Below are 246,380 nucleotides of genomic sequence, written 5' to 3' on the forward strand. Positions count from 1 at the left end.
TGTAAGTTGTCAGTTTTTTCTAACACAGCATTAAAGCAGCTTGTAAATGAATAGTTCTAGTATTTCAAAACATGTCAGGAATTACCATTTTTTTTTTTTAATTTAGTAGTGTGATGCAAACAAAGATTTAAAGAGGAGGAAAACAAATCAGAACACTTTACACTGTGATGTGCAAATGACAAATTTTGCAGAAACTCTATTTCCACACATTGTACACTATAGAGTTTTATCAGTAAAACCACGTCAGTGGGTAGATCTTGTGGCCATTTTAATGTAAAATCTGCTGATTGGAAAAAAGTGTGCTACCACTTAATGCTTTAGGTATGTATTTATTAAAAGTGATAGCTTTTTAACATAATTTAAGAGACATTCTTGCCGCCGCCCATTAGACAGAGTGGTTAATAAACTAAGAGACAAGCCAGTGATCACGTGTATCCTATATGTGGCTATATTTTAGTGTATATGGAGCAAAGGTATAGTCTCTTAGTTCAAACACAGGTGTTTTTGTACAGCAGTCATGATAAACTTGTGCATTTGATAAAGAAGAAAATGGCAGCTCAGTGAATTAAAATATTTGACACAATCACATAATTTGAAACCAGTTTATGGGTCGAGAGCATTACAATTAGGTTGGGTACATTATTTAAGTCAGGTGATGTCCACTAAATTCCCAATTACGTACTGGTGGCCTCCATCAAGCGGAGCCCTAGTCTACCTCCTTACAGGCCTTCATTGATGAGGACGATGCCAGTGGTAAGCGAGAGAACTTTATAGAGTAGCTTTCATGGACTGCACCCAGCATCCATTTGTGTGAAATGTTTTCGGCCCAGGCCTTTGAGAAACCGTTGTGGGGGTTTGCTAACCTATAGGATTAGAGCGAGAAGTGCATAGGACATCTGCACAGTAGCTAGCAAATTTGTTTGGGTGAAGGACGATCCATACAGCCCTTCTTCTAAGTTGATGTTCCACAAGCCCTGTCTCTGTCACTTGACTGGATCCTGGATCTAGGGTGGGTAGTTCCAAAAAGGTTATGGGCCATTGGCCGTTTGACAGAATATCATGGTCAATTTACATACAAAATTTGTAATCCATCCCAATATCCCAGTAGAGATATGTGATCAATGTGCGAAAATGGTGAATGGCATTACAACCAGTTAAGAATAAGCAGCAAAAACAGGCCTCATACTGAGCCCCAGTTTTCCATATTTCTTTATAAATCCAAATTGCTCATAATTTATCCCTATCCAAACAACAGAAATAAAAAAGAGATTTTTTTAATGTGGTTTTAACTGTGCTAGTCTGGTCGCAGTAGGGTTTGTGCAAAAATGTAATTTGTTTTTGTTTTATCAAACAGCACTAAAAAGTTCGTGATTGTTGCACAGGATCGGAACGCATTGGCTATCATGTCTTGTGTGGTGAAGAATAAAGGGATACCCTACATAACAACTGGGACTATGGCTTGTTCCTGCACCAGGTTTCAGTGGTATTTGTGGCAACTTAATGACAGGAGAAGGAGCACCTGAGAACTGAAATTACATAATGGCGTAATGGGAGTGTGCTGGGTTTTCACTGGGACTATTTGTCAATCTAACATAGTCTACAGTGTGCCGTTCTCAAACTGGATATATGGTGTCATTTTTATTGACTCGGTCTTGCAACCACAAAAACCCTTCAACATAAAGAAATGCCAGAAGCAGTCTTATTGAGTGATAAATATTCAATATACTTTAATTTGAAATAGTTCCGATTCACAGCTTTTATAGCTATTTAGATGACCAGAATACCCTTCTTTTAAATACGAGAAAGTGCCTATTCTTTTCAAGGGTAAATTATTAGAGCCCTTGTCAAATAAGTGGTCTAGGTCGGCATGAGTAATCTCTTGACCCAACCACTAATGATTCTCTTACATTGCTTGGTGTCACTGTGAGTAGTCTGCAACCTCTAAATTGATCTAAAAGGAAAGAATTCATTTTTAAGTCTGTTTTTATTCAGAACTACCTGTGTTTGCAAGAATCATGAAGGCTGAAAAGCACTACAGATCAACACGTGTTGAATAGTGTTGCGCTTTCTCGTTTTCTAAAACAAATGAGAAATATTCACTTCATAGCATGTCTCGATTATATTTGTGCAACAGTTTTGTAATTTTGAAGATACAGACTGCTGAACATGCCATTCTCCCATTCACATTACTCGCATTTCCTAAAGAAATATGTAAAGTGCCCTTTTCGAGGCTGAGAACTTTACTACTTACAGATTTATTGTGATTCTGGAGGGGCTTCCGTGTGATTGTCCATGGCAAGGCCCGATGATGCCTTATTTAAAAACGTCATACACAAATAAAGTACATACTAGGACAATTGTATCCATGTCTGCCATAGAGCTTACAAGGCAAGAAAATAAGTGTTAAAAAAATACATTTTTGTTTTGTTGTGGTTTACAAGCAAAATGTGTTTATAAGATGGTAACTTGCAACCCTACTACAGTACTACAGTCATTGTAATACGATCATAAAGAGAAATACTGTTTTCAGCAGAGGGGTTTTCTTTTTCTAAAAGCAACCTCGGGAGTTGAGAATTTTCTCAGCTCCCGAGGCTGTTTTAGTTTTCACTGAAATGACCATAATAGTACAGGCCGTGCTGACATCATTTCACTGAAAACGAAAGTGAAATTAGTCTATCATTTCACTTTCACTGCTGCAGTGCTCAGGGGCTATATCATCCCCGGTATCATTGGAAAGGGGAGAATCTCCCATTTTCAATGGTACCCCTCCCTAGTGGATCCCACCTTGATCGCCGCAGGAGGCTGATCCCCAAGCAGGGACCAACCCACTAGACACGGGGGAGGGGAGAGCAGCCTCTTTGGCAAGGGCTCTTGCTCTCCCTATTGATTTTGGGCATATTCATTCTTTCTGCTCCCCCTGGGGGGCAGATGGGGTTGTAGCCCCTGACCTGCCCCCTCGGGGGAGCAGAATGACCACTAGAAACCAGGGATGTATTGTTAATATACATCTAGGGGTGGGGATTACTCTAAATGGGTATTGTAGGGTGGGGGTTGCTCGAAATGGGCATTGTAATGCCCCCACCCCTTCCAAAAGGTGGCACAGTCTTTCTGCACCCTGGGGGGCTGATGGGCCTGAAGGGGGCAATAGCCCCTGAGCTGACCTCCCGGTGGGGGCTATGGGGGCAAAAAGCCTACTAGGCACCAAGGATTGTTTTTTTTCATTCATCTAGGGGTGAGGGTTGCCCAAAATGGGTCCCCTGCACCCTCTCCTTTTGTTCTTGCACACACATGCCCCCGGGACCTGGCCCACCTGGGGGTTACATTGAAAATTGGTGCGGGAGACTGCCCTTTTTTTTCAGTTTAAAAAAATGCTTTTTTGCCCTTCCCAGCACCAAGGCTAGAGTGTCAGGGTATTCCTACCCTGCCCCCCTTTTTTAAAAACTTTTTTTTTGGAACTTGGCTGAAGCTGAGTTCCAAAGTACCTGCCAACACTTCTTAGTTGAAGTGTTGGCAGACAATCAGATCTCAGCATGAGATCTCTGGGATCCGCAGAGCTTCCTCGTTCTTATATATCTATATTTCTTTTTCCTTCAATATCTCTAGAAACTACTCAGTGGATTTACACCAAATCACAAAAAGCACACTTGCAGGACCAAAAGCTTGCTTTCTGCCAAATTTCGTGTAATTCCGACCAGCGGTTCCGGCTGTAGATATGTTCAACATCCCTATGAGAAAATGCATGGGAAAAATGCATTTTTGGACCCCTCTCTTTTTTTTGGCCCCCACTTGACAGATCAGCCTGCACCTTTCAAGACAGCAGCTGAACTGACTGTAGCAGTAGTTTTGGGAATTTCATGAAGATTTATCAAAAGGCATTTTTTCTTTTGCCAATAACTTTGGCACAGTTTGATGAATCTTCAAGAAAGTTTCAAAACTATAACTACCTACTGGTGACTGATGGTAGGTAATAAATATATATATATATATATATATATATATATATATATATATATATATATACTTCACTGAAAAAGCCAAAGGTTACAGGGACGTTATAGTTAGACTTGCATTTCAAACAAACAAAACCATAGGAATTCACCTGTTATAGTTAGAGTTATCTCAAGTAACTATAACTCGTGCCCTAAGGTAACTGTAACTCGCACCCCGCCATGCACTGTTATTTGATCAATAATTTTACTGCAGATGTTACAGTGACATTATCAATGATGTTATCAAAGATGTCATGAGTGTTGTAATTTGTGTGGTAAGTAGCAGTAAATAGCGAGGGCATGAGTTGTAGTTACCTTAGGGCAGCCAGACCCTGCGGCCAACCCCCCTAACCATCCAACCCTACTCTACACACAGCCCTTTGGCCGTGCACAGTGGGAGTTGGATACAGCCTGTCTCTGGGTGTGAGAATAAGTGTAAGAGGGTGTAACTAGGGATAAGTGTAGCTGTGAGAGTCTCTGTCTTGATATGAGAGTGCGTGCATCAGTGTCTTAGTGGGTGCGTCAGTGTCTGTGCAGGTCTGTGAGTGGGTGCATGAGGGTGTCAGTGGGACTGTGAGTGGGTGTGTGAGAGTCTGATTAGGTCTGTGAGTGGTGCGAGAGTGTCTGAGTGGGTCTGTGAGTGGGTGCGTGAGGGTCTCAGTGGGGCTGTGAGTGGGTGCACAAGGGTCTGAGTGGGTCTGTAAGTGGGTGTGGGAGTGTCTTAGTGGGTCTGAGAGTGCGTGCGAAAGGGTCTGAGTGTGTCTGTGAGTGGGTGTGTGAGTGTCTGAGTGGGTCTGGGAGTGGGAGTGTAAGGGTCTGAGTGGGTGTGTGAGTGGGAGAAAGAGATTGAAAGAGAGAGAGAGGGAGAGAGCGAGAGAGGGTGGGAGTGAGGGCGATAGAGATTTTTAGGGTTTGAAGGATGATATACTTAGAATGAGATATTTCTGAACAAATAGAAAAAAAATGTATTTGTAAATTAAAAAGAGTACCATCACCTTTCAGTATGAACCGCAAACTTTTGAAGTTTAAAAGAAATTAAAGGAGGAAAATGATCACGGACACGCCTGGAATAGAACCCTGAATTTCATTGTGAAGGTTTGAGGCCTTAACCATTAGGCCACAGGTGTTTTGTTTCAATTTTCTGCCCATTACAGGCTATCTGGGACCGCAGGGAGCCTCATGGCCTCCCCCGCAGTCCCAGCTGGCTCCTGCCTCCTGTGCGAGTCGGCATTACTCCAGCAAGCAGGGAGCTGCTTTTAATAGGAGCTACCTGCTTGCTGGAGCAATGTTTTCATGTGTGTTCCCTGCATGCATATTTGCGTGCAGGGAAGACAGATGAAAACTCTGCTTTCTGGCAGTGGAACCTGTTTGACCGATCCCACTGTCAGAAATTAGACTTTGTTTGCTTTTGCAAAAGCAAACATCTATGTCCCGGAGTTGGGCACCCCAGGACATAACAGGAGCTGGCCCTGGGGGGTGGCAGTCCCCAGGGCCATTAATGGCTCCCTGAGAGGGCCCTGTGGCCCCCATCCAACGAAAAGAGCCCCATGGAGTGGTGGGCTTGGGGGTCTGAATAAGACCCCCATCTCTTTTTGAACATGTGCCCCAGGGAGGTGGTGGTCTCCGAGACTGCAGGAGGGGCCTTGGTGGCCCTCCTCATTAACTTTAATTAAAGCCCCGGGGAGGTGCAGTCCGCGGGGCTGTGGGGAGGCCGACGGGCCTCCCCCACACAAGTAAACCCTTTTTCTCCAGGGAGGTGGTTGTCACCGGGGTGCGAGGGTCCATGTGGCCCCCGCACATATTTTATGCATCACCCCGGGGACGTGGTGGTCCCCAGGGCTACAGAGTGGTCAGGTGGCCCCCCACACTTCAATCAACAGTGCCACCGGGATTTGTCCGACCTGGAGGATTCAGAATATCGAACGTGGGATCCCGCTCTACGTTTGAAAAAAAAAGAAATTGCCGGATCCGCTGCAAATCGCAGCACACATTTTTTACAAATTGCTTTTTAGCCCTGGGGAGGTCCCTCTAGCACCCTACCACCAGAGCTAAGGGGTCAGGATGTCACTACCCTGGCCCCTTTTCTTTTTTTTTTTAACCTTTATTCTGGGACTCGGCTGCAGCCACGCCCCCGCATGGCTGCCAACACCTCCTGGTTTGAAATGTTGGCAGCCAATCAGAGCTGTGCGTTTGTCGTGCACAAGTTCTTAATCTTAGCAAAGTCGTCACAACCTCAGATATACAAATACGTTTTCCCTTTAATATCTCCTAAATTACTGGACAGATTTACACCAACTAAGCAAAAGCACAATCTGCATACTGAGAGCTAGCTTTCTGCCAAATTTGCTGTAGTTCCATCCATTGGTTCGGGCTTTAGCTTTGTGCAAAGGTCCAATGGAAATTAACATGGGAAGAGCTTTATTGACCCTGCCCTTTTTCTTGGCTCCAGCTTGACGGATCATCCCGAAACTTTCTGTGTGCAACAAAAATCACTGGGTCACTTTTTGGGGGGGAATATTTAGTGAATATTCTTCAACTGGTGCCAAAGATGTAGGCAAGTAAAAAAACGCTATGTCTATGGAACCATGAACTAGGTCTTATTATATATATATATATATATATATATATATATATATATATATATATATATATATATATATATATATATATATATATATATACATATATATACATATATACATATATATGTATATATATATATATATATATATATATATATATATATATATACATATATATATATACATATATATATAGGAAAATGCCACTGTTGGCATGGTTACCCCCTAACGTTTTGCCTTTTGTTGATGCCAGCTTTGATAGAAAGTGTGCTGGGACCCTCCTAACCAGGCCACAGCACCAGTGTTCTTTCCCTAAAACTGTGCCTTTGTCTCCACAATTGGCACAGCCCTGGCACACAGATAAGTCCCTTGTAAAAGGTACCCCTGGTACCAAGGGCCTGTGGCCAGAGAAGGTCTCTAAGGGCTGCAGCATGTATTATGCCACCCTGGGGACCCTCACTCACCACATGCACATTGCCTCACAGCTTGTGTGTGCTGGTGGGGAGAAAAATACTAAGTCGACATGGCTCTCCCCTCAGGGTGCCATGCCCACAACCCACTGCCTGTGGCATAGGTAAGTCACCCCTCTAGCAGGCCTTTACAGCCCTAAGGCAGGGTGCACTATGCCACAGGTGAGGGCATAGCTGCACGAGCACTATGCACCTACAGTGTCTAAGTCAATTCTTAGACATTGTAAGTGCAAGGTAGCCATAAAGAGTATATGGTATGGGAGTTTGTCAAACTCAAACTCCACAGTTCCATAATGGCTACACTGAATACTGGGACGTTTGGTATCAAACTTCTCAGCACAGTAAATCCACATTGATGCCAGTGTGGGGTTTATTGAGAAATGCACACAGAGGGCATCTTAGAGATGCCCCCTGCATGCCAGCCCAACTGCTAGCGCTAGGCTGACTGGTCTCTGCCAGCCTGCCACTTCCAGACTAGTTTCTGGCCACATGAGGTGAGTGCCTTTGTGCACTCTGTGACCAGGAAAAAAGCCTGTCCTAGGTGGAGGTGCTTCACACCTCCCCCTGCAGGAACTGTAACACCTGGCGGTGAGCCTCAAAGGCTCAAGTCTGGTGTTACAACGCCCCAGGGCACTCCAGCTAATGGAGATGCCCACCCCGAGGACACGGCCCCTACTTGTGGCGGCAAGTCCGCAGGAGATGATGAGAAAAACAACGAGGAGTCACCCTCCAGCCAGGACAGCCCCTAAGGTGTCCAGAGCTGAAGTGACCCCTTCCTTAGGAAATCCTCCATCTTGACATGGAAGATTTAGCCCAGTAGGATTAGGGATGTGTCCCCCTCCCCAAAGGGAGGAGGCACAAGGAGGGTGTAGCCACCCTCAGGGACAGTAGCCATTGGCTACTGCCCTCCAGCCCGAAACACACCCCTAAATCTAGTATTTTGGGGCGACCCTGAACCCAGGAAATCAGATTCCTGACGACCTAACAAAAAGAAGGACTGCTGACCTGAAAACCCCGCAGAGAAGAAGGAGACGACAACTGCTTGGGCCCCAGCCCTACCGGCCTGTGTCCAGATTCAAAGAATCTGCAACAGCGATGCAACCAGCGGGCCCAGCGACCTCTGCCGACTCCGAGGACTGCCCTGCAAACCCAAAGGACTAAGAAACTCCTGTGGACAGCGGCTCTGTCCAAAGCAACAAAGAAGAAACCATCTTTAAAGGGACTCCCACCTAATTCCTGAAGCGTGAGTCCCTAACTCTCTGCACCCGACGCCCCTTGCCGATGTCCAGAGAAACCAACAGCACAGAGAGGACCCCCAGGCGACTCCAACGACGTGTCCACCTTGGGATGACCTCCCTGCACCCCCACGACGACGCCTGCAGAGACAATCCAGAGGATCCCCCTGACCGCGACTGCCTGGTAACAAAGAACCCGATGCCTGGAAGAAGCACTGCACCGCAGCCCCGAGGCCCGAGAGGAACCAACTACCAGTGCAGGAGTGACCAGCAGGCAGCCCTCATCTTTGCCCAATCGGTGGCTGGCCGAGAAGCCCCCCTGTGCCCTGCCTGCATCTCCAGTGTGACCCCCGGTTCCCTCCATTGATTTCAATCACAAACCCGACACCTTGTTTGCATACTGCACCCGGCTGCCCCTGTGCCGCTGAGGGTGTATTTTGTGTGCCTGTTTGGGATCCCCCCCAGTGCTCTACAAACCCCCCCAGGTCTGCTCCCAGAGGGCGCAGGTACTTACCTGCTAGCAGACTGGAACCGGAGCACCCCTAGTCTCCATAGGCTCCTATGTTATTTGGGCCCCTCTATGACCTCTGCACCTGACCGGCCCTGTGTTGCTGGTGCTGGGTGTTTAGGGTTAACTTGAACCCCCAACGGTGGGCTGCCTATCCACAGAGACTGAACTTGTAAGTGCTTTACTTACCTGACAAACTAACCTTTACTTACCTCCCCCAGGAACAGTTGAATTTTGAAGTGTCCACTTTTAAAATAGCTTATTGCCATTTTATGCTAAACTCTGTACATTACTGTTTTGATTCAAAGTTCTACATTTACCTATGCCAAGTACCTTACAATGTATGTACTTACTTGATATCTGAATCTTGTGGTTCTAAAATACATTAAGAAAATAATATTTTTCTATATAAAAACCTATTGGCCTGGAGTTAAGTCTTTGAGTGTGTGTTCCCATTTATTGCCTGTGTGTGTACCACAAATGCTTAACACTACCCTCTTATAAGCCTACTGCTCGACCACACTACCACAAATCGAGCATCAGTATTATCTATTATTACCAGTATCAACCTTTAAGGGGAACCCCTGGACTCTGTGCACACTATCTCTCACTTTGAGATAGTACATACAGAGCCAACTTCCTACAATATATATATATATATATATATATATATACATATATATATATACATATAAAACCTAGTTCATATATATATATTCACTCAAAAAAACAAAGGTTACAGGGACGTTATAGATAGGCTCACATTTTAAATGTATGAAACCATATAAATTCACCAGTTATGTTTAGAGTTACCTCAAGTGCCATGCCATGCACAGTTTAATTATCAGTGCATGGCAAGGTTGAAGCCGAGTCCCAAAATGACTGCTAACACTTCCTTGTTGAAGTGTTGGGAACCAGTCAGATATCACCACGGGGACAATTGGATTCACGGAGAATCTGTGTCCTTATATATTTATATTTCCTTTTTCTTTAACATCGCTAAAAATACTGAAAGGATTTACATAAAATCACAAAAGGCACACTTTATGGACCAAGAGCTAGCTTTCTGCCAAATTTGGTGTAATTCGCTCCAGCGGTTTGGGCTGTAGTCGTGTTCAAAATCTCTATGGGAAAACGCATGGGGAAACACGTTTTGAAACACCAGTTTTTCTCGGCCCTGCTTGACAGATCACCCCGAAACCTTCAACACAGCAGCTGAACCGATTGAAGTATACGTTTTGAAAATTTCATGAAGATTTCTTAGCAGCTATATATATATATGTATATATATATATATGTATATATATATATATATATATATGTAAATGTATTTATATTTAGTATTAAATATTAGTGGAATTTATGTTATTTACATTAGATTAATGTTACATATATAATATCTAAGATTTACTACTTTAAACTGTATCTATATTAAAACAAATGTTTTGTATGCTTTTGGACAATATTAGAGTTAATCAATATTTTATATCTGGTATTTTTAGGTCACAGCCTACTGGGCAGCGCAGCTGTCTGGTTTGCTAAAAACATCATGAGGACTTTCAGAAAGTTGACCTAGAATGCTTGTTGTCCATTGATTACCATTTGGCTTTGTGGTTTCTAACTCACATTTTCCAGCTATTTGCTGGCTTTATTTTCTTTAGGCTCTAGGAATGATGGGGCCATAGTAACCCACGGACCTCCCTAGTACTTTGCTGCACTAGCGCCATAATTTATGGCGCTAATCCAGCAAAGCACCACAACAGCATCACAAATGTTGACTCTATTGTGGAAACAACCTCCATGGTGTGCCAGATTGTAAATGTTAGGTGGTGTAGGGGCGGCACAAGAAAAGTGGCACATTGGGACCAATGCGCCACTTTCTTATAGATCTGACCCAATGTATAGCTATTGTTTACTAACACCTTAACTAATCACCCTGCTTCAGAACACACCCACCATCAACAAATCTCTCTGTCAGTCAATCTGAGCTACACGTACCAGACCGAACATTACATTTGTGCAGCAGGTACAGTGGCACCATGCCCAACTCAAACACAATGAACACAAACCACAACTTAATTTCACACATCTACATATTCCTATTCTGTCCCTAGACTCACCTCACCCCTCCCCACTCCCCAGTGCTTTTACAAAGGCCTCACTTCCATTCAGGCAGCAGGTCTACTGGTTCCAGGATTGTAATTTCACTGCTTTGTGATGTTATGCACAGATGCGCAAGTTGTAACATTAACCTTCCTGCTACTTGTAAACAGACGCCACAGTCTTAAAGCCACTCTGAGAATCCCCTTTCCACCCACTCACAGGTCTAAGAACCCCAAGCACCTCTCCCTCTGCCTTTCCAACTTCAAAGCTTAACAATCTGCCTTTAGGTTCTTTTAACACTTTGCCCGACACTGCTCTGTATATTTACAGCTCGCCACATGCTCAAACAACAGTTAGGCTGCGTCCTTCATGCCCTTTCACCACGGACAACAATTAAAAATATATGCTCTTTCAGGTCATGTATTTCACTGATTAAACCAGATAAGCATCTCAAACAGGCCTCTTGCTTTTTATTACATTTCCAGCCCTAGCCTATACAACATTAATTATTTTCCTAAATTACATTACTTGTACTAAGTGCAGTAACAACTTCTGGCAAAAATACGATCAATATACAATAATGTTTGTTGTTCCACAATAAAATACATCTGCATATTTAATTAATTTCACTACAACTCAAGACACACTACCCCTGTCACGGAGCACTTTTTCATTAAAATAGTTTCGACCAACTTGCGTTATCACCTCTAACCTACGCCATTGTGTTCTTTCAAAACAACAAATCATCATCAGTAATATTTTGTAACACTTTCACAGATGTCTCTTTCTCCCGCCCCTACCTTTTGCATGCATACTTATGTCACTCTTTCCATTTGTCCAACAGGTGCATTTGCGCAGTGACAATCTGGCATCAAGGGCGTATTGAAAACACATTACTGCTTCTGTTTTTTTTACAGGACACAAGGATATCATCTCCTCTCTCTTTATGCCACTAAACTCTAGGCTACTGGTCTCTACACCACTATGCCACTGCACTCAACAACAATCTACTCTGCAACACTGCACTCGCCACCAGTGAACTCTCTGCCATTCTACTCTGCTCCACTGCACTCTATGCCACTGGACCACTCTACTCTGTCTCACTCTATGCCACTGCACTCTACACTACTCTAATCTACTGTGCACCACTGCACTCTCCACCACTTTACTCTTAGCCAATGCACTCTACTTTACTATGCACAACTGCACTCTTCGCCCCTGCAGTCTAGGCCACTCCACTCTACTCTACACCACTCCACCCTATGCCAGTGCACTCTACACCACTACTATATGCCACTATACCTTACCCTGCAGCATTTCACTCTCTGCCACTTCACTCTGCTCTGAAATGATCTACTCTACACCACTGCACTCTATGACACTCTGTTCTATGCTGTGCCACTCTACACCAGTCTACGCCACTTCGCTCCATGCCAGTCTACTCTAAACCACTACACTCAACCCAATGTACTGCACAACACTTTACCCAAATCTAATACACCCATTGCTACTGCACTCTGTGCTAAATTCGCTGCACTACCCGCTCTATGCCACAAACTATGTTCTGCAACACGTTATACCATTGTACGCTACAACACTATACACCATTGTGCTCTTTGTCACTGCACTCTTAACAACTCATTTCTACTCTGCACCACTGTACTGCATGCCACTGCTCTCTACAGCACTCTACTCTGGAACACTCTAAGCCACTGCAGGCTGTGCCAATGCACTCTACACCACTGCACTCTAAGGCACTCTACTTTGCAAAACTGCACTCTCCACTACTGAACTCTACACTACTCTGCACCATTGCACTCTATGCCATTCCACTCTACACCACTCATTTCTACGCCAATGCACTCTACGCCACTACACTCTACACAACTATAATTTACCCTGCACCACTGCATACCATGCAACTGTAGTCTACGTGACTCTAAGCTACACCTCTGCACTCTATCATGCACTACTCCATTTTACCCTGCACAGCTTCACTCTACTCTGAAACAAACTACTCAACACCACTGCACTCTATGCCACTGCAATCTATGCCACTCTACACTACCTTGTGCCCCTCCACTCTGTGCCATTCCACTCTACAACACTCCACTCTATCACACTCTGCACCACTTCTCTATGCCACTCTACTTACTCTATGCCACAGCTTTACACCATTTTACACAAAACCAATGCACTCTAAACCACTGCACTCTGCCAATCTACTCTTCACTGCTGTGCTTATTGCCACTTCACCCAAGGCCACTCTACTTCAATCTATAACACTCCACCCCATGACTCTCTACTCCATTAAGCTCTACTTCACTCTATGACACTTTACCCCACTCTGCTCTTCTCTATGCCACTCTATGACACTAGTCCACTCTGACGCTCTGGCAACTCCATCTACGCCATTCCATGCCACTTTACTCTAAATTATACTATGACACACTACTCAACTATACTTCACTCCACTCCTCCACTCTACACCACTCCAGTACTCAACTCTACACCACTCCGCTCCATGCCAGTCTATGCCACTCCACTCTGCCACTCTGTGCCATTCCACTGTATTACAGTACTCCACTCTGTGCCACTCCATTCTCTCACAATCTATCTGCTCTAGACCACTCTACGCAACACCCTCTATGCCACTCCACTCTGCTCTATACCACTCAACAACACCCTTTGCCACACCGTTCTGACACTGTACTCCACTCTGACACTCTACTCCTCTCTACACCACTCAGCGCTACAGCATTCTATGCCCTTCCACTCTACTCCCTCCGCGACACGCCACAACACTATGCTATGCCACTCCATGCCCCTCAACTCTGCTCTACACCACTCCATGCCTCTCTCTGCCATTCCATAAACACCCCACTCTACTACATGACACTCTACCTTAAGACACTCCACACCACTCTCCTTTACTCCACTTTTAGGCATGCTGAAATGCTGCCAAGCTGGTGTGGAGCAAGGCTAAGTCATATTGGCAAAGCCAATAGCTCTTCCACAAGTGAAACTTATTGGCTTTGCCAATGTTTGTTGTACTTACCATTATGTGTTTAGGGACACAATATTTTGGTAAACAATATTTTTGAAACAGTATTTGTGTCAAACAATATTGTTTACCTCGATATTGTGTCATTGATATCTTCTTTTCATATTTGGGGTGAGCAGGAGTAGACGCTCCGACACACACTCATTCTTATGTAGATCTTCGAGGGAAGATTATCCATTCATCCTTCAAATAAAACACAACAGAGCATCACGTTTTAGACCATGCGTGTTTATTTCTTTCATGCCTTGAAAGTACAAAACTAAACATAAAAATCCCCCATGTACAGATGTATCACTTAACCGTGCCGAAAATGGACACATTTGTGGCATATAAGAAGTGGAAGGATTTAGAATTTCTTGACATGTTCATGCTATTGAAGTTGCGAGATCTTTTATTAAAAATAATCCACTCGATGCATTAGGGTTAGGCTACAGACCCCGATGGCACAGTGACATGCAGTAGAGTTGGGGAAGGACCTGTACAGGGACAAATTTGTCTCTTTGGAAAAGACTCTTCATTATTATACCATGTTCTGTTGACCATCTAGTGCAGAGGTGTTCCGTCTTGTTCAAGCTCCTAGGCAACACTGTGTTGCGGTAGGGCTGCCTCTCATTGGCAACACATAGGCTACAAGCACTGTAGCCGGACATACAAGGAAACACAGGGATCTCTTTAGTGAGTACATAGCTGGAGCAAATTAATCAGTGTCAGTTTCACAATCCTTTGCGTACTCTTGCTTAGTGGCAGTATGTTAGATGGCAACAACAGTGGCGGGAAGAGGGGGAACAATGTTGAAGCTGTTTGTCTCGCATGATTTGAGAAACTGCAGTATTGAATGCCAAAGCCCCCTTGATAGGAAAATCTTGGTCAAATTGAAATTTTCCTTTCTGGAAAAGTGATGAGCAAATATCTATAACATACGCTTTTTAATATCAGTCCCTGTTATTGCATCGGTGTAGTGCTTATTGGCATTACAAAGAGATCATGACTCAATGAGACTTTGATGGTCTCTTTGGCTTCATAAGCTTCTGTGACCACCAGAGTTGGGTTCGATTACATCTTGAAGATGCTCTATGACTTCACATTATAACACAAACTATAGCTTCACAGTGTAGCTACATTTTTTAATGGGCTACAGTAACTACATATTATGTTCTGTGGCCTCTCAATATGGTTCAATTGCATTGCGACAGGTCTATTTTACATCACAGTAGAACTGTATGACTTCATAATTTAGTTTGCTTGCATACTCATGGATTCCTGTTTTTGACTCTTGCAATCAATATTTATAGTTTTTAATCCGTGTTTGCCCACTTGTGCAAGGTCGACATATGTGAATAAATTTACTTTGGGATGCTGATGACTACACATTGAGTTAGTTGCATGGTCACTGCTCCATGGAATATGTAGCAAACTCTTCCATATGGGAATACATGACTTAAAGGAGCTGCCTTCAGATTTGTAACCCATTATTGCTTGTGTACAGTATAAACATGTTCGTAGGGGGATTGACTATTAACAATTGCTGCAATCAACAGTACAAATGTCCTATCTGCAGACCAATCTAAGAGTATAATTCACTTGAGAGACCCTACCCGCAGTTTTGTGAATCATCAGAAACAGAAAAGGGACACACATCTTTTATGGCAATAAGTAAATTGCAGACGTTTCAATTAATCATTGAGGGAACATACATTTTCTGGGTTCCAAGTTGTGTCGTTGAGAGCAGTGCAGCTGATGCACAATGTCAGGTCTAGCGCTTCTGCTAGAATTCGAAGGTCTGACAAAACTTCACAACTGATGGATACAATGGTGCTTTGCATGCCGTATACAGTAAATATCAATTCATGGCCAGAAGGCAGTGTGCAATTATTGAATTCTGATGACATAGAAAACATATGTGCTTAGTGGGCAATGTCGAGTACACATGACGTAACACTAACATTAATACCAGACAGTGGCAGCTCACCACATTTTTGTGAATCATTTTTATTAGGTGTGGCGGTAGCCAAGACTTTTTTATTTTACTAAAATTCTGTATATATATATATATATATATATATATATATATATATATATATATATACATAAAACACTTATGGGGCCTTTCAGCCTAGTCTCTTCATCTATTGGCCTATTGGGGCCTATTGTTCTGTCATTCACATTTTTTTCTGTCCACTACAGCATGGGTCAGTGAGTCAGTCCGCTTCAGCCATTGGCTAACTTTACTGTGCAAACCTCACAAGGAGTACGTTTGTGCCAGAGACTTCTATAGTTGTGTGGTTTGTGAGCCCAATAAGGCCAAATGCAGACCCTACTGGCTTTGCCAATGCCTGATTTTTGTTTGTTAGCCAGTAAGTGAATTATTTAGCAGTATGAGCTGATTAGTTAGTCCTTGCCACTCACAGCATCTCTGAGCTGTCCAGGCATAAACAGCGACTCCCACAGCACAGTTGCCAGGCTGTCTCTTGTGCCTGGAAGTCATTTAAAAAAAGGTACTGAACAAGAATCTGAGAGCAAGGGGTTGCATCGGTGCAGTTGTGTCAGATTTAATAAAATGGTTGGGCGACTTTGGGCCTGATTTAAATCTTGGCAGACTGGTTTACTCTGTACAAAACGTGAGGGATATTGCGCCTGTGCATCAGATTCCATTACATCCTATGGAAATTGCAATATGGCGGATGGAATAACTGTCACAGAGTAACCCACCTACCAAGATCCGAACCAGGCGCTGTGTCTAGTTGTTTTCCTCTCTAAAGTGTTTGTTTTCCTCTCTAAGTGACTGCAGCATGGAATCTGCAATTCAGTAAGGAGCGATTTCTAAAGTTAGTTTTACAGTTTTATGGTAATATAACCTGGAATTTAAACGCTGCTCCTTGGTGATAAATGTGTCCGTATTTGTCTGTTAGTACCCTTGCTCCATCAACATGTATTATTAGGTCGGAAATATTTTCATGAACATGTACGTGTGTGCGTTCAACACCTTGTCTTACTACTCTTTCTAAAATTAGTGAATTAAAGGGACCTGTGACTTTTTGTGCCCCCTAGAATGGTACTGTCGTCTTGTGATATGCTTTAAATTGCATTATTATGAGTTATTATTGTTACAAAATGCCTCAAGTTGCACCAAAAATATGACACCATATTTTACTGTGCACCCACATAAGAACTCAACACACATCATACACACAACAAACCCTGCGATGTCTCCCGCCTATGCTGTTTCTTTCTCACCTGCTTCCTATTTATCATTTCTCTTGTCTTTTCACCCACCTTTCTCTTTTATCGCGTTGCGTTACCCCATCATTCCCTTAATCCCATGCCCGACTCTGTTTCTCTCTTTTTCTGTCCATCTTTCTCCCTGCTGTCACACACACACACACATCTGTTTCTTCATCCCTCAGTATGTAGAATCTCTCATCTCAGTTATGCTCTGGCCTTCAATAATTTGAACTTCACTATGGGTCGCTTGTCTTGAGAGATTCAACTTGTGCCAAAGTTACTTTTTGCAGAACGCATCCCTTATGAGTAATATTGGCCTTGTTTGTTTTCATGAAATGAGCATCTGATGGTTGGCTGAGAGCATCGAAGGTTTTGTTTCAAACAGAGAGAGAGAGCATCAGCACTTTTAAGAATGTATTCAATAATACATTACAGGTTCATTTTAGAAGTACTGCAAAATCTTTAACATCCCATGATGTCACCAGACCTCCTTAACAGGATTGCAGTATGTTTAAGGGGTGCATTGCCAATACTTGTCAGATGCAACGAGGCACATTCAGCCAGGCACTTCAGTCACTTCTCAGGGACACTGAAGTATATTTAGTGATGCAGCAACAGCGCCTCCTAGGGATAGTGCAATATATGTAGTGGAGCAATACAGTACGTCTCAGTGATTCTGCAATATTTTCAGTAGGGCCAATACATTTTTTTATCATCAACACTAAGCAATAGTTAAATGCTTTGCAGTATATTTAATGGGACTGTACTAACCCCTCTCAGGAAGAGTGCACCATTTTCAGCAGGGCTGTACTGGCACTACTCAGTAGGATTGCAAATGACTGTAACAGGTCTATACCAGCCCTTTGATATTTTATGTTAGGTCATGGTACGTAATGCTATGTGATATGTTATACATGTGTATGGTGCCTATTTTGCCAATGCTACATCTTTGCAGTGCCAGTCGGGCTTGATAACTTAATGCCACAGTTTGAGGATTACATTACATATTGGGGTTTGGTGTTGTTGGTGAACTGTCATAAAGAAGAGGAAGTGTGAGGATATTTGGCGTTTTGTTGTTAATAGATGTATTGAAAGTTTGTGGGTGTTTCTGGAGGTCATTATTCTTATAAGAAAACTGGGTTATTTTGCTTGCCCATTGCCTAAAGGATTAGTATGTTTTTGAATTAACTGGAAATATTGGGTGATGATGTCGAGTCCTTCCTGATATGCGTCTACTGGCGTATCAGGATTGTGTGTGGTGGATGTTTGTATTCTGCCTAGACATGTACTAATGTATGATAGTGAGTGCTGATTACATGTTGGAATTCTGTTGTGGTAGCACTGATTTCCATCCAAATGGCATAGCCGAGCGTTGTTGGGTGTGTCTCCTCCTGAAGCATCAAGAAGGGAGCTACCATTTAAACACCAGTATTGAGCAGGGCCTATGCAGAGAGACCCCATCTTTGCCCTCGAGGTTGTGAAGGATGCTTCTGTCTACAGACTACATCACATGTCTACTCAAGTAATTTTAGGGTTGGGGAACCCACAATTGTAAGAGCAGGAGGTATTGTGCTCCTGCATTGAAATACTGGCAGTCTCTAGACGGTTTGCGGGTGGGATGAATGCCAAATAACAAAATCTGCATTGCGGAGGTATCTATTGGATCTTCCAATGTGTGGTCTTCACAGTTTTGTCAAATGCTATCTGTGTGGTTCCTCACAATTTCCATATTGCCCTTTGTGGTTGCTTTATGTTTCTGTTGCTTTGTGTCCTCTTGTAAGTACTCACAAGCTTCTTTCTTTTGTTGGTGCCATACATCCGTGATAAATAATCCACTTTACGTGCTGACCTAGTTTCACCTAGCAGCAATACAAAAAGGTGGGGTCCTATTGAGCAGATACTACTTGGGTGATCTCAACATGGGGAGATTGGAGTGCATGTCCCAGAATGTAGTGGGTGCAGTTGAAAGCACCCCACCATTAGGTAGGATGATGGCACATGCCCCTTTTGTCCCTGCAAATACATTGCCACCAAAGAGAAACTGATGCATCAGAAACCACCACAGCTACAGCATGGCTCATTCATTCTGCCTTTTCTTTTAATCTAGATTGAGTCATGTCCCCGTTCCCTGGCTCCAGGCTCCCGTGACACGATTCCCTTCCCCTGCTAGACTTACGACTACCCGGCTACTCTCAGCTCCTGTTCCACTTTCTCCTCATTCCCTGTACCGTCTTTCGTCTATGATCCTCCTTGGCTTGGCTTGCTACCCACCTACTTCATCTCCATCGTTCACCTATCAAAACACGAACAGAGAATTCATCAAAACAGATATTAAGAACCTCATTCAGAGCAGCATGCAGATGGTCAGTTTTTCCATAAAAATACAAAAAACAGTCCACTTTTTAAATATGTAGCTGAAGAAAGCGGCATTGTAAGGAGCAAGGGAACCAAAGCCATTGTTTATTTTTGCAGCTTTTTTTTTGCATTTGTTGGGTTCTTCTTTCCTTCCTCTCTTCCGACCAGAAAACAGCCATAAGCTACACAAACTGAAATAAAACTCACCACTATTTTTGGTTTAAAAATATAAAAAATGCTTTGAATTTTTCTCTTTCAGAATCACCATCTGGTCTTTATTTGTTATTCTTTTTCCTCCGTTTTCGTGGTAGTCTTGATTTTTTCCATCTTCATCTTACATTTGTACCAACAGCATTTGTCCCATTTTTTTAGGTTTCTATGTTGTCCATCTCAAAAAATGCCCTCCTGTTCCCCAATCACAGACCTAGTGAGCTGCATCCCATTTTTACTGGGTGAGAAAACCAATCTCCAACAGATTGCGAAATACTGCATGCGATCCGACGTATCTCATGTGGAGTAGATCTCAGCCCAGGGGGGCGTCCCCGGTCCTTTGGTGGCTGTTTAAAAAGGCAGGGGTCTCTTGCAGTAAATTTTAAAAATCGTGAAGGAAGGTAGATATCATCTTGGGATACCCTTCTGTCCCAGGGGACCGTCTGTTAGTGTAAAACTGAAATGGAAAAAGGCAATAGTTAGTTTTGGTTTGTGACTTGCATTGGTTTGACACATTTAGATGATGTTGTGAGGCTATCATTCATATGGTTTCTATGCATCCATTGTTTGTTATCGGGTGTGGCTTCACTTCTGGAGAGTTGTTCAAGGACATTTGATCACTAGCCCACAGATTGGATGTTGGAAGCACAAGTGTTTAAGAGACAGGCACTGAAAATGACCTCATCCTTCGATTTCCATTCTTCTTTGCATTTTCTACAGGTGGGTTGTTGTCTATGGTCTGTATTGGGTTTTGGGCTGTAGCTGGTTACTTAAGGGTTGGATAGCAGCTGGAAAATGGTAGGTTAGTTAGACTGAAACATAGTTGAAAGGTAGGACAGTAATCATTAAGTCATGGGCCTGCAGTTATGTCCAGCTTTGTTGCATTGGCTCGACCTGACTCCTGCCCCACTCACAACCCCCAAAGGGTTGCCAACTGGATAAGGAAAGACCTATATAAATTGCACTATTTTATCCCCATTGTTTCTTTTGCAACAACCATGGTAGGTTTCCTCTAGATGCATAAACCAGTGGCCGCTGCTCCAAAACTGAAGCGTCACTGACCAGCCAAGCTGCCACCCATCTTTCCAAGTGGTTGTCAGTGCTGCCTCCTATGTACACTCTGTCCAAGCTGGCCTGATAACTGAAAGACTTGGATTTGTATTTGTCACTTGGGAGGACACAGAACTGGAGGGAGCCCCAGTCGTGTACTCATGAACCTCCCTTGTCTTAATTCCCAGTGTCACCTCTTTAAAGTAAGGGCTGGAATGTTTCTCTACTTACGATTGGGGAGAGCCAACCCTGTTCTGTAATACCTGAATCTTTTTATATTAATTATTTGAAACTTGTAACTCGAATGCGGTGGAAGTTCACTGGAGCCAACCCTATTTGTCCTACACTGAGCTTACGCACCCCGAGCTCCCATCACAGGGGCAGCTTACCTGTGAAGTTAAGCACGCAGTACAGCACAATGATGACCAGTCCCAGCACAATGGAGACAACGCTGAGTAGCCTGGCCATCCTTCCCAGCCTGCGGGCACCATCTGCATCTCCCTGTTGGAGGCTGTTCCTTGACTGTCGAAAAGAAAAAGAAGGGAAGTGAGTTTGACCTGATAAAGCACCACATACAGCACACACCTGTCATACATCGAAGCAAATGATAGTGTTTCAAGCTGTTAATAAATCACTTCACCTTGAAGAACTTCATTTTCACCAGTGCCCAAAAACGTCCCACCTGATTCTCTTTCTCTTTCTCTTTTTATTTCTTCCCCACTTCATTGAAGATTTCACCTTGATGGTAAAACCGTGGGAGTTTAGGAACACCATGTCTAAGCCACCTTGTTTGCTTTGTAGATTAATTTAGTGAGCCCTTTGCACTGATCCTTTTGCAACATTTATGTCAGACATCTTCTCTCTGTCCTAAGTTTAGGTTTGGTTTTCACTTGCAAGCAACTGACATACAGGTTCGTATTGCCATTTTCTGAAAATCCATAAATATATCATATATATATTCATACTATTCCCTCTCATATTTTCAAGACTGTATTTTGACATAAAAATGCTGCTATAGAAATTCCCTTTTTAATGCCCTATCAAAGGTGTATTGAATTTCATTTGCATGACCCATTGGCTATGTAGGTGTATGGGTAAGGACTTTGATTCAAGATTAAGGGCATCATTTTAAGGTTAGTGGGCCAGCATGATGAGGGAGGTGAGAAGGGAGTCAATGCCTCAGCCATCCTAGCTGCGACCTTGTGTGGATATTTCCCCTGACGGCTCGGTGGCTAAAGCAGGTTTGCTCTGCTTCAGCGGCATGGGGGACCTGCCATCACTTGCTTCCTTTCCCAAGACATTCACCCCAAATCGCGGGTATTTATTTAGAAATTACATAACTGATGTAACCAACACACTGAAGGTTTTGTCTCGGAACATGTGGGTCATTTCTGGACCATTTATTTTCAAGACTGCTGTGGTTGACACAGACATGGTGTACCCAGACGAAATAGATGCTGACAGGAAATGCATTGGACAGGCAGCCTTAAAAAGTGTGGTTCCTGTGGTACCATTCCCACTGGCAAAAACTTGTTCCTACAACCTCTAAATGAAGGACAGAACTGAGAGCAGGTTGCACAGGACATCCACCAAATGTTTCACTATTACACTCCTCAATATGAGGGCTTAAGTATCGGACCACACATTCCCTCATTCACCCTTCTGCAGCATTGTAATTTAACTTGTATTGTAAGTGCACTGTAATCGCATTTATATATCTCTTGCTACCCCTGTAGAGGCATTAACATGCTTTATGCCAGGCTGCATGTTGCTGTGGAACTCAATGGTAGTGGCTAGTCCAGTGTTATTAGCTTTTGGGATTAGTCTTGTTCAGTCAAGCAAACCACTCCATACATGAATTCCAGTTCCTTTGTGGTAGATTACGTTATTAGGAGTTTAGTGTGTAAGTTAGGGGGAGGGGGCATATGAGTTCATGCAGATCTTTGGTGAGATTAATTGGTGAGCTAGAGCAGCTTAGATTTTGTTCGATTGCAGGGTTATTGATTTCTAAAAAGGAAAGGTTGTGATCTTTGTGGGCAGTTTGGAGAAACATGTTAATAAACCTAGACTTAATAGAATGAACAAGGTTGTTCTCAGAGAGAGGAGGTATGCCAGAAGCTGAAGGGAAGGAGAAGGGAAGGAGAGGGTCATTTTAAAGAAAAAAGGAGGGGCACCGATCAGAAGTTTTAATTAAAGGTCAGTATTTCATGCAGGATTTAGAAATATGGAAGATGCATTTTGAGATAGCATGTAATTGGAGGATGGAAGCCTGTAGCAAAAAGCAACATAATTTGAATAGGCAGGTAATAGAATCAAGAGTTTTCTGAAGCACTGTCATTTGGTAAATGGTTGGGGAAAGGGTGGGGCCTCCAGAGACTGTTAGTGTAATGTGAATGGGGACCATTTTTGACTTTCTGGATCACAACCAAATGCACAACCATCACACCACTTTGTGTCTGGAGAGCAGCCAAGAAATAACTTTTACATTCTGGTACAGGCAGGGTCGGTTTGTCAGTTATAAATTAAGGCTTCAGATTGTAGGAAAAAGGGAAAAACAAGTACAGAATACAATAAAGAGTTACCATCAAGATATTTGAGATGTGATAACCTGTCAAATAAAACCCTGCAGTGCTACACCCTGCCTGGTGCATAGATGTATATGCTGTCCATAAACACATTTACCAAAATCGGTTCCAATAGCAACAATTTATAACCAGTCAACTTATATTTTCACTGTAGTAGCAATACCTCTTTAAATAAAGCTTCAAACTAGTAGATATCTATACATTAGTATCACTAAGGCTGACAGTGCTCTGATTTATACACAGGTATTTGCAAATTGCAATCAATATAGAAATGTAAATAAAATAATATTGACTTGTTAAAAATGTTACTAGTACATTTTGCAGTGCTGCAAACAACCGGGATTTCAGTTATCCAACTCAATTGCACCAATTTCATCTACCGTGGTAGGATGAAAGTTTGAGTTATTTAAACCTATTACAGCTGTAGGATGCACACAGATTAGTGTAGAGTGCGCAATTCCTGTAGATATAAGACTAAAGTAACTTTGCTGTAGGATACGGTGGCGGACTTATTAACGGTAGACCCTTCTCACCTGATGGATGCTCCAGAATAGCCAAACAGTTCCCTGTGCCAGTGATGAACACGTTGGTATTTGCAGAAGTTTCTTTTTCAAGCAGTGTATCCTGGGAAACGCCCTGAAGGCCGACTTCGGAACAACGAAGTCGTGGGCAACGAAAGCGAAACTACGCTTTCCTTAACCACGACTTTGTTGTTTTGTGCCTTAACAATGCATGTGCTGCACAACGCACATGCGTGGTTAAGGCACAAACAAGGGAGTCGGCTGAGGAGGACGACGCGACGAGGTGATGACTCAGGTAAGTGGGGTGGGGATGGGAGGGTTGCGGTCTTAGGTTTTTTTTCGGTGTATTTTCAGTTTTAGGGGCGGGGGTGGGGGGTTGGGGTTTTAGTTTTAGGGGTGGGGTTGGGGGGTCGGGGTATTTTCAGTTTTAGGGGTGGGGGGCCAGGGTTTTAGTTTTAGGGTCGGGGTATTTTCAGTTTTAGGGGTGGGGGTCGGGGTTTTAGTTTTAGGGGCAGGGGTGGGGGGGTCGGGGTATTTCCAGTTTTAGGGGTGGGGTGGGGTGAACGGGGTTTTAGTTTTAGGGGCGGGGTGGGGGTCAGGTATTTTCAGTTTTAGGGGGGTGGGGGGGATGGGTTTTTAGTTTTTAGGGGCGGGGGTCGGGGTATTTTCAATTTTAGGGGCGGGGTGGGGGGTTGGGGTTTTAGTTTTAGTTTTAGGGTCGGGGTATTTTCAGTTTTAGGGGTGGGAGTGGGGGGTTGGGGTTTTAGTTTTAGGGGCAGGGGTGAGGGGGTCGGGGTATTTTTAGTTTTAGGGGCGGGGTGGGGGTTGGGGTGGTTTTAAGGGTGAGGGTTGGGGTAGTTTAGGTTTTAGGGATGGGGTGGGGGTTGGGGTTGTTTTAGGGGTGGGTGTTGGGGTGGTTTTAGGTTTTAGGGGTGGGTTGGGTAATTTTAGGGGCGGGGTGGGGGGGTTAGGAGGGTTTAGGTTTACGGGCAGGGTGGGGGGCTCGGAGTAGTTTTAGGGTTGTGGGTTGGGGTACTTTAGGTTTCAGGGATGGGGTGGGGGTTGGAGTTGTTTTAGGTTTTGGGGGTAGGGTGGGGGTCGCGGTAATTTTAGGCAGGAGGCGGGGTTGGGGTAGTTTTAGGGGCAAGGGTGGGGGGTTGGTGTGGTTTTAGTGGGGGGTCGCGGTAATTTTTAGGGGTGGGGTTGGGGGGGTAGGGGGGACGCATGCAGGAACAATGCATGCCTATCACTAATGCCTTTACCAGGAATGCCTTTACAACGAAAAATCATTGTTAAGGCATTCGTGGTAAAGGCATTAGTGGTAACAAGGAGGTCATTGTTCCGACCTTGTTGTTCAGGCATTCGTTGTTCAGGCATGCGTCGTTCCGACATACATTCGTGTATCCCTGTTTAGTTTTGCAACACCAGCTTTCTTTACTGCAGCAGAGGAGGGTAGGGGACTTTTTTGCACTGCATTTGCCTCATTTTTTACGCAAAAGCGGTGGAAATTTACCAAATATAATTGTATTTGGTAAGTTTGCGCCACTTGTGCGTCAAAAAATTACGCAAATGCGGCGCAAAAAAAGTATAAAAATGGGCCTTAGTCTCTGCAGGGCATAGAAGCACTTGGACATTAGAAGAAATGTGTGTTCACGGGTTAAGGTGAATGACATAGATAATAGGCCTCTGATGGAGTGGCCCGTCTCTGTTTCGAGGGAAGAGAGCCTAGTAGTGTGCATTGAGTGTTCTTGTGCCTGGTGAAAGGTTTCACACTCGCAGAGGCTTCAAAAAGCGACATCGCCAAAACAGAAATGACACTTTGTGGGACTCAATGAATTCCACTAGTGTTGTAAATGGCAGCAGCCATCTTGGATTTTTAGGTACCGCTTCCCTGGTGTTTCACTTGTTAGGCAATCGAGTTACTATGTTGTTGCTGTTGTTGTTGGAGGAACATTATCTTCCTAAATAGTTTGCTGAGATATCAATAATACGAAGACATGTTCTGGGAGCCACGTTTGGAAACAAATAAACTTTGAACTCTTTCTTGAATTCTATGTTTGTAGCTAAATACTTTCAGTCTTTGGAACTTGATTTATTTTGCGAAGGAACAAAAAGCTTTCTATTGTCAAAGCATCATTAATTACAATATGTGTAAGTAATGCGTATAAAGGTACAAGTGATATTTTAACAAATGATACATATGCCATTCAGAGTAGGAATTACAGAGTACTATCAATCTAAACTATCTTTCATTTATGCCTAAAACAAAATCAGAACATAAACTACTCAGTATCAGAAGTTCATAAAATGAAGTGAGCAGTAATCTTACAAACTCTGAGGTAATTTAATGAGCGTTTCAGTGGTTATTGATATATTTCTGTATTTCAGTTTCAGGAAAGTCAGCTTCATACTAAGGGCACTGAGAAGTGGTTAAGCAAAGGTTGCCTTCACCTTGGATAGAGGATGAAGGGTGATTATATGCAATTACTTAATACTTCTCATGTGCCTTAAGATATCCCTAGCAATCTGCAGATGTTCCTGCCCAGCAGAGTGATTAGACAGAGTGATACCTGGTGTCTGTTTTCTCTCTCATTCCATCCACCTTTCCCTGCTTCTACTATTTGACTTAGAGATCATGCATTGCTTTGTTAGCAGCAGTAGTGGTGAGAAGTGGAAGAGTGCATCAGGCCTGTTGGATCCAGAGTACAAGGTTAGTGTATTCTGACAGCACATTCAAATGGTGTAAGTCACAAGTCCTTTCTGCCACATTTACATATCATCTGCTCATCAGGTTAAAGGGAATGCTTTTTTACTCCTGACTCTCACCAGCATCAATATAAGTCATAAACAACAGAATGCAATTATTTTCCGGGAGAATATTAATGAAATAGATTCCTTTTATCAAAAGAATGTTATAAGGGACAAGATAAAAATACAGAAGTTAGACAAATGAGAAAAATAGATATATCGATCATCTATTTATGAACAACTTCCGACTCTGGTGTTGGTTGGCAAAAATGGAAGCTCACAGTTCTCTAATAAATGTGAATAAATAATATAGCATTTTCAGAAGACGAAAACTGTATGACTTGACAACAATTCAGCACCAGCGCGTGATCCGAGGCTCAATCTATAAAATTATAAAATGGGATACTAGGCCAAAAATGTGTATAGCTGATGCAAATGGCTTCTAGTCAGTGTTTGATCCTCCAAGATAAGTCAACATGTCTTCATCAGGACTTAAGCAAGCACTCACTTGTAGCTAAAAAGTAAGCCTAAGAAATAAAATCTTCTTGAATAACTACGTTTGCTAAACAGACACACCACCCTATACTCAAGTAGATGTTCAGCATTTACAGTCACAACAGGTCTGGTTCTTGGATAAACATAGTAAAGAAGGAGGAAGCAGGGGAAATGAGGAAGGAGCAACGACTCCGTGGGCAACAAATCTAAAGTATCAGGTCAAAAGGAACCAGTTGAAACACTCAACAAGAAGTAATCATTGATTGTGAAATATTAATGTTACTAGAAAGTCAATGACAATATAAAATAGGGAATAATAGAAGGGAACAGTCTGTACATTGACAATGAAAAGAGATGCAATTCCAGTTTAACAACTAAAAAATAATCTACTGGATCAAAAAGTTGTAGTACACGCCATTAATTATAGCTATAGAGCTTAACACATGGACAGAATATCAGATATTTCGCAAGGCAACCAACATGTGTTAAAGAAAATAGTAAATAGAAAAAAATTCTCCCCATGAAAGACTAGAAGGTTATCTAAACTAGGAGATACCTCTTACCCTAGGAGCTGTAAGTACAGCATATTGTTTGTGTGCTCTTGTATCTATCTGACTAAAAGTGAGCAGAACATTAGGGTCTAAGTAAGCCACCAAAAATGCACTAACTAATGGCATCTCTGAAAATCAGAATGCCATTAGTTAGTGCATTTTTGGTGGAGTCACTTGATCCCGGTGAATCGTCAGAATAAAAAAATGAAAATAGATAAATATTCAAGAGAAAACTCAAAATGAATCAATCAAAACTTTCTAAAAACTTGACAGAACTCCAATCAAAATCGTGCAACCATGGAAACGTTTTTTTTATCTTTAACATAAAACACACAAAGCCTGCAATAGAGTGGAATTGAATGTAAATAACAGCAGTACATCGCAGTAAAGTTCAAGCATCAATATTGAAGGTAGTAAGTAAACTTAAAGGACTTACACCATCAAGTGTGTAGTTTGTAATTGAACAAAAGCTAAAATACTCATATATGAAATACATTAAAACATTATTAAGAACAAAAGAATACAATCCCTTTTCAGCAATACTCAACCAATATGTACTGCACATAGCTGTCTGATAGCATAGTCTCTTAAAAGGCATTAAAAACAAAAATATCACATATGTATGCTTCTTAGCGTTTGCCATTCAATAAATTCATTCAGTATTCTTCTTACAGAGTCGAGCATCTCAATTCACATACTTTTCTTGATGCTGTTGGCTGTAGACACATCTTCCCCACATTGTGAGAGGAATGGGGTTTTCTGGTTTTATCTCCTACAACAGTGTTTTTCAACCTGTGATCCAGGGACCTGTGGTGGTCTGCGGAGCCTACTTAGGGCATCCGCAACTGCTTAGAAAATGAAATAATAATAACAGAATAATGAAGTATAAATAAATAAAGAAGAAAAATGTAAAACTGACATTTTAAAATGTTCTGTAAATATGACGGACTTTGAATTTTGGGGCTAAAAATTAATGTAGTATCTTTCGAGTGATTTCTGGGAGCAGTACAAGTGCATCAAATAGAATCTAATATGGATGATGAGTGGCCTCAGTTGAATTTAGTAAGACTCCAGCCTTCTCCTTAAAGTTAACATGTTGATTTTTTTTTATGTGTTTGTGAAGTAAATGAATGAATATTTTGTGTATTTGTGTGATGGATGTTTGTATCTGTGTTTTGCATTTCAAATAATCGAAAATGCATAGGCCGTGGTCCCCTGCTTCCAGTAATGACTCAGTATGGGGGTCCCAGATTCCAATAACGATTCATTGGGGGTCCCCAGGATCCAGTAACAATTAAGTGGGGGTCCACAGAAGTGAAAAGGTTAGGAACCACTGCCCTACAAGATAACATAATTTTCTTTATGTTTTTTTGTCAAGTAAATGATATATTAAAAGAGCACCAGAGGTCCTACAATGGATCATAACGCAGTATTGGCCACTTCACTTTTTAATCAAATGTGTAGTCTGTCACATGTAAATTAAATGATGGAGACCCCCGTCTGTAGTTGATATCATTAGCAGTGTACATTTTGTGTGCATCCCATGACAGTGCTTGACTGTGTCACAATTTAACTTATTGGTGCCAATGGTGAAATTACACACACAATTTTTTTTTGCTTTTTATAACTTTTCTAGTTCCTCCTTTCTGCTTATATGACTAATTATCAGTTCGTTTTTACTGCCTTTTACTTATGTTGCTACATGCAAGCACAAGGGTTTCCTCAACTCCACATAGCACATGACTAGTCTTTAACGACCAAGGCCCAAATGTCTGAACTGCTATTGATGATATCAGGTAGCTATATCAGCAAATGCTAATGTAGGTCACTTCGGAATGGTCAAGGCAGCTCAGACATATGTTGCTTTGTTCGGACTGGTGAGATTCCTAAGCTACATTTTGGAAACTCCTATAAAGTAATGACCTGAAAACATAATCAACAAATAAATTTGGATTCACGTATTACAATGCAAATTGCATATATCTTGTCAGTTGTACGAGAATCACTGCCACCCTCAATAACTTATACATTTAGTAATGCATTTATTTCAAAGAATTTGCAGAAATAATGGCTTTAGGGGAAAATGGGGTTCTCTCCAGTGCACCTTTTCAAGGAGCACTTTGTGGTACAGGAGCAGGCAGCTCTCGCGCAATAGGCATGTTAAAATTGTGCGCTTCATACAAACTAAAAGTCCTCAATGTCATTATCCGTGTTTAGTGGAGAAAAGCCAAGAGCTTACAAAAAAAAACGTTTAAAGGGGCAAATGAGAACTTATAAAGGCCACAAACTTTAAATGGAGTCTAAGGGGGTGATTCTGACCCCGGCGGTACTAGACCGCCGGGGCCAGGGTCGGCGGGAGCACTGCCAACAGGCTGGCGGTGCCCCGCAGGGCATTCTGTCCGCAGCGGTTCAGCCGCGGTCAGAAGAGGAAAACCGGCGGTCTCCCGCCGGTTTTCCCCTGCCCTTCTGAATCCTCCATGGCGGCGCAGCTCGCTGCGCCGCCATGGGGATTCAGACACCCCATACCGCCATCCTGTTCCTGGCGGTTCGCCCGCCAGGAACAGGATGGCGGTATGGGGTGTCGTGGGGGCCCCTGGGGGCCCCTGCAGTGCCCATGCCAATGGCATGGGCACTGCAGGGGCCCCCGTAAGCGGGCCCCACTTTTAATTTCACTGTCTGCATTGCAGACAGTGAAATTCGCGATGGGTGCAACTGCACCCGTCGCACCTTCCCACTCCGCCGGCTCAATTCTGAGCCGGCGTCCTCGTGGGAAGGGTTTTTGCACTGGGCTGGCGGGCGGCCTTTTGGCGGTCGCCCGCCAGCCCAGTGCAAAAGCCAAAATACCCTCTGCGGTCTTGCGACCGCGGAGCGGTATTTTGGAGGGGGGAAGTCTGGCGGGCGGCCTCCGCCGCCTGCCAGACTTAGAATGACCCCCTAAATATCGCCATATACAAAATGCAAACAGTTTAGAGGATTACAGGAGAGCAAAGGGGCCAGTTTCTCAAATTATTCAGATTTTTAATTTCAGCATGGTATTTCTCCTCACCCATAAGGAATGTAATGAGCACAAGGCGCTCGGTGATACTGTCCCTTTCGTGTCATCAGTACCTGTCTCGCGAACTCCCTAGCTCATGGAAACTTAGCCTTTAGATCTTACACGTGGCTCCATGGCAGTGTCCAGTTTGAATACCAGAAGTCAATAAAGCACCCGGGATTGCTAAAATGTGCACAGTTTTTGTGGATATACAAGGAATATATCTGTTGAAATATTTATGTTTCACTCCTTTTGCTTGGTACACAGCCAACAATATATCCATGCGAGAGGCACACATTGCTTCTGACCTGCAGGAACTAATGAGGTGGTTTATCTGGTGGGAGACATGAGGAAATGAGCCCGGGCCTTTTCCCATCTGCTCAGCAGATTTTCAAGTGCTCTAATGATTTGGTTTCCTTATACAGACTGCAACAAAGAAACAAGGAAGACATTCTCCCTCCTTGCCTTTCCATCTTCCCTCCACTCTGATCCTCCTTCCTTCCTTCCATACACATTTGTATTTGGAAATGGGCAGAACCAATTGTTTATGGGGGCAACGATGAAGCGGACACCCGCACTGAACTTTCTGTGGAAATTTGCCTCTATTACCTTCCCTATCTCACTATGAGTTCCTGAAAGGTACAGGATGTGGCCCTGTGCTTCTATTACTCGTGCTTTTAACTGCATATGTTGAGTTATACAAGTGCTTACATTTCAGGGGTGTTTTTCCTTAATGTTGGTTTATAGTCAAAATTACTTTAATTACTGTAACGCTTGTCACATAATGATCAGCCAAGCATCAGTGGCACTGGTCCTGATATTTCACATCTTTCTTGATCTGCTGAAAACAGATTTCCTGGGGACTGCAATGATAATAAGCACTGGCAAAGCCAACAGGTCTGTGCTTAAAATGATAACACATGCAGTATGTTATGGGGTATTATGCAGATTTGTAGAGCGCACTATCACCCGAGAGGGTATCCTGGTGCTGAGCAGCTGTGAGTCTAGTCAACCTAGGGCCTAGTGCTACTACCAGGGAAGCCAGGTCTTCAGCTGCTTATGGTACTCAAGAAGTGAGGAGGAGGCTCTTATGTGTAGCTGCAAGTCGTTCCACACTTTAAGAGAAATGTTGGAGAAGGCTTGACTGCCGGATCTGCTTATCCATATGTGTATGTGGATGTTTGCAAGTAGGGGTCTGGATGAGTGGAGGTATCTGGTAGGTTTGGGAAAGCAGATGCAAATTTTGAGGTATGCTGAGCCAGTATTATCTAATGGCTTGAAAGTATGGTTGAAGAGTTTGAATTGTGCTCATTTGTGTATAGGGAGCTAGTGAAGATCCTTCAGGTGAGGTGTGATGTGAGTGTGGTGTGGGAGGTTGAGAATGAATTTGGCGACCGAGTTCTGAATGGTCTGCAGCTTCCTGGTGTTTTTTTGTTGATTCCTGCATAGAGGTTGTTTCCAAGGTCCAGTTTTCTTGTGACAAGGGCGTGCGTGACTGTTTTCCTGGTGCTGATTGGGAGCCATTTGAAAATCTTCCTCAGCATCTCCAGGGTATGGAAGCATGAGCCGGTGATGGCATTGACATGAGTAGTCATGTGGAGTTTGTTGTCAATGATGATCCCTGAGGTTTTTGGTTTGGGTGGTGGGGATGGTAGTCAGTCTTAGCTCTGTTGGCCATCAGTTAGAGTCCCACATTGAAGTGCTCTTCTCAAAGATCATGATTTTGGTCTTCTTGTTGTTCAGCTTCAGACAGTTGGTCTTCATCCAGTGGGAGATTTCAGTCACTGATTTTGATCCAGTTACTGGGCGTCTTGTCCATAAGGGAGAGAATCAGTTCTGTGTCGTCGACTTTGGAGGGGATGTTAATGTTTTGATAGTAGATGATGCTGGCTATAGGGATCATATATGCATTGAAGAGGGTCAGGCTCTGTCACAATCGTTACGGAACTCGGGTCCTGGTTGCGGGTTGAAGTTCCTGTAAACGGTGGTGATTTTGTTGTTGAAGACATGACATATTGTTGCAGAGGTCCTGTTGGAGTTGTCCGCTACTGAGGTGAAATTCTTCAAGGTGGTGAAGATTTCTTTCCCTTCATTGGTGCTGGCATCGATGCAGTCTCCCAGAACTACACGTCTTGTGGTCCGGATCATTTGATGGTAGAGTCTCAGGGCGGATTTGAACAGGCTGCTGTCTGCATTGTCCTGACTCATTCTCCATTTGAGCTCCTGCTGTTTGCAGTGACATTTCATCAGCCTGAGGTGCTCTTTGTACCAACTGGCCTGGGGTCTAGCTCTTGTTTGATTACTGTATTTGAACGGGACTAGGGAGTCGGTGCAGGAGGTGATCTAGTTATTGAAATCCTTGATGGCTTTGGGGAGGCTGTTGCTGTGTTCAGGCCAGTGGGTGTTGAGATCAGTGTTTCAGTCCTTGGCAGTGATGCTGTTCCAGTTTCGCCAGGGTTAGCACAGATAAGACAGATGGGAAGGAGAAGGCAATTGTAGTAAAGCAGATCCTCATGTTGATTAGTGGAAGCACTCAAGTAGAGGCGAAGGATAAAGTCAAATAATCAGTAGCATTAGGTAAAACCTGAGTACTCCACTAGGCTGAGCCAAAAATATTACTGACATACTCTCCAGCTAATGGCTGCAAGAGGCTAATTGAGAAAAAGTAAATGGTTGAAAAGACAGACCTATCTTCCACTCTAAGTAAATTATATGATACCCAGACCTAATTAAAAAAATGTGAACTCTTCACAGTGCAGAGTTGTTTGAAACCTCATGCAGGATAGTTCTCTATTTAATGTTTTCGTCCTCTCAACATTTCATCACACCCAAACATACATACAGCACCTCTCCGCTACCTCTCCAGTATTGCTTGTTCTTCCAGTCTTAGTCAAACTGGTTTCTGCTTATGATTTTTTTAAAATATTGAACTCCTTCTGTGACAGCTGACTCAAGGACAGTGATGTATGCCATCCCTTCCCTGTAAAGCATGCTTCATATTGGAGTACAAGACTAATTTATTAAGAAATTAAGAAACTTTAAGGGCATTCTGTAAAGACGGTTATTAGGACATTTGCAAGTAGATGTCAGAAGGCAATGTTCCCTGATGAAGAGCTGCTCCTTGCTCAGCCACGAGGAATAAGCCTTAGACGGTGTTGACAGGAAAGGAAATAGCATTGGACAGACAGCACAATTTAACGTGGCTTGTTCTTTGCCAGTCCTACCAGTGTCACTTCTGTGCATGACCACCATTGAAACCATAGTGGTCACATTATGAAAACGTGAAAATGGTCCCAACCTGCTGGGAGAAAATATCCAGCATCTATAGAACTATGTTAGTGGGTACTGACCGACAATTGTGACTGCAGCTCCTCTATGCTACTAGGACATGGCTGATCTACCATGATGCATCTGGGAACTGCTTCATGGGAAAAGTATCCACGTCACAGATGGGACTCTCCAGATTTGACTGGCCACCAGGGGCGTAGCTTGGTCAGTAGGGGGGGTGAGCTTCAAATTTCCCGACAATCACGCTGGCATATCATGTTAATCATTGTATGCGAAGCAGTGTTTGTGGGGGGGGGGGGGCTTAAGGTCCAGTGTAACGAGAAATAAGTGTGGATTGTGAGGGGTAATTAAAACAGTATTTAAAAAACACGTTTTAATACTTTTAAAACAGAGACAAGAGTATGTGTCTGTGTTTTTGTCTGAGTATTTAAAAATATCAGGTGAAATCTGACAGATACCTTGGCTTAACATACCCGACGGAAAGCCCCTGAACCTAACTATTTATTGAATAATACATGTATTGGGAGTGTAACACCCCAAACAACACCCCACTCCCCACGAAGTTACGCCCCTGGTGACTGCTGGCGTCAGCCTGAGGTGCTCCCTGTACCAACAGCACCTCAGGCGTAAAAAAAGAACTGGGCAGCCATGTCATCAAACTTCAGATGATTCTCATGATTATTTGCTAGAACCATCCAAAATAGCAATCATGAAATACTTCGACTTACCTTGTGAAAAGGCTCCTCATTCCTCAGTTCAAAGATGTTTTTGTGAATTTAGGGGCTGGGTTAAATGTTGGTGAAAAGGGTAAACCCGTGTATAGATGGCGGACTACTACTTCTCCCCCTCCTACACACATTAGACGGCCTGATGGGATAAGCGGCATTGGAGGTTTGGGCATGTGTCAATCCGCACTAGAGTGAGCGGACACAATGCTAGCTTTCACTGCCTCTCAGCGCCATGAAATACATGGTAGCAAGGGTCAGTGAAAACTTTTAAATGATTCCCATGGCAAGGGAGTCATTGTTCTTTTTACTTTCTTAAAGAAAATCCCTCTTTGTTATTTTCTTTTTATAAATAAAAAATAAAGTTGTGCCATCCGTCGAACTTACAATGCATTTTAAGGAACTGCTGACACAGCGGTTCCTAGAAATGCACGGGATGTCTGCAGGAGCAGCCAACATCTCTAAATGCCACAGGTGGAGTACTCGCACCATGGCTGGAGTAAAGGCTCCACCATGGAGACAGTAATTACTCCACTCACCAGGAAATACATCAGCCCCTTAGTGACATAGGATGGGTGCCTCTGACCAATCAAAGCAGAACAGACATGATTCTAGTGCACTTTTCCCGTACAATTTCACTTTTAATGATGATCTGCTGTAATAAATTTGTCATCTTCAACAACCTTTTTAGTGGTTTATGGGGACTGCTTTGCCCTTTGCCACTTTACAAGTTCAATCGTCTCGGAATGTTTTCCTGAAAAGTGAATTTACTCATTGCTTTTGTCACTTCTGTACAACCCTTTAGTGTTTAAGGTGTAATTTGCTCTGCTGTAAAACTGTTTTAAAATATCTTACTTCACCGTCGTGTTTGAGCACGCAAATCTGTATTTTAGTAATATTACAGCTTTATTGTTTCATTTTTCTATTCTTGACTCTTCTTTCTTTCCTAAAGGTCCCAATTGCTTTTCCTATTTATTGTCTGTAATGATTTTAATTAACTGCAAACAAAAATGTAGGTTTGCTAGCATGGTCTCAATCCACTGTGTCAACATTCCTTTTCAGATACAACAATATATCAAGGCGAAACATCGATCTAGTCTTTGGTCCTGGTACCAATGACACCAAAGTTGATGATGATGCTAACATGCACCAATCCCCTGAGTGCAGTTCTTATCAAGGCAGTCATGATACAAATGTCGGTAGGAAGAGAGCTACCTAGCATGAAACTTTCATATCCACTGTGCTACTCTGCTTCCACCCTTTTCAGAGAATTCAAGCTGCTAGATATTGTCTCAACAGAGAAGGGAGAGCTATCAAATAACAATGGGGCAGCTAGATAACTACCCCCAGGTGTCCCATTGTAATGCTATATCTCTTCCTTCTCTGTTGAGATTATTCTGTGAGAGGGTGGGGTCAAAGAGCAGTATGACTTGTTGATGGTGTAGCAATGTGATTTCAAGATATATATATATACTAAGATTGGAGCTGTAAGGGCAAGCCTTTATACTGCTCTGCATATTGGCTTTTCCTGCTAGATACTGTATTTACCCTACCAGATCAATAGCAGGCTGTAATGGCTGACCACATGCTGGAACTTTCGTCCATTCTAGATAGGAAGCAGTCAAATATAACAAACTTTCCATGATCCAGGATTCCCCAAGCCAAACTTTCTTCACTTCTTGTTGTGGTATGATGTTAGGATAGTTTAGCCCATAAATAGTCAATACAGGATGAAATGGGTATTTTCCGGTCTTTCACATGTCGATGTAGGGGCATCTAAATTGGATTTATATATTTGTTATGTTCACCATTCAATTATTACTTAGCACGGTACTCACATCTGAGCATACCAGTTGCACTTAGGGTATCAAAAAACAAAGTAATAGATGGAATGCTGGAACTAATCTCAGTCACTGGTGCCAAGCTGCACCTTGCTGATGAGCCCCAACTAGGGTGAAACCATTCCTAGGTTGCTTGTGTTCCTCTTTAGTTCGGGCTGACTGTTCCCACTGCAGCAGGATCATGACTGATTTGCACATGGATAGGTTGAAATCAAGGTGGCATGGTGTGCAAAATAACGATGAGCTGAGATGCGGCCCAAGTAATTGCCAGTGACGGAGATTAATTCAAGCATTCCATTCATCATTTTTCTTTATTCTTTAGTGTGTCACCCTAAGTGTGATGGGTGTGCCCAGATGTGAGCCCTGTGCACACTGTGTTGCCGGATCCCAAGCTATACCTGGCTGTTGAGCCATAAAAAAGGGCAAAACCGGTCCTGGGCTGCTTGTGTTCCTGTTCAGGGGGTCCTGGTCTGGCAGTTTGGTCTGGACTATTCTCCTGCAGCAGGGTTAATACTGATTTGGATATGCTGGGTTCAAACTGAGGTGGCGTGGCATGGTGTGCAAAATAATGAATCACTGGGGTGCGGCCCGAGTAGTTATCACTAGCTGAGATTAATTCAAGCGTTCCATCCATCACTTTCTTGTATACTTTAGCCTGCTTTAATTAAACCATGACATAGCCATTCACGAGTAGCTCAAAAGACAGAAATATCTAATGATCTCATATCAGGAGCGTGGTGTGTGCTTTCACTCTCCGTTTCTCATTAGCCAGATCAAGTGTTTATTTTAATAAAAATATAAACGTTTACTGATAATTTTCATATCAACTATATCCCATTGTGTCCCACGAGGGGCACAAACAATCATATTACATGCACCAAGGCACACACTCGTCATTTGCTATCTCCTCTTTCCATCAGTACATCTTTATATTTGATAAGGAGGGGAGCAAAATCAACCTAGGTCTCAGGAAGCCTGTGGCATTTAAAGTGGTGGAGCCTTAAGCTCAGGAGAATGCATGCTTGTGCCTGCTCTTCCAAAACATTGTTATGCTTTGTGAAATACTGTTCACTCACCCCTCCCCGTCTGGTACTTTCCTCTCTTCGGTATGAGGTAATGGAGGAGTGGTGGAGGGCATTGGTGATTTAGTAACTGAGACTTGCAAAGGAGGAGAGAGTGGGTGAAATGACTAGTTTTTTAATAACTTCCCTTTTATTGACCGATTACCATCATTTGCGTTTGTGTATAGTGTTAGGCACGGCAGGTTTGTCTTTTATGATTGTGTTTTTCTTGAACTTCAGTTGTTATTTATTACATTATTGGCTCTCAATGGAATTTACATTCTTTTTTATTTCATGACTATCTGGTGGTGCGTGTATATATAGATTGGATATAATAGTTTACGTGTAATAAATTATCATTTATTTTGCTCTATTTTTGGTTTCAGGGGTGATTGTGTTGGTTATATTGCAGACATTTATGAGCTAGATTCTACAACAGCTGTGTTTTCGAAGAGGACTTACAATTTTGGTGGCCATTAGAGCACTGGCATATTGAGCCATGCACATTTTCCTAGAAAGAAATGAGATGGAGTTTACCTGTATTTCAGATGAAACCCTGTGTGAATATGTGTTCTTAAACAACAGATGTGATGCCTGCTGACTTAAGGACAGCCTCTCACAAGGGTCAGGACTTGATACTTGACTGAAATGCTCTGGAGCTCTTTCTGACTTTCAGCTCTTGCAGTCCTTCTGCTGCTTATGACTTTTGTTACTGACTTTAACGTAATGGGCCATCCGTTCATTTCGCATCAAAATCTCCAAGCAGTGAAGGATCAGGAGGACAATCTGAACCTAATATTAACGTCTCGTGACAAAGAGGAATAGAGCATATCCCTGTCTTTTCTTTCTGCGCTGGTGCAAGGGTGTCTGCGTTGCATGCAGGATTGTTTTTGTGCAGAAAGGGGCATCTTCCGCACTGTCACGTTCGTGGCAATGTCAGCTCTAGTCTAACTGTGCCCATTATGCAGCCATGCAGTTAGGCTGTGAGCTGTCACTGCATTCCAGCCCATCGCAAGCTTTCTTTTTGCTAAAATCAATGCTGGTCGATGAATATGCATATTTATTTATTTGACATAGATCTGTGGAGATTACCTAGCAAACAGAAGTCGGAGCTGCCAACAAATTTCCATCTATAAGATCGTTAATTAAAGAGAGAACCAGTGCCCAAAATTAGCTTTCACCCCACAGTCCCAGAATTTATGGTAAAAGTCTGCCTATGGGCTTCTGCATTTCAAACAAACTTCTGGGGCTCCCAGGTGGATTTTTTAGCAATCGTAGTGGGAGCTAAATCAATTGATGAATATTGTTAATTTGGATCTCTTATTTCTGTGTTTCGTTTTTATGTATTCAAGCATGTAGAACTATTCCTTATTTGGCAGGTCCCGTTAGAGATTAGATTGCCATTTTCTCCTAACTCCTGCTATGTCGAAGTAAAACGCCAGTGCAGAGTACAAAGCTGTTACAGCTTGTCTGCTCGCCTCGTGACTCAACAACGTAGTCAGTGCATCATTCTTTGGTGGCTCCTCTGCATTCTATCAGATCCTGAATGTAAAAAAATGGCCTACACCCAAATCATACTAATCTCTCATTGACTCCAAGTTGCTGACCACTCAATCGTTATACAACTCCTCCACTGTCTCAATCCCCTTCTCTGACCATGAGAAAACATTAAGGGGCATATTTATGAAAGTTAGCGCTGCACCTAGTGCAGCGCCACTTTTCTTGTGCCCCTTAGCGCCCCCCTAACGCCACCATGTGTGCGCTGTATTTAATATACGGCGCACCGTGGCGATAGTTAGGAAACTAGCACCAGAATTTTTTATGCTAGTTCAGCATCTTTGCAGGATGAGTGTCAAAAATGTTGACGCTAGTCCTGCAAAACACCCAGAGGCCCATTGAAAACATGGGAGCCTCCTTTTAACGCCTGCTCTTAGCAGGTGTTAAAAATCCCGGAAAAAATGACGCAAAGAAATCTGTTAGAGCTCTTTGCACCATTTTCTCAGCCCCCCTAATGGGGAAACGCCCCCTTTGCATTCATTATGCCTGGAGCAGGCATATTGTAGCACAAAGAATGACAAAATGACGCAATACATGCATTGCCCCACTTTGTAAATATCGCGCAGCAATTTTGGCCTCCAATGATGCTAATGTGGCGCAAGGAGGTGCTATGGGCTCTTAAATATTCCCCTAAAAGTTCTAGCAATGTCTTTGAAGGTAGGGAGGCACCACAAGGGTATTCCGAGACGTTTGCCACCTTTAATCTTGAACGCTTTTTATATTTGTTCCTGCACTATCACGCTGCATGCAGAGCTCTAGGGTGAGCTGTTAGTTTCACGTTGCCCATCAGGATGTCCTGAAGAGATCGACCAATCAGACTCCTCTTCACCTCTGTACTCTCTGCCTGTACAGCTTCTCCCAGCCATCTCTTAGGCCACTGCAACTGTGTTGAGAGATAACCTTCATAATTGGGGGAACCCATACCACTTGCGTCCAGTGGATCTATAGCCTTCCTCAGCACCAGCCTTCCCCTATCCTGTTCCCAAAATAAACTAGAGAGGAGCGAGTTCAGTTCCCTAAAAAGAACCTCCTGTCATCCTCAGTGGGAGGGCCATAAAATAATACAGCAGAAGAGGTAACTTCAGCACCTTAGTGATAGCAACCCTACCCATTGGTGACAGGGCAGTCTGGTCCAAAAACAGATTGAACGCCTTACCGAAGCCACAGCACTGCCTAAGTTACCTGTGAGCAAAGGCTCGTTTTCACAAAAAATGTGGATCCCAGATATTTAAACATTTCACGCTTCCTCTGAAGCAGAGGTCCTTTGGCCTGGGGCATTGTCTTGCAGAGGAGATAGGCACAATTTAGCCCAGTTATTTTTCAGGCATGGAAAGTCTGTCAGACCTTGCATTACTGCTGTCAGACTCTCTGCAGAAATAACACCGCATCAGCTTCATTTAGCAAAATGATATGTTCCCCTCCACTACCAAGAGCTATATACCCATTCCTGGCCACTGGTGGGCAGCTGGGGCAATGAGTTTGATTGTAAGCAAGAAAAGTACCAGGGACAAGGGATCTCCCGGCTAGTTCCCCTAAAGCTAGGCCATCACTGAGAAACATTTCAACTTGTGTGGACTCCCATCAATGGCAATGTATATAAAAGGTGGATCCATTTAAGCATATTCTGTTGTATAGGCCCACAAATAAATATACTCACACTACAGTGTTGAATGCCTTTTCTACATCAAGTGAGGCCACCCATGCAGGGGATCCACCTGCGATGCTAAATCCATAACACAGAAAAGAGTAAAATGATTTAAATGGGTGTTGTGACCAGGGAGAAATCCATTCTCTTTCGGTTGCACTAAGGTCCACGCCATCTGCAGTAACCTATTCATCAGTATTTTCCCCAGGATCTTATTCTATGTATTCAATAGATAAGTTGCCTGTAAGATTACACATCCAACAAGTATTTGTTAGCTTCTACTAAGACTACAATAAGGGCTTCCCTAATTGATAAGGGTAAAGAACCTGTCTCAAAACCCTCGGTGTACATCTGCGGCATCCTTGGAACAAACTTCATTTGAAATGTGGCATAAAATTTGGATGGAAGCCCATCTAACCCAGGTGTTTTCCTTTGGCCAGCTGAAATATTGCCTCCTGTATCTCATCAGAGGACATTGGTTGGTCCAAAGCAACTGCCTCATCAGCTGACAGACTCTTAGGAGGGACAGAGCCCAAATACCCAATTATTTTGACTGTGTTAACAGGTGAGGGCTGTATTTGCTAAAATATTATTGTGTAAACAGCAAGTGTATCTCCGTCTGTGAGCTCAGTACCTCTCCTGTCTCGCGTGCATTGCGCATATTGGTTCTCTATTCATATCTGATCGTAGAAACCAAGCAAGCAACCCCCCCCCCAACATTTGTCTTCCTAGTGGTGCCGCCAGGTCAAATAGTTCTTAAAATTAACACCTCTCAGTTTTTCAGACCAGGACAGTACATTTCATTTGTGCATCAGTGAGTTCCCTTGTACAATGTTGGTCACTGACCATCCTGCACTCCAGATCATGTACCCTTGCCTCCTACTGCTTTATCTCTCTGTTCAGAGTTCTCCTTATATCACATGAGGTTTGATGCATACCTTATAACTACTTTAGAAGTATCCCATTTCATCATTACACTGGAGGTGGAAACCTAATTTTCTCATAGTACGAATCTGTTGGTTCTGCCACTGTTGCACAGAAAGCCGTACCATGCAGTGCTTCAGGTTGCAGGCACCATTGGAAGGGCCTTTCCTTATTACAATGTCAGCCTCAGAGGGTAATGGGTAGACTCAGTCCAAGCAGGAACTCATCGATTAACAGCAAAACCTTTGTGACATGGATTCACTCTGCATGACTTGCAGCGAGAGAGAGGATCTATCACACCCACTATTCAGTATCATGTTAAAATCTCCATTCTTGATTCTTAACCATGGGAGGAGGGCCAAAGACTCAAGAAACTGGATCTTCCCTGGACTGGCATACAAGCTAGCTGTGATCAAAGGAACACCATGAGTTTTGTGTTGCCTAATAGAATCCTGAAGTATTGAACTCATGAATTTTAATGGTGTACTTTATTTTTGCAAATATTTGATATAGTTGATATGATTCATATGTTATCTCACAGACTGGCTACTTTCCCTGGGCCTTGCACGTCTTGGAGGCCTGGAACTCCTGCTACAACACATACTTATCTAATAGAAAGAAGGCTAACCTGCTCCTTTGTGAGGCCATTAACAGCAGCTCCTCTATGTGACACCAGATGCTGTTTCCTCTCTTTCTCCAGTGCTGCTCCACACATCAGAAACCAAAGAGAGCCCCACAGACGTTTTGGCCCCGGAAAAGCTTCTGACATGCCTGGAGTATGAGAGGGGGGCAAGGAGCAGGCCTCTGGGGGAGCTGAAGACAGCAGAGAAGGGCAGAAATGGGTTCCAGAGCATCGGGGAGAAGGAATTGGGGGGAGCAGGGCTGTAAGCTAAAGCTGAGGGTGGGCACAGCTAAGAGAAGGAGGCAGGAGCCTGGCTGTACAGGGGTAGAAACGGGTTGAACTGCGGGGCAGTGTGCTTCCAAGGAAGGGGTAGGGAGTAGGATTCCTCTGTGGGTGCAGAACAGGACAGGTCAGTTAGTTCAGCTGGGAACTGAGAGAAAAGACAAAACCTGAGCTCATTGCCAGTGCATCATTGGGTGTAGCAACCCCACCCTAACTGTAACCAACTCTCCTCTGTTCTGCGGGGGCAGGTGTGCTGTGCGCTTAGCCCGAAGACAGGGTCTCCAGATACATTCACAGTGCTACAGGGTCTGAAATACGACAGGGTAGCACTCAGTCAAGGAGATGTATGGATCAGCATCACCGGTGCAGGAAATAGCAGTGTTTCCAGCCAACTGAGCGGAATGGCTGGTCAGACTAGGTGAGAAGGCAACAGGAACACTCGTGGCTGGGAGAGCAGTGGGCAGAGAGCCACATGAGCAGATAGGAACAACGGGGAGATGCACATCACCTTGGTCGGAGGTAATTGAGTGAAGAGCAATGAGGGGTGTTTCAGCCCCGAGGTACGCCACCTCGGGGCAAGGCCATGCGCCATTTGAGTGGAAGCCGAAAGGGCTGCTGCCTGCACCTTTGTTAACCGCACACTGTCAATCACTGGAGGTTTAGTGAAGGGGCATCCCCTCTCAAGCAGTGTCTCAAACAAGAGTAGTAAGGGCTTGCCCTACGGGAGGCAGTGTCTTATATTCTGACATGACGATTGCCGCAATAGACATCAGAAAGGAATCCATTAAATGTCCAAGCAGACAGCAGTGAAAACCAATTCATTGTGTTGAACATGGACCATCCTCTGACCTTTTGGAATGTGTGACCAGCCGAGAAGCTCCCCACAGACTATCTGTATTGATGTAGCATATAAAGTGCTCAATTATCTGAGCCCTTTGTTCCTTTTGGATTGACTTCCCAGCATCTATAAGAGCAGTTTCGTTCAACCAATCACTATATCCCATTTTTAATAAGGTGACATCTGTCAGCTCATAGAAACCTCAGAGCAACATCACTGCTAGCTTTTTCAATACTATCCGTGCACAGTCTCTTGAGGATTTGAAAATGCACACGAAGGGCCGGATCACAAATCATTTTTGACTGGTGCTGTTTTGTGCCCTTGCTGGTAAATGAAGGCCGTGCTTGCTCCAAACACCTTTTAGGTGTTATGTATTAGGACAACATGATTCTGGAGGTGGTAGTATGTGACAGCCATGTTTATGCATTATTATTGTTATGTGGCATTTTGTTATGTTGATGCCATGTTCTTTTGTTTTTGTGTTGCTGTGTTTTTGAGCTACATTATTGAAATGTGAGGGTTTGTACTAGTGTTGCTATGCTGTGTTCATGTTTTAACTGTTTTGTTGAGCCGTTTTATGTTTTGTTTGGGGTTTATGTGACTTTGTATATGTTATTGTTTTCTGTTCTTTTCCGTTATTTAGTTGCGATGTGTTAACACACGTTGCTACATTTCCAGCCAAAATTAGCAAGGCTTTAACGTTTCAATTACAAACAGCCATTGAGCACTGCTTAAGGTGATTTAAAAACCTTCTCCCGCTCATTAACTATTTAAGACACCAGCCAGCCCAACACTGTGGCAGCGACTGTGTTTTAAATTAGCTCGTGCAGTGCGCCCTGTATCAGATGCAGCCCTGGGTCTCTGATCACCCCCATATTCGTACTTCACTGCCCAAGAACTGGCCTCAACGGTGATCAGTGGTACCAAGTCGGTGCTAGTCTCCAGGCGGCGCTTTAGAAAACAAAAATAATTAACTAAAGTGTGTACTCATGTCTTCAACCCTTGCCAAATCCACATACTTGTTAGTTGAAGAAAAAATCTATAAAGCAGTGGCTGAACCTTACACTGTCTACAGTGTGTTAACGGCAGGGTTTCTTAGCTTTCTATGTAGGACTAGCCAGGAAAGCGCGAGTCTGTTGTTAATAACCTAATTGAAGGCTTTTATTCCAAAAGGGCCACTTAAATCTGATCCTCGTATGAACTTCTTTTTGCACATGGATCTAAATAATATGTTGTGGGGAAATGCACAGTAAACTTGAAAACAAATGTAATTTGGTGCAGAAGGCATCTATTCCATTTGTAATTCCTGATTTTCACAAGAAAAACTCAGAACTGGAGGTAGTTAAGGTACATAATAAACAGCGCACCCTGTGGCACTTGTATTTATCAGGTGCCATAAATAGCGCACCCCATTCTTCACACTAGTTATCAGGGCCTCACTGTTTAAGCAGACATTACAGGCAGCCCAGCCCTCTTAAAGTATACTCACCGATTTTAAAGCAAAGGAGCTTTTTGATTTTCAGTAGGATATAACCTTCGCTTTGAAAAATGCGAAAGGCTCAGCACGACTCAGTTATCCATATTTCCTAACAGAGTGCAAAGCATCTTCAAACTGAAGGTCCAAATGAAACACCTGATGCTTTTCAAACTGATAATCATTACAAATCCACCTTTTGCGCACTGTCCTCACTCCATGGAAATCCATCCTCACTCCAGCTGTGAAACTGAAAGGATATTGAAGATGGGAGATGGGGTTGTGTGAGGAACAACTCATTATTTTTCAGCCAAAGGCTGCGTGCAACAGGGGTTTGGGGCTGCGGGGGAGTTGCGAGCAGTGCACGGGGAGGAGCTGGCTGAATATCATAAAAACACATTCACTGAAAAAAAAAAAACATTACTTCGATACTTTCGTTAGGTGTGATTATAAAATCTTATGTATGTTAAAAAATAATGAATTCAGGGAAAAGAACACATGTTAAAGTGATATTATAGTTAGGTATGTTCATAGAATCTTAAAGTGTAAAACAGAAATTTGCTGAAAAAGGCAAAGGTCTAAGGGCCAGATGTAGCAAACGTTTGCGACTCGCAAACGGGCCGAATCGCAATTTGCGACAGTGCAAAATCGGAAATGGGATGCAAAAAGCCCATTTCCGACTCGCAAAAAGCGATGTGCCCCGTTTGCGAGTCGCACCCGTTGCGACCCCCTTTTGCGACCCGCAATGTGCGAGTCGCAATTTGCGAGTTGCAACCCATATGCAATTGCAACTCGCAAATTGCGACTAGTCGCAAAAAACCCAGTTTGCAAGTCGCATTTACCACTAACTCAAAGCAGGTGGTAACCATTACCAAAGTATAAAAGGAGACCCAGAAGGCATCTGGGTCACTCAAGATGGCGGACATATACCTGATAGCAGTGAGGAGGAGAGTCTACGCAGCCCAGCAGAGGAGGAGGAGGGGCCACAGACAGGAGAAGATATATAGAACAAGGCAGACCCTTTTCCAGCAAACTGAAGAGGAGATCTATGATAAATACCGCCTTAGCAGCGCTGCCATTCTAGAATTAATAGATTTACTAAAACCACAGCTAGAACACAAGACTCTGCGTGGCTGCGCCATCCCTACGCATGTGCAAGTACTATGCGCACTGCACCTCTTGGCCTCAGGGAGCTATCAGGGGGTCATTGCCGTGGCAGGTGGGGTATCCCAAAGTGCAGTGTCAAGGTTCCTCAGGGCATTCCTAGATGCCTTAGTAGCGCACAGGTCTCAGTTCATATACTTACCAAGGAATGAGGCAGAAATTAACAGCACGAAGCTGGACTTTTACCGCATTGCCCACTTCCCCCATGTCATTGGATGTGTAGATGGGACACACATTCAAATATGCCCCCCGCTAATCTGGAACATATTTTCCGCAACAGAAAGTGTACCCACTCACTCAACATACAGGTTGTTTGTGATGCCCATTACGTCATCACGGACATCGTAGCTAAGTTTCCAGGCAGTACCCATGACTCATACATTTTTAGACATAGTCAACGCCTGGAACGTGGGGAGTTTGGAGACGGATACCTCCTAGGTAGAGCTGCATACACCTTGCAGACATACACACAGGTCACTGTGCACGACTATCTGGACTTACTAACAGTGTACTTTTGTGCCCAACAGGTGACAGTGCATATGCTCTAAGGCCATGGATCATGACTCCATTTTTAACACCCAGCAATGATTCAGAGAGGCAATACAACAGTGCGCATAAGAGGACCAGGAACCTCATAGAGCGCACCTTCGGACTCCTGAAGGCAAGATTCCGATGCCTCCACCGCAGCGGAGGCGCCCTCCAATACACCCCCATTACCGCCTTCAAAATTGTGGTCGCATGCGCCATCCTCCACAACATAGCCACCAGACGTGGGCTACCTCTCACCCCTGCAGACCCAGATCCTGATGAGGAAGAGCAAGAACAACCACACCGCCATCATGGGAATAGGAGTCTAGCTAATCAAGGCAGACTGAGACGGGAACACATTGCAACACAATATTTTGGACGGTACGTGTAAACTCCCACCATACTCACCCATTAACCAAACACTCCTTTTGTTAAGTGGAAGAAAAATAACTGTCTTAATAATGTAATGCATGAACTATATACAAGATGAAATTGTCCATGGGCAGGGAAATGCCAACCACTCATGTGGCACATTAAAGCCATGTGCCACATTTGTTTGTCCGGGCTGTTGGCTAACTTCTCCTGCCCCTCCTGCCAGCCTGGCTAGTCCCAGCCGCATCTATGGTGCTCTGCCTCCCACTCCTTAGCACCCTACTGTCAGTGGCAGATACACTGCTCACTGTGGAGCCCTCTTCACTATCTTGGGGTGTTTCCCCGGTGGCCCTCGACATCTCACGTGTCTCCATTAGTTCTATGATATGTGTGAGACGTCCCAGGGCCCTGGCAACATCCCCAGCAAAATGGCCCATCTCAATTTGCAGGCCAACTGTCCTCCTCGACAGGCCTGTTGTGTTGATGGCTAGCCTGCCGATTGATGTGGCCATCCTGTCCAGTCTTAACATAATCTGCCGATCCCTGCGCCGCCCAGCCTCTGCCTGACCCAGCAGTCCGGCCGCCAGTTCCCTGATGGCAGAGGCAATGTCCCCAGTGTTCTGGCACATCAGGTCCATCCGCCTGTTGAGGTGCCGCATGCTTGCATGGTTTTGTCTTTCAATGCGGTGCAGCACCCCACTGATCCTGCCCAATATTGTGTTCTGCAGGCGCTGACCCCGCAGCAGATGTGCCTCACTGCTGGTTGGAGGATGAATCCGGAAATCAGACGCTCTTGCCCTGCGACGCCTGCGCAGTGGTGGCTGCCCTGTCCTCGCACCTGTATCCTCCCTGGCTGTTGCTGGGGCAGCTCCTGGCGTTGCTGTTGCAGCAGGCGTTACAACTGCAGGAATGCTGCTGACTGTGCATGTGGGGGTGCTGGAGGGTCCTGGGGTGTCCTCCTGGGCCTGGGTGCTTGGGGTGTAGGGGGTGTCTTGCTGGAGACCTGTGGGACATGGGGAACACACTGTCAGTGTCTAGTATCTTTTGAACAATTCCTAATAAACATTTGCCTATGCACTGCCTATTGGACTACATTTCCCATAATGCATCATTCTGGCTTTTTCTACCCTGAAATTAAGCTAATTTGGTTGTGCATGCACATGTGTACATGGTGGGTGGGGTATGACATTGATAGGGGTACAGGCTTATCACATGGTACTCACCGGTTGATGTGCTGGGCTCTGAAGTGTCCAGGTCCCCAAATCCACACACTGCCTCCGGCTCAAAGGTTTGCTCAATCCTGTCTTCAAGGGGTGTGGGTGGTGGCACAGATGATGGTCCCCCTCCAGTGCCTCTCATCTCCCGGAGCCTTTCTGCCACCCTCTCCTTGGTCCGGGAGCGGAGGTCATACCACCTCTTCCTTATGTCCTCAATTGTCCTGTGGCTCACCCCCAGGGCATTGATTTTCTCTTGCATTTCCTGCCAGATTTTCTTTTTGGTGGCCTCTGGAAAAGTGAGGGCAGCTCTCCCAAAGAGCTCATCATGGTGCTGACAACATTCTTCGGTCAGCACCTCAAGCTCCCTCTCAGAGAATTTAATTTTCCTTTTTCGGGGGGTTCCCTCCATGGCTGCTGCAGCTAGCTCAGTGTGCAGACTGGCAGTTGTAAAAGGGTGTGGTCCAGCCTCCTCCCAGGTGTATTTGTTAACTTCCTGGCTGTGATGTCATCATCATGTGCCAGGAAGTGTTTCCAGAGTGTTTTGGTGTGCTTTCTGGAGTGTTCTGCTGCACCTGCAAGCAATTTTGAGGGAACTCGCAATTTGCGACTCCAACTCGCTAATTGCGAGTTCGTTTTTTGCACACTCGCAAACAGCGACCTCGCAATCTGCGGACTCGCACACAGCGTTGCGAGTCCGGATGCGAGTCGCTAAATCGGACCGGTTTATTTCCTGGCATACCAAATTGCGAGTCGCATTTTGCGAGTCGCATTGACTCGCAAATTGCGAGTCGCATTTTGCGAGTCGCATTGACTCGCAAAATGCGACTCGCAATTTTTATTTTTCCTACATCTGGCCCTAAGTGACGTTATTGCTTGGTTTTTAAAGTTTAGTTTTTATTTTATTTCAAAACCTAACATTGCTCGCCTCATATTTTACATAACTCATGACTGTTAAATGACTTCACTAATGCTATTTCAAATGACAACACTGATGACATCACTGATTAAGTCATTGATAAGACCATACTCATGCACAGCATAGAATTACAGAGTGTACGTGTGGATCCGTAATATGGGAATAGTGTAAACCCTGGAAACAACTGCGATTATCCACTAGTGGATCTATGGGCACGTGCCCATATTAAATAGTTGTGCTAAATTGATGCAGACAAATTCTATGTAACAAGGATAGCTATGAGCTGTGGATATTTATTTCCAGAACATCGTTAAAGATTCTGAGGCATTGCAGATTGTGGAATAATGTAGGTGGTTTAACTCACACTGGAGTTATAAGCATGGCTCTAAAGTTGTATGCCGTTGTACTCATCTCAGGATCTATGTAGGACTGTTCACTGGGCTTGGCAGGTGGTGGCTTTTTACTAGCAAACCCTTGACTCAAAATTTCCAGTCAAGTGAAGTCTTTAAGAGGTTATTCCCATTAATGTGAACAGGAGAATGGCCACAGGTCTAGTATGTTGAATCACTTCAAGTCAACACACCCCATAGGACATTGCTACAATGACTGGGTGATGTCATCACAGATGTCATCAATGATGTTATTTAATATCAATGATGTCATTTAATATTTTGAGTAATGCAGTAAGTGAAGTCATAAGCAGTTCATGGCAGGAGTGCATGTTATAGTTAGCTCTGTAAACTATACCATGTTAATTTCAGTGTCTGTTTGGTTTTGAAATCCCTCGCTGTGCAAGCCTTGCAGCGTGCGAAGCAAGTGGTTGACTGCGGGGCCTGGTAAGGGTATTCACCCAACCCTGCAGCAGACAGCCAACTCCCCACTAAATATAGACTGCGGCCTCAGGCCAGGCCCTCTTTGAACTCCACTGCGGCCATCCAATCCCCTGTTTTGCATGGCCTTTGGCTGTGCACAGCAGAGGGATGACTGCTGGGCCTGGTCTCTGGCTAGGTACTGCACCCAATCCCACCACAGCCAACCATACATTGGCTGCGCACGGCCTTCAGCTGTCTGTATGCAGCTGGGGGCTGATCACAGAGTCTGGCCTCTAGTCAGGTTCTGCTCCCTAAACCCCATGAGTGGCAAACACCATGCTGTGCAGTGGATGTCGGCCACAGGGTACCCAAATTTGGCCATGCTCAGCAGGGGTGGCCGCACAGTCTGGCTACGCCCTCAGGTCAACATTCTACAAATGGCTAACCCTCAATAGGTGGTCAACCTCTCATGGGGGTCTGAGCCCCCATGGGTGGCCAACCCTATGCTTTACAAGGCCTCTGGCCAGGCACAGCAGAGAATTTGCTGCAAGGCCTTGCCTCTGACCAGGCACTGTACCCATTCCCTCTGCAGCCAACCAACTGCCTGCTATGCAACGCTGTTGGCTGTATGCACCACGAGGCTTACAGAACGGCCTGGCCTCTAGCCAGGCTCTGTTCCCAAAACCTCAGGAGCAGCTAACACCACCCTGGAAATGGCCTTTGGCCATAACCAGTAGTAGCTGGTTACAGGGCACCCCCTCCCAAATGTAGCCAGATTCCAACAAAATTCTGACCTGGTTTTGAGATGAACCCCCTAAAAATGGCTAACCCTCCCCTTATGTGGGGGAGGGGCACCCACAACTGACACTCAAGCTACATTTTGTTTTTTATTTCTGTTTATATATTTTTGGCTACCACAGTACTCCTACAAACTAGCCGCTCATTTGTCACCCCTATAGTACAGTGGTGCCATACAAGCTCCCCTGGAGAAGCTTGCGTGGTATTGTAGTACCATGGGGGTGAAGTTTGTGTGACGGCTTCAATGGGTGTACTAAAGTACCTCAAGGAAGGGTCACTGTGGGTCCAGTGGTAGTACCGTAGTACCCATGGCACAATTTCTTTTTTAGAATTTCTGTAATATGGGTGCCCCCCACACCCCCAAAAGTGCCAGAGGGTGAGGGTGTCCAACCTTGCCCTCTTATGCTTCTTTTTCAAAAAACTTCAGGACACAGGGACTGAGTCCTGTAATAGTGGCCACAACAGTTTTCTCTGGGTTATGGCTAGCCAATGAGAATGCTCGGTTCTGCTGAACCAGTACCAGTCGCGCAGTACTGAAATGGGTGATAGTAGTAAAGGCTCCCTCAGCTAATCAGAGGGTCCTGTTTTTTAAATTCATGTTACAGCTGGACTAATGTGGAACCAACGGTCTGGATCTACCTAACTTTTTAAGCCCTTCCTTGCTACCGAGTATCTCTTTAAAAGTGAATTTCTCAAAAACAGCTGAAAGGATTTACACCAAATAATGAAAAGCACAATTTATGTCTAAACCTTTAGCTTTCTGTCAGATTTGGTGTAGTTCTGTTTATCCATTTTTTATGTATCAGGGAGCAGTTTTCCTATGGGCATTTGCATGGGAAATCAATGTTTTGGGACCGTCCCTTTTCTTGGTCCCTGCTTGACAGAGGAGCACAAAACTTTCTAGCAAAGAATTGAGGTGCAAGAACTTTTTGGGGAAAGTTTTGTTGAGATTTGGTAAACCATGCCAAAGTTATTAGCAAAACAAAAACACTCTTCCTAGGGAAACTCTGACCTGATTATAACTATACAGTGGTGACCCCCACTGTGTAATAAATATAATACTCTGGCAGAGATAGGGCCATTGTAGTTATAATTAAGTCAGAGTTTCGGTAGGAAAGGCATTTTTTATTTAATGAATAACTTTGTTGCCGTTTACCAAATCTGCTCAAAATGTTTAAAAAAAAAAGGTTAATCCACTTTCATTCCTTATTGGTATGTGTGGCACAAATTCAAGTGGGAACCAAGAAAAAGGGGTGGTCCCAAAACATCAGTTTTGCATTTTAGTTCTAGTAGGAAAGTTTTCTCTCTTAGAATTACATCACAATTGCCATAAAGTTATTATTTTAATCAGGAAAGGTGCTTTTTGTTATTTGGTGTAAACCCATTCAGTAGTTTTTAGAGAAATTTGAGTTGAAAAAGATGCTCGGGTTGGGCATGAAGAGGTTAACCTCCGGAAAAAAATAATGAACTCTGGGCCGCTTTTGTCCAGATATGCTCTGATTGACCAATCAATCAATGTACATCACATGAACAATACGTATGGCACTCATTACAGGAGTCAGTGAGATTGTCCGTGTTCTGAAAACTAATTAAAAATATAAGGGGGCAAGGTGAGCACATCCTGACCCGCAGGGTTATGTGGGGGATCCTAAAAGGACTGCCTCTTGATTGGCTGGCCACTGCATGGACATGTTGCTGCAACAATTTCAGAACAGTGTCACTATTGTAATGCATTGTACTGAAACTCTTTTTTGAATGTCACAAAAAGGAACACATATGGAGGATGTCAACAGACTTTAGTCACAAAATAAATCATGTGTTAGTGGTACCGTACTAATTTTAGGAATTGTGGTGTGCTCTAAGCTGATTTTACCCTGTGTAACATGCTGCTCTGTCTTAGGGGAATCTCCATTGAAGTCATAAACACTGAATAGTCCCACCCATGCAGTCTATAGGAACAGGTTACAGTGGCCCAATTCTTCATCTTGTACTTTAAAAAAGGGGTCAGGAGAATTGTATATGTGTATAATTTCATGATATTTTTTGTAAAGCAGCATAAATCTCTTTCACAAACACTTTTCTGATAGAGCATATAGATAAAGGATGGCAGGGCAGTGTAGTCCCATAAACTGTCATTATCTGAATTAAAAATTGAGACTGTGCCTTCAAGAACCTAGGGACCACCAGTATCCATTCATGCTCAGTAGGTGGCAGTTGCTTCAGTTCTTTTTTCAGGCTCCTGTTGACAGGATCCTGGAGCATTGAGTTAGGACACTTTAGGTTTTTTATCACAAAATTCACTTGACAATTTTGACCTCTCCTTGGGTTTTTCTGTTATTTTCTGACAGAAAAGTAAGGTATTTAGTCAAATAAATTGCCTTCTTAGTTGACAAATGCCTAGCTTGTGGCGAAAAGGAGGCTAAAACAGACCCTCATGAAGTTTGTATCATCTGCCTCACAGAAAGCCATGTTCCTGAGTCTTATCACCACTGCAGGAACTTTTCCAGACGCACTCTGAGGGACAAGGAGAACATTTGCCTCCATGGCACCAAGGAACGACGAAAATAACAGACATAGGGCTTCATTCCAACCCTGGCGGTCTATGACCGCCAGGGTGGAGGATGCCGGAAGCACCGCCAACAGGCTGGCGGTGCTTCATATGGCATTCTGACAGCCGCGGTCTCCCAGCCGGGTCCGGCGGTTTCCCGCCGGATTTCCCCCGGCTGGGGGAATCCCAAGCAGCGCCGCCATGGGGATTCCGACCCCCTTCCCGCCAACCTGTTTCTGGCGGTTTTCACCGCCAGAAACAGGATTGCGGGAACGGGTGTTGTGGGGCCCCTGGGGGCCCCTGCACTGCCCATGCCAGTGGCATGGGCAGTGCAGGGGCCCCCTAACAGGGCCCCAGCAGGATTTTCACTGTCTGCTTTGCAGACAGTGAAAATCGCGACGGGTGCCACTGCACCCGTCGCACCCCTGCAACTCCGCCGGCTCCATTCGGAGCCGGCTTCCTTGTTGCAGGGTCTTTCCCGCTGGGCCGGCGGGCGCCCTTTTGGTGGTCACCCGCCGGCCCAGCGGGAAAGTTGGAATGACCCCCGCGGTCTCTTGACCGCGGAGCGGTCTTCCGACGGGGTTACTTTGGCGGGCGGCCTCCGCCGCACGCCAAAGTCGGAATGACCCCCATAGTCTGAAGGTGGGACCCCAGAGTGAGGAGGGGGTCAGTCATCTACCAGGGTTCTGCCATCCGTCTCTGGAGGGTGTGAAAGGAATAAAACTGCAGAAAAACACCATCGGTCGCGGTCGACGATGATAGATTCGAAGTCGAGGCTGGGTACGACACCTACCTCTTTGCTGTCAACAGGCGGTTCGAGGTGGAGGAAACAATGAAGATCATCGTCGAGGCAAGGTGGGTCAACATTGAAGACACACACATCATCGACGTGCAGACCTCATTCGATTTGGAGGAGTGTATCGACAATGAGGCACCAGCAACGGTCGCTGTCAAGGTCCAGATTGACAGCAAAGCACCGTCAAAAGTCATCTTTGAGAAGTGGATCAACGTCTAGACATCGAAGGTGGTCGACATCAAGAATTCTTTCAACAAGACAAGACTACAGGAGGCAAGGAAAACGAGGAGATGTATTTATTCATCTCCTGACTCAGAGCATTCTGGGACATACTCCCCCTCTTCAAGGGTCGAACCAAGTTCTCCACCACCAGCTTGAGCTCCTCCTCCTCCTCCATCTGCACCACTACCATCACTGCCTCTCCAATGCCTCCAGTACCTCCTATGCCAGCACCAATCCTGCAATCAGTGGCCACTCCTATACCGAGACCCAGATCTCAGTCCAGAACGAGCCATCATTCAAGTCATCACCGACACAGCTCCAGGTGCTCATCTCCATCTACCAGGTGTTCCAACCATCAACACTATTCATGACGGTCTCGTTCGCCATCGTTCCACCTATACATCCTCCACTTCTACTGGACGATCCTCTCTGACACTTTCGGATTCACCACCACCTTGCATTTCACCGATGGATGATATCACCACATTCAAGGAAGTTATGGTGAGGGGAACTGCAAAGCTTAACGTACCCATATCAGTTCCAACCCATGTTGGTTCCAATCCCCTTCATGTCAACCTCAGCAAGTGAACACCTACCCCAGTTAAAACCTTGCATTATCTGTGAGCCTCCTTCGACACCATACAGGCAAGAGTGTGGCCTTCGGAGGAGAAATGCTTATCAATCCTTCAGAAGTGTCATTCTCTCATGAAAGTCTCTCATCCAATGATAAAGGCAGTATCATCTCTTCTCGGCTCGATGGCCTCCTGCATCTTCCTCACTCTGAATGACCATATCCACATGTGACCTCTCCAGGAATGTCTCAAGGACTAGTGGGACCAACTGACAGACAACTGGGAAGACAGGATAAAACTATCGCTTAATACGAAGCAGTCCCTGAAATAGTGGTGTTCTCCAGCCGACCTGCTTCGAGGAATGCCATTTCATCAGCAGGTTCCTTTTCAAACAATAGTGATTGATGCATCACTACTAGGATGGGGAGCCCACATGGATCACCTACAAATTCAGGGCAAGTGGTCACAGAGAGAGATAACCTATTACATCAGTCTCCTCGAACTACAGGCAGTTAATCTGATGCTGAAGGCGTTTCATCCATCGTTCAAGACCCAGTCCCTGCTTGTTCAGACAGAAAATACAACCACCATGAACTACCTCAACAAGCAGGGAGGAACGAGGTCCAGGCCCTTATCACATGAAGCCCAAACAATCTGGAATTGGCTCACAGCCGGGGACATAATGATCACGGCAACTCAACTTCCAGGTGTCCAAAATGCTCAAGCAGATGCTGTCATCAGATGTCTGCAAGAAAACTGCAAGTGGGTCTTATACCACAATGTCATACAAAACATCTTCTAGCTGTGGGGCACACCAACCATCGACTTGTTCACCACTGATGAAAACAAAAAATGCCAAAACTTCACCTTGAGGTACTTCTAGCCAGGGACACTGGGGAATGCCATATGAATCGATTGGTTCTACAAATTTCTTTACGCCTTTCCCCTCATCAAGCTGTCACACCCAAGAGCCAAGATGATCATAAAAGCTTCAGTGTGACCACGCCTATGGTGGATCATAGACTTTCTTCACTGGTCAGAGTGTCCACATCTCAAGCAGCCATGCACACCAGACCTACTAACAAAATTTGGAGGCCAGATGGCTCGCCCCAGTTTCTCATTGTTGAATTTGGCTGCATGGCTCCTGAGCTAGTGCAGTACAAACACTTGAACCTGCCTCAAGACTGCAGGGAGATCCTCAAAGAGGCTAAGATGCCTTTGACCTGTTCCGCATATGCCTTCAAGTGGAAGAGATTTTTCATTTGGTTTTCTTCCAAGAATGTGGACTGAACAACTTGCCAGGAAGTTTTCATTCTTCCATGCTTACTACATTTAGCACAAACTGGCTTGCAATTCTCTTGAAAAGTTCTCAAAAATTCTCTAAAAGTTCACTTGGCAGTCCTTACTGCCTACAGAAAATGTCCTTCACAAGCCTCTTTTTTTTAAATCCCTGTAACCAAGGATTTTCTAGAAGGGTTAAAGAAGGTTTTTCCTCCTGTTAGGCTTCCTTCACCTCCCTGGGAACTCAAAATAGTCCTTTCATGGCTTATGCAGGACGCTTTCGAGTCCCTTCACAAGGCAGCACTAAAGCAACTTTCTTAGAAAACATTTTCCTCGTAGCAATAACATCAGCCCACAGAGTTAGTGAGATTCAACCTTTATGTTCTCAAAAACCATACACAGTCTTTCACTCTAACAATTCCTCCCTGAGGTTATCTTGGATTTCCACGTTAATCAGACAATCTTATTACCAACATTCTTTCAGAATCCCTCTACTCCAGCTGAAAGAACACTTCATTCTGTAGATGTGAGGAGAGTCTTGAAATTTTATCTTGAGAAGACATGTGACATCCACAGATCAAACTAATTGGTCTAGTCATACAGTGCTAGCCACTTCCAAGCAGTCCATTTCCCTATGAATAGTTTACTGAATCCTGTTATCCTATCAAGACACTATCAGCTACACCAAAAGCACACTCCACGAGGGATAAAGCAGATACTGCTGCTTTAAATAAGGAATATCCCTACTGCGAATATTTTTAAAGCAGCCACGTGGAGATCTGCTCATACATTCACCAAGCACTACTGCTGGACTCTGATGCTAGAGCAGATGCTCATTTAGGACACGCATCCCTCAGAAATCTATTTGCTTAAATGACAACCTTAGTCATTCCTCTGTCTTCTCCACCACTCTAAGTAAGGATGGGCTTGCTACTCAATTCAGTGCTTATCACTATCAATGGCGATCCCCTAGGAGAGAAGGAATGGTTTCTTACCTATAATTCCAGTTTTCTCTTAGGGGAATCTCCATCAAAGTCATAAGCAACCCTCCCTCCTCCTGGTGAAGTGGACAGAGATCACTATGGGACCAAAATATAATTCATGCATCGCCTCAAAAAGAACTGAAACAACTGCCACCTGCTGAGCATGATGGGCACTGCCTCTATTTTTAACTACTACGATGAAAGCCTATGGGGCTACAGTGTCCTGCTCTCCTTTATCTCTATACTCTATCAAAAAAAGGTTTGTGAATGAGATTTATGCTGTTTTACAAAACATCTTTAAATTATACACACATACAATTCTCCTGGCCCCTTTTTTAAGTGCCAGATGAAGTATTGGGCCATTGTAGCCTGTTACCATAGGCTGCATTATCCTTTTCTTTCCTAAGTGACACTGCTGGCCTTCCCAAAGAAAGGCAAACATCTACACTTAAGAAGATATTTTGTGAAAAAGTGCTCCGGGATCATCACACCTGGGCAAGATTATTCACTGTTTATGACTTCAACAAAGATTCCCCTAAGAGAAAACTGGGATTACAGGTAAGAAACCATTTCACCCCCTGCTGGGATTTGATGAACTATGTTTGAGAGAGAAAACATTTTCTATCATGAGCTTCTCATAGAGGTTATGAAAGGTGCTCCAGAACCTAAAATGAGAACATATTTTCTGTACACTTACACTATCTTTCTCAGCCATGTGAGAAAAACATACAATAAACTGAGTAAAACATGCACTTCTAACAGCAGCAGTATGTTATTATAATCCCCAATGCTCTACTGCAGCTCCACCACTGTGTTCTAATGAACAACTAAAGAACTAAAATACTGCATTTATGACAACACTGAGCACACCCAAACACAACCTTGATGGAATCAAAGCTGCAAAACTGAAAGCATTTCCTTTAGAATTTAGCTAAATGAATGGGCTCATTTTGTTTTAAACGTTATGCCTAGGGAACTAGAAAGCTAAAATGAGGACACATTTTCTTTAAATTCTCAAATAGTTGCCTTGTCATTGTCAGAAAAAAGTCTGGTATGCTGAGTGAAACATGTAGTTCTAACACCAGCAGTAGCCTGCCAGTGGATTTCCAAATGTTCTACTGCAGATTCATCACAGTGGTCTAATGAAAACCATAAAGGCTAACATCCTGTGTGCATGACAAATGTGGGGCACACAGGAACACCATCTCGATAGAATCAAAGCTGCAAAACTGAAAACAATTTGTTTAGAAATTAATAAAATGAGGGGATTCAGTTAGTCATAGAAATTATGGTTAGTGCTCTAGAAAGCTAAACTCAAGACACATTTTCTGAGTTCTCAATTATCTACCTCATCTGTGTAAGTAAAACCTTCTGACATGCAGAGGGAAACATGTATTTCCAACCCCAGCAGTAGTCTGCCAGTTAACTTGCTAGTGATCAACTGCAATTTCACCACAGACTCTAATGACCAGCTAGAGTGCTAACATTGTGTTTCATAACATAACTGAGGCAAACTATTTTGTGTACAATTCAGTGTATTTTAACGGCTTTCCTGAGAAGCAGGCTGAAGTAAATGAGCATTGAGATGTTAATAGAGATATGAAACAAGCAGGTTAAACATTTGACAGGAGGTATGAATTTATAATAATTTGAGGCATAATGTATTTTTAAAAGGGCTAAAATATTTAATGAGAAAGACATCTGCATAAATACATCATACCCTTTTCATGTCTGTTTACCTACCCTGCCCATCTTTTCAGTTACTTAAGATCTCCATAATTGGAAAATGGTTAGATCTTTGTATAAAAACGCTGTGCGCTGCAGGTTCTAGATGCTCACTTGGAGTTGGGCCCCAGGCCAATTTATAATATGATTTTAAAAAGGCAAAAAAATCACTGAAGAAAACAAAGGTTCAAGTGACATTATAGTCAGTTGTTGAAATGAGACAAGAACTAATGGTTAAAAAAAAACAACAAACCAGTTATACTTTAGTCTACTAACTATAACTTGGCCATAAGCAGTTCATGAAGGGGGCACAATAATAAATATAATATCACTTTGGTCTTTGCGTTTTTTCAGTGAAAAATACAGAAAGGTACTCCATGGTGACAATAATAAATCCTTTATTCAGGAGATCGGCATGTTTCAGCTTCCATTAGCCTTTCTCAAGGTACCAAGCCCCACCACCATTGAAAATAAGTACAAGTGCAAACATAAACAGTGAAATGATACTCCAACATAAAGTGGATCATCTGACTATAAAAGTAATTATACTTATAAAAGGTGTCATCTTAGAAGATGTAGACTGATTAACTCCAATGTGATCTGTTACAGATTAAATCAAAATAAATCAAATAAAACATAAAAAAAGAAAAATCTGAAACATGCTTAAAATTAAAACCATCCTATAGACTTCAATCTGGGTTGGTTTTTCAGGGATGGGGATCCTGCATCGACTCGAAGCACTATACAATTTTTTCATGAAAGGGAGTTACCAACCCATAAGCAATAATGCTAGTGCAGTGCTGACTCAGTGGTCACCTCATATATTAATTATTGTTTAAATAAACACATGCTCATAGGGAACAGAATGGTTTGTCATGATAAGGTACATCATATATACCAAGGACAGAATTGTACGATATTAAATACATGTCACATTTGTGAGAGGTTGTGCTCATATGAGGAAAAAAGCAAAAAATAATAAGCAGAAATTAACTAATCAAAACCATTATAACTGAAAGATATTACATCTTATTTTAACTCACAGAGGACACTAATTGGAATCTCTATGATTCAGCAAGTTGTAGCCTAGTTTAACATGTTATTTTCTAGGACATATGGGGCAAGATGTATCAAGCGTTTTTACATTCGGAAACGGTGCGAATGGCCGTTTGCGAATGCAAAAATGCCTTTCAGTATGTATGAAAGGCATTCGCTATGCAATTTTAAGGAATCGCTAAAATAACGATTCCTTAAAATTGCAACCCCATTTAGAGAATTGCAAATTGAGATTCTCTAAATAAGAAATCGCAAATAAGGAATCCTTATTTGCGATTTCTAAACCACATGTATCAAGCAATTCCTTAATGCGAATTGGGCATTAAGGAATTGCAATTACCACCAAGTAAAACTTGGTGGTAACCATGTGCAAATTTAAAAAATGCATTAAAAATGCATTTTTAAAATTGATACGTAATGCACACATGCCCCTTTGGCATGTGTGCGCCTTACATGTCCCCAAAAACTTTTTGGGGTGCAGCAGAAGGGGCCTTAGGCCCCCAGCACCCTGGGGCTTTGCATTTCCAAAATTGCGAATTCCAGTTAGGAATTCGCTATTTGGGAAATGCAAACAAATCGCAAATATGGGCCTACAGGCCCATAGGTGCGAATGGGGGCTGTATCGCAATTTGCGATTCGGTAATAGCATTTTCGATTTTTAAGAAATCGCTATTACCGAATCGCAAATATGATACATAGCATTTTGCGAATCAGAAATAGCGATTTCTTAAAATTCGCTATTACTGATTCGCAAAATGCTTTTTTGATACATCTGGCCCTTGGCTCCATACCCAATTAACCAACATGAACTTCCAATTCCTCATTCTTATTGAGACCTGTAGGGTGTTTTGTCTGTAAATCTATAATGCATTTGAATCCTAATTGTCTAAGCTATTTAATTCTATTGCCCCACATACATTTCTACTTACCCTATCAATGCCAAAAAATGTTAGCTTGGATACATCTCATAGGTGCATTGAAGAAAAATGGATGGCTACCTGGTAGTTTGTATTCACATTTCTAATAGCTCTTTGATTTTCCATGATGTGTTTTCTTAAAGGAAAAGTAGTACTTCCTACATACATAAGATTTCAGGGGCACATCAATATATACAGACAGAAATCAGAAGAACAGGTGAGAAAATGTCTAATATATCTCTTTTAGCCTATAGATGATATGTATTCTATAGTGTTGACAGTAAACTTCCAGGCTTTGCATTTGCCACATTTAAAAAAGCCTTGAGATTTGTCTAACCAAGTTTTCCCTTTAATTTAAGGCTCTTTGAGTTCAAATGTTCCTCAGTGAGCTGCCTTTTCTGTATGTGATGGAGGGTCTATTCGGCAATTTTGGGCCTATAATACCATCCATTCTAAGAATAGCCCAATGTTTGTCAATGATAGTTCTTGTTTTTTGAGACGACCTATTATACAACATAATCAAATGTATGCACTCATCTTCCAATGATTTATTATTTTTGGGAAATAGAAGTTGATTATTGGGCAATGAACCTGCTTTCTTATCTGCTGCATTCAGAATCTTCTTAAGGATCAAACAAGTATGTAATACTGAGGAAGAGTTCCAAAAACAAAAAATGCAGATGTTTGACAGATTTAAGAAAAGAGGGTACACCGACAAGATTCTGACTGAGGATGACTGGCTTTTCTGGGGATGTCCAGGTCTCACTCCTGGACATGCTCTTTGATGGCTACCGTCTCTTCAGAGACAAGGTGCTTCAAGGACAGGATGGCTACGGCCAGGTCCTTAAGCCTTTCTATGGCCACTCGCCAAACACTGTCTGCCTTCTGCTCCTATTGTGACCATGGAAGGGGCTACCAGCCGTGTCTCTAGCTACCCAGCCACCATGGCTAGTAGGCTTTTCAGTCTTTGCGTGGCTGAGGATGCAGCACCCACAGGCCTCATGGGTCAGGTAGCCAGAGCCCAGACCAGTCCACCACCCCCTGGCAGCCACAGCCTTCAAGCCCCATTACTTTGCCCTCTGACCATCATGGTCACTCAGTGGGAGGCAGGATATGCTATCACCTGCACCACTGGAGGTTGATAACTTCTGACTGCTGGGTTTCCCAGCTTGTCTAAGGGGGTTGATCCCCTCCCTTTGTGACTACCCCTCAAACCATGCCACCTACTTGTGACATGCTGATAGAGGATCACATCTCATTATTCCTCTAGGAAGTGCAATCTCTATTTGCTAAGGGAGCGATAAAGCACTGGCATCAGAAGTAGGTCGTAGTTGTTATTCCAGCTACTTTCTGGTGCCCAAAAAGGATGGAGGCCTTCATCCTATACTAGACTTGCGCTCTCCCAATTTTTTTCTGAAAAAGCAGAAATTCAAGATTTTCAAGCTTTCTCGAGTCCTGTCTGTCTGCCCTGGACCTGGGAGACATGATGGTAGCTTTGGACTTGCAGGACTAAAACTCCCATATTCCCATCCTGCCTGCCCACAGACATTACCTGCAGTTCATGGTGGCTGCAGTAGGCCACAAGCATTTTCAGTTTCTGCGCTCCTTTTTGGCCTTACCAGTGCCCACTGGTGTTCATCAAGGTGATGGCAATAGTTGCAGTTCATCAGCAGAAACCAGGGGTTCTAGGCTCTCCCTTTTTTAACAACTGGCTGTTGAAGGCGAGCATGCATCAGGGGGTCGTCTCCCACCTGCAGTCTATGCCAAACCTACTGCACACAATGGGGTTCACTTTCAACATGCCGAAGTCCCACCTGATCCTTTCTCAGACGCTCCCTTTCATCAGAGTTGTTCTGGACACTCTGCAGTTTTAGACTTCTAGAGTGGTAATTCTAGGATATTCAGGGTATCATACTGATGTTTGAACCTTTATCCTGGATTTCGTTGCGACTGACCTTGAGGCTGCTGGGCATCATGAACTTCTGCATCCTACTTGTGACTCATGCCAGTGTGCATATGCAGGCTTTGCGGTGGCATCTGAAGTTCCAGTGGGTGTGGGATCAGGGGAATCTCTCCAACATTTCCAGATCTCAGAGGGCACTGCAAAAGATCTGTAGTGGTGGCTGATGAGCCGCGATTGGGTCAGGCCCAGACCCTTTTTCCTTCCCCAACCAGATCTGACAGTGGTGACAGACTTGTCACCCTGGTCTGGGGCGGCCATCTGGGAGAGGTAGAGATGGTCTCTGGCAGGATCTGGACTCCACATCAACTTATTGGAGCTCCAATAAATCCAGTTGCCATTGAATGCCTTTCTACACTCTATCAATGGAAGGCGATTGCAGGTGTTCACGGACAACACCTCTGCCATGTGGTACTGCAACAAACAGGGTGTGGTGGGGCCGTGAATCCTCTGTCAAGAGGCCTTGCACCTCTGGACATGGATGGAACATCAGGGCATTTCCCCAGTGGCTCAATACCTGGTGGGCTCCCTGAACACCAGAGCAGAAAAACTCAGCTGAAGATGCCTAGCAGATCACGAGTGGCATCCCCAACTGGAGGTGGTGCAAGGTCTCTTTCAGCAGTGGGGAGAGCCTTGGTTAGACCTGCTAACCACCACAGAGAATGCACAATGTCAGCAGTTCTGCACGCTGGAGTTTCCAAGGCAGCTCTTGCTCAGAGGTGCTTTTCACCTCTAGTGGAGCTCTGGCCCACTGTATGCCTCTCTGCCAATGCCACTTCTGCCCAGAAGATCAAGGAATGGCTGGGACCAAGTCATCTTTTTGACTCCAGACTGGGTTCAGACATTCTGGAATCGTGAGCTGTTGAGCAGGTCCAGCAGTCCTCCAATCACGCTGCCCCTTTGGGAGGTCCTCCTGTTGCAGCAGCAGGGGAAGGTTCATAAATCAAACCTGTCAACACTCTGCCTTCATGCATGGAAATTGAGTGGCGACAGTTGAAAATTTTTGACCTCCTGCCAGAAGTCTTTAATGGTATTTTGGCAGCTCTGCATCACTCCATCAAGACAATATGGCCCTCATTCTAAGTCTGGCGGGCGGCAGAGGCCGCCCGCCAGACTTCCCCCCTCCAAAGTACCGCTCCGCGGTCCAGAGACCGCGGAGGGTATTCCAAGTTTTCCCCTGGACTGGCGGGCGGCCGCCAAAAGGCCTCCCGCCAGCCCAGGGGAAAACGACCTTCCCACCATGAAGCCGGCTCGTAATCGAGCCGGCGGTGTGGGAAGGTGCGACGGGTGCTACTGCACCCGTCGCGTATTTCACTGTCTGCTACGCAGACAGTGAAATACTAGCGGGGCCCTCTTACGGGGGCCCCTGCAGTGCCCATGCCATTGGCATGGGCACTGCAGGGGCCCCCAGGGGCCCCACGACAATCCTTCCTGGCGAGCCGCCAGGAACAGGATGGCGGTAAGGATTGTCAGAATCCCCTCGGCGGCGCAGCGAGCTGCGCCGCCTTGGAGGATTCTTAGGGGCAGTGGAAAACCGGCGGGAGACCGCCGGTTTTCCCTTTCTGACCGCGCCAAAGCGCCGCGGTCAGAATGCCCAAGGGAGCACCGCCGGCCTGTCGGCGGTGCTCCCGCCCCCGTTGGCCCTGGCGGTTCTCTACCGCCAGGGTCATAATGAGGCCCTATATGTCAACCATTGAAGCAAGTTTGAGGCACGGTGAACAGACGAAAGGATTGACCCTTTATCAACACCCTTTTCCCGGGTTCTCTTGTTTATTCTTACCCTGGCCCAGCAGGGCTCTGCATTGGGCATGCTGAAGAGTTATTTGTCTGCTACCTCTGCTTTTCTGCAGCTGCAAGATCAGCCTTCCCTCTTCAAGTCACCTATTGTAAATAGGTTCCTTAAAGATCTTCAGCACATGTTTCCTCCAGCTCCCTTTTGTAATGCCTCAATGGGACCTTGATTTAGTTCTTACTTTTCTGATGTGTGTTCCCTTAGAGCCACTTCATAAATGCCCTTTTAAGCTCCTCACCATCAAGACGGCCTTTCTGTAGCCAATTACATCGGCTTTGGGGGTCAGTGTGCTGCAGGCACTGTCACCTCAGTATCCGTGCATTTTCTTTTACCCAGATAAACAGGTCCTTTTGATTTGAGCAGCATTCTTGCCGAAGGTGGTCACCCCATTCCACATAGGCCAGTCCATTACCTTACCTACCTTTTTACTCTCCGCCTCGTCTTTCTAAGGAAAAGGAGAGACTCCAATGGCTAGATCCAAAAAGAGTGTAACTGCACGCTACAGGGGGTATGTCGAAGCCAAGAAAGGGAATGCTGTGCAGAACTGAACCGTCTCCCAATGGACTGTGTTCTGCCTTACGATCTTTGATGCATTGACCAAGAAGCAACTCTCGGAAGGGTAGCGTGCTCATTCACCAGAGTAAAGGCTACCATCACTGAGTTAGCATGTGAAGTTCCGGTCCTGGACATCTGTCAGGCTACTACGCCGGCTTTGTTATACATGTTCAACAAGCACCAAGCACTATTGCCTGGACAGTCAGGTCCGTCAGGATAAGCATATTGCTCGTTCGGTCCTGCAGGACTTCCTAGTCTAAATTGGGTTCTCAGTCCCACCTCCGGGAGGGGGTGATCTGTGGAGGTATTGTTTGTGTATCTATTGTAAGATAAGGAATCTGCAGCTAGAATGCTCTATCAGATGAACAAGTTACTTACCTTCAGTAACTCCTTATCTGCTAGAGACACTATCTAACTGCACATTTCTTACCGACAACCCATCCTCTCCACTCACAAACATTTTTAGGTGCAAGGCTGTTCCCTTTTCAGGGCCCCAGTTTCACACACCAGTGGTCAGAGTTCTTTGTCGCTCCGTGCTCCTGGCGTGGAAAGGCACAAAAAGACATTATTATCAGCATGCTGGGGTGGCACCTTTATAAGACCTGCATGTGCCACTTTCGACGCGGACATTGCCGACGGCTCCTTGAGGAGCTGAACAATGCCGCCTAGCGGGGACTACTCACAAAAAATGTCCCGATCCAGTTGGAGATTCTTGTAAGGTAAGAACTCTGCAGCTACATAGGAGGCGCCCTCCAAGACAATCCAACACCAAAAAACCTCTCTGGTTCTCTGACACCCTTAAGGAATCAAAGAAAACTTGTCGCACCCTCGAGAAAGCCTGGCGTAAGGACCACACCGCAGACAACATGACTGCCCTCAAGAACGCTACCCGCGAACACCATCACCTGATCCGCGCAGCCAAAAGGAATTTCTTCACAGACAGACTGGACAAAAACAGCCACAACAGCAGAGAACTCTTCAACATCGTAAAAGAGCTCTCCAACCCCAACGCCAACGCCATCACGCCCTCACAAGACCTTTGCAACTCCCTTGCCACCTTCTTCCATCGTAAGATTACCGACCTACACGACAGCTTCGGACACCAGACCCAGCCGACCACCACAGAACCCACACCCCCAGCCATCACCCTCAACGCCTAGACCCACATCAACACAGAAGAGACCAAAGTCAACATGAACTCCATCCACTCCGGTGCCCCCTTGGACCCCTGCCCACACTTCATCTTCAATAAAGCCGACAACATCATCGCCCCGCACCTCCAGACCATCATCAACACCTCGTTTTCGTCTGCTACCTTCCCCGAGAGCTGGAAACACGCTGAAGTCAACGCCCTACTGAAGAAACCTACGGCTGACCCAAGCGACCTGAAGAACTTCCGCCCCATCTCGCTCCTCCCCTTCCCTGCCAAAGTCATAGAGAAGACCGTCAACAAGCAGCTTACCAACTTCCTTGAAGACAACAACCTTCTCGACCCCTCTCAGTCCGGATTCCGAGCCAACCACAGCACAGAAACCGCCCTCATCTCAGTCACAGACGACATCAGAACCCTGATGGACAACGGAGAAACAGTCGCCCTCATCCTCCTCGACCTCTCGGCTGCCTTCGACACCGTCTGTCACCGCACCCTAATAACCCGCCTCCGCTCCACCGGGATCCAAGGCCAGGCCCTGGACTGGATCGCTTCCTTCCTCTCCAACCGCTCCCAAAGAGTCTACCTTCCACCTTTTCGCTCAGACCCCACCGAGATCATTTGCGGCGTCCCACAAGGCTCCTCGCTCAGCCCGACACTCTTCAATGTCTACATGAGCCCCCTCTCCGACATCGTGCGCAAACACAGCATCATCATCACCTCCTACGCCGACGACACTCAACTGATACTTTCCCTCACCAAGGACCCCACCAGCGCCAAGACCAACTTGCAAGATGGAATGAAGGACTTTGCAGATTGGATGAAACTCAGCCGTCTGAAACTGAACTCAGACAAAACGGAAGTCCTCATCCTCGGTAACACCCCGACCGCCTGGGACGACTCCTAGTGGCCCACGGCCCTGGGCACCGCACCGACCCCCTCAGACCACGCACGCAACCTCGGCTTCATCTTGGACCCTCTTCTCACCATGACCAAACAAGTCAATGCCGTATCATCCTCCTGCTTCCTCACCCTCCGCATGCTCCGAAAGATCTTCCGCTGGATCCCCACCGACACCAGAAAGACCGTGACGCACGCCCTCGTCACGAGCCGCCTGGACTACGGCAACACCCTTTACGCTGGAACCACTGCTAAACTCCAGAAACGTCTGCAACAAATTCAAAACGCCTCCGCCCGCCTCATCCTCAACACACCCCGCAACAACCACATCTCCGCACACCTGAGACACCTGCACTGGCTTCCTGTCAGCAAAAGAATCACCTTCCGTCTCCTCACCCACGCACACAAAGCCCTCCACAACAAGGGACCAGAATACCTCAACCGTCGCCTCAGCTTCTACGCTCCCAACCGTCTTCTCTGCTCCACCAGCCTCGCTCTCGCCGCCGTCCCCCGCATCCGCCGCTCCACGGTGGGTGGGAGGTCCTTCTCCTACCTGGCGGCCAAGACTTGGAACACCCTCCCCACCATCCTCAGGACCACCCAGGACCACTCGGCATTCCGGAGACTTCTCAAGACCTGGCTCTTCGAGCAGCAGTAACCCCTTCCCCCTAGCGCCTTGAGACCCGCACGGGTGAGTAGCGCGCTTTATAAATGTTAATGATTTGATTTGATTTGATTCTCTACCAGATAAGGCATTACTGAAGGTAAGTAACTTGTTCTTCAGTGCTCATGTTCATTTTGGATACAAGGATGCATTTTGTGCTAAAACAAGCGTTATGTTGCACAGAACTCAAACAGCAGACACTCGTGTTCTGTTTGCATTGTTTTTGTGCTCCTGCATTAGCACTTTTCCCCGAACAGTGGCCTAAGTATGCGACCATATGCAATGGCCTAATTTTGGGCACTCTTCATAACAAGCCGGGTGTGAAATCCTGGAAACTATGCAAGATTACACCAGCATAATGCAAATTTCGCCTAGGCTTGCTGTAATCATATAAAAACTAATTAGGATACAACTGACCCACACACTTTCTTTTATATCGGTAGAGTCCCTAGTTGGATTTGGCCCTCATGTCTATGCCTCAAACTCAGATTGTTCCATACTCTTCTACCCCTTATCCTAGCCACTCATCTGGACTTCCTTTTGGTGATTGCCTGGAGATATGAAGGGCTAGGCTTCTCCCTCTTTAAAGCCGACTAGCCAGTTGTGCATAGGAACTCACTTCTATGGCCTAACCCCCATATGGTGGCTGTGTCTGCTTTCTCTTGGGACCCTGCCCATATTCCTACTCATACCCATAGGCCTGCTAAATTATTCTCCGCCATGTGAAAGTCCAGTTGGAAATCAGCAAATGTTTGAGTGTTTGTGATAATGAAGAGGGCCATGACCAATACAAGACCACCAAAGCTGCGGGTCCCAGATATCCGTCAGTGCTTGCGGTCTTCCGACCACCATATTACGAGTACTGCAGGATTTCCGCCTCATTTTGGGCGGAAATCCTCCAGTAGTCATGCTGACGGTTGGAGGCGCGTGGGCTGTTCCACCACCGGCCCTTCCCCGACCTGTAATATGGCCTGGCGATGTCCTGATGGCGGGGCGCTGCCGGCAGCGGAAGTGCCCATTTCCTGCTGGACGACTTCCTCGCCGGACAAGGTAAGTAGATCGTCCAACAGGGGATGAGACGGGAGGGTGGGGGGTGTTGTATGTACCTGTGTGAGTGGGTGTTGGCTGCGTGTGTGAGTGTATGAGTGTGTGAGTGGGTGTTGTCTGTGTGTGTGTGTGTATGGGTGTGTGAATGCATGTATGATTGTTGAAGTGAGTGGGTGTATGGATGCTTGTGAGTGAATGCATGTATGGATGCTTGCAAGTGAGTGCGTGGATGGATGCTTGTGAGTGAATGCGTGTATGTAAGTGGTGGCGAACGAGTGTATGCGGGGTCCGTGAATAAGTGCATGCTTGCGTGTTGGTGTCTGTGTGCATGTATGCGGGAAGGGGAGGTGGGGGGTGCTGTACTGGTAGGGGGAGGGGGTGCTCTACTGGTAGGGGGGAGCGGGCACTGTTCTGGTGGGGGTTCTGGTATGGATGGGGGGTGGGGGAGTCGTCTGCTGGTGACAGGAAAGAAATTTCTTGTCACCGGTAGCCTTTCTGCCAGGTTTTTCATGGCGGTGCTACCGGGCGGAAACCCTGGTGTAAAGTCTACTCCTAATACTGCCGGCAGTCTTCATTGGACCGCCGGGTCGGAGATGCTAATCTTCGGCCCGGTGGGTCCAACCGCCCTGGCGGTAAAGGCGGGGATGTGGCGGGTTTGCAGGTTTGCAGAGGCCAACCCGCCACACTCATAATGTGGCAGTCTTCACCGCCGGCCGGCCGCCACGGTCATAATGAGGGCCTAGGTGTTGGAAATGGCCCTTTCTGCAGGGTTATCCCCAAGCTTTTTGCCTTCCTCCTCCTATTTTTCTGACTACCTTTTTGTCAGCTTTAGGATTCTGGGCACTGTACCGCTGCTAAACAGTGCTAAAGAGCATGTGTTCTCCCATAAAAACTTGATATGATTGGCTTACACCTGTTTGGCATATTTAATTTACTTCTAAGTCACTTGTAAAGTGGCATACCATATACCCACGTCCTGTAAATTAAATGCTACTAGTGGGCCTGCAGCACTGATTGCGCTATCCACAGAAGTAGCCTTTCAAACCTATTTCAGGCCTGCCACTGAAGGACCTGCATGCAGTTTACTGCCAAATTGACTTGTCAATTCAAACCACTTTAGCAACACAAAAGGATGACGGATGGAGTGCCGCAACTTTTCAAACACTTACCTCCAGTCACAGATCTAGGTTAAATCCATTGTTCTGTTGCTCATCGTGACACCCCAGTTTGGACCCAGCCATATGCAAATCAGTGTGGACCCTGCTCCCCATGGGTACAGTCCAGCCCAAACTGTCATGCAACGTCCTCCACACACATACTGTAGAAGCAAAATGCCATGGATGATTATTTATGTGCAGGAAGTGAAACCTTCCTGCACAAAACAATCATTCAAAATGACGTTTTGGTACTTCATCTTGCAGCACACATAGAAGTGCTAAATCACCATTATGGATTGTTTATGTGCAGGAAGGGACAACTTCCTGCACATAAACAATCTAGCCCCTCAACGCAGACCCCCATGCACTATGGTGCAAGGATGCCTGTGTTGGCGCTAGGCAGCTTAATTCAGTGCCAGCACAGGTGGAAACACAGGGGTGCACTGTATTCCTCTAAATATGCAAGTACCTCTGCATTTCTAAAGAGGTGCACCGCACTGCGCCACTTTAACACAGATCTGGGCCTTACTGTTTTCCCTAGTCCCCACCAGAACACTGTAAAGTGGCATCTCCATCATGGCATGCATCAAACTGAGACTGGGTGCTTTCCTTGACCCCTCCCCTGCCAGGTCATCACCCCGAGGCTATAGTGGGCTGAGGAGGGAGCAAGTAAGGGAAGTGGCATCACTAGTGGACAGGTGTTGTCATCTTCTTCCCAGTGCTTTTTAGGCTTATGTGGAGGGGTGAGAGGTGTCTGCATAAACCTCGCTGTGAGGCCTCCTTTCACTGGAAAAAATAAACATCTAATGAACCGTTCTGATCGTAGCTACTGACGTTGCAACTGGGGAAGTAGATTTGAGTTCATGGTCAGTTTGACATCCTGTGATTCTGGGCAAATCACTTAATCCACCTACATAAAATAATAACATTATTTGATCTTGTGTAATGTAACTGGTGTTCATGTAACCTGCTTTAATGTCTTCACTCCAAGTTCACAGTATATAAAATGAAAAAAAAATCATAATGATTCAAGAATATGGGCCACATTTTGTAGGCGTGCCCGTGCCTAATTGTGATCCCAATCTAACCCTGACTCTACAATATACACAGTAATGAAGTTTCATGATGGTTTCTCCCTGCACGCATTGTGATGCTTGACAATTGCCTACTTCACAAAGTAATTACTGATGTAGGACGTTCTTGGTCTATGATGTATATATTAGCAATATAATACATATTTTTATATAATCCTGTGTTGAGTCGCTTTTGTGGTGTCTTTATTGTGTCACTGGTGTGAGTGAGTTGCACAAACGCTTTACACATTGCCTCTGGGGATAAGCCTGACTGCTCTGTGCCAACCTACCAGTGGGTGAGCACAGGTTATCTTTGATGTGTAACGTACTAACCCTGACTAGAGTGGTGGGTTCCGCCTGGCTTGGGTGCATACAACAGGCCAACAAGAAACCCCATTTCTAACATTAGTGATCAGCGGCGAGGACAGTGTGATACCACGGTGATCATTGTTGCACTGCAAACTCTGCACTTGACCATGACATGCTTTTCTCCTGTTATCCCATATTAGTCATTTTTACTGTTTACCATTACCTCATTTGCTTGCACTTGGGACTCTTGTTGCTTACATTTGTGATTTTTAAAAATGGAATCTAACTTTGTTCTCAATGATCTGTTGTATTACAGTTTGGGTGAGTTAAAGGTTTTCTGGAGAGGGAGGGGACTAGCCGTGATTGAGGAATCCCAAGAGGTGGACCTGAGGAGGGCCCTATACTATTTTGAGAGGGACCGCGAGAAAGCAACTGAGAAAGAGGACCAAGGGGTAGTGGTTTGGAGGAGGACTCTGAGGAGGACTCAAAGAATGGTGAGGACTCTGAGTGAGAGAGTTCCCAAATCACATCCCCAGAGGACAGTGACCCTGAGGAAGTTGAGGAGAAGGGAGAAAATGACTGGGCAGAAACGCCATAGAGAGAGGACCTCAAAGATAGGAAGGCCTTTCCTGGGTCTAGTGCCAGGTGCATTGTCACCTCCAATACCCTATCACCTGAGGAACTCAAGGGTAGGCAGGTTGAGAGGGACCTCAGGTTGAAGCTGGCTGTAGAAGAGAAAAGGCTAGAGGTTGAAAACACCTTAGGGTAGGGTGAGGATGGTAGAGGATGAAAAAGCCTTCTCCAGGGAAAAGCTTGTTTTTGATGAAAAAACTGACACTTGAGCATAGTTTTAGAATTCTGGACTCGCCAGCACTGCAGGTTGAGTCCACTTTTGTCAGCAATGGTGAATCTAGTGTTAAGAACACCACCGGCATACCCTCAGACTTGGTGCCTAGCTTCAAGGAGGGGGATGACATATGTCAGTGGCTGCAGGAGTATGAGAAGGCTTTGACAGTGAGCAGGATCCCTGAGAAGGATTAGGGAACTGGCCTGGGGAGTTGCCTTCCTGATGATGGGAGGGATGTCCTACTAGCCCTAGAAGGGAGTACACCCATATGAGCAGGGTGCTGTGTATGTAAAAGGTAGGACATGCACTTTTATGTTTTACATGTCCGAGTAATGACAAACATCCTATTTCGTTTTTCAGTACTGTGAGGGCTGCTCCTTTCATAGGTTAGCATTGGGAATTCCCTTATACACTTTTAAGTGGTAATTTCTGATCTGAAAGGAGCAGCTTGGGTATGTTTGGTATGTTTGGAATGGCAGTGAGAAATCCTGATTACTGCCGTAGTTGGATTTTATATTGCTATTTTTTAAATGTTACTTTTAGAAAGTGGATATTGCTCTGTGCTCATAACTCTAGTGTTTTGCAGTCTGACTCCAGTTGATGCCTAGGGAAAAGTGACAGCTAGGCCTTGGGCATATTGTCCAGTCAGTCACAACACAGGAGGGGATGGATGTGACAGGAGAGGCATATGCATCCATCTGCATACTCATAGTCTTCCTGGGCTGGGAGAGGGAGAGGTAGACGGTGTTAACACCTTGCATGTCAATAGGCTATATTCTGACCTCACATAAGGGCTGATTTACCCCCTACTGATGTCTGGAGACAAGGCTGGGTTGAAAGGGGTTGTTTTATACTTGAAAGGGTACCTTTGAAGTCACCTCTTGAACCAAGACATTTTGGAGTATAAGTACAGGGGCTCTGACCCCAGGTTGAGAGAACACTTTTCGGAACCTTGTCATAGGGACTGCTGCGCTGCACAAAGGACTCATCTGGAATGCTCTTCTGTTGTTGCCCTGCTGCCTGCAAAGTGCTGGATAGCCTAAAGGACTCACTGGATTGTGTTTCTGCTTGTTTCCCTGGTGCCAGCTGATCCCTGACTCCATTCAGCCAAGGGACTGCTGGGCTGCTAGGAGAAACCACCATACAGCCTACTTGCTTTGTGTACTGGCCTGTCTGCCCCTTTCTGCCCCTCTAGCCCCCCCCCAAGTAGCCCAGGGTGTGGGTAGTGCTGTTTCCAGTTGCTTGGTCTCATGTCTACCACCTGCGCATGGAGAATGCTTCATCTTGCCACATCTGTACCTTGCGCATGGAGAGCGGTTTATTTTCACTTTCTAGTAAGCAGTGTATGGAGAGTGGTTCATTTTTACTTTCTAGTAACCAGCGGATGAAGAGCGCTTTATTTTCTACTTTCTAGTCCCCCGGCGCGTGAAGAGCGCTTCATTTTTCACTTCCTGGTCACCTGCTTACAGTGAGCACTTTGTTTCCTCATTCCTGACAAACTGAGCAAGGGGGAGCGCTTCACTTTCACCACCCCTTGACAAAGTCTAGCAGAGCATGGTGAGTGCTTGATGTCTTCCGGGCGCGTGAGGGATGCTTCTTAACTTGTTTCTTTGGCGAATAGGGAGTGCTTGGGACTGTTCATGATGCATTGCAAAGTGTCTGCCTTCGCTCGCTGCCTTCCCGAGGATGGGTTGCCAAGGCAACAGCATGCCTACCTCTATGCTGGTGCTGAGGAGGGATACTGCAATCCTCGTGGAACCTATGTGGCACGGAAAACCCCATCAGAGCGGCCTTGGGGACAAAGTGGGCAGAACCAACCCTGATCCATTCGCTGTGCCCTTTATACTTATCACAACCCAGGTGATTGTCTATTTGGCAAACTAATTACTGATTTAGAACGTTCTTGGTCTAGGATGTATATATTTGCAATTTAAGACTTTTTTTATATAATACTTTGTGGAGTCCCTTTTGTCGTGTCTTTATTGTGTCACTGGTGTGAGTGGGTTACACAAACGCTTTACACATTGTCTCTGGGGATAAGCCTGATTGTTCTGTGCCAAGCTGCCAGCGGTTGAGCACGGGTTATCTTTGGTATGTAACTTACTTGCCCTGGCTAGAGTGGTGGGTTCTGCAGGGATTAGGTGCATACCCTAGCCAATCAGAAACTGCATTTGTAACACTAGGCAATTAGGTAGTTCACAGAGGATCATATTTTATTGAGTCCTGACACCAACATTTAAGGCTGTATTTTACCTTTACAAATCAGTTTCAGGTTTCTGGTATTTCTACACCATACACCCAGGTGACTTCACTTGATGAGAAACCCAATATTCACTGACAGAACCCCCAATAATTATTTTGGGTGATGACATAATATTGAGAGTAAGGCCCTGATTTAGGGTTTGACAGGTGGTACTCTGTCTGTCAGGGTGGTGGAAAACATTAAGGGCCAGATGTAAAAAGCATTTTGCATGGCGCAAACTGCGAAATTCGCAGTTTGTGCCATGCAAAACGCGCATCGCGATGCACATTCCCATTTTGCAAGTCGGTACCGACTAGCAAAATGGGAATGCGACTCGCAAATAGGAAGGGGTGTTCCCTTCCTAATTGTGATTCGCACCGCGATGCAAAATTGCTTTGTGACCGCGAACGCGGTCGCAAAGCAATTCGCAGTTAGCACCCATGTCAAGTGGGTGCTAACTCATTCGCAAAAGGGAAGGGGTCCCATGGGACCCCTTCCCCTTTGTGAATGTCGCCATAAATATTTTTTCAGGGCAGGCAGTGGTCCAATGGACCACTGCCTACTCTGAAAAAACGAAACCAAATGGTTTCATTTTTTCTTTTGTATTGCAACTCGTTTTCCTTTAAGGAAAACGGGCTGCAATACAAAAAAAAAAATGCTTTATTAAAAAAGCAGTCACAGACATGGAGGTCTGCTGTCTCCAGCAGGCCACCATCCCTGTGAGTGCAGGGAATCGCAAGGGGGTCGCAAATTGCGACCCACCTCATTAAAATTAATGAGGTGGGTCTTTGCGACCCCCTTGCGATTCGCAGAAGGTGTAATGGACACCATTCTGCATATGATTTTGCGACTCGAAAATTGCGAGTCGCACCAACTCCCTATTTCTGAGTCGCAAAATCATATCTTCCTACATCTGGCCCCAGGTCCCATATTTATTAAGATTTTGAATTGCCCTTGCACCACGCAAGAGGACGCAGGGTGACAGAAAACCTAGAATGAGATCTACTAAGCCACACAAGGCCACCTTCTGTGGTCCTGCATGTCTTGGAAAATCAGGAATAACACAAGTCAGAGCACATCAGTGCCTTGCATTACTCTGCATGGTGGGGGCATTACATAGGTAGAGCTAGGGTGTTTGCACGCGTCCACCCTTGTATTCTGAAGCATTCCCAGATTTACCAACACCTGTTGACCTGGGAATGTGCCAGAATTGTATGCCTTTCTACCAGAGGCGCAACAAAGAGAGATATCTTTATTTCTCCTTCCTGTTTCCTACTTCTATGTGTGCTGCATTCTGCAACACTCTCAGAAAGAGAAAAATGCCTCTAAGGATTGTTTTTGTGTAGGAGGGTGTCCCTTCATGCACAAAAACAATCCTATCTGTAATGCAGGCACCTTTTCTCCATGACGCAAGGGTGCCTGTGTTGGCGCTAGGCTGAAGATTGTGTGCCAGCTCAGACAGAGGACAGGAATGCACCACATCTTGGAAGCTATGTGCATTCCTGCCCTCCCCTTTTCACGCATCTCAGCATCTTATCTTCCTGCATTGAGTTGCATGAAAAATGTTAAGCCCTCAATCCGTCTCCTTGACGGACTCCCATCTGTCAGATCTAGAGATAACCACCAGCCCGGTGGTCATCTCTATAACTTGAAGAGAATTGCCATCTTGATGGTTCCCTGAAAGACTTAAGGACCTGATTTTGAGTTTGGCGGATGGTGTTACTCCGTCACAAACATGGTGGATATCTTGCCCACTGTACCATGATACCATTATATCTTATGGGAATCGTAATACACATCTGCAAAACTCTAAATCAGGCCCTAAATGTTTGCCGGATGGCTGCCATTGATTTTGACAGCTATTCACCAACCGTTTTGAAACTTTTTGTTTTTCAGAAACAAACTCCCAAAGGAGCTTGTTTCTGAAAAATAAAAACAGATTAATGATCCCCTGCACGCTAAGAGTATTGTCCCAGAGTGTACGTGTCATTATTTTTTTCTGTCTCTGAGCTCCAGGTTTTGCCTGGTGGTGACATACCGAAAAAAAATATATACATTACGTCATCCACCCTGAATAGAGCAGGTGATGAAATGCCTTCCCTTTAATGACCCGTTCTCAGACTGGCCCTTCGAGGACGTCTTCCCTCAATAGAGCCAGTGTGTTCACCCATCTCTAAATGAAGCAAGTAGACCGAGGTTTTTGTGGACAGGGTACTCCCTCACGTTTGGGACAGAGTGCCCTGTCCTCTAAACTCTAAATCATGCTCTTAGTCTTTCAGGGTCAAAGTGTCAACTTTTTGACAAATTGCGTGTGGGTCAAAGTTCACTGCCATCCCTTGACAATCCTGGTGCCTTCTAATGATCTGTGCTGCTAACTGCATACATATCATCTTGATGGGATTTATTTTTTTATATGAAGAGGGGGTTTTACAGGGCATTTATGCTTCCCTGCAGGTGAGGAATGTGGTCTCTGGCACTGTGGTAGTTAAGGAACATGCCTGGGATACCTGTTTGGGGCCGGGAAGGGGTGACTTCTCCCACTGTCATTTTAAGGATCTTGGGGGCCCTGGTCAAGACATACTTTAGGGGCCCCTGTCTGGAACAGGTTTGCATTTTTTGCCAGTTTCCTGCTAATCGAATCCCCAAGATGCAAAATAAATGTGAACAACACATTAAAGGCTGAGATGGAGAAATACACAGGTGTGAAATAGACAGACCATTCACATTTACTGGGGAGGGGTACCTTGGAAGATGGGGGCCCTGGGCAATTGTTCACTTAGTCCATGCCTTAAAACGTCTCTGACTTCCCTTCCCCATTCCTACAGCTAAGTCATATCTCCTGAGTGGGGGCCACCACTGAGTGCTGTAGTTCTGCCATGCTGAGGAGTAGGACCGGATTACATTTCCCTTCGCAGGCAGGCAATTCTATCCCCAGAGAAGTCTTCACAGGCAACATCTGTCAGAAGCACTAAAGCTGACATCTCAATCACCTGCCTGCTTCACACCCGAGCGGCGGGCCCTGGCTCTCGGCATGTGTCTCATTGACTGCCTGGCCAGAGGAAGCCTGCGGCTGGTTTACTCTGATGAGGGAAGCAGTGTTAGGCTGTAAATGCTCCCTGGGGCATCAGTCTGTTTCCCTGGCAGGCACAAGGGTGATTTACATATCTCATTAAGAATCCCTCGTGGGCTGGGCTCCTGGCATTGACTGAGTAGCGCTGTTGATCAAACGTTCATGCCACAGACAGGCCATTTCTTATATTCATCCTGCTCCTCTCTGTTCTCTCACCCTTTACAGTCTCTTGAGGTCTCCTATCATTGTTCGCCCCATGTGCATCCCAGTACGAAATAGGAAATTAGATTAAAAAAATATCAATTTTGTGTAAACTCTTTGGCTCCTTTAGTTATATATTTCTATACGAGAGCTACTGACGCGCTTGGAAAGTAGAATTTTAAAATTAATTTATCTAATGTATTGTTATAAATGTGAACAAAACAATTTAACAAACACATCGACTAATATTTCAATGAATTGACATCACTCTGTGGGCATGGCATAATTTCGAGTGCTTAATTTGTAAATGAAAAGGTGCCATTGCCCAAAGCTCTCCTCTTAAACACGCAGCTGCTGCAATTAAATGTGCAAGCACAGAATACTGAAGCAGCGTAATCCTGAAGCCATTTTGGGCCTCTTCATTCCATTTAAAGCCACTCCCTGTCCCTTCAGCTCACTCTTACAGCTTTCTCCCACTGTGACGCTTTTTCGTTTTTCTCTTCCTCCTTCTCTTCCTCCTCTTTCCCATATGTCTTTTGCTCGCAATACATGCTTGAGGCCCTCAAAAATAAATGCCGGTTCTCCACACCGGAAACATCAAGCACAAATTAAGCACTGGCTCAACCATATTGCACACACTAACCACTGGCTGGCAGAGATTGAAAGCGGATTTAAATGGAGGATATATTAACCATGGAGTTGACAGGAACATTGATAGAAAATCATAATCATTTGATGAAATCCTAGGGAACCATTGGCATTACCCAGGTTCTCGTTCAGAACACGGGGTGGCCCCGTCGCTGGTAGGAGTCTCTTGTCTCCCTTTTGCAGGACCCTCTTTCCCTACCTGCCTCCCTCCCTTGTGTTACTGTTCTCCCTACTTCTTGATACCCGTCTCCACAACCTCTTTATCCATACAACCCTGCATTGCCCCTTCCCTGCCGTCTCGCAACTTTATTCTTAAGCAGCTGTACTCTGGCTTAACATGCAATGTTGGAAATGTCAGAGTTTTTTATTTTATTTTACAGTAGAAGCACATTTCGCTAATAACATGTAACAGTTCAAATTTGAATATTAATGGGGAATAATGTGCAGAGACACTGTCATGTTTACAACTGTTTTTTCTCCTTTTATCTGTGTGAAATTAGAGCTGAGCTAGTGTGCTTAGTTTTCTGTTGCAGTAAAGCGGTATTACCTCATTTTTAATGTGATAACACCTATTTGTCTAGGTTTCTGCATGAAAACCTGCGTTTCCTGCTTTTTCTGGTAATTTTCCCCTCAGTGTATTTCAGCAGCTTTTACTTGCCATAATGAATGTACTTTATGTAGTTTACGTGGAGTGTTAAACTTCACAAAACCTAAAAATAAAATAAAAAAAAATACCTGTGCATACAGGAGCTTCCCCAGGGGGACTCATAATCAGCCCCTATTAAACATGTTTACACTTTATGACATACTCTAAATGATCCTCCTGCTCATCGTGTTCTTTGGTTTCTTCTCATTTCAATTTGCATCCATCCACAACCTCTCTCTCAGCAGCACACTGTATCACTTTCAGCTTCCTTCTCTCCTCTGAACAAGATGCACCCCCATAGGGATGCGCACCTCTAGGCCGGGGGACCGAAGCGGATCGTCGTCACTCCCCTGCGCTTACTACTCTTTGTTCCGCGGTAAGGGAGGCTGTGTGCAGCCTGGGCTCATGGACGCCATTTAGTGGTCGCTCGGGGTTGTAGGTTCGACATCTGGCTTGCGACCAGTGGCCTTAGAAGTGCCAAAATTAATGGCAGTAAAAAATAGGCAGCTTGTCCTTATGGACGTCGGTTGGGGGCTCAACTTTTCTTCTTTTCTGTCAATTTTTTATTGCACTAATAGTGAATAATGTTACATGTTTCTCTATTAGTGTAATAAAGAATGGGGTATAATTGGCTAGAATAAGACTGTTTCTGGGAGCAGAGGCAGTAAAAAATGCGGGGAGAGTGTTTATGTCAGAGAAAACGTGTGTATTTGTAAATGCGTGGGTATATGTGAGCATGACCGTGTGAGTGAAAGTAAGGGTCAAATGGCGTGTGATGTCACTTCCGCTACTCCTGGCATCTATGTGAATTCACGTTCATGTATGGGCAGAACTTCCTCATCTCGTGGATTATGGTTAGGGCTCCCTGTTTTCCGTTTTTACTGATTTTAACAGATAAATACAGACAGAAAACATTATGGGGGTCATTCTGGAGGGAACCGCCAGAAGACCGTACCGCGGTCAAAAGACCGCAGCGGTCATTCTGGGTTTCCCACTGGGCTGGCGGGCGACCGCCAAAAGGCCGCCCGCCAGCCCAGTGGGAAACAGCCCTCCATGAGGATGCTGGCTCCGAATGGAGCCGGCGGAGAGGAGGATGTGCGACGGGTGCAGTGGCACCCGTCGCGTATTTCAGTGTCTGCAATGCAGACACTGAAATACAAAGTGGGGCCCTCTTACGGGGGCCCCTGCAGAGCCCATGCCATTGGCATGGGCACTGCAGGGGCCCCCAGGGGCCGCACGACACCCCTCACCGCCATCCTGTTCCTGGCGGGAGGAACTGCCAGGAACAGGATGGCGGTGAGGGGGTCGGAATCCCCCATGGCGGCGCAGCAAGCTGCGCCGCCATGGGGGATTCCCAGGGCAGCGGAAAACCGGCGGGAGACCGCCGGTTTTCCTGTTCTGAGGAATGGCCAAGGGAGCACCGCCAGCCTGTTGGCGGTGCTCCTGCGGTCCCCGGCCCTGGCGGTATTTACCGCCAGGGTCAGAATGACCCCCTATGTTTCCTGACTGTATTTATTTTTAAAACCAGAAAAATACAGATAATTTGGCTTCTTTTGAGTGACTCTCCATGCTGAGATTAATGACTGTCAGACAAATAGCTGTACAAATAGTCAGCATGGGAGTTACAAAACTCAATGAGATTTGCTTAAATTACTACATATCACAACATGTGCTTGAGCTATTATTCTAAATGTTTAATGTGGTGTTATTATTTTATTATTTTTGGGGGTGTAATGTGCTAAAATCTGACAACCATCAAAGTATGAGTGTGCGTTTATCTGTTAAATAAATGAGTTATCTTATCTGTTCGCAGGACACAAAATAAATATGGATAAATATAAATAAAACAGACAAAAAATAATTATGGATAAATACAGATGGAAATGTTAAAAAAATAAATACCATAAAACCAGGAGCTCTAGTCATGGGACAGGAGCCAGGATGCCTGCCCAAAGGTGTGATTGATGAGTCACTTCCACTCCTGATGTCGTGATGGCCGGGGGCTATTTAGGGAAGGCCGCAACTTGCGCCCCCCCCCCCCTTTCTGAGAGGCCATTTCAACATTGGGACCGGAGCAAGGCATGGCGCGGTCGCTTCAGAATGTGACTGCAAGATAATCCCAGCCACCCAGGCCTTAATCTTGGTTAAGTTTGGGTCGTGAAATTTCACGAAGTATGACTGAGATCGCGGAATGCACATGTAAATGTTTTTAAGGACAGATGTACCCTCCACCAGTTAGTTTATAGGACAGCACTGAGGAAAAGGCACAATCCTTATTCTACAAGGACATTTACACCGGGTTTAAGGCAGAGACACAGTTTACCAGCACATGGCATGTGTAGCACCTGGTGTCACATCATGCAGACCCTCTTGGCAGTCTGATTTTAGGAGGGGGAACCATGGTAGATGGCAAGTGGTACAGAGAATTGAGATCGTCCCTCAGGGATACAGGTGGTTTCATCTGTGTGATCTGAGTAGGGTGAAGAGAATTCAACGCCTGAGTGCTGTGCCATTTCCATAGAATGCCTTAAAATAAATACATATATACCAATCATCATTAATCAGACTGTCAGTTTTAGATAGCTTTGCTTTGTTGATGAGTGATGAACAGTATTGTAATGTGTGTATTTTTGTTCCAGTTCCAGTATGTTTCAAGGATGTTAGGTTTATGATTTGTGGCAAGAATACATATGACCTGTTTACTGACGACAAAACCTAGTAGAGTGATGACTTGTCACTGGTTTTGTTGAATTGGAAGTTGTGGGATCCAGCCTGGGGTTTCCAGGCCCTGTCCTCTGCCTTAACCTTTTCTCTCCTTCCTTTTATTTTCTCTTAGTTGCTTGATACACCTATTTCTCTCTCGCTTCTCCCATCCTTTCCATCTTCCACTATACTTCTTTTTTTATCTAGGATTGCTACTTTTGTCTGGAAGCTTCTCTCTCACAATTTTCAGTCATTTCTGCAGCTTCCTGGCCTTTGCCTGTATTGCTTAGCTGGTGTTTCTTGTATTTGTTTAAAAAAATATCAATAAGTGAAATGATAATCCAATGTGTAAGCAAGCACAGCTCAGGAGACATGCTGTTTGAAAACATCACATACACACCCGGTGCTGCTTCAGTTGTGCTATATCCCAGGCTAGAAGAGGGAGCCCTCTGTGTACTGTGTATAGTGAGTAAAAGTGCACTATTAACCTCCAGTAATGTGATTACTATTGATTCCTTCAGAGGTGAGAGATTGATTACTCCCCTGCTCCCTTCCTGAGAGCTCCGCAGTTCTAACGGAACCTGCTGACTTGTCGCCTCTCTGCTAATTCAGTCCTTTTCTTTGGATACAGACTGGCTTTGTTTGCAGATCCTATGGTTTGTGGGATGCTCTAGCGTCACCAATGGCGACCCTGCCAGTTCTCCCTACTATTTCAGTGAGCTGAGCACTAGGGCTTCAGGAATGAGCCAAGACACCCCCCCATTGTTTGATTCTTCAGTGCTGTGATTGTGCAACCAAAAGCTACTATTAGAAGGTCATGTGAAGGTCGTTTTCAAAATGCAGGGCAATGGAGATTATTGCAATAAATGACGGACAATGTCTAATTAGACATATTATTTTTTTTAAACATATTGGCTAATACCTGATTGGCATATTTATCTTACATAGAAATCCCTAGTATATGGTATTCCATGCACCCAAGGCCTGTAAATTAAATGTCACTGCTGGACTGCAGCTCTGATTGTGGCACCGCTACAGCAACAAAGTGACAACATGACTCTGGGTCTGCCACTCCAGCCAAGCATGCCAGTTTTAAAACTGCCAATTTGCCCTGTCAAAATAATCCTTTTGATAGGCTTAAACCTTCATTGTTAACATTTGTAAGCCACCCCTAAGGTATGCCCTAAACGCCCATAGGGCATGGTGCATGGTATTTAAAAAATAGGACATGTTTTACATATCCAGGCAGTGAAAAATCTTCAAAGACATTTTCACTGTGGCAATGCTGGCTCTCCCACATAACATCTCATGATATATAACTTCAGTTTCGGAATAGAAAGACCCATATTTAAGAACATAAATTAATAAGGATTTAAAATCCAATCTGATGGTAATGTGAGATTTTAAATTACTATTTTGAAAATGCCACTTTTAGAAAGTTGGCATTTTCCCACCCCAAGCCTCTAGTAGCCCTTTCTGAGATACTGAAAACTGTCACCTGGAAGCCTGCTGGGAGGCGTGAATCAAAAAGTGCCTTGGATAGGGGTAGGTGTGATCTCCTCATGACAGAATGGCCTGGGCCTGTGGCCACCAACTGTGCAAGCTTCAAAGAGGCAGCCTGCATTACAAATTGATGTAACCCGCACCTAGGGCTGCCCCTGTCATTCTCTAAAAATCTGGATTGGCACAAGCCCCAGTAAGGGGGATACACCTGTCCCAGTAGTGGTTTTGCTGGGGGAATTCCTTATTTCCCTAGACACACCTCAAGGGTGTGCCCAAAGCTCTGACCCAGGGAAAAAAGGTTCTGACATGCTAGATTTGGGCAGAGAGATGCACTGTGGAAATGGTTAGCACCAATCCCCCAGGGAACGAAGGCAAAGTGGTCAGGATGGCCCATGGGACCCTTTTCCTTATAGGTCAGTCAGTCACTCCACCTAGATGCATGTAGCAGATATAAAAGTAACACCTGTGGCTAAGTTCCTCAAAACATTGATGGACCTGTGGAAAACAGAAGAAGGACTATACCTGCTGAACCAAAGAACGTAGCACTGAACATGCTGTTTTACTTGAGCACAGAAACCCCAAGAACTGGACCTGTTCCCACTTTAACCCAGGGCAGAAGAGTGGTCTCTGAGGGCTGTTTGACTTAGCCCTTTGTTAAGCTCCAAGATCACAAAAGTTGCAAAAAACCTGCAACAAAGAAGAGCCCAGCTAACAAATTCCATGTGGATTTGCCGAGACCCTACTAGTGGCTCCTGGGAGGCTGAGTTCTAGCTCACCAAGTGGTGCCCAAAAATGTCCTGGACCCTTGGCTGATGTTAGAGCCAGGGGTGGCCCCTTCGTAATAGCAGAGGAATAATTATTTGTCATAGCCTCACTGAACCATGGGAGTCTAGGGCAGGGAGGGCCATGGCAGGGAAGAGGAGTGGTGGGCACGTGTAAGTGCACATGACAGTTTGGCAGGCCATCCTAGGCGGTTTGCATATAGAGTGTCTTGGCAAGTTCACCTCAGTTGTACTATGTTAACTTTATGTGAAGTCATCTGTCTAATGAGTTTCTATTGTTTATTTTGTGTGTTATATGTTGATGACAAGTTCTAGCGGGAGCCCATGTTAGCCTACTACATGTTCTGAAATGTGTTAAATGAACTAGAGATGATGCTCTGTCTAATGTGCTCCGCTGGAATTTTGTGTGAAGGTTTGCATAAATTATTGTAGATCTTTGTTATGTTATGTCATTCAAACAGCAAACAGGGACTTCAATTTCACCTATGGGCTTTGCACAGTTTTTTTTGCTCAAAATGCATAAATGCATTTTATTCTAAAGTATAGTGTTATACGGCGGTTTTGAATTTTTATGTAATTTTGCATGATTTCACATAATGTTCGTGTAATTTTGCACAATTACACAAAAGCAACTTATCTGAATTTCGCTCATCCCTACTCCTAAACCTCACAGGGTTTAGTGAAGCAGTAAACTTAGGAGTTCCATGTGCTCTCTCCTAAAGCCCCTGAATTATTATATGTCTGTATCCCCTTTTGTGCCTCAGATGACAGTTTGGGCCTAGATATTACCCCACAAACACTTGTACGATTTGCAGGGCAGTTTGCCCCCTACGCAGCAACAACAGAGATAACACGAATTAGGATCTGTAGACCCATGTGCAATATATATCGTTTCGCTTGAAAACACAAAGAAACATGTTTTTCTTAAAGCACAGTAAAATCTACAATTTCCCCAAAGCCACAGCATATTTGTGCCTACTGCTCAGATTTAACATGGAGGCAATAACAGGGGCGTAGCTTGGTCAGGATGATTAGTGGGTGTGAGCTTCAGATTTTCCCACAATCAGACTGGCATATAATGCTAAATATATTATACAACAAGCAGGGTGCATGAGGGGGTAGTGGAAAGGGAGACAAATGCGGATTGGTAGGAGTACTAAGCGAGAAAACACAATACTTGGTAAAATATCCAATGTTTTGGGGAACTTTCAAAGCAGAGAGAGAGAGAGAGTGTGTGTGTTTTTGTCTGCGTGTGTACAAATGCCTGCTGAAACTGGCATTGCACAATACCCAACTGAATACACCTGCACCCAACTATGGGGCATATTTATACTCTGTTTGCGCCAAATGTGTGTCAAAACATTTGACGCACATTCGGCGCAAAACTTGCCCCATATTTAAACTATGAAGCCCGACCCGCGGACGTCAAAAAACCTCTGCATGCGTCATTTTTTGGATGCGGGAAACCGCCTTGCGTTAATGACACGCAAGGTAGGCGCTCCCGTCCAAAAAATGACTTTAAGGCCTGTGCGCCTTATTTATACTCCTGCGTCATTTTGACACACAGGAGGGGGCGGGCCTTAAAAAACGGCGCACAGCCTGATGTGCGCTGTTTTTTAACGCCTGGGTGAGGGCAGGCGTTAAGTGACCTGTGGGCTCACTTCCATGGTCTCAGACCAGGGAGCAGACCAGGGGTGCCCTTCCCTGCCCCCAGGGACACCCCCTGCCACCCTCGCACACCCCAGGAGGACACCCATGGATGGGGGGGATCCATCCCAGGTAAGTACAGGTAAGTTGAGGTAAGTATTATTTTTTTATTTTTTAAAGTGGCATAGGGGGGGCCTAATTTGGGCCCCCCTACATGCCACTGTGCCCAATGGCCATGCCCAGGAGACAGGAGTCCCCTGGGCATGGCCATTGGGCAAGGGGGCATGACTCCTGTCTTTGCTAAGACAGGAGTCATTTCAATGGGGGTTGTGCGTCAAAAAATGGCACAAGTCCGGTTTGAGCCATGATTTTTTACTCAAACCTGACTTGCACCATTTTTTGATGCACAACCCCTATTTTCCCCTACGCCGGCGCTGCCTGGTTTGAGTCATTTCTTTTTTTACTCTGACCAGCCCGAGGCGCCGGCTAACGCCAATCCTTAAATAAGGCACCCGCATGGCACGTAGGAATGCCGTTAGCCGGCGGTAAATTTTTTGGCGCAATCCAGCGCCGGCGCTGGTTTGCATCAAAAAGTATAAATATGGGCCTATGTATCAGAAAACAGATTTATTAGGGGGTGTAGCACCCCTCCCCACACACACACACCGGAAGCTATGCCCTGGGCCCTAAAGTTACTGCTTAAACATTCCACCTCGCACACATAAGCATGAAAATAAGGTCTTTTTGTGACAGCAAGAATGGAGCCTTGTGTTAGAATTTGTACTCATATTTATTTATATGTGTATTTTGGCCTAACCTGTTGTGCCTTTTCCATCCTTTAAGTGAGTCACCCAATTTTGTTTGTCTGAAAATGAATAAGATTGCTTCCCTTTGGAGGGGGTGTAACTACGAGCTGCCTCTTACTCTCAGAATAAGTATTTCTCTAAGAGGTGAAGACTTTTTTGGGTTAAGCACCAAATGACAGCTTAAGTTTGGCTTCCCCTTGGCAGGGGTTCCCATCTTCACTAGCCCAAGGTGTGAAGTTCTCTCACAAGAAGGGCAACTACAAAGAGGGCATTTTCACCAGCGAGACCCCAAATCATGAATTCACAGAAAGTGCACCCTAATCCATTGATTAGAGAGGGTAATGCCTATCAGAGCTCCTATTCGCACTGCAGTAAACAGAGGGAGGGTGCTAAATACAGAGAAACCTAATTTAGATCTAAAAGTTCCCTATTTAGTACAAAGCTGTGGATAACCACTCTCAGAATCTACGAGGCAGTTAACGTCTCTGCCGCCCAAAAAGGTGTCATGCGTTTCTGAGCCCATGGTGCTCTGAATAAAGTATCCAAGATTTGCCTGCAGCTCCCTGACACTGTACCTAAGAACAGCTGGACATTCTGCTATTATTGGAGTTGTTAGGTTGCCTTTCTCTTTGCGCCTACGTGCGTCCAATCCAAGTTACTGGGTTGATATCTAAAAGTTACAAATACTGATTTCTAGTAGCATAATTACAATAGAAAACCTAAAAAAAAAAGAAGTTAATTGAGGGAGAAGATCTCTACAGAAATCTAAAGCACAAACTTTCATCTATGCAAGAACCCGTGTGCACTGCTGCGTTTATTTGTGGACCTTGCACCCTTTTTTGGCCTTAGACGGCGTCCACTTGGTTCTGAAGGATTTACAGGAAGGTTCTTGACCGCAATTTTGGTCAAGCTAACCTAGGAGGGGCAATGGTACCATCTTCAGATTCAACTAGATATGTCAGGCTCAATCTCTCCTCCACTTTCAGAACACCTTGGTGGCATGTAACAATAGCTACTAGATGTCCTTCATGGATTTTACATGATGTATGACCCAGCTATCTGTAAGTACTTTGCATGTGTATCGTTTCACTGTTCTTCTAGCCTGTTTCACTGTTTTACAGCTAGGAATCCCCCTCATAAAATCTCCAGTATGCATTTGTTACAGATGTTATGTACATGCATCCTTATATGCATCAACAGAACCCCGAAAGGACATACCAGATGGATCCAGCAACAACTTTATCCCAATTTGTCTCGGAGTCAGCTTGTTCCTAATTTTTAAGATAACTTCTTTTACATTGCCAAACCTCTATCCACAGGCCAAAAAAAATTACAAATGCACAAAACGTACATGACGCACAAATGTGTTTGCTCCCAATACACACTGAAAAACTCTTAATTCCAAACTGCAAATATTCAGTGTCACATATCATTCTGGCTGCCTAAGAACATTGAATTACGAATTGGCTTTGTTAAAATTCAAATAGGTTCTTCGTGCGCCAAGGCAAATTTCTGACACCTTATAATGTGGGACAGAAAGTGATAGAAGATTTACACCCAGCATGTAATGCAGCTGGTGACCCGTTCGTGTCCCAGTCTGTCATGTGATCCTGGTCCCACTGAAGTGACTATGAGAATATTTAAAGAATTTTCTAAACACTTTGGGATGAATTTAAGAAAAGTGGCGGTATATCCAATGCAGCACCATTTTTCTTGCACCTCCCATTACCCCCTAATGCCACCATGTGTGCGCTGGATTTAAGATACGGTGCACCATGGCAGTCATTAGAACAATAGCGCCAACATTTTTGATGCTATTGTGGCGCTTTGCTACACTAGCATAAAAAATGTTGATACTAGTGTAGCAAAATTTCGGAGGCCCACGGATTTAAATGGGTGCGTCATTTTCCACGCCTGCTCTGAACAGGCATTAAAAAATGACAGAAAAATGTCACAGTGAAATCTTTTTCGCCCCCCCTAACAGGGGAACGCCCCCCTTGCATACATTATGCCTGGCGCCGGCATAATGTGGCACAAATTGTTATAAAGTGGTGCAATGCAAGTATTATGCCACTTTGTAAATATGGTGTGGGGGAAAAAGTCACCTTAGCGCCGCCTTAGCATAAAAAGAATGACGCTAAGGCAGGGCTAAGGTGGCACAAGAGGCTCTTAAAGCTGCCCCTTCGAGCCACTGAAAAAAAACTGGTAATATGTTTCTGTAAACTACCACTCTTAAGGGGTTTGGTGTCTCTATTTTTATAGTCATTCCACATTTTAACCCCTCATAGTGGTACATTTAGTTGATAAATTTTGCTCTTTTCATTTCAGACTTTGTAAAAAAAAAAAATATGGCCTCTTAACTGTAACGCATTATACTTGCTTTTCCCTTCATTTCTTAACTCTTCTACTAGGATTCTGCAATAAACCCAGCTAAGGTGCATAACGGAAGAGTCAAGGATCTGTGAGTAACTGGAATTTGGGGATTTTGTAGCAAGTTAGATAAAATATGGTAAGCCTGTTGCCAGCGTCTGGCTAGTCTCCGAAAATGACAACAGCATAACAGGACAGAAACACAGCAGTTCTGGATGTGGGCGGAGAGACAGGTACCAATAACCTTGTTACCTGCGTGGTGCAGACATTAATAGATATCAATTGCCCTTTTAATCATTACAGACTCTCGGCTTTGAGTTTTTCACACAAACTTCAGGATTGGCCATCGATGGCCTAAGAATACAGCAATAGCACATTTATGGAGCTACTGTAATACCACTATGTTGTACAAAAGAATGAGGAAATTCCCTTATCAGATGAGTGGTGCAGACGACCATCAAACAAGAGGGATAATCAAAATAATTTTGTATGTGGGATCACCAGGAGAACACACGCAGTGAAAAACTCAAACTGTGATATTCAAGCCTTCCCCATTGGCTTTGCCTGTGATTGTCTGCAGCTGAGGAAGCTACTGGCCTTGTGCAACAGCAGCTTCGGTTCAGCAGTTAAGTGTAAGCTGCCTGCTATGCTCACGGTGTGAGCATTGCCCTGGTGGCAAGGGAGGCAAGCTGCTTAGTGGAGATTCAATCAAATCCACCATGCAGGAAGAAAGTAGAGGAATGTTACAATGTTGAATGTGTGACGAATGGCTGTGTTTTTCAGAGTTGTCTGGGGCGCTTCTATTGTGATCTGCATCCGGTTATAGGGTAGAGGAGCTTTTAGGCGTGGAATAAAGCAGATACACTCAAACGTCTGCAGGTGGTCTAGCATGCGGCTGCCAGACTGTTATTCCATCTCCCTCAGTATTCTTCTATGTCCAGTCTTCTTCGAGACCTCCACCGGCTGCCAGTGGAAAAGCGTATTCAGTTCATAGCACTGTGTTATATGCATAAAGCCATGTCCAACGTAGGTCCCCAGTATCTGAGATCATTGGCGACACATTCCCGCCCCTGCTGCTCCCTCCGTTCCAGCAACCTTTATCTCTGTGCTTCCCCTAGAATTAGAAGAACTTGTCAGAGCGGTTAATCCTTCGCCTATCTGGGTCATGAGCTGTGAATACATTGATGAGAATGTGCCAATCCTTTAGTGTTTTTTGAAAACTTTTGAAAATATGTCTCTTCTAACTCATCTTATGGTCTACCGACCATGATACATGTATAGTATAGAATGTGTGATGAATGACAAACTTTACAGATAACAATAGTGAATGTGTGATGATTGACTGTACTTTCCATTGTCAAACAGTCCCTCATGCACTCCAATGTGTCTGGCAAGATACAGTCATACAGACAGTAGAAAGTAGTCACATGGGCTGTTCCAAGGTGTAAATGACACTATTTGAAGTCAGTAGCTGAAGGGTCATAAACCAAAGATGCTAACAGCTGAAGGCGGACGATCTAAGCCCACTAAGGCCCTCATTATGAACACGGCAGTAAACACCGCACCGCCGGCGGTAAAAACTGCCAACAGAGGAGCGGTCCGGACTGCCAAATAATAAACCAACTGAAACACAGGCATCCTGATTGCATGCCGACAACAACGGCAGAGCCCACTCACAGGCCGACGGAAAGGCCCAACCTGCCCATCAAATAATGAACCACTAGACCGCAGTCAGTTCTGGGGCGGGAACCACCGCCATGCAAAGCCAGGCGGAAACAAACCAAATATAAGGAAACACTCACTGGAGGCTAACACAACACGCCGAAGCAGACATGGATAGAGAGCTGCAGATCATGCCAGCCCTTCTCCTTGCCATATACCTACACGACCGAGACCGCCGATGAAGATGACAACGGTAAGTACCGCAACCTACGAAACAAGGGAAGAAAGGGCACAGTTACATACCCACCTACACCACCCACCCCGGAACGCACCCACAACCCTTCACAGCAGCACAAGCCATACACCCCACAGCAAGAGGGACTTACCCGACACAAGGCAAATCCAACCTGTCCAAAGTACATACATGTGCCCCACACCCACAAACAATGAAATGAGAGACCAGGGATCCAGAGTGTGCCGCCAAAACACAGGCCACACATTAACATTTAATTCAGCTCTCTGAGCAAACGAATTGTAAATAAGGCCAATGGGCAGTCCATAGTGCCAAAAGTCCCATGGGCCACAATGGCCCCAACCTGACTCCCACAAGTGCTATGGTACTCCACCTCATAGGGGCAACAATGGGGCATCCAGGCACCTCAGGGAACAGGGGCAGGGGGTGGTGGGGGTGGGGATTTACGACAGGGGTGTGGCTTGGATTTGCGTTCGGAAGGTGGAGGGGGTTTGGCCTTGGAAGGTGAGGGAGTGTGCTTGGACCAGGTGGAGCCAGATGGAATAGGCTCAGCACAGGGCTACTTCCTCTCTGGGGAAGGGGCACTGGAATGTGGAGGGCGGACAGGGGCGGGCTGTGACGTGGAAGGAGTGGAAAGGGCAAGGAGGTGTGCACATTTAGGGACGAGACGGGTGGGCCAGTGCGTTGGAACAGGTCAGCACGGGAGATGAAAAGTTTCTTTGGTGCAATTGGGTTGGGCCTGGATGAAGGGGTGGGAGTGGAGGTAGAGGGTGTGGTTGTATGTGGTGTAGGTGTGCGTGTTGTGGGTGCAGGTGGCTGGACAGTATGCTGAGGTGTGGTGGATGTGTGATGGGTGGGTATTTTGGTGCATTTGTGTGTTTTTGGAGGAGGGGGTGGACACAGTGGGACAAGACAGGCTGCTAGTGTGAATGTATGTTGTTTGGGTGTCTGCAAGTCTGGTGAGTATGCTGCATGTGTCAACTAAAGTAGTTATGGTGAGTGCAGGTGTGGTGTCTGGGTTGCATGTATGGATGTGTGCTATTGTGGTGACTGCAAGAATCGTGTCAGCAACAGTGAATGAAGGTGCAGTGCCTGGGGGTGTGTATGTAGAAGGGACAGACAGGGAGGCGGAAGAGGTGGGCACACTGGGGGAAGTGGATGTTACTGTGTGTGCATGTGTATGTTGGCTGTGTGAATGCTTGTGGTGGGAGGTGTGATGCTTGTGTTTTGAAGTGAGCTTCTTGTGTGTTGAGGCGTGTGCCCGCTTGTCAGAATTTGTGCTTTGGACGGGTGAAGGGAGTGGGGTGCTGGAAGGGGCAGAGGAGGTTGGAAGGGGGATGGAATGACCAGGGACACTGGCTGCCGTCAAAGTGGAGGCCAGAGCCTGAAAAGATCTCTGTAGGCCAGACATGGCACTGTGAATGCCATCCAGATAGGCATTGGTCTGCTGCATCTCTGATGCTAGCCCCTGGATGACATTGACGATGGTTGTCTGCCCTACAGAGATGGTTCTCAGGAGGTCAATAGCCTCCTCTGTGAGCGCAGCAGGGCTGACTGGGGCTGGGGAAGAGGTGCCTGGGGCGAAGGAGAAGCCCACTCTTCTGGGTGAGCGGGCACGGCCAACTCGGTGGGGAGCAAATCGGAGGGCGGTGATGGAATGGGGGGTGGCGGAAGATGACACAGTAGGTGTGGGCCCACTAGGGTCTGCCACCTCCAGGAAGCCCCCATCGGAGGAGGTATCGGAGTCACTACCTCCAGTGGTAGTTGCCTTCCCCGTGGTACTCCTCTCACCCTCCAACCCACTGGTCCCCTTGGCGTCGGACGACTCTGCCTCCGAGGATCCGTGGGCCACTGCATCCCCACTCGCCGGTGCCTTAGCTCCCTCGCAGATGATGGTGATGTACACAGACAACACAAGAGAACAGGGATGGGGAGACAAAAAAGCAGAGACATTTGAAAATAGCTGATTGGAGTGAACATAGTGGTTCATACATACACACACTCAGAAGCCCCTCCAACAGGCAGCACCTACCGCTATACCCATGGCTGTGCCCCTGACTAGTGCCCAGAACCCTTCTCTACAGCCATTCCCTAAACATCTTAAGGGCCCGACGTGTAGGAGACTGACCAAAACACCCCTACTTCCCATGGGGGCCATAATGTAGATGGACATCAGTCAGAGTCCCTCCAACTAAGCAGCATAAACCTGAATGCACACACAGACATCCATCAAGGGTCAAATATATGGTATGTGTACTCACCCCCTCGTGACTGCTGTGCAGCCTTCAAGCGCCCAGGATGTGTAGCGTAAGGGGGGGGTCAGTGCTCGACGGGCACCCCTTTCCCATTGGGAGGACTTCCCCAGATGGGCCTCGCAGATTTTTCACGCCCAGTGCCGCAGGTCCTCCCACCTCTCCCTACAGTGGGTGCTCCGCCGGTTGTAGACCCCCAGCGTCCGCACCTCCTTGGCGATGACATGCCAAAGTGCCCTCTTCTGGTGGGTGCTTACCTAAAAGGGACACACATAAATGTAACACAGAGGTCAGGCACTGGCCAAACATATGCAGCTGGCTATACGTCCACTATGGGATGGACAGTACAAATGGACTAACAGCACATACACATGCAGCATGTCAGGAACCCTGGCCCATCCAGGGTCAGAGGTGCACACATGTATGCTGCCAGCACCAACCATTACACACATCCATGGCCCCCAATCCTCCTACTCACCTGTACCTCTGGCTGTCCGTAGAGCTTGGCGTGTAGGGACAGGACACCGTCCACGAGCCTCTCCAATTCCTTTCGGGTGAAGGCCGGGGCCCTTTACCCTGCAACACGTGCCGCTTCCATGACCAGAGGCAGGACACAGTGGAGTACCTGTTTGCACGAGATCAGGGAATCAAGTGAAGTTGGGGTGATGAGTTCGCGTACTTCACTGCCGGCGGCGATCATGATACGCTAGGATTCCCCATTGACATTCATGTTAACAAATGAATTTGCGCACGGTGGTAAACACCGCCTTACGCTGTTACATCAACCGCTAGCAGTATGAGGTCACTTCCACAACTACAGTTCTGGATTACATGGGACATTTTGGCAAAAACTACGCATTCATAAAACTCCCATCTGCACAATGCAGGCCCTACTGTTCCCCAAACACACATAGGCATGTGGCAATTGACATCACCTCACCTGACAAGCCCTGATCTATCATTGTGGTCAAATTGATGTTATGTCATACACATTATGCATTTGTGTCGCGACAATCAAGCCAGCAGTGCTCAATGACTGACAATGTGTGCCCATGTATGTGTGTTCCTCACATGTGTTTCCAACTTCTCCTAGGTACAGACCCTTGTGGCGAGGAAGGGCCCCATCGGTGTACAAACCAATTGTGGATTTACGGACCATGGTGGGGCGTAACATAATTATCAATTACAAACTCACCCGTGTAACTATTCTTGAACTTTGTGCATTACTGGATCCTGCACTGACTCCGGCAACTCGTAATCAGCAAGCCATCCCTACTGAAGTGCAGGTGATTTCTGCACTCCATTTCCTGGCCATGGGCTCACTTCAAGGGACAGTGGGCATGAGTGCTGGTTTTTCACAGCTAATGTTTAGCATTATACTAACAATATTCCTGAATAGGACCTGCAGTCCTATGTGAGGTTTCCCCAAAGTACTGACCTCCCTGCCATCAAGTCGGACTTCTATGCCTTTGCCAACATACCCCACGCATTAGGTGCCATCGATGGCACCCACATACCTATAATCCCCCCAAGAGTAAGTGAACAGGTGTGCAGAAACCGGAAGAACTTTCACTCCATGAACATTCACTTGGTGTGTACTGCAGACCAGTACATCACACATGTGAATGCCATGTTCCCTGGTTCAGTCCATGGTTCATTTGTGCAGAGGAACAGTAGTGTGCCACAGAAGATAGAACAACTACAAGAGGACAGAAGGTGGATCATAGGTAGGTGTTTCTGTCACTTATTGCCACCTTGCAGACAGCCAGCCTGTCTGCCTCTGAGGCTTGTCATTTTAAGTTGTGTTGTTAAGCTTTCTCTGGGTGATTTTGGCTATTCCAACTTGCGTTGGCTCCTGACACCAGTGAGTAATCCTGAGACAGATGTAGAGAGGAATTACAATGAGGCCCATGGACGTACTAGGAGGGTGATAGAGCGCACAGTATGTCTCCCGAAGGCTAGATTTCATTGTCTACACTCTGTCAGTTCCCTGGCCTATGGGCCTGAAAAGGTGTGTAGGATAGCAGTGGCCTGCTGCATGCTGCACAACGTTGCTGTGAGAAATTCTATCCCCCTCTTGGAGGAGGAGGGTACTGTATATAGAGAACAGCTTCCTCAGAGAGGGGACGAGAGTGATGGTGATGATGAGAAAGGGGAAGATGTAAATTCCAGGACACAACTGATACAACTCTACTTACAGTAACTATGTGGGACAATTGGATGAGATTGGTGTCTGTGCATCAAACTGTCAGTGTGTCTTGTCATCTAGGGGGGTTATAATATACTAATTGCCACTGTGTCCCGGTCTGCATAGCACAGAATACAATTTAGTGTATTTTTTCTAAACATATTTAGGCACAGCAACATGTAAGGCGAGTGGTGCATTTCATGCTACGCAGGTACAAATAAAGACGTTATCAACCAGTTGCATCCATACTTCACTTTGTTCACACATAATGACAGGGGACATTGCAACAGGTGTTATATGTGTTTATTTGGTGCAGGGATAAAATTGTGCAAATTACAGTGATGGCAGTGGGTCAATGGTGGTTATCCAAAATGGCAACATGGTGGCAGCATTGTTGTCAGTATTGATAGGTCCATCCATGCTTACATGAGTTTTTAATTATTGGTAGCACTGTTTGGTGGTTGATTGGGTGGAATAGTTTGTGGACAGTTTTTTGCTGAGTCACTTCTTAGAGGGGGCCTTGTTCTTGGCAGGTGTTCCTGTCCCATATCTTGGCCTGAGGGTGCGTTTGGGCGCCTGTTGTTGGCCTGTAGGGGATGAGATGGGTGTCCCCTGTGTTTCCTCTGAGGGTAGTACATGTGAAGTTGCTGCTGATGCTCTTATTGTCAGGTCTGTCTCCTGTGCTGTAGTGAGGGCTTCCTGTTCTCTGTGGGCCTCAGGCGGTGTTTGGACAAGCTGCTGCAGCGCACCTGCTATGCTGGCCATTGTGGCATTGTGCAGTTTCCACTGCTCCATGGCCTCTTGGTGGTGTGCTTGCTGCATCCTCAGACTCTGCTCCAGGGTGGATACTATCTGGGCCAATCTGTCCTGGGTATGGTGGTAGGCTCCCAGGACCTTAGAGATCATGCCCTGGGCTGCAGCATCCATCCTGTGGCCTCCCTCCTGGGCCAGTGATGCCCTCCCACTGGGCCTAGTCCCCTGTGCCTGTGTTCCCTGCACAGGTCTGGTGGTACCACTTGTACTGGGGCCATCGTCTTCCTGCCTGTTGGTAGGGGGTGACTGTGGCCTCTGTACCTGTGTTCCACCAGTCTGTGGCCTGGATACACAGGCGTGGAGACTGTTGCCTTGGGCAGCTGTTATTGGCTGGGTGGTAGGGGTGTCAGTGGTATCCTGGGTGGGGCTGTTGGATGGTGACAGTCCAGGACTGTGTGAGGGGCCAGCCTGCTCACCAGTGTCCAGGGTTCCATCCCAGTGTCCTGTGAGGTGCCTCTCTCTCCCTGGGGGGCACTGCCACTCCTTGTCCTGTCCGTCAGGGTGGTATGGGTGGTGGTGCCTGTTGGGGGAAATGGACATGTCTGTTACATTTGCATGGTCGGATAGGGGGAAAGGCGCCTAGGCGGGTTTGTGCAGCTTACACACTTTGGGGCCATGCAGGATGCTTTAATGGGGTTAGCATTGCTTTTAGCCTAGGATGTGGAGGTGCATTGTGGGTTTTATAGTCCATTGTGTTTCCTTGCAGGGGTGGGTGGCTGTGCACAGGGGGAGGGATGTGGGCCTGTTAGTGGGTTTGTGGGCATGCAAGGGTAGTGGATTCAGTGCCTGTGGGCTGGGTGGGGTAGTGTCCTGGTGGGTGTTGGAGGGGTGGGGTGGTGCATGCATTACAGGTGTGATAAATATGGGGTAAATGTAGCCCACTTACCCGAGTCCATTCCTCCAGTGAGTCCAGTGAGACCCTCAGGGTGCAGGATGGCCAGTACCTTTTCCTCCCAGTCAGTGTAGTCGGGTGGTGTTGGTGGAGATCCTCCCCCAGTCTTCTGGACTGCAATGTGGTGCCTGGATGCCATGGCCCTGACCTTCCCCCGCAGGTAGTTCCATCTCTTGCGGATGTCATCCCTGGTGCGTGGATGGTGCCCCACTGTATTGACCCCATTGACAATCGTCTGCCATAGCTCCATCTTCCTGGCGATGGGTGTGTTCTGCACCTGAGCCCCGAATAGGCGTGGCTCGACCTTCAGGATCTCGCCCACCATAGTCCTTAGCTCCCTTTCTGTGAGGCTTGGGTGTTTGGGGGGTGCCATGGTTCGTGTCGTGAATGGTGCCTGGTGTGGATCTCAGTGAGGGTGCTCTTCTGTGGTTGGGTGTAAGTATTGTGGATTGTGGCATTCGTGTCTGCTTCTGGTGATCTCTGTCTTCTTTGGCCTACTTTCATTGCAAAGGATTGTGGGGTGTGTCTGTGAGTGTTTTAAGGTGTTGTGGATGTGTGTGGATTTCTAACTTTTCTAATGTGTGCACTTCTTACTGTTGGGTCCACTTGCTGCCCGTGGTGATCTGCACCGCCAATGGTCGTTCGGCTTCCACTGACCGCCAAGGTGATTTGTGCATCATTACTTGGAGGGCGGGGTGTGGGTGTGCTCGGCGATGGCAGGGTGGGAGGTCCAGCATTTCCACTGACAAGGTCCTGGTGGAGACTGGTGGACTGGTGATTTTTGTTGGAATCAGATTTTTGGTTCATTATATGGTGGGTTTCTGTTCACCGCCAATGTCGGTCTTCTGTTCACCGTCGCCACGGCGGTCAGCAGTGTTTACCGCCGTGTTCATAATGACTGCCTATATGTTATGATATGTTATGTTATTTTGATTTATATAGCGCATAACTGCCCAAAGGCCTCGCAGCGCCCAAACTTGAAGCAAAAGCATATAGCAAAAATAAATTGAAGTTCAGACCCTGAATAGCCATGTCTTGAGGGCCTTGTGGAAAGATAGTTCATGGTCTATTGCTCATATGTTAGTCGGCAGTGAATTCCACAACCTTGCCCCCTTAAATGCCAGAGAGCTTCCCCCCCATCTGGCTTTCTTCACTTTAGGAGTAACTGGCAGGTGTGCTGAAGAAGATCTAAGTGATCTATTGGGAATATAAAAGGTTGCTAATGATCTCAGCATTTCAGGACCTCGATTATGCAAAGCTCTATGCATATGGCATAATGTTTTAAACTGTATCCTCTTGTCTACTGGCAGCCAGTGCAATGATGTTATTCCATCCTTAATGGATTCCTGTTTAGGAATATTCAGTACCAAGTGTGCTGTGGCATTTTGGACTCTCTGCAATCTTTTGATGACATAACCAGGGGAGCCCATAAACAGCGCATTCCCATAGTCAATTCGGGAACCAATTAATGCCTGTGCAATTATTCTTCTGGCTATGAGCGGTAGGATGGTAAAGACCCTCCTCAACAATCTAAGAAGGCCAAAGGAGGAAGCCGCCTTTTATTAGCTTGATGCGCCATAGACAGTTGTGGATCGAGCCAAACCCCCAGACTTTTAATAAAATCTTTAGGTGGGAATAAAAAAACAATTTCTTCAGTCGGAGAGGGATTCATGAGGGGCTTTACTGGTTGTCCAAAAATCATCACCTCTGTTTTATTGTAGTTTAATTTGAGCTTACTTCCATATGTGTATATTATATAGGTTTTTTTTTAAATGAAAAGGTCTTCACTTATGTAGACCTAAAAATAGAATGTTGTAATATTTTCACTTAAGTATCTCGATTGTTCTGGAGGTCATATTTCTGAATGGAGCACAGATGCATAACAAACAACAACTCATATGGTACAGGATCTGCTCCATACATTCTGTGATGTCTGACTTTAAGTCTTAAATAAAAAAGTATGGCCCTTATTACAAGTTTCCTTTAAATTCTCATGCGGCCAGTAAATGGCCCATTGGATAAATGACATCTGTGGGAACACCTTACATCTTTTTATTATCACCCGTTGAATTCAGCTGCTGCAAACAACCTAAACTGATGTGATTTATAAGCACTAAAAAATAAGTTTTATACCTGGCAAAAAAACCTATTTTGCAAGGTTGTAGGGGCAAGTTTCAAAGCTGCACACACAGGCTACGGTGATACTTTAGTGGATAGCACAATGAGTGCTGCAGTCCTTTAGTAGCAATCATTTTACAGGCCCTGGGTACTTGTAGTACCATCTACTAGGGACTTACAAAGAAATTAAATGTACACATTAGATGTATACCACTTTTACCATGTTTCAAAAGGAGGACACAAGTACCTTACCACTGGTTAGCAAGAGTAAAGTGTGCAGAGTCCTAATGCCACCAAAAACTGGTTCAGCAAAAATAGGGCAGTGAAAGTAAAAATGTGGGGGAATGCGAGCAAAAGATGTTAATTTCTAAAAGTATATAAAAAAATATTTAATTAAATAGTTGTATAAGTATACATTAATTTACATTTTTAAGAAATTAAATACTCCTGATTTATTATTATGTATTTAAAATGAAATTGTTTTGTTTTCACTTATATTATTTTGGATTTATTTGGGTATTTAGTGCAACATAGGATATTTTTTTACCTTTTCATTGTTCAAAATATGATTACATTTATTATTTGTAAAATATTATTAATCAAAGTGTCATAGTTGGACTCTCGCTTCCAGACGGGACTACTGGTTTAGGGATGACAGCACTCTTGCTTGTAAGTGACTAGGCCAATCCTACAGCAAGTCCCAACTGTCGGCCCAACCCTCGCCGCTCACCTGTACCTGACCAAACCCAAACAGTAAAAGATGATAAAGTATTTGTTCAACACATCTTAGATTATAGTGGGAATAGTAAATCTAACCCTCTCAAAGTCTAACACTTTCCCCAGTGTAGCTTAGATTGGAGTGAGAAGAACAAATATGCCCTCCTCAAAGTCCAGGACATTCCTCAGTGTAGCTTAGATTGGAGTGGGAAAAGTAAACCTACTCCCATCAAAGGTAATCCTTTCCCCAGTATAGCTTAGAGTGGGATTAGTAAATCTATTCACTCAAAGTCCACCCCATTTCCACAATGTGGTTTGGATTGGAGTGGGAATAGTACATCTACACTCTAAAAAAGTCCAACCCTTTTTTTAGATTGGAGTGGAATAGTAAATTGATTCCCTCGGAGTCCAACTCATTCCTCCAAATTATCTTAGATTGGAGTGGAAACTGTGAATCTACCCCTTCAATTGTTTCCCAAATGTAGCTTACATTGGAGTAGGAATAGAAAATATATAACCTCCCGGGAATAGTAAACATGGTATTTCATTTTTTTAGTTATGAACCACTGGTTGTTAACACAAGTTTTATTTTTAAGTAAAAGCACTTTTTTACATAAGTATAGCATTTTAAAATGTTTTCACATGTTTTATTTTGTTTTTTTAGCATATTTTAATACATTTTCCCATACATTCATATTTCATTTATTTACATGTTAGCATTTTGTTTTCCATTTTTATGACATATTTATATTTTTACATGGTTCAAACATTTTTGAACAGAGGTTTTCATTTTTAACGTATTGTACGAGTTGCTTGTATTTTGTCTTCAGTGTTTTTAAAAAACAGCTGACGTTTTTAACATTGTGTAGAACATTCTTAAAAATATATGTTTTGTTTTTCTATTTTAATAAATACTTGATTAACAAATACAATTATTTAAGTACTTTTTAATGTATTTGCATTTTTTATTTTGAACATGTTTTGTAAAGATTAAGATATTTTGGTACTTTTTAAAAACTTTTTTACTTCATTTGTCACTTTTACTTTTTGATGATATTTTGTGATTTTGCACGCTGTACGAACCAGTGAACAGCTAATAGGATTGATTTGCCCACTGTGGCGTTCTACTCTCATTGGATGTATTATGTTATTATGTGTCTCTGGTTGCCTACCTTTGGCCCTTTTTTCCATCTTTGGGTGTAGATTATTTGTAATGAATACAGATGCACCTTGCACAATAGTTTTTGACAGGATGTTCTCTTCAACCCCTTGTTATTCTGTTAGGTACAACGAGGTTTACAATGTATTATGTTTGGTGGGCCATTTAATGAGCTGTTTCATTATTTCTTGACAGTTTTCACATTTGCAAGTAACTGGTGTATTTGGGTGAATTAGTAAACCATTGCTTCCTGAGTATTTTAATATCTATCAGCATCTGAGATAACCTTGCTTCTTTCTTTTCATACCGGTGTACAATTACTCACACAGTACATTATGCTTGCACCTCTGCAAGATGGCTCCTTTCACTGCATTTGCATTGGGTGACGTACTGGTGCACATATACACTGGCATTATGGACATTCAGATGTGATTATCTCTTGGGGTAGCCATGGTGTATTGATGTTGATATATCCTGCTTCTAAATCAAGCAATATGGGAAGAAATTATGTACTGTTGTAATGTTTTATATTGTCGCAGATGCTGTATGTTAACAAGTTTCCATTTAAACAATTGCTGATTATCAGCTTCGAAGATGGCATCAATGTTTATACCACGCATTCCATAAGTCTGTGTTTCCATCTTTTATGTCTATCACTACCAACATGCAGACACCTGTGATGAAAGATTATTTTGCTAAAATAGATTGGATGTTGTATTCGACCTTCTGTCAACTTTGAATAAAGTCACAGCTCCTGAGTGCATGTTTCCCTGTTGTATGTGGCTCCTAGATTTTTATGAATAAAATATAAATATACATTTTTTATAATTATGGTGCCTTCCTTTCTATGGAGTGTTAGTTTTTTTAAATGGTCATTTAGCGCCCAATTGTTATACTCCTATCTTTATTTTTTATTCTGTGTACCTCATTTTGGGTTGTTCAAGCTTTTATGTGGTCACAGTTCCCCATTTCTGTCCTCCAGATCTGACAAGTCTAACTTTAAGATACTTCTTGTGGTTTAGTAGGGTGGGGGATGTGTTTTGGGTTAGTATAGTTAGTATAGGATAGTGATCGCAGTTGTTTAATTGTTAAATGTTAGGTTGTAGTTTTAGCTGCGGTAGTGTAGTGAATATTTATTTTAATATAATGTTTTTTGGAAATGTATTACATTTATGTGTTTTTAGAGTTATTGCTATTTGATTTATGTTTAAGGGGTTATTTGTGTTATGTTGGTGGGTATTTTGCGTTATTTACAGGTTGTTCATTAGACTCGTGGATTTGTCCCTCTTTTTCAATGTTTTCCTAAAGGAAATTAGATTAGCTATATCTAAACCAATTTTATTTGTATTTTCCTTTATTTTACAGTTTTTCTGGAGCAGTTTTTGATATTTTAATTTATGAGTTTACAATGGTTTCTATGGATTTTTATTTTGTGCATTGGATATTGTATTTCATCGTTTGAATTTTCACATTTTTTGGGTATTCTTTTTAACTACATGCTTTATATTTACTCAACGATTACTGTGCAGATTTAGAAATCCTTGAGAGTCAAATAATGTTTTTTAAAACTTTTATATCAGCTATTTTCTAAGTTAGTAAGGGCTCCAGCGTGTGAAAGATTCAGTATGATAATGGTAAGGCTCTGAGAAAATACACAGATGTATTTCATGAGATGCAATATATTTACAGAATAGTGTTTTGCTTAAGATTTGGGAAGAAGAGTAAAGACATGGTAAAGAGGTGAGCAAACAGACAGCTAAGAGTATTCTATTTACACTCATTAAACAGAATAATAAGTTTGCCACCCGGGGTGGTAGCTGATCTGGCTTGATGTGATCCTGCCACCCCCTACATTACACAGGCTTCTCTGGCATCTTGTTATTGACTGCTGGAGATATTTCTCAGATAATCAGCATAATAGAAACGTAGTACCTATTGTGTGGTCGATGACAGTGTTGTCCTCAAGAATAGATGAAGTAATGTGTCCCTAAACATAAGACTTGTAACTAGGCGGTTCAACCTCCAGCGTCATGAGCGCTCCCCGGCCAACCACCAAGCCTACTACAAACACACAGGCCCTCATTCCGACATTGGCCGGCGGCGGTCGCCGCCGGCCTGTCGGGGGCCGCCAGAATACCGTTCCACGGTCGAAAGACCGCGGCGGTGATTCTGACTTTCCCGCTGGGCTGGCGGGCGGCCGCCTTCAGGCCGCCCGCCAGCCCAGCGGGAAAGAGGCTTCCACGATGAAGCCGGCTCGGAATCGAGCCGGCGGAGTGGAAGCTGTGCGACGGGTGCAGTTGCACCCGTCGCGTATTTCACTGTCTGCGAAGCAGACAGTGAAATACATTTAGGGGCCCTCTTATGGGGGCCCCTGCAGTGCCCATGCCAGTGGCATGGGCACTGCAGGGGCCCCCAGGGGCCCCGCGACCCCCCCTACCGCCATCCGGTTCCCGGCGGGAGAACCGCCGGGAACTGGATGGCGGTAGGGGGGGTCGGAATCCCCTCGGCGGCGCAGCTAGCTGCGCTGCCTTGGAGGATTCCTATGGGCGGCGGTACACTGGCGGGAGACCGCCAGTGTTGCCGGTCCGACCGCGGCTTTACCGCCGCGGTCGGAATGCCCATTGGAGCACCGCCGGCCTGTCGGCGGTGCTCCCGCGGTCCTCCACCCTGGCGGTTTGAAACCGCCAGGGTCGGAATGAGGGCCACAATCTCTATGACGGTCGACCACTGTGGTACATGTCCAGCAAAGTAACTTGACCTGCTAACCCAAGATTAAACTATTGAGGACAGAAATGACACCTTACCCAGTGTATACAACAAGTATTCCTGAAGCCTCAAGCTGCATCACCAGAATGGTTATGGCAGTAGACACATTGACACAGCACTGAGCACATGATGACTCCAGTCACATATTCAACAAAGTCCTGGGTTTGCCAGCATCCCACTCAACTAGGCCTCTAAATGGTCAAAGCCATATGTTGCCCCTCCACTGTGTTGGATTCACTGGTGGCAAGATGTCATTTTCAGGCCATCCTCCCAAGTGCAACTGATCTGCACATCTTAGCAGCTTCTTGAGTCAAATATGTTTGGCATGCTTCACATGTCATGTCAAATAACCCAATACCTTGGTAACTTGGCACAATAGGATTACCTACAACTCAGCCATGTCCAATGTCTCTGCTTACTGTAACACAAAGGGGGTCATTCTGACCTTGGCGGTCCATGACCGCCATGGCGGAGTGCGGCGGAAGCACCGCCAACAGGCTGGCGGTGCTTCCTTGGCGATTCTGACCGCGGCGGTAAAGCCGCGGTCGGAAAAGGGGAGCCGGCGGTTTCCCGCCAGTTTCCCGCTGGCCCAGGGAACCCGCCATGGCGGCGCTGCTTGCAGCACCGCCATGGGGATTCCAACCCCCTTACCGCCAGCCTGTTTCTGGCGGTGTCCACCGCCGGAACCAGGATGGCGGGAACAGGTGCCGTGGGGCCCCTGGGGGCCCCTGCACTGCCCATGCCAATGGCATGGGCAGTGCAGGAGCCCCCTAACAGGGCCCCACAAAGATTTTCACTGTCTGCTTAGCAGACAGTGAAAATCGCGACGGGTGCCACTGCACCCGTCGCACCCCTTCAACTCCGCCGGCTCCATTCCGAGCCGGCTTCATTGTTGATGATGCTTTCCCGCCGGGCCGGCCGGCGGTCTTCTGGCGGTCGCCCGCCGGCCCAGCGGGAAAGCCGGAATGACCGCCGCAGTCTTTTGACCGCGGTGCGGTCTTTCGGCGGGAACCGCTTGGCGGGCGGCGACCGCCAAAATCTTTGGAGGTAGATGTCACAATTCAACCAGTAACAATGTACGTTTTTCATCAGGAGGAGGATGTGTCACTGGGTATACGGAGGCCACAGAGCATACTACCACTATCCCCCTGGATGAAGGCCTTAGTGATGACAGTGCTCCCGGACTTGTGGACGTGGAGGAAGGTCCTGGCACATCTGGGTAACCTGGTCGGATGGCAACAGTGAGTCTCACTGTGGCCACAACGTGACTTCCCATCCCTGTTGCTTCTACATCACAGGCAACGATGTGTCCCCAAACCTATGTACCTAGCATAGTTTCCACCATTGTGTGCCCCCAGTCCTGGATCCTGAGGTGCAAGTTGACAATGAGGTTCCAAGACCTGCCAAGGGCACGGTCTCATGGGGGTAGGGTTCATGGGAGCAGTGCTGTGGACCAGTGGAGTGAGGCCACTGGGTCTGCTGTCAGAAAGGACAGAATCAGCCACGTCTTGAGGGTCTATCAGGAGCCCCAAGGCCTGATGGGCCAGGTGTTGACTGAACTCCAGGACATTAAGCAGCTGTAGAGGGACATGATTGAAAAAATGGATGCTCATAACACCGAAATGGGCACCCTAACAGGGGTGCTGCAGGAAATTAACGCCACATTGATCTGGGCTTTACTCCCACCATCTACTCCTTCCTATGTGGCAACTATATCATGCCAAACTACATCTGTGGCATACACAGAAAGGGAGGCCCTGACGAAGGCACAAACAGTCGCAGATATCCCTACCTGTGCAGCAGCTGATCCCTCCCCTTCCTCGCAAGCGGGGCCGTCCAGCAAAGAATCCAGGACGTGGGGCTGGCAAGACACCCACCCACCACTGCCAGCAATAACCCTTTTCCTTAAGGTCCTCCTTTGTGCATCACACATTCACTTTGTGGACTGATCCTTAACCACTTTCCATTTCCAATGGGAGGAGTACTCTGGACTTTGGACTTCCAATGGTGTGGCATCTACTTGAATGATTTCATTCACGATGACTGACCCATTCACATTTCCTTTTTTGTTGAGTCATGTCACATATATTTTCTATTAGCATAGCTTCACAACAAAATTACCCATCACTGTCTTATTGTCTGCTGTTTTTAATTTCACATTTAGCCATGCAGGTATGTCAGACCATGTGAACCATACAATGATGATCCAAGGTACTTGTTCAAGATGGGATATGTAGCATGTACACGGTGTCCAGCTAAGACTTGCAACCATCCCATACAAACACATACAAATAAGTGTCTGGGCAAGCTAAACATTTTATTACAGTGTTCAGCACACAGGCTGTCAATATGTCTGAACTATTGGAAATCATAAATGATTGACTCCTACTGAGTAAATGAACATATTTACAGGTACAGAGTTCCAGACCATGGATGGAAAGGATTTGCCAGACATTGTCATGTAGAATAGGCAAACATTTAAGTGGTTGATGTCATCAGCTTGAGCCTTATCACATAGCACACCAAAGTAATCCAATATCACACAATCCAAAATTCAGACCCATGGCAGTACAACAGTTTCTGATCACAGGGTCGTTATAATCCTGTGCTCATGCATCTGGTGGTATGATCCAAGCATATGTCAGTGTGTTGGTACAGGCACTGTGGCCTTCAATGATGACACACATCTACAGCTACATACTAGTCATACAAAAAGTGTGTTTAGCCAATGTGAAGGGGAACTGACATGGTTGTGGCCTAGGACTACATATTTCTGACCCCATGATGAGACACATGATGCATCAGGTTCACCACAGATCACAAAATAAGTCCAATGGACACTTCTAAACTTCCATCCAAACACTGAGCAAGCTGTCTGGGCACATGTCTCCCACGCCAAACTCTGCAACCTACATTACCTAGAACAATCCATGTCCACTTTGTATGTCAGAACAGCATCACATACCTGCTAATGTCACAACTCTGAAATGCCCACATGAAGATGTCATGGAGAAGGTACCTTTACAAAGAGCAAAACAAGGAATATAGGCATGAACCATACATATGACACAAGTCACATAGCAAACAAATGGAAAACAAGAAATCTGACACAAACAAAGCAACATCAGCAAGGCGGGGATCTGTCAAAAGCTATCTCATCATTCAGCCTTTGGATGATTTTGGCAGAGTATCATCTCCCTAACTGTTTTAAAAACTCAACTCCACACGTTCTCAGAACAGCCAGAGTCATGACATCACATGACATACATTCATGGGAAGAAGCTGTGGATGAGATCTTGTCGCAAGTCATTTATTTCCTCTTCACCACTGTCATCTTCAGTTAGCATTTCAGGGTTCTCACCCGGTGGCAAGGCAGGCTCTCCCTCCTCTGGGATGTACAGGATATTCCTCCACAGGGCGATGTTCTGACACATGCAGCATGCCACAGTGATCTGGCACACTTTCCTGGGTGAGTAGAGGAGGGCTTCCCCAGTCCTGTCCACAGTGAAATCAGCCCTTCAGGAACCCAAAGGCTCACTCCACTGCCCGCCGTGTTCTTCATTGAAGCAGACTTTCCCTGGTGTAGTTGGATTCCTCAGCTGCGTCAATAAGCAAGGACAGTTATGATGTGCTGAGTCTCCTGTTAAGGAATGGGACATAAACGCACCAATGAGTCACTCACTTCATGATTGTAGCACCTGACATTGCCCACACACAATTAGGACAGACGTGTCTTACCAACCAGCCATGCCCTCTCTGGTTGAAGTTGTCACATCAGCTGGGATATGGTGCTGTTCTGCATTATAAATGAATCATGGGCAGATCCAGGAAAAAGGGCACAGAATTTTGAGATGTAGCGATCCGCCAAACAGACAACTTGCACGTTGATGGAATATATGTTTTTCTGTTGCAATAGACCTGTTCATTGACCTGCGGTGGCACCAAGGAAACATGTGTGCCATCAATGGCTCCCACAACATGTGGGAGGTGGGCAAAACCATAGACGTCAGCCTTCACATTGGCTAAATCCTCATGTCAGGGGAACCTGATATAGCTGGCAATGTGTTTCAACATTTCAGAGAGGAAATCTTTCAACACCAGACTGAACATAAGTTGGGACACACCACCAGATAGGGCCACTGTATGTTGGAAGTACCCTGTGCCCAGGAAATGCAATACTGCCATGACTTGAACAATGGATGGTATGCAGTATGGATTACTGTTAGCTTGTTTCAGAGCTGGCTCCATCTGATGGCATAAATACACTTGTGTTTACCTAGTCAGTCTGTAAAGCTGGATAATGTGGCATTCCTCCATGGTCTAAAGGTCTGCCAATGGACGGTAGACAGGAGGTTGTTGCATCGTCCCTCTCCCAGGGTACCTGTGTGTGAAAAAACATGATTTGGAACATTGGTCACTGTGTCCACACTAACATACATGATGCATACCAACAAAAGCATGTGACAAAGCATTTGTGACTGGTAATACATTACACCCAGTACCCATCACTGCTGTCAACTACACAAGGGTCAGATGTGACCCCATTCTTGTGAAACCATGTCCACAACATGGATTCAGGTGACACCCAACTATCTGCTACTCAATTGACCCTCAAAATGTGACAGTCTTTTGCGACCGCCAAAAATACAGTCAGCGGTGGTGGACAGTGCACCGCTGTCATCAACCATCTGTGCCCTGCAACACACTACACTGGTGGTTGTGTAGTAGGACCTACACAACAAGACAGATGTAGGATGTTTGTGATGATCCTTCACATATATTATTGTTGTGACACATTTACCAGGGCTATATACAGTATTTTAAACCGCTAACATAGCGGATGCCTGACCTACTCCACTGGACATCAGAAACTGCCCGTGGCCATTGGCAAAAGTCATCCAGGCGGTGGGCAGTACCAACCGCGACAGACAAAGCCGTAGGCTAATGTAGTTGCCTGTGGCAGTTGCGGACCAATGGCTGTGTCCGTCGGTGGTGATGCCCATGTATGTGGCGTACATGTACGCTGCCTTTTTCTAAATCAATCACTTGACTCCTGACACAGCTGCCAGCAACACCTCCACCACTTCTGTTGCTGTGTGCCACCTCTGGGAGCAATCATGCCATGGCCAGCAAGTGAAAGGGCCCCTACCTTCTCTCCAGAGGAGCTGGAGAGGCTTGTGAATGAGGTCCTTCCCCTGTATGGTCAGCTCTATGGCTCACCATAGGAGCAGGTAAGTGCCTCATAGGCACAATTGACTGTTCAACACTGTCCTTTCCCTCCTCACAGGCTACAATGTTCCCCTGTGCGCCAGTTAGTCTTCTTGTGTTCCTGTTGTTGCAGGTTGTGTGGCATCACACTTCTTCGACCGAGCAGCACACCCACATACATCACCTTGAGACCTTATGGGTGATTAGCTGCGCTCTATAAATCCATAAGTGATTGATTGATCAATGGGATGTACATGGTGCAAGTACTGGAGACCAGTACTATATGTTGTGGACATTTACATTGTGTTGTGTGATGTTTTTGAGGCCCTTGATCCTACTTGTGGGGCGGGGCGCCGGGGGGACATTTAATAAAAAATAAATTTAAAAAACGTACCTCCTTTGTTGCTGCCACGCCACTCCTCTGTCCCTCGTCACTCCAGGCTGCAGGCACAGGCTCCCAGCACTGTACACTCCCCTCAGTGCTCATCACCCCCAGTGCCCTGCCCCTTTACAAGCAAACAATAATAAACACAGTTTATTATTGTTTTCTTGTAAAGGTTTTGCTGCTGCTGGTGGGGGGTGGGGAGCGGTGGGGGTAACGGTCCTCCACCCTAACAGAGGAACCACCCCTGGTATTGTATGCCCATAACTAGGCAAGGAGACTCTACTGCCATGCAATGACATTTCTTTAATTATGATGGTTGTAAATGTTAGACAACATGTATGTGCATGACAGCATGAGGTGCGTATGTATCTTGTCTGAGTTACTTGGGGATCTTGTAAGCAATGTGTATTGTGCCACAGATCTTTCACCCCACATCTGGCCTTGCCAAACTGTTGTTTGGAAGGCACATCATGACTCACTATTCCCTTCAGTTTGCCACACAAGCCATATTGCTGATGGCCACATGATGTACTGTCATGCATGGAAGTGAGGGAAATGTGTCATGTAGGTTCTGTTTGCTCAGACTGCAGAGATCAGGGACTATCAAATGTTTCTCCCATATGGGACATACTCTAGGCTGTGGGAGAGTCACTGTGGCTATGCAACTGTGGCACTGTGCCCACTCCCTGTAGACCTGCAGATCCTGTCATGTAGCCGTTATGAGTCTGTAGTGGCAAAACCTGCCCTGAATGCCCCAGTCTGTTGACCATATTTGTAATGGGTACTGAGTTAAATCCATGAACTAGTCCCTATGTGCATTAAGCATCATTGTCAATGTGTGTCTTTGACTCATGACAGGTCCCTTACTTCCACAGCTCTTTTGTCACCTTCACATAAGTCATATATTCGTCCAGTACAGAAGTATTGCACAACTGACAAACCCACGGTGACAGTGTGTAGATTCCAGGGAGGCCATGACATGTGACTCAGTAGCTTGGTTACATAGCAGAAAATGAACCAAACATACCTTTGTATGTTGGATGCCATCTTTGTAGGTTTGCCACATATGTTCAAAGGTGTTTTCTAAGGTACAGGTACATAGCAAAGATCCCACTCTAAAGTGGCATGAGTCGGCATTTGGTAGGCCATATATCAACACATGCACAGGGTAGAGACTTTTCGTACCCACCATGCCAGCCCTTTAATTGTCACTCAAGTCTTAGGGTGAAGTCTGTGGTATGGTAGTTGCCTGTAGGGACTGTATGCATTGAGTCAATGTTGAAGAGTGTGAATGTGTTTGTGCAATGAGGCATTTACCCTTCAGAAGCCACATGGGTGTATAGTGTTTCATTGTGGCTCACATCACAGTACATGTTGCTGGAGCATGGGCTATCTGGTGTCAGTTGGTTAGCTTAGTCATTGTAGGCCATGAGCACGATAGTGGGTTAGTCTGCAGATAACTCCAAAAGCGTGTAGCCATGTCCCTCTACTTATTAGTATGGGTGCTTCACACTTGTGGTGTGTTGACAAATTGCACATTTTGTGCTTGGTATATCTGACATGTGTGTGACACAACCATTTGTGCCAAAACGTGTGTTTGTAATCTCTTGCCAACATTCCTTGTGCCTACATATTAGCATGGGTTCCTTTCACTTTTGACAAATTATTTTCACTGCTGTTTCATGCATGGTCTACCTATATTTATGAGATGATTTCTGTATTCCCTCACATATATGTGCATGCCAACATGTGTTTGCAATTAGACACATGTCATGGGGCTACATTTCATGTGGTGCAACAGACAGGAGTGTGTCACCATTGACTGGTGGCTCACATATACCCTCATTGCATGTCATTTGGCATGTACAGCTGCAGTAGCAATGAAGAACATGACAGGTATGACTACAGTTTTTACTCACAGTGTGCATTTCCATACCACTAATGTGGCATCATGTACCAAAGTTCTCTGCACATGTAAAACAGGGAAAGTTTTGTTACATGACTGTTGATATACATCATGGCGTGACTTGCAGTTATGTGGGAATCAAATTTGGTTGGGTACAGCCATTCATCCACGGACATCTGGGTTTGCAGGACCAAAATGGAGACAGTGATGCAGCTTCCCATTAGGCAACATGTTGAGGGCCTTCTACAAGTACTTGAGAATCCCTGGGCCTCTCCAATATTCAAAGTACACTTGGCTTCTACTGATGCAATCACAGTATGTCATTGTAGGTGGTGCCACACAGTACAGGTGATTTCCCTGGGGCTAGCGCTGATTCATTGTGTTGTGGATTTTGAAGACATATCTCCCTGACAATCTGCACATTTTGTCTACAGTTTACATTTCCATGCCAGATGTGTAGTATATCTGAGCAACATTAGTACAACATCCATGACTCTATTAGGACAGTTTACACATGGTGAAGTGAGCTTTGTTGATTTGTTTCTAGTGTGACATGGGTATTTCCATGTAACCTTCTTCAGACTACTGTACTTCTGTCAGCAATGTGCCAGGATTTTGGACCATTATTTCTTATTATTGTGGTACTGTGTATGTGACAAATAGATGTATGCATGACCTTGTGTGGGATCTGTGGGAATGAACTTGGCATTGGCCCACTATTGTATGACAACAGGTAGCTGAGGTATGCTCCTTGAGCCAAACCATTGAAGGTGATGAGGTCTCCTACTTGTTCAATGGTTACTGTGTTACACAACTTCACCCATGCAATTAGAGTTGTCGGAGATTCCTATTTTCCTGTGGGCAACTGTTGACAAGATCAAGTGGCATGCATATGGTGTGGTAAATGTAGGAGCCACTTTGATGTAGTTTGTTGCTGGGGCCTACTTTACGTCATGGTAATGTTTGCTCATCACAGCTGTTGTTCAAGTGTTATCAGGAACATGTGGCGACCCTATTTCTTTTTGTATTTGCAGCATCATCCAAGGCAAGCAAAGGAGACAGGGTGTAAGCAAATGGGGAAGCATCCGGCCACGCTACCTCCAGCCATGACACCACAGACACTGAGGGACCCTGTGAGGGTGAGGGGAGTGCCATGGAGGACACAGGCTCAAGCTCATCATCTTCAGATTCTACCTCCAGTGGCCGCTCCCTAGTTGTGGGAGACCAATCAGGGTCTGCTCTTTTACCATCCTTGTCCGCCACCCCAGTTCTTTATCACCACCCTCCCTGTTGCTCCCCACCCAGTTGGTCGTGCCCGCTCACCCAAAAGGGTGGGCAACTCCTTCGCCCCAGGCAACTCACCCCTAGCCCCTGTTACCCCTGCTGCCCTGAGTGAGGAGGCTACTGACCTCCTGATGAGCATCTCTGTGGGGCAGACTGCCATTGTGAATGCCATCTAGGGTTTGGCAAGTCAACTTCAGCAGACAAATACATAGCTGGAAGGCATTAATAGGGACACATCTAGCATACAGAGATCTTGTCAGGATCTGGCCTCCTCAAAGACGGCAGACATCCACCCCCACAATCCTCCCCACCACCTCCCTCTTCCCAATCCAAATTCCCTATTCTCCTACCTGTCCCAAGCAAACAAACACATTAGCACGCATCCACCTCACACACATAAGCAGCACACATAGACACAAGCACCACAAGACACACCGGCACGGAGGCACTCAACAGTCACCCATAGACACCTCAACAGCCAACATTTCCATAGACACCCCCACCACACCCACACACCACAACCACCATACCCACAGACAACACCACAACACCAGGTGACACATCCACCACACCCACCATACACCCAGAAAACACCTCACGACCTACAGACCCACACACCTATGACACCATACCGACAGACACCACAACACCCACAGACACATCCACCATATCAACCATACCCCAGACACCACCCCAACACACACAGCCACATTCACTACATCCACAATCCCCACAGCCACCACACAAACACACAGACACATGGACAACATCCAGCATACACAGAGACACCAACTGAACAGAAATACACACATTCACCACTTCCACATCACCCAGAACCTCCACCTCACGACCCCCCAAGGCACACAAATGCCCACACTCACACACGCAATAGACACCACCCAAACATGAGCATACCGCACACATACACATACGCATACACACACACCTATGGCATCAACACCCACAGACAAGACCACCACCCCCTCAATCTCCAAATCCCCAGTCCCTTCTGATGACCCTACCCGTTTTCCAAGGAAAGTTTCCTTTTTGAGCTTGCCCTTTACCCTGTTCCCTCCACCCCCCAAACCCAAAAAGCTCCCACCCACATCCCAACCCATCCCTTCCACATCGAGGTCCTTCCCTGTCACAGCTGCTATCCCTGCAAGCACCCATGCCCCTCCCCTAAAGAAGAAGCCCACCACTCTGACGAAAAAGCCCCCCTCAAACCCACCCATCCCAAATATGACCCCACCCAAGAACGATTTCTGGAGGGCCTACAGGCCCACCTGATGCCTCTTCTGTGGAGGTTCCCTGGCAGTGATTGGAGTCACGCTTGGGCACAGTACTGTGTATGGGCTAATATGAATGGCCAATGGCCTTTGAACTGAATCATTTTAATTCAACAAACCCAAGTTGTTGTTTTTTTGGCACACACTTTTCCTACCATTGCTTTTCTTCCTTTTTTGTTCCTGAGTAATTTGAGTTGTATGCCCACAGTTGTGTGTGTTTCACCTGGATTGCTAATCCATTTGCTGTGGTTGGCATACTCCTCCCTTTGTGGGCAGTGCTGGTGTAATCCCAGACAAGGGTAGATGTTCACTGTATGGATATGTGGGTGGTAATTCAATTGGTGTGTCATTGCATTGTGTTATGTTTCGTATGGTATTTCATCTTGGGTTGGCCAATGTCAGCATGTATGGTGTTAGACTTGTCCCCCTGCTATGGATTGTTCATTCATCCAATGTGTGGGAGCTAGAGTTCTATTTGTCCACACATGGAAGGTGTTCAATTTTGACTGACCATGTGTCCATTTTGATGTGAGTACCTTGCAGCTATTTCATCCACATGTATGCCCATGCTGTTGCTGGTGTATTTGCTTCCTTGACTTGCAATTATACATTTGGCAGATTGGTATGCCACTTTGCTCTTCTATTGTTTGTCCCTGAGATACATGTAGGGCCAGTTCCTGTGCAAATGGTGTTTAAGGACATGTGGAAAGTGAAATGAGTCCCAGGGCAGCATCCTTCCAGGAGTGCTCCTGGTGCCCCATCCCTATTGTGCAGGTATTATTTGCATTGTGAGCTTTGTATATTTGTCTCACAAAATATTGTGCATCCCATTCACCTTCCAATGTGTTGCAATGTGGGTGATATGTGTGGGTCCACTACAGGAATGTTTCATAGGAGGGGTATTTGTGTTCCATGACACATCCATACATATGTGCCTTCAATCTGATGACAGTCCATGGCATGTGAGCAATGTAAGCGTGGTAGTTGAATTGGTAGATGTGATGTTGATGTGGTGTTGCTGTTCTGTGACACACTGTTCTGTACACTTCACTGTCACTGTCCCTAGGATGAGCAGATGTATGTTTTTGTGGATGGTGGTGGTGCAGGGTCAGTGACCTGCCTAAAGAAGAAGTTTAATCACTGTGAATGTGTCATTTGTTGTGGAAGACTCTGACCCGGGAGACAATGTCAAGTGTACTCCCATATCATGTGGACGAGGACATGACGATCTGTTGTTGAGCTTAATGACACAGGTAGGTGTGTGTTCTTACTGTCGGTTGCATCAACGGGGCCATGGATTTTGACCTCCACCCATGAGCAGCAGCAGCACATGTGTGATGGGCTCCATGGTAGCACAGGACGTGTGACGCTGCCTTCAGGTGAATCCCTACCTTTATACTCTCTGTTTCCGCCTGCTGGAATGCGGTGGTTGGATTGCCATGGTCATGTTGGCAGAAGGCAACATCATAATGTGTCTGGCAGAAACTGGCTCCTTCGGCCTGATTGGCCTGTCTAACCACCACGACAGTCTGTGCTGCCTGGCAGTGCCCGCAGGACCACAGAGGTCATTCCTCTAAGGAACCACATCCATCATAATACAGTGGTCCAACCGCCAAGCCGATGGAAGTCGGACCATTGCTGCCACCATGGCAGTCCCCAGATCACTAACAGTGTAATCAAGGACTGACTTGAGAAAGCCCAGAGATCAATAAATTAGAAAGACCATGAAGGTTTATTAAAATATTAAAGTGCAATACTGAAGTCAGAAATATAGTTAGTCTCAATAAATCAGTCATAACAATCAAAAATCAATTGCAAAGAACGTTCTTAACATTTTAAATAGATGCAACAATGAGCAAAATCTGAAAAATAGATTAAGTCCAAAGTGTGCAGCAGATCAAAAGAGAAATGCATTGCATCCCTAGTAAAGACCCAAGAAGACCCAAGACACCCAAGAAATGTGTCTCATCCCCAAAATCAAAGGCTTTTATAGAAACTTTTACCAAGCAATGGAAATCTTACAGTTAGAATAGGGTGAGCAAATGTATCAAAACAACACCAAATCAAGATACAGCTTTATAAAATGTCATAAAATACCAACATCCTAACACTATAGAACTAAATGAATAATAATTTAAACCCCTAACCTAATGTCAAAAATCGGGTCACATAAAAATAGAGCGTCTCAGATAAACAGCGTACAGTGGACAGACAAGAAGGGTCTTGAAAAGTATCAAAAGGCACCCTCCAGAGCTCTTCGAGAACCCCATGTATAACACAGACATCAGTGTACATATTGAAAAATGAATGATACAATGAATATTATGAAGTAGCCAACAAAATGGGGTTGAGACCTAGTTGGCTTATGTCAGAAAAGTACAGTTCTGTACATCAAAGCATTATCGTTTCAATTGCAAAATAGTTCAAGTTAATCAGTAAATCAGAAAATAGCTTTATAAATTGAGTGACGTACTTCACACTCACTATCATTTTTAAGGTTCTCCATTAAGAAGGTTTGTCTTATTGTAAGAAAAGGATAAAGCCCTATACTCTGCTTGTGTCTCTTAGATCTTCAGATAGGAGCTGGTTTTAGGTTTCTCATTTTAAGAGATGCTCTCAGCTGGAACTATCGGTTTTAATTCTGTGAGCAAAATGGTGGACACCCTGCCCTTGAGCTCATCAGTGAGGCAGACCAATTTCTGAGCTGTCTAAAACCCCTTCACATTTGGGTTCCCTGGCAGGGGAGCGGTCTAGTTGTGCTGGCACCTTAATACCCATGGGTTTTGGTGCCTTATAATTGATTTGATTCGATTGATTGAAATATATAGGTCCTCATTACAACTTTGGCGGTATTGACCGCCTACCGCCACGACGACGGCCGCCAACATACCACCGCCGTGGCTACCAGCTGTCTACGCGTATCATGACCGCCGACATTCATGACGGCAGATGGCAGTAAGGCGGCGCTGCTGCCACCAGCACTGCCACGGCAGAAAAAAAACGCTGATTGTATCATGAGCAATGATACGGCCTGACGGGGTTTTGCTGACAGACACTGCTGCTGTCAGCAGTGCCGCGGACCGTCTCTAGCCGGAGGATCCCCTGCAATGACAGGAGATGGGGTGGGGGGTGTTGTGTGTATGTGGGTGTGTGTGTGTGTATGTTTTGGTAGGCATGCATGCGGGTGTGAGGCGCGTTGGATGCATGCATGAATGAGTGATTGTGAGTGTTTTGTGTTGTGAATGCATGTGTGACAAGCTATGTTGGTGTGTGTTGTGGTGTGTGGGTATGTATGTGTGCATGCGTGGGCGGTGGTGGGTATGCGTGTGTGCATGTGTGTATATGGGAGCAGGTGTGGGTGTGGGTGTGTCTATGTGCGGGGGGCAGGAGAGGGAGGGGGAGGTTGGGGGAGGGTTTTGGGGACGGTGTGGGGAGACCCCTATCAGTGCCAGGGAACCATGGCGGTAGGCTGGGTCGTAATCCCGAGGGTGGGATTGTGATGGCCACCGGCTGGAGTCCGAAGTCTCCAGCCCAGCGGCCATTACCACCTTGGCGGTCGGTGAGTTAAAGTGGCGGTCTTGGATGGCGGTTACCACCAGAGACAAAATCCCATTTGTTTTACCGCCCGCCTGTTGGCGGTATTACTGCCGCTTTAACACCGACCGCCAGGTTGTAATGAGGGCCATAGTGCATTAGACAATCACCTTAATCTGAAATACTTCTGTGATACTTGTTTATACTAAGTGCATGCGTTTGCACCACATTCAGCAGCGTGCGAGGCGCTACTCCCTTCTCTGTTGGCAAGTTAATGCTGGAGTAAAGATGTAACCTCACTAGGCGGGGGCCGAGCGGCTCCCAACACTAGAAACCCATTACACAGTGGCATATTGATGAATATTTGATAGGGAATAAAGCACTCAAGCTGATTCCTGCTCCTGGAAGGAAAGTATTAAATCATGTGTCAGTCCCGTTGAGACTGAAGTGCATTACTGGGTTTTAGTCCGAGCACCATGAACTGCAAAGAGGTGGTGTTATTTGCATGCACTAATCCCAATGCATACCTCCTCGCGAGACCAGAATTCACCGGCAGTATTTTGTTCTCCCAGGCAGAATGAGGTAAACATCTCAAATGACTCTCTATATATTCATTCCTGACAATCAATGGATGGGGTCGCGCTGCCCTGAAGAAGAGATCTGTTACAGTCCCCAGGCTGCATAGTGCAGCTCAGACGCTTTGCACTGGAGCCAACCCTATTGCTTTTACATGTAAGAGCGCAAGCACAGTGGGATGTGGGGTGAGGAAGGCTGTACTGCTGAATCCGTTCACTGATGCCCAGTGGTTGCCTATTTCCCTTGATAACTGTACACTGCAGCGCCTGTCACTCGCACAGACACGTGGTAGCTGCAGGATCGGAGAGACGCTTGACTGTTTAGAGTTCTGCATTGCATTATAGCGTGTCTTATCTCCGTGGAGGGTACCGGTTGGTGCACGTTACTTCTGGGCGCGCAGGCCTAGTGCATGTCTGGGATGCTGCGCCACAGCGCTGGCCAGTTTGCTCTAGAATCCTTCTGAATCTTCTGGCTTGTGTGATAAGGTGGACTGGTGGTAAAGATGATAAGCGTTGATACTAGAGCACATTTAATGTTGCAGATTACACATTTGCCTTATTACACTGGAATGGCTGCAGTGCGGGTGAGAGAATCAGGGAGTGAGGTGAGACCACCCAGGAGCAATGCCAGCTCAGTGGTTACTTGAGATCGAGGTCGTTGATTTTTTGCCTAAATTTACGTGTGGATTCAGAAAAGCAGGGTTTAGAATGAAGTTCACTAGAAAGGTCATTCCAGTGGAAGATAACGGACGCAGTGCCAGGTGGTTTGTGGATGAGACGAAAATTGAGGTTAGCTAATTACAAGATGAGACATACCAGGAAAGGCCCTGGGAGGCTGGGAAGCAAGATGCCATGCAGTCTCATGAAGGCCAAGGTTAGATGTTTAAAAACGAACATGTGCTCATCTGACAACCAGCGGCTTAGTAGCACTCGTGGGTGGCTGCAAGTGTCTCCTGAGGCTGAAGAAAGTTCAGGTGGCAAAGTAATGAATTTGTCCGAGAATGGAGTGAAAGTTGTCAATCCATCGAGGAAGAGATCTCCTCCTGCCTCAGGCTTCCACTTTGTGCAGCTCTTTGTAGGCTGCGGACGACTCACCATTAATTTGCAAGGAAGAGAAGATGCATGAAGAAATGTTGTGTGGGAGAGCAATGCGCTTACCCGTTTCCTGGTCGTCATAAACAAACTACTTGATCTCCGCTGTGTCGCAAATGTTTTCACCATGCATCTGCCAACCTTGCCAGGGACCATGCACATACAAAGCATTGGTACAACACTGCATTTGTGCAAATGGCATGCAACACTGCATTGCTTCAGCACTACCTAGAGCATTCACCAGGCACTAGTCACCAGAGCACACCTGTGAATCATGAACCTCCGCAATTGAGTACAAATGCTGCAGGGAACCCACGACCATATCATGCTTAAATTCCTCTTATTCCAGTGCTCGAGAGATCCCAGACCGATAAGTGACACCACCAGTCTTCCGGATACTGCCATGTAATCACTAGTGATGCTCTACTTTTCTTGTGGCCCCCTTGCGTCCCCTAAATCCACCATGGTAGCGTTGTATTTACAATACGGCGCACCATGGCGCATGTTAGGGGGAATAGCGTAATTTTTTTTTACGCTTTTGTCAAGCTATACTAGGTTAGCATTAAAAAAAAGTCATGCTAATCCAAAATAGTGTTAAGAGGCACATTGAAATCAATGGGAGCCTCATTTTAACGCCTGATTTAAGCAGGCGTTAAAAATGACGCTAAGAAATGGCACAATGGAAACTTGTAAATTCCACTGCACCATTTCTAGCGACCCTATAATGAAGGAACGCCCCCTTTGCATACATCATGCATATATTATGCATGATGTGGTGCAAAGGATTTACAAGGTGGCGCAAACCTACTTTGCACCACCTCGTAAATATGGTGCTATGGTAGTGGTCCGTTAGCGTCACATTTGCGGCAAAAAACAATTACGCAAATGTGACACTAAGGGGCGCAAGGGCCTTGTAAATCTGGTCCTCAGAATCACCGCTTACGTCTGCCGCAGAGGACCACTGAAGTCAGCCCAGGACCTCAAATCATGACAAAAGCTCTTAAGCAAGAGTACGTGTTTCAAGCAGACAGGGAAAATATAGGAAGTTTGTGAGTAAAACGTGTCTACTTAAGCCATCCTTTTTGTGTGTGTAGAGTCAGCATTTAAATTTTAGCAACAGGGTTTCTAGCTTGAAGATCCAACTCTTTAGGAGTGTCCGCTTTGATGATGAGGCGGGACATGAAGGTAATAGACTCTACTGCGAACTACAAAATTACCTGCCTCACAAACTACAAAGCTCTATATCTTACAACAATGTCTTTCACGTATGCCTCCGACATCTCATACTCAGGCTAAAGTGTGTAGTGGGGTTAAATCTACACTTTTCAAAAACAGGAGGCTGGGCAGGGATCCTAATTCATAATTCAGCAGTAATTACCACATACGCCATTCTCGCACCCCACAACTAAGCATATGATTTAGCCAATACCAGGGGCCTCATTTAGCAAGCCAGAGTGCTGGCATAAAAAGTGTCATTGGTATTAACATACATTTCAGCATCACCGCTGGTTTAGAATGATGCATTAATATGACATTCTAAATACGACAACAGCACATCGAGGCATAAGAAAATTGTAACAAGCTACACCAGCAAAAAGCTGCTGGTAACACTATGGCAGTGCTTAATTTGAAACAGAAAGATTGCTGGTGCTTTCTTCGAAATCTGACAGCGAGTACAATTAAACCTGGCGCCAGAAATGCCAAGTCTGATAGTCTTAAATCCACAGAAATCCTCTTTAATCGGCGACCAGACACTCCTTGCCCCTTTACCTCACTCTGGCATGTTCCTGCTTTCTCCCTTTGTGACAGTTTTCCAGTGCTATGCGACCCTAGTGGGTGACTAGCCGCGCTTCACAAATACACTGATTGATTGATTCTTTCTCTACCTCTGTCTTTCCGATCTCTGCGTTCATCCCTCTCGGTATCTGATGTGGAACAATAAGTGCACATTCTCAAACGTAAGTGCCAGTGGCCTCCACCATCTCAAATTAAGCACTGCACTGTGCACATAAAAGTGTATAAAATTGCTGTTACATTTTGTAGCCTTAGAGCCCACTGTAGCAGGGTAGACCGGCTGTAATGTTTAGTTAAGTAGTTGTAGTTATTATCTTTATACATGTGTTGATCTTTGTACATGTGTTGAGATTGCATTTTTTTGTAAGTCTCTTTCATTTCAATTCCTGCACTGGTGATTCAAAGTTCGTTGTTGGAATGCGAGGTAGAGCTGGATGACAGAGACACGGAGCGGACACTCGGCAAGCCTTTGCTGTAGTAACAACTTAAATAAAGATATTCTTATGAAATACGAAGACTCCGACTCTACAAATTTTGGCACTGAGCTTGAAGCAGTTGTAACAACAATGAAGAACCCGCGCATACAAGGGAAATTGCTACGCTTTGCTCAGAAAGACTTGCTGGGATTCATGGTGGATTCATTTCAGCTCTGCTTTTGATTGTGGGTGTGAGAGTGACTCATTGTCTTTTCGAAGAGTATTTTTACATGGCATTGGAGGGTGCTGTTTTACTGTTTGACATTAGCATTATTTGAAGATGTTGTTGTCTGTTACATGGCTCGAGCTTACAAGGAACATAGAACGACGTTGCACGCGCATTGACGTACCCATGTTGAAATCATCAGCGTTTAAGCTGATTAGAGAAAGGAACATTAGCAGCGTCCGAGGAGGATTACAGGAAGGAGATCGGAACGCTTTTGTCATCGGACAAAGCGCATCCGCCAGATCGACGCACAAGCTAATAAGAGTAAAGATATTAATAGCGCTGAAAAAGGGTCATGGCAAAAACATCGGAACGCATTTGTCAACGGACACGGTGCGTTCGCAGCAAAGAAAAGGAATATTTGCTGACAAATCGTCTATATTAAAATTTGATGGAATAGTGCCAATGTTATGAACAACAGTTTCAAGGTGTGTTTTTTTTTTGTTTTAATCAAACACTCATAGTAGCCGTGGATGTATATGTGTTAAAAAAAATAATACAGTGAACTAGTCCTTTAGGTGAAGAGTGGACACTGTTTAACATCCAAATTTCTCAGCATGACCACACAGCTATTTTCTCTTCGGCCTCCGCAGACTTTTTGGCCTGCAGGTGCGGGCCAATGTATGAAACAGATGGAATGCAAATCATATTTTTAAAACTTTTTGGAGACCATAGACGAGGAAGGAATGAATTCAGAGAGGAAGAAAAAGATCTTCTTACATTCTGTTGGCCCAGAAGGACTAAAAGTATACGAGTCGATGACAAAAATGAGTGGGAATGGGGACGCAGATGTATTTGAAAATGTTTTAAAAGAGTTTGATAACTATTTTGCCCCTAAAGTATGTATAGGTATCTCTAGATGTACATTTTTCCAGAGGAAGCAAGAATGTGGAGAGACAGTAGATGAGTATGTTTCAGCCCTTAAAATATTGGCCAATGATTGCAAATTTGACCATTTACAAGAACAATTAATTAGGGACCAAGTAGTAATGCATACCTGTGATTTGGCAATTCAGGAGAGGTGGTGGATAAATGGAGATGCAGAATTGAATGATATTTTAGCAATTGTTAGGAAAGCTGAGTTATCCTGTCGTAGTGAGAAAGCCATTAAAACAGAGTCTAAAGAGTTTGGGGAACATACAGTTAACAAAATTAAACATAAGGAGACGGGTACATTTAAAAAAGAAAGTGTGAAAAGCCAAAAGACATTAAAAAGTGATAGTAAAAGGTGTTATCGCTGTGACAGTAGTTGACATTCAGCTTCTTTCAAATACTGTCCGGCACAAAAGCAGAAGTGTGCAGCTTGTGGGGTCCTAGGACATTTTACGAGGGAGTGTAAGAAGAAAAAAAAGAAGTAATGTGAAGTATGTGGAAGATGCAAGTGACAGTTCAAGTGGAGATGAAGGTAAAGTCAATAGGATTATGCATTGCGGCAAGCAAAAAGGAAAAGAATAAGTATTTGTTTACAATGTGCATGAAGGCTCATTTTGCAATAAGAAGAAACCAGTATGCTTAATGCGTATTGGAGGGGTTGACATACAAGTGTTTGTTGACACTGGATCTCCTTTTACTATTATTAATGAAGATGCATGGAAGTCACAATTCGTAAAAAAATTGGGTAGCAGTTTGCATGAACCTGATATTCGTCTGGAAGGATTTTCAGGAGAAAAAATAGATTTGTTGGGATATAGGGAACTGAATTTTGCTTTTAAGAACAGGAAATCTATTGGAAAGTTATATATAGCAAAGAAAGGACCTTCAGTTCTGGGTTGGAAAGATCAAGGAGAGTAACATATCACCCTTGATCCGAACAGTCCTGAACCAGTTACAGTAGTGGATGAGGAGGAAAACATAACAAAGGAAATGTTAAAGAAATTTCATAAAGTTTTTAGTGGAAAAATAGGGATGTTAGAAGGTTTTGAACATAGTATTGTTCTGAAGTCAAATGCTAGTCCAAAAATTCACAAGGTAAGAAACATTCCCATACTCATCTGAGGTGAAGTTGAAGAAGAATTAGATAAATTGGTTAGAGCAGACATTATTGAACCAATTGAATCTTCCGAATGGATTTCTCCGGTGGTGGTAGCAAACGTGTAAATGGAAAGATTTGTTTATCCATAGATTTGCGCCACCTGAATAATAATATAGTGGTGGATAAGTTTCCCCTACGAAGAATTTCAGAAATGCTTACACTTATAAAAGGGGCAAAATGGTTTTCCACCATAGATTTATCAGCTGCTTATCATCAAATTAAATTGACAGAAGCAAGTAAGAAGTACACAACATTTATTACTCCAATAGGATGTTTCCAATATAAAAGATTGCCATTCGGTCTAGCGTCGGCAGCAGCCATATTTCATAGGTTAATGTATCAATTATTTGGAAAACATACCAATGTGAGGTGTTTCCAAGATGACATTTTACTTTTTGGCAAGAATAGGATTGAACATGACAAAGTATTGGAAGAGGTTCTAGGTATATTAGAAGACAAAGGTTTAACTTTGGAACACTCCAAGTGTAAGTTCGGTGTACAGTCAGTAAACCTACCTTGGACATGTTTTGTGTGGTGATGGGGTGACTACGAAGCCAAAGTTAGTGGAAGCCATTCTGAACTCTCCACATCCCACGTGTAAGGATGATGTCAAATCATTTCTAGGAATGATAGAGTTTTATGCGAAATTTGAGAAGGATTTTTCCAGCAGAGTATACATTAGACAACTACTGAAAAACCATGTTAAATTCTGTTGGTTGCAAGAATGTGAAACAGAGTTTAAGGATGTAAAGAATGTAATTGTACAAGCTCCTGTATTAAGTAGTTTTGATCCAGGATGTACAAATGTCGTAACTGTGGATGCCAGCAATAAAGGATTGGGAGGCGTGTTGACACAAATTGATGCTTTAGGGAAGGAAGCTATAATTGCTTTTGCTTCTCGTGCTTTATAACCTAATTAAGAAAAATTGTCGGTGATAGAGACAGAAACACGTGTGTGTTTGGGCACTGGAGCATTACAGATCTTTTGTGTGGGGAAAAAAATGTATTTTACGAATGGATCACAAACGGTTAGTAAAACTACTGACAACTGAAGGGATGTTTAAGGCATCTGCAAGGATTGCCAGAATGTCAATCCGTTTGCAAGATTTTATGTATGAAATTGAATACTTTCCAGGAAGGAGCAATGTTTTGGCTGATTTTCTGTCCCGTATGCCCACTGAGATATTGGAATGGGATGTGGATGAAGGAGAGGAGTTACAATTTGCATTAATTCACGATGAGGGTGCCTTGAGTGTAAAAGAGGAGATGTGGAAGGAAGGGTATTCCAAGGATACTGATTTACAGATATTGATGGAATGTGTGATGAATGGTTGGCCTAACAAGTCTAAAATTTCATGGAATCTAAGACAGTTTTGGGAAGTGAGGAGTGAACTGTCAGTTGTTCAAGGAACAGTTTTTAGAGGTGATAGAGCTATTCCCCCAAAGACACTTAGGAATACTATTTTGAAACTATGTCATGAAACACATTGTGGGATTGTGAAAACTAAACAGAGAGTAAAAAAATTGTATTGGTGGCCAGGAATAGACGTTCAGGCGGAAAGGATTGTAAGGGATTGTGCCATATGTGCGAATTCGGATAAAACATTGAGGACACTGAAACCTAATATGTGTGAACCAATCATACCAATTAAACCATGCCATACAGTAGCAATAGATATCATGGCTCCCATTGGCATTCCTGGGAAGTATATAATTGCCATGATTGATGTTTTCTCTAGGTGGCCTGTGGTGAAAATTGTCGATAAGGTAGATTCCATAGGGGTTTTGACATTCATGGATAATACTTTTATAGAAGAAGGTCTACCAGTACAGATTATCAGTGATAATAGGGTGCAGTTTGTGTCTAATTTAACAAAGAAGTATTTTGAAAGGACTGGAGTTAAACAATAGACTACGTCTTTGTACAATCCTAGTGCTAACGGTATGATTGAGAGGTTTAATAAAGTTATGAAGGATGCAATTCAAATTGCGTGTAAAAATGCAGATGATTGGGATGTTCAAGTTTTCAAAACATTGTGGTCTTACAGAACTAGCCATCATGAAGCTCTTGGGTTGTTTCCTTTTGAATTAATGAGAGGAAGAGTACCTAGGACAAAATTCAACCCAGAATGGTTATTAGAAGCATCCGAATGTAAGGTGTCTTTTAACGAGGTCAGAGACAAAGTTATGAAGAAGCATCAGGATTATAAACAATATTTTGATAGTAAGAGGGGTTCAATGAGAAATATTGAAATTTGCAAAGGCAGTTGGGTAAAGGTAAAGAAACTATGGATGGTAAGAAAGGGGGAGAGACAATTTTCAGAACCTATTCAGGTGAGCAAGGTGTTACGCAACACAGTTCTTTTGAGTGATGGAAAAGTGTGGAACCTTAAAAGGATAGCTGTGTTTAGAGGACAGAGTGATACAAAAAAACAAAGTTTGAATGATTCCATAGAAGATTATACTCAGGGGAGGAATAAAGTAAATGACAGTTTGGAAAAAGAGAATAGGATTGGAGATAGTGTAGGGTTTGGAGAGAACGAATGTAGGAATAATCAGGTGCAAAATGACAAGGAAGATGCTTCAGCGATTGCTGTAAGCGAGGAAGGAGGAACTGATGAAGTTGAATCTATGGAAGAACAGTTAGCCCTAGGAGACAAAGCTAATATTGTGGAGGGCAAAGTAAGTGGTGACAAGGAATGTACAGGACATAAAGGTAACAGAGTGTGTTCTAAACCTAAGTGGTTGGATGATTATATATGTGGCTTTATTTCATAGTGTGTTGTGTATATATATATATATATGTATATATATATATATATATTTCAAAAATACTTCTGATACCATACAGAGAGTTCCTGGACACCAAATGGAAGTCCAAAATGTTTATTCACCAATGCTTCCTCCCAGTACAACGCGTTTCAGCCGTAGCCTTGCTCACGTGAATGTACAGGACATAAAGGTAACAGAGTGTGTTCTAAACCTAAGTGGTTGGATGATTATATATGTGGCTTTATTTCATAGTGTGTTGTGTATATATAACATATTTATATATATATATATATATATATATATATATATATATATATATATATATATATATATATATATATATATATTATTTGTTTTTATTTAAAGGGGAAGATGTGTAATGTTTAGTTAAGTAGTTGTAGTTATTATCTTTGTACATGTGCTGATCTTTGTACGTGTTGAACTTTGTACATGTGCTGAGATTGTTTTTTTTTTAAGTCTCTTTCGTTCCAATTTCTGAGCTCGTGATTCCAAGTTTGTTGTTGGAATGCAAGGCAGAGCTGGATGACAGAGACACGGAGTGGACATTCGGCAAACCTTTGCTGTTGTAACAACTTAAATAAAGATATTCTTACGAAATATGAAGACTCCGACTCTACACTGGCCATTAAAGGCCTGCTCCAGCGTGAGTGGACTGAGCCGAAGGTGAGGGCCTTAAACAATGGAGTGGGACTTTAATTGTCGGCATTGCTCAGCTAGGAAGAGCTATCATGCTATTAGAACATTCTGCCATTCTGGGCTGTAATACTATTAGAACATTGTGCCACTAGAGGGCAGAATGCTCTAATAAATAAAACAAAGTCCTCACGGATCCTTAGGTGATAAAAATCCTCTCAGGCTTGTGAAGCCTTTTTTCACAGTATTGCTGTGACCAAAGAACATTGGAATGTTGACGCTCCTGGTTTTTACCAGCCAGTAAAAGCCCAGAGCACTCCATTGTCTCCATTGGAGCTCCCAACATTCCAAAGTTCTGCTACAAGTTAGTCCTCATCTAAGTGTTAAAACTGCACCTCTTGATGGTATTAATTTAAATATTGCATCAGAATACTATACCTGGATTTACTGCAGCTTTTTTTATGAGTCCAAATTGTCTAATGCCTGTGGATGGCTTAAGGACATGTTAGACCATATGCCAGCGTGCCCTCAAGAAGGAAAGAATATAGTTAGGACTCTTTATGTGATCAGAGCAATGAGCCGGGGAACAGACACAATTTATGTGTGATGTCCCTCACAGTATGTGCAAAAACACAAAAAGGAGTACGGGGTTCTTTTATTATAACGAGGGATGGATCAATGGTGCATCAGTTGTGACACCAGATCCCTCGTGGTCCTCAATTGGAGGCGGGGTATCAGTAAGCTGTGGTACTGCAGAGGGTCTGGAAAACGGGGGTGGGGAATTTCCTTTACGGACTAGGTGGTCTCACACACTATATAGTGTCATGCTTCATCATATGACCACCTAGCCCCACCCAGGTAGGACAGTGCCACCTGGGCGGACTCAACCTCACTGTTAAAGAAACAGGAGGGAGTGCGTAAATTAATTCTGGTTCTGGAAATAGAGGGATCCAGCTAAACTAAGGAATAAAAACGCCTAAACAGATACCTGTGTGAGTATTTACTAAAAGGTTCTGTTTGGTGTGGTTAAAAATGGAGATTGGGAAACCTCTGTGAGAACAAGGACTCACAGGGTCACCTATCTAGGAGGAAGGAGCCGACATGTTTCTGCCCTCAGTAATGAGCTCTGGAAAGTCTTGGGGCATTCATCAGGGTGAAGGATCCCTGCTACTCACTCAAAGAATATGAAAAAGATACGGTAAGGTGAGTAAAAAAGAGAGGGCCTACCTTGCCAGGAAATTACCTCTCCCTGGACCGCTTGGAGAGGACGGTTTAGGCGCACAGTGAGCGCCCACCTTTGATGCATGTCTGACTATAAGGGGACACTCCCTCTCCTGGACACCAGAGGCCAGTAGCCTCTAGGGACAGGGCCCCCTCCCAGGTAAGAAACTTAAAGATTGCAAGCAGAGGCGTGCTGTAGGGTAATTGAATATGGAAAATCATCTCTGATAGTTTATCACCAAGTGCAAGACTTGGCTTAGATATCAGCCAGAAAAATCAATGAAAACGCAAGCATGCAGAACAAAGGCAGTCAGGGGAATACAATTGATGTCCAAGCAATTAGGTTAGACAACCAGCATATGTGGCTAGAAATAGGAGAGATGACAGGCAAAAGGTCTGGTATGAAAAGTTGAGAGTAAAATGAGCACGGTTATCTTCACCCATGAGCAGTGAGAGAAACACCTGAAAACACAGGAAGAATAGTAAGCCAGATACAAGCACAAGTAAATATCCACCAAGAGAAGCATTGTCACTGAAAATAAAATTATAGGAAATCGGATAGCTGGGGAGATGGAATTCCTACTATGCAAGCCACTACTTAAGCACTTAGGCCCATATTCATGCTTTTTGATGCAAAACTGCGCAAACGCAAGTTTGTGTCAAAAAGTTTAGCGCCAGCTTGTGTCATTTAACAACGCCAGATGGGGGCCGTATTTATTAAATGGCGCAAGCCAGAGCTAAACTTGGGTTAGCGTCTTAGAAGAAGACGCTAGCCGGGTGGGGGTGGCAGCAGGGAAAGAGGGGAATGTGCATCAGAAAATAACACTAGCCTGGTTAAAGGCAAAAAAAATGCCTCTAACTAGACTAGCGCCATTTCCTGGCCCAAAAACATGGCTCCTGTCATAGGAAAGACAGGAGTCACACCCACCATCCCAATGGCCAGCACAGGGGACAAGTGCAGTGAATCCTATCTTGTTTTAAATGGGAAACAGGAGTTAGCTTAGCCTTGGGGCTTGCAGGCCTGTTCCCCATCACCCAGTGAATTTTAACCTACTTAGCTAGCTCTGTTTTAGCTCAATTAGCTAATTATATCTTTCCAAGATGACTGCATTGTTTTTAGTTAGGAGAATGTTTTAGTTTCCCGCTATCAGTGCCACTCTGCTAAGGCGTCACTATCAGCACCAGTAGATGGATAAGATGTAGATATTCATATTAGGTACTTTCCCACTTTGGGCTTTCGAGGAATTGTTTATGTAATTGCCGCCCCAAGCATGTCTTGTGAAGAAGGAATTCGGCTCATCCTACAGAGTACCGGTCCCAGTCCTGGGAATACAAGGTACCACAACTGTCATCCTACCACGGCTGCCTGGTTCCAAAGCAAATAGATTATTTTCTATTGATGACGACAAACTTCACCATGTGGCCAATCCTGCAGAGTAGACTCAGAGGTCCCTTGGGTAGTTCCCGGTCTCTCACTACCCAAAAGGACATACCTCTTCAACGTAGAGCTAACAACTCTACTTCTGACTACACAGGCATGTCTAACGATGCTACAAATACCTCCTCAACCATGGGAGGGCAGAAAATGAGCTTTTGCTGGTTCCAGTTACCACTTCAACAACAACACCTGTCCAAGATTCAGTTGTCTTTTACACCAACATAACACAAACTGACGACATCGTCTACCATGAGCCTCCACGCGAAGTGGATCCATCCACCGAAAATGCACATGCTTCGGCATTTGCAGAGACTGCTTATGGTTACTTCACCAACATTAATGCCATTTCTTCAACTTCATCCACTCCTGCGATTTAGAATGTTTCAAAAATAGGTACGGTGTATATATGGCTTAAAAATAACTATTTTATTAATGGAATTCTCTATGGTTCTCCTTGACATTATTTGCATTGTTTCTATGGATTGGTTTCGTGACTTTTTTCTTTTTACTTATAAATGGTCATTACCTTTCTGAACGCTCCTCTGATGAGCCTGTGGATGAAGTCTTAACTCCATATCATTCCTCACATAAGGTCTGAAGAGACTTGCCCCTCGTGAACATTTCATCCGTGCCGATTCCTGATTGGATTGTATGGGACATAGTTCTATTTGATATATACTGGCCTACTGTGGTCATTCAAATTCCACATGTCTTCAAAATTTCTATCACTGATGTAAATACACTTGGGCGGTCATTCTGACCGCGGCGGTCGGCAGTCGCCGCCCGCCAAGCGGTTCCCGCCGAAAGACCGCTCCGCGGTCAAAAGACCGCGGCGGCCATTCCGGCTTTCCCGCTGGGCCGGCGGGCGACCGCCATAAGACCGCCGGCCGGCCCAGCGGGAAAGCCCCTTCAACAATGAAGCCGGCTCCGAATGGAGCCGGCGGAGTTGAAGGTGTGCGACGGGTGCAGTGGCACCCGTCGCCAATTTCACTGTCTGCAGAGCAGACAGTGAAAATCTTTGTGGGGCCCTGTTAGGGGGCCCCTGCACTGCCCATGCCAGTGGCATGGGCAGTGCAGGGGCCCCCAGGGGCCCCACGGCACCCGTTCCCGCCATCCTGGTTCTGGCGGTTGACACCGCCAGAAACAGGCTGACGGGAAGGGGGTCGGAATCCCCATGGAGGTGCTGCAAGCAGTGCCGCCATGGCGGATTCCCTGGGCCAGCGGGAAACCGGCGGGAAACCGGCGGGAAACCGCCGGCTCCCTTTTTCTGACCGCGGCTTTACCGCCGCGGTCAGAATCGCCCAGGAAGCACCGCCAGGGTCGGAATGACCCCCTTGGTGTTGTATCTGATGATCGGGATGTCCAGACAGTTGATTCAATGTTAACTGAAATGAAGGACTATTCAGTATTTGAAAGTGATGACGTGTATACCAACACAATGAAGTATGGGGAAATGTTCTGCTATAACAACTGGGGACATTACTACCTGCACCATGCAACCAGACATAGATAAGTATTTAACTATACACAGTGGCAACAATGGTCAACACCACCTGTGGGAGCCCAAAACGTTTTGCAGATAAATTCACTTATTTTTCTGGTCATGACACAAAAAATCCAGAGTCATATTATTTCAAGTTACCTCCTTCCAAAATTAGGAAAATCTTGCTAACTGATACAAAACTGATTTATTCAGATTCTTTTTTTCCCATTTTGCAGTTGAAGGTTACGAATCCTGGAAGAACACTATTGATGTCAAGAGTGTAGGGGCAACACAAGATTGGCAAATACAGGGTAGGGAAGCTTTATTCAGAGCGTGCTTTATTCCTGTGCAAACGATATTTTCAAATGAGATAATTCAGCAGACATCCTGTCTGGGATTAGCGAAAATCATAGAAATGAATAAGCCCAGTATCCCCACACCGGCAAAATTTGGTAACTGGCAATCCTTCCTGAATGCCACTGAGGAAGAACTAGATGCAATGGTTCAGGCTGGTACCTATAACTCTTCACTTTCCAGTCCCGGCGGGTGGTTAATTTGGCCAATAGACACAAATGGATGTAAGGAAAATGTTTTGTGAATTCTTCAGGGGGTTTCAAAATTAGCCAGCCAGATCCTCGCTTTGTCTCGGGTCAACACACGGGTATAGTTACAACATATAGGGGGTCATTCCGACTCCCGCCGGCGGCGGTAACCGCACGCCTGGCGGGAGCCGCCGAATGACCGCACCGCGGTCAAATGACCGCGGCGGTCATTCTGAGTTTCCCGCTGGGCTGGCGGGCGACCGCCAGAAGGCCGCCCGCCCAGCGGGAAACCCCCTTCCACGAGGATGCCGGCTCCGAATGGAGCCGGCGGAGTGGAAGGGGTGCGACGGGTGCAATTGCACCCGTCGCGATTTTCAGTGTCTGCCACGCAGACACTGAAAATCTATATGGGGCCCTGTTAGGGGGCCCCACGACACCCGTTCCCGCCAGCCAGGTTCTGGCGGTGAAAACCGCCAGAACCAGGCTGGCGGGAAGGGGGTCGGAATCCCCATGGCGGCGCTGCTTGCAGCGCCGCCATGGAGGATTCCCTGGGGCAGCGGGAAACCGGCAGGACACCGCCGGTTTCCCGTTTCTGACCGCGGCTGTACCGCCGCGGTCAGAATGCCCATGGAAGCACCGCCAGCCTGTTGGTGGTGCTTCCGCGGTCGTTGGCCCTGGCGGTCCATGACCGCCAGGGTCAGAATGACCCCCATAGTGTGGGTAAACTGTGCCAACAATGGGTACAGACTAACACGTTAGCCGCAGTTAAGGAACATCTTAACACCTAATAATGAAGATATAGACTTGCAGGACTTTTGTTAGGTCCTAGAAAGCTACCCTCTAAAAGATTCCTCTATGCCATATATAATGAGATCTGCAAGCTTTCTCAGATAGAAGCTGCTGCACGTTTAAGGCAGATAGACAAGTAAAACTTAAAAAAGGATTTAGGGCCAGATTTAGGTACAAACCAATTTGCGACGTGCAAATTGCGAGTCCTTCCGACTCGCAAATTGCAACTCGCAAACTGGTATGCAGAAAGGTGTCTCAGACACCTTCTGCGACTCACTATGGGGTCGCAAAGACCCACCTCATGAATATTTATGAGGTGGGTCGCAGTTTGCGACCCCATAGCGAGTCTAGGCACTAACGGGGATGGTGGCCTGATGGAGACAGCAGACCACCATGTCCGTGACTGCTTTTGAATAAAGCAGTTTTTTTTTTCTCTTTGCAGCCCGTTTTACTTACAGGAAAACGAGCTGCAAATAGAAAAAAATACCAAAACCTTTTTGTTTCGGATTTTTTCAGAGTAGGCAGTGGTCCATAGGACCACTGCCTGCTCTGAAAAAATATTTTTGTTTGCATTCACAAAGGGGAAGGGGTCCCATGGGGACCCCTACCCGTTTGCGAATGAGTTACCATCCACTTCAAGTGGATGGTAACTGCGAGTTGATTTGCGACCGCTTTCGCGGTCACAAATCAACTCTACATCGCGATGCGGTCGCAAATAGGAAGGGCACAGCCCTTCCTATTTGCGAGTCAGAAACTCATTTTGCGAGTCGGTACTGACTCGCAAAATGTGTTTCTGCATCGCATGAGGACTTTTGCGCCTCGCAAACGGCGTTTTTCGCCATTTGCGAGGCGCAAAAGGCTACCTACATCTGGCCCTTAGCTGTTGTCGACAATGGCATGAACACTCTGTCCAACAGGATTTATTCTCTAACAAACATAGTGTCGTCTGCAATAGATATCATCGAGATAGACATGTCCCTTTTATATCATGGGCAGAGTCTGCTGCGTTCCATCATGCAGTTAAGTTGGACATTACAAACTTTGAAAAACGGCCACATTCCATGGAAGTGCATTAACGATTGTGAATTGTTTGCTGCTTTTAATTTATCAAAGGAATAACAGACAATGGCTAAAAGGGAAGCAAGTTTTACCATGCTTAATATAGAAAAGTTGCCTTTCACAGTTGCAGAAAGTCCATTGACTATATGGCTCCTACATGTCATAATAAATCTGCCCATCTCCACTTTTCGTTTTTCAAAATGCATGAAACATCTTGCCGTGGGCAGGTACGAGGGTCTAGGTGATAGCTATATTAGAAGAATGAGAGTTGCCCTTTGAATACAAGTGTCTAAACGGCGAAAGCAAATGTGAGATTACTGTTAGTCATTCAATGATCTACAAACAAGTGTCCCTTCACAGCTTTTGTAATGCAGGGGTCACAAACTTGGCCTGATTTCTGAAGGGTACTCCCGTCCCTTTGATTCAACCAGCATTTCATGTACTTTCAAATGGAAGTTATATGTTGCTGAGCGACCAAAGCTGTTGCAGTATGCGGCCAGGAATGTGCCTACGCAATTTCAGTCTCTGTGGTTGTAACATGTTGCGGACATGTTTTATTCCCCCCCACACAAGAGAGATAGGAGTATCAGAAATGTGGCCTCACATTGATACTGCTAATGTAAATTATGACAAGTTGAGCAGACTAAAGGCGCTACTGTTCCAAAAAAAAGATGTGTTGACATCTCTAGAGAGACGTATGCTCTCCAGATAGCAAGATCATCAGCCAAGATACAATCCCTACTAAATACCAACTTCCCCAAGCATTTTGGAGAGCTGGTATCCAAAATTTTCAACGCTTCAAGCACTATGGGGATTGCCCATTTCTTTAAGGCTGTTGGGTCTGGATTTGTGTCCATCTTCCAGACTGTCTTTGGAGTCATTCCGTCAGCCATCCATTCACTCTTTTTAAGTGTGTTTGTCGGCTTTCCTATAATTTTGGCATTAATAGGCAGAATACTACTGCTGTTGGTTCTGATTCATAGTGGTTGTGCCTTTCCAGCTAAGCAGAGCAATGAAGCCACAACCACCAGCTCAACTGTGCCATGAATGCATGGTTCAGTTCTTTAATGTTCAGTTGCTGGAAGAGTTGAAGCGTAATTGGTCATTGTCATTACAATCAATTCTATGGTGTGTGCAGCCAGTCTTTTGCTGCATATGGTGTCTCTTCGAACATTTGCCTACACTGTGTCTTGTTGTTCCGCCAGTGCCTCCTGTGGACCAAGAACTGCTGATGTCCCGATGAGGGTTCATTCATGGTCGTACCCTTGAGACTGAGGCTGATTCGCGAGGCCAATCATGAGCCACCCTGGGTGAATTATCTGGCTCTGTATGGCGCTATGGAGAGTGCCACACTTGCAGGTGGACCTACACAAGACACTGCCGCACACTACTGCTCTGTGGATCCATCTGCCTATCCTGTCATCGATCTAACATCTGATGGTGTGGGCTCTTTCCAGAGGCCCTTTCCTTTTAATGGCTTCGAAGATGCTCTTCAAGATCATGACTACTGTTAAATTGGTTTAACTTACCAAATTCAAAGATTGCATTTATTGCCCTTACTTTGGCCTGCTGTGCTTGTCATAGTTGATATAATATCTCTTTGTATGTTTCTAGCTAGTTTTTTAAATTGTTTTTAAACACATTTTTAGCTAGTTTTTAATGATTTTATCATTTTAGTCCAGAGCATGATATGTTCTGGCAATGGGGAGGGTGTAGTGAATTCTATCTTGTTTTAAATGGGAAACAGTAGTTAGCTTAGCCTTCTGGCTTGCAGGCCTGTGCCCCCATCACCCAGTGACTTTTACCCTACTTAGCTTGCTCTGTTTTAGCTCAAGTATTTAATTATATCTTTCCAAGATGGCTGCATTGTTTTTAGTTAGGACAATGTTTTAGTTTCCCGCAATCAGTGCCACTCTGCTAAGGCATCACTATCAGCGCCAGTAGATTCAAGACATGGCTATTCGACCAATAGCTTCCCCCCCCAGCGCCTTGAGACCCTGACGGGTGAGTAGAGCGCTTTATAAATTGATTGATTGATTGATTGATTGATAGATAGATGAGATGTAGGTATTCACATTAGGTACTTTCCCACTTTGGGCTTTCGAGGAATTGTTTATGTAATTGTCACCCCAAGCATGTCTTGTTATCTATTGTTTGGGAACAGACCTACGTCAAGGGTCCGAGCAGATCTATATAAATGCACTTTACATAGACAGATAGTCAGAGGGATTCCGACCAGATGCCATCGCTGCTATCAATGCTGCACTTCGCCTTGACACTGACCCAGTCTTCCTGTCCCTACGGAATCTGAGTTACAGACCTCATTCCAAGGTTACAAGGGTTGGGAGGCTTTCCTCATGGGTACCGCATTGGAAGATTAGGTTTATCACACCTAGTTCTCTTTAGGTTAGGTTCATCATGCTAGGGTATTAGGACATCTTCATATCTCATGTCATTTCATGTTATTGCAAGATGGTGGGGGTCTTTGTATTAATGACTCTCATCCTTACAATTCTGTTTCTTGCACTGTTCATTATCATTATCATTGTAGCCCATGCAACTTATCGCAGCTTGCAGTTTTATTAATGAAACCTATTGAAACTTTACTGCATCTCCTTCATTGCCTGTTTTTCATTGCAACATGTTGTTCTTGTGAGAAAGGGGTCATCTCAGTTTAAAAACGACACTCCCTGAGATGTCACACTCTTGAGTCCATGCGTAAAGGCTGCCACAAATCACCTTTCACTGTTTGGGTTTTTGGTGAGGTGCTGCTTGTGAGCCGGGAGGGTTGGGACGACAGTTGCGACTTGTTGTAGGATTGGCATAGTCGCCTACAAACATAAGTACTGTCATCCTTAAAGCAGCAGTCTTACCTAGAGCAAGAGTCAAACTACGACACAAGTATGCCTGGGATTGTTCCTTGTAAGTATGTGAAATTAGTTTGGTCATCTCAGTCCAACTCATGTGGGTATGGCAGGTCTGTTTTTTTAACAGTGGGACAAGGCACTGACTTTCCTGGAACAAACACAGAAGGAATGACAATAGGTGTTGGGACTATCCTAGATTTGACTAAATTTAAGACCCTCTTTTTACAGAAACATGCGGTTTCTTTTATCAGGGAATATTACTTTGCACAAAGAGGAGGTTACTACTCCAAACATGGCATGGGTCTTCACATTTTCAAAGACTTAGGGGCTCATTACTTCAATGGCGGTCCCACCATGGGACCGCCATTGCAACGTGGAGGGGCCCACTGTCATGCCGGTGGCGTCTCCCCTGATGTATTACAATATTCCCGCCGGGCTGACCGACAGGAACATTGTATTATGACGTTCCCGCCGGTCTGCCCAGCGGGAACAGTGCTACGGTATTGGTCTCATTTCCTTTAATGGAGGCCAATATCATAGCACTACAGCAGTCTCGAAATGCATACTGTCTGCAAAGCCCCCCATGGCCCCTGGTACTGGCTTTCCGCTAGCCTTTCCATGGCGGGGTGACTGCCATGGAAAGGCTGGTGGAAAGCTGAGTTGTAATCAGCACGCCGGTGCTGAGTTCAGGGTCCCCTTGGCTTAGCACAGCTCAGACCATTTTCTAACCGTCTGCTACCACGTTCCTGGCAGTTTTTAGGCAGTCCTGCCCACCAGGGTCTTAATGTGGAGGTAGGACCACCAGGAGTGCAGCGGTCCCACCACCGCGAGTGTGGAGGTCTGAGGACCACCACACTCGTAATGAGACCCTTAATCTTACCTGGTATTGCTCTAAAACTGATGTATAATTCAAAATACTTCAAAAATCTACATCCTCCCCAGATTGAGACTGCAATGAGAAGAACTTCGCTTACTGGAGTATTCAGTATGTGAACAAAGAATTGCATCAGCCGCCACTCATAAAGTACTCAACACTTCCTGAGATGTCAGACTGTTTGAAATCTACACATCAACTTGCGATGAAGAATGTCTCAGTTAAAGTTCATGAAAATCAAACACCATAAGAATTAACGATAGTATAGGAACATTTCTGAGCAAGAGATGTGAATATATGTAGGCGGTGCTGCAGATTTAAATTGATTTCAGTGGATGCAGAAACTAAACAAATAAAACAGTCAAAGATCGTGAATGAAGAGATGGACCTGCAGATTTGGAGTAAAATGTTTAACTAGACATACCAAGTGTCAAATGATCTTCAGCACAAAGACTGGAAATACACTACAGCCCAGTAGGATTGATCCTGCAGCGGACTGTGAGTGGCTTAGACCAACAGACTGTTCAGAAATATAAGAATGATCGAAAACAGGTGTAGCTTTTGTTATTATTGTCACACAACGGGTGGCAATGACTTGGTTAGAGAGAAACACTACCCTCCTACATTTTTGGGAATAGGTTAGATAAATGATAGTCATATAGGTATATAAATACATGTAACAGGGGCCGTTCTTTTGGTAAGGCGTTACAAATCTTTGTAAAGCATCGGGCATACTAATTTGTCTGTGTATCTCTCTGATTTGCTCCTGCAAGTTACCATGTCCCTTATAGTGTTTACCAAGGAGTGTTATGTTCGAAGCAGAGTCCCATCCAAGTAAACTAAGCCCAGCCTGCAGGATACCTCCTCTTAGAACTTTGTTGAACTTGAGGCTCAAGTCCCGGTGGCTACCCTGAGGCTGCTCTTTAATCCTAAACACACAAGTATAACGCTTCCTGCCTGAGGCTGCTCTTTTCTAACATTTTCTGCCCTTTACAGGTAGTGGGCAGTTTACTTACCCTTCCGCTGCTGTTTGTGAGGCTGGAACCCCAGACACACCCTGTCACTCTGGAAACTTTGGAATTAATGGCGTCGCCTACAGAGAGCCCCTACAGCAACAACTCACAGCAGCAGTTACAACAAGACAACTGCAACACAAATTTCAAAATACATTAAAAATTATATCGAAATATACTTATTTACGAAATATAGCATGGCTCACTTAATCACATCATATAATATAAACTATTAAACGTAAATTAATTTATATTTTAAATTCTAAAATATAATTCTAAACTGAAAACCCCTTTTTTCCATATTTCTTAAAGAACATGAATAATACAGGGAAAACTTTTATTAAAAACTCCTTTAGAGATGCAAGCAAATAATTCAGCTGGAGTAGCCTGCTGGGGCATTTGTTAACCCCCTCGCTGCTAGCCCCCCTTCCTTCCCAGTGCTAAGTCCTTTCTTTGGCTATTTGGGGTAGTTTTGTGTACACAAGCTATCTGTGCCAAATTTGTGTCCTTTATTTCCAAAATCCTGGGGATTCTAAAGGTGTCCAGCATTTGTGGATTCCCTGGAGGGGCTGAGAAAATATGCAAAATACAGCAACATTTTGAGTTTTTTAAGAAAAAGAATGGAAAACGTGCTCCAGATAAAAGTGCCAGTTTGTTCCCCTAAAAATGGCATCCACAAACGGTTTGCTGTACTAAAGTCACTGTCTGCCCAGCCTTCAGGAACACGCAGAGCTGAATAAAAAAAACTAATTTTGTAACACAGTTTTAGCATTCTTCTGAGAGGTAGCCTATTTTATAAAGTAGACAAAATTCTGAATTCAGCAAGGGGTCATATGTCTAGATCCCTCAAGGTTTTCCCAAAGAAAATAAGTGTTGGAACAAAAGGAATATTGAAAATGCGTAGGGAGAAACAGATATTTGTGACAACATTTTCATCTGTAACGTTTTGTCACGATTGCAGATTGACAAAGGCAATAAATATACCACTACGTCCGCTCCACCCTTATGGTTGCGGTGACATATATGGCTTGTAGGTGCTCCAAGAACCCAAGGTACCCAGAGCAAACAACTGAGCTACACTGTACAATGGTTTTTTATTGAGTACCACGTAAAGACCAATTCTTATAGTGAAATAGGAAGAATGAAAAATGGGTATCAAGGAAACTTATGTATTTGTGAAGCGGGCACAAAATATAGAGTTTAGGAGCAGTAGTTATTTCTATATCTCTGGCTTTATGGGTACCCGTACTAGCGAATGATTTGGAGGGCATTTTTCAAAATGCCATCTTTCTTATACACTGTATTAATATTTAAAAGGCACAAATGCAGTGAAATCCATTTGGTAATAACAAATGTTCTACTATTCTGTGCTCGTACTGGTCTCCCGATGTGGGTAGCTCTAGATTTTGGACCCTAGCTCAGCTGGCACCTTGAGAAACCTAGCTAAGCTGCACATTTCTGAAAACGAAACACCTAGGGAAATCGAGGATGGGCTGACTTGCATGGCTTTCACCAGGTTGAATTAACCAGAATCCCTTGCAAACCTCAAACTTTGACTAAAAAAACACATTTTCCTCACATTTCTGTGATGGAAAGTTCTGGAATCTGCAGGAGGCTACAAACTTCCTTCCACCCAGCATTCCCCCAAGTTTCCTGATAAAAATTGTACCTCACTTGTGTGAGTAGACCTAGAGACCTCGGTAGGAAATGACTTAAAAGGAATTATGGAAGCAGCACATTTTTCCAACAAAAACTGGTCCTATTTTTCTGATGCGGGTAGCTGTAGTTTTTTGATCCTAGCTCAGCCAGCACTTAGCCAACCTGTACATTTTTCAAAACTAGACATCTAGGGCAATCCAAGATGGCATGGCTTGTGTGGATCCCATTAGGCTTTGTTCCCACAATGCCCTGCTATCCTCCACCTTTCCCTGAAGTCTTGCATTTTCCTTACATTTCTGTGATGGAAACTTCTGAGGTCCGCATCCACAAAGTTCCTACCACCTAGCTTTGCCCACCTGTGCCAATAAAAAATCTGTTCCATGTGTGGCTGGGCTAAGTTCCAAAACAGGAACTGATCCAACCAAGAACAATGGGACACGTTGCATGGAGACTTCTATTGACCACGGTTAGATCTGTTCCTGTCGCTGACACTAGGCCCAGCCACACAAGTGGGGTAGAGTTGTTATTGGTACAGATGGGGCAACGCTGGGTGGTAGGAATTTTGTGGATCTCTGTGAATTCCAGAAGTTTCTATCACAGAAATGTGGGGAAAATGTGTGACTTCAGGCAAAGCTTGAGGTTTGCATGGCATTTTTGGTAAAAAAAAATGGCGTGGGGTGCATGTGAAGCACACCACCCTGGACTCACCCAGATGTCTAGTATTCAGAAGTGTCTGGGTTTGGTAGGTTGTACCAGGCAGCAGCCTACCCAAGCCCAAAAAGTGCAGCTGTTCACTATTGCAAATGGGATGATATTGGGAGTTAGTAAAGTTCTCCTGGCCCATATGTAAAATCAACACCCAAAAGAATCAAATGTACTCTTGCTTGCCACTGGGATGAGGTTCTTTAGTCCACAGAGGGAGCATAAAGACTGTTGCCCACTTCAGTTGGGTTGGGCATAACCATGCCCATGGTGGTGGGCAGCCCCCACCCCTCTTTTTTTGAAAAAATGATTCCCTGGTGTCTAGTGGCTTTTCCGCCCCCCAGGGGGCACATTGGGGGTAATTATCCCATCTGCCCCTCGGGGTAGAAAGACTGTGTCCATTTTTGGGCGGGTGGGGGTATTGCCATGCCTATTCTCTGCAGCCCCCACCCCTCTTTTATATCAACAAAATCCCTGGTGTCTAATGGACTTTCTGTGCCCCCTGGGGGCAGATTGGGGGTAATAGCCCCCATCTCCCCCTGGGGGGGATCAGAACGACTGTTCCCATTTGTGGCTGGGAGGGAGGGGGTACTGACATGCCCATTGTGGTCAGCCCCACCCCTCTTTTATTAAACAAATCCCTGGTGTCCAGTGGGCTTTCTGCCCACCCTAGGGTGCAGATCTGGGGTAATACCCCCCCCCATCAACCCCACGAGGAGAACAGAAATACTGTTCTTATTTGTGTCTGGGGGTGGGCGATGGAATTGGCATGTCCTTTTGGGCAGCACACAACCCTACACATTAAAAAAAGAATCCCTGGTGCTGAGTGGGTTTTCTGGTCCCCCATCACCTCACTCAGGGGGCTGAGATAGCCACCTGAGCACCTAGGCAGTGAAAGTGAAATGAGCCGAGTGGTTTATTTCACTTTGTTTTTCAGTGCAATTAGGTCAGTGCGCCACGCGCACAGATCGTCATTTCACTGAAAACCAAAAACAGCCTCAGGAGCGGGGAAAGTTCTTTCCAAGCTCCTGAGGCTGATTTCTAGCAAAATGAAATCCCTATGCTGTTTTCTAGCAAAGGGATGTCCTGGGCATATGCAGAGGACAGAACGGTTTCGTCCTCAACACACACCCACCATGTCTGAGGACGGAACTGTTCGTTGCCGGGCCAGGTCTACACCTGGGTGACAGCATGGGAAAAACAAACCTAAACAGCAGCAGCTCGCATTTGAGGCTGAACAGGCTGGCCAGGTGCATGACCAGAATCAAGGACATACCGCAGATGAAGCACCAACTCCAGAGGCAGCAACTGTAGACACTGATTTGAGGCAACTACTTAAAAGTATTCAGCAGCACTTCCAGTCCATAGGCCGGAAGATGGATGCCTTGAATCAACAAAGTAACCGCAAGATGAGACAAACAAGCTGACAGACAAACAGCACCGAGAAAAATAAAAAATTCTCAAGATGGAAAAGGTCCTAGCACTGATTAGAAGAAAAAAATTGGGGCCCGTATTTATACTTTTTGACGCTAAACTGCGCTAACGCAGTTTAGCGTCAAAAAGTTTAGCGCCGGCTAACGCCATTCTGAAGCGCCATGCGGGCGCCGTATTTATTGAATGGCGTTAGCCGGCGCCAGCAGACCGGCGCTGCCTGGTGTGCGTGGAAAAAAACCACGTACACCAGGCAGCGCCGGCGTTGGGGAAAATGGCGTTAGGGCGTCTTAAAAATGGTGCAAGTCAGGTTGACGCTAAAAAATCGCCTCCACCCGATTTGCGCCATTTTTAACGACGCCCAGACGCCATTTACATGACTCCTGTCTTAGTAAAGACAGGAGTCATGCCCCCTTGCCCAATGGCCATGCCCAGGGGACTTATGTCCCCTGGGCATGGTCATTGGGCATTGAGGCATGTAGGGGGGCACAAATCAGGCCCCCCTATGCCAAAAAAAAATATAAAAAAAATAAAAATGTATACTTACCTGAACTTACCTGAATGTCCCTGGGATGGGTCCCTCCATCCTTGGGTGTCCTCCTGGGGTGGGCAAGGGTGGCAGGGGGGGTCCCTGGGGGCATGGGAGGGCAGCTGTGGGCTCATTTTGAGCCCACAGGTCCCTTAACGCCTGCCCTGACCCAGGCGTTAAAAAGAGGCGCAAATGCGGGGTTTTTTGCCCCGCCTACTCCCGGGCGTGATTTTTGCCCGGGAGTATAAATACGACGCATTTGTGTCGCAGTCATTTTTTTGGACGGGAACGCCTACCTTGCATCTCATTACCGCAAGGAAGGCGTTCACGCAAAAAAATGACGCTCTTTCCTCATACTTTGGCGCTAGACGCGTCTAACGCCAAAGTATAAATATGGCGTTAGTTTTGCGCCGAATTTGCGTCGAAAAAAACGACGCTAATTCGGCGCAAACGGAGTATAAATATGCCCCTGGATTTGCAAGCCAGATTGCAGTGAACTAATTTGCGCATCCTGGGAGGGCAGAGACAACCAATGTTGGTAAGATAGAAACATACGTGGAGAACCTATTGTTACACTGCTTGATACTGAACACTTTTCACCACTGTTTGTGGTTGAGTGGGCGCTCCGGACCGCCACAGGGAGACCACCGAGACCACTTATATCCACAGAGCTGAAATTTCGACATTGGGACCACATGCTCCAACTCATGAGGGAGAAAGGGGATCCCCAACATGAGGGAAGCAAAATATCTTTGTACACCGATTTCACGCTTCCAGTGCAGGAGGTACGCATGGAATTAGCGTCAGTGAAATAGAAATTGGTACAACAGAACGTGCCCTATGCTATGCTTCACTCAGCACAGCTAAAGATTATGCACCTCCAAAAACAATGATATTCACCAACCCGCAACAGGTCTCTGACTTTCTGATGCGAATATAAGCAGCAAAAGCTTGAAGAAAATCCGACAAAGGAGAGGCACGATGATGAGAAACGGATGAAGACACAGAGTGAACTATTTGACACTGGTGAACTCTGGCTGATGCACGCTGAGGGCAGGTGTATTGACGTGGCCCTAGTAGGACAACATCTGCAGTAACCTTTTAAAAAGGATCAATCGCCCTCAGCTGGTAAACTCTGGGCTATTTCATTCTTTCCCCTTTGTTTTTATCTAACTTTTTCATCAATTGTATGTGACTGATGTTTCAGTTGATGGTGTGTTGGTTTGCCTGGGGAGGTGGATGGATATTTAGGTCCACCAGTAAGTTCCGGGGCTGGTGTGGGAGACGAGTGGGGAGGCTGTAATGGAGCACACATATCACACAATGTCCAGCACAAACGATGTCCAATGGTGACTGCACATAACTACGTGAGAAAAGACTCAACACAATACACACCTCAAACACCTCCAGCCTATGACCCAGACTCAGAAAGGTGAACGGACACTGACATTCATCAGATGGAACATATGTGGCCTCACCAACCCTAGAAAGAAGCAACAGGTGCTAGCATATTTGCAATGCCAGAAGGCGGATGTTATCTTTCTGAAAGAGACACAGTTGCTAAGTCAGCAAGGTACACAACTGTACACTCGGTGGGCGGGGCAAAGGTACATGACCTCATACTGAACATATGCCAGACGTGTGACAGTACCTGCCAGATGAGGCGTCACATTCCAAATACTACACTGCTGTACAGACGTGAATGGCTGTAACATTATAGTGCAGGGCCTACTGGATAGGAGACATGTTACCATGATCAATACATTCTGTCCCAACATAGATGACTTTGTGAAGTGTGGGCTAAGGTACAGGAACTAGAACCCAAGGCTTTCATATGGAGGGGGGATCTGAACACCCCGCTGGACCTATATTAAGACAGATTGCACCCACAAGAGGGCGTACACCCACCCAGAGGGCACTGCGCAGTATAATGGAGAATTGTGACCTGGTGGACATTTAGAGAATTAGTCACACAGCACACCAGAAAGGAACATACTACTCGGCACCCAATAACATGTATTCTCGACTAGTTTACTGGTTTATCACATAGGAAGATTGCACATGGACTCACCAGGTCACCCAGTTGGCACACACGCGGTCTAACCACTCTCTGGTGCTGCTAAAATTTAGAATATCAGAGACGTGAGCAGCACAAGGGCTGTGGCAACTATCCCCTAGAGCCCTCTAGGATGATGTGATTAGAGAAGAATTAAGAGCCGGCGTAACCATTACTTTGAGGACAATCAAGAGTCAGTGGAAAACAGGTCACCCCGTGGGAGGCATTCAAAGTAGTGACTGTATTGCCAAACAGCAAAGGGTTCTAAAACACTGGGGGCCATCTCCACAGACTGGAAAGGGAAATCAAACCCCTCAAAGCCGAGGTCACTGGGTAGGAATTTGACCGTACTGGAGAGCTCATAAGGCAAAAGCTTCCTGAATACAACACTGCTGAGACTAAAAACATTTTTTGCGGCAAATACACAAAGGGCAGGGCAAATAGGGGAGGGAGAGAGGCCAAGGAAAATCCTGTCTACTATGATTAAGAAACCATGGGTGGCCAGTGCAATCACTGTTGTTGCCACTGTCCTGCAGGACGCGAAGGAGCTTGCTAATGCATTTTGCAGGGAGCTATATGGCTCTCGCTGCACCACTGAAGCTGACATGCACAAGTACCTGGAGAGCCCTGCCATCGCTTGGTTGGGGAAAGCACAATGAGAAGTCCTGGCACAGCCCATGACACTAGAGGCCAGGAATGCTTTACAAAGCCTACAATATGAGAAGGCCACGGGCTCAGATGGCTTCCCGTCTGACTTCTATAAGACATCTATAGAACTGCTGACTGCATTTGAAGAGGCCATCACACTAGGGTCCTTGCCCACATTGATGCGAGAGGCTTTCATGATAACCATTCTGAAACCCTCTAAACCCACAGACAGTTGTCTTTCATATACTGTCATTCCTTAATTGTGATACCAAGATCCTTGCTAATGTAATTGCAAATCGACTCCTTCCACTCATGCCACTGCTGGTATTGCCTGACCAGGCCGGATTCATTCCAAGGAGGTTTACAGCCCACAACTTGCGGACCCTTTTTGCAGCAATAGACCTGAAAACCCCTGCAGACAAAGCATCCGCAGTGTTCCTGGACACTACAAAGGCTTTCGATACATATTTGCAATCCTGTCTCCCTCCCTGGCCTGGATATGATTACTGTATGAGGCCCGATGGAAAAACTGCAAATTTACAGGCAGCTCTCAGACACTATTCAAATTGTATGTGGCATAAGACAGGGATCCCCCCTGTCTCCATTGTTATTTGTGATAACGATGGAACCCCTCATGGCCAGACTTAGGCAACATTATACCCAATATGCCCAGACCATTTGAGACAGGCCCCTGCTTATGTTGCTGTAAGTGGACAATATTGCGCTTTATGTCAAGGAGCCACAAATTTGCCTCGCCCCCATCCTAAGGGAATTTATAAGATTTTAGGGACTACCTGGTATTGAAATAAACTGGAGCAAGTTGGCGATTTTCCCACTGACCCAGTGCAAACCCGACACTGATTGACCTTGACTTCCCTCTGCAGAGGTGTAAGTGGCCCATTAACTACCAGGGGGCGTGGATAGACACTAATTTGGAGGAAGTCATTAGGCTCAACTGCAGGCATGCCATCAGTCTACTTGAAGACCAAATAGACCGCTGGCTAAAACTAACCCTCACAATGGCGGGAAGAGAAGGGGTCATTAAAATGGAAAATCCTACCTAAAGTTCTGTACTGCTGTGTTATCATTTCAATTGCCCCATGCCGGTGCTTCTTTCGAATGCAGAAAAGACCTAGGCTCTCATGGGATATCATTACACAACCCTACAGGCGTGGTGGATATGCAGTCCCTCAAATGGAGCTGTACTTCTTATGCACACAAGCACACTTAGTGCACTACTGGTTTCACCTACAGCAATATATTGTCAACCTCATGGTTGAATGGGATGTGACACATCCTGCACCAGTAGAAACAGTGATACTGATGCGACAACCAGGGGTCAGCTCTGAGATCGATACAGTGCAATGCACAGCTGAGACCTGGAACAGGCTCTGGAAGATAACTGGAACCTCGATAATATACTCACGTCACACCCTTCTGCCCACACACCATGACACAGAAGTCAAAAGTGGCTTTCTAACTGCATACACTGGGTATCACAAAATGGGTGATCTATACGACTATGGTCAATACATAACACTAGACATGTTCAGTGCCCACGGGGAGATTGCCCTACTGGACTTGATCTTTTATCACAGAATTAGAATTAGATCCATTAGCAAACAGGTCACACCAGATCTCCCCCAGGAGCCTGCACTATTTACACTTCTGCACAGACACTTAGATACCCACACCGCCAAACGGCTCATAACTAAACTCTACAAGGCAGTGCAGGAGGTGAAGCCTTTACGCATGGCCCTGCGAGAGAGGGATGGGAGCATCTTGGAGCTCTGATTTCAGATATGGTGTGGGAATACTGCTGCGCACACACGGGGTAGATCTTGCCCAACAGCTGTCTTAGAACATTTCATTATGGATTGTACTACCCACTGTTGCTACTGTGCCAGTGGGGACTGAGAGCCACTGATCAGTGTGAGCGATGTGGAACACCTGATGCAAGGTTCTTCCACTTATCGTGGGAATGCGAAGGAACTCAGCAATTTTGGCCTGATGTGGCAATTACTCTCCAATGGATCATTGGTATGCCCATAAGTGTTACACCGCAAATGACGTTGGTGGGTGGTGTAAAAGACATAGCAGCGACTGGCAGGAAATTTGTGGTGCTGGCACTATTGTTGGTCAGGAGAGACGTGGCAAAGCACTGGGGCAGAGGACATAGTTAAACGAAGACTCACTGGATCGCTGAACCAACCTACTGCAAGGAACAGTTGGAAATATATGCGGAGCCCTTGTCGCCCACTTCTAGACCACGGGACCCATGGGCTCTCTTTAGAAACTTCCTGCTGATGGAGGATGCAGGAGAGATACACCCGTCCGTGCCATCTGACTTGGTGCATGAGGGTGAAGGGAGGTAGTCACAGTAAGAGTGGTTGTAACTGTGCTGAGTGTGCAGTACTGTGCTGTTGTACAATCTGTTTTCATTAACTGTAAGCCACTTAATTGGTGGAAAATTGGAATAAAGATTGAAAAATAGGATGGCCATTGTTAAACCTCTTTAATGTGACCAGAAACATCCCAGTTTCCGCTCCGTGCATGCATTCTAATTGTGTCCATCCAGTACCTGTATGCATTGGAAATATATTCTGAAAAAGGGAAGAGGTTGGGAATAATCCTCTGTAACTCTGCCATTTGGTACTTTTTTTTTATCTCTGCTGTGAAAACTAGGAACAATGGCTTAAGATTCCGCTGAGTCCTGAAAAACAAAAGGCGTGTTGTAGTTTGTGAAGCTCTGATCTGCTTCAAATTGAAAGACCCTCTTACAGTGGAATCAAAATGATAAATGTTCAGGGATAGAATCCCCACACAGTTGCTGTCTTAAACCAGATTTTCAAACATGGTATTTCGGCAGTGCAGGTGAGGTAATATCACATCACATCGTGGCACAGTAAGAATTTGCCACGAGCTTTTTCTGGTACTAGGTTTGCACAAATAAATACAGAAAAATCTTTGGAAAGAGTATTTCTTATTTCTGTATTTTCCGATTTATATGCATAAATGTTAACAATGGAATAATAACACCCGTTCCAAACATCATGATGCAGTTACTGTTTCAGCGGTATTACCACAGGTTTAGTTGGTATCTCTAAACGCGGGACCTCATGTGGACATTCACATGTGGCTTCGTGATTTTCACATTGAGTAATGCGATACTTACTTTTCCTGATACAGTCTTTTTTCTATTTCAACTATTTTTACATTCTCTTTGCCTCCCCATTGATGCATGCTTGTTGACAGGGTAGCATTCACAGAAGGCGTCATCGGGGCCCTTCAGCCTGTAAAATATCTATATATGTTCTGTGATTTTAGAGAAAATAATCCACCAAGTTAAAGTACTGGAGATCTTACAATATTTGGTTCTATGTTATGAACTGCAGTTAGGACAAGACCAATTCAACTGTAAATAAAGCACTGAAATACAAACAATTGTAATCACTTTCATCTATTTTCTTTTCTCTTTCTACATGTTTTTTTCTGTATCCATTTTTCTATTTCTTTCATTATTTCATTCTCTTTCTCTCTAGTTAGTTTGTATGTATTATTTTTTAAATGTATTTATTTTATGTTTATAATTCTTCTGTCCAGATTCAAGCTGTGCTCCTCCTTCATTTATGCCTATGCCGTAGAATCAGAAATATACTTGAATATCATGTTAAGTGCTGCGTCTGGTGATTTCCTGAGGTTATTATTGACTCGGTGACAACAATGGGCGGCACGTGCTCTGAGCTCTCTAGAATCTGAATGCACTTGCACCATCATGCATGGCTCTGTGTTGAAGTACATGCCTCAGCCCATTTAGTTGCTGTCTTTAGGGCCAAGGCTACACATTTCCAAGGGTGGCACTTGATTGTCACGTTTCTTTTGCAAACTGAAAACACAATTTTAGGGACTCCATTTCATACAATATTTAATAGTCCTGGTGACTAACTAAACTGGACCTCAGTGGGTCCAGCAGCTTCTGGATGTCATGGTGCCTTGGTCGAGTGTGCTTCTAAATTCTGTCATTTCTCCGGAAACTCGGTCATCTTTGGCTCAGCCGGATGTTTTTTGATCTATTTATGTTGCTACTCTCCTTTTAAGAAGATAGGATGCAACTCAGGTATAGATCAGTATTGGCTTTTAAACAATGCATGCCTACGCAGTGGATCTATGCCACTGAAACAAAAGGACAGACAGAGATGTCGGCACTCAAGCTAGGATCGAAGAAATGCACATATTATTCCTTAATCAGATGGGAGAAGCTGCATAATTTGGGTCATCAGTAAGTACTCACAGATTGTACACCTTACCAATGGGAGCCAAACCAGTATGCGAGTCCGGTCAAGCAGCAAGGCCTATGTGTGTGTGTGTTTGGTGCAGTATCCCATAGGAATAAAAGTTTGCTGCTTCTCTGCTCTGAAAAATCCTGGAGAGAACAGGTAGATTTCTGTACTTTCCATTTTGCAGTAAGTCCTTGAAGTGCCCCCAACGTGCCTACAGACTCACTGGGAAACGTCCTTGCTGGACAGTGAGAAACAGGGTCTCACTGGAGCAGCAAAGTCAGAATGGTCGTCAGCCTGGTTACTGGCATCTTGTGTGGAGAGCCCTAACATGCTTACATGGCACACTCGCCATCTTGGTGCAACTTTTAGGCCACTGGGAAAGCAGCATCGCTGACCAATCGATCTGGACCATACGTGGGATTTTTGAATGCCATAGTAGGAAGGAAGATATCTACTTCCAAGCTCAGCATTGCACATCAGTGCGTGTGTTTGTGTAGTAACAACAATTTGAAGCCACTAACAAGCAAACCATATCCCCAAGAGAAGCCTAAGTGTACAGCACAGATACTTCTGCTCCGCATCCTTCGACAGGCTGGTATTTTACCACAAGACCAGCCCCCTATGAAGACTTCCACTGTGATAACACACAGGTAGAAGTCAGCTGACAGGGAGACAGAGAAGGCCTGGTGATTGAAAATGATAGTAAACTTCTACCTAACAACCATCACAATGAAACAAACCAGAAAACACGCTAGAGTAGAAGGGGCATACACTTTTAAGATTAGAAAGAACAGTTCAACTAGGGCTACAAACGCACCTTCAGGAGTTGATGGTGAGAGTCATAAGACCTCCTGCTTCATAGGATCACCTTCCTTGAGAGCTAATCCATCACCAGGCTTTTAAACACCAAATAGTGCCACGGGCCTTGGAGTAAGTGAATGTTGTGCTCTATAAACACACCGTAACACAATATAGTAAATACAATGCTGGTCCTTTCTTTATGAGCTTTGTCTCCTTACCCTAATCTTGATATAATTTATGTATATTTTTCAATGTATCTACTAGTGATAGACAGAGCTGAGGCTGCACCGTAAGGCAGGAGTACCGGGGAGACGGCACTTGGACAAACAAATGAACAGGCATGAAGTGGACTTGAACCATTGGAGTCCTCACATTGTCAGGAGTGCTTCTAGAGGGCTTCAGTTTGCAGTAAGGGGGAATAGAGATGACCTGCTGGAAGACATGATCTTACATTCATTTTGTGTAGAATAAAAAGCCTGTCTGGCCTTGGCTACTATTATTCCTTTTGATCCAGGGACGCTTCAGTGTCTTGGAAAGCTCCGCAGCTCTCTAGACCTTTGAGGTCTCCGGCGGCGCACCTCGGGTACTGTGGTTCAAGGCACAGGTTACATGGTCAGCAGATCTCCCTGGGAACTCCTACTAAACCTCTCTACAATTTCTTAATTCTTTCTCTGGATCTTATGATAAATAAGCCAAGGACTAAATCAAGGCAAATCAAGTAATAAAAATTGGTAATAGTGCAGTTATCCTAGTTGGTGCTGGATGGAAGTCAGAACTGTAAGGGTGAACCCTGATCTCCTGGTGCCTCCCAGGTGGTGTCATGGTTGCTATAGGCTACCGGGACAGAAAGCTTGAGCTCGGCTAGTCACAATTAAATAAATGTAGGTCCCCTCTGGAATTGAGGTGGCGTGCCAGCCTACTAAAAGGGGTGCTTGACACAAACATTTGGACACATTGTATTTTTGGAACTAATGGTCGCTACTCGATGGGTCAATGCTGAAGGAAGACGTATGTCTTCGTTATGCTTGGGGGCTACTGCAATCCTGGGGCCTTGCAGCAAAAATGTGCCCCCCGCTTTTATGTTTAACACGAGACCGGCCATCAGAAGATTATCCTGGTATTCTAAGACACTTCACCAGTTGGTATCTGACAATCTCAATTTTAAGGTGCATGAGCACTATATTACCAAACACGAGTGCTGTATTACAAAGGCGGGTGATGTTCCAAGGACAGCATATTTTAAAGGAGGTGTTCACTCATGTGCATGGAGATGAGGGCCTCACCTTCGCCTGGACTACTGAAAAAGTTCAGGTCAGGCACTTGTTAAAAAAAAAAACTCTCTACTGACATCGATCAACTAACTTCCTTCAGCCCTATGATGGTGCTCCCCACCTTTGGCAACAACATCAGAAAATATCGAGAACATTCAACTGAAAAAAACGTATCGGAAGAAACAGCCTCCTACACTCACACCGAGTGGGCTTCTTATCTCCATGATATTGGCATTGGTGGTCCGGCCTCCACATTACGATTGTGGCGAAAGTGCCACGGTCGGACCACCGGCACCGCCACATTTGCACAGGCTGACATCCTGGCGCTCTGAATCTGCCAGGGTATCGCTGCCCTGGGGATTATAACCCCGGTGTCTGCCAGCTTTTGCATGGGGGTTCCACTGCCATGCAAAGGCTGGCAGAGACTGGGTGCCGGGGGCCCCATGTGCACTGCCCTCACTCTTGGCATGGGCAGTGCAGGGGCCCCTTGTGCAGCCCCGTCACGCTGTTGCACCGGGCACACCGCAACATTGCCACTGGCTTCATCACAAGCCGGCGTCAATGTTGTGGGTAGTTTACCGCTGGCCCAGCGGGAAACTCATAATAGGGCCACCAGGTAGAATACCGAGCTGGTGGTCTTCCAGACGTGCAAGTTTGGCAGGTGGCCTCTGCTGCACGCCAAACTTGTAACGAGGCCCTGAATGTTCACCACCCGTGCGGACTTTCCAGCTCGTTTAGCAGAAACATTTGCACTGATGCAAAAAGAGTAGGGAAAACCTGGTTGCACCGTTAGTGCTGCTTGTTTAATATCAAATGGGAAAAACGGTATTTGCACCAGGGCAAAAATGGGGGAAACTGGTTTCAAGTTATTTTAGTTGTGCTTACATTGGAAGTAGTGAAAATGATTCCTACTGTTTAAATTCGAAAAATGGTACAGTATTTGAGGCAAAAGTACTGTGTTCCATTTCTTATTACAAAAGTAGAAAAAACGTTGTGAAATCAGTTTGCCTTAAAGATTTCTTTAAAGCTTTTATTCTCTACGATACACGTACAATTATTTATAAGAAAACCAAGTGTATTATGTGTTTAGCAGTGGTACAGCCATCTATGTTCTAATTTTTGGTCTAGTGCAAACATATTTCTGTGGTTTGGATTGGGGCAAAACTGTTTGCGCAAGCAGCAGAATAGTGCAAAATATTTCCATGTGTTTGCACCAGTGCAAAGTTTCTGAAATATATGTCTAGTGTATCCCTCCCTACAGATGGGAACTTTGAGACAACACATGGGGTGTGAGAGAGGGGGATGTTTGCATATGTAAAAGCTGTTTGTACTGTTTGCGATGGGTACACGTACCCACACACTCGAGCCACGAGGGGCTTATAGGATGCTTATTCGTGCAGCGCACACTTGTGCAGTGTTAGTTAAACCAGTCTTTCAATTTTGGTGCATTGTGCGCCCCCCTCGTCCCCTGCGGAGCTCAGTTCGTGTCCCTGCTCCTTCACAAGAGATCCCTGTCTTTTCTGTATAATATGGGCCATATTGCAGAAAGTTTACATTGGTGCAAATAAGTGAAATTTCATTTGCAGTGTTTGTGCTGCTTGTGTAACACAGAATGGATCGTTTTGATTTTTCTTTGATCCATATGACAGAATGATGTTTGCATCAGAGATAAAAAAAATCTAGGATCTGGATTGTGAATGCTGGTGTAACATGTTTTGACTAAGAATCGTTTTAATTGAGTCGCAGAGATTGTAAAAAAAACCTTAATCAATGAATGACCACTTTAAAAAAGAAATGCATTCTGCACCGTTTTGCTACTGCTATTTATCAGATTAGAAAAATTAAAAAAATGTGCAGAAAAATGATCTTGTTACAGCCCATATTTCAAGAAAGATGGAAAGAATGTTTGTACAAGTTTTCATTATGTAATCTTCAAACATCGTTTTAGATCAGTTAACTCCATATTTTGACACTGGCTTCGTTCCCCATTACACAAGTGACAAAGGAGGTGCAAATGGATTTGAACTATTTGTTTGGCACTGGCGGAATGTTTTGTAATGTGACCCCAGCTCTACTGATCTGCGTCTGTTTGCAGCATACCTAGTGCACCCACTAGCTTTTTCAGGTCTCAAATCCACACAAAGCCCATGGTGCATGTGTCTGATGAAAAGTCAGGTATGTTGAAACTGTTATAAAGCACCTGTTAGAATGGGTACCCAAACAGACAGATGCTTACAGAGCTCACCATTTTTCCCATTGACCTTCACAGGGCCATCTGGTGAATGATGTCACAATAAGTCTCAAAATCCAAGCAGACATCATCAAACACAACCTTAGTACTGAAACTCACCAAAAGGTGACATTAGGACAAAAAAACACTGCCTACTCGTTTCCGGATTGTGGTTATTGATTTGTCAAAATTATTTTTCCTAACCTGTCATTTGTTTGAGGCATGGGGATTCTATTATCGCAGTGGAACAGGGAGATGGCTTCCTGCCCAGAAACAAACCCAGAATGTGGAGGCCTATCCACAATCTGCACTTTGTTGAACATCAAGTAGTATACAGTATGACTACTCAAAATGCTATTCACTAACCTACGAGCGGAGACTTTGGCTTCTTCTCTCCTTTCTTAACTACGCAGAGATCTCTGCTGTGTTAGCAGAGATCTCGTGGCTGAGATGTCTATACTTGTAAACCGACGTTTTAATAGTAACTGTGAAAGAGGCAAAGGAGGGATGTTGGAAAATGGGAAATACTTACTACAAAATGGGAGGGATTGTGGAAAGGTGAGGAAGGGTTTCAGGAGGGTCAGGCTACTACAATCCCAGACCTAAAAAAGAGTAAACCTGTTCCTATTCACAAACTCCATTTCGAAAGGTACTACAGTCAATAGAGTAACACAACAGTAGTAAATGTGTTCTAGCCCAGCTTTAGTGTAAGTGAAGCACCGCACATGACTACTCACAGACACTGCAGCACACTCCCATAGAAGAGGATGTAGGCAGGGATTTAAAATATACAATAACAGCATTAGAAAATACTGTTAAATAAATGCAATTATTTCAACTTTTATATACATATATATATAAACATCTATATATACATATATGTATATAATATACATTTTCATCGAAAAAACAAAGTCAAAGTAACATTATACTTAGATGAGTATGTCAGTGACAACGTTACCATTTTGAACTAAACAAAACACTCCCTAGGGCCTATAATTGACCAATGCAGCCTTGGCCACCGTTTTTTCCCAATCCTGCTGGAGTCTCACTAGACCATGGTTATATTTGCAGATTTTCTTTTTTTTCGGCACAGGTGGGAGGGGTCACTCTGGGTCCCCTAATTGGGCTAGGAGGACAGGGTATCCCTACCCTGCTCCCACATATTTTTTCCATCTAACACTTCAGGACAGGGGACTAAGTTACAGAGTCCTGTAATGACCACCAACAACATTTTCTCATGTTGCTAGTAACCAATCAGAGCGCTCACTCCCAAGGGAGTCTGACTCCTGCGGAAGCGAATTGGCCCAAGGGAACAAAATCTCCGTAGGCCAATCAGAATGATCCATTTTTAAACTGGCACTCAAACCAGAGTCTCTATAGCCCCGCGCGGGCTCTACTGTCCAGATGTACAAATATTTTCTACCCTTAATGTCTAAAAAACTACTGAACCAATTTACACCAAATCACAAAAAGCACAATCTTTGAACCAAGATCTAGGTTCCTGGCAAATTTGGTGTAATTCCATTCAGCAGTTTTTCTGTAGCTCTTCTAAAGAAGTATATGGAAAATTTTGGGGGATTTTGCGTTTTGGGATCCCTATTATATGCACAAACTAGTAAAAAAGTAGCACCTTTTTGGAAAGGTTTGTGGAGATTCATCAAACCGTTATTTTCAACACAAAAAATGCTTTTCCTATGAAATAGCTGACCTAACTATAACTGCCAGATGGCAGCAGCAGGTAGCATGCAGCAGGCAATATTACATTTAACTTTGAAGCTTTTGTTAAAGAATTAGAAAGTATTTAAATTAATACTACACATAACTATTAATGCAAGTTAATACATATTCAATAAAAATATTACTATGGGTGGATTTTTTTAAATATACTTCTAGAAGTATTATTTATAAATTAAATAGATATCTTTGAATGCATTATTTTAAAAATGTCAAAGGACACTGAGTGTCAAACATGACACTGCACTGTGTGGATGCTTGAATTATCATAATACGTGGCTTGCTCAGTTACTGTCTCTGAGGTGTCGTGGCAGGGGCTTCCTAAGATTCCAAACCCCCCATGATATATCACAGTATAAGAAGAAAAGGTGGCATGAGGGTGGGGTTGTTGCCCGGCAGCCTGTCCTCATACTAAACAGACTGAACAGACACATAACTGGAGTTCGAGCCCTGCAGTACTGCTCGACATCATAAATGTATGCGACTAACACCATGGAGCTCCTTATGGGCGTGGCGGTCTATAGACTGCTGACAATGCAGCGGTCCGACCACCACATTACAACCATGGCTGTTGTGGGACTGGCAGGGAACCGCCAGCTCCGCCAGAATCTTGGATCCCGGTGGTCTGGCGGTGGCAGAGATCCTAATCCATTACAACCTCGTTCTCCACCAGTGGTTTCATGGCGGTAGCACCGCCATGATAAGGCTGGCGGAGAACAGGTGCAGGGGGGCACAATGGGACTGCTGCACTGCTGATGCACTTGGCACTTGGAGATTTCAGACTGGCAGTGTCAGAAGGGCACACACTTCCAGGCCCCTCACTCCATCCTTCACCTCTACTCACAGTCCCAGTGTACAGGGTGAATCAGGTGAGGGTGCTTACAATGCAATTTAATGGATATTTGTTAAGCATCATCTGACATCTTCCCCTGGAGTCCATTCCAAACTTTGCCACCAAACTAAACATGCACAGAGAAAGCAAGTGCTGCCTTCCAGTGGGGGAGCTTTCTAAGCAATCAAAGCAGAAATGTACTATGTGTACCGTGTTCTAGGGGTTGACACTATTTGCGACTAATGCCTTCAAACCCAGACACATTTTCACTCATGTTTTGGATTATTTGTAAAAGTCTTGATCCTTCAACACAATAAACAAGCATTGTGTTGCAACACCACATTCAGTCCATTACAAGTCACCACTGTGCACAAGGCACACTTAAATATACAAAACACACATATATCAGAGCTTCACTGGGCACCACACCCAGCCATGCAATAACTCAGCTGCATGATATTGGTGAATTCAAATTGGGAGATATTATTCTGTTGAATAGAAGCAGAGGATTTTTCTACAGCCACCTATTCCCTCTCGAAAATGGAATGGAGCCAAAGATTATGGGCCTCATTACGAGTTTGGCGGTCTTAAGACCGCCAAACTCGTGGTGGCAGTCGAACCGCCGCACTCCTGGTGGCCCGACCGCCAGGTTAAATCCCTGGTGGTCAGACCACCGCCAACCACAGGATCACGGATTCCAACGGAATGGCAGCAGTCGGGGTCATGATCAGCCACAGCGGTGCCCTAGGGCAGCACTGATCGCGAGTACACTTTTCGCCAGCCTTTCCATGGTGAAACTGCCATTAAAAGGCTGTTGGAAAATCAGTGCTGGGGCCCATGGGGGGCTGCATTGCCCATACCCATGGCATGGGCAGTGCAGGGGGCCTCCTGCCAGCACCCTAGCAATGTGCATTCCGAGGGTGCTGTTGTGGACACCAATGGCCTTGGCTCCCTTAAGGGAGCCAAGGCGAATTCCATGGAACTGCGAAACTCATAATGAGCCCCTGGGTTTTAAATCTAAACCTTTACCCTCCACTCTCAAGCAATCTTATTTCCTCCAAAGGATCAATGACACAATATCATGGTAGACAATATTGTTCAGAAAAATATATTTTTTTAAATACTGATTACCATAGTATTGTGTTCCTATATTTCTAACGGCAAATACAAAACTATTGGGGAAAAAAGATCATGGGCAATAATATCAGCCAAAATATACAAAAATATCGATTTTGTAATATAGATACAGTTTAAGCAGTAAATGTTAAATATTATAATTTATAAAATTAATATAATGCAAATCAAATAAATTAATATTGTATGCTACGTACACTTATATAAACATACACACAGATAGTGTGTGTATATATATATATATATATATATATATATATATGTAAAATAAAAAAATGCTCGGAATGAGATCTCAATCAGCCCAAAGGAGTGGTGCGAGAACCGGTACGAGCAAGCCGGTAATTAATTAAGCAAAGAGAAAAATATAATGCTCGCATACTCAGGTTTCAGGAACAAAAAAAATCAGTTTAATCCACACACAACGCGTTTCGACTGACACAGCAGCCTTGGTCACGTGATATGTATCACCAATAAATTACCCTTTAAATACCCTCTTAGCATAAACATAGAAATAAGACAATTGACATGTGCAACAAATAGAAACCACACTACAAAGTTCTCTGCAAATATTAGCGTAATAATAATATTATTAATATTAAGAGGCGAGAAAGACTCAGAAACCATAACAAGAACAGACTACACAATGGGGCAAGTGGGAAAAATAACAAGAAGCTCCAATCTGCAGATATAATGGATAGCAATATGGTGAATAGAACAATTGTTAATTTATCCAATTTTGCTTTGTCCGAAAGTGATAAATTGACATTATGTCTAGGTCTTTCATTTTGCCCTACTGAACGCTTTAATTATGCTGAGACAAGGATTGATTTCTATAAGTTCATCAGAAAATTGAAATTAAAAAAATGGTTTAAATCAAAGAATCCATCTGAGGGAGGGGATATTAGTTCCCAGACATCTGAACATCAGGATGTGTTGAGTATCAGTGATGTAGATTCCCTAATAACACTGTTTGAATTGGAAAGAAATGATTCTGATCCTAATGTAACCAATAATGTTTATCAAATTCTTGATGAGTTAAATATTACCTATGATCTATCAGTTCCAAGTGGTTTTAAACCTAAGTCTACATTCTTTCCTACCATGAATCATGATAACATCGATACATTTTATGATATGGTGGTGAAGGATTTAATCAAATTTCGTCATAAAACTTGGTTTAAACCTAGATGCAATCAGAATCTGACTCAAGCACAGAGATCTTTCATTACGAAATTGGTTGATGATAAGGACACAGTCGTTTGTCCTGCCGATAAAGGCGGTAATATAGTACTCATGGACAAACAAAAATATATTGAGGAGGCTATGCGTCAATTAAACAATACTCAGTTTTATAAGGTTACCACCAAAGAGGCATATATCAACAGTGTTACCGGAATCTGGCAGTTATTGATGGAATGGAAAGACAAAGGCTTACTAGTATGGGAGGAATATTGTTTTTTGAAGAGAGCTTTCCCCAAATTGCCTGTCTTGTATATCCTTCCTAAAATCCATAAAAATGAAATCAACCTTCCGGGACGTCCGATTGTGTCCTCTTGTGGCAGTGCACTTGAAAATGTTTCCAAATATGTGGATCATTTTCTGAGAGAGTTTGTTGTGAATTTACCCTCGTATGTCCGTGATACAAAGGATTTTCTTGGCAAATTGGAGGGTATCGGATGGGAAGATGATTTTCTGTTGTTGACGTTAGATGTCAACTCTCTTTATACCATTATAGATCACGATAAGGGTATTACTGAATGTAAACACTTTTTACGTACGAGATCATTAAAATACCTGGCCCACACTGAGATGGTAATAGATATGATTAGGTATTGTTTAACCAATAATTTTTTCTTGTTTAATGGGGTACTATACCAACAGACCCTCGGGACTGCTATGGGTACATGTTTTGCCCCAAGCTTTGCTTGTCTTTTTCTTGGTTCGTGGGAAGAGACCATCTTCAAAGATGAGGAACTATACCCAGAAGCGAATCAAGCAATTCTTTGGTTAAGATATATTGATGACCTTTTCATTATTTGGAAAGGAACAAAAGAAGAGGCTATACAGTTTGTGGATAAGTTGAATAGAAATGATCTGAATATTGGTTTGACCTGTAATGTGAGTAGCTCCTCCATTGAATTTTTGGATACTGTGATAAAGATTAGGGAACAGAAGGTTACTATTGAACTGTTCCTGAAACATACGGCGGGCAATAGTTTACTACATGCCTGAAGTGGTCATCCAGACAGTTTAAAATGGAGTATCCCCTTCGGTGAACTACTAAGAGCCAAAAGAATTAGTAGTACTGATGAAGCTTTTGAGATTGAACAAAGGGAGATGATTATAAGATTTAAACAGCGGGAATATCCAGAATGGGTAATCAAGAGAGCAATTGATAAGGTTAAGGGGATAAAAAGATCTGATACCCTTTTTGATAACATTACCAAACAAGAGGCAGATGACAATGATGGGACTAGACTTATTATGACGTATAATGAGGATACAAGACAGATTAACAACATTATTTTAAAAAACTGGAATATCCTGAAAAGTGATCCCGTTATTGGAGGTAATATACAAAAGAGACCCCTGATCACTTATAGAAGAGGATGTAGTCTACATGATATTCTGAGGTCCAATGATATTACCTCGATTCCACAACTAAGACAACACAATTTGCAAGGCTTCTTTCCTTGTGGCCATTGCAAAGCATGTCGCAACAGCATTATGCGGAAGCAATATGCTGTATGCAAACCTGGGAAAGTCAGACAGATCAATCAATTTATAACATGCAGTACCCCTTTTGTGATCTATGTTCTGGAATGTCCTTGCCTGAGATGGTACATTGGTAGTACCAAACATGGTGTTAAGAAACTGATTTTAGAACACATGCGTGCGATCACATCAAATGATGAACATTATCCGGTAGCAAGGCATTTCAAAGAAAAACACAATTCTGATTGCACCAAATTATCCTATTTTGGGATCGAACATGTTCCTCCACATCATAGAGGAGGGAACAGAGAATTAGTGCTAAGAAAAAAAGAGTCAGTCTATATTTTACAATTAGAGACTAAGACCCCGATAGGTTTGAATATGGGGGAGGAATTAAATACCCATCTGTATGATAACCATTAATTCATCTTGATGAGACTCTATTATCTGCCCTTTTACCGTTTGAGGAACGTTTTTATCAGCATTTGTAACGAGTTAACATCTTATTGTGTATAAAATTAATTTATGAGATTTAGGTCATGTACTTTAGTTGATTATGTGCTAAGAGTGTTAATCTTGTATTCTAATACTATTTGATGTCTAAGCTTCCAGTTAATGATTTAACTATTTATTTACTTTGGATATTCCTTTTAGATACTCTGGGTCGGATGGAGAGCTACCAAATTCTACTTGTTTTCTTCTATTCATTCTTCACAATTTTCACGTTACTACTGGTTGATCAACTTTGCAGATTTTCAGATAAGAACAATTGAAATTAGTAATGTAGATAGTTTTTAGCCCTGAATAAGCTTATGATGATATATTTACAGTGTATATTTTTACTATCACTTTTCCCACTTCAATCTAATCAAAAGTAGGGAAAGTGTTGGACTTCGGAGGGGTTAGATTTACTATTGCCACTCCACTCTAAGCACCAGTAGTGAAAGTTTTGGACTCTGGAGGGGTTAGATTTAATATGCCTACTACAGTCAGTGCAACAGTGTCGAAAGTTTTGGATTTTAGAGGGGTTAAATGTAATATTCACACTCCAGTCTAAGCAACAGTAGGAAAAGTGTTGGACTTTGAAGTGGTTAGATTTAATATGCCTACTCCAGTAAGCACAACAGTTGAAAGTGTTGAACTTTGAAGTGGTTAGATTTACTAGTCCTGCTCCGGTCATTTTTACTGTGGGGAAAGTTTCAGACATCGGAGGGGTTATGTTTACTTTTCCCACTCCAGTCTAAGCAACAGTAGGGAAAGTGTTGAACTTCGGAGGGGTTAGGTTTACTATTTCCACTCCTGGCTAAGCAACAGTGGGGACACTGTGTTGGACTTTGGAGGGGTTAAATGTACTATTCCCACTCCGGTCTAGGCTAGGCAACACTAAGGGAATTATTGGACTTTGGAGGGAACAGATTTACTATTCCCACTCCAATCTAACGAACGGTAGGGAAAACATTGGACGTCGAAGGGTTTAGAATTTCATTTCCTACTCCAGACAACGAAACAGTAGGTTAATTAATATTAAGTAACAGATATCATCTCCAAAACAAATTCTTACACTTGCCATTTAATTAATTAATCAAAAATACAATAAATATAAAACATTATACATAATTAATTTTCAGTTAATAAATTACATATAAATATATATATTTTTTTTAAACTTTATTTATTACTTTTATAATAACAACACAGAAACTGCACTGTTCATAAGATACACAACAGCATCACAGCATTACAGACCAAATTGACAATCATGATGTCCGTATTACCTCTCCAGCAAGAACTGTGGTGGTGCATGAAGTGATACCCATACATAAGACAAAAGATCAGACTAATCGATGTGCCTGCAAAAGCAATTGCAGCCAGACAAGCCCCACCTGGACACCGGAATGATATCTACCAAGCACCACATGCCCCGTACCATGGATGACGTTTCAGGAACAAACCAGTGGGCAATACTGTCGCTGAGGTAGTGTGAACTTTCGAGTCAGACGGGAATCTCCAGACCTGGGCCAGACCCGCTCCACCTACAAAACAAACCACGGGGGAACCATCCAGCCCCATAACATCGCTGAGCATCCCATACAGGTTCTATCATTCAGGCAGGTGAAGGGACGGGCATCCACCCCCCAGCGACAACCCATCGGCGGAGAAGAGGTGGTGAGGAGTGGGGGGGGGAGGTGGAGGAGACAAGGTCAAACCCAACCTCCAAATATCTCTGAGCATTTATACAATCCACGCGAAAGTATGTCAGTCATAAATGACATCACCCAGTCTCAACAAACAGAAGCCTCTTCTGAGGAGTCCCCCACCAACTCATCAGAGTCCTCAAATAGGGAATCAATCATACCCCTCAATCTCTCCAGGTCTTGCTCAGCAAACTCATCTATACGCACACTACGAATCCGACACTCCTCCGCAGTCGCCCACTCAACAAGATCAGCTAACCAAGCATTGTGTGGGGGGGGGGAACGGGCTTGTCCAGTGTATCACAATGCGTCGTTTGGCAAGGAGGAGTCCCAACTGAGCAAATCTGTAAGTCATTTTATGACCTTTTTTAGGGCCAGGGATTAGACCCAGTAGGCAGTGTTTCCTAGTCACCCCTTTGTCAATCGCTGACACTTCCCTCAGTGTTCGCACTATTTGGGTCCAAAAGGGTTGAATCATACTACATACCCATGTCATTTGGTCAAAATAAGCTAAAGCCCCACCACAGCGAGCACATCTATCTGGGCATGCTGGGAATATCCTATGTAGGTGGTGCGATGTCAGGAAAGCCCAGTGGACGTAATAAAAGTGTATCAATTTAAATCTCGCATTACTGGTCGCATCCCGAACAAGGGAACAAGTTCTAGACCATTCACCATTTGTAAGCGGACCATCCAGAACAGCATCCCAACTATCTCTAACCCCTGTTATGCTAATCTATCTGTCCTGCTTTAGGGCCTTATAGAGCCAGGAGATGAGACCGCGGATACCGCCAGAGTCAACAAAGGTAGCTGAAAGGCGGGATTCAATCGGCTCTGTAGGAAAAGACCACGTGCCGTCTGTGAGAGGTCCGCGTATTGCAAAAATTTACCCTGTTCAATGCCAAAAAGGGGCTGCGCTTCCTCCAGAGTAATAAACGCATTGTTTTGGTGTAGATCGCCAGCAGTATAACAGCCGCCGTCTCGCCATTTTCCAAATTCCAGTGTTTCTGCAACACGGGCGAAGGGGTGCAGCCACCAAAGCGGAAGTAAGCGAACATACGGCGCCCTACGCAATACCCTCACAACGGTCTGCTCCCAGACTCGTGACACCTGCGCAACTAGGAAGGGGGTCCCCCATCAACAAGCACAGTAAACGCAACATGCAAACAGAGCCTTCCAACAGCTCTTTCTCCCAATTAGAGCCACCGTCGCACCACAAAGCCACATATTGCAGCCAGCACGCCCCATAGTAGAGTAACAAATCGGGCAGGCCCAGTCTACAGTCGACCAGATCTAGCTTCAGCATATCCATGCATACTCTGGGCCGCTTACTCGCCCATACCAGAGACAGAAGTAATTTATCGAGCTGCCGAAAAAGAAGGGTTGGCATATCACAGAACGAGTTCTGTAACAGGTATAGGCATCTCGGGAGAAGAATCGTCTTGCACAGCGCGACTCTGCCCATAACTGACAGTGGGAGGGAGGTCCAAAAGTGGACCGAGGCACAGAGGCTATCTATCACCCTATCCATATTTAAGGCATATTGTAGGTGAGGGGAGTGTGTCACCCGCATACCCAGATACTGAAACAACTCCGTCTCCCACCCCAGATCCATCAGTGGCAACTCAGATACAGCCACTGATGACAGACCCGCCATAGGGAACAATACCGTCTTCCGTCGATTTAGACGGAGTCCCGACACCCTACCGAAATCGTCCATCAGCTGCAATAAGAGAGGGACTGAGCTCTCCGGATCGCTAACATACACCAAGGCATCATCAGCATATAGTGATACAGTGTGTGTCATTGCCCCAACCTGTATGGCCCAATTCCACAGGCGTTTTCGCAACTGTATAGCTAGGGGCTCCATGGCCAGAGAGAACAGTAGCGGAGATAAGGGGCAGCCCTGTCGGGTGCCCCGCTGTATAGCCAACGCCTCGGACACAAGTGCCCCAGTGTGGACCAGAGCCCGAGGGGACGAGTAGAGCAGATGTACCCATGACAAGAAGGAAGGTCCCAGGCCCATTCTATGCAGGACGGCCCATAGGTATTCCCAGGACAAAGTGTTGAAAGCGTTTTCTATGTCAAATGCGACCAGCGCAGCATGGTCAGGGAGTCTACGCATGTCGTGCATCACATGTGATAATCTCCGCAGGTTCATGTAGGTTCCCCCTCCAGGAATAAACCCACACTGGTCCTGCCCGACTAATGAAGTCACCGCCAGTCCCAGTCGCATTGCAAGGACCTTGGCGAGGAGTTTCACATCCACATTTAACATATAAAGTGGCCTATATGAGCTCGGGTCCGCAGGATCCCTCCCAGCTTTAGGTAGCATCACAATCAATGCCTCCCTCATCTGCTGTGGAAGCAGGCCCCCTTCGCGTGACTCCTGAAGTATTTCCAGAAGTCTGGGGAGCAGTGTCGCGGAATATGTACGATAAAACTCGACCGGGAGGCCGTCGGGACCCTGCGTCTTCCCGGAGCATGTCACCCAGGGCTCCCTGAAGATCTTCCAGGGACAATTCAGCCTCCAACTCCACCGCCTGAGCATCTGTGAGTCTGGGTAACTGGAGGCCATCCAGGTATTCTCGTGTCTGAGAGCTCACATCGCACCACGGAGAAGAGTAGATTGCCTCAAGGTGCTCCCGTAAATGGACATTCACGCGAGTTTGACCTAAAATCCTATCACCAGTTGGACCCCGAAGAGATAGAATTATGGGGTTGGAGTGCTCACGGCAGAGCAGCCAAGCGAGCAAGCGCCCAGATCGACCCCCTTCATGATGCAATCACTGTCAGAAACCTTCACGAACATAACTATCCAGTCTACTCCACAGGGCACCTATGCGACCACGCACCACTTGACTCTCGTTCTCCAGCGCGTCCCTATTGTCAATTTGACGTTGTGAGGCATTTAAGGCATCCTCCTGCTGCGCCAAGTATCTAGTTTCTTCCAAATACCGTATGTTTTAGCGAGGCTTTCGCCTCTTATAACAACTTTAAGGGCCTCCCATTCTAAGCCCGACTCTGGGCTGTAGTCCAGTTCTCGCTAAAATACCCAGCTAGCGCCTCCTGAATATCACACCTATACTCATGGTCACCCAGTAATTCCAGCCTCATACGCCAGAGGGGGATGGCCGGCTTAAGTGTGTGGGTACCACATTCAAACACAAGAGGGGCATGATCCGACAGTGAAAAGCACCATGGGGCCGTGGCAGGGGCCCCCAGGGGCCCAGCGACTCCCCTTTCCGCCAGCCTTTTCATGGCGGTTCATACCGCCATGAAAAGGCTGGCGGGAGGGGGACTCGTAATCCCCTGGGCATCGCTGCAAGCACCGGGACCAATGTGGCGGGAAACTGCCAGGTCCAATGTGGCGGGAAACCGCCGGGACCAATGTGGCTTCCGCTGCGGTCGTAATCCCATGTGAAGCACTGCCAGCCTGTTGGTGGTGCTTCCGTCAAAACAGCCCTGGCGGTCTTTGACCGCCAGGGTTGTAATGAGGGCCAAAGTGTAGATTATCCATTATACCACGAAGCATGGCAGTCATATGAGGCTTAGTGCCCATCCTGGGGGGACTTCTATCCAAGGCCCCGTCAATAAACACAATTAATGTTGCCCGCCCAAATAATGGGCATCCCCGCATAGGGCACCAACTCACACTGGAGCCCGTGGAAGAACTCTGCATCGTCGGAGTTCGGGGCATATATATTCAGAATGGAAAATTCACGGCCATCCAGCTCCCCATGCAGAAAGACATAGCGGTCTTGTACATCTGCGGTGCAACTCCTTAACTGGAAAGGTGTCCCAGGGGCCACCCAAACTGACACCCCCCTGGCATAAGATGAATAGGTCGCCTCACCACTTTCTCTGTAATTTTTGCACTTCATTATCTAACAAGTGTGTCTCCTGCGGGAGGGCAATATGGACCCCAAGTCTCCGGGAGGGCAATATGGACCCCAAGTCTCCGTAGATACGTATGCTCCCTATAACGCTTTACAAAAGAGTTCAGCCCCCTCACATTCCATGTGACCATTCTGATCAATGTACCTGCCATGCTCTATGCCAATCCACAAACTCCCCCCCCCAAACTCCTCCAACGCCCCCACCAAACAACCACCACACCGGTTCGGCGCCACAGGCACTCACATTTTCAGCAATGAAGGTGCGGTCCGCCCATCCGTCTCAGGAAGTACAGTGCAATCAGTGCATGATACACAACTCCAAGAACAATCAAAATTAGAATCCATAAACAACAACCCCGACCCACCCCGGCTAAACACTACCCACAACTAGTATCTGCCTACTCCGTGTGTGCGCCCCGCAGTCTACCTGAGAGTCCAGGAGATAGCAGCAGCACCAACCTGTCCTACTGTGGGGAACTGGTCTGGACAGAGTCTATTCTATGCCCCAACCTCTCGCACCTGCCTACCCAGACTTCACACACAAGGTACCCAAATCCCAATGCTACTCACAACAGATACTTAGTATGAGCCACAAGGGGTGACTCTCCCCACTACAGAAAGGTGGGAGAAAAAAATAAACAATGTTAGCCTTGGTCAACCAAAGGGGGGAAGAGAAAGTGGGGGAGGGAAAGGTAGAGTGTGAACCCCACATTAACCCCGCCCCGTGTCTTATAGCCTCCCGAGACTCCACTACCCCGCAATAAAAGGAGCTGTACAGAAAGGAGAAAAAGGAGTGGGGGTGGGGTGGGGGGAACAGAAGGGCAGCCGCAGAACAGGAGGAAAGGAGGAGGGAGAGCAAGCGACCAAAGTAGAGTCTCAAGTCCAGCAGCGGTCACAGCATTGGTCATCCAATTCAGATATCCATTCACAGCGGCTCTTCAGGCGTTGGTGCTGTCTGAGTCCTGTGTCAATCCACCGTCCTCGCGGGGGGAACCGGACCGAGTGGACACCTCTGCAGTGACGGATTTCACCAACAATCTCGCCTCTTCCCGCTCCCGGTGTCTCCTGTCCAAACTCAAGGTGCCATCCGATTGCAGTATCACCTTGGTGCACCGGGCGGCACGGCGTCGCCTACTGGTCTGGCGCAAGGCAGATTGTATGTTACCCATTTTGGCGGGCTGCTCACAGACTCCTGCACTCTGGGACCCTGGTGTTCCACCGCCATCACCCAGCTCTAGCCAATCCCATACCGCCTCAGGTGTCTGAAAAAAGTGAGAGCGGCCTGCATGGAGAACCTTCAGTTTAGCTGGGAATAGTAACATGTAGGTATACCCAAGTTCTTTCAGTTTGCGCTTAACACCCATGAAGGACTGTCTTTGGAGCTGCACCTCCCAGGTGTAATCAGGAAAAAAGTGGATTATGTGGTTCTCATAGGAAGGGTCTCCATATTTGCGCACCTCCTGAAGGATAGTGTCCTAGTCCCTGCAGTTTAGAACCTTGGCGATGATTGCTCGGGGGCACCCGGCGGCGGTGGAGGGGCCAGTGCCCTGTGTGCACCTTCCACCACAAACACAGTTGACAGGGAGGCGTTAGGCAGTGCTCTTTTAAACCAGTCCTCCAAAAATGCCTCTGGGTTCGTACCCTCCGCCCCGTCTGGAGCTGCACCTCCCAGGTGTAATCAGGAAAAAAGTGGATTATGTGGTTCTCATAGAAAGGGTCTCCATATTTGCGCACCTCCTGAAGGATAGTGTCCTAGTCCCTGTAGTTTAGAACCTTTGCGATGATTGCTCGGGGGCACCCGGCTGCGGTGGCGGGGCCAGTGCCCTGTGTGCACCTTCCACCACAAACACAGTTGACAGGGAGGCGTTAGGCAGTGCTCTTTTAAACCAGTCCTCCAAAAAGGCCTCTGGGTTCGTACCCTCCGCCCCCTCCGGGAAACCAACCACACGGAAGTTCGACCTACTCGCTCTTCCTTCTGCATCCTTAACTCTCAATTCCAGTCGGCGCAGTTTAACCTCCAGAGCAGCCACCGGTGTCTTTAGGGTGTCAATGTCAGCCCGCATAGAGGTCACGTGTTGTTCGGTCGCCACTGAGCATTCAGCCACCACTCTCAAATCCGACATGGCAGCAATTTGTGACTTTACTGCCTGTCCCGAGGCCTCAATGGCCGCCAGGATTTGCATGCCAGTGGGTTCGCTTCCTTTGCTCAAAGGACAGGGGTTCTTGCGACAGAGACCCACCGATAGTCTGAGCTGTATATTGGTCCATCTGGGTTTGCTGCGTTCCCTTCCTCGCTTTGTCCTTGCCCATGGTGCACACTGCACGTTAGCACCCGCTTTCACCACTTGTCTAGGGCACCAAGGGTCTCAGTGTGTGCAACATGGCCAATTCATAATCTCACTAACTCACCAGCTGTAGAAGCAACGTGGAGAAGGGCCCAGCGCAATTCAACCGGCTCAGCGCCTCACATAGGTCTCAGCCGCACACTATGACCGTGCGCTAAAACCACACCACTAGCGCTTAGATTGCCACTCAGGAGATTCACAATGTCTGGTGCCGTGTAGGTCTGGGGGGGGAACCAGGCCAATCGACACAGCATCCGCTCTGTACTTCCCCAGCGCCGAGATAAAGCGGGGGCGGAATCCGTTTCCCACTAGCGCCGATCTGCTCAAGCCATATCACCGTCCCTGGTACACCCCTCTCATCGAGCTCTCCGGATGGCACCACTCAACACCTCTGGCCACAAATGTGATGGCAGGCCAACACGCTGGGAGCAGGCTGTCGCGTAGGGTTGAACCAGCTGGGGGTGGCTTAGCGCTTCAAACAGCCCCCTCAACTGCGCGATATCGCTGAGCATCTCCTCCTGCTCTCTGAGGGCTGGCTGGCCCGCAGGGTCCCACCACAACTGGAGCCGCACACGCCCCCGTGGGGCCACTAGGCCCTGAGACAATCACAGACCCGGCCCGCCCCTCGTGACGGGCAGAACAGAAGAAAAAGGAGGGGAGGTGCCCGCTTCCCACTGGTACTGACCGCCGCAGGCCAGGACACCGCCACCGGGGGGGTCCCTCCCTTGCCAAGAACGCCAGACGGTGCTCCAGGCTAACGGCCAACGAACATGGCGGCCTCCATGTTGAAGTCAGGCAATTGCTCGGGGCCCGGCAGCGCGGCTCAGCCCCAGTATGGCTCCCCCCTCCCGCGGTGCACCCCCATCCACGAGACCCCCTTGACTACATTGCGGGGTCCGCGGAGCCTCGGGCAGCAGGATGGTGCAGAATTCCGGACACGGGGCCGCGAGCACTTCTTTAGTGCATCCGAGCGGCCATCTTGCCGGCCACACCCCTACATATAAATTTAAATTAATATAAAAAATATAATATAAAAAAAATATTTTCTTAGCAACTAACTCACCTAAGAAGAATAACACAGCATTAAACAATATGTGCTTAATGAATATATAAAAAAATAAAATACTTATTTAAATAAATAAGCATTACAAAAATTACATGATATTTAATACATTAGGTAAAATACATAATCAAACCATTTTAAAAAAACATAGCATTCAATTAAAATACACTTATTTTATTTCATCTACCCTCTCTTTTCCCCTACAAACCTAGAAAACCACAGTTAAAATATAAATTAAATAAATCACTATTAAACTATTCACATAATTAACAATCATTTCTATAATTAACAATGAAAAACTATCTTATAATAATGTATAAATTTTGTATAACTCAATGACCGTCCCACTGTATACCCCTACAAACTCAAAAACCCACTACTAGTGTATAACGTAAAAAACTTTGAATAAAAATCCGTTTACATAATTAACAGTAAATTATATAATTAATTAACAATTACAAACTAATTACCAACACATTTTATTGTGTATAACTTAACGTCCTACCCTATAACTCTACAATCAGAACAACCTGCTACCAAAATTTAACTTACTATATCTAATAATTAAACTAAATTAAAAAAAAAAAAAAAAAATATATATATAATACTTGCAATGAATAATTAATAATCAATTAAAACTTGCATAACAATAAAAAATAAATTACAAATAAATTAAGCATATTTCTAATTTAAATAACTTCTCAACCTGTCCCCCTACGATCCCAACAACCCGCTATGATACTATAAATCACTAATACCATTCAAGAAAAAAAAGAAAAAAAACACTTAAAATTAAAGACTACATTTTTAGAAATGAATAACGATTATATCAACAATACTTACAACTAGAATTATTATAATAACTAAAACACTTTAAATAATTCCAAAATAATATTTTCACAACTATATTATGGGCAATGATATAAAAACATTCAAAGTCTATAAAACAACATTACTTACCAAAAAAAAAACGATATTCTTGACATCAATATTCTATACCACAGCATTTTTGCACCACAATATTTTTCCCAACGTTTATGACTTCACTGTTCAAACATGCACATTGCCAGACAACCTAAGTGCATAGTGAATGACATTTTGCACTATTGCATATACATTTTGCGCCATTTTTCTACATTTGTTGCAGCAAACCAAACAAAGGAAGTGTTCTTCACTCTATATTGCAGAACTCTTTTGTTACAGGACAGATATGAAGAATAGGTTAACATGTACAGGGTAGTTTTTGCTTACAAATAATCTTAAGTGTATAAAGTAGATTTTAAGAGACCTCCCCTTAGGAGATGTTAACCAGAAAGTAGGCTGCCAGCAGAGATCATTTGAAGAATGCTCCTTTGATGAGTGGGTCATGTCGTGGCTGTATTGAGGAAGCCCGTCTGCACTGTACCATGTAGAAGGTTTTGAGGTGTCAGTGGGCTGGGCATGGGACCCTGCAGGAGACTTGGGGAAACATTCACCGAGGATCATAGAGCAGCTGCCTTTGCCGGGGGAGGGAGGCAGCACGTACATGGGACTTTGTTGGGGAGTGAAGGGAGGAGTTAGGACAGAAGACAGTACCGACAGAGAGTTAGCAGATGATGAAGCTATGGGCAGCGGTCAGGATACTGATGCAGAACTATGGCAATCCACCTGCTGCCCTGAGTAACCATGTGCAGCAGCGGGAGTGGGTTTCTGTCACCTTGAAGGGCTAGTAATGCTGAACCTTATTTTTTTAAAAACATTTTGAAAGCTTCCCAACCAGCCTTTATGCTATATATCACTCTCACCTGCACATACCCCCGCATTCACAAAAACAGAGCAAGATGTCGATCATTCTCCTACATCGCACCCTAAACACGGAAATACCTACCTCAACACAACAGGGCCTCCTCCTCATTTCTTGAGTTGCTGAGGAGGCTGAAGACCTGGCTCTTCAAATAACTCACACCCACTCACCTGCTCAAGTGCCTGACTGCCCTCACAGATGATTAGTGTGCCCTACAAATCAACATAACATAACATTGCAAGTAAAACATGTTTATGCATTGTGAGTTCAAACTTGAGATCCTCTGCATGGAGATGTATAACAGAAGTGGTGACAACACTGTGCAGAGGTGGTGAGATGATCACATTAGCATCATTTTAAAAGGCCTGCGACGTAGGAAGGAAAGTAAATGACGTGTGACAGCACCAGGATATAACCAAATAATAGCCAAGCTCTGTGGTGGGTGATACAGTACGACTAGCTATGGCCACCAGGAGTGCACTGGTGGCCATCTTCTGTTATCATCATTGCTATATCTGTGCATCCCTTCATCCTTTTCTAAAAACCCACCCCCTGTGCCACAAAGGTTTTATCATGCAGACATCACGCAGACACTGGACTTCCTCTTCATAGCTCCTGCCTTACAAGACGGTGCTCAGTGTAACATTGACCTACCACAGACTGGATGGATTATTGTCATCTAAGTAATAGATTTTATTATTACTCATCTCACTGGTACCTACTGTATAAACCTCAGACGTTTGGAAGGCATAATCCCCCTTCGAAGATCCTAAATTGAGACTTCCATATAGAGCTTTAAACCAGGCACTTAAACCACTGAGACACCTTATCAGCTTAGGGCCTTTGTCCACCCGCTTCGTTTTTTCCTGTGGTCTTTTCCACACAACAACACCATCTTCCTCTGCGGTGTTGGCCAGGAAAACACCCCTGGTCTAGGGTTTACCATAATTACTCAGTGCACATTATTAGGAAAAGCTGCAGCGAGCATTTAATGGGTCCATTCATCTATGCCACCGCTCCACTCTGCGAATAACTGCAGACACCGATCGATCCCCCACCCATGCGGTCTGAGCCGGTCGGCCTGTGCAGAGGAGTGAACAAGGGGTTCTCCCCACCCTTCTCTGCCCTCTTGTGCCTTTAGGCGCTACACCTTACCTACCAGGATGAGGCAGTGGCCGTTTCAGTTAGTGGCAACTTGTCCAGATGTCTGATTGTTCCCTCATAGCTCATTTGAACTATGAGGGAACGATATAAAAGGTGCGTCATGCAGCCCCCCCACTCGGAAATAAAGATACAAAAGCTGTGACAAGTCAAATGGTGAATCGTAAAGCGGCGATGTTCAGCTGCTTTGGCAACAGTCGGATGGTCACTCTGGAGATTATTCTGTATAAGGATGCAAGACCCTCACCCACAGGCGCGGGGCATCACGCCAAACATGGCCCCAAGGCAAGTTCACTCCTTGCGTCACATTGTTGAGACTGTTCTCAGCGAATTTTCAGGAAATGTTCTGATGTCCTGGACAATACTCCAACACTGAGTCTATAAAAATATCAACGATTTGTACCACGACACAGCAAGGAGTCACTTTAGTGCATGGGTCGTCGACCATGCTTTTACTTTCATTTGCTTGATAGATTTAATGTAAAGCCTCAAAGTTACAGTTCAGCCACTCCTGGTACATTTGAATAACAGTAAACGTAGAGAAACCCTCCCCCCAAAAAAACCTTAAATTCAGAAAAAATAGAGTACCGGAAAACACTGAGAATTCTGATAACTGTCTCTTATGGGTGTAAGCAGAACTGCGAGCCGAGGAGAGCGTGTCTATAGTGCCTCGAGACCCAGGGGTAGAGAACGCTATAGAAGCGCAGAAAATCGTTCCATCGTGTTTGTCAGAGAATTCGAGGGCCCTCCCTTGTTAACATAGGCATAGAAAACGAGGGCAGAAAGGAAACACAACATCCCGTATGACGGCGGTTCGTTTATTAAAACGTGGGCCGATCTCCACCCTCCTTCCCCCCCGCCCTCCCGTTGGGAAAATTGAGAATTCGTATGCAGTTTTAGAGGTATTTCTTTATAGTAACGTATGTTACGTGCATCTCTTACAAACGGTATGGTGCGCCATAGAAACCAAATTATTATCATAAATTATTGGTATTATAAGATCACTCTCTTTCCTTGAGTCCCCGTCAGTTATTACGATTATCTGCTGCTTTTTATTAACCCTGGGCCAAATTCACGAAGCTTTTGTTTCAGTCAGTGTTCCTTACTCTCGGAAATCCAGGCGTAAACTAGCATCAGAACTGCGCGACCGAGTGGAGTCTCCGCGCCTCACGAACGGCCCTGGATTCAGCACCTTGGACTGCTCTCTCGAGGCTGCTCGCCTGTGGGCGCGGCTGAATGTGCCCGGGAACCCGCTTTAGGCGGCCCTGGGAATCTTTCAATATAGCAAATGGCAAATTGCTTAGCTAGCGACTCAGACCCTCTCTAGAGAGACTTATGAAACCTACCCCGGCTCCAACGTTCATTATATAACAAGTTTTCAAACATGCGGAGTAAATTGCTAACCCGTCTACGGGCAGTTTTGATGAGAAACACGTGAAATATTCCAGTATTTCACGGTCTGGAATGGTATTGGGGAGTGTGATTTATCCACAGCAGCGAATCATGTATATGCTGCTCGATCTGGGCTGCTTCAGAGGTGGTTGGGCTGAGAACAGCCTCTGTTGGGCGTCCCTCTCTCAGGATGTACCCCGACGAGAGGGCTGCTGCGGTGGACGAGAAGCCCTATCATGGGAAGGCTTGCAACGGGCTCTATGTGTGTGTCTAACCTGTCACACATCCCATGGACCCTCCAGATATATTAAAACTACGAAGTACCCAGTGGAGGTCTCGCGAGCAGTGCGTCCGGAACCAGACACTCACATCACCCTGATGAAAACGCACACTGTGCATTCAGCACTATTTGGTACCCAGCCCTACGCTATACAGTGGCCGATCCCAATACAGAACTGGGGTACTTATTTCGTTGATTTTCTGTACGAAGGACTGAAACGCGCATTACTCACTGTGCTTAGAGTCCAGAAGACATATAACTAGGCGCACAGAGCGCCTTCTAGTAATTGTTTTGGCTAGCGGTACTCACAGAGGCAGCGCTGCAGTACACCGCACATTCAGGATCAATAACATTTACCAGGCATTCTCACAACTCAGCAGCAGCTCGCGGAAAGATGCCTACTCGAGTAGCCAGTAATTATCTCTCTCTGTCTCCCCCCCTTCTCTCCATCCTTTACTCCCTTTCACCCTTGTCTACCACCTTCCCTCTCAATTGCGCGCTTCTCATGCATTTCCTAATATACCTTGCTTTCTCTTTCCTTATGACTCCCTCTATTTCTCCCTCCTCCCCCTACTCTCCCCTGTCTCTGTTTCTTTCTCCCCTCTCCCACTTCCTTTTTCTTCCGCCCCTTCTCATCCCTCCCGGCTCTCTTGCACTCACTCCTCCTCATTTCTTTTCTCTCTCTCGCCACCCCCGCCCTCTCACCAATCTGTCTCTTCCTGATCTCTCTTCCCTTTCTCCCTCCCCCATTCTCTTCGCCTTCTCCCCCCTCTCTCGTTCTCTCTCCCTCCACTCGCTTCGCTCCATTCTTACGATTGCACAATATGCGTTTCCAAAGGATCCCGCAACCCCAAAACCTTAACACCTACATTTAGATAAAATGATGGCGCAGTGACTGTTTCTCTTTAGAAAACCGTATCTGCACCATCACGAGCGATTCAATGTGATCTAGAATACGTAACTGTGCCGTGTTTAGAATAAAAGGTTCACACCTTTAATTAAACAGTTTCCAGGAAAATAATACTAATCTGAAAAATAGAAATGCTCCCAAAGTTAACTCCCCTTTTCATCGCTCCACCATAGAGAATACCCCCCTAACGTGCGGAGATGAGAGAGGAGTTAACTTAATTTGTTAATTCCATTTTGAATGCAACACAAGGGGTTTCTGTTCGGTACTCACCATGATGGAAAAGACTAGCGCCACGATATTGACCGGCCAAACCGGGCAGAAGCAGGAAAATATGGCGAGTATTAGATAATCCGTGGGCCGCCCCTGCTCCTGGGCGTTGGTGGTGGCCGTGGAGGAAGCCCTGGCCAGGCTGACCCGCGAGGGCGACAGGGGCGCAGACTCCAGGTGCCCGGCGGATACTGACTTGTAGGGCACGCCGTTGCCGTTCTGCTCCATGTCCATGGACATGGTGACCGAGAAGGACTTCTTCATGCCGTTCTCCTCCTTGCCCCCCGAGGTGGTCAGCAGTTTCTCCGTCTCCTGCGAGTCCGCTGGCTGCGCGTTGGCGCAGTCGCCAAGGGTCTTGTCGAACTGTGCATCTGTGTTGATGGCCATGGCCGAGTCTGCAATGGAGAGGGTTGAGTCCCTGGGTGAAAGCAGTCCCTGTAAGAAAGCAACTGCTAGACTTCCATCCCGGGCCGGGCAAGAGTGGAAGAAAGAGGGAACAGAGCACCCCGGTTCTGAGCCTTCAGGACGCACAGGGAGAGAGGGGAGGCTGGAAGCGCCGTGCGCAACCTGGGGAAGCCCGGGGGATTCCGAGCTCCTTCAAGAGTTAAAGACCGTAAGCGACGCAGGGAGTTCCGCTAGGAGCTGAAGTACCCTCACCACCTCGTGCCTGAGAGCTGCAAACACACTGGCCACCACTGCTCTTTCGGCGCAGCTAAAGGCGCGTGAGTAGAACAGTCGTAGCAGGGCGAAACCAACTCCAAACGCAAGATTCTGACTGCACTGGATTGTGTCATAGGCTGGGTGAACTTATCCACCCCACCCACCTCTTCTCATCACATGTGCCCCTCAGCCCGTTCTCACCGCCTGTCCTCACTCCTCCTCTCTATATGTGCTTGAAGTGGGGTGAATAAGGTTGGTGTGGGGGCGCTCTAAAAGGCGTGTGGTCAATAAAGCATAACTCATAATCTTCCACAAGAGGCGTGGCCAGTGTAATGAGGGCGCGGTCTGAACAAGCAGGCTGGAATCCCGTGCTTACCACAGCCTGCCAGCTGACCATTATTGGGTGCCTCTTTGTGTGTTTTCTGTCAGTGCTTCCAAACATGTCTCGTAACTATAAACTCACGCACACTTAATAAGTCACACCTATTGGCTTTGCCAACGGTTGCGATAATTGATTTTTAACCAAGATCGGCTACATGAGCAAAACACACATTGTTGGGAACAAATGGAATAACCTAACATTATGTTATTTAAAACAAGCCAGACCCCTTGGCTTTGCCTTTGTCTATTAGAACTGATATTTAGCAAATATCAGATAAATAAACAACAACCATATTGTTGGGAATAATTGGAATTGAAAGTGTTTCAATTCTGAAAATATGTAATTCTGAAAATATTGGATTGTTTGGTTGGCGTGCTTTTGCAATGATTTGGAGGGGTTTTCCCAACACCTTGCAACAGCAGTATTGTGCTCTCAGTATCTGTATAGTGCCCGTCTGCCGTTTGGCACCATAGCGCTTTCTGAGTCTGTTCAGTGTTTACATCGACTACTATTGTTCGAAATCTTACAAGGTGAAGTAGTTTGCAGTATGTATGTGTGTATAGTGTGGGGAGGAGATGTGTAGGTCACTTTCAAGAAGCTCCAACTGTTTTAGACCTTGGCCATCAAGAAGTGGTTGATTATTCAAAAGAGTCAATTAACACATCTGGTTACTGCTACAGGAAGGCTGAGTGACAACCAAATGCAAAATCTCACACTTCATTTTGCCTGTGTCATGGCTGCTCCAGACTAGACATAGCCCCAGTGATACCAGCCCTGAGAAGCATTACTGTATACAAATTCACTAAAACAGACTCCGTCTCCTTCATCCTGCCCTGATCATCAGCGGGAAAGGGAAGGCACATCTCTAAGACAGACATTTAAAATACAATGTGCTTGTTTCATGTTTTACTTCCATTTGGTTTTATGGCAACATGAAACCATATTTATTGTAATTCTATTTTCCCAGGGGTGATGGTGGTGTGTGCCTGTGTGTGCACTGGTGTTCTCATGGCTTACAATGATATTGCAACACATGCAAAAAATAATGTTATTTCTTTCTATGTGGTTGCATGCTGTCTCACAATACCTCCAAAATATTCCTAAAATCCCTGCATGAAAAAATACTCTGACCTAAAACTTCCAAATTATGACTCTCCTTTTTGTTTCGATTGATTCTCTAATTCCATTCCACCCACTGCTTGCCTCCTCTCCCAGGCCAGACTGGGAACCCAAAGCAGCCCGGGCAAATTTTATTAGTCCAGTCCGCAAAGTGTGCATAGCAAGCAAGCCTCACCACTACAACTGGGCTTGGACCCACTGTGATTAGGGTTGACTTTACTAATAACAATTTATTTCTATTCAAACAAAACCTTTCTAGCAAAATTAGGATAATCAAAGATTAGGAAAAAATATAACTTTCTAACCAGTACCATGCAGTGTGAGTGGCTGTCAGATTGTCTGTCTGCGTGTGAGAGTGTGTACATCTGTGTTTTAGTGGGTGCGTCAGTGTGTGTGCAGGTCTGTGAGTGGATTCATGAGGGTATCAATGGGTCTGTGAGTGGGTGTGTGACAGTCTGAGTGGGCCTGTGAGTGGGTTCGTAACTGTCTGAGTGGGTCTGTGAGGGTGCATGAGGGTCTGACTGGGGCTGTGAGTGGGTGCACAAGGGTGTCAGTGGGTCTGTGAGTGGGTGCGTGAGTGAGTGGGTGTGTGAGTGGGAGAAAGAGAGTGAAAGAGAGAAAGAGAGTGAGAGGGAGAGGGATAGAGAAGTTTTTAGAATGAGATATTTCTTCACAAATTAAAAAGACAAATGTATTTGTAATTTTCTGAAAGTAAAATCACCTTTCATATGACCCTTAAACTTTTTTACTTAAAAAAAAAAAAAACAGGGAAATGTGTCCGACTGGACTCGATCCCTGAATGCTCAATGTAGAGGTCTGTGACTATCACACTGAGCTATTAATTTTCTTTTGCCATTGATCTTTTGTAGCCCTTCAGGGGCTACTTGGGACCGCGAGATAGCTCTCAAGGGCTCCCCCGCGGTCCCTACATTATTATTTTTTTAAAAATTTTTATTTAACCAAACGCCCTTTATGGACTATTTGGCACTGCGGGAGAAGCCTCAAGGCCTCCCCAGCAGTGCCATTGCTTCAGCAAGCAAGGAGTTGCTTTACCAGCATCTCCGTGCTTGCTGAAGCAAACCTTTCATCTCACACATATTTGTGTGCAGGGAACAGAGATGAAAGATCCGCTTTCGGACCTGCTTGACAGCTCCCGCTCTCTGAAACTGGAATGTTTGCTGTGGCTTGGCTGCAGCTTTAAAGCTGCAGCCAAGCCACAGCAAACAGCTATGTCCTAGCTGTGGGCACCCCAGGACATAGCAGGAGCCGCAGAGTGGCAGTGGCTGCCCCCAGGGCCATGAGTGGCTCCTTGAGGGGAACCACATGGCCCCCCTCCAATGTAGGCAGAGCCCTGGGGAGGTGGTGGTCCCCGGGGATAATGAAAGTACAAAATGGCCCCCATCATTATTTAGTAATTACCCTGAGGGTTGTGGTCCCGAGGGCACAGGGGGGCCATGTGGTGCCTCACACTATTCACCCTAGGCAGGTGGTGGTACCCGTGGCTGAGGGGAGGCCATCTGGCCTCCCCCATGTTAAAAAAGCACTTTTGCCCTGGGGTGGTGGTCTCCGGGCTCAGGAGGCCGCTCATGTTCCTAAATTTGCCCAGGAAGGTGGTGGTCCCCAGAGTTGTGGGGGAGGCTGTCGGGCCTCCCTCACATTAACAAAGCATTTTTGCCCCAGGGGGTGTGGTCGCAGGGGCACGTGCTCCCGGGACCTGGCCCACTCAGGGACTTATTTAAAAACAAGCGTGGGAGCCCGCACTTGTTTAATTATTTTTTTTTTACCACAGATTCTCAGTAACATTTTTTTACAAAAATGTTTTTTAACCCATGGGCGTCCCTTTGGAACCCCAGCACCAGAGCTAAGGGGTCAAGGTGTTCGTACCCTGGCACCTTTTGTATTTTTTTTTCTTTCAGGGACTCGGCTTCAGCTGAGTCCCAAGATGGCTGCCAACACTTCAACAGCTTCCTTGTTGAAGTGTTGGCAGCCAATCAGATTTCAGCAGGAGATCGGAGGGGTCACGAATCCTTCGCATCCCTAGATATACAAATTTGGATTTTCTTTAATTTCTCTAAAAATACTGAACAGATTCACACCAAAACAAAAAAGGTCGCTTTCTGGACCAGGACCTACCGTTCTGCCAAATTTGGTGTAATTCCGTCCAGTAGTTTTGGCACTATCGCTGTCCAAAATCCCTAAGGAAAAATTAATGGGGAAAACATGTTTTGGGACCCCCCTCCTTCTTTTTCACAGCCCCCCTGAACGAATCACCCCAAAACTTTCCAGACAGCAGCTGACCGGATGGCAATTTCTTTTGAAAAGTTTTGTGAAGATTCATCAAGCGGCGCCAAAGATATTGGCAAGTAAAAAAAACACTTTTTATAGAGAAACTAGGTCCTAACTACAACTACCTAGTGACAACTGCCACTAGTTAATAGATATATAAATATACACATATACTCATATCTATTTATACAGATATATATCTATCTCTCTCTCTCTCTCTCTATATATATATATAATATATATATATATATATATATATATATATATATATATATATATATATATATATATATATATATATGTATATATATATATATATATATATGTATATATATATATATATATATATATATATACATACACATATCTATATATATAACCCACTGGTGGATGCCAGTAGGTAGTTATAGTTAGGACCATGTTTCCATAGAAAATGCATTTATTGACTTGCCTATATTTTTGGCGCTGTTTGACGAATCTTCACAAACCTTTTCCCAAAAAAAGTTTTGCACTGATTCTTGTTATGCAGGGAAAGGTTCAGGGTGATCTGTCAAGCTGGGGCCAAAAAACAGTGGGTGTAAAAAAGTTGCGTTTCCCACCTTTAGACAAGACTACAGCCTGAACTGCTGGACGGAATTACACCAGATTTGGCAGAAATTTGGCAGAAAATACACAACTAGACACTTTGCAAAAAACAAGTCGGTTTTCAGTGGAAAAATGTGATGTGTCCACTTAGCATTTTAGGGCATTTCCTGGTACGGGCACTAGGCCTACCCACACAACTGAGGTACCATTTTTATCAAGAGACTTGGGGGAACACAGAATAGCAGAACATGTGTTATGATCAATTATCTTTATCTGCATTTGTTAGAGGGTGCGTAAAAAATAAGTCATTTGGAGAAATGAACTCTAATTCACTTCTAGTATAGGTACCCACAAGTTCAGAGAAGTGGAAATAACCACTGCTTCTAATCTCCATATCTTGTGCCCATTTCAGAAAAACAGGTTTCCTTCATACCTATTTTTCACTCTTTATATTTCACCAAATTAATTGCTGTATACCCGGTTCACAATGAAAACCCATTGAAAGGTGCAGATCAGTTATTGGCTCTGGGAAGTTTGGGTTCTTGGAGAACCTACACACCCTATATATCTCTGCAACTAGAAGGGTTCAGCAAATGTAATGGTATATTACTTTTAAAAATCTGCCATAGTTAGAAGAAGTTACAGATGAAAATGTAGACAGAAATGGCAATTTTTAAATCTCAATTTCAATACTTTTTCATTTCAACTGTTACTTTCTATTTAGCTTTCCAGGATCCCCCATTGGTCTCATACCCATTCCTGTCACTAACTGGAAGGAGGTTGAAAGCACAAAAAATAGGAAAAATGGGGTATATACCAGTAAAATGCCAAAACTGTGTTGAAAAATGTGGTTTTCTTATTTTAGTCTGCCTGTACCAGAAAGCTGGGAAGATGGGGATTTTAGCAGCGCAAACCCCTTGTTGATGCCATTTTCAGGGAAAAAACTGATGCTTTCTTCAGCAGCACTTTCTTCCCATTTTTCTCCAAAAACCCAAATTTTAGCTGTATTTTGGCTAATTTTTCAGTCTCCCCACCCCAGGGTAATCCATAAATCCTGGATATGCTTAGAATCCCCAGGATGTTGGGAAAAAAGGGTGCAAATTTGGCATGGTTAGCTTATTTGTACAAAATGTTATGGGGGCCTAACCATGAACTACCCCAAATAGCCAAAAAAAGGCTTAGCATGGGGATGGTGGGGGAGGCTTAACAGCGAAAGGGTTATCTGACATTTGTACCTAACTATAATATCCCAAAGGCAGGAAATCATTAGATGTAGAGGGGAGCAATTCAGCCCTCCTCCCAGAGCCATTCATTTGCCCAGGGGACCCCATCTCCTGGGGCTGACTCAGGTACGATGTCCTTGAGTTCCATACCAAACCCCTGGAACATCATCTTTTCCTGCCCAAGAGCATAGGCAGGTAAAGTGCAACGTTCTTCCAGAGGGCAGGAGCAAAGCTTTTTCCCTGTCCACACTCTTGGGCAGAAAAAATACACTGAATTGCTCCTGGCCCACGGTGTCAAAGTAAAAACTGCTCCTGTGGGCTGGAAAAAATGTTGGCTTCCACTGTACCCATGATGGGTGTAGGAGGGAAGCCGGCAGGGCTGCAGGGGCCCTGGGCCTCCCCTTGCAGTGCCCAACAAGGGAGCAGCTGCGGCATGCCTGTGGTGGGCACAGGGGTACCCCACTAAAAAAAAATAATGCCAGCTCTTAGAGATGCGGGGAGTATATGGGGCGGCGGGGGTCCAGGTCTCCCCCAGGGCTTCCAACAAAAGAAATTGTCAGGGGTGCCCCGGGTGAGCACCAGGGCACCTTTAAATTAAAAAAAGAATGCCAGGTCCTGAGCGGCCATGAGAAATGGGACCACTTGCAGGGTGCCAGTGTGTCTGCCATGGCCCTGGGACTCCCCCCCGCAGACCCTTATAGAAAAAAAGCAGTCAATGTTCTGGGTGGGACAGGAGCACCCACAAAAAAAATGAAAAAAAGTGATTAATAAATGAGCTGCCACAGCGACTAATTTATTATTTACTGCTCTTTCAAGGAGCACCCCATAATACCCTGGGAGGGCTATTTATATTTTCTCTATTTTTATTGCTGTCCCTAGAAGGGGCACCACAATTTGTTTTGTTCTGAAGCCCCCCAGCAACATTAAAAAAAAAAATGTCTCCTGGATCATTTAAACCATGATCTCTGGAGAATTTAGTATAGTTTATGAAGCATTTCCCGGGCTGGAGCGCTTTCTTTACAGCCAGGAATGTAGCTGCCCCTATGGGCTTGTTCTATGGCTGCATCGTTATGTGGCCTAAACATGTATAAAAAATACATTAGGACCTCTTTTGGTGGTTGTTATGATTGCCTTTCTGGGCTAAACAATGGTAAAAGAAAGATTTAGCAACTTAAAAAAAAAATATATGTCTGACTATTTAAAAGAAAGAGTCACAGACGTGTTTTAACAAAATTAAATATGTTTTATGTAATAAATATTAATGAACATTGGTTTGTCTGTATTATTAAAATATCCATTTGATTGAAGCTATTGGTGATTTTTAGAGAAAGATCTGCTTTATGTATGGGGTTGGTTTAGTTGGGTGGGTGGGTTTAGCTGCCTGATGTGGGTGACTTCCTGTGGTGGGTGGTTGTGTAACGGGGAAGCTGCGGCTTGGCTGCAGGGCCAAACGCTGTGCACGGCGAGGGGTGTCTGCCCTTTTGGGGTTGGATGCAGGGCCTCACCGCAGGCCCTGCGCCCAAACCCCAGCGGCGCAGGGCTGTAAGTCATGAGTGGCGCTGGGTGGCTGCCCACAGGTGGTTGGATACATGGCATGGCTGCAGGCCAGGCCCTGTGGCCCAGCAACACACAGCCAAAGGCTGGGTGCGGAAGGAGAGTTGACTTAACATATGGTAATAAAATATTACCACACGTCACAAAAACCTCTAAAAATCATTAAAAAAAACACAAAGGTTAAAGTGACGTTAGGTAGGTAGGATAATGTTTTACTTTGCATTAACAAACCTTAGAAATCCACTGAAAATAACAAAGGTTAAAGGGGCATTATAATTAGATGAAATTGGCAATTAAAACATACCAATATAAATGAACAAAACCACTGAAATGTAGTAGTTACAGTCATCTCAAGTATCTCAAGTGGTTACAACTCGTGCTCTAAGGTGACTATAACACGCGCCCTTGACATTGCACTGGCAATTACCCCACGTATTACATCACTCATGACACCTTCTATGACATCATTGACAACATTCCTGCAACATCTGATATGACATCATTGATGACAACACTATGCCTGGCGGAGGCATGAGGTATAGTTAACTAGTTATTTGAGATAATGACAACTGGTGACTTTTTAAAATGTCCCTTTAGTCTTTGGTTTGGCAATGATATACATAAAAAAGGTTAAAGGGACGTTATAGTTAGCTTCTGAATTTACTAATAAAAAACCTTAGAAATTCAGCAGTTATAGATAGAATTATTTCAAGTAACTATCACTCGGGCCCTAAGGTAACTATATATCGCCCCCTCGCCATGCACAATTTTTTCTTCTGTAATTTGACTGCAAATACTTCAATTATATTTTCAATGACGTTATAAAAGTTGTCAGGATTGCTTTCATATCTGGGAGAATTAGCAGTGCTTGGTGAGGGTGTGAGTTATAGTTACTTGAAATAACTTTAACTATAACTGCTGAATTTCTAAGGTTTTGTACGAGTAAATTCAGAACCTAACCATAACCTACCTGTTACCTTTGGCTTTTTTAAGTGAATATCTATGTTTTTAAAATTCTATTTCCTAACTATAACGTCACTGTAACCTTTGTTTTTTAGTGAATTTCTATTTTTTTTTATGCAAAGTAATTTTAATTACTATACATTATTCCAAGCATGGCCTTCGGCCGTGTGCGGCGGGGGATGGGATGGCTGCAGGCCCTGCGAATAACCCCCTATAATCACCCAACCCTGCACCACGCATGGTCTTCGCCCGTGCACAGCAGGAGGTGGCTAGGCCCTGCACATATCCCCCTATAACCACCCAATCCTGAGCCACGGGTGGCTGTTGGCCATGCACAGTGGGGGTAGGTCACAGGGCCTGGCCTGCAGCAACCCCCTATAACCACCCAACCCCGCCATGCAGGGCCGAAGGGTCCATTTCTCTGGAAGTGAAAATAGGGGTGAGAGTGTCTGTCTGGGTGTGAGAGTGGGTGTGTGAGGGTTTGAGTGGTTCTGTGATTGGATGTGTGATGGTCTGAATGGATCTGTGATTCGTGTGTCAGTGCCTGAGTGGTCTGTAAATGGGTGTGTCATTGTCTTAGTGGGTCTGTGAGCTGGAGCGTGAGGCTCTGAGTGGATTTGTGAGTGTGCAAATGAGTGTCTGAGTGGGTCTGTGAATGGGTACGTGAGTGTCTGAGAGTGGGTGCATGAGCGAGTGGGTTTGTGAGCAGGTATGTGAGGTTTGAGTGAGTCTGTGAGTGGATGTGTGACGTTCTGAAAGGGTCTGTGAGTGGGTGCATCAATGTTTGAATGGATCTGTGATTGGGTGTGTAAGGGTCTGTGTGGGTCTATTAGTGGGTGTCTAAGTGTTTGAGTGGCTCTGTCATTAGTTGCATGAGTGTCTGAGTGCTACTATGAGTGAATGAAGTAGTGTATGAATGAGTCTGTGAGTGTTTTTTAAAAAACATTTTCATTACAACATTACACGATGGGCCGTGCTGAGTGTCACGGCGTATTGACGAATCTCGTGCAGCGTGAAAAAATGTTTTTTAAGGCCATAATTTGACCCTCAAAGACCCCTATATCACACCCTGGGGGTCAGGGTACCTCTATCCTGACCCCTGATGCCAGTTATCAAATGTATTTTCAGCCCTGGGGACCGTGTCCCGTACCATAAAATGACAGCGCAAGTTTCTGGTCAGGTTGTGGCCAGCGAATCGCAGCATTCATGGTGGCGCATGCATTACCAAATTTGCTGCGATTGCTGTGAAAATGTTGCGATGGATCCACAGCCCCACATGTACAAATTTATTTTCCCTTTAATATCTCAAAAACTACTGAATGGATTTACACCAAATAACCAAAAGTACAATCTGCTGAACAAAATCTGGCTTTCTGCCAGATTTGGTATAATTCTATCCAGCGGTTTGGGCTATAGTCATGTTCAATCAATCAATCAATCAAACATTTGTAAAGCGCGCTACTCACCCGCTAGGGTCTCAAGGTGCTGAAAGGGGGGGAGGGAAGGACTGCTACTGCTCGAATAACCAGGTCTTGAGGTGTTTCCTGAAGGCCAGGAGGTCCTGGGTCTGTCGTAGGTGGGCGCGGAGGGTGTTCAAGGGCTTGGCGGTGATGTGGGAGAAGGATCTGCCGCCGGCTGTAGTTCGATGGATGTGAGGGACGGCGGCGAGGGCAAGGTTGGCGGAGAAGAGATGGCGGGTGGGAGTGTGGAAGGTGAGTCGCTCGTTGAGGTAGGCCGGGCCCGTGTTGTGAAAAGCTTTGCGGGTGTAGATGAGGAGTTTGAAGGTGGGCCTCTTGGTGACGGGAAGCCAGTGAAGGTCTCTGAGGTGGGCTGAGATGTGGTCGCGGCATGGGATGTTAAGGAGGAGGCATTCTGTATATGTTATAGTCTCTTCTGGAGCTTGGCTGTGTTTCCTGCATACCACAGCCAAGCTCAAAACATCTATGGGAATTAACATGGAAAACGCATGTTTTTTTACCCCCCTTTTTTTCAGTCCCTGCTTGATGGATCATCCCGAAACTTCCCATGCGCAACAAGAATCACTGTCACACTTAAAAAAAAAAATTGGGTGAAGATTCATCAAACGGTGCCAAAGATATAGGCAAGTCAAAAAATTCTTATTCTATGGAAACATGGTCCTAACTATAACTACCTACTGGTGACCGCCAGTATGTTATATATATATATATATGTATATGTATATATATACACTTTAAAAAAACAAAGGTTACAGGGGCACTATAGTTAGGCTCACATTTTAAATGAACAAAACCATAGAAATTCACTTGTTATAGTTAGAGTTATCTCAAGGGACTATAACTCGTGCCCTAAGGTAACTATAACTTGTGCCCTCAGTGGCCAGGCCATGTGGCCAACCCCCTATATTCACCCAACCTTGCACCACGCATGGCCTTCAGCCTAAGCAATTTAGAGAAAGATTTCACACCAAGAAATTGAGACAGAGAGAGAAAGAGTTTTTTTAGACTTTGATGAATGATATACTTAGAAATAAACATTTCTGTACAAATTGAAAGGAAAAATGTTTTTGGATTATATGACGGAACACCGAATTAAAAACAACTACTAACCTTAACAACGAGGTCAGAACACCGACCTCGTCCTTACTACTAATGATTTTACCACAAATGCCTTAACAACGATATTTCGTTGTAAAGGCATTCCCGATAAAATCATTAGCAATAGGCACCATTCACCCTACATCCCTCACCCCACCCCCCCAACCCCACCCCAAAACCTAAAACCCCCTGACCCCGCACCCACTCCCCAAAACCAAAAACGCCCCAGCCCCCCAACCCCACCCTAAAACCTAAAACCCCCTGACCCCCCACCCACTCCCCAAAACCAAAAACGCCCCACCTCCCCAACCCCACCCTAAAACCTAAAACCCCCTGACCCCCCACCCACTCCCCAAAACCAAAAACGCCCCACCCCCCAACCCCACCCCAAAACCTAAAACCCCCTGACCCCCCACCCCCCTCCCCAAAACCAAAAACACCCCACCCCCCCCAACCCCACCCCAAAACCTAAAACCCCCTGACCCCCACCCCCTCCCCAAAACCAAAAACGCCCCACCCCCCAACCCCACCCTAAAACCTAAAACCCCCTGACCCCCCACCCACTCCCCAAAACCAAAAATACCCCACCCCCCAACCCCACCCCAAAACCTAAAACCCCCTGACCCCCCAACCCCTCCCCAAAACCAAAAACGCCCCACCCCAAAACCTAAAACCCCCTAACCCCCCACCCCCTCCCCAAAACCCAAAACGCCCCACCCCCCCAACCCCACCCCAAAACCTAAACCCACCACTTACCTTCGCCAACTCCCTTCTTTGTACCTTAACCATGCATGTTTGTTGTTCAGAACATACGTAGTTAAGGCACAAAAATACGAAGTCGTGGTTAAAAAAAGCGTTGTTACGCTTTCGTTAATCACGACTTTCGTAATAAAAAAGTCGTAAAAAAGGATGTTTCCCATGTTTTTGTCAGTTGAAAAGAGTGAGATCACCTTTCAGTATGTAACTTAAGTATTTACAGTTGAATCGAAACTAAAGCAGAAAATGGTCACAGACGCGCCTAGACTGGAACCCTTAACTTTCAGTGTACATGTCTGAGACCTTAACCACAAGAACAGAGGCCACTCCTTACTGTGAAGTGTCCAGACTTAGCAATGACAATGATTGTGAGGGGGAAAAGACTTCAATGATTCATCACTAGGACATTTTAACAGTCAAAACACTGGAAAATAAGCTGACCCACTGTCATGAGTTACAAAACATTCATCCTACTGACAGTCCAAGAGCTTTGCCATTAAGCCAGAAGTGATCCTGGTCTGCTCTCCATCAAAATAGAACTATAACATTTGCGCCAAACATCTTGCTAGTTTGACACTTTGAAGTCGTAGCATGAAGTGACCATTGCAATAACAATCTATCTCTCTCTCTTTCATCCTATTATGGGATAGACGAGAGCGAGAGAGTGACAGGACCGTGGGGGAGCCTCAAGGCCCCCATGGTCCTAGCTGGCTCACCATGTACTGTGGGAGCTGGCATTTCTCCCACAAGCAGGGAGCTGCTTTAAATAGCAGCTCCCTGCTTGTGGGAGCAATGTTTTCATCTGATTCCCTGCATACAGTTTTGTGTGCAGGGAAACAGATGAAAACTCTACTTTCTGCATGCAGGAGCTGTTTGGCAGCTGTGAACTCCTACCAACCAAAAACAAATAGATATGTCCCGGGTGTGGGCACTCTGGGATATAGCAGGAGCCAGCCCTGAGGGGTGGCTGTCACCAAGGCCATCATTGTCTCCTTGAGTGGGGCACGGCCCCCCTCCAACTTGAACTTGCCCCTGAGAGGTGGGGGTCCTCAGGGCTGGAGGTCCGTGATGTACCCTCTTCCTATTTTTTATTCAACCCCAGGAATGTGGCAGCCTCTGTTGCTGCATGCAGGGGCAGTGCAGCGCCCCCTTAATTTTGAATAAAGCCCCGGGGAGGTGGCATTCCCCAGGGCTGTGGGGGGCAGGGCTTCCCCGGTATTCATTTTGTTTAAAGCCCAGGGGAGGTGGCGGTTCCTGGGGCTGTGAAGGAGGCACCAAACTCCATATTTTTGACAAGCCTTCGGGACCTGGCCCACACAGGGGCTTCATTAAAAACACGTTTAGGAGCCCGTACTTGTTTTTTAAAACTATTTTTGCAGTGAATTTGCGACGTGGTCGTGAATTCGTGACAAACATTTTTTAAGAAAAGTGGCCTGGTTGTGTCCCTCTGGGACCCCAGCACCACAGCTAAGGGGTCAGGGTGTACCTTCCCTGGTCCCTTGCTGAAGCTGAGTCCCAAGATGACTGCCAACACTTCCTGGTTTGAAGCGTTGGCAGCCAATCAGAGCTCTGCAGCTCTCCGCATGGGCTCTTATTATTCACAAAGTCTTCAGGGAGGATCTGTGGCCCTAGATATACAAATTTATTTTCCCTTCACTATCTCAAAAACTGCTGAACAGATTTACACCAAATAACCAAAAACTCAATCTGCGGAACAAAATCTGACTTTCTGCCAAAATTGGTGTAATTCCGTCCAGCAGTTTGGGCTTTATTCATGTTCTAAACTCCTATGGAAATTAACATGAGAAACGTGTGCTTTTTGAGCCCTCCTTTTTCTTGGCCCCCACTTGACGAATAACCCCGAAACTGCCCATGCACAACAAGAACCACCAGCAGTTGTTTTTAGGAACATTTTGGGAAGATTCGTCAAAGGGTGCCAAAGATATAGGCAAGTAAAAAATCACTTTTTCTATGGAATCACAGTCCTACCTATAACTACCTAGTGGCAACTGCTACTAGGATTTATGGTTTTATATATATATATCTATATATCTATATATATATATATATACACACACATATGTATATATATATATACACACACATATGTATATATATATATATATATATATATATATATATATATATATATATATATATATATATCTATATATATATATAGATATATATATATATATACAGTAACCCTGCGTGCTGCTCAGCGTAACGTGCTACAATACCTCTCCAGCAGTTGTAAGTACTATAGAAATGCAAATAAAATACAATACAATATATAACTTTCCAGCCTCATACTAGTACTAATTCCATAACATCCACTGGTTGAGGAGTTAATTGCATTGCATACAGACTGAATAATAATTAATTTAGACTGCTTGACTCACAGTCACATTAGAGAACACTAGTGTGGGTCATGTCAGTCATGCAATACTGTACCAGTCCACAGCAGTAATACTCAATATTCTCCCAATGCACAGCAATAAACTACCCATCACGAACCGAGGAGACGTGGTAACGGAAGAGATCTTCCTTGTGCCTCTAGCCAAAGGAGGACTTTTGCAGGTACCAACTAGCTATGTACTCTGACCGATTTTCACATCTCACAATGGCAATAAGATATGGGATGATGGTAAAGTCCAACCCAACAGATCTCTGTCTTCCTTCAACCTACTCCTGCTGAGGACCATAAACTTTAAAAAAAATATCTCAGTATGGACATCCCAGTGCAGTAACCACCTAAGTGGACTATTGAAACATGAACTACCATAAAGAAACCTTCAGAGCTGCTCAAAGCTGCCAACTTACTGAAAACAAAAAAATGCGCAACTATTGCTTACAGTTCTTCATCCTTCCTACCGCTATGCACTGCATCCCAAATCACGATTACCACACTTCAGTGGTCATGACATGGGAACACTTCTCACAAAGGTTCAAATAAAAGACAACATTCATCCAGCCACACAGTGTAGCATGCTAGCCATGTAGGCAAGTGCTTTGGCACGCCACATAGGGGTATTAAGCGCTAGATAAATGATGCAATACAATACAATTGTAAATTATGGAGTGTCTTGAGTGATTCAGTCACTCTAGTTCTCTCCTCACATCACTTTCTTCTGTAACCTCTTCCTCTACGTTAGATACTGACACCATTTTTCTAATCACATCACTCTTTTTTGAAGTCCTCCATCTTCATATCTCACTTCATCTCTTTCCTCTCCACCACTGTCTTTTTACTATTCCCTTCTGCATGCACTCCCTTTTGTCTGTCGCCAGCTTCCTATCTCACACACACACACTTGTCAACACTGCCTAATCTTCTCGCTTGGGCTGTCAATATGTCAACAGATGCACACCTTCACAAACTTCTTCACATAATTAAATCAAACATATTCTTATATCATTCTGGGTGCTTTGCAGAGAGGCTAACGGTTCAATGGCCATGTAGCTTGAGCACATTTTTGTTCACGGGCATTTTTGTACCAGGCACTTCCAACTCCAACTCCAGAGCTCTCATTAACGCCCGTACAGTACACTAATGTTGTTATTAAAAAAAACTACTGCTAGGAAATGTTGTTTTTGGGGAGTAGAGATACATGTACCATTAAACATGTATAGAAATGTATGAAAGCTCCATTACAGACTTTCATTATCTTCACTTTTTACACTCATTTTCGAGAAAGATATCAGCGTTTTCTTGTGCTTAAAATCCTTAACAGAAATTCGTTTTAATGTCAGGTTTTCATTAATAGTGGTGCTGAGCAGTGACAGGTCACGCCCCACTTAAAGTCTTGGTGTGTGCCACCCCCACTTTTTACCATATATTTCCCCACACATTCTCACCGTTCGTCTCCCACCCTTCAATATGAATTCTCACCCCTCCTTACCTCGTATGTCCAACGACTTCTCACTATGGGCCTGATTCTGACTATGGCGGACGGCGGAGGCCGTCCGCCATAGTCCCGCCGCCAAATGACCGCGGTCAAAAGACTGCGGCGGCCATTCACACATTTCCTCTGGGCCGGCGGGCGCTCTCCAAAAGAGCGCCCGCCGGCCCAGAGGAAATGCCCCTGCAACGAGGACGCCGGCTCAGAATTGAGCCGGCGTAGTTGCAGGGGTGCGACGGGTGCAGTTGCACCCGTCGCGTATTTCAGTGTCTGCAAAGCAGACACTGAAATACTTTTTGGGGCCCTCTTACGGGGGCCCCGCGGCACCCCCTACCGCCATCCTGTTCATGGCGGGTTTCCCGCCATGAACAGGATGGCGGTAGGGGGTGTCTGAATCCTCATGGCGGCGGAGCGCGCTCCGCCGCCATGGAGGATTCCCCCGAGCAGCGGAAAGTCGGCGGGAGACAGCCGACTTTCCGCTTCTGACCGCGGCTGAACCGCCGCGGTCAGAATGCTCGTGGGAGCACCGCCAGCCTGTTGGCGGTGCTCCCGTGGTCGGTGGCCCTGGCGGCCACTGGCCGCCAGGGTCAGAATGACCCCCTATGTATCTTCCTCCCCTCCCACCCCAAAGTTGACGCGAATAACAATGTTGGAATAAGTATTGGTAAATGATTGCCCAACCCATTCACCTTTACTGCCTAAATACTATGCAATGAAAAGCCAATTTTGACCAACCCTGATGCTGTGCAACATCCAGTATTAGGTCTTATTTACAAAAACATGTTTCCCCGTTCGCCTTTTGTTTCCCACCTCTCCTCCCCCGGGAATTCCACTCGTTTTCACAATGTGCCCTACCCAACTTTGAACCGCGGCTGCTCCTTTCATACCATTGAAGGTTTGTCAAGAAGGTGCCATGTTTAAAACACCCACTTGGCAAACCTTTTTGTTCAGAGAAAACAAACTTCCAAAGCAAGAACTGATTTTATCTGAACAAATTCTAAATGGGCCCAATGCACAGGTAGCTTTTTCCCTGCACGTGGGGGCTATTTAACATTTTCAAAGCCCTTGCACAGCGGACCTGGGCGGAGAAAATGAGTGCCAGTAGTCTGGTCCTCCATAATGTGAGCAGCTCTGTGGTGGAGGAAGCACTAGGTAAGAGGTTACTGTCAGCAGAGCCAGCTGAGGCTCCACTGATGGTAACCCTGCAATTCCCAGAGTCTGAATTGATCAGGAGAACTGTGGGTTTGGTGGGCAAGAGGATTGTTGGTATAAGGAGTTTCTCCAGCTCGTCAAATCAAATCTTAAATGAATCCTCACAATCCTAACTTTCCTGCTATTATGCGTAAGCCCTGTTGTCAGAGCCCATAGGTAGTGGGTGACTGATTTAAACAGTCACTTATTGCTTTTGCAAAAAAACCCTCTTTTACAGTTTGCAGGTAGTGGAAGGCTTACTGACAAAACCTTTTGTTAAAGCCGTGAGGCAATTCTTTCTTGATTGTGACAACCTGTTGTCAAATCCTTTAGGAGAGGGGCATATTGATTATTAAAAAAAAACCTTTCTAAAAGCCAGTTGTAGCTTGTATAATAATTCCCAAATCACATGTATTAGTGGGTAGTAGCGTGATCGTTCATTGTAGCACCTCATCCAACAGAGAGCTGGTGATGAACGACCCCAGTTTCAAACTTTCTTCAATAAGTCGTTTCTACAATCTAAACAAAGGAAACTTAAGTATATATTTATATAAAGAAAATTAACCTATAAACAATTCACTTCACATACATTATAACCTTTTTATTTATATTCATATTAGTCACACAAGAAATGTAGAATCTTATTTCACATAGGCTTTCAAATATAATGGACTGGTACGTTTTTGTACACTTCTTTTGCATTATTTCAACTGATGATCATTGAGAGAATCCTTACATATCTCTCTCAGCCTCCCAATGAATAAGATTGTTCAGGAAATTCTCACTTTCATCTTTTCTAAACTTTAATACCACTACACTGTTGTTATTCCATATTTGTTTCAATTTTTGAAACATTTTGTTACTTAAAGAGGTTTAGTATATTTTGACTAAGTCATGCAACCAACCGGGGCTTTTATTTTAACCCAATCTCCTACATTTATTTTATCCTGTTTTGCCCTTTTCATTTCATCATATTGCTCTTTATTTCTCTTTTGTTCTCCCAATTCATGATCTCTCAATTTATCAACCCCATTATGCTTGATACCTTTGTCCAAATTCATCAAACTTGGACGTAGCATTGTATTAGGTGATTTTATCTTTAATAACTCAGAGATTTCTTAGAACTAGAATGGGGTGTCATTTGGCGAGCAGTGATACACTTTTGTAGCTCTTTCTTCCAATCCAGAGAATTCACTTTGGATATTTGTATATTCTCCTTTACGACCCTATTAAATCTTTCTACTGCTCCATTAGTCTCAGGATGATAAACAGGACACCTTTTGTGTTCTATTCCACAATTCGTCCATGCTTCTAGAACAGAATTATGGACCATTACCATAAAGTAGAGATTTTGGGAAACTTTCTCATTTGAACACTTTCTGCAAAAATGTAATAATACTTTCTGTTGTTGCTTCTCTTACAGCAGAAGCTTCTACCCTTCTGGAGTACAAATCTATGATTACTACCAAGTACGGGGTATTGTCTTCACCTTTTAATGGTCCAACAATGCCAATAGCAACCTCTTGCCATGGAGCATTGGGTAATCTCCGACAGACCAGGGGTATAGCATGTGGTATTAACACTTTGGGCATGATTACAACTTTGGCGGAGGAGAATACTCATTCACAAATGTGACGGATATCCTGCCCATCTTATTACAAGTTCCATTATATCCTATGTAACTTGTAATATGGCAGACAGGATATCCGTCACGTTTGTGACAGAGTAATCCCCTCCGCCAAGGCCTTACTCAGGCCCTTTGTCACTATTCTTACACTGTGCGTAATCTCTGACTGCATGCCTGTTAGAATTGTGGTCTCTTGTTGGCAGTCGGTGTGCACCCTGTCCAAGTAGGGACCTTCACTCTAGTCAGGATAAGGCAGATGCCCAGCCCAGATAACCCCTGCTCACCACCTTGGTAGGTTGGCACAAGCAATCAGGATTATCTCAGAAGCAATGTGTAAAGCATTTGAACATAACACGCAGTAATAAAGTGAAAACACTACAAAATGACACAACACCAATTTTAGAAAAATAGCCACTATTTATCTGTGAAAAACAAGACCAAAATGAGAAAAGTCCAACACACAATAATGAAGATATGAATTTTGCAAGAATTAACTTAAAAATACAGTTCCTAGAAGTTGATATCTCCATCTGGGGCTATCACAGCGTCGTGAACAAGAAATCCAACAGTTCAGGCCAGCCACTGCATCGCAGGCCAGCTACAGTGTCGGGAAGACCCACAACAGTACCTTGGAAATGTAGGGCGTTGTGATTCTCGTGATGAGATATGGAGTGTAGCATCGCAGGTGTTGGTTCCGGAGGTCGGTGCGGGGGTCATTGGGCCCTTGAAGTCACATGCGTTGCAGATTGAACTCCAGACTGATGACTAAGACAGAAGCGCTGGTGTAGTTGGTCTCGGGGCTGCAGTGCAAAGTGGGATGATGCAGCGTGTGGTGCCCGCAGGTCACGGTGCAGGCAGTGGCTTGGTGATGGTGTCCTGCGGCATTGGTGAGATCAGTCCTGCAGTGTGAAGTGGGGCGGTGCGGCGTGCGGTGTCTCCAGGTCATGGTGCAGGAAGCGCAGGGGTGCTGCTGAAGCACTGTCATCAGTAGGCCCAAGGTGGCATTGCGGCCCTGGGAGGGCTCGGAGCAGCTCCCACGGGTCGCGATGCAGACAGGGACATGTGTTGATGACACTGGAGTTGATGGTGCTGGGGTCAGTGAACCGGGCCTGCGGTGCGGGATGGAAGGGTGTGCCCTGTATCTCACGAGCGGTGTCCTCAGGCCACGGTGCAGGCAGCAGCATCTGTGACAGCATGGAGCATCTTCATCGGGGATGCCAAGGCTGCAGAGTGAGCAAAATGATGCACAGTGCGGGGCCCACAGGTCACGGTGCAAGCAGCGGCTCAGTGACAGCATCAGGTGGCGGCATCAGTGAAACTAGGGTTGCAGTGCGATGTGGAGCACAGCTCCGTGTGGTGTAGTTAGGTCACGGTGCAGGCAGCTGCGTCATTGACGGTGTCATCGTGATTTTTCTTCTGTTGCAACACAAAACATACAGTTCCCAGTGCTGTAGGCAGATGAAGCTGAAGTCTTTGATATCCCTGAGACTTCCAACAGTAGGCAAGTTCTACTTCAAGCCCTGGAGAAACTTCACAAGGAGGTTACATCACAAAGTCCAGTCTTTGTCCTCTTTAAGGCAGAGGCAGCAACTGCAGGCCAACCCAGCAAAGCACACACAGCAAAGGGGCAGCTTTTCTCCTTGGCAGAGATTCTTCTTGATCCAGAAGTGTTCCAAAAGTCTGGGGTTTTGGATCCACTACTTAAACCCCTTTCTGCCTTTGAAGTAGGCACATTTCAAAGTAAAGTCTCTGTTGTTCACAAGGCCCTGCCATGCCCAGGCCGGGCCCCAGACTCACTGCAGGGGGCTGGAGACTGCATTGTGTGAGGACAGGCACACCCTTTCAGGTACAGGTGCCAGCTCCTCCCTCCCCACTCTAACCCAGGAGACTCATCAGGATATGCAGGACACACCTCAGCTCCCTTTGTGTCACTGTCTAGTGGGAATTCACAAACAGTTTAACTGTCAGTCTGACCTAGACATGAATTCCACAGGCAGGCAGAGGTACAGAATGGGTAAGCAAGAAAATGCCACTTTCTAAAAGCAGCATTTTCAAACAGACAATCGAAAAACCAACTCTACCCAAAGATGTATTTTTAAATTGTGACTTCTGAGATGCCAAACTCCAAACCTCTATCTGCTCCCAACGTGAATCTGCACTCAAAAGATATTTAAAGACAGTCCCCATGTTAGCCCATGGGAGAGATAGGCCTTGCAATAGTGAATACCAAATTTGGCAGTATTTCACTACCAGGACTTGCAAAACACACCAGTACATGTCCTACCTTTTAAATACACTGCCCCCTGCCCATGGGGCTACCTAGGGCCTACGTTAGGGGTGCCTTACATGTAGAAAAAGGGAAGGTTCGAATTTGGCAGTGCAAGACTGCACACATAGACACTGCAGTGTCAGGTCTGAGGCATTTTTACAGGCTACTCATGTGGGTGGCACAATCATTGCTGCAGGCCCACAAGTAGCATTTGAGTTACAGACCGTGCTCACACATAGTGCACTTTACTAGGGACTTACTAGTAAATCAAATAGGCCAATCATGGATAAACCAATCACCAATGCAATTTACACAGGGAACACTTGCACAATGATCTGCAGTGGTAGAGTGCACAGAGACATTAAACCAGAAAAAAAAAATCTGAAAAATAGGATGAAGAAGGCAAAACGTTTGGGGATAAACCTGCAAAAAGGGCGATTTCCAACAATGCTCAATTCCGAAATCCATCCCTGGCCACCAAAAATTAAACCTTAATCTTTCCTTCGTTTTGACAATACCCATGTGTCCACTAACCTCATCAATTCCTTCATTTCTCAATGAAACAGGATGCACTAATTTAGTTCCTCTTAATAACATACCTATGTCCATAGCTAGCTCATCAAATGCCAACATCCATGGCTTAGATATCGATTTTCCATGTCCCTGGTCAGACTGCACTTTTTGCATAATTTCTGTTAACTCTTTCTCATTTCCTATTTCTTTTACCCATTCCTCTTCTGAAAGACAACCTATTGTGATCACACATGCGTCAACAATTTCTTCTAGAATTTCATCACATGACTCAATTTCTTCCGCACTAATCACCAATCTAGATAAATAATCAGCTGTTTCATTTGCAACCCCAGGCACATGCTCCAAAATAAAATTCAAATCGTGTAGAGCAACCATCCATCTCCTAATTCTTACTGATATGAAATCCAGACCTGTCTTTTGAAATATTTCCTTCAGCTGTTTGTGATCCGTAGAAATCTCAAAATGAAATTTCGAAATTTGTTCAAAGCCTAATATATCATCAGTGCCGCTCTTTCTATCACTGAATAATTTAATTCAGCCCTTTTTAAACTTCCAGAAGCACAAGCAATCAGTTGTTCTTCTCCCTTCTGATTTGTTTTAATAATGCTCCTAAATCTTCACAACTGGTATCAGTAACTATAACTGTTTTATCACCTGGTATAAAGGCTTCTCAATTGGGTGCATTTTGTAATTCTCTTTTTACTTTTTCAAATTCTTCTTGGCATTCTTTGGGCCATAGAGATTCCTTGTTGTTCTCAAGTAACAATTTCAAATTATTAGTTTTATCTGCCGAATTCTGAATATATTTTCTACTCTATACCATGCCAATAAATTATTCCACCACTTCTTTTGTACATGGTAGAGTTAACTTCCAAATGGTGTCTACCAATTCCTTTTTTGGTGCAACACCATTCCTGAAATTAAGTGTCCCAAATAGTTTACTTCTTGTGCAGCAAATTTTCATTTTTCTTTCTTTAGTGCCAAACCTGCATCCACAATTTCTTCAAAATTATCTTCACTCAACTATCAGTGTAGCATGTATAATCATTTCCAGATCACACGTATTAGTGGGTAGTAGCACAGTCGTTTATTGTAGCACCTCATCCAACAGAGAGCTGCTGATAACTGACCCCAGTTTCAAACTGCATTTTATTTGATATATTCCAAATTCTATATTACATCATGCAGCTCACTGGGAACGAATCAGCTGTAATGAACATATCACACCAGTAGTGAGTGATCTGTTTATTGATTAAAGCCACTATAACTTAACTCCGTGTTTCTCATATTCATTTATATTTCCAAGTGTAGTATTTAAACCTGTGTAGATTAAAGTACTTTCTCGTTTTAAAGTATAAGCACTGGATGGAGTGGTTGTGTTATTATCTTTAATGAGTTTGGAGTATGCAGCACACAGCACCTCCCTGAATAAGCTTTGAACTGCTCTGCCTCATGACTTGAAAGGTTACTTGGTGCACTGAGACCGACAGCAGGGTAGCCCCACACTAAAGCTAAAAGGCCCCCACGGACACATTCAGAGTCCAGTAACCCTTGATTGCCTAAGGGATCCCGCAAGCCAGTTAAAATGTCAAAAAGTACTTCTATGAAGAACTCTGATTGAAATATTAATTTTGTTCAGGTTTCTCCTTGAGGTGAAAAGTCTCATTTCCAGGGAATGCTTGGGGCTATTATGGAGTTTGCTATGAATATAGAATTTAGCACAAAGTGATGAATCCAAGAAGTCACTGAGTAATTGATCAGAAAGCAGAGGGGGTGTGGCGGTTTGCTAACCATTTGGTAAAACTTTTAGCCACATAAGTTATCACAATTTTCTACTATGACTCCACCACCCTTTTCATTACCTTTGTCATCATTGATTTTCATCGTGTGTGTCCCCTTCTTGCTTCATGCTTTGCGTCTCCTCCTGTCCTCAGTCCTTCTCACTTCATCGGTACAGAAAGTTCCTTATGGTACAACCAGTGTCGTGGAGGTTAATTCATATGCTTCCCCGGGAGGGACCAAAACATTTTTCTGTTACTTCTTAGCACGTCAGCTTCCCCTTTCTCATTACGTGCTCCCCACCCCATTCTCACCACGTCCTCCACCTTTTAGAACTTCTCCCTGCTCCCCCTTCACCAAACTTATGTGCAGTCACTTTTCATGATAAACCTTTCCCTTATTTCTTCACCCTTTCATACCACAACAGCCACCCCTTTCTCACTGTGTGTCCCCTACCATCTTCCCACTACGTCTCCTAACCCCTCTCACTACATGCATTTGGTAGTTCCCCTTGTTATTACATATCTACCCCATCACTGTGTCAATCCTTGTAGTTCACCTCTTTCTGATCGAAGTCTGCCAGACAGCTCTGCTCAGCTGTCTGGTTTGTTAAAGATATCTTGGAGACATTCGGAAACCTTCGCTGGGAATAGATTCTGCCCATTGCTTACCATTGGCTTTGTAGTTTATAACTCACGTTTGCTTGCTTTCTATTTGCTGGATTTGAGTCCAGCTTAAGTTCATCCCTCCCATTTCCTAAACCCTATTTACTGTATTCTTCCATCAGTGTTTGATTTCAGTAAACAGGCCTTTAAATCTTGGCTGCTGGGGATGTGTTTGAAGAAGGCTGAACAGTGTTTAAATGTCTGTAAATGAACTCTGCAGATATTTCAGAATATATCAGAATTAGAAAAGCACAAAAGAAGCACATTTTGCGCAATTCTGAAGTGTGGTGGAAACAATTTTTTTAATCCGATCTCAACAAATCAGTACATTAGGTGATCACATTTCCACACATTATTGTTTGTGTGCTGTATACTTTTATCAGTAAAACTGTATGTCTGTGCAAAGGTAATGGTAATTTCAGTTGAAGGTGTGTTTTCTGTAATGGCAGTACACTACCCCACCATGTATATTTCACTTTACCCCACTTCACTCTACTCTGCACCACTCCACACCACTGCAGTCTACTCTGCACCACCCCACACTACAACTGCGTCACTACACTCTACCCTGCACTATCCACTCTACACCACTGCACTCTACCCTGCACCACTCCACTATACTCTGTACTACTCCACTCTTAGCAACTCCACTCTATGCCACTCCACTCTACAAAACTGCACTCTATGCCACTGAACTCAATGCCACTCTTCTCTATATGACTGCAGTCTATGCTACTGCACTCTACTCTGCACCACTGTACTGCACTCTATGCCAATGCACTGTACACCACTACATTCTACGCACTCTACTCTGCATTGCTCCTCTCTACCACACTGCACTCTATGCCAATCCACTTTAAACCACTCTAATCTACTCAGCACCACTGCACTCTACACCACTTCACTCTATGCCACTGCACTCTACTTTATGCCACTCTACTCTGAAACAATGTATTCTATGCCACTGCTCTCAACACTACTCAATTCCACTCTGGGTCATTCCGCTGTATGCAGCTGAACTCTGCACCACTGCACTCAACACCAATGTAATCTACACCACTTTACTGAAAACCAATACTACTCCAGGCCACTGTATTCTATGCCATTCTACTGTACACCTTTGCCCTCTATGTCACTTTGCTCTGCACCATTCTAAACCAATTCACTCTTTGCCACTGTACACCAATGCACTCTACAACACTCTACTCTGCGACAATGAACTCCACACAATTTCAGTCTGCACTACTCTACTCTGTGCTACTGCACTCTAAGCCGCTGCACTCTATGGCACTACCCTCTTCTCTGCACTCTTCTACTCTACTGCACTCTATGCTAATGCATGCTACGCCACTACACTCTATGCCACTACTCTCAACACCACTCTAATCTATTGTGTGCCACTGCACTCTATGCCACTTAATATTACGCCTCTATACTCTAGTCTGCACCATTCTACTCTATGTATGTGCACTCTACCCCACTTTACTATGCACCACTGCACTCTACACTACTCCATTCTAGTCCACTGCACTCTACTCTGCACCACTCTTCTCTATGCCACTCCACTCTATGCCAATCTACTCTGCAACACAATGCCACTGCACTCTATGCCAATGTACTCTATGCAACTACTCTATGCCACTCCACTCTACCCTGTACCACTCCACTCCACCTGCACCACTCCACTCTACGCCACTTCACTCTACTCTGAAAAAGTCTACTCTACACCACAGAACTCTAAGCCACTTTACTCCACTGTGAGGCACTCCACTCTAAGCTATTGAACTCAGTGCTGCACCACTCTACTCTACTGTACACCACTCTACTCTACACCAATCTACTCTAAGCCACTGCACTTTATGCTAATGCACTGAACAGTGCTTTGCTAAAAAGCAATACACTCTATGCCGCTGCACTCTATGGCAACTACTCTGCACCACTGCACTCCATGCCATTATACTCTACTCTGTAACAGGCAATGCCACTGCACTCTCTGCCACTGCACATAACACCACTATTACTCTGCACTGCTGCACTCGGTTCCACTGCACGCTATGCTACTGCATGCAATGCCACTCTACACTGTTGTACTGTATGTCACTGCACTCTATGTCACTCTTTTCTACTCTGCACCACTGTACTGTATGCCAGTGCTCTCTGCATAATTTTACTCTGCACCACTCTACTCTGCACCACTGCACTCTACTACATGCTACTTTGCAAACTGCACTCTCTACTACTGAACTCAAAGCCATTCAACTCTGCAACACTGCACGCTATGCCACTGCACACTATGGGGGTCATTCTGACCCTGGCGGTCGGTGATAAAGCGGCGGCCAACCCGCCAACAGGCAGGCGGTCAAAAAAATGGAATTCTGACCCTGGCGGGAACCGCCAACACAGCCCGCCACTTTAACACTCCGACCGCCACGGCGGGACAGACAAACAGCGTGGCGGTCACCGCCAACAGGCAGGCGGCAGACAATGTACCGCCCACCCAATCACAACTCACCAATCCGCCACCTTTTCCGGGGCGGGAGCCCCGCCGATAAAAACACGGCGGAAACAGACTACGAACAGGAAAACGCTCACCTATACACACTCCACGAGGAAGGAGGACAGCATGGAACCCGAATTACACATCCTACCAGCTATTGTCTACCTGCTCATCTACCAGGAGTATGGACGCCGGCGCAGACGACAACGGTGAGTACTGCACCTACGACACAGGCGAGGGGGGAGGAGGAAAGCTTACGGGCACACACATGCGCCATACACCCACCCCCCCACCACAAATACCTACACCCCAATGCCGAGCAACAAGTCAGAGTGACACCACACAAACCCCCCGGAATAATGCAAAGACACAATTAAAATGATCTATAAAATATATGTATAAATAGCTCCATTGAAGGTATGGGAAATATGCCATATAAAAGATACAAAAATAAGGAATGAACATATTCAACAATATATACATAGGCAAAAAGTCCTGCACATTCCGTCAAAGTTCCATAGTCCGTGGGCCAATGTGCACAAACACATGGGCAAAGCCCACACAGGAGACCAGATACCATTGGAGAGAACACTGCTGGGGCATCAGATGATAAAACTACAGGCACCTCAGGGGGAAGGGAAGGGGGGGCACCTCAGCCACATGAGTCCACGACGCCAGATGCACGAGGGGCCTCCATGCCCACTGTCCCATCCTGGGGAGTGCAAAGCCACAGTCTCACAAGTCTCTACAGTGGGTGGCTTGCCCACTGTACCATCCTGGGGAGTGCAAAGCCACAGTCTCACAAGTCTCTACAGTGGGTGGCTTGCCCACTGTGCCATCCTGGGGAGTGCAAAGCGACAGTCTCTCAAGTCTCTACACTGGGTGGCTTGCCCACTGTTCCATCCTGGGAAGTGCCAAGTCACAGTCCATCAGATGGATTACCGACTCCACTGTTAATGGAGGAGGCATGGTGCCCAGAGTGCTTCGTGAAGCCCTGCTTGACACAGAACCGGCACTGTCAATGGGCCAGCGGTGCTTGAGACGGCGTTGCCCAGCGGAGCGGTGCTTGACAGGAAGGGCCCAGCGGAGCGGTGCTTGAGACGGCAGTGGCCAGCGGAGCGGTGCTTGAGACGGCGGTGGCCAGCGGAGCGGTGCTTGAGATGAAGGGCCCAGCGGAGCGGTGCTTGACAGGAAGGGCCCAGCGGAGCGGTGCTTGAGATGAAGGACCCAGCGGAGCGGGGCTTGAGATGAAGGGCCCAGCGGAGCGGTGCTTGAGATGAAGGGCCCAGCGGAGTGGTGCTTGAGATGAAGGGCCCAGCGGAGCGGTGCTTGACAAGAAGGACCCAGCGGAGCGGTGCTTGAGATGAAGGGCCCAGCGGAGCGGTGCTTGAGATGAAGGGCCCAGCGGAGCGGTGCTTGACAGGAAGGGCCCAGCGGAGCGGTGCTTGAGATGAAGGGCCCAGCGGAGCGGTGCTTGACAGGAAGGGCCCAGCGGAGTGGTGCTTGAGATGAAGGGCCCAGCGGAGCGGTGCTTGAGATGAAGGGCCCAGCGGAGCGGTGCTTGACAGGAAGGGCCCAGCGGAGCGGTGCTTGACAGGAAGGGCCCAGCGGAGCGGTGCTTGAGATGAAGGGCCCAGCAGAGCGGTGCTTGAGATGAAGGGCCCAGCGGAGCGGTGCTTGAGATGAAGGGCCCAGCGGAGCGGTGCTTGACAGGAAGGGCCCAGCGGAGCGGTGCTCCTCCCGGCGGGGCCCTGTTCAGCGGTGCTCGTCCCGGCGGGGCCCGTTCAGCGGTGCTCCTCCCGGCGGGGCCCGTTCAGCGGTTCTTGTCCCGGCGGGGCCCTGTTCAGCGGTGCTTGTCCCGGCGGGGCCCGTTCAGCGGTGCTCCTCCCGGCGGGGCCCTGTTCAGCCGTGCTTGTCCTGTGTGTCTAGGGAGCCAGACCTGGGCAAGACTTCCCGCTCATTCACCATCCGAACTTGCCGTCGCGGTGCCCTCCTGTGATGGAGTCCTGGGCCCGTGGATGTCGTCCGTCACACCCGGAATGGGGCTGGTGGGGCCCTCCTGGGCAGCTCGCCTGCTGCCTGACTTCTCCGCCCTGCTGCCCTTGCCCTCCTTCGCTGAAGCTCTGTGGCCCTTGCCTCCCTTGGATGATGTGGCAGGTGACGGGGCAAGGCTACTGTCTTGTCGCGCCGGGCCTTTTTCTTTTTTGTCCTCTTCCCAGGGGGTGGGCTGGCTGTCCCCTTGCTGCTGGCCGATGTTCCTGCCCTAGGATCTGGTGGACTCCAATAGCCCTGCACTTTGGTCACAGTAGATGCAGGGCTGGTGGTGGCTGAGGTGCTTTTTTTACTCTTACCAGATGGAGGGGGTGGGTCAGTGATTGGAACGAGCTCAAGGTTGGAAAGGAAAAGGACTTTGGAAGGACAGGGACGGGTAGGTGTAGTGGGTTTGGGAGTGGAGGAAGAGGATGTGGTTGTAGGAGAGTCAAGTGTGCTGTCTTTGGGTGCAGGTGCCTGTGACGGAGGCTGTCGTGAGGTGGATGGCTGTTGGGTGGGTGGCTGCCTGCGTTTGTGTGCTTTGGAAGAGGGGGTGACAGACACACTGGGAGAGGACACAGGGGACGTGTAACTGGCAGTGGGGGTGGTGACTGCACGTGTGCGGACTGTAATGGAGGGTGTGCTGGTGATGGAAGTACTGGCTGATGGTGGTGTGCATGCAGGTGTGAGTGGAGACGTCACAGGGAGGGAGGAGGGAGATGAGGAGGTGGGGGACACAGAGGTTGTAGTGACTGTTGGCATGTCTGCATCTGGATGTTGCTTGGGTGAATGCTTGTGTGATCTGTGGTGCTTATGTCTGGATAAGCTGCCCTTGGGTGTAGAGGTGTGTGCAGGCTAGTCTGATGGTGTGGATGGGATAGGCAGAGGAACAGGAGTCAGAAGAGGGAGGCTGGAGACAGGGACAATGGCTGCCGTCAGTGCTGAGGCCAGAGCGTTGAACGATCGCTGATGGGCAGCCAGACCCGAATGAATGCCCTCCAGGTATGCATTGCTCCGATGCACCTCCCTTTCTACACCCTGGATGGCATTCAAAAGGGTAGACTGCCCAACAATGAGTGTCCTGAGGAGGTCAATGACCTCCTCACTGAGGGCAGCAGGGGTAACTGGGGCAGGGCCTGAGGTGCCTGGGGCGAAGGAGATGCCCGCCTTCCTGGCCGAGCGGGCACGGAGCGAAGGCTGAGGGGCTGCTGGGAGGGCGGGGCTGGTGCGCTGGGTGGCGGCTGTACCTGTTGTGGCGGTGGGCACGGATGTTGCCGCCACCGGTAGGGAGCTCCCTTCCGAGGACGTGTCGGTGTCGCTGACGTCTCCACGGGTCCCCGTTGTGGAGCTCCACTCGCCCTCCGTCTCACTGGTGTACTCGGAGTCTGTTGTATGGCCCTCCGGGGCCATGTGAGATGCAGCTCCCTCATGCGCCGATGCCACTTCTCCTCCGCCTGATGATGCTAATGCACACATGAACAGGAAGACAAAGAAAAGGGGGGGGGGGAGAAATGAAGACAGGTTGAGTGCATGCATTGGCAACACCGTTGTCGGAGAGGACAGACACAGAAGCCCCCTGAACTAGGCCGCGCAATGGGGGTACACTACTCAGTTATTGTGACTAGGCCTACAGGTCTATGGACGACAAATGCACACATGGGTGAGGCCGGACCATGGCTAGCTGTACTTGGCACCCTACAGAGGTGGGGGGCGGGGGCACAGGGCCGTGTCTAACGGAGGGGCCTAGCCTACAGAATGCGCCCTGGCCTGGAGATAGCCACAGCCCTCCTCCCCCACCCAGACACCTTCACTGCGCGCAAAGATAGCAGAATGTGCTGATACTCACCCCCTTGTGTCTGCTGTGATGTCCTCATGCGCCCATCCAAATCGGGGTAGGCCACCGCCAGGATCCAGGACATCAGGGGGGTCAATTGGCGGCTGGCACCCCTCCTGCGTTGGGAGGCCATCCCGAGCAGAGACTCGGCGGTCTTTCTGGTCCCGCGGCGGATGTCCTCCCACCTCTTTCGGCAGTGGGTGCCCCGTCTGTTGTGGACCCCCGGGGCCCGGACGTCCTTGGCGATGGCATGCCAAATTTCGATCTTCTGATGGGTGCTGACCTATGTGACATGCACAGGGTGGTAAAGGAAATCGCATCAGTTTTCTGCCTGGTCAATGTGAGTGGCCCCCCCCTCCCCAACCTTGCCATGTGGCACATGCTCTCATCTTTCGTGCGTTGCACTCCTCATTCGCTCCCCTCCCCACCATCTTACATACACCCCACTCAACACAGGCATAGCCCATTCAACGTGCACCCTGTGTACTAACCTGTTGGTCTGGAGGACCGTAGAGTAGCGCATACTGGGGAAGGACCCCATCAACAAGTTTCTCCAATTCTTCGGAAGTGAAGGCAGGGGCCCTTTCCCCAGTCGCAGCAGCCATTGTATCTCCCAGACCGAGGTCACAGCAGCACTTGCAGTATAGGTCCTCTCCTGTGGATGATCAGGTCTCGAGTGATTAATCAGATAGAAAATGGCGGTCACGCCCGCGGCGGTGCGTACCGCGGCGGTGCGTACCGCGACCGCCGGCGCACATCGTCATTGGCTCCTGAGACCCATAGGGTTCAATGTTAACCAATGCTGCTTTGCGCCGCGATCTTCGACCGCCTACCGCCACGGTGTGCCACGCCAGCGCAGTGACCTCATATCCCAATGTCACACTTCACAGGTCAGGCAGCCGCCATTTGAAGGGCCCACATGGCATGATTTCTACTGCGTCACACAGGCCTAGGCCTTGCATTGCCACTCATACAAGCCATTCAATGCATAGCGATTCGTGTACTGTGCAAGCTGTGTGAACGAACCTGTGGGTTGCTTGACTGTGTGCTCCATGTTGTCCTTCCTAGGCACCGTCCACTGGGACTTGCGAGGAGAAGGATGAATCCTCCCGTGTACCGACCGCTGGTGGACCTGTCGACAATGGAAGAACGACATATCATACTTACATACCGGCTTGACAGAGCAACTATACATGAACTATGTGCCCAGCTGGAGCCAGACCTGATGTCCCCCATCCGCCAACCCACAGGGATTCCCCCTCTGGTGCAGGTTCTGTCAGTACTGCATTTTTTGGCAAGTGGGTCTTTTCAGACAACAGTGGCCATATCATCTGGGATGTCTCAGCCTATGTTTTCTAAGGTTTTGTCCAGAGTGTTGTCTGCCCTGATGAAATACATGCGGAGCTACATTATTTTCCCTGAGGTGGGCGATTTGGCTACAGTGAAGGGTGATTTCTATGCCCTTGGACATATCCCCAACATCATTGGTGCCATTGATGGGACCCATGTGGCTTTGGTTCCCCCCAAAGAAAGTGAGCAGGTGTACCGAAACAGAAAAAGTTATCATTCGATGAATGTCCAGGTGGTCTGTTTGGCTGACCAGTACATCTCCCATGTAAATGCCAAGTTCCCTGGGTCAGTGCATGACGCGTATGCCATGCGAAATAGCAGCATCCCTTATGTGATGGAACAGCTACAGAGACACCGTGTGTGGCTAATTGGTGACTCTGGTTACCCCAACCTGTCGTGGCTACTGACCCCAGTGAGGAATCCCCGGACCAGGGCAGAGGAACGGTACAATGAGGCCCATGGGCGAACTAGGAGTATCATAGAAAGGACCTTCGGGCTCCTGAAGGCCAGGTTTAGGTGCCTGCATATGACAGGTGGATCCCTAATGTACTCACCAAAGAAGGTGTGCCATATCATCGTGGCCTGCTGTATGCTTCACAATCTTGCATTGCGACGCCAGGTGCCTTTCCTGCAGGAGGATGGTCCAGATGGCGGTGTTGTGGCAGCTGTGGAGCCTGTGGAGCCTGTGGAGAGTGAAGAGGAGGAAGACGACGGGGACGACACGGACAACAGGGAGACAGTCATACAACAATACTTTCAGTAGCACACAGGTAAGAATCACCCACCCCAATTTACATTTACTTAAGGCCTCATGCATCTCCACTGTCTGTGTTTTCCCCCAGTTCCTGTTAACTGATTTGTGACTTTCCCTTCCCTTTTCAGAGCTGTATGACCCACTGCCTGACTTCAGCTTTGTTTGCCCATGGACTAAAGCTTATTGAAATTGGTATGTTGTCATCACAAAGTAACTGGACATTGTAGCACCGTTATGTGTAATACATTTGTTAAGAATACAAGCAGACTCCTGTTTTTTTAAGTGGAATAAGTGATTTATTTTAAGTGCTACATATAGGTACATGATTGGGAAACAGTGATGGGTGGGGGTGGAGTAATGTCCATGGCAGAGTCCAGTTCTCAGTTGCACAGGTGCATTGTCCATATGCCTGGGGAAGGATGGAGCAGGGGCAGTTCAAGGTTGGACAAGGTGACAATGTGGGACAGTGGGATGACATCAGGGGGTATCTTAGGCTGGCGGGGGTCTTGCAATCCTACTCTGTCTTCTTGTGAGATCTCAGGTTCCGCTTGCGGGGTGGTTCTTCTTCTGCAGGAGGTGGGGTTCTGGTGGCCTGTCGTTGTGTGGGGGCCTCCTGTCCACTAGCGCCGGCGGAGGTGGTAGGCTGTTCCTGGCCTGGGCTAGTGACAGGGGCCCTTTGGGGTGCCACATGGTCCCGCAATGTGGTGACGATCTGGGTAAGGGCCAGGACGATGGTCCCCATTGCGGAACCGATGTTCCTCAGTTCCTCCCTGAACCCTATGTACCGTTCCACCTGCAGCTCCTGGATCTCCTGGTACCGGGCCAGTACCATCGCCATCGTCTCCTGGGAGCGGTGGTATGCTCCCATGATGGAGGAGAGGGCCTCTTGGAGAGTCGGTTCCCCGGGCCTGTCCCCCCCCTGTCGCACAGCAGCCCTCCCAGTTCCCCTGTGTTCCTGGGCCTCTGTCCCCTGGACGGTGTGCCCACTTCCACTGCCCCCAGGTCCCTGTTGTTGTTGGGGTGGTGGGTCAACCTGGGTGCCCTGTAGTGGTGGACACACCGCTGATTTACGTGTCCTGGAGACAGAGGCATGGGCCCGCTGGGTGGGAGCTGTGCTGGTGTTCCCAGAGGGGGTTGGGTCTGGTGTAGCCTGTGGCTGTCTGTGGGGAACTGACTGTCCAGAGGTCCCCGATGGGCCGGGCTGGTCGTCTGGCTCCAGGGAGACAGAGCTGCTGTCATCGCTGGGGGCCTCTTCTGGGGGTGGGATGGACATCTCTGGACCCTACGTGGCGGTGTGGTGGCGTTTGGGTCCTGCAGGGGTATAAAGGTATGGTTATTGCTTCTGTGTGTGGCATTTCGTGTGATGGGTGGGTGTCCGTGTACCCATGTGCAGGCATTTCCTTGTGGGGGCATTTGTGAGGGTGGCTTGTGGGGGTGATGTGTGTGTGCAGTGGGCATGCTTTGGTGATGGGTGTCCATGCTTTGTGGTCGCATGCAGGGCTTGGTGTTGGGATGGGTGGGTTGTGATGGTGAGCCTTTTGCTAGGTGTTGGTGTGATGGGGGAGGGGGTGAGGGTGGGGGTATGATTTGGCATGCAGGTGGGGTGGGGGTGGGAAGCAGTAGTGAAGATTTGCCTTACCAGAGTCCATTCCTCCGCCTACTCCTGCGAGGCCCTCAGGATGCAGGATGTGCAAGACTTCCTCCTCCCACGCGGTCAATTCTGGGGGAGTAGGTGGGGGTCCGCCGCCAGTCTTCTGCACCGCAATGTTGTGCCTTGATACCATGGAACGCACCTTCCCCCGTAGGTCGTTCCATCTCTTCCTGATGTCCTCCCGATTGCGTGGATGCTGTTCCACCGCGTTAACCCTGTCCACTATCCTTTGCCATAGCTCCATCTTCCTGGCAATTGTGGTGTGCTGCACCTGTGCCCCGAAGAGCTGGGGCTCTACACGGACTATTTCCTCCACCATGACCCTGAGTTCAGCGTCACTGAACCTGGGGTGTCTTTGGGGTGCCATGGGGTGGTGTGGTTGAGGTGTGGGGTGGCGTTTGTGGTGATGAGTGTGGTGCGTGTGGTGGTGTGTGGTGTTTGGTGCGTGGATTCTGTGTGGGTGATGGTGTTGTGTGCCTCTGTGTTGTGGGATTGTCTCTTCTGTGCTCTCTCTCTATCCTTCGTCAATGATTTCGGGTCGTAGGGGCTTGTGGGTGATGTGGGTGTGTGTTTTATATTGTGTTGGGTGTGTGGGAGTGGTGTTAGTATGTGTATCAGGTGTGTGTATTTCAAACTGACCAATGTGGCTGAGTTTTCTATGTGTGTGTGTATTTTGAGCGCGGCGGTGTGTACCACCAATGGAATACCGCGTTTGAAAGACCGCCGCGTGGATTTGTGGGTCGGAATGGTATGGGCGTATTTCTGTTGGCGTGACGGTGGAGGTTTGGTCATCGCCATTTTTTCGCTGACCTTTGGTGTGGCGGACTTTTGTGGATGTCGGGTTTTTGGCGGTTTGCCAGTTGCGGGTCAGAATGACCGTGGCGGTTTACCGCTGCCGCGGCGGTGTTATGGCGGTCTTCTGACCGGCGGTAAGCGCCTTTTACCGCCGAGGTCAGAATGACCCCCTATGTCACTGCATGCTACACCACCATGCGTTATGCTCTACATCACTGCACCCTACAGCACTCTATTCTACTCTGCATTACAATACTTGATGCCACTGCTCTCTGCACCATTTTACTCTGCACCACTCTACTCTGCACCACTATGCTCTGTGACACTCTACTGTGCACCACTATGCTCTGTGACACTCTACTTTGCGACACTCTACTCTGCAACACTCTAATCTGTGCCACTGTATGCCACTGCATTTTTTGCCTCTCCACTCTACGCCACTGAACTCTACTCTGCAGCACTCAACTCTACGCCACTCTATGCTACTATACTCTGCCTCACTCCATGCCAATCTGCTCTATTCTGCACCACCACACTCCATTCCACTCCACTACACTCTACACCACATTCTATTCTATGCCACTGCACTTTACTCTGCACCAATGCACTCCATGGCACTCTACTCTACACCACTGAACCCTACAACACTCTACTCAGCAACAGTGAATTCTATACCACTCTACAATGCAGCACCCTACTCTGCCAATGCACTATATGCAACTGCACTCTACACTGCACCCCTCTACTCTACTGCACTCTATGCCAATGCACTCTATGCCACTACACTCTACACCATGACACTCTATGCCACTCTAATATACTGTGCACTACTGCACTCTATGGCACTGCACTCTATGCCACTTCACTCTACACCTCTCTACTCTACTCTGCACCACTCTACTCTATGGCAGTGCACTCTACCCCACTCTACTATGCACCACTACACCCTTTGCCAGTGCACTCTACACCACTCCAATCTAGATTAGTCTACTCTACTCTGCACCAATCCACTCTGCACCACTCCACTCAGTGTCACTCTACTCTGCAACACTGCACACTAAGCCACAGCACTCTATGCAAGTGCACTCTAAGCCACTCCACTCCACCCTGCACCACTCCACACTATGCCACATCGCTCTATTCTGAAACAGACTACTCTACGCCACTGTACTCTGCTCCACTCTACCCCACCCTGTGCCACTCCACTCTATGCTGTGCCACTCTACTCTACACCACTCTACTCTACATCAGTATCCTCAAAACCAATACACTCTACGCCACTGCACTCTACGCCAGCTATGCTGCAACACTGACAGCTCCGCCACTATATTCTACTCTGCAACACTCTATGCCACTGCACACTATGCCCCTCTACACCACTGCACTCAATGTCACTCTGAGCTGCAAGACTGCACTCTCTGCCACTGAACTCAATGCCACTCTACTCTGCACCACTGCACTCTATGCCACTGCACGCTATGTCACTCTATTCTACTCTATACCACTGTACTCTATGCCACTGCGCCATCTCTGCACCACTCTGTTCTGTGACACTTTATTCTGTGACACTCTACTCTGCACCACTCTATGCCACTGCACTCTACACCACTGAACTCTACTCTGCAGCACTCAACTTTACACCACTCTACTGCACTCTATGCCACTACATTCTACACCACTACACTCTGCCTTACTCCACGTCGCTCTAATCTTTTCTGCACCACTGCACTCCATGCCACTGCACTCTATGACACTCTACACTAAGCCCCTCTAAGATACACCTATGCAGTCTACCCTGCACCACTGCACTCTACCCACTGTACTGTACACTACTCTACGTCACTGCACTCTATGCCAGTGCACTCTATTCCGCTTTACTTAAAACCAAAGCATTTTATGCCATTGGCTCTATGCCAATCTACTCTGCACCAGCGTACTGTACTCCACTTCACTCTAGGTCACTCCACTCTAGGCCTTTCTACCCCACTCTACGACGCTCCACTTTGCCATACTCAACTCTGTGATGCTCTACTCCATTAAACTCTACCCCACTCTATGACACTCTAGTCTACTCTATGCCACTCCACTCTATGCCACTCTACAACACTACTCCACTCAACGAAACTTTACACAACTCCCTCTATGCCACTCCATGCCACATAACTCCACTTGAATTTAGGACACACTGCTCCAATATACTCCCCTCCACTACCCCGTTACTTAACTCTATGCCACTCCACTCCACGCAGTGCCACTCAACTATACTCAACTGTACAACTCTACTCCACTCTTTTGCCATTCGACTCTCCTACACTACTCCACTCTGCCACTCCACTCTACGACAATCTACTCCACTCTATGCCACTCTACTCTACAACTCCCTACACAACACCCTCTACACCTCTCCACTGTGCTCTACACCACTCAACAACACTCTATGCCACTCCACTCTTCTCCACTCTAACACTCAGTTCTACTCCACTCTACGCCCTTCCACTCTACGACACTATACTACCTCCATGACACTACACCACTCCACGTCACTCCATGACACCCCACTTTACTCTACTTTACCCCGCTCTATACCACTCTACTCTACTCCACTTTATGGCACTCCACTCCACGCCACTCTCCTTTACCCCACTAACTTTTAGCCATGCTGGACAGCAGCACACATTGGTGTACAACATGGCTAAAACATATTGACAAAGCAAATAGCTCTCACATGGGCAAGAACTATTAGCTTTACCAATGTTTGTTTCACTTATTGTGTGTGCTCACCCCCTTCCTCATTACATGTCTGGGACCCATCCCCTTCTAACAACATGTGCAGCACTCACATGACCATGGTGACAAGGTATACTATGAGTCTTTACACAAGACTTACTACCCTGATGAGACATGCAGAGCTCTGCTCATCTGTTCTAGCCTCTCCCCCACACAGAAGAGTCGTGATGCTGGGAGAGCCGGGTGCCTCTGTACAATTCCAGTGTGCCAGTGCTTAATTTGAGCTGGTGGTTTCCATTGCTTGGCACCGGCATTTTATTGTCAACACCGGCTCCTAAAATAGACTGCCACATGGTGGCAATGTTTGCCTAATTTTGTGAGGAGCACAACAACATTAAATTTACTAATACGTGCCACTAGGGTGACCACCCGTTCATAAATTTCACTGACCGTCCGTGATGTGGGTATGATGTCCAATGTCTGTCATAATCCTTGTTATGGACACCTTTTGTCCTTAATTCTGGGAATTGCAGCAAGCTGTGCTGCTCCCCTGCAGAAACCGCTGGGGTCCGAAGAACTCCCTGTAAGGCTACTACTTACACCTCTCAGCACAATGCTACCCGTCCCGACCTTGCAATGACGATCAACCTGTCCATTGTCATTCTGTCTGCTGGCTGATTGTCACATACAAAATGACAATTGGGTCAGTCTCAGCATGTGCCGGGCCTTCTTCAGATCCCAGCCTAGGACAGGGCATTCTGTTTGTATACAGGCGGTCTAGCATCACACCAGGGATCAAGCTCTGGGGGAGAGGGGCCGTTAGGGGAGGGTTTTGCATTTTAAAATATCTTCCATATTCATCAGTCTATGTAGCTGAGTGCAGAGTCTAAATAATGCAGTGGGATAATGTACCTCCTGCAAACCTCAAGGTGTACTATGCAGATGAAACACATGTTTTAATATGTAGATGGCTACTGCTGTTGTCACCTAATTCCTTTTGTTACTTGCAGTTGTTTTTTCCTAATCTTTTTGTTATTCTAAGGTTTCTAAATAAAGGTCTTTAGGATAATAATGAATACTTATTAGTAAAAACAACCCCAACCACTAGGTTATGTTTTAAATCCTGAGTTTGTATTTCTCCAGACCAGGCACTCTTAACATATTGGCCCTCATTACAACCCTGGCGGTCTGTGTTAAAGCGGCGGTAATACCGCCAACAGGCTGGCGGTAAAACAAATAGGATCACAACCACGGCGGAAACTGCCAAAACTTACAGCCACTTTAACACTTTGACCGCCACGGCGGTAGCAACAAACACCGCGGGGGTAACTGCCAACAGACAGGCGGAAGACAATGTACCGCCCACCCCATCACAAATAGCCCTTCGGCCAGCTTTTCCAGTGCAGTACCAACGCCATCAAAAGCACGGCAGAAACGGTACTTGGAAGGGAAACCACTCACCTCTCGACACTCAACGAAGAACCAGGATGCCATGGAGCCCGAGCTGCAGGTCCTCCCCATGCTGGTCTACCTCCTCATCTACCAGGAGTACCAACAGGAGCGGCGACGACGACGGTGAGTACTGCACCTAGGAGACGGGGGAGGGGAGGAGAAAAACGAGAGTGACACACACACACGCAACACGCCACTCCCCCACCCCCACCCTCACCCACAACACCATACACACAAACACATGCATTTACATTACATTTGCACCCCGTAACCCCCTGGAAGAACGCAAGGACAAAAGCAATAGAGTCAAATCAGTGATATATTAGAAATAGTCAGATATACGTAAGAATTTCTAAAACAGTATTTACAAAAATATACAATATGTACATGAGGCGGTACATTGTCCACTCAAAATGTCCGTGGGCTACTGGGCCAAAACTCATATGCCAAGCCCACACTTGACTCCTGCCTCAATACGGAGAGAACACTGCAGGGGCATCAGGTCGAAAACACACAGGCACCTCAGGGGGAGTGTGTAGGGGGGTGCACCTCAGCCGGAAGATGGGACAACGCCACTGCACCTGGAGGGAGCTCCAAGCCCACAGTGATGTCCTGGGGAGTGCAAGGCCACAGTCTCTCAAGTGGGTGGTTTGCCCATTGCTTGGTTCTGGGGAGTGCAAAGCCACAGGCTCTCAAGTGAGTGGTTTGCCCACTGCTTGGTCCTGGGGAGTGCAAGGCCACAGTCTCTCTAGTGGGTGGTTTGCCCACTGCTTGCTCCTGGGGAGTGCATGGCCATAGTCTCTCAAGTGGGTGGTTTGTCCACTGCTTGCTCCTGGGGAGTGCAAGGCCACAGACTCTCGAGTGGATGCCTTCTTCCACTGGTTCTGGAGGGGGCTCAGTGCCCAGTGTGCTTCATCCTGCCAAGGATAGGGTGAGTGGATGCCTTCTTCCACTGGTTCTGGAGGGGGCTCTGTGCCCAGTGTTCTTCATCCTGCCAAGGATAGGGTGAGTGGATGCCTTCTTCCACTGGTTCTGGAGGGGCTTTGTGCCCAGTGATGCAACACTTGGGGTGTGGCAGTTCACAGTCCCTCACCTGGGTGTCTGAGGCATGAGATCTGCAGGGACCAGGTTGCATGATAGTCCATGGAGGCAGGGCTAGACTCCATTCGGCGACGGCTATGGCTGCAAACTGATGGTAGTGCCGGGGCTGGTGGAGGTGCTGCCAGTGGTAGAGGGAGGCTCCAGCCCTTTTCCTGCAGCCTCGGAAGGCTGCCCACTGGGGCAATGTTTGCCAGGAAAAGCTTCTTAGGGACACTGGGGCGGGAAGAGGGAGAGGGTGTGGGAGTGGAAGAAGAGGGAGTGGTTGTAGGAGGTGTCTGTCTGATGAGTTTGGGTGCAGGTGCATGGGCTGGATGCTGTTGTGAGGTGGATGGCTGTTGGGTGGGTGGGTGCTTGTGTTTGTGTTCTTTGGGAGGAGGGGTCACAGACGCACTGGGAGAGGACACAGGGGACACGTGCATGGATGTAGGGGTGGTGACTGCCAGTGAAGGGTGTGTTGTGATGGGCGTGCTGGTGATGGAGGTAGTGGATGAAGATGTAGTGCATGCAGGTGTGAGTGGAGACGCTACTGGAAGGGAGGTGGATGACGAGGAGGAGGGGGACACAGTGGAGGCAGTGGATGTTGGTGTGTCTGTAAGGGGATGGTGCTTGTGTGAGTGCTTGTGAGATGAAGTGTGGTGCTTGTGTTTGCCTGAGCCACTTTTGTGTGGTGATTTGGGTGAATGCTGGTCTGACGGTGTGCTTGGAATAGGTTGAGGTTGAGGGGATTGGGACTGGGTAGAGGAAGTTGGAGAAGGGAGGCAAGAGACAGGGACTACGGCTGCCATCAGTGCTGAGGCCAGAGCCTGAAATGCTCTCTGTTGGGCCGCCACACCAGAGTGAATGCCCTCCAGGTATGCACTTGTTTGTTGCAAATGCCTCTCGACACCCTGGATGGCATTCAGTATGGTTGACTGCCCAACAGTGAGGGATCTCAGGAGGTCAATAGCCTCCTCACTAAGGGCAGCAGGGCTGACTGGGGCAGGGCCTGAGGTGCCTGGGGCAATGGAGATGACCACCCTCCTGGGTGAGCGGGCACGGGAAACATGCTGAGGGGCTGCTGGGAGGGCTGTGCTGGTGGGGGGGTGGCGGCTGTACCTGTTGTTGGGGTGGGCAGAGAGGTGTCCGCCACCACCAGGGAGCTTCCATCGGAGGAGGAGTCGCTGTCTGTGGTGTCCCCTCCTGTCCCCGTCGTGGTGCTCCCTTCGCCCTCCGCCCCACTGGTGCCCTCACCGTCAGTGGATTCGGCTTCCAGGCCCATGTGGGATGCAGCTCCATCCGTCGCCGTGCCTCTGCTCCTCCGCCAGATGATGCTAATGCACTCAAGGACAGGGTGACAAAACAAAAAGAGGGAGGAGAGACAGAGGATACACTTGGTCAATGCCAACAACAACACTACTGTTGGCGTACACAACTCAAAGGGAGCAGCCCTATGCACTAGGCCATGCACTACCAGTTACTAAGATAGTCACCAGCCCATGGGGTACAATGCCTAACGCCATTAGCTGCACACCTGAAACCCACAGGACCCTGCCCAGTTGTATTTGACCACTAACACTATTGGGGGTGGAGTGCTTCAGATCCTGCCCAACAAGGGACCTATCCTGCCATGTTCGCCCTGGCCTAGGGGCACCCACAGCCCACATCCTCCACCCAGGTAAACCTTAACGTGCGCACAGTCATGAATCTGAATCTGCACTCACCCCCTTGTGGCTGCTGTGATGCCTTCAAGCGCCCATCCAACTCTCGATAGGCCACAGCCAGGATGCGGACACCAGGGGGTCAGGGTACGACAGGCACCCCTTTCTCATTGGGAGGCCAGCCCCAGCTGGGCCTCCGCAGTCTTCCTTGCCCAGCGGCGCAGGCCCTCCCACCATTTTGCGGCAGTGGGTGCTCCGCCTGTCAAAGACCCCCAGGGTCCGCACCTCCTTGGCGATGGCATGCCAAATACCCTTTTTCTGATGGGCGCTGACCTGTTTGGAAAAGACAGTAGAAAAGGGCATTAGTTAACCATCCAGACCGTCACACTCATGCCCACCAAATCTCTCCCATCCCCTGATGCACATACATTGACCACCATACATGCATCACCCTGACCAGGACGCCTCAACCCCCCCCTACATGTGGCTTACACACACAGCAATCCATACATTCATGGCCCACGCATCATGCTCACAGTGTACTCACCTGTTTGTCTGGAGGACCGTAGAGTAATATGTACTGGGGTAGGACCCCATCCACCAGCTTCTACAACTCCTCTGCAGAGAAGGCAGGGGCCCTTTCCCGAGACACATGAGCCATTGTCGCTTCCAGACACAAGTCACAGCAGCACTTGCAGTGTAGGTCCTCTCCTGTTGAAGGTCAGGTAGCAAGTGAGTGAACAGATAGAAAATGGCAGTCACGTCCACGGCGGTGCGTACCATCACAGCCGGCGTACATCGCCATAGGCTCCTGGAACCTATAGGGCCCAATAATAACCAATGCGAAGTTGCGCGGCGGTCATCAACGGCCTACCACAATTACTTCATTTCCACTTGTCCATCCTCACAGGTCAGGCAGCTGCCATTTCAGGGGGGGACAGGCCATGGCACCTAACTGCGTCACAGCAGACATTGGCGCAGCAACTGACTCTCAGATTCACATATAGGTTCTGTAAAGTAAAAGATGCATCATTATTTCAATTGATGTGTGAATAAGACCCTCTGCTCACCGTTTTCCTCCATAGGCTTCTGCCGCTGAGGATGAATATGAGATGGCGACATCCTCCGGTGTACAGACCCCTGGTGGACCTTGTGACTATGGAGGACAGATACATTATCCTAACCTACAGACTTGATTGGGCCACAATCCAAGAACTGTGTGCCCAATTGGAGCCAGAGCTGATGTCAGCTATCCGCCAGCCCACAGGTAGCCCCCCTCTAGTGCAGGTCCTGTCAGTGTTCCATTTCCTGGCAAGTGGTTCCTTCCAAACAACAGTGGCCATGGCATCAGGGATGTCTCAGCCAATGTTCTCAAACGTATTAATCAGAGTGTTGTCAGCCCTGCTGAAACACATGTGCAGCTACATTGTATTCCATAAGGTGGAGGATTTGGCCACAGTGAAAGCTGACCTTAATGCCCTGGGACATATCCCCAACATCATTGGTGCCATAGATGGTACACATGTAGCATTTGTCCCATCCCGGAGAAATGAACAAGTGTTCAGGAATAGAAAAAACTATCACTCCATGAATGTGCAGATGGTGTCTTTGGCGGACCAGTACATCTCCCATGTGAATGCCAAGTTTCCTGGCTCTGTGCATGACGCCTTTATCTTGAGGAATAGCAGCATCCCTAATGTGATGGGCCGACTCCAGAGGCACCGGGTGTGGCTAATAGGTGAGCCCAAGGGCACCACCCAGTATAAGTTGGTGTCTGGTTATGTGGTTGTCCCTAAGGGTTAGTGTGTGTCTAACAGGTATCCCTCGATATTTGCAGGTGACTCTGGTTACCCCAACCTCTCATGGCTACTGACCCTAGTGAGGAATGCCAGGACAAGGGCAGAGGAACGTTACAATGAGGCACATGGACAAACAAGGAGGATCATTGAACGAACCTTTGGCCTCCTGAAGGCCAGGTTCCGGTGTGTCCTTCTGACAGGTGGATCCAAGAAGGTGTGCCAGATCATTGTTGCATGTTGCATGTTGCACAACCTGGCCTTGAGACACCAGGTGCCTTTTCTGCAGGAGGATGAGCCTGGAGATGGTCTTGTGGCAGCTGTGGAGCCTGTGGACAGTGAGGAAAAGGAGGCAGAGGAAGAAGATGTGGACAACAGAAGTAATATAATTCAGCAGTACTTCCAGTGATACACAGGTAAGACACTGTAACTTCACTTTACAGTTCAGTTTTCTGTTGGACATTGTACATGGCAGCCTGATTTCCCTATGTCTATGGCCACTTACTGTACCCTTTGGCATCTCTATAAATCTCTGTGGCCCACTCTGGCTCCTGGTATGTTTACTGCTGACCACTAAAGGTCATAACAATGTATAAATGATGGCATATATGACTTGCAATGTTTTCAGAATGTTGTACTAATACATGATTCAATCATTTGACAGACTCAAGATTAGTATTTGTTCCAAGGGTGTTTATTTAAGTGCTCATATGTAGAGGGGGATGTGCAATGGGCTGGGGTGATGGTGGAGGAATGTCCAGTTAGAGTCCAGTCTCTTTGTGTCACAGGTGCATTGTCCAATGGGGCATAGAAAGGGGAGTAATGGCAGTTCAAGGTGACAGAGTGGAACAGAAGGGTGACAATCAGGAGAGTCTTATTTCCTGGCAGGGGTCTTGGCAGTGTTCTCTGGCATCTGCCTGGATCGCAGGAACCGTTTGCGGGGTGGTTCTCCTTCTGCAGGGGGTGGGGTGCTGGTGGCCTGTTGGTCCTGTGGTGGGGCCTCCTGTCCACTAGCGGAGGTGGAGGGCTGTTCTTCGGTATGGCTAATGTCAGGGGCCCGTTGGTGTGCCCCTGCCTCCCTCATGGTCTTGCCCATGTCTGCCAGCACCCCTGCAATGGTGACCAGGATGGTGTAGATGTTTTTGACGTCCCCCCTGATCCCCTGGTACTGTCCCTCCTGCAGCCGCTGGGTCTCCTGCAACTTGTACAGTATCTGGCCCATGGTCTTCTGGGAATGGTGGTGTGCTCCCAGGATATTGGAGAGTGCCTCGTGGAGAGTGGGTTTCCTGGGCCTGCCCTCCCCGTCGCATAGCAGTCCTCCCAGCTTCTCTGATCGTCCTGTGTTTGTGGGGTTGCCTGGGGTCCCTGTAGTGGTGGACAGGGACCCCAGTGGCATGGACTCGCTGGGTGGGTGCTGTGCTGGTGTTTCCCGAGGGGGAGGCTCTGTGGTGGGTTGTGACTGTGGCAGGGTAACCGGCTGTCCAGAGGTCCCTGATGGGCCAGGTTGGTCATTGTGATCCAGGCGTGCAGAGCTGCTGTCATCACTGTGGGCCTCCTTGGGGGGGGGGGAATGGATGTTGGTGGCAACTCCTCTCCGGTGATGTTGAGTAGGGGTCCTGTGGGGATGAAAATGCAGTGTTATTGTATCTGCGTGTGCCATCTTGTGCATGGGTTTGTTTCCCTTTATGGTTGGCATAGCCCTGGCAGCTCAGGCTTGTGGGCGTGGTGATTTTGTGGGCTAGGTGATTCTCTCTAATGGGCATGCTGTGGTGATGGGTGTCCATGCAGGTCTGTGATGGGGGTCCATAGATTGGTGTTACATGCAGGGCTTGGTTTTGGGATGGGTGGGTTGTGATGGTGGGGTATATGTGAGGTAGTGGAGTGATGGGGTGAGGGTAGGGGTAGGAGTTTGTGATGGCATGCAGGTAGGGTGGGGGATATAGTAGTAAAGATTTGACTTACCAGAGTCCAGTCCTCCTGCTACTCCTGCGAGGCCCTCAGGATCGATTATTGCCAAGACGTGCTCCTCCCATGTTGTTAGCTGTGGGGGAGGAGGTGAGTGTCTGCCGCCAGTCCTCTGTACAGCTACCTGGTGTCTTGCAACCACGGAGCGCACCTTCCCCGTAGGTCGTTCCACCTCTTCCTGATGTCATCCCTTGTTCTTGGGTGCTGTCCCACGGCATTGACCCTGTCCATGATCCTCCGCCATAGCTCCATCTTCCTAGCAATGGACGTCTGCTGCACCTGTGATTCGAATAGCTGTGGCTCTACCCGGATGATTTCCTCCACCATGACCCTTAGCTCCTCCTCTGAAAACCTGGGGTGTCTTTGGGGTGCCATGAATGTGGTGTGAGTGATATGTGTGAGGATGTGTGGGGTAATGTGTTGTGGTGTGTGACGTGAGGTGCGTGGATGGTGTATGGGTGATGGTGTTATGTGGCTCAGATTGAGTGGGTGCTCCTGGCTTGTGTCTCTCTGTGTCAGCAATCTTTTTTTTCGTTGAAAGGGTTGTGGGTAATGTGGGTGTGTGTTTTATAGTGGTGTGAGTGTGTGCGTGTGGTGTGTGTATGTGTGTCAGGTGTGTGTAGTTTGAATTGTCCAATGTGCTGTAGTTTTGTAAGTGTGTGTGTATTTTGAGCACTGCAGTGTGTACCACCAATGGTTTACCGTGGGTGGAAGACCGCCACGGTGATTTGTGGGTCCTGATACTGTGGGCGTATTCCTGTTGGCGTAACGGTGTGGGTTTTGGTACTGCCAATTTATCACTGACCTTTGGTCTGGCGGACTTGTGTGGGTGTCTGTATAGTGGCGGATTTCTCAGTGTGGGTCATAATACCTGTAGCGGAATACCGCCGCGGTCACGGTATGTTGGCAGCCGTCAGCACGGCGGTATGTGCCATTTACCGCCAGGGTTGTAATGAGGGCCATAATGCCTACCAGTATGGATGACCTGTGAATCCTTTACCTTGTAGCCATCATTGTCTTAAGAATCATTTCCTATTCATTAACTTATACAGTCATATGAGTCATTGTCTCTGTCTAATATGTGTGTGATGTATTGCACATTAACACCCTCCCCTATATACTTGTGATGTGTAGTGTTATAAAAGAAATTAAATACTTATGAGAGGGTCTACGTAGAGATGAGGGACACCATTGAAGGGTGGTGTTAATGGAATCTGTGGAGAAGCTGGTCTTTTGAGGGTAGGAGGTGGCTCCAAAAAAGATTGTCATGCGGCTGCCACCAGCAATAAAGCTGGCCCGTCAGGGACGAAGCTAGAGGTGGGCAAGCCAATGATAGCTCAAGCCAGTCTCAAGCTTGAATCCTGGCTCTGGCTCAGCACGAAGTCCCATGAGGACCTCAAGCCCATAACGAACCAAGCTTTCATATGACTTCATGCACACAGTGGTAAAAACAAAGCATTAACATCTGAGGTAAAAAGGAGAGAAATATTGATACACATTTAGTGGCTAATTTGTATAAACTGAAACCACAAAACCTTTTTTAATCGCAGCTTTCCCTTAACCAAATTGAGTGATCTTAGGCAAATATTTTATACCTATTGTGTTTAAATTAATAGACTATGATCAGAGCCACTGTAATTCTGCAGCCGGGGAGGGCCAGATTATGCAGCAGTATTGACTAAATTATGTAACAAGAAAAGGCAAATGATGTGGCATAATGTGGAATATTTTTTGATAGTATTACTTCATTATTTAGCAATTTTTACAATTGTTAACATTTCTGGGCATAGGTTGTACCTCATTTGTACAGTTTAACACCCAAATGTAGCAATATGGAATGGTCAGCAGTCAACCTTTGCAAAGCACCTTCCACAGCGTTGCAACACGTCATGCGGTGTTAGTAACTTTTGAATTGATTAAGCTAGAAACATTTTGTTTGTTAAAATCTGCAGATGATTCGGCAGGTGATGGATTATGTGGAAAATGCAGCAATCACATAATTCCAGGGGCAATGACTATAATGTTGCTTTCCATAGAAACCTGAGCCACATATGGGATTCACATGACAACTGTATTGCCTCTTTTTTTCTAAATATGTTTTTATTTAGTTTGAGGAACTGCAAACCAACATAAACATACAACACAGTGCAGGTTGCAGCAAAGCAAGATGTCTTCGATGTATAATGATGCCCGAGGGCGCACACACCAGAGTACCGTCAGTGAAGTCATAACCACAACACTGATCTTATCCTTAATCCCACAAACCCGCCCCACGTCCTAATGAGACCAGGCATTAAATAACATAAGCATGTAGGAATATATCGACTCCATATTCCTTATCGCTGCTTACAGAACCTACTTCCTCCTCACCAGTGAACCGCTCCAACAGTGCACCCCAAGCTGCCACATCAGCAAGAGCCCTATCATCGCTGCGTGTCATGTGCATATGTTGCTCCTTCGACGCCCCCCACTCCAGCAAATCTCGCAGCCAGCCAGGAGTCGTAGGGGTCCGCGTACTCATCCAACCAATCGCTACTCTATGCTTGGCCAGTACCAAGACTAGCTGCACCATCTTGAACACAACCCCCCTACCCGTGGCTTACGCACCACTCCCAAAACACAAGTCATCAGGGTTGCCTTCAATTCAAGTTCCGTAGCCTCTGCAATCGCCGCTATCACTTTCTGCCAGAAAACATAAACTGCATTAAACGACCAGGCCAGGTGCAGGAATGAAGCATCAAGCTCACCACAATGAGGACAGCACGCTCCTTGACCTGGGTCCACCTTATTTAGTTTACTGGGTGTGATATGTGTTCTGTGCACAAAGTTAAAATGCAATAGTTTAAACCTGTGATTGCATGACACCGTTCGGAACAACAATAAGGCTGCATCCCAATCAGCGTCCTCTATGGGCAGCCCCAAGTCAGTCTCCCATGCCTTACGTCCCACGCTTATCACACCTGGTTGAACCTCCCGCAGTGTTTTGTAGAACCAAGGAATCAGGTGCGTATCCTCGCCTCAATTAAGTAATCCATTGAATACAGAGAAAGCCTTAGGGGCAATCTGGAAACCGTCCCAGATTTCAGGGGCCACACTTTTAATTTTAGCATATTGCAGAAACTGGCCAGAACCCAGCTCAAACAGATCCTGAGCATCATTAAATGAAAGAAATTCAACCATTAGGGTATAGGTCACCAGCCACCTCGCAACCACCCAACCTCCAGGCCTCTACCGACATTGTTCTCGCCATATCCCGAAACGGAGACAGATCCCATATTCTTAATTCCCTGTCAAAGGGAACCCCTCAGAGCACCTGTTTCACCACCCATTCCCAGATCCCAGCAGTAGTCCTTACCAGGTATGGCGCAGAGGGATCAGATCTGCCTCCCGACATGAGAATATGCGCCAATGACCGCCCATCACACACACCAGCATACAACCTCTTTTCCCAACTATCAACCTCTGACATCCATTTGGCTGCACACTGCAGATGTGCTGCATAACAGTAATATCTGATGTTGGGGATCGCCAGTCCTCCCCCCTCTAGGCCCTTCTGCAGGACGGACAGCGCTACCCGACTTTGCCGGCCAGCCCATACTGGGGAAATCAACAGGCTATCCAAGCGACGAAAAAGCTGCACAGCCAGCGGATACAAGTTCTGTACCAGATAAAGGCCCTGGGGCAAAAAAACCATCTTTGTTACTGCAGCCCGACCCATAATGGAAAGAGGCAACTTATTCCAGAAAGAAACCGAGCTTTCCAGGCCCATTACTACTCGCTCAACATTGTGTTTATTGTACGCATCTACAGAGTTAGTGACCCAGATACTCAAGTACCTAAAGCACTCAACTTTCCAACGTAACCCAACCCCAGGAAGTTCAACCTGAGAAATCCCAACAAGAGACCCCAATGGGAACAGGAGCAATTTTTTCATATTAATCTTGAAACCAGAGACAGTCCCAAATGCCTTCAACCTCTGTAGCAGCGCCAGGACCGAAACGCGGGGATCCCGCACATAGACCAATGCATCATCAGCATACATGGAAATTACGTGTGTGGCCCGACCCACCAGAATCCCCCGCTGCATCATCTCCTCAGGAAGCCAGATCGCCAGAGGCTCCACCGCCAGTGCAAACAAAAGAGGCGAGAGCGGGCATCCCTGCTGTGTACCCCTACCAATCTCTCAGATGTTCGAGGTCTCTCCCCATGTACTTGAGCTGTTGGGGCAGTATACAGTAGTCGAACCCAAGCACAAAAGCCGGGGCCAAAACCCATGCCATGCAATACCTCCAATAGATATCCCCACTCAACTGTATCAAATGCTTTTTCCAAGTCAAGAGACACCAGTGCCAATTCTGTCTCCATTCCCTTAGTCTCATGCAGGACATGCTCCAAGCGACGCAGATTATAGGACGTACTACGACCCGGTATGAACCCGCATTGGTCTTCGTGCACCAAACCCTGAATCACATCCCGGAGCTGAGTGCCCAAGATCTTGCAGAGTATCTTGACAACACTATTTAACATAGTTAGCGGTCAATACGAGGAGGGATCAGCAGCATCTCCCCCCCGGCTTGAGCAGCAAACACACTATACCCTGACGCATGGTGTCTGGTAACATACCACGCCCCCGCACCTCCTCAAAGACTTCCAATAATCTCTCCTGTAGTGTGGAGGAAAAAGCCTGATACAGCTCAACAGGAAAGCCGTCACTACCAGGAGATTTTGATTTTGCCATTGCCGTCACTGCCTCTCCCACCTCCTCCACAGTAATCGGGAGTTCAAGAGCGTTCCTACTCTCTGAGTCCAACCTTGGACCTGCTACAGAAACTTCCCCACACCATCCTCCAACAAAACAGTGCCAGCCCTAGATATCCTCTGGAAGTGGGACGCCAACTCCCGTAGAATGTCCATACGCCCCCTGAGGAGTTCACCCTCAGTGTTCCTAATATGTAGTGTAGACGGGGCCTCCACTTCCTGTTTCAAGATCCAAGCTCAGAATTTACCTGATTTATCGCCTTCTCGATGCAACCGTTGCCTATACCCTCTCAATGTTGTTCTGCTTAGCGTGTCCCAACAAGCATTAACCTCCTTGTGTAGCCTGAGCTCCTCCCGCTTAACCGTGCTCGCTTCGGGTGGCTGCCGCTGTACCTTCCCCAGTTTCACCTCTAGGGTCATAGGATCCTGCTCTAACTGTCTGCGCACCCCACCCACCATGCTTATGCACTCTCCCTGAATGACTGCTTTCATAGCCTCCCATTCCAGGCCACAAGACGCAGTTGTGTTCCAATTCAAGCCCATATATTGGTTTATAGCTGCACCCACTCTTTCCTGACATCCCTGATCAGTCAGCAAATCCATAGGCATGCGCCAACTTCGAGCTGTGCGAATGGCCGTCTCTCCCTATTGCAATTGCAACCGAACTGGCGCATGAGCAGAGAAAAACTGACCCAAATGAGTAACATCCAGGGCATGCGAGCTGGCGAGACCACCCAACAGAATCCTGTCTAGTCGAGTATAAGTATCATGTGTTCTGGAGTGACAAGTATATTCCCTACCGTCAGGGTTCCGTTCCCTCCAACCGTCCCAGAGACCCAAGTGTGCCATCACATCTCTAAGAGATTTTACCATCAGTGGTTTGGTTCCCAGTTTCGGCGGGAGGCGATCCAACTCCACATACACAATTATAGTCCCCTGCCCAAACCAAGGGCTTATCCACACTGTCCCCCAAGATCTCAGGTATTCTGGAATAGAAGGAGGAATAGTCTGTGTTAGGAGCATATATATTAAGGATAACAATGAGTAGACCATCTAACATGCCCTCCACCAGCACATAGCGGCCCTCCACATCCACCTCACTGTATACATGGGTAAATGGGACCCCCAGGGCCACCCACACAGACACCCCATGTGCATAGGAATAAAAGGAGATGAAAACATCTGTCCCCGCCACTTCTTAGCCATTTTACGCGCTTCCTCGTCAGTCATGTGAGTCTCCTGAAGACAAGCAATATGAACCTTGTGTCTTCGTAGGAATGAGTGCACCCTGTAGCGTTTTGTATAACTTTTCAAGCCCCTGACATTCCATGTCACCATATTAATAGGACAATCTATGGCAATACAATGTGGTTCCTCCACCCGTAGGACGCAGCCCACTGTGTGTTACCCCCCGCAATGAGACAAAAGAAAGACACACTGCACAACTCGCTCCAATACCCGCGCTGTTGAATAAACTGCAGTAAAACAACCAAAACAGACCATACTGTAAGTCCAGTCCGTAAATGCTGCCAGGACCACAGCCAAAACCTCAACTTACCATAACAAATGACCCACCAAAACTGTGGTGTGACCCCCCCCTCCCCGGCATCAGTTCACAAAAGTACCCAGGACAACCCAGACCTGAGTTCCAAAAGTGCCTGCGGAGGCCCAGAGGGCCAGGCACCGCTGAGTCCACCCGCATGACCTTTTCAGGACCGATGACAAGCAGCACCACAGCAAGAATAACAGTCAGGTCATTCCAGCATCCCCACCCGCCATTGTTCCATCTCGCTGTATCTCCACTCTGTGACACGATTCCGCCAGCTGCCCAGTGCCATGTGATCTCCAGTTTGTGCTTTCCGCTCCGGAAGCCGTCGGGCCATGCCTCCAGATCCCTCTGTTCTTCCTGGGGCCACCTTGTCCCACATCTCCAACCATCGCCACACCTCCTCTGGGCGATCGAAAAAGTGTGATTTCCCACCTGACAAGACCTTCAAACGTGCCGGATACAGGAGCATGTATTTAATGTTCATGGCTCGGAGCTTCGCCTTCACCTCCATGAACCCCTTACGAGAATTCTGCACCTTGTTTGTGTAATCAGGATAGATAGAGATCTTGCAGTTCTCGTATAATGCCTTATCCGACTCACGTGCAGCACGTAGAACACAGTCCCGGTCCTTGTAGTTAAGCAAGCGGGCATTAATGGCTCTTGGCGGCGCACCAGGCCAAGGAGGCGAGACAAGGGCATGCTCCACCACAAAGACTCTAGATAGCCCAGTTGGCTGCAGCACATCTCTTATCCAGTTCTCAAAAAAGGATTCTGTGGCAGACCCCTCCGCACGCTCCGGAAAGCCCAGCAACCTGACATGGTTCCGCCGGGACCTCCCTTCCGCATCCTCCAACCGTGCCTCCAACCGTCCGACCGCGGAGGTGGCCTGCACCATTTGCTTTTGCAGCATCCCCACCTCAGACTGTAGCTCCGCTATGTAACCCTCTGCCACCTTCACCTTGTCGGACACCTTCCGGAGGTCCGCCTGCAACAAATTGACCTCCACCACCACTGGCTCTATTTTACCCTCCAATACCACCCAGGAGCCCTGGATGGCCGCAAGCAGCTCCGCTCGCAATGGCTCTTCAGTGTTCAGCGGTGTACCGGCAGCATCTCCATTCAACTCCAATCTCGCTGCACACTGTGGGAGAACCACAGGGGTAGTATACTGTCCCATAGTGTTGCCCTGTGATGCATCAGTCCATTTATGATGCCCCATTTCTCTCCTCGCCAGGTCCAAATGCAGCTGGCAGCCTCCCGCAAAGCCCTGACAACAAAGCACCACAAAAGCAGTGTCCGCGGCTCTCCACTCCTTTAAGGACTACTGTCCAGCCAAGCAGTAAGATCAAATGGCTGCGAGTCTTTCCAGCAACCGTGGATCAAGCAGGAAACAATTACCAACAAGGTCAGTATATGTTCAATAGCACAGCGGAGCGGCAAAAAAGTGAAGAAAAAGAAAAGTTTAAACAACTCTGCTAGAATGTCTAGGGGCACCTCAGGGCACTCTCGCCGTCCAGCAGTGTAGTTCTGTGGGCCCAAGTGCCCCAGGATGTCACCCCATCACTCCAGGGCCTCAGGAGGATGCCACTGCATGCCTCTCAGCTCGGGCGTCCGTCACCCAAGCCTGCGGCCATACAGGCCTCCCCCAGGTGCGGCAGCATGACAAGCCACCCAACCCGCAGGCCCCGCCCGGCAGCGAGTCCAGAAAGCGAGCCTCGCAGCCCCGGTGGAGGCTCTCGTCACCCCTCTTGCCGCGGGTCCGACTGACCCCTCCTTCACCAGCCAAGGCAGGCGGCCACCTCACAGCCCAAAGTCGGCTCCTTTACAGGTCAGAGGGGGGGCATCCACATCACGCCTGCCCCCCGAGTCCACTTTGCCCTCCGCCGGGCCGCAACACGAGCCACGCGGCCCAGCACCGCACCAGCGCAGCCCATCAGGGTCGCGCGAGTGCCACCACAGAACCAGCACCAACGGACCCAAAGAAAAGGGATCCAGTCACGCCTGGGTCCACCAGACTTCCTCCCGATCCAAAAGAACGCCTCCCAAGGCCCTGGGGTGCTTCAGGATCGCGGGAAGATATCGCCGGGGATGGGAGTGCACTAGAAGCGCGTCCCATCGCCCATGTTCCTTGGCCACGCCCCCACTGTCTTGCCTCTTAGTTCATTATCGGCACTGTTGCCAGAGTGGGGAGGGGGCAGGAGTGGTTCTAAGTTCATATTTATAAACCATAACTTTTAATAGGTACTTCTCAGTGCATTGCTATAATGTGAGGTATTCCTGTGAAGCTTCTACTTGTTAAAGAAATGCACTTTCTTGAATTATGATGGGACTGTTATAACTTACGTGATGTTTGTTGTATGAGTTATATGGCAAACAGTTCCAGGGCTTGGCATGTGCACAAGCTCTAAGAGCCAAGCTGGGCCCTTGGCGTGACTCTGGTTCAGCTCGCCTTGCTAATTTGCTTGTCCACCTCTAGGAGTATCTATCATTTCTGCACCCTGTGCAGTGCTCCAGGCCTTGAGGCAAAAGCACTTCAAGAGCTGAACATGGGCAGGACTAGTAGGAAGGGATAGCCTATGGACAGAGGGATTTCATTTTAGTGTGACCTCTGTTTCTGGAAAGTTTTTATTTCACCTTTTCCAGTTAACGGAGAATAAAGAGCAGAATTAGAAATTCCTAAAATAAAATTACCAGTGTTCAACAATTCAAAGATCTTCTAGTGCTGCACTGTAACCTGCCAGACAAAAGCTCCCTACTGGACCTTTGGCTGGACTTGTCCATTATTTATTGAAAAGGACCCTTTTCCTAACAAACAGTGATTTTCTCTCTGTATGTATGTATATGTTATTTCAGTAGCACAACAGTATCCAAAAGGTAGGTGGGTGCTGTACAAGGTCCAAGACAAAATGTATGTCTGGACACCTGTGATCAGTCATTGAGGGGAATCTTTACCAACATTTCACACAACACTGCACAGAAAGTGAAGTTGCTGTGCTGCATTGTGTGAAAGAGCAGAACAGCACCAGATTTTCAAAGGTATGGTGCATTGAAATTGAGAGTGAAAGCTCTGACATGCATGTTACAAAGAGAACACTTGCATCTTCTATCTGTTCACTCTGTTTTCAACCTCTTCATCTCTCAGTTCCCTCTTCTCTGTCTGTTCCCTCCTCTCTCCTTCCATGTTATTCATCTCTGCCTCTCTCCCTCCCCATATGCTTTCTCTTGGTTCCCTTTACTTCACCTTTCTATGCCCCTCCACCTTTTTTATGCCCTGTGTTCCCCTTTTCCTCTTTTCCGCCTTCTCTCTGTCACCATCGCAATCTTTCTGTATCTTTTTTTTCTCCTTTCTCTGTCATATCTGTGATCCTCTTTTCTCCTGTTTGCCATCCATTCCTTTTCTCTCTCAGCTGGCAGATCCTTGCATGCTTTCCTCTTCTCTCACTGTTCACTCTCATTGTTCTAAACTTCTGTCTCTCCATCTCTGTACATAGCCCTCTCTCCTTCTTTCTCACCACCATTTTTCTCTGTTTTTCACACTCTCTAGTAGTGCTACTGCCTGGAAAATCAAAGACTTTGTTCAGCAACACAGCACTGCTTCTAGTACTATCTATCATGGTACTGGGGTAGAATTGAGAAAACTACCCCTTCTGTTGGGTGTCGAATTCTGTGTGGTGTACATATCTTTGCTAGTTTTTTCATTCTTCAACATGTCTAGCTATTTGTGAATGTTTGCTCAATACTCTAATGTGCATTATAAACCTATTTTAGCTTGTACTTCTTCTGGTTTTCTATTTTATAATAGTGCAAAGTTCTCGGATAAGTCTATAAAAATGTCTTGTAGCAAGGTGAAGGTATGATATTGTATGACAAGACAGTCTTACCATGGAATACCAACACAATACTCAGTAGTGAACCTCAGATTCACTCACAGTAAAGCCTAGCTCAGTCCTTGTAGTGTGGTAAAGAACAGTCAGGCTACTTAGAGGAACATGCGTTAAGCATTTCACATTACCAACATGGGTGATAAGTAAATGGCATGACTTGACAGAAATCTGACACCAGTTTAGAAAAAAGATTAGATTTTAATCTTAATTTAGACACCAAAATGAACTTTGTAGCCTTTCTACAACCGAAGTTGTGAATTTTTAAATCTTTGGAAAATACAATACTTTGCATATTTAACCTCTTCGCTGCCAGGCCTTTTCCCCCTCCTGTGCCAGGCCTTTTTTTGCCTATTTGGAATAGTTCTCGCTTAGGCCCTCATATCTTTTTGTCCACATGAGCTACCCACGCCAAATTTGCGTCCTTTTTTCCGACATCCTAGGGATTCTAGAGGTACCCAGACTTTGTGGGTGCCCCTGAAGGAGGCCAAGAAATTAGCCAACATACAGTGAAAATTTAGTTTTGTTTCAAAAAATGGGAAAAAAGGGCTGCAGAAGAAGGCTTATGCTTTTTTCCCTGAAAAAGGCATCAACAAAAGGTTTGCGGTGCTAAAATCACCAGCTTCCCAGCTGTCAGGAACAAGCAGACTTGAATCAGAAAACCCAATTTTTCAACACAATTTTGGCATTTTACTGGGACATACCCCATTTTTACGATTTTTTGTGCTTTCAGCCTCCTTCCAGTCAGTGACAGAAATGGGTGTCAAAACAATGCTGGATCCCAGAAACCGAAACATTTCTTAAAAGTAGACAACATTCTGAATTCAGCAATGGATAATTTGTGTAGATCCTACAAGGGTTTCCTGCAAAAAATAACAACTGAAATAAAAGAATATTTAAATTGAGGTGAAAAAAACAGCCATTTTTCTCTACGTTTTATTCTGTAACGTTTTCCTGCAATGTCAGATTTTTGAAAGCAATATACTGTTACATCCTCTGGACTCTTCTGGTTGCGGGGACATATAGGGCTAGTAGGTTCATCAAGAACCCTAGGTACCCAGAGCCAATAAATGAGCTGCACATTACAGTGGGTTTCATTCTGTACCGGGTATACAGCAATTCATTTGCTGAAATATAAAGAGTCAAAAATAGGTATCAAGAAAACCCTTGTATTTCCAAAATGGGCACAAGATAAGGTGTTGAGGAGCAGTGGTTATTTGCACATCTCTGAATTCTGGGGTGCCCATACTAGCATGTGAATTACAGGGCATTTCTCAAATAGACATCTTTTTTACACTCTGTCATATATTTGGAAGGAAAAAATGTAGAGAAAGACAAGAGGCAATAACACTTGTTTTGCTTTTCTATGTTCCCCCAAGTCTCCCGTTAAAAATGGTACCTTACTTGTGTAGGTAGGCCTAGTGCCCGTGACAGGAAATGCCCCAAAACACAATGTGGACACATCACATTTTTCCACAGAAAACAGAGGTGTTTTTTGCAAAGGGCCTACCTGTGGATTTTGGCCTCTAGCTCAGACAGCACCTAAGGAAACCTACCAAACCTGTGCATTTTTTAAAACTAGAGACCTAGGGGAATCCAGGAAGGGGTGAATTGTGGGGCTCTCACCAGGTTCTGTTACCCAGAATCCTTTGCAAACCTCAAAATTTGGCTAAACAAACACTTTTTCTTCACATTTCGGTGACAGAGAGTTCTGGAATCTGAGAGGAGCCACAAATTTCCTTTCACTCAGTGTTCCCACAAGTCTCCCAAAAAAAATGGTACCTCACTTGTGTGGGTAGGCATAGTGCCCGTGACAGGAAATGCTCCAAAACACAACATGGACACATCACATTTTTCTACAGAGAACAGAGGTGTTTTTTGCAAAGTGCCTAGCTGTGGATATTGGCCTCTAGCTCAGCCGGCACCTAGGGAAACCTACCAAACCTGTGCTTTTTTGAAAACTAGAGACCTAGGGGAATCCAAGACGGGGTGACTTGTGGGGCTCTCACTAGGTTCTGTTACCCAGAATCCTTTGCAAACCTCAAAATGCGGCTAAAAAAACACCTTTTCCTCACATTTCGGTGACAGAGGGAATCTGAGAAGAGCCACAAATTTCCTTCCACTCAGCGTTCCCCCAAGTCTCCCGATACAAATGGTACCTCACTTGTGTGGGTAGGCATAGTGCCCGCGACAGGAAATGCTCCAAAACACAACGTGGACACATCACATTTTTCTACAGAAAACAGAGGTGTTTTTTGCAAAGTGCTTACCTGTGGATTTTGCCCTCTAGCTCAGCCGGCACCTAGGGAAACCTATCAAACCTGTGCATTTTTTAAAACTAGAGACCTAGAGGAATCCAAGACGGGTGACGTGTGGGGCTCTCACCAGGTTCTGTTACCCAGAATCCTTTGTAAACCTCAAAATGTGGCTAAAAAACACTTTTTCCTCACATTTCGGTGACAGAATGTTCTGGAATCTGAGAGGAGCCACAAATTTCCTTCCACCCAGCGTTCCCCCAAGTTTCCAGATAAAAATGGTACCTCACTTGTGTGGGTAGGCATAGTGCCCGCGACAGGAAATGCTCCAAAACACAATGTGGACACATCACATTTTTCTACAGAAATCAGAGGTGTTTTTTGCAAAGTGCCTAGCTGTGGATTTCGGCCTCTAGCTCAGCTGGCACTTAGGGAAACCTACCAAACCTGCGCTTTTTTTAAAACTAGAGACCTATGGGAATCCAAGATGGGGTGACTTCTGGGGCTCTCACCAGGTTCTGTTACCCAGAATCCTTTGCAAACCTCAAAATTTGGCTAAAAAAACACTTTTTCCTCACATTTCGGTGACAGAGAGTTCTGGAATCTGAGAGGAGCCACAAATTTCCTTCCACCCAGCGTTCCCCCAAGACTCCCGATAAAAATGGTACCTCACTTGTGTGGGTAGGCATAGTGCCCGCAACAGGAAATGCTCCAAAACACAATGTGGACACATCAATTTTTTCAACAGAAAACAGAGGTGTTTTTTGCAAAGTGCCTACCTGTGGATTTTGGCCTCTGGCTCAGCCGGCACCGAGGGAAACCTACCAGACCTGTGCATTTTTGAAAACTAGACCCTTAGGGGAATCCAAGACGGGGTGACTTGTGGGGCTCTCATCAGATTCTGTTACCCAGAATCATTTGCAAACCTCAAAATTTGGGTAAAAAAACACTTTTTCCTCAAATTTCGGTGACAGAGAGTTCTGGTATCTGAGAGGAGCCACAAATCTTCTTCCAACCAGCGTTTCCCCAAGTCTCCCGATACAAATGGTACCTCACTTGTGTGGGTAGGCATAGTGCCCACGACAGGAAATGCTCCAAAACACAACGTGTCCACATCACATTTTTCTACAGAAAACAAAGGTGTTTTTTGCAAAGTGCCTAGCTGTGGATTTTGGCCTCTAGCTGAGCCGGCACCTAGGGAAACCTACCAAACCTGTGCTTTTTTTAAAACTGGAGACCTAGGGGAATCGAAGACGGGGTGACTTGTGGGGCTCTCTTCAGGTTCTGTTACCCAGAATCCTTTGCAAACCTCAAAATTTGGCTAAAAAAACACTTTTTCCTCACATTTCGGTGACAGAGAGTTCTGGAATCTGAGAGGAGCCACAAGTCTTCTTCCACCCAGCGTTCCCCCAAGTCTCCCTATACAAATGGTACCTCACTTGTGTGGGTAGGCATAGTGCCCCTGACAGGAAATGCTCCAAAACACAACGTGGACACATCACATTTTTCTACAGAAAACAGAGGTGTTTTTTGCAAAGTGCTTACCTGTGGATTTTGCCATCTAGCTCAGCCGGCACCTAGGGAAACCTACCAAATCTGTGCATTTTTGAAAACTAGAGACCTAGGGGAATCCAAGACGGGGTGACTTGTGGGGCTCTCACCAGGTTCTGTTACCCAGAATCCTTTGCAAACCTCAAAATGTGGCTAAAAAACACTTTTTCCTCACATTTCGGTGACAGAAAGTTCTGGAATCTGAGAGGAGCCACAAATATCCTTTCACCCAGCGTTCCCACAAGTCTCCCGATAAAAATGGTACCTCACTTGTGTGGGTAGGCATAGTGCCCGTGACAGGAAATGCTCCAAAACACAACGTGGACACATCACATTTTTCTACAGAGAACAGAGGTGTTTTTTGCAAAGTGCCTACCTGTGGATATTGGCCTCTAGCTCAGCCGGCACCTAGGGAAACCTACCAAACCTGTGCTTTTTTGAAAACTAGAGACCTACGGGAATCCAAGACGGGGTGACTTGTGGGGCTCTCACCAGGTTCTGTTACCCAGAATCCTTTGCAAACCTCAGAATTTGGCTAAAAAAACACTTTTTCCTCACCTGTTGGTGACAGAGAGTTCTGGAATCTGAGAGGAGCCACAAATTTCCTTAAACCCGGCATTCCCCTAAGTCTCCCGATAAAAATGGTACATCACTTGTGCAGGTAGGCATAGTGCCCGCAACAGGAAATGCTCCAAAACACAACGTGGACACATCAATTTTTTCAACAGAAAACAGAGGTGTTTTTTGCAAAGTGCCTACCTATGGATTTTGGCCTCTAGCTCAGCCGGCACCTAGGGAAAGCTACCAAACCTGTGCATTTTTTTAAACTAGAGACCTAGGGGAATCCAAGACGGGGTGACTTGTGGGGCTCTCACCAGGTTCTGTTACCCAGAATCCTTTGCAAACCTCAAAATTTGGCTAAAAAAACACTTTTTCCTCACATTTCGGTGAGAGAGAGTACTGGAATCTGAGAGGAGCCACAAATCTTCTTCCATCCAGCGTTCCCCCAAGTCTCCCGATACAAATGGTACCTCACTTGTGTGGGTAGGCATAGTGCCCGCGACAGGAAATGCTCCAAAACACAACGTGGACACATCACATTTTTCTACAGAAAACAAAGGTGTTTTTTGCAAACTGCCTAGCTGTGGATTTTGGCCTCTAGCTGAGCCGGCACCTAGGGAAACCTACCAAACCTGTGCTTTTTTTTAAACTAGAGACCTAGGGGAATCCAAGACGGGGTGACTTGTGGGGCTCTCTTCAGGTTCTGTTACCCAGAATCCTTTGCAAACCTCAACATTTGGCTAAAAAAACACTTTTTCCTCACATTTCGGTGACAGAGAGTTCTGCAATCTGAGAGGAGCCACAAATCTTCTTCCACCCAGCGTTCCCCCAAGTCTCCCTATACAAATGGTACCTCACTTGTGTGGGTAGGCATAGTGCCCGCGACAGGAAATGCTCCAAAACACAACGTGGACACATCACATTTTTATACAGAAAACAGAGGTGTTTTTTGCAAAGTGCTTACCTGTGGATTTTGCCATCTAGCTCTGCCGGCACCTAGGGAAACCTACCAAACCTGTGCATTTTTGAAAACTAGAGACCTAGGGGAATCCAAGACGGGGTGACTTGTGGGGCTCTCACCAGGTTCTGTTACCCAGAATCCTTTGCAAACCTCAGAATTTGGCTAAAAAAACACTTTTTCCTCACCTGTTGGTGACAGAGAGTTCTGGAATCTGAGAGGAGCCACAAATTTCCTTAAACCCAGCGTTCCCCTAAGTCTCCCGATAAAAATGGTACATCACTTGTGTGGGTAGGCATAGTGCCCGCAACAGGAAATGCTCCAAAACACAACGTGGACACATCAATTTTTTCAACAGAAAACAGAGGTGTTTTTTGCAAAGTGCCTACCTATGGATTTTGGCCTATAGCTCAACCGGCACCTAGGGAAAGCTACCAAACCTGTGCATTTTTTAAAACTAGAGACCTAGGGGAATCCAAGACGGGGTGACTTGTGGGGCTCTCACTAGGTTCTGTTACCCAGAATCCTTTGCAAACCTCAAAATTTGGCTAAAAAAACACTTTTTCCTCACATTTCGGTGACAGAGAGTAGTGGAATCTGAGAGGAGCCACAAATCTTCTTCCACCCAGCGTTCCCCCAAGTCTCCCGATACAAATGGTACCTCACTTGTGTGGGTAGGCATAGAGCCTGCGACAGGAAATGCTCCAAAACACAACGTGGACACATCACATTTTTCTACAGAAAACAAAGGTGTTTTTTGCAAAGTGCCTAGCTGTGGATTTTGGCCTCTAGCTGAGCCGGCACCTAGGGAAACCTACCAAACCTGTGCTTTTTTAAAAACTAGAGACCTAGGGGAATCCAAGACGGGGTGACTTGTGGGGCTCTCTTCAGGTTCTGTTACCCAGAATCCTTTGCAAACCTCAACATTTGGCTAAAAAAACACTTTTTCCTCACATTTCGGTGACAGAGAGTTCTGGAATCTGAGAGGAGCCACAAATCTTCTTCCACCCAGCGTTCCGCCAAGTCTCCCTATACAAATGGTACCTCACTTGTGTGGGTAGGCATAGTGCCCGCGACAGGAAATGCTCCAAAACACAACGTGGACACATCACATTTTTCTACAGAAACAGAGGTGTTTTTTGCAAAGTGCTTACCTGTGGATTTTGCCATCTAGCTCAGCGGGCACCTAGGGAAACCTACCAAACCTGTGCATTTTTGAAAACTAGAGACCTAGGGGAATCCAAGACGGGGTGACTTGTGGGGCTCTCACCAGGTTCTGTTACCCAGAATCCTTTGCAAACCTCAAAATGTGGCTAAAAAACACTTTTTCCTCACATTTCGGTGACAGAAAGTTCTGGAATCTGAGAGGAGCCACAAATTTCCTTTCACCCAGCATTCCCCCAAGTCTCCCGATAAAAATTGTACCTCACTTGTGTGGTTAGGCATAGTGCCCGCGACAGGAAATGCTCCAAAACACAATGTGGACACATCACATTTTTCTACAGAAAACAGAGGTGTTTTTTGCAAAGTGCCTACCTGTGGATTTCGGCCTCTAGCTCAGCTAGCACCTAGGGAAACCTACCAAACCTGCGCTTTTTTGAAAACTAGAGACCCAGGAGAATCTAACACGGGGTGACTTGTGGGGCTCTCTTCAGGTTCTGTTACCCAGAATCCATTGCAAACCTCAAAATTTGGCTAAAAAAACACTTTTTCTTCACATTTCGGTGACAGAGAGTTCTGGAATCTGAGAGGAGCCACAAATTTCCTTCAACCCAGCGTTCCCCTAAGTCTCCCGATACAAATGGTACCTCACTTGTGTGGGCAGGCATAGTGCCCGTGACAGGAAATGCTCCAAAACACAACGTGGACAAATCAAATTTTTCTACAGAAAACAGAGGTGTTTTTTGCAAAGTGCCTACCTGTGGATTTTGCCCTCTAGCTCAGCCGGCACCTAGGGAAACCTACCAAACCTGTGCTTTTTTGAAAACTAGAGACCTAGGGGAATCCAAGACGGGGTGACTTGTGGGGCTCTCACCAGGTTCTGTTACCCAGAATCCTTTGCAAACCTCAAAATGCTGCTAAAAAAACACCTTTTCCTCACATTTTGGTGACAGAGGGAATCTGAGAGGAGCCACAAATTTCCTTCCACTCAGCGTTCCCCCAAGTCTCCCGATACAAATGGTACCTCACTTGTGTGGGTAGGCATTGTGTCCGCGACAGGAAATGCTCCAAAACACAACGTGGACACATCACATTTTTCTACAGAAAACAGAGGTGTTTTTTGCAAAGTGCTTACCTGTGGATTTTGCCCTCTAGCTCAGCCGGCACCTAGGGAAACCTATCAAACCTGTGCATTTTTGAAAACTAGAGACCTAGAGGAATCCAAGACGGGTGACGTGTGGGGCTCTCACCAGGTTCTGTTACCCAGAATCCTTTGCAAACCTCAAAATGTGGCTAAAAAACACTTTTTCCTCACATTTCGGTGACAGAATGTTCTGGAATCTGAGAGGAGCCACAAATCTCCTTCCACCCAGCGTTCCCCCAAGTCTCCCGATAAAAATGGTACCTCACTTGTGTGGGTAGGCATAGTGCCGGAAACAGGAAATGCTCCAAAACACAATGTGGACACATCACATTTTTCTACAGAAATCAGAGGTGTTTCTTGCAAAGTGCCTAGCTGTGGATTTCGGCCTCTAGCTCACTGGCACCTAGGGAAACCTACCAAACCTGCGCTTTTTTGAAAACTAGTGACCTATGGGAATCCAAGATGGGGTGACTTCTGGGGCTCTCACCAGGTTCTGTTACCCAGAATCCTTTGCAAACCTCAAAATTTGGCTAAAAAAAACACTTTTTCCTCACATTTCGGTGACAGAGAGTTCTGGAATATGAGAGGAGCCACAAATTTCCTTCCACCCAGCGTTCCCCCAAGACTCCCGATAAAAATGGTACCTCACTTGTGTGGGTAGGCATAGTGCCCGCAACAGGAAATGCTCCAAAACACAACGTGGACACATCAATTTTTTCAACAGAAAACAGAGGTGTTTTTTGCAAAGTGCCTACCTGTGGATTTTGGCCTCTAGCTCAGCCGGCACTGAGGGAAACCTACCAGACCTGTGCATTTTTGAAAACTAGACCCTTAGGGGAATCCAAGACGGGGTGACTTGTGGGGCTCTCATTAGATTCTGTTACCCAGAATCCTTTGCAAACCTCAAAATTTGGCTAAAAAAACACTTTTTCCTCACATTTCGGTGACAGAGAGTTCTGGAATATGAGAGGAGCCACAAATTTCCTTCCACCCAGCGTTCCCCCAAGACTCCCGATAAAAATGGTACCTCACTTGTGTGGGTAGGCATAGTGCCCGCGACAGGAAATGCTCCAAAACACAACGTGGACACATCACATTTTTCTACAGAAAACAAAGGTGTTTTTTGCAAAGTGCCTAGCTGTGGATTTTGGCCTCCAGCTGAGCCGGCACCTAGGGAAACCTACCAAACCTGTGCTTTTTTGAAAACTGGAGACCTAGGGGAATCGAAGACGGGGTGACTTGTGGGGCTCTCTTCAGGTTCTGTTACCCAGAATCCTTTGCAAACCTCAAAATTTGGCTAAAAAAACACTTTTTCCTCACATTTCGGTGACAGAGAGTTCTGGAATCTGAGAGGAGCCACAAGTCTTCTTCCACCCAGCGTTCCCCCAAGTCTCCCTATACAAATGGTACCTCACTTGTGTGGGTAGGCATAGTGCCCGTGATAGGAAATGCTCCAAAACACAACGTGGACACATCACATTTTTCTACAGAAAACAGAGGTGTTTTTTGCAAAGTGCTTACCTGTGGATTTTGCCATCTAGCTCAGCCGGCACCTAGGGAAACCTACCAAACCTGTGCATTTTTGAAAACTAGAGACCTAGGGGAATCCAAGACGGGGTGACTTGTGGGGCTCTCACCAGGTTCTGTTACCCAGAATCCTTTGCAAACCTCAAAATGTGGCTAAAAAACACTTTTTTCTCACATTTCGGTGACAGAAAGTTCTGGAATCTGAGAGGAGCCACAAATTTCCTTTCACCCAGCATTCCCACAAGTCTCCCGATAAAAATGGTACCTCACTTGTGTGGGTAGGCATAGTGCCCGCGACAGGAAATGCTCCAAAACACAATGTGGACACATCAATTTTTTCAACAGAAAACAGAGGTGTTTTTTGCAAAGTGCCTACCTGTGGATTTTGGCCTCTGGCTCAGCCGGCACCGAGGGAAACCTACCAGACCTGTGCATTTTTGAAAACTAGACCCTTAGGGGAATCCAAGACGGGGTGACTTGTGGGGCTCTCACCAGGTTCTGTTACCCAGAATCCTTTGCAAACCTCAAAATGTGGCTAAAAAACACTTTTTCCTCACATTTCGGTGACAGAAAGTTCTGGAATCTGAGAGGAGCCACAAATATCCTTTCACCCAGCGTTCCCACAAGTCTCCCGATAAAAATGGTACCTCACTTGTGTGGGTAGGCATAGTGCCGTGACAGGAAATGCTCCAAAACACAACGTGGACACATCACATTTTTCTACAGAGAACAGAGGTGTTTTTTGCAAAGTGCCTACCTGTGGATATTGGCCTCTAGCTCAGCCGGCACCTAGGGAAACCTACCAAACCTGTGCTTTTTTGAAAACTAGAGACCTACGGGAATCCAAGACGGGGTGACTTGTGGGGCTCTCACCAGGTTCTGTTACCCAGAATCCTTTGCAAACCTCAGAATTTGGCTAAAAAAACACTTTTTCCTCACCTGTTGGTGACAGAGAGTTCTGGAATCTGAGAGGAGCCACAAATTTCCTTAAACCCGGCGTTCCCCTAAGTCTCCCGATAAAAATGGTACATCACTTGTGCAGGTAGGCATAGTGCCCGCAACAGGAAATGCTCCAAAACACAACGTGGACACATCAATTTTTTCAACAGAAAACAGAGGTGTTTTTTGCAAAGTGCCTACCTATGGATTTTGGCCTCTAGCTCAGCCGGCACCTAGGGAAAGCTACCAAACCTGTGCATTTTTTAAAACTAGAGACCTAGGGGAATCCAAGACGGGGTGACTTGTGGGGCTCTCACCAGGTTCTGTTACCCAGAATCCTTTGCAAACCTCAAAATTTGGCTAAAAAAACACTTTTTCCTCACATTTCGGTGAGAGAGAGTACTGGAATCTGAGAGGAGCCACAAATCTTCTTCCACCCAGCGTTCCCCCAAGTCTCCCGATACAAATGGTACCTCACTTGTGTGGGTAGGCATAGTGCCCGCGACAGGAAATGCTCCAAAACACAACGTGGACACATCACATTTTTCTACAGAAAACAAAGGTGTTTTTTGCAAACTGCCTAGCTGTGGATTTTGGCCTCTAGCTGAGCCGGCACCTAGGGAAACCTACCAAACCTGTGCTTTTTTTTAAACTAGAGACCTAGGGGAATCCAAGACGGGGTGACTTGTGGGGCTCTCTTCAGGTTCTGTTACCCAGAATCCTTTGCAAACCTCAACATTTGGCTAAAAAAACACTTTTTCCTCACATTTCGGTGACAGAGAGTTCTGCAATCTGAGAGGAGCCACAAATCTTCTTCCACCCAGCGTTTCCCCAAGTCTCCCTATACAAATGGTACCTCACTTGTGTGGGTAGGCATAGTGCCCGCGACAGGAAATGCTCCAAAACACAACGTGGACACATCACATTTTTATACAGAAAACAGAGGTGTTTTTTGCAAAGTGCTTACCTGTGGATTTTGCCATCTAGCTCTGCCGGCACGTAGGGAAACCTACCAAACCCTGTGCATTTTTGAAAACTAGAGACCTAGGGGAATCCAAGACGGGGTGACTTGTGGGGCTCTCACCAGGTTCTGTTACCCAGAATCCTTTGCAAACCTCAGAATTTGGCTAAAAAAACACTTTTTCCTCACCTGTTGGTGACAGAGAGTTCTGGAATCTGAGAGGAGCCACAAATTTCCTTAAACCCAGCGTTCCCCTAAGTCTCCCGATAAAAATGGTACATCACTTGTGTGGGTAGGCATAGTGCCCGCAACAGGAAATGCTCCAAAACACAACGTGGACACATCAATTTTTTTCAACAGAAAACAGAGGTGTTTTTTGCAAAGTGCCTACCTATGGATTTTGGCCTATAGCTCAACCGGCACCTAGGGAAAGCTACCAAACCTGTGCATTTTTTAAAACTAGAGACCTAGGGGAATCCAAGACGGGGTGACTTGTGGGGCTCTCACTAGGTTCTGTTACCCAGAATCCTTTGCAAACCTCAAAATTTGGCTAAAAAAACACTTTTTCCTCACATTTCGGTGACAGAGAGTACTGGAATCTGAGAGGAGCCACAAATCTTCTTCCACCCAGCGTTCCCCCAAGTCTCCCGATACAAATGGTACCTCACTTGTGTGGGTAGGCATAGAGCCCGCGACAGGAAATGCTCCAAAACACAACGTGGACACATCACATTTTTCTACAGAAAACAAAGGTGTTTTTTGCAAAGTGCCTAGCTGTGGATTTTGGCCTCTAGCTGAGCCGGGCACCGTAGGAAACCTACCAAACCTGTGCTTTTTTAAAAACTAGAGACCTAGGGGAATCCAAGACGGGGTGACTTGTGGGGCTCTCTTCAGGTTCTGTTACCCAGAATCCTTTGCAAACCTCAACATTTGGCTAAAAAAACACTTTTCCTCACATTTCGGTGACAGAGAGTTCTGGAATCTGAGAGGAGCCACAAATCTTCTTCCACCCAGCGTTCCGCCAAGTCTCCCTATACAAATGGTACCTCACTTGTGTGGGTAGGCATAGTGCCCGCGACAGGAAATGCTCCAAAACACAACGTGGACACATCACATTTTTCTACAGAAAACAGAGGTGTTTTTTGCAAAGTGCTTACCTGTGGATTTTGCCATCTAGCTCAGCGGGCACCTAGGGAAACCTACCAAACCTGTGCATTTTTGAAAACTAGAGACCTAGGGAATCCAAGACGGGGTGACTTGTGGGGCTCTCACCAGGTTCTGTTACCCAGAATCCTTTGCAAACCTCAAAATGTGGCTAAAAAACACTTTTTCCTCACATTTCGGTGACAGAAAGTTCTGGAATCTGAGAGGAGCCACAAATTTCCTTTCACCCAGCATTCCCCCAAGTCTCCCGATAAAAATTGTACCTCACTTGTGTGGTTAGGCATAGTGCCCGCGACAGGAAATGCTCCAAAACACAATGTGGACACATCACATTTTTCTACAGAAAACAGAGGTGTTTTTTGCAAAGTGCCTACCTGTGGATTTCGGCCTCTAGCTCAGCTAGCACCTAGGGAAACCTACCAAACCTGCGCTTTTTTCAAAACTAGAGACCCAGGAGAATCTAACACGGGGTGACTTGTGGGGCTCTCTTCAGGTTCTGTTACCCAGAATCCATTGCAAACCTCAAAATTTGGCTAAAAAAACACTTTTTTCTTCACATTTCGGTGACAGAGAGTTCTGGAATCTGAGAGGAGCCACAAATTTCCTTCAACCCAGCGTTCCCCTAAGTCTCCCGATACAAATGGTACCTCACTTGTGTGGGCAGGCATAGTGCCCGTGACAGGAAATGCTCCAAAACACAACGTGGACAAATCAAATTTTTCTACAGAAACAGAGGTGTTTTTTGCAAAGTGCCTACCTGTGGATTTTGCCCTCTAGCTCAGCCGGCACCTAGGGAAACCTACCAAACCTGTGCTTTTTTGAAAACTAGAGACCTAGGGGAATCCAAGACGGGGTGACTTGTGGGGCTCTCACCAGGTTCTGTTACCCAGAATCCTTTGCAAACCTCAAAATGCTGCTAAAAAAACACCTTTTCCTCACATTTTGGTGACAGAGGGAATCTGAGAGGAGCCACAAATTTCCTTCCACTCAGCGTTCCCCCAAGTCTCCCGATACAAATGGTACCTCACTTGTGTGGGTAGGCATTGTGTCCGCGACAGGAAATGCTCCAAAACACAACGTGGACACATCACATTTTTTCTACAGAAAACAGAGGTGTTTTTTGCAAAGTGCTTACCTGTGGATTTTGCCCTCTAGCTCAGCCTGGCACCTAGGGAAACCTATCAAAACCTGTGCATTTTTGAAAACTAGAGACCTAGAGGAATCCAAGACGGGTGACGTGTGGGGCTCTCACCAGGTTCTGTTACCCAGAATCCTTTGCAAACCTCAAAATGTGGCTAAAAAACACTTTTTCCTCACATTTCGGTGACAGAATGTTCTGGAATCTGAGAGGAGCCACAAATCTCCTTCCACCCAGCGTTCCCCCAAGTCTCCCGATAAAAATGGTACCTCACTTGTGTGGGTAGGCATAGTGCCGGAAACAGGAAATGCTCCAAAAACACAATGTGGACACATCACATTTTTCTACAGAAATCAGAGGTGTTTCTTGCAAAGTGCCTAGCTGTGGATTTCGGCCTCTAGCTCACTGGCACCTAGGGAAACCTACCAAACCTGCGCTTTTTTGAAAACTAGTGACCTATGGGAATCCAAGATGGGGTGACTTCTGGGGCTCTCACCAGGTTTCTGTTACCCAGAATCCTTTGCAAACCTCAAAATTTGGCTAAAAAAACACTTTTTCCTCACATTTCGGTGACAGAGAGTTCTGGAATATGAGAGGAGCCACAAATTTCCTTCCACCAGCGTTCCCCCAAGACTCCCGATAAAAATGGTACCTCACTTGTGTGGGTAGGCATAGTGCCCGCAACCGGAAATGCTCCAAAACACAACGTGGACACATCAATTTTTTCAACAGAAAACAGAGGTGTTTTTTTGCAAAGTGCCTACCTGTGGATTTTGGCCCTCTAGCTCAGCCGCACTGAGGGAAACCTACCAGACCTGTGCATTTTTGAAAACTAGACCCTTAGGGGAATCCAAGACGGGGTGAACTTGTGGGGCTCTCATTAGATTCTGTTAACCAGAATCCTTTGCAAACCTCAAAAATTAGGCTAAAAAAACACTTTTTCCTCACATTTACGGTGACAGAGAGTTCTGGAATATGAGAGGAGCCACAAATTTCCTTCCACCCAGCGTTCCCCCAAGACTCCCGATAAAAATGGTACCTCACTTAGTGTGGGGTAGGCATAGTGCCCGCGACAGGAAATGCTCCAAAACACAACGTGGACACATCACATTTTTCTACAGAAAACAAAGGTGTTTTTTGCAAAGTGCCTAGCTGGTGGGGGTTGGGGGATTTTGGCCTCTAGCTGAGCCGGGCACCTAGGGGAAACCTACCAATCCTTTGCTTTTTTGAAAACTGGAGACCTAGGGGAATCGAAGACGGGGGTGACTTGTGGGGCTCTCTTCAGGTTCTGTTACCCAGAATCCTTTGCAAACCTCAAAATTTGGCTAAAAAAACACTTTTTCCTCACATTTCGGTGACAGAGAGTTCTGGAATCTGAGAGGAGCCACAAGTCTTCTTCCACCCAGCGTTCCCCCAAGTCTCCCTATACAAATGGTACGCTCACTTGTGTGGGTAGGCATAGTGCCCGTTGATAGGAAATGCTCCAAAACACAACGTGGACACATCACATTTTTCTACAGAAAACAGAGGTGTTTTTTGCAAGTGCTTACCTGTGGATTTT

General features: G+C 45.9%; 1 protein-coding gene across 1 annotated transcript; it reads right to left on the bottom strand.

The window, feature by feature from the left end:
- Window positions 1-14,163: 14,163 nt before the first annotated feature.
- On the bottom strand, window positions 14,164-176,427 carry LOC138285841 (trafficking regulator of GLUT4 1-like). The gene is made up of 3 exons (XM_069226273.1): window positions 175,615-176,427; window positions 21,178-21,310; window positions 14,164-20,195 (listed from the first exon to the last, which is right to left on the bottom strand). The coding sequence occupies exons 1-3, from the start codon at window positions 175,996-175,998 to the stop codon at window positions 20,185-20,187; spliced, it is 528 nt and encodes a 175-aa protein (XP_069082374.1). The 5' UTR covers window positions 175,999-176,427; the 3' UTR covers window positions 14,164-20,184.
- Between the last annotated feature and the right edge of the window lie 69,953 nt (window positions 176,428-246,380).

Source organism: Pleurodeles waltl, chromosome 3_1 (genome assembly GCF_031143425.1).
Source record: "Pleurodeles waltl isolate 20211129_DDA chromosome 3_1, aPleWal1.hap1.20221129, whole genome shotgun sequence".
NCBI lineage: Eukaryota > Metazoa > Chordata > Amphibia > Caudata > Salamandridae > Pleurodeles > Pleurodeles waltl.

Excerpts from the sequence above, each read along its gene's own strand:
- LOC138285841 (XM_069226273.1), bottom strand. The coding sequence starts at position 175,998 with ATGGCCATCAACACAGATGCACAGTTCGACAAGACCCTTGGCGACTGC. Across the intron at positions 21,311-175,614 it reads CGCTAGTCTTTTCCATCATG|TCAAGGAACAGCCTCCAACA; the intron begins GTGAGTACCGAA and ends TCTTTTCGACAG.